The 288,358-nt window shown below is 37.8% G+C and overlaps 5 protein-coding genes, 1 long non-coding RNA gene and 1 pseudogene across 7 annotated transcripts in view; 5 read left to right on the top strand and 2 right to left on the bottom strand.

Moving 5' to 3' along the window:
• Window positions 1-2,720: 2,720 nt before the first annotated feature.
• LOC131688778 (transketolase-like protein 2) lies at window positions 2,721-30,251 on the top strand. The gene is made up of 5 exons (XM_058973294.1): window positions 2,721-2,829; window positions 3,239-3,445; window positions 28,071-29,442; window positions 29,506-29,732; window positions 29,792-30,251. Exons 2-5 carry the CDS (start codon window positions 3,339-3,341, stop codon window positions 29,967-29,969), a joined length of 1,884 nt encoding a protein of 627 aa, XP_058829277.1. The 5' UTR covers window positions 2,721-2,829; window positions 3,239-3,338; the 3' UTR covers window positions 29,970-30,251.
• A 6,672-nt stretch (window positions 30,252-36,923) lies between these two features.
• On the bottom strand, window positions 36,924-41,404 carry LOC131688777 (importin-9). Of its 2 annotated transcripts, XM_058973292.1 has the most exons (10): window positions 41,143-41,404; window positions 40,856-41,076; window positions 40,367-40,799; window positions 40,150-40,308; window positions 39,599-40,083; window positions 39,507-39,524; window positions 39,278-39,432; window positions 38,457-38,622; window positions 37,298-38,399; window positions 36,924-37,224 (listed from the first exon to the last, which is right to left on the bottom strand). In XM_058973292.1, exons 1-10 carry the CDS (start codon window positions 41,264-41,266, stop codon window positions 37,031-37,033), a joined length of 3,057 nt encoding a protein of 1,018 aa, XP_058829275.1. In that variant the 5' UTR covers window positions 41,267-41,404; the 3' UTR covers window positions 36,924-37,030. The 2 variants fall into 2 exon arrangements, with proteins under 2 accessions (XP_058829275.1, XP_058829276.1); XM_058973293.1 differs by lacking the exon at window positions 39,507-39,524 and having other exon boundaries at window positions 41,143-41,394.
• Window positions 41,405-43,454: 2,050 nt separating this feature from the next.
• On the bottom strand, window positions 43,455-50,352 carry LOC131688784 (uncharacterized). The gene is made up of 3 exons (XR_009305302.1): window positions 49,944-50,352; window positions 49,762-49,880; window positions 43,455-43,635 (listed from the first exon to the last, which is right to left on the bottom strand). It is a non-coding gene; the product is annotated as an uncharacterized LOC131688784 (long non-coding RNA).
• Window positions 50,353-54,503: 4,151 nt separating this feature from the next.
• Window positions 54,504-56,378, top strand: LOC131688779 (transcription termination factor 3, mitochondrial). The gene is made up of 2 exons (XM_058973295.1): window positions 54,504-55,434; window positions 55,497-56,378. The coding sequence occupies exons 1-2, from the start codon at window positions 54,654-54,656 to the stop codon at window positions 55,772-55,774; spliced, it is 1,059 nt and encodes a 352-aa protein (XP_058829278.1). The 5' UTR covers window positions 54,504-54,653; the 3' UTR covers window positions 55,775-56,378.
• Window positions 56,379-63,323: 6,945 nt separating this feature from the next.
• On the top strand, window positions 63,324-202,513 carry LOC131688783 (RNA/RNP complex-1-interacting phosphatase). Its single transcript, XM_058973301.1, has 7 exons — window positions 63,324-63,519; window positions 63,594-63,669; window positions 199,946-200,062; window positions 200,128-200,207; window positions 201,174-201,220; window positions 201,708-201,815; window positions 201,883-202,513. The coding sequence occupies exons 1-7, from the start codon at window positions 63,497-63,499 to the stop codon at window positions 202,353-202,355; spliced, it is 924 nt and encodes a 307-aa protein (XP_058829284.1). The 5' UTR covers window positions 63,324-63,496; the 3' UTR covers window positions 202,356-202,513.
• A 63,750-nt stretch (window positions 202,514-266,263) lies between these two features.
• LOC131687404 (DEAD-box helicase Dbp80-like) lies at window positions 266,264-267,844 on the top strand (annotated as a pseudogene).
• A 16,347-nt stretch (window positions 267,845-284,191) lies between these two features.
• LOC131687405 (uncharacterized) overlaps window positions 284,192-288,358 on the top strand; it is a 14,503-nt gene continuing 10,336 nt past the window's right edge. Inside the window, exons 1-2 of the mRNA XM_058971487.1 lie at window positions 284,192-284,540; window positions 284,592-285,012. Coding sequence (XP_058827470.1) covers window positions 284,425-284,540; window positions 284,592-285,012 — 537 coding nt within the window. The 5' untranslated portion in view covers window positions 284,192-284,424. The remainder of the gene's footprint in view (window positions 284,541-284,591; window positions 285,013-288,358) is intronic.

Raw genomic sequence — 288,358 nt, forward strand, 5'->3', positions numbered from 1 at the left:
TTTTTTGAGTGTAGAACGTTGCACTTGCGTTTTCCACCCTAGAACGTTGCACTGGGATATAAATGTACCCCACGCATTTGATCGCAATTTTCGCAGGTAAAAATTCAAACAATACAAATGTATAATACATCATTTTCTACGTTTTTCAATTGCGCAAACAGCTGTGTAAGTGAAAGTAAGTAATTTATTGAATCAATGATACATAAATTGGTTTGAACCAAAAAAGGAAAAAACTCGCGGTTTGGACTTTTATAACAAAAATTACTGTAACTTTGCGAATTTTCAACCGATTGGAAAAAAATTAAATGATTCTAAAAGTTGAAAGAAAGATCTTGAAACGGTATAAAATGGAACTTCGATATTTTTGAAAAAGTGCAATTATTTTGAGGAGTGAAAGTTTAAAAATCGTGTTTTGGAAAATACCACGAAATGGGGTGGAAATTGAAATGAAAAAATATTTCTGACCAATAATACATTGCTAACACGCAACGTTACTGTTACAGCAGTTATTGTGCGCAAATTATACTTGCGAGCCATTGCTTTGAAAAACTATAAAAAAATAAACAATAAAACAATAAAAATCAGCAAAAATGAGAACGATTATTTTGTTCCGCTTCAATATTAAATTAAATGATTAAAAACGATTATATAATACTAATTGCACCAGTATTTAAACTGGTATTGTCACGAATCACGTTTTTACTGACCTACGAAACACTAACGGCAACAGTACACTGGGGTACAAATGTACCCCACGCCAACTTGGACACCTGCTTCCACAAAGGCTATAAGCAAACTGGCTATACCACCTTTTCCTACTCTTACTAGGAACTCTAAATTGAATTATGGTTAGGGTGCCAGGTCGGTAAATGCCGAATTCTCGTTTTCACACGGCTCCAAAGAAGGCGTGGGGTACATTTTTACCCCAGTGCAACGTTCTAGGGTTAAATACTTTAGGCGAGTTTTATATATGACAGCTGAAGGAAAACAAACCGTCAATTAGTGTGTGTGAAATAATTTGCATAGAACTCTATTGAGTTCTTTGCGACCGGTCTCACGAACACTAATGAAGTTTCCTGGTTGAAAACAATCCCATTTACTTTTACCGTCTTTGTTTATTATCTTCCGCCAGCTTGTGATGTAGTATTTGTGTCATATCGCGTGTACGTACATGAGCCGTAGAAAAGTCTATTAAGATTTCTGACAGCTAATTTACTACCACAGATGCAAACTCAAGTCAAAGGAAGTTGATTTGTTTTCATCACGTAATACCTAACCTCAATCGATTTTTGCAGCGCAAAATATTTCAACGCTTTTTCTTGAAAAGGGCGATACTAGCAGTGACACCATTCAAAGAAAATCAACAGTGAATATTTCCAGACTTGGTTTTATTTCCTATTTAAGAACTTGTGTTTTTTACATCCTAGATTGAATGATTCAGTGATCGAAACCCAAAACTTCATAAAGTTTTTTGAAATTATTAAATTAAAATTTGTTTTTGCTATTGAAATTGACAAAATGATAGTATCGCCCCTTTGGCGATTGTTTACTTTTTCGGTCCCACCTATCAGCATTGGCGAGTCTACGTTGAAACCGCTCACAGATAGCGCAGGAAGCAAAGTGTTGCTGATTTCATTCTGTTCTGTCATAGTGCATATATTTTATGTAAACATTGGTAAAAAATAACTTTTAAACACCAAATCACCGAACAATTTGTTGATAATTGTTTATGAAAAAGAAGGAAAACCATCAGTTTATAAGATGAAGAGTAAACATCTTGCGAAAAGAGTGTAAAACGTGGTGATTTCTAATATTATTCACAAAGCTATATGTGTGCTGTTCAGAAATGTAATTTGTTGAGCACCGTAGCCGCCGCAACATCATTTCCCATTCCTCTTAAGTTAAGCTAAACCTTTATGAGATGGTGTAAAATATGAAGGAGTTTGGCATTGGAACTGATTGGGTCTCGGTTTCGAGTTGGAACTCTATTTACAGAACGATTTTTTATAACCACAATAATACCCCGATTACATTTCGAAGAGCCAAATAGTTGCAAATGGCTGTTATTTCAGAATAGTCGCAAATAAAACTAAATTTCTTACTCGTTTCATTCATATTTTGGCAGTGGTAAGCTTTTTCCGAAAAGAAAATGAAGTTTTAGTAGTAAGCTACGACTCACTTGCGGGTGAAAAAAAGCAAACTGTATCACTTTGCCAGTTCATGAGCTGAATTATAGGTGTCGCATGACTAATTTTGGTTTTGCCGCAAATCGCCAATTGAAGTATCGCCCTTACGTATTTTTACAATAACTACCGTTCTACACCACCGATTTCGTCCAGGTTTTTTCAGTAGCGATCATTGTTACTATTTACAGCAGGTATCAGCTTGATAATCCTAAAAAAATACGAAAATAACAGTTTCGCCTCTAAACTGCTAGCAAAAAAAGTATCGCCCTGTTTGTTTGCATGGAGCGTGGAGGGCGAAACTTTAAATAAACATACAAAAATACAGTTTCGCCCGTTGTATTTTTGCTGTAGTTTAAGAAATCAATATCGTAGAATCCAAATTTTTAGGTTAATTTGTTGCGTTTCAAAGCCCTCATTCGCATGTATGAAAAAAGCCTTATGTTTACATTTGTAAGTATCGCCCTTTTCACAAAATAGCGTTGATTTTGTTTTCATCACGAAATAATTCAGCGCCTTTTCTTTTTCAACGGGAATAGATAGGTCAATAGAAAAAATGTGCACACCTGTATCGTCTTGAATGGCAGCTCTTTTATGACAGGATTGTATTTATCTAGCCTCAGTCGCAAGCAAACCTTCTCTTAAGGCTAGTTTACAGTTCGGGAAATGGATCACGGGATTTCGCACGGGATTTGCGTCGGGATTTGATCAGGGAAAATTTCCCGCTGAGATCTCTCCAAACTGTCAAACCAAAAACTCTGCTGCTTCTTAAAAATACAAACAGTATCCAACTTGCAGCAAATTGCAAACCTTCTAAAAAATACTATTTTCCCCGTCGGAAACAATTTATGTTGAATTGTTCCCGGCCGGATTTCTGTGTGGAGAGTTTTAAAATCCCGTGATGTTTCCCGCGGTTGGGTTTACACTTCAGGAAAACTGTCATTTTTGTGTAGACTCAATTCCCGTCACGGGATTTGAAATCCCGAGCTCCATTTAAAATACACAAGGACCCAAATCCCGTGACACGTTTTCCGAACTGTAAACTAGCCTTTAAGTCGTTTGTGCGTGGTTTCTTTTGCGTTGGTTTCCGGTTGAAATAATCTTGTTTTTTCGGTTCAGTTTCATCGTGAAATAGAAAAGTTATTTCGCTCTAAGATGCCTATCTATCACAAGCCGGAGTCGAAAACCATTCAGGAATTGAAGGATATAGCCCACAAGTTACGCATTCACTCGATTTCCTCGACCCAAGCTTCGAAATCCGGGTAAGTTAAGATTCTCCATTGAAGGTTTTGCAAGGAAACCGCGTGGGCAAACTACTGGTCATGTCCGAGTATATTTTTTTTATCATCATTGGCTTCAACTTCAGTTACTGATAACCTTATTGAAAAATATTAGGTATCGTTTTACGTTCTTTCGTAGCGACTTAACAAAAACTTCTTGTCTCATGACTTGCTATGTACCGTACCCGTACGTATAATGCGACTTTGGAGGTCAAAGTGAGGGCAAATAGGAGCGATTGAAGTCGCGATCAATGTAGCACTGACATTATGCAATCGAAAGTCGTTCACTGTTACCGATGTACGTTGGCTCTAAAGGACGCTGCGGGTAAGATCACTGTGGTCGCCTTATGAAATTTATTTCTTATAGATTGCAATTATAGCATAGCAACCGCACTCGTCATCGGTGGCTTATACAGTAACTTTTTATACAGTAGTATAGCTCACTGCCCACCTGGCCATGTCCTTATGATCGCTAGAAGGAAGGAAATGTTAGTTGAATACATACTTAAGAAGATGCGGGGAATCCACGCAATATCCATAGGTATCACGGATGTTAGATTTTGTGAGAACTCTGGTGTGTTAATTTGGGATAATTGATGTGTGTATATGTTATATTTATTTGATTTTCATATACCTAGGTGTATGATGTTAGTTGAGTCTTACCAGATTGTTTATCATTTGTATTCCTTTTATCTTGTCTTCCTTTTTACGGGTGCTTTTTATCGTTATTGAATGATTATTTTCTCAATTTGATTTGGAGCCATAGCTATGCTTTTCTTATTGAAAAGAAAAATATTTTGCAATATACTACTATCTGAAATGACAATGATTTATATGATAATTCTTTTTAATAATCAATTCGACGTCAATATTTCATAAAGCATAAAATCAAGAGTACTTATTCAAAAGGTTCTAAGTGACATCGAGCTCGAACTGAGAAAAACGAGGCTGAAGTTTTATGGACCTAAAACAAATCCCTATAAGAGAACAAATATGTGTTTTGATGGAACAATAATGCCAATATAGTCTAAGGACTATGCTCTTTAGGTAAATAATACTAAAAACATGAAATGTTTAGAGCTATTGTAGTTTTTAAGCACTTCAGAATGATGCGTCCTTTTGAAAGTTATAGGACCTTTCACATAGGTCTTTTTTCGGGCCCAAGAATCATACGACGCTGTACATAAGGCTTTTTTTCAGCAAAGGTAGCTCTTACGACGAATATTGAATTTCTTCAAAGTTTTCGATAAAATGAGCCCGGAAATACGAATATTGTTCATTACTATGGTAAATAGTTGCATTGGATTTAAAAGAAGTCTTGCAGAAAAAATTGCGGGAAACTTTAGTTTATATTAACAAACCATTGGCTGGGAGTGGTTGAAACCGACGAATGGCATGTTACTTTAGAATAACTAAGCTTCCCAATTATCATTTAATTTATTATACTTTCTAATATCAACTTCGAAAATAAGTCGCATGAACAGAAGAAAATAATTTCTTTTATTTTGATGCTTAGGACGTTTTTACTAGGTACCTATGTGCAGTGGGAAAAACATAGAATGAAATGAATCTTGCGTCGTTTTTGCATGGCGCCTATGAATAGTTGCAGAGGTTTTGAAATGTTTCACGCATACGTCCTTTCAATTTAAAAGGTCTGAAGTGCAAAATTCCAAAATATCCTCATGAAAACTTTGCGACTTTTTATATAATGCTTGTTTTTTTGATAAATACTGGGTATATATTTTACATACATATTTAACGGTGAATACGACAAATGTGGTTGTACGTCATTTCGCGGAATACCATTTCCCGGTATACCATATTCCGGAAAACCATATCCCAGAATGTACCATTTCCCGGAAAAACCATTTCCCAGAATGTTCCATTTCCCGGAATACCATTTCCCGGAAAATAAATTAAACCACGTACCTTGCCACCACTCATTTTGATTACACTTGCTACGCAGCAAATGTCAAACAAACTACGAAATTCTCTCTACTTTAGAACATAAAAAGTAGTTTGGAAATATGTTTGGAATTTTATTGATTTTAAATGTAAGTTAGAATAACATATCCACAATGCTTCAGCTATATTTATTTTGGGATTTTTGTGGATTATGCATCTAAAAAATCTGCGGTTTTTCTTTCTTATACATGCATGCTTCCTTGTCGTTATTTTTGGCATGTTTTTGATTTATATGTACTTTCTATTTCTATGTAGTTTCACATTCTTTTAAGAACTCTCAAAATATTCTTGGTGTTTTATTGGATTTAAGTACTAGTGGTCCTAACATACCTTCCCCATAGAAAATTTGACAGTTTCTTCCGACAGATTAATTAAACGACCAAGATGGGTTTCGTCGGTAGACAATTTTCGTCACCATATTAATCGCCAGATTTAATCTGTGTGAATCTGGTTCCAGTTTTAAACTATCAACTAATCGATCGATTTAATTGGTTGAAATAGACCGATTTCAACAGATTTCGTCTGTCATATTTAATCGGTTGTCGCGTCGGCTGACGTCCATGTTAAACCCCCATAAGAGTCGGTGCAACAATCGACCAATTAATTGGTGGCATAGTCGGCCGATTGTGCCGACGCAAGCCGATTTAGCCGGTGGGAAAATAGGGAGGATTTTCTATGGGGTTATAACTTTTTGAATTATAATTGTTATTCTATGAGCTTATTCGACTTCTTTTGGAGATGAGCAAATCATGAAAAATATTTTTGAATGTCTTCTTTAAAATTTGAGTACTTTTTTGGAAATTAATAATTCATAACAATCTTCTTTGAGATTTTGACTTTTTTAAGCATAATCTGTTTTCTGGTACTTTATTGGTTTATGAGAGCTTGTTTTTTATTAATATGATTAGAGAGCAAAGATAAATTGTCAAGCGAACCAAACAAAAACTTGGAATGTAGAATAATGTCATCATGTTTTATTCCAGCACAGTCAATCAATATCTATAAAGCTTATCATATCTTGATTGTAAATTTTATTTGTCGCGGAATAATGTGAAATAAAGAATAGAGGAAAAACGGTATATCTCAGGATGCGCTCATATTATATTGGGATGATAAGTGTTTTTTATGTAAAAATGTCTGAGGAACGCGATGGCATTAAAATTTTCAAAATTAAAATATATGTATTGAGAGAAAAACTAACTTTTAATATTTAACTGAAAAAATCGCATAGTTGGCAGCACTGCCAACTATGCGATTTTTTCTAGACTCCTTGCACAATTTTCTTCAAAAGCCAACTTACGGTTTGATTCTAGAGTAAATAGAACCGGAGATATGATCAAAAGAAAATCAAGCGTTTTGGCAATTTGCCAAAACGAGGGGTGCTCCCATGACCCGAGGGGTGGTTCAATTGACACAAAAATTTGGGTTTTATATATATTGGCCCTAGATGAACAATTCCTTCAAATTTGGTTCAAATCCGTGAAGGTCGATTTCAAGTTTGCATCTTTTTTTGATCACTTCGCGTGGAATGACCCATATGTAAGTCAACATAGCTTTGAATTTGTTCTTAAAGTTCAAATTACATGTTTACTTTAGATTTCAATAGTATAAATAATTACCGAGAAAAAGTACATTCCGGGTAATGGTATTCCGGGAAATGGTACATTCCGGGAAATAATATTCCGGGAAATGGTACATTCCGGGAAATGATATTCTGGGAGATGGTACATTCCGGGAAATGGTTTTCCGGGAAATGGTACATTCCGGGAAATGGTTTTCTGGGAAATGACATTCCGGAAAATGGTTTTCTGGGAAATGGTAAACCGGGAATCGACGTACAATCGACAAATGTTACTTATGATTCCGAATAGATTCAAAGAAACAAATACCAAAGTTTTGAGAGATGCATTTTGAGATTTCAAGTAAAGTCGCTTTTGGGGTTTTGTTGTTGGCATTTTAAAAATAGGTAAGATTAAGCAAACCAGTACAATTATCTCACATCTAATAAATTCGCAGAAATACATTTTTTTACAATAGTTTATCAACTGCGAATATTATAACATATAATCATAAAATTCGAGAAATTGTTGAGGATTCTTCGGTGTGACGAATTTTAGAATATTTCATGTTTTATAAAATACATTTTCTTTTCTAAATTTTATTTAGTTTTAAGGAGGAAATTATTCAATATTTTTACATTAAAATTTTTTCAAGCACATATTTAAATTGTAACATCAAACAATAATGCCAGCTGGGATGTGTATTTATTCAGAGATTTCTAGGCCATTTTGAAATATTGATAGCTTTATGCAGCATACTCACAAATATTAATCTTTCAACAATTTGAACATGTCGCATTATTCCTTTTTTTAATTTCTACAAAATGAATCAAGTATCTTGATTATTACGAAAATTCGTTAGTTCGATTTTTTTTAAGACGAACGAAGCACCATCGAATACTACGGAAACATTAGTACATATGCGCATTCAAAGTAATTGTTAGTTCATTGTAAGTGTCAAACTGTCTTAGGTGGAATGAAAAGATACAACAATCTTAAACTCACACATTTTTATGCGGGGGTTGAAATAAAAAAAATACAATGCTTTGGTAATTCGGAGAATGCACAAAATCAGATACCCACAACCTGGACAAGTTTCGGTTGTTTATGAAAAACCCGCATAAATTGGAAAAATCGGACTGAAGATCCTCGAAGATCCTCAAAACTCATAACGGTATTGTGGAAATCAGTATATATCAAACAGTTTTTTTTAAGTTCAGAAAATTCGTTTTCGCAATATGCACAATTAATTAAAAGAAAATTATTTATAGAATCATTTGACTAAACCACAACAAATAGTTTAAAAATGCTTTTTTATTTGAATCCGTGTTTCTTTATTTCATCTGGAGTGCTTGATACTTCCTGCACCTTCTTTAAAATAAGTTTTATATGAAAATTATATTCTTTAGAATAGCTTGTTGATAACTTTGCGATTCCAAAACTTTTTGACGAGTGTCTCAGAAAATAGGTAATCTCTTAATCAAAATGCAACCAAGTAAGTTAAACACCTTATTTTCAAGTTTTCCGACCTCTTGCTTCTAAAACTTATCTATTCGCAAAATCGTGGAACTTTGAATGTCCATGTGGAAAACGCAAATATAAGTAAATCAATGAAAACTTCGAATATTTGCTTTAAAAAGTTGAATAAATACGCATAAAAAGAGGCTTCAGCGTATTAGCAAATAGACGATCATTTGTGTAATATAACAATCATTCACAGTTGATCGATTGATTTGTTTGTTGGGGCTTTAACCAACTGGTCATTTGCCCGCTTTACAGTTCACAGTTCAAAGATAATTGTGAAAGAATATGTAATATATTATAACATCACCGTTATATGCGTACATTAAAATCATATTAGCAGTTCAATGATATCACCAGAAGATATAATCTTGATATAAGTTTGCTTGCCTTGCTGATAGGGATATCACAAAAATAACACAGTGAGTAATAAATATCAACATGAGATAAATTTGATATCTTTCTGTTATGTCGTTCTGATCGGGATGAGTCCTGGTTTTCGGTATTCGTTAGCTATGTTGTAATCACATGATGTGTTGCAAAAGACTCAGTTTGTTTACATTTGTCACTAAGGTCCATTTGAATCAGCACTCTTGAAATACAATAAGCTGATGTTGACAAAATTACGTTGGATAAAATGACTTTTCGACAAACGTATGATTACGGCTTAGAAGCCAACTGTCAAAATTCTCTTTGAAAGGAAATTCCGGACAAACCGTTACTCGCCAATCACAGGTATTGGCAGTAAACAAAAGAGAAAAGTTTTCTCTTTCATTGACTGATATGAACTGTGTTTAACAAGTAACATTTTGTCCGGAATTTCCCTTCAAAGAGAATTTTGACAGTTGGCTTTTAAGCCGTAATCATATGTTTGTCGAGACTTGTATTTTGTATTCCCATTTATGAACAGTAGCTTGATATAAGGATCATGCTTTGCGAATAATATACCAGATATTTATAAAATTGTATTTTAAACAATTTTTGCTGATAAATGTTTTGGTCCCTTTTGAAACATTACACTGATTTTGTGCCTTCGCCTATAGAGTTCTATGCAAATCATTTCACACACACACACACACACACACACACTAATTTGGGGTTTGTTTCCTCCAGCTGTCATGTATAAAACTGTCAGGCAATTTAAACGTTAGAAATAGATCGTCTATAGTATTTATAATTGTGTTGAAATGCTCTATGTCGCTCTAAAATTTATTTCGGAGACGTACAATATCGGTTGGTCAGTTTGTCATCATGAAAATAATACGACAAAAAAACCTATTTTTGATTTGTTTTCCTCCACATGGTCCTATGACAGGTGGAGGAAAACAAATCGTTGAACACACTAATACAGTAAGTTATCAAGTCGATCGTGAACCGACAAATGGGCGAAACTAACAAATGTACACAAACAGAGATTTGATTAATATCTGAAAGAGGAGTAAAAATACTTTATAAAAAATATAAAAACTCATTTATAAATATTTCACACTTCATGAAAATCAATAAAAAACAAAACGGCGGATCCGACTTTCGACTGTAAACAAAAAGCCAGGCGGGTTACGCCTCTGCATTTCTAAGATAGTGTATACAGGCGAAATTGACAGCATCATTGTTTAGAAGGTCCGTAAACAGACTCGCCCTAAACAAAAACCAAGTGCTTGTTACGCCCAGGGGGAATAACAAATTTTCCCCTCCAGCGAGCACGGCGAAAGCCACATTTGATTTTTGTTTTTTGGCGACACTGCAGGGCGAAATTGAGAGTCGTCAAAACAAGAGGGCGACTCAAAAATGGCCTAATCAACATTTCATAACAACACTCGGCGAAATAATCTGTTTTCAATTTTATCAACGAAAACGTTATTATATAAAACATTTTAGTTATGCTTCCGAAAACTAGTATTGTTTCAAAGTGTTTCAATACATTTGAAGGCGCAGTATGCAAACACTGTTAAAATACGATTTAATTTTCTGAACCGAATTTTCAAAGCTATTTTTTCTCGATTCGATATCATTGCGACTACGGCCCTTTGGTCGATTCATGATCGAAGTACTCTATTGAGTTCTTTGCGACCGGTCTCACGAACACTAATGAAGTTTCCTGGTTGAAAACAATCCCATTTACTTTTGCCGTCTTTGTTTATTATTTTCCACCAGCTTATGATGTAGTATTTGTGTCATGTGGTGTGTACGTACAAGAGCCGTAGAAAAGTCTATAAACCCTTTTCGGCAAGACGTTAGCTTATACCCAGTCACCAAATTTTATGGCAGAGACTGCTCTGCTAGATTTCTGTAAAACTGTTCGCAACGCTGATGTATTCTATTTGGGCTGTTCTATTTGATTTAGCATCAAAAAGCTGAAAATCAAAAGGCTCAAAATTATAAGGCAGAATTCCAAAAGGCGAAAATTCAAAAGGCCTAATGCTAAAAAGGTCGAAAAACCAAATGGACGAAAACTCAAAAAGCTGAAAACCCAAGAAGCCGACACTCAAACTTTTTTATATATTCGATTATTGCACATCGTGCTCTTTTTGATTGATTAATTGTGGAAGAATTGTAATTGTTTATTGATGGCTTTAACGAAATGGTCATTCGCCCGTCTATTGGGGAAGTCTTAATGTCTAATTAATTTTCTAACTAATTTCAAAGAAAAAAGATGGGTGGGTAATGTCAGAGACATAACCGGAGTGAAGTAGAATACACTTTAGACCAGTAAATTCTGCTCTGGAATAAGCAATTTCTATGCGATTTTGTCGTCTTTTGCACATTCATAGTTTGGAGTATTTTTGGAATTATCAAATTGACAATTTGCAACATTCTTTGAAAATATTGTTAAACTTTTATGAATGAAGGCACGAAAACGAGCGTTTGACCGTCGTCCTACTACCAGCATCAGAGAAGTAGCAGATCAGCATTTTTCGCTACATGGCCTATACCAAACAAACCGCTCGTAAGTCCACCGGAGGAAAGGCTCACCGCAAGCAGTTGGCAACGAAGACCGTGTAAAAGTGCCCCAGTCACGGTTTGCGTTAAGAAGCCTCATCGCTACCGAACAGAAACTGTCGCCCTGCGAAAAATTCACAGCTATCAGAAATCGAGCGGGCCTAAATTGTGACCCAAAATAAATCACAAACCAACCAGTTCTTTTCAGGACCAGCCAATTATAAAGTAAGATATAAATGAAATTTTCCATTGCCTTACAACCTCCCTCCATCTTTCAAGGAAGTTGTAGTTAAATTCAAAATAAAATAGTTTATTTCTATTGTCAGAGATGGACCTTCCAACGAAAACTAGTCTGGCTCGCTTGGAATCGAATTGTACGGACCAACCACTGCTTTCACAAAATCTGTTATTTTCAGTAATTGTACATTCTGCACAACTATTTCCAATCAGCGCAAAAATCGAAGGTTTTCATTCAGTACAACAGCAGATTTTCACTTTTAGAAAAACAGGCAACATTCCGGCCGAAAATTTTGAAACGGAGCACCTATATCGAAACGTTAGAAAACGTTCGATTTTTGTAAATTGGATCATTACACTAACCTATCTACAATTCACACAAATAACTTTTTATTTTGTGCCATTCTACTTGAAAGCGACGATATTGTTCACAAGTGGCTCACTTACCATCCAACCAGGGATGCCAACCTTCCAGATTTATCTGGATTTATCCAGATTTTTAAACGTCGTCCCGATATACAGATCCATTTTTGTCTGATCCAGATTTCAGAAAATTTGTCCAGATTTATCCAGACATTTAAAAAAAATAGCAAAGTAGATTATTCGGCGTTGATTTTTAAACTACTTTTTGAGAAAATCTGGAAACAACATACCTAAGCTTCAAACGATGAAAATTAAACATTTGGTGTTGGTGGCGTTATTTTCGAATTTTCAGTTATCCGACATATATTTCATAAGTAAACTGCTACAAATTTAGCTCATAGATGAGCAATAAAGCTCTTTTCAAAAAAGATTTAAGCGATCCAGACAATTCCAGACTTTTCCAAAAAATATCACAGATTTTTTGAAAAAGCACTTGGAATCCCTGCATCCAACGCTCTTGGCAAGCCACTTTCTGATGCTTGTAATAACAAAACTTCAATTCGATTCTTTGTCGATAAATTGATGGCCCTGAAAAGGGCCTTTTGTTTGGGCAGTGTTCGGAATTTACTTGGAGCTGGTGTATATGGTAACAGTTTTGGTGCCATCTGAGATGGCGTGCTTGGCCAACTCTTCTGATAGCAGCAAACGGACGGCGGTTTGAATTTCGCGGGAGATGCTGCAAACAAACTGCTGCATGCTGATGCTGCAAACGAACTGAACGTGAACAACAGCATTCTGAGTTTTTATACCTGACTACAGCACAATGTAAGCTCGTCCTTTTTTGTGTTGTCCTCAATATGTGTTCTTCGTAGCTCCATCCCTTCGTTGGTCGACCACATATTTTTGATAAAGAACAAAATTGAAATTGTATTTCCAATATGGAGGTTATCGAACACTCAGGGTAAAAAGAGTAGTGTAATACGGCACCTTGGTAAAATGTTTGAGAATTGAAATCTTTTTTGAATGCGCCTAGTAAACACGAAACTGTAAACAAACACACAAATGATAACTTTTTATTTTGTGTCATTCTACGTGAAATCGACGATATTGTTCACAAGTAGCTCACTTGCCATCGAACGCTCTTGGCAAGCCACTTTCGGATGCTTGTAATAACAAAATTTCAATTCGATTCTTTGGTGATAAATTGATGGCCCTGAAAAGGGCCTTTTGTTTGAGCAGTGTTCGGAATTTACTCGGAGCTGGTGTATTTGATAACAGCTTTGGTGCCATCTGAGACGGCTTGGCCAACTCTTCTGACAACAGCAAACGGACGGCGGCTTGAATTTCGCGGGAGGTTATTGTCAAGCGCTTGTTGTAATGAGTCGGGCGGGAGACCTCGTTTACAATGCGTTCGAAAATGTCTAATAAATCTGTTTATGATGCTCGGCGAGACTCTGTTATCTGGATGGACCTCTTTCAGCACCTTGTAGATGTAGATATACAGTTTCAGTTACGATGCTGCAAACGAACTGAGCGTGAGCAACAGCATGCTGAGTTTTTATACCTGATTACAGCACAACGTAAGCTCGTCCTTTTTGTGTTGTCCTCAATATGTACACTCAGCCAAAAAGTACAGTGAACTATATAAGTATATCGTATATTTTTTAGCCAAAAGCAGGACGTATGTAAATCATAAGACTATCTTATGAAGTGGCATTTATTTCGTCAAACCAGTTTGCTATGATTTAATTTTCCATAATGTATCTTCGATTTTTCATGCGACAAAATTATATATTTCTCTTATGTTTATGTGAATCATAAGATGCTCGTATGAAACCCTAGCGAGTAACGTATAAAGTCGTATTTTTTCATAATCATCTTATGAAAACATAGTTTTGCTATTTTGCTATACATCAAAAGATAATGAATGAATTATGAATAACGCTGTATGATTTGGCTGGGTGTATTCTTCGCAGCTCCTATCCTTCGTTGGTCGATACACAACACAAATTGTGTTGAACGCGTCGGAGTGCCGTTTACTTAGTAGCTGACGGCGCCGATGGTTGGGTGGTAAGCGTGACGGCCGCCCACCCCAGTTGGTCTGGGTTCAATCCCAGTCGAGGTCGTTGAGATTTTTCAGAGGTGAGAAAAATCTGAGGTCACGTCTTCCTTCGGAAGGGAAGTAAAGCCGTTGGTCCCCGGTCCATGAGTTGATGGGTCGATATCCAGTCCAGATAGTGGGAGTGTCACCTCTCTGGCGTCGGTGTTTGGCCTCGTAGCGGAAATAGGCCGACGGAAAATAAAAAGAATTGGAAGAAGAAGGAAGAAGACTTAGTAGCTGTAATGGAATACCTTGCTGCTAAAGTGTTTAAATTGAAAGGAAATGCTGCCCGTCACAACAAAAAGACGAATTATCCCACGTCTTCAGCAGCTGGTGATTCGTAACAACGAAAAGTTGAACAAACTGCTCCTCCGGATTGACAATTGCTCAGGGCGGTGCACAGAGGAGTAACTAGAACAAATTCTTGGCCAAAAACCAAAATATTTTGTTTTCGATCTTTTTGTTTCGTTATATTTTTTTACATACCTAAGAACCTACTGTATAACGTGGAAAAATTAGGAGTATATCAAAGATTGTTAAAGAATTTTTGCATGTATGCCCAATGGTGATATTTTAAGTGATATTTTAATCGTTTTCGTTATATATTCAGCAAAATCGCTTTCTAGTGATGATGACTGTATTAAATAAGATAATATTATTACAAACGTAGTTCAACACAACCGTTTGTTTAACTTCAGCTTAAACCTAACTAAAAAAAGTAAACATGTTGTGTATTGCACCAACTTTAAAAAATACCTTGTTTTAACATTTTATTCCAAATTTGAATTATAAAAAAGTTACATTATACGGCTAGATCCGGCAAAGTTGCTGAAGCAGTATTACAAAACAAGATTTCAGATAAAAAAAAAATATTCGAACTCTTCCGATCTTGTCCGATCCACCAATCCCAAGCGATTTGAAAATATTGAAATTTTGACTAATTTGAGGTACACCGAAATGCTGTAGGGCCAAATATTATGTTTGCCAACATGTATCTCTATGAAAATATGCACAGGCGTCCCTTTTCTTCTCCCTTTCCCACTGATCAAATGTTTATGCAACTGGAAAAATAAATGTATTCAATGTAAAGATCACCTATAAATTACTAGTATTTGAAAGGATATAGAAAATTGGCCTCTGCACTGGTAAGTGGGTAGATGCCAAATTGTTCCAAAAACTAGTAATTGTCTATTTTTAGTTCATATTAAGGCATAATAACAACAATTGCAGCAGCAAATAATTTTGGCCAGGATTCGACCCCAATTACTCCTCTGTGCGGTGTGTTGCCAAATATCCAGGCCGTAATGCTTCCCAAGAACAAAATTGTGTTTCCACCCACATTCGGAAATGGCTGCCTCAACAAAACGCCTGCCTCACGGCTACCACGTCCGATTCAGTGACGTTTCCACTTGGATGTCCAATTCCAACATGACAAGTAAAATTCGTCCGCTCCAAATGTGCGCGCGGTTATTACTTTTCTCCGCCATTGTGTAGTTGCCGGTTAGAAGACTTGCATTGCATTTGAAAAGTATTTTTTCTACAAAGGTAGGCATTCAATTTGTATCTATAAGGACCGATTTCTTTACCGTCGCTTAACACTTAAGCCAGGTTTAAACGTACTGGTGAACCTGGTTTAAAGTTAAGCAAGGATGAAGAAATCGGCCTAAAGGTAATATTCCTAAAAACACCTGAACTGCGTTGGTTGTTTTTGAGAAAGCGTCTCTCCAATGACATTTCCTTGAATACGCCGATTCCAACGTCGAATTTTGGTTTTGCCAGAAATTTGTACAAACCTACATAATTTTCTTTTTTCTTGGTTAACATAAATTGACAAGCAATATACAATCAAAACAAAGAAGAAGAAGAACCGGTTCACTAGCGGTTGTGGGCACTCTGGCTGCCAGAAGTATAGCAGACGGCTGGCAACCATGGCTCCCTCAAATCGATGGGCGAAATTCTGGTAGAAACGGTTGTATCGATTGAGTTGTATTTCTGGCAGCCGCGAGGCAGCCATACACCAGAATGTCTGCCAGCCATTTTTCGCCCGCTGGCAGGCGTGAGGCAGTCGTCTGGCAGCCAGCCTTGAGTGGGCAATATGGAGATTATCGAACACTTAGGATAAAGAGAGTAATGTAATACGGCACCTTAGTAAAATGTTTGAGAATTGAAACCTTTTTTGTATGCGCCTAGCAAAAAAGTTTTCCACTTCACTCCGGTTTGTTTCTGACCATATTTGCAATTTGCGTACTGAAATAAATCATAATTTAGGGTTTATCCCAAATTGCTCTCCAGGGAGAAACAGAAAATGCAAACTTATTCTTTGAAATGATTTTGGTGGCCCTGAAAAGGGCCTTTTTTATAATGATACAAATGAGTTCTACCTTTTCAACTTCCAAATCCATACAAAGTGCGTCCCTGCCGCTTCAGAGTATAGACGACATTCATTGCGGTTTTGCGCTTGGCGTGTTCAGTGTAGGTCACGGCATCTCGGATGACATTTTCCTGCACACCATCAGCATTCGTAGATTAAATCGGAAATGCATTTTACACCACCACGACGAGCCAGACGCCTAATTTGGTGATTCCCTGGATTTTATCACGAAGAACCTTGCGATGACGCTTGGTACGGGAACGCAAACATGATACCGCTCATTGTACCGTCCGGACGAGCATGTTGCTCGTGTGGTAAGCGAGCACCCACTGATACAAAACAAGCTCGCGTGACCTGTATATATAACATTCCCGTATGTAATGAAACGCTTACATGCTCCTTTTTGACGGCTCTGCGTGAGATGTGCTTGCAAATTGCGCATTTTCATCGCTGTTTTCGAAGGATTTTCTAAAAATCCTTGTTTTGGTTTATTTATAGTAGTCGCACTAATTCCGAAATTTAATATGAAATGCGTGCATGAATTTGCGATCAGATAGTGCAATAATATTACGATTTCGATCAGTAGAACGGAAGATATTCGCATTTCAAACCTGGGAAAATTTCTCAACTGAAATTTTTGAAACGGGACCCCAGATTGAAACGTTAGAAGTATTCTACTTCAAAAAGACAAAATCATAAAAGGGGTGGTAGAATTTAAAAAAAAAAATCAAAGCTCCTTCGTACGTTCGTCGTTTGCTGTAGTTCTAAAGAAACGGAAAAACTTTGTGAAAAATTGCTACGCTGCCACCATATAGTGATAAAATTACTTGCACATGTTCTTGACAATTAGTATTATAAATCCAGTTTTACAAGATCTCGAATCATCTTAATATGGTGTCAAAAAACCTTGAACATAGGTACCTATTTTTTGTGTGATACAGCGATAATTCCAAATATACAAACATGGTCGGTGTTAAACTATAGAGGACCAATAACCATTTTGAGAAAAATTCCCAACAAACGCTATGACATTCAATATTTTAAAGAACGCAAAATATTTTAGATTCGTTTAAAATCCGAAAATAGTTACAATGAACTATTTTATTGTCATAGGAAGGTACATTTCATAAAAGATCTTAATTTTATTTGAAATTATTACGAATCCAAAACACTTCATGTGATAAGGAGGAAAAATCTGATTTATTTATAAATTAAATTTGAATTCATTAATCCTAAAAATATTTCCAATGAACTGTGTATTGTCAAAAGAAGGTGACAGATTTTGCTTTGGTTATGGCCAACCTTAAAGAATTTTCTTAATTTCATTTTACATTAGAGAGATTCAAAAAATATTCAAGGGAAGGACAGTCTCACATATAATCTCATTACAATTCAATGATATAACACAATTATTTCTATAGAACTATCATTGATAAAAGAAGCCAATATCCGATATATACCGTTATTATGATGTAGTTATTATATGGAATAGGAAAGATAAATATGAGATTTTCATTTTGCAGAACGATTATTTGACATAAAGATCATTTGAATTATTTTTATCTCCAGGGTAACAGTCATTTGGCATATTTCTAATGCGCGTCGTTTGGCATAACGGACACTCGGCAGAATTATTTTTATCTCCAGGACAACGTTCATTTAACATAATTTCTTATTTGCGTAAAGTGAGGGTCATTTGGCATTACGAACTTTTGGTTTAATTTTCAGAAGTTGTCACACTGAAGGTTATTTGATATATATTATCATCTTCAAGGAAAAATACAACTGTGCGAGAGGCAAGATCATTTGGCATAATTTTGAGCCGTGCTCATGCTGAGGGAAATTATTTTTTCATTCGTTTGACACAGTTTTCTATAATATTGCCCCAAAAACCATCCTCCAGAAAATGAAATGCCAACACTTTTTCCCCGGATATACATTTTACGGAATGTACCAGAAAACCAAAATCCAGAAATTTGCAATAATTTCGATTTTAATTATAAATTCAAAAACACTCGTATCAACCGCTATGGGGAGCTTGTGTTGCTTATCTATCCTTCCGGCCATCATATCGTATAGTAGATACACTTAATATGTGTATCTACAAATGCGATATGGGATCTGGTGCAGAAAGTGCACTAATTACCTGGCAATCTTTCATTTGATTGCCTGCTCAGAAAATCATTTTCCGAACCCAGATATCACATGTGACGCCAGTGATAAATGAAGTAAACCACGAGGATGGTGAAAGAGCAGTGGGTACAAGGCCAAGTGCTTCCCGGGTGGTACCAAAATGATAAGCAAAGGGGAAAGTAAGGGTTATGTTGGAGGTCTGGAAGAAGAGCATTTCGCATTTATTTTCATTTTTTGTCTTCATTTATTTCTCTTGCTACAATATATGCAACTCCAAACAGATCAGGAAATATATGCAACTCCAAACAGATCAGGAACCAGGAAGGAGAACTACGAACAAGGAAACAAACAACAGATGAGAAATCGTCTACTTATTTATTATAACTACGATACTAATCACAATTGTTTTTCTTTTCTTGTCTCGTTTCAGCAAACCAAAATCTTTCTATCTCTTCATTTTTTGTCTCCGACTATCCTCTATGTAATGTATCTTAAACTTGTAGGATTGGTTAACGGCCGGCGCCTACTTGTGGAAGAACCTGGTGTGCTATACGGACTAGCACATACAAACAGGCTTTGTAGGTCCTTATCTTGACAGGGTCTAGATGGGCGGATGAACGTCTGCCAGGGTGTGGGCTGAAATGGAAGAAATTTCGTATCGAAATGCGTTTTGAAATTTCGGCTTCTAAAAAGTTTGCCATTTGAAAAATTTGCCTTTTGAAATTTAGCTTTCCAGAAAGTTTGCCTTATGAAATTCGGCCTTGTGAAAAGTTTGCCTTTTGAAATTTCCCTTTTTGATTTTTCGGCCTTATGAAAATTGGGCCTTTTGATTTTCAGCCTTACGGTCTCGAACCGTCACCAAATTTTCTGGCAGAGACTGCTCTGCTAGATTTCTGTAAGGCTGTTCGCAACGCTGATGAATTCTATATGGGCTGTTCTATTTTACATCACCGGCTAAAACAGATCGATCGCAATGCTGAGATGCAGTTCTATTTTTTTGGATCAGATTTAAAATAGCTCGACCTATTCTGCTTTAAATTTTCCACACTGTTCTAATTTTTTTTTTCATTAGTATGTGTGACGACTGTCAGCAGAAATAACATTATGTGTCACATAAGTGACAAACAATAACAAAATCAAATAAACAACATATAGATCAGGTGGCTAAATCATCGCATTGGGTTCTACACGCAACCATAAAATTACCTATAGAATAAGTTCTTTTAACTTAAATTTAGGTACTTTTGAGCTGTGCGTCGCTTTCGCACTTATTAATGTTGTCAAAAACAAAACGAGAGATTCGACTCAGTCGAGGTCTTCCGTGCAGTAAGGTACTTTTGAGTTGTTTGGGGTATACTCAAAATTAGGTATATTCATCTTAAATTTAGGTAAATTAAACTCAAGGTTGAGTTATTATTTTTGCCGTAGTTAAATGGAAACTACATTCAACACGGTTTACCTAATTTTACCTTCCTGCACGATACCACGAGATTGAGTCAAAAGTCAATTTGTTGAACGTTATCAGCACCGCGTGTCTGACGTGCTCCAACTGGATGAAGCTGACGTCCGAAAACCGAAGCTGCATTTTCACCTTCAGAAAATGTTCCACATCACCAATACAGTGGGGACCCGTTTTTATCGGCTCTATAACATTCGCCCGAAAGTCATTTACCCGAATGACGTTCATCCGAAAACCATTTAGCAGAATTGACCATTTACCCGAATGCCATAAACCCGAATGGACCACTCGCCCGAATGTCATGAACCCGAGTACATATAAAATCGGTAATTGTCTAATTTAGCGTTGATCAACCCGCCGTCGGAGTTATAAGCAAACCTGTGATCCTCTCGTTTGCACGGTTTATTCAAACATAGGGGCTATAGCTATAGCCACATTAGTCAACCGAACGCTGACTAATTTGGCTACGCCGCATCGCTTTTAGGTGTACTGTCCGACGCCGCTGAGGTTCCGCTGCCAACGCCACAAATGCTCTTCAGGTGCAAAGTGATGCATATAGGGCGCAGTTGTCAGCTCAAGCGGTGGAATCTCGTTATAAACCGGACAAATTAATAAGAAATCTTTCGGAAACATAATCAATCGAGGTAAATATATATTCATATGTTCCGTTAACAAATTGAATCAATTAAATCAGTAATTATATCATGCATGGTGGAAGTGCATTTGGCATAACGTCGTTAGTAAATAGTAGCTCATAAAGGTTATGTGGCGAAGCTAGTGTGATGCGGTTTGGCACAGTTACCGAGATCGAGGAACCGAAGTGGAGGTCCTCAGCAAATCCATTGTGATCCATTGGTATGCTTGGTTTACTGAAACATGGGGGTTGATTCATTCTTTAAATATGAGCAGTTCTTTGAGTTTATATACCAAATAGCTCTCGCAATAAAACTGGTGATCCACTTGTTTGCCCGGTTTACTCACACTCCTTGATTCCTTCTTTCAAAAATTTCTTTGAATCTGTGGTGAAGTCGAAATGTGCATTTAACAAAACTTTTTTCGTGTTTCAATCCCATTGACCCTTATTCTAAACGACTGTTATGCTAAATGTCTTTCAAAGCATAGAATATATATTTATGGCAATGGTCTTATGCCAAATGGCCAACAACTATATAATTCCTTATACATCAGAGCAAGCCCAGATCACGTTCAGTAACGGTACCTTGTCCTGCCGTAAGATGTATTGCTTCTGCGTTTGAGGTTTCTCCAAGATGATCTAAAACTTCTTTGCTATTAGACGCCCAGTTCTGGATGTCGAAGCCACCTTTAGAATGGATCATCCGTACTTCGCTGGCAACGGATTTCGCTTCATCTACTGTTTCGAAACTGTCGAGATAATCGTCGACATAGTGACTTGAGGATTCCTTGTACCGCTCTGGGGTACAAGGGTCAATGAATTCCATCGCATTTTTATTTTTGACAAACTGTGCGGAAGTCAGTGAACTTGTAGCCCCAAAAGTTGCTACGTCCATCAGGTAGATTACTGGCTTTTTATTTGGATTTTCACTCCATAGAAATCGTTGAGAATGTTTATCGGGGTTGTTAATGCCCACCTGATGAAACATTTCTTTGATATCGCTAGATATAGCCACTGAATACTGGCGGAAGCGAAACAAAACTGCAGGCGCGGGCGTTAAGAGATCGGGTCCGGGCAGGAGGACTGAGTTCAGGGAAACACCATCTACTTTTGCTGCCGCGTCCCATACTAATCTTACCTTCCCTGGTTTGTTGGGGTTGGCAACTGCCCCTAACGGAAGATACCAAATACGTCGTGGATCAGCTGCAGCCAGCTCTGCATCGGTGGCACGATGTGCGTAACCTTTCTGTGTGTACTCAGTAATCTGTCGTATATTCTCCTGCAATATTGGATCTCGGAACATGCGACGTTCTAAGCACTCCAATCGCCGTCGAGCCATCAGATAACTATCTGGGAACTCAATGTTATTATGCTTCCATAGCAAGCCGGTCTTGAATTTGTCGCCTACCCGTGCGGTTGTTTCTTCGAGAAGGTTTCGAGCCCCTTTTTCACCATCTGATTCACGATTCACCTTCGATTTTACACCACAATCCTCAGCAGAAATGTAATCTTTCACCATCTCGTTCAGACTCACATTCACAATCGTGAAAGTTAAGCAATTCAGACGACTCGCGCACATTCCAGAGCTTCCCGTAAAGCGACCAACCAAGTCGGGATTTTGCAGCAATCGGACCTTTTTTCCCTCTTTAATTATTCTTGGAACGGCCAGTGATAAATCTCGGAGACCACAAGTACCCACAATTTTCAGCTGATAATATTATGATTTCGCTGCAACCACGTAAATAATCATTTCTACCATATTCACATATCTTTGGTTTCTGTAGGTTTCACTATGTTTGTAGTATATTCATCTCACCGTATGGTATTCGTTTTTACTATGAAAGTAGTCAAGTTCAGAACTAATATTCTCCCGTGATGATTTAAGTTCATAGTAAATTTTACCATGCACGATATACTTTTTACTGTAAGATTTTGCTATATAACTAATGTATAAGTGCGTCATTCTGCTAATGGTAATGAATACATTGGGGGGTCTAGTTTTTTAGAAAATATACCTTATTTACGAGTACTTACGGATGACTATGATGCAGCTTGAGCTCAAATTCCAGACAGCATTCAACTAGTCTAGTTTATGATCATCCTAAAAGAATCAATTACATCGGCAGTTTGTCATACCACTATTAAAATTTCATTTTAAACTTACCACTAGACTTTTCAGCAATGTTTTCCGGACATGTGATTGTGGATGTTAAATTATATTTATTTTGTAGAAAATTCGTTCTCACAATAAAATAAGCAATACAAATAAACTTGTTGCGACGAAAAACAAAAACAAGTTAATTGAATCGAAATGGCGCACGTCAACATTCCCTTGGCACTTAGAAATACTATGTTTCTAGTACATTTAAACGGAAATCATAGTCAGCTGAAATTTGTTGGTACATTACATTTAATTTTACTATATTCATGGTAAAATTTGACTTTATAACAATAAAGTGACGGGACGATAACAATACGCATAATAAATTTTACCGCAAATGAAGTGAATTTCAACACAAAAGTATAGTTGGTTTAAATAATTAATATAGTCAGCAACACCTTAGAATTTGAATTGATGCATAGTCCTTTTTCCTACTAAGTGGTTGTGTTGACTTAATTTTCCATTAGTTTTACCATTTTGATCCATAGTAAATTTGAACACAGATTTATTGTAATGTTTACAAGAATATTATTTTCTGTGTGTGTATTTGTAGACCTTTAAGATGCTCAAATCTTCGCTGTAGCTCCTTGAATCGCAGAGTTTGCGACGCAAGATTTAGGCAGCTTACCGTGCGGGCATTATTTATAAAGTAACGTTTCTGTCGACCGACCTCAGACACTTCTGGTATCACTAGCTGCGATTCCTCCTCGGAACGAGTCATGTTTCCCGTCCATTTTAAACATAAGGGAACTTTTGGACCTTCCACACCAAGTTGTTCAGTCAGACTCATCTCGACGAGCGTTGTGGATGACCCTTCATCAAGAAAGGCAAACGTGTTCACAGCTTTCAACCCCGCGTGAAGGGTTATTGGTATAATCCGGGACAATATTGACTGCCCACAATAGTGGTAGGCGTGATTTTCGCTAGATGGTTCGGTGGTAGATGTGTTCACCATGGGTGACTCAGAATGCAGAAGGGGATTGTGCCGAAACTAGCAACCGTTAATTTCGCATCGGTTTGTTATACGGCATGCTCGCCGGCCATGCGAATTTAAACAGCAGCGGCACAACTTCAATGAATGAACGGTTTTCCAGCGGTCACCGACACTACTCTCCTTGAACTTTTTACATTTATTGCAAACTATACAGTTTCTTATAGTATCAATCCTGTTCTTACCTACATTTGTCGGTACAATCTTTTCTTTGTATGTAGAAATCCTCTCTCTCTTGGCTTGACTTTTTCGGGCTTCCCGTGATTTCCAACGTAGAGCACCACCTTGCTTATAGACTCAACCACAGATGACATGAATTCGCTGAATATTTGTAGTGTGGGTGCAGGAAAATAAATCAAATGTGCCCACTGTAGCTTAGCATTTGCTGGTGGCTTTTCTACGAGTTCCTGCAGAAGTACTGGATTAGGGTGCTTACAGAGTGGCCGCGAGAAGCTGAGCAGGGGCTGGCATTAAAATGCGAGAAACCTGCTTGCAGCATATCAAATGGAACCTGTCAGAGTAAAAGCAGGCAGTCGGCGCCGATCCGCTCAGCTTTCACTCTGACATCATCCCTTTGGTTTGCAGCAAGCAGGTTTCTCGCATCTCGCATTCTAATGTCAGCATCAGCGCCAGCTCAGCTTCTCGCCGCCACTCTGTAAGCACCCTTAGGGTTGTTGTTAGGAAAACTTTTTTATTGAAAGCTTCTCCATGATCCAAATACACTGAAAAAGTTGCATTTACGTTTTTAAAACGATAAACATTAGATTTTTGAGATTTTATGATTGGGTAACGCGAATAACTTTTAAAAAGAGCATAATTACACGAATAAATTGTTTTTGATGGAGCAAAATTCCAAATATCTCGAAAACTATCACATGTTGGAAGATTTTTGTTAAATGGATTTTGATTTTAAAATATGCTTGTAATTATATTCTGTAATAAAATTACAGTTTTGTATGTCAAGTAGTAGGAAATGTAAAAACATGTTTCAAGTTGTTAGAAAAACTTTTTTACCGATTTTTTCTCCATCATGCAATCACCTTCAAAATGTTTCCTTTCTCTTTAGGTTTTTGTTGACAAAATATAAAAATTTAAAAAAAATGGGTTTTTTCGCAATTTAATTTTTTAACAGAAATTTTTATTTTGTTGAAAAATGACACAAAAATTTTTTCAGTATATATTTTTTTCGGACAGAAGTATTCATTCCCTGTAACTCGTTCTCAGATAGTTTTGCTGTATAAAATACGGTAATCGAACAAAAAAAAAATTGAAATTCATACACGTGGGAACGTTTACGCCCTTTTGAAAAGTTGTTCTTGAGTCAAAATAATCTTATTACCTGTGGAAAATGTTTAGTCTTCCATGCCGGTGAAATGTGTAAAGTTTCATCGGAATCTAAGATGGTCGGTCACGATTTTAAAGATTTTCGGACGGATCTTCGTGGAATTCCTCTAAAACGACCAACCCCGTACTTCAGTAGATCCTCGCACGTCAAACTCTCACCGGTTACGACGCCTTCGGATTGTACCTTTACAGCTGAAATATACACGTTATATCCCGTGTAAAGTGCCCACAGCAAGCAATATCGTTTGCCTGCATTGAGTTGGCTAGCAACACCCTTATATTTTCCGAGCGGACCTTTAAAATTTCGGTCACAGCCGAGAACCATTATGTCAGGTCTTTAGAAATCTGAAGAAGATTCAGTGATTTAGTCTTGGGCCGAAAGAAGACCACAAATGGACCAGTTGAGGGTTCTGGACAGCATTTGGGCCGGGGGGCGGGTAGCCTTAGAAGTTGAACCCGATTCAGCTTCCATTTGACCATCCGGAGAGGGAACCATAGAAAACGTCAACGCACGGGGTCAGCGCCCGCGTAGACGGAAGAAAACAATAAATGTGTTACAAAACACAAAAACCACTTAGCTTTAAACTGGTGTCCAACGACGAACCGATCCATATTATACAGCTGGCTATTGTTTAATCCTCACACGCGAAACAAAAGACTGAGGACCGAACCGAACTGGCAATATAACCTTGAATGCGGATTAGCACTATTCTTTATCGTTATACACCGCACGGACTAGAAAAAAATAACTTCTGTCTCGATCGAGAGCTCGATTGAAATTGACTACCTTGTACGCAGGTCATCTGGGTTCGAATCTCAACTTCGCACTTTGGGCTAGAGATTTTTCTAACCCGAAAAAAGAGGTTGACCCTAATATCAAAACTGCTATAATTCAAATAAAAATAATGATAATATGAATAACTCCAGAAATTTAAATCTCATACAGAAGATAACTTTATTGAACACGTTCATAACGTCAAAAATCTGGTACCTAGCATCAGTATTTCCCCTACAGAATAAATACGCCAGGGAAATATTTCGCGAATCGGCTTTCATTGTCATATTTCATTTCGCGAATCGGCTCCTTTTTGTTGTATAAGTAGAATTGGACCATAATTGCTTGCGATGTTTGGTTCTGCGGTTAACCGCTATTCCAATTCCTCCGACTAATCCAATAATTCGATCAAATCGATCAATAAAATTAGAGTCACTTTTCAATTTATTTTTTTACATTTTATCGACATTAAATTAGCTAGAGATTACTGGGTAGGGAAAGTTATGAAAATTTAGAGCCATAGTACTCAAATGAGAGCAAGTATGTGAAGTATACAGATCGGAAAACTAGAAGTGGTAGGGTCATTAGAACAGACTTAATACCTTACGGGCTTAACTTTTGTCTTCTGCTGATGGGGGTCGAGCTTAGGCAGCATAACTACGAATCACTCAAGTTCACCGGCATGTCTCTTGGCAAAGACAGACTTGTCCCTCTTTACCGTGAGAACCAGACAGAACAATCTAATATTCGGTTTTAAACAAGTTTCTGTCATAACGGCAATAGTCACATTATCTACTTTCGTCTTCGCACGTTTTAGTGAACGAGCAGTCCAATTTAATAAATTTCAATGACTATTCAAGATCATTATTATATTTCAAATTCATTGCAATTTTACTAGCAAACTCCCACCCATCTTGAAAAGCTTCAAACTGGTAGGATTTAGCATTGCAGGCATCAATTGAAACATTGATTGATGCAAAAAATTGCTGCATAATCATCATTAGCCTTGTGTGGAAATGACCAACTTCGTGGCGTGGTAGTCGTCGTTCTCTCTGCCGAGTTACTTGCCAATGAAGCATAAAATGAAGAGCCATTATACGATGGTGTGACTGAGGTAGAAGATCCGCTTGTTACTATGCTTTAATTGCCGCAAGGTTCTACTGTATCAATTTTGCTGTCCATTTTCGGCAAATTTATAAGTCTAAGAGAAACGAAAGAAATGAAATTGAAAGACGTATAGGTATTCTAGAACGAATCAGTTATAAACTTAGAATGGAAAAATAGGACTAGGCAGGCTCATATGGACATTAAGGAAATGTGGAGAATCTTTTGCCTTTTGCTAGTAGGCGTTCCACCCAAGTACCGCATGATCGTTAATAGAGCATAACTTATCATCATGTTTCAACGCCGACTCGACATTCTCCTCTTTGATCAATCTGAGCAAGGAACGTTGAAAGTCTGAAGTCGGAGATCTTTCTACTTATTGGCATTACGCACAATTCTAGGAAATTTACAAATTTCTTCAGCTTCACATTCGGATAAAACGTCAAATACATTGCTACGATCGATTAAATTTTTAGGTGAAGTTACCCGTTTTCGTTTCTAAATATTTGGCACACGACCGTTATGGGAGGACCCAGACATGCTGGAAGAATTAAATGTTTCTGTATGCTGAGCTATTGTTGAAAACGATTGAGACTTGAGAAAGGCTGATCGATGGTAAAATATAGGTAGCCTTAAGAAACACTGTTGCTGTTGAAAAACTCTAGGTAAACCAGGAGCTATCAAGTTTTGTGACTGGATCGAGGAAAGGTTCAAGCCGAACTAGGGATATTAAACTTTTGCTTCTTATGGAACCCAAGCAGAATGTTCAGTAATCAGTGTCAGACCCAACATGAAAAGTTTTAAGATTGTCGGGATAACATCGTTTCGCACGCGTTAGATAGATTTCTATCTCGGGCTTGTTATTTTTTCAAACATAAAAAATAAACGTAAATTTTGACTTATCCAATATTATTAAGTACATAATCACTTTTGTTACTTTGTTTTTCAGACACCCGACGTCATGTGCATCGATTGCGGAAATCGTATCGGTACTGTTTTTCAACACAATGCGCTACAAGATCTCGGCCCCGCGTGACCCTTCATCTGATCGTTTTATTCTGTCTAAGGGTCATGCTGCACCGATTCTTTATGCCGCTTGGGCAGAGGCTGGCCTTTTTCCGGCTAGTGAACTGCTGAATCTACGCAAGATTGATTCTGATCTGGAAGGTCATCCAACACCGAGACTGAGCTTCATTGACGTTGGAACCGGTTCACTCGGCCAGGGTGTGGCAGTTGGCTGCGGTATGGCATATGTCGGAAAGGTTATTGACAAGGCCGACTACAGAAACTACGTTCTAGTAGGAGATGGTGAGTCGGCTGAGGGGTCAATCTGGGAATCGTTGCACTTTGCTGGACATTACAAGCTGGACAACTTGTGTGTAATTTTCGACGTTAATCGGCTGGGACAATCTGAACCAACTTCATTACAGCATCGTATGGAGGTCTATCGCAAACGTTTGGATGCTTTCGGCTTCAACGCAATTGTTGTCGATGGCCATGATGTGGAGGAACTCTGCAAGGCTTTCTTCGAAGCATCGGTAACTAAGGATCGACCAACTGCTGTTATTGCAAAAACGTTCAAGGGCAAACATTTTCCAAACATCGAAGACTTGGAGAACTGGCATGGTAAGCCATTGGGAGAGAATGCAGCTGAAGTGATTCAGCATTTGCAGTCTTTGATTCGTAATCCCGGTCAAACATTACTCGCTCCTCCTTCACCACAGAAAGATAGTGCTAAGAAGGTGAGCATTAACAATATTCAGCTTGTAACTCCTCCAGCATATAAGCTTGGTGAATCCGTTGCTACACGATTGGCTTACGGAACAGCATTAGCCAAGATTGCAATGAACAATGATCGCGTTATCGCTTTAGATGGTGATACGAAAAATTCCACGTACTCTGATAAGTTACGTAAAGCTTTTCCTGAACGTTTTATTGAGTGTTTCATCGCCGAGCAAAATCTTGTGGGTGTAGCTATCGGAGCAGCTTGCCGGGATCGTACAGTTGCTTTTGTGTCTACTTTTGCAACATTCTTTACTCGAGCTTTCGATCAGATTCGTATGGGCGCTATCTCACAAACCAATGTGAACTTCGTTGGATCGCATTGTGGTGTTAGTATTGGAGAGGATGGCCCCAGTCAAATGGGTCTGGAGGATATTGCTTTGTTTAGAACCATTCCCGGAAGCACCGTGTTCTACCCATCAGATGCGGTCAGTACTGAACGAGCTGTTGAGCTGGCAGCCAATACTAAAGGTGTTTGTTTCATTCGCACATCACGACCAAACACCGCTGTAATCTATAACAACAACGAACCTTTCCAGGTACGAACATACGATATTCAATTATCAGATTAAGTAATAATTTTCTCCTGTCTGCTCAACTAGGTTGGCAAGGCCAAAATCGTCAAACAATCGGCCAATGATACTGTTTTACTGATTGGAGCAGGTGTTACGCTGTACGAAGCACTTAATGCGGCAACTGAATTAGAGAAGTCCGGCATTCACGCACGTATTTTGGACCCGTTCACTGTAAAACCTTTGGACAAAGAAGCAATAGTTCGAAATGCCGCTCAATGTGGCGGTCGCATTGTCGTAGTTGAGGATCATTATAAGTATGCCGAGCGCCAGTAGTTGTTTCCATATGCGTTAATATGATATTTTAATTTTTCAGGCAAGGCGGTTTAGGTGAAGCAGTTTTATCCGCTGTCGCTGAACAGCGCAACATGATTGTTAAACACTTGGGCGTTGAACAGATCCCACGTTCTGGACCTCCAACCGTTTTGATCGATATGTTTGGCATTTCGGCTCGCTGTATTGTGGCTGCAGTACATGAAATTATAAAGCTGTAAGCTTTTACACGAAATGTTTACATCGATGATTTGATTTTATAAGCTGAAAGCTTTTGTACTATTCCCATTTAAAACACCTATGCATTCCTTATTGAACATTTCTAGGCTTCCATTATATCTTGATATTGCGGTTGGTTTTAAAGCTGGTCTGAAACTATCTCATAAGTTTAAAAGTTTTTTCATTGTTGTATGCATCATTGGTACGTTTACTTATTAGGGTTTATTGTCATTATGCCATCAGAACATTCAATGCATTTTTGCAATAAAAATTGACTTTCGTAAGTTTCAGTGTAATTAATATTTGAACAACAAAAGGAAACCAAGTTCCATCATTACGGATTTTTTCGGTTACCTAGCTTTTTGGGTATTATTTGCAGCTTTATATTATCTTTGTTCGAAACGATTATTTGACACGACATAGGGGATTTTAATCGTCAATTGACCGTCAAAGGAAAACTGGTTAATCCTCACACGTACGAGAATCGCACTTCGTTTTACATTTGGGTAAACTAGTCTTGATGAGAAAGACTGCTTCGTACACGGAGAGCTGTTGTTGTGATTGTACGTCGATTCCCGGTTTACCATTTCCCGGAAAACCATTTTCCGGAATGTTATTTCCCAGAAAACCATTTCCCGGAATGTACCATTTCCCGGAAAACCATTTCCCGGAATGTACCATCTCCCAGAATATAATTTCCCGGAATGTTCCATTTCCCGGAATACTGTTTCCCGGAATGTACCATTTCCCGGCATGCCATTACCCGGAATGTACTTTTTCTCGGTAATTATTTATACTATTAAAATCTAAAGTAAACATGTAATTTGAACTTTAAGAACAAATCCAGAGCTACGTTGACTTACATATATGGTATTCTATAGCATTCAAATTCTTATCATTTTATAGAAGGCAATATCATGAACAATCCACTAGAGATTTTGAGCCGAGTTTATAGAAACAGCCCAACGAATCATGTGTTTTTTTACCTTCCAAGATGTTTGTGGACCTGCATACACGTGGCCTGGTTACATAGAGAGAATTCTGGTTTCTAAAAACTTTAATTATGACGAGCGTTTACAATTAACCACTTTTTTCGTGAATGGTTTTCGAGATCCAGAGGAATGGGTTAAATTTATCGTCGAAATCAAAGGATTTCATTTTCGCCGTTACAGAAGAGTAATCTTGGATTTGTTCAATTATTTTAACAAGGAATCCGTGAAAAAGAAATATTTTTCCTTTTGTATGAGTCATTCCATTTACGTATATTTAGATGGAACACCGAGAGAGCTACCAACTTTTAAACTAAATTAACCTATTCTCCTCTATTCTTTATTTCACATTATTCCGCGACAAATAAAATTTACAATCATGATATGATAAGCTTTATAGATATTGATTGACTGTGCTGGAATAAAACATGATGACATTCTTCTGCATTCCAAGTTTTTGCTTGGTTCGCTTGACACCTTATCTTTGCTCTCTGATCATATTAATAAAAAAACAAGCTCTCATAAACCAATAAAGTACCAGAAAACAGATTATGCTTAAAAAAGGCAAAGTCTCAAAGAAGATTGTTATGAATTATTAATTTCCAAAAAAAGTACTCAAATTTTAAAGAAGACAAATTCAAAAATATTTTTCATGATTTGCTCATCTTCAAAAGAAGGCGAATAAGCTCATAGAATAATAATTATAATTCAAAAAGTTATAACCCCACAGAAAATCCTCCCGATTTTCCCACCGACTAAATCGGCTTGCGTCGGCACAATCGGCCGACTATGCCACCAATTAATCGGTCGATTGTTGCACCGACTCTTATGGGGGTTTAACATGGACGTCAGCCGACGCGACAACCGATTAAATATGACAGACGAAATCTGTTGAAATCGGTATATTTCAACCAATTAAATCGATCGATTAGTTGATAGTTTAAAACTGGAACCAGATTCACACAGATTAAATCTGGCGATTAATATGGTGACGAAAATTGTCCACCGATGAAACCCAACTTGGTCGTTTAATTAATCTGTCGACCTCGAAGCACCCGCTTTCGTCGGTCGACTGTGAAATTTATGAGCTGTCAAATTTTCTATGGGGAAGGTATGTTAGGACCACTAGTACTTAAATCCAATAAAACACCAAGAATATTTTGAAAGAGTACTTAAAAAAATGTGAAACTGCATAGAAATAGAAAGTACATATAAATCAAAAACATGCCAAAAATAACGACAAGGAAGCATGCATGTATAAGAAAGAAAAACCGGATTTTTTAGATGCATAATCCATAAAAATCCCAAAATAAATATATCTGAAGCATTGTTGATATGTTATTCTAACTTACATTTAAAATCAATAAAATTCCAAACTACTTTTTATGTTCTAAAGTAGAGAGAATTTCGTAGTTTGTTTGACATTTGCTGCGTAGCAAGTGTAATCAAAATGAGTGGTGGCAAGGTACGTGGTTTAATTTATTTTCCGGGAAATGGTATTCCGGGAAATGGTTTTCCGGGAAATGGAACATTCTGGGAAATGGTTTTTCCGGGAAATGGTACATTCCGAGAAATGGTTTTCTGGGAAATGGTACATTCCGGGAAATGGTTTTCCGGGAAATAGTACATTCTGGGATATGGTTTTCCGGAATATGGTATACCGGGAAATGGTATTCCGCGAAATGACGTACAACCGTTGTTGTAGTGTTACCGTATACGCACTGTACTCTGTGCAGGTAAGAAATTTCTAATGCCGTTTTTGCTTGACTTCATACAATATGACAGCAGTTGGGGTTGACTCAGATTCACTTTTAGGCAGATGTGGGAAAATACTGGTTGAGTACCGGTGCGGTAAACCAAATCTCCACACGTGTTTGTGTTTCCTTTACATTGTGTGCGGTCTAACCAACGACACGACCTGAAACTTCATGAAATCTTCAGAAAGAAGTGTCCGGGTAAATTACCGCCAGTTACCAGTATATTGAGTAACCCCTCGATGCGGCCAAAATAATAATTTCTCCAGCAACACTTTTTTTGATTTTCGGTTGTTGTTGTTGTTGTATAGCAACCATTCGCCAGCAACGGAAAAATAGATGTTTGCATTGCACTGCTATGACATATCACAGAATATAAAAAAATTGGAATATAGGATTCCATTGGATTTGACAGACTCCTGTACAAGCCGGGTGGGTACAGAAAGCATGAACTGCTGAATGTGAACGGTCGTGTAAGTGACGGGCGAAAATCCACCCCGCTTCATTCGGCTGCCGGTTACAATCGTACGGGTATAGAACCGCCGCTGAGGTTTGCTTCGTCGTGTGTGAAGTGAAAATTCTCCCATAAATTGCTGCTTTTCGGGTCGTATAGTACGCGTTTATTCGCCGGAAAGTGTTCAAAAGGACCGTCGGTCATCATACACCGGAGGAAATGGATTCACGAAGCGTTTTCCGAAGGTTTTTGCATCCCCGCAGAAGCAGCTTCAGTTGAGCATACAAGTGGGACGAGAGAATATACCTCCGCATTCGTCACTCCACACTTTCATACAAATGCTGTTGCTGCGGCTGACAGAGTGAGAAGAGCTATTGCGAAATCGAGATGGACGAACCGACTGAAAAGTGCGTATGCATAGTAGATGCAGAGGACTGTATTGGGATTGTCGCGGTTTGTATAGTTTTCTCTGTCTTTTTCGCTCTTGGGCGTCCATGGACTTTCCAGCTTAACCAGCTGCGTTGGTATTGTGCCATTCTGACGTTAACTTGGAAGGCAAACAAACCGCTTCTGGGATTAAGAAGAGGGCGATAGTATTGAAATGCGAGATCTCAATAGGGCCCCCTACACGAGGCGCTAGTAGTGTCCTTACTGAGCAGTAATGTCACTTTTAATGATCGTGTAAGGTGAATAATGACGGGATTCCCATACAATTCTAGTAATGATACTACTTAGTAATGACACTTTTATTGCGCGTGTAAGGGCCCCTAATGTGCGTACTTTAAACGCCAGATATCTCAATTGGTTTGACCAGTTTGGAAAAACACTGTATATAGGTGCCAAACTGGTTAATGCTCTGCATAGTGGGGGACACGGACGGAGCGGTGCAGCTTGCGATAGTCCTGGACTAGTCTTCTGTATCGGCTGCATGCATACTGTTGTTGATAAATTGCGCTGTACTTGCAAACGTGAGAAAGAGAAAGGATTGCTCGGGCTGTTTGATGCGTAAGAAAGAAGCTGGAGATTTTGAGGATATCTGGAGAAGGTTTGGAATGGGACGAAAAATGGATAAGCAGGTATCAGTCACTCGCGTAAGTAGGAGATGAGGAAGGAAATAGAAAAACTGGTATATTTTTCTACAGACATATTCTAATTTATATATACAAAAATCAATTAAATACACTAAATACGCGTCGATTTCTTACCTCATGTAAGGAATCGAAAGTCTTATTGTAATGTTATAATCCATTTGATACAAACATTACAGTAAGGCGGGGCTGGTTGATGGAACGATGTTCCATCCGAGTTGGCAAATAGCCCCCCGCTAGCCAGCAACTTGCCCTTTTTGACTGGGAGTCATCCCACGTTAGTCCAATGCGTTGGATGTTTATTCAATTCACACCTGACATCCTCAACTGGGCGTTGCTGTCAAGCTGGCGTAAATTGTAGAAAAAAGGGCAATCAAACGTATTACGAACTAAACAATTCAGACCCCCATTACGGCACGCAAAAAGCTGGATACATTCCTAGATTGATCTGCCCCTAGATTGCATCCCAGTAAGGTTCAGCCGGAATTAAACTGGAATTCTGGCTAGTTCCAGTTCGTATACGGGCTCCAGTGACACAATCGATTCTAACTAGAAGATTTTTTTCTCATTGAATGACCCAATTGCTGATCGGACCTTCATTGCACAACGCAACGCAACGCACTGTACATTATAGTGAAATGAAATAAAGAACAGTTCTATTTTTGCCTCCGTCGGCGGCGGTCAATGGTATTTCGTCAGCATTCCTTTCTATCACAGTCCAGATTTACGTCTCCTTTTCGTTGGTTTGTTCGAGCGCCGTGCATATATGCTTCGCGTTCGACACACCAGACAAAGGGACCTACCGCTACGATCGATCAGAGCGTTTTGTAACGTTCCGTTTGCGAATTTATCAACCATACAAAAAAGGAAAATAAGCCTACACGCATAGTTCACAACCATTTGTGACATAGTCCGAACAATAAACCTATGTTATGGGATATAGTAACCATTAGAGGTGATGTTTTTGTATTGTTTCGAAAATATGAATTTAGCGTTTATTCAATGAGTTGAGATTTTGATAACCGTACCGGTGAATGTACGTGCCGGTTGGTTTTCTTACCCACCTCTGCTTTAAGGTTGAACAGAGAATGGCCAAAAAACGAAAAAAGCAGTTTTTTCCACAGCGTGTAATAGATCTTCATAAAAATCGATTAGCAGTACTGTAACAACTTTCTGTACTGTAACAACATTCAAGTTCCTATGCTAGTGCACAAACATTTTGTAGCAAACCATTGACCGATTTTTACAAACTTGTGTTCAAATGAAAGGTATAATACTCTCATTGACTGCTATTGAATTTTATTCAGTTCTGACTTTTGGTTCCGGAGTTACAGGTTGGTTATTGCGGTCACATAGGAATTTCTCATAAAAAACCGGTACAATCGTAATACTGTATAGGTTAAAAATCTATTGAAATGCGCATCAAATTACTTCGATTCGCAGGCCTAGATCACTGATGGCGAATCAAGGATTATTGGAATACATTGTCCACTACCTACAATTCAGGAAGTCTCGGGTTCTGCGCCTATTCCAGAACTAAAACCACTTCGATGATGACTGAACCAATTTTGACTAACCTAGTCTCAAATGGAAGGCATAATATGCAGTTGGGTGTTGGACCCCTATCTACCCCTCCCCCTCCTTCCTCTCGACCGAATGCCCCACTCTTACCCCTCCCCATCCTCTCAGGCCAACCTCACACCTGCATTCTTTTCACCCACCCCGTATACCAAAATAAGTTCCAGGGGTATCTTCCCTCTCCTACTCATTATACCGAGGGGCAAGCGCTAGCAGGTTTGAGTGCGTCGTATTGAAAATACCAAACATATTTTAAATATAATTAAAGTAACTAATGAAAATATTTAAAAATACTTCTGTTGTACTTAATAAGTGACTTAATGTAATTAACGTCGATGTGTGATTACTTGAAGTATTTAAAGTACATATTTACAATAATTAAATTTTTTTGCGTATTTAAAGTACGAAGTTGCTGTACTTAAAATCTTTTCTGTAATTAAAGTACAATGAATTTGATGCGTACTTTTCAAATATTTGCGGTATTTGATGTACTTAATGGTATTTAAAGTAACTAATTAAGTACTACTTTTGGCACTGCGTCGTATTGAAGATTTAGTGCTTGCCCCTCGTATTATACCCCTTCCCTTCCTCACCACCCCGCATTTCAAAATAGGTTAGCAAGAACACAACATTGAACACTGTTGATTAAGTTAATAAAATATTATATTTTTGTTCGATTCAAGTGTATCAGAGTCGACATGTAGCTTGTCGGGTTCGCGATAGTCGTGCAATTATATATGCTTATCAAGTTTAATGAGAATGTAATAGACATTTCCACAATATTAAATAGAGCGTAACCAGGTATTAAATCATAGTTTGAATAAATGAGAAAGGCACAATTGCACCACTAGGTGGATTAAAACAGGTTTTTCAGTTTGGGACCACTGTGTGGCGGCGTGAAAACTGCCGAATGGGAGTTGAGAACAGCTTGAAGCAACATCTGATGCTGCTCCAAATGGATTCCAAGACTGACTTGGTTAGTTCTATCGAGCCTAGTTTGCATACGTTACATAACTAGACTCACTGCTCTCCATTCACCTGCAAATCAAGTGGCTGAGCTGTTTTTACAATAAAATGTTGATAGATGAAAAGCTTTAATTCGGGTTTCAATTGTATCATTTACATGCAAATAAAACTAACAGCTATTTACATCACTGAACATAACGTAACAAATATACACAAATATCGACTGGTACTACTTTAAGCAACATTAATTCCAAATCCCTTAAGAATCAGCTTTTCGGCATCTTCGAGTTTTTCCAAAAACACAAGAAAATGTTCATCTCGGCTGAAGCTTTGTACAAATTTTACCAAATACTCTTGCATGTCGCATTGGAACATAGGATTCTGCATCAGCTCTTGCATCATTTGCTGATCATCTTCATCTTCCTCATCTTCAAATAAACAAAAAAAAAAAAAACATTACGTTACATACTTTTATTCCCTAACAGTTCACGTTACACGAACCTTCTTCACCTAACATCAAGGCCACAAGGTTGTTTCCTTTGACGTCGTCTGTTGCACTGCTAGATTCATCAGAATCGATTTCTTCTGCCAGCGCTTCCTTTGCCTCCTTTAAATTAGACAGCTCATTCACTAACAATTTAAAGATTTTTAGCAAAATTGGAACGTCGACCCATTCTTGATTCGTTTTCGAAGTAGCCGAGCGAGTTCGTCTCCCTTGTTGGATATTGACGACAGGTTCTTTAATCATAACCGAGTTCAACCTCTCGTCCTTGGTCGTGACACCGTATTCAAACAATTTACAGAGTGCCATTGTGCTAACCTTACGTTCATAGGATCCGTAGAACATGTGCTGTCGGCTTAGCCAATTGACAAATACAAATGTCATAGCTGGTTCACCTGTTGGACCAGGCACGGTGCTTAGGAAATTCAGTACGGCATCCATTTGTACAAGAATAAGATGGGCGAAAATCATAACTAAACTCATAATCACGTTAAGTGATACAACAAGCTGCATTTTACTAATGACTGCTTTCAGCAGCAGATCGACATTCTCCCCAAGAAGGTTTCCGACTTTTGTGATAATTGTTATGACCAATCGCCCAATGAAGGCAGCAGTTGATTCTGTGTTCATGGGATTTAACAGCATAGTTGTAACCTCCATTATGTAATTTAGTCCCTCACCATTCTTGTACCCGCAGATTTGCTCTGGATTGGCTGTTAAAAATGCTCGCAGACATTCACCCCCGGACTGCATTACTGCGTGGTCTTCAGTTCGCAGGATACAATGCACTGCAGCAGGAAACGCATTCTCAACCATATTTCCACTAAGTGGCCCACGGGAATATTTCACTACGGTTCCCAGGATATCCAGGGCAATATCCTGCATTGTGGATGTTTCTTCACCTTCCGAGTTAAGTATGCTGACGATGGTCGGTATAATTTTCTCTTGCAAGGGTACCAAACAAAACGGATTCTGCGAGAGAATTTTCAGAATATCTTGAACCAGCTCTAGTATAAAGCGATCATCGTGGTACTTGAGAAACATGGCAATCGTAAGAGATACCACCTTACCGGATATTGTTGCCGTTACTTCGGCGTCGTACTATGGTAAAAAACATATTGTTCAAGGTGAGAAAGGAAAACATATAGGTAGACTTACCGCAATTATTGCTGTTAATGTTTCCAACAGTAGGCCCTGAACCGTGTTTTGCGATTGACTGAACAAAGGCATCAAGCAATCAAAAAATTGTTCCAGTTTTGTGACAAGATAGGCCTTACGTTCATCATTGCATTCTCGAAGATTCGAGCAAAATCCGTAAATCGCTCTGAAAGAGATTATTAGAAATTTGATCAGAATACAGGTCATAACGTCCAAAAAATAGGTACGTGATCAAGTCATCAACATTACGACATTCCGATATCTTGGATTTTTCGACGGGAAATATAACGCATAAGAACTGCGACAAAATACCTCCCCAAAGCAAACTTGCGTTAAAACATATCTTTAAGGTTGAAGAGAGAATCGGCAAAAATCTAAAACGAAAAAAGCAGTTTTTTCCAAACCAAGTGTTAGATCTTCAAAAATAAAATCAATCAGCTTATGTAAAATGTTGTTACAGTACTGCTGATTGATTTTTATGAAGATCTAACACTCGGTGTGGAAAAAACTGCTTTTTTCGTTTTTGATTTTTGTCGATTCTCTCTCCAACCTTAAGGTACTGGTAGTGCGCAATAATTCATTACACCTAAAAAAAAGCAAGGGGTCTCAGAGGCCCGGCTAGTTACAGTTCTCTAGGTTCAATAAATTTGTGTTTTGAAATACAAATGATCGAGCGTTTTCGGGCTTTCGATTCTCTCACTGATAAAACGATAAAAAAGAGACTTTTGATTTCATTGGGTCTTAGGAGCGATGCTTCTTAAAGTCACAATATTAGCTTGCCTTTTGAGGGTTAAAAAATTTAATTGAGCATTGAAAATTACCTTGCAGCGGTAATTCGTAGAACAATCGGTTTTTCTGGTGACATACTACTGATAGTTATGTCTACCACTTGCTGTAGAATTTGCTGGTTATATATGTTACAGTCACAGTAACGGCTGATAATCCATAAGCAACGTCCCAGGAGGTAAGGTGATACCTGTTTGTGCAAATTAAAAATATTGTTTAAACATCTTGATGTTTGGTATTGCAGCACTCAATTTAGTCGCTTACTTTAGTGCCTTTAGCAAGCTAAATTATTGAATAATGTTTGTTTATAGCATTGGATACATAAACTCTAAAAATAATCTGCATGCTTTACTTACCTGATACTCCATAATGCTTTTGACGAGATTCAAGTACTGAGTCAGATCAAATTTTGTATCATTTTCAATAATCATTTCTTTGAAGGAACCTACTGCCAACATAGACGCTTCATACAACTTCCACCAGTTGGGATGTCCAGCATTCCGATCGGCGTCGGCCACAGTTATGTGTTTCCCAAGCGCCTCGGAGAAGCAAGGTAATAATTTTTGATCATACTCCTGACCAATCACTAACAGTACATCATGCGCAGTGGTTCGAATTGAAAAGTCAACCCCTTGTTCATCTTCATCCTCTACAAATTTTTCCGGATCGTCGTGCCAACTTTGCGCCTGCTCCTCTGTCATTTGCATGTATAGAATAATTATGTAGATCAAATCCGTCAGAACATTTGTAATGGCACCTTTGTATTTTTTCATTTCTATGATGGTATGCAAAAATTCGAATATTTGCAAAATCATGGAAATGAAGTCTTCATTTTCATCGCCTGGAACGAATAATCCTATATTTACAACCGATTTAGATGGTAACTGGTTTTTATCTCTTCAAATACCTTCCGCATTGCTAGTAAAAGGTGTTTCTTGCGTTTCGTTTACGATCACTTTGATGTAAATGTCGGCCATTTGAGTTAGAAGCTGCCAGATTGGTGGCAAAATTGCAGACAGATATTGACTAGCAAACTTAGACATGTCAGATGTCATGTATTTAAGAACTGAAATTTGATACAAGACTATTAATAATAAAAATCGAATGCCGAAAACGCAGTTCACCTTTTACAATCTCTGTTTTAAGTTCGAAACTGCTGTGCAAACCATTTGGTACGGTAAGCCCTTCAATCATTTTTTGCATAAATGTCGGAAGTGTTGGGTTCAAAATGTTTGCCTGATCCTGCTTAGACTCGACATGCGTGTTGATACTGCGCAACAAAGAATTAAGGATTCTGACGGCGTAACTTCGAGTTGAAACACTATACACAGTCTGAGCTGCGAAAATTCGGTACACTTCGGAAAGGATCATCGGACCAACTTCAACGATTTGCTTGTCCAAATCCAATGTGAATTCGACCAGAACCTTCATGGCTCCATGAACCGAGTTCTCGTTTCCACTTAGACATTGGACAATGATGTCAAAGAGTTCTTGCCAATCATTTGGCCAATCGTACGATGCAATGTTCGATATGGAGTAAGCCACGACGCTGCGGATCTGAATTATCACAATATTTCTAGTAAATTGTTCAGCTATTGTTGTTATAGACCTACCTTACTATTCGGGTCATACAGTCCCTGAGGAAGTATAGTTTTTATGGCAGTTTTTGCCTCGGAATTCACCAATAAAACACCATCAACGGAGCTTTCATCCCCACTTCCTCCCGCGGCCCAGCAGTCCTCGACATACTGTTTCAACATAACGGAAGCAAGTTGCCGGAAAGCTAGATCAAGGTTTTGGTTAATAGTTATTTCCGCTAGATAAATTCCGTAACCTGCAAACACAAGTATGTAACAACACTTAAGCAGATAGAGGTATAGGAATTGCTACCGACACCCACCTTCTGTAAATTTAAGCTGAGCCAACCTTTCTTCAGCTTGTCTCCGGATTTCACCGTCTGGATTAAGAATTTTTTGCAATTCCTCAAACATTGCTTGTTTAATTAGATCAGCATTCTGAGCCATATTTTGACGAATAGAATACGATAAAATGCAAGTTTGAATGATTTTAAACTTTATAGTTTTTCCTATACAACTCTTTGGCAAACTCAAGAATCACACTCTAGCGCGGGTTAATTCAACACATGACATTTCTAATAAGAACAAGGAAAAATTCAGCAGCTTCGCGCGATTGTCAAAGTTTGCAACTACACGGTTAAATAAAACAACCTGCAGAATAAGTTCTTTTAACTTACTTTTGAGTTGTGCGTCGCTTTCGCACTTACCCAGTTAAGGACGATTCAGACGATACATCAGCTTCCGTCAACGTCAACGGAACGTCACCGTTCCGTCAGGATAAGTTACATGCAGTTAAATGGAGGCATTTACACACAACATCAACGGCACGGAACGTTTTGACGTACGGCACGTGTGAACGGGCGCAAGAGAAAAGTATTTAACTTATCCTGACGGAACGGTGACGTTCCGTTGACGTTGACGGAAGCTGATGTATCGTCTGCGTCGCGCTTTAAACTAATTCCGGAACCGGTTCGGATTTCTGAATGGAGTCATTATGGATTCCAAATCAAATGCAACAACCGATTCCGACTCAGAATCGGTTGTTGCATTTGATTTGGAATCCATACTGACTCCATTCAGGACTCCGAATCAAATTTCGAATGGTTTGACCGGGTATTAGTGTTGTCAAAAACAAAACGAGAGATTCGACTCAGTCGAGGTCTTCCGTGGAGGAAGGTACTTTTGAGTTGTTTGGGGTATACTCAAAATTAGGTAAATACAACTTAAATTTGAGTATAAAAAACCTATCAATGAGTTGTAATTTTTGCCGTGGTTAAATGGAAACTACCTTTAACACGGTTTACCTAATTTTAACTTCCCCCACGATACCACGAGATTGAGTCAAAGGAACTCAATATTAGGTATGGATTCCAAATCAAATGCAACCCAGTTAAACTCATTCCGTAACCGGTTCGGATTTCTGAATGGAGTCATTATGGATTCCAAATGAAATGCAACAACCGATTCTGACTCAGAATCGGTTGTTGCATTTGATTTGGAATCCATAATGACTCCATTCAGGATTCCGAATCAAATTCCGAATGGTTTGACCGGGAACAAGCGATTCCGACTCAGAATCGGTTGTTGCATTTGATTTGGAATCCATGCTGACTCCATTCTGGATTCCGATTCAAATTCCGAATGGTTTGACCGGGCTTCTTTACTGAGTTGCCAAAATATATACAGAACACTAGATTAGGATTGTCGCTGGCATCAGTGGTAGGAACATCATTGTTTGGATTCAGGATATACCTGTCAAATGGGCCAAATAAAAAAAGGAAAAAAATAATCCTCTATCGTCGTTTCATAGCGACTAATCATTTTTGTTTCTTTTAGCCAGCAAAACAATGGCCATTCTTGGCTAATGTGTTTTCACTAATTAGAATGCACAAATTGTCTAAACTTGTACTGAATTTTGATAAATTTTCATTTCCTTGTGCGGTATATACAAACTCTTTCGTTTCATAACAATAACAGTCGAAAATTTACACCGAGAAAATTCGTTATATTGAATATATTGATTTCACATATATTTTTTTCAATTTGTAGTAGCAGTTAAAAATTGCCTGTCACGCATAGATATCATGTGAAAATTAGTGAAATTATAATAACATAGAAATTTGTTACATAGCAGATATCACATTATATTTTTCTGTTTGCCTCTCGTTTATTCTGTTGCAGATTTTATGCATTGGACGTTTTCGGTCTTGAATGCAATCACAGCAGAAAAAACGAGACTGAAATGAAATATAGGCAAACTCAATTTGAAGTTCAACTAAACGGTTTGTGGTTAAAAGCAGGCCATATTTTTCTGCGGGTACCAAAAGCGCGGACCAAAGACTTTTACTAGAGAATCGAAAGTCTCTCTAGTAAAAGTCTCTCTAGTAAAAGTCTTTGACAGATATATACCGGAAGCAAAACAAACATGTTCCGAGGTGAAAACAATGGGAACACCAGCGACAATCCTACCCACTGAGAAGTCCAAAAAATTGTTTCAAAATCGTTCAACACGGGTCCAACGATGGACGTTCGTTGAACGGTTATTTGGACGTTGTCCAAATTGGTCCAACGAACGTCCTTCATTGGACAATTTTGAAACCAACCGTTCTTAGAGGGTAATCTAATGTTCTGTATCTACACTCAAAAAATAAATCACTTTGATTTCATGTGAATATTCACGTGAATGAATAGTTACCATCTTTCAACATACATTACATGATTCCTGACATTTGACAATCTCGTAGAAGCTATTTGATTCACATATAACCTTTAAGTGATACGACATTGGCCGTTGAAACTCAGTTCACGTGAATTTCCTGTGTGAAAAAAGACGATGGCGGAAATTTCATTAAATAAAGTATCGCAAATCTGTTGAGTTTTTGTTATAAGTATTGCTTAAGCATTGTATGACTGGCGAAGTGCATGTTGATTTCTTTAATTTCGAAAAAATCCCTAGCCGAAATAAGCACGACGACATAAGGTAAACCAAACTCGTCATTTTTATCCGAGGAATACGTACCAAATACAATAAATTTCGCATAACAAATCGGACAAATGAGCAACTTATAAAATTCTTTGCTCTGTTATTTGTTCCCTCAGTGTCATTGTTTTTTAATCAATTTTAGTCCTTTTCAAAAATGAGCACTAGCTTTCGAACCGCTAATGTGATTGTCATTGCGAAGCAACGTTGGAGTTTAGGATCATCAGAGTGTAAAAAGGAAACCAAGACCACTGAGAACTGACATACAAGTAAAGTTTTCAACTTGTGTAAATTAAACTGACGCTTTGAAATGACAACAGCAAGTAGCAACTTGCCACTGGTCGACCAGTTACCTGGATCCTGGTCCGATACTTCCGAATCCCCGTCAATCCGGCCAGCTGAGGTGGTCGTACTTTCGACGAATTTTTCTGCTTCTATAAGGTGCTGAAAAAATACAAAATGTGTATAAAAAATCATAAAAATATATATTAATATTAAAAAACACCTGCTTTATTCAAAAGGACGCGGAGGCAAACGAAGCACAACACTTTTTGCGTTGCGAACAAAATGGCCGAAACAGAGCCCACACTGTACGAATACTACCACATACTTGGCGCAGGCGAAAATTAAACGTCATAAAGTCAATCGGGCCAATCGAGCACTGCTAAAATCGAGCATTCGAGTAAGATTTGATTCCGCATTCCGTTTAAAAGGTAATGTGGGTCGGCGCTTCGATCGGCCAGCAATCGCTATACGGGACTTGTATGCAAACTTGGATACAATGGTGACTTACGCATGCAAAGCTGTATGCGATGGTGATTTTCAACGTATTTTCATTTAAATGTTTACACAGGTTTTTTGGGAATGTATGTTCCAGCTTATATGTCTGTTCTCTGTGCCAAGACAGTGACCACTCTAATACAAGAATCGATGGATATTTATCTAAATCTCGGTCAACAGCTAGATTTGTATCATTGTATCCGGATTACACAGAACGAAGCAGGAATGATTCGGGCGATCGTCCAACTTTACGAAGGTCCATCATACAGGGTGAGATTTTTACTATCACTTATTGCTGCATTCTTTAAAACTACATACTTCTTTTCCACAATTTTATAAATAGGAAATTTCCCTGGTTCACCTTATTCCCCGGGGAAGAGGAATAGCTAAAGTATGATATGGTTCACACGTCATTTAAGTTTTTGTCCCTATTATCCTTTGCATGGAGAAGGTAGTGTGTGCCTATTCGATCTAGTACACGCCAGTGGATCTAACCTACTAAGGCTTCCTGGTAGGGTGCCGAAGTCGGTCCGGCGATTTCGGGTGGAGCGTTGCGTCCAGTTGTCTGGCACATCGACGACCCGCAACTGGCGATCACCATAATACAACGTCTTGATATTGAAGATCCATGATTCATTGCACAGAAAGGTAAAAAAGTAAGTGTATATATTTCTGTGAGTAATTAATTTAAATAAAATTACAGCTGGCTGGGAATGCATTGTATCCGCAACAATAATCTGTTTGACGGTGATGTTTGTGATGAGAACATTGTCATATTTCTACAGCGGCAAAAATCAGTCAATTTATTCGTAGATACTGTAGAGAATATTATTACACTCGGTAAGATTAATTGTCAAAAATGTATAATGAAAAATTAAAAGGAAATTATATACTTCATTTATAAGCATTAACATGGTTATAATTCCACAGTTTACTATCTATACATGATTCAAATCAAGAGTAAATTTAAAGATTTAAATAAATCGCAATATGTATTACGTATTTTGATTGTATGTTGCCAATAACTTTCATCGTTCGAGGGAAAGTTAGTTATGCAGTTGTAAGTAGCTGGCATGTAGCTCAAATGCATAACGGCAACTACCTAAATATTTAAATGACTGAATGAGTATGTTTATCAATAGTACTAAAATTTAACTTGATCCAAAATAATTAGATTATTCTTCTTTACCAATTAATAAAAAACATTTACGCCTAATGTGGCTACGCCACATCGCTTCAAGTCGCGTGCTGTCCGACATTGCTGTCACTCCGTTGGACTTAAACTAATTTATAGCCCCTATTTTCGAGTAATCCGTGCAAACAAGTATATCACAGGTTTGCTTGCGAGGGGCCGCCCTTGGCCTCGGTTATGCGGCAAAGCCGCATAGCACTGTCTTCGCCCCAAGTGCTAGAGCAGTGTAACAACCGCTTAAAAACTTGGCGAAATCCACAAATGAAAAAATACACAATTCGAAAGAACAGCTCATGATATAAAGAAAGATAATAAGGATAATTTTAATTATTGAAACGCTGTATGGAAAACGAAAACTCACTGGCGATCTTAGAAATAATGGCCAAAACAAAACATACGTCTGGTGGATCGCAGTTCTCACTATACTATACTAAAGCGTAAGTCATAGCAAAGAATCCATAATTGTAAAAATGAACATTTACAAAAATGAAACTCAAAAGAACTGCTCATGTTTAAAAGAAGGCAAAATCAATTATAAAATGTATTCACTCGATATATAATCAATATCAGGTAATGGATAACAATACATTATTATTATTCCTTAGTGCAGCTTTAACCTTATGGGTCTGTTATGCCAAATGACGTTCAGTGAGATCACTAGGCAAAATTATGCCAAACGTACGTTGTGCTAATTGTCCGTTATGCCAAATGACCCTCACTTTACGCAAAATTAGAAATTATTCCAAATGACCATTATCCTGGAGATAAAATAAATTATACCAAATGACCTTCAGAGTGATCAATTCTCAAAATTATGCCAAATGACCTTCAGTGTGATCAATTCTCAAAATTATGCCGTATGACCATTATGCCAAATGACCGTTATGCCAAATATCCGTTATGCCAAATATCCGTTATGCCAAATGACCTTCAGTATGATCATTTCTCAAAATTATGCCAAATGACCATTATGCCAAATAACCGTTATGCCAAATGGCCCGCTCCCGTTCGATGCATTAATTATCACATTTGATGTAGTTTGCAATCGGCCTTGCATATTCCACTCATTTGTTCAATCATCATTTTGCATAATTTAGAATTGAGAAAATCGATTGAAAAATGACAGCGTAGCTAATTTTTCAGCGCAAAAAATCTCAAAAATTGCTTGTGTTGCATTTAATGAGACCTACAACCTATACTAGGTCACTTAAAAAGTACAAATTTCTACAGTACAGTGTAATTTTTACTGTCCAACAAATAGGGGAGCTGACCCAATAGTGGATGAACTATGCCAACGCCTAAGCAATTTTAAGAGTAAACTAACCCAAACTTACTTATATATGCTCTGTAATTGTATTTATATGAAAGATTGTTCAATTCTACAACTAAAAAATTCGTACATGTGAGTTAAGCTTCTATTTTTCGCAAAATGATTAAAAAAAGGAAACGCTCCGTAGGACCCAATAGTTGTGATAGTGTTTCTATAGTTGTAAGGCTATGTTCTTATAGTTGTAAATCCATGTTCCTATAGTTGTACTATCTGTTTTCGTTCAACCACATGGGTTATTTCGATATTGGGATATTATGACGCAGAGGTATTGCATCATAAAATCCGGAATTAGATGACGCACTCACAGTTTCGGATATTATGACGCATGGGCACTGCGTCATACCGTCCCATGTCATAAGGTCCCAAAACAGGACGCGTCATAACGTCTGGGACATTGTGACGCACAAGTGGTGCGTTATAAAGTCCGGGAACTTATGACACACACGGGAACTTATGACGCAGCCTGGTGCGTCATATTGTCTCAGATATTATGACGCGTCCTTCTTTGGGACCTTATGACTTGGGACGCTATGACGCAGTACCTGTGCGTCAAAAATTCGAAACAATGAGTGGGTCATATTATCTCGGACTTTATGACGCAATTCGTCTGCGTCATAACATCCTAGTATTCGCGTGCGTCATAAGACCCCGGACATTATGACGCAAGACTACTTTCGGACGTTGTGGCACTAGAATGATTGCGGACTTTATGACGTATATTTATTTTCGGACCTTATCACGCACCATCGTGCGTCACCATGTTCCGGACGTTACGACGCACATTATTTTGGGGCGATATGACCTGGAACATTATTACGCAGTTCCTTTGATTCACAATATCCGAACCTATAAGGGCTGATTTCTTTATCCTCGCTTAACGTTTAAGCCAGGTTTAAACGTACTGGTGAACCTGGCTTAAAAGTTAAGCGAGGGTGAAGAAATCGGCCCTAAGTGCGTCACAGTGTCCAGGATATCGACTGCGACATAAAATGCGAAATCGAATGTGCCTTATAACGTCCGGGACATTATGACGCACATCCGTTTTCGGATGTTATGACGCAGCCTGATGCGTCATAATATCCCGGACTTTATGACGCACCATCCTTCGGATGTTATGACACGGTGCCCTGCAGCTTATAGCTTAGGGCAGCGGCTCTCAACTTTTGTCGTGCTACGGACCCTTTAGAAAACACCCTGGGTTGTTGTGGTCCCCCACAGTTAACCATCGATTTTGTATGCTATCAATATATTATTTTCAGTCTGTTAGAAAACAAGACTTGAAATTTCTACATCCACTCGGAAAAAAATTTCTTCGACGACCCTCAGCAACGACTTCATGGCCCCTAGGGATCCGTGGACCCCAGGTTGAGAATCACTGGTTTAGGGGATCTCGGTCCATCCGTTTGCAAAATCGGACGAAGTGGCAACTGTCTGCCAAGTAAACAGCGGTCCTCGGGAGGACTAAATTTTGCGCCTGTTTGTCTCGAAGTGTGTAACGTCAAGTCCTTTATTTTGTCTAGTCCAAAGTATCCTGCTCCTAACAATGTTTAACTGCATCTAATTTTGACGTTCAGTTGACGTGTTGTACCGGTGACGGAAGCCTGACGTACCGTGTAAATCTCACTTTAATCTTGTATCCTGCTACTAAAAATAGGCTTATGTCAAAAGAAATTGTACGTAAATTTTCACAATCGATTCTTAACGCACAGGGCAAATGCAAAACGTTTACATGGCCGTAATACGGTAATACTCATAACAGTTCTACCAGGGGGACTCGCCACTTTCAAGAACCAGAATGACAGTTCGAGTGAGTTAAGAGATAAACCCACCTAAAGTCTGACCATCTGTTATATGTGATAATCCATTGATCTCCTCCCCCCATGAACCAAACGCCGTGCCAAAGACCACACGAATATTCGACCAACTGAACCAACATGTCAACCTCCATCATATCCGAAGCCCAGGGTTCCTAAAGCTCTTCGGTAATGGATATTATAAGCGGCAGTGCTTTCATACAATGAATTTTCACCTGGTCTAACTTGGTCTGAATCACTCGGTCGGTACCAGGTAGATAGATGCAACGCGAGTTCTTTTGATATTTCAAATTTCTCTGATTTAGCCCATACACCACCGTCGTGACCGGTGATAGCGCTTTCGATACACACCATCAAGTGTCGACATAAACATGCCAGCTCGTTTTTTCTTCTAGGTGAAATTTAGAACGAAAATTTGAAACCCTAACGTCGCTAGGAATTTGTTTAAATTAATAGTTAAGAGAGGAAAGAACTGGAACTTTACCCAGTTAGTCCTGCCGGAATCCCGGCTACAGCGGGATCGAATCTAATTAGAACCGATTGTCACTAGAGCCGGATTCAGCCTGGTGCCATCATACATCCACTTTCAGCATGTACGGTCCCATTTCAATCGCATATGTTAATGCACCTTGTGTGTCATTGAAAAGGAACAGCGAAGCAGTCCCCAATAAATCCAGCCGAAATTCTGGCTGGCTCCAGCAACCCGCGAATGGTACGAATATCGATAGTCACTGGAACCGGAATTTTAGCTAGAGCCAGCCAGAATTCCGCCTGGCCTTACTGAGGAGTGCTTCGTTTTAGTTGTTAAATGGCACAATTACATGAAATAAATAGGTAAAATCGTACCTGTAAGTTGTTTTTGTGTCCCTTCGTCAATTAATTTGTATAGATCTTCCATATTCTATTTTGGTTTCTTCGATATTTGTTTAGGCGATATTTCCTCGTTTCCAGTCGAATCGCAGCAGCTGAAAATGATATAAAAAATCATCATTGATTATAAAAATTAGTCTATATAAATTTTTACTTACCATTTATTTTTAATGAAGCCAAATCGTAGATTTTCTCTGCAATGCCAACGATTTGGACTTTCGCTTGCCTTTTGCTTTTCTACAATGGCGTCCTTACAAGATAAAATTATATTACCTATTTTTGAGTTGAAATATAAAATACGGACAACTTATTATTTGGGTTACTGGTACCGATTTATTACTACCCACCAATAACACAAAAAAAGTAATGTGTAGGATACTCAAAATTTGGGTAGCCGCTCTTTTCGTTTTTCTACCTAATTTTGAGTAGTCGGAATACGAACTTTACAATAGGCATTTTGTACCCAAAAAATAGGTAACTTTGGTTTTCAGTGTAGTTTTTCGTTACGTTTTGTAGTATGAAAATGACAAATGAAAAGGTCTGGCCAGCCTCCTGTCAAGAATGGCATCTCTGTACAGCCAGCATTACTGCCATGAAAATCAAAACAATAATATTGGATCGAATCATTAAAAGCTGTATTTTGATTACTAAGTGCCGATTTTCTGAATGATATGGTATCTAATCATCCCGCAAGACGCAAAACGTCGTGTGGAATGCTTCAATATTGTGCATAGCGCCGAACAAAATTCTTTGTTTGGGGCTTTATAGTTATAACGCCCCATATATGTAGGTCACTGTCAACCTCCATCACGCAGCGAAATTTCACATGATTAAACCACAGATAACAGACGTTTAGGCTAGAACAAAATTTCTTCAAAAACCTGCGTAAACTTTCAAATTGATAAACGTTGTAAATCCGTGTTCCACTATTGCCATCTGCGCAACTGTTTGCTACACGTGTTTGACAGCTGCACTCTAACTACATTGCATCGATCACTTCGTCATCTTCAAACGTTTGCTAAACGTGTTTCAGACGTCTGATTTATTCGAAATTTCAGTAGCGGGTATTTACACACGATTCAAATCGAGCCTAAACGTCTGTTATCTGTGATTAAACCAACAAAATTCATTTTTGATTTTAATCGACGACCTATTTTCGATTCGAAACTCTTTGATTGTCAAACATACAATATTTTATTGTTGAACTAACAATATTATTTTTATTCCAACCAAATTTTATTTAATTTTGGTTTTGCATAGTAGTAAATCAGAGTGTATTGAAAATGTTTGTGCGTGTTTCCTGTGTACCGTATTTATTAATAAAAAATACCATTTATTAATAAAAAAAATCCGGTTTCGACAAATTTCGCTGTCCAGTCACAGCAAGCTGAACTCTGTGGTAAGTGTCAATGTTGAAATAATTATTAACATTGTAAGTAACATAACCTTTGAACGTTCAGAACAACCTCAAAATATTGGAAATAAATAGCTGGCAAACGATTCTGCTACATTTACAAATTTACAGCAAAGTTAAAAGTAAACCAATAAAAATATTTATTTATTATCGTACATCAAGAGTAAATATTTACTATATTCGTTGTTGTTTCAACAAAATTATATTGCTTAACTAATCGCATTCACAACATTAGATCAATAATTCTGGAATTTATTTCAACATTAATATTGTTGATTCAACCGACGATGTGATTGAAATCTTGAAACGTCAAAACCAGAATTTATTGTAGAAATAACAATATTACGGATTGAATCAAGTATTAAATATTATTAGCCCTGAGACAATAATAACTATTGTTAAGTTTAAACCAGAATATTGCTATATCTACAATACATTTTTCTACGTGATATGTTGGTATAGGCAAATACAAATTTATCGAATGGAATGGAAAACTACACTCAAAAAATAAATCATTACTTTTACGTGATAACATATGTGGTTCTCATCCACCGCACTTTTCACGTAAACTCTATCGGGTCGACCGATATAATAGTGTCTGTTTCAATATGTGATTCATCATGTGAATGTTAAGTGTTTTTTTATATAATTTGCAACAGAAATTCACGTAAGAGTAACACGAAACCAAACATAACAACTACATGACACCAAACGTATCAACTACATGAAAGAGAAACGTAACAATCACATGGAGTCGAACGTAACAGATATTTGGTGTTTTACGACTGTCTGTGTTCTAGGAAAATATTTACGGCTCTACAGTCAGAATAAAATTGAACATAACCTTTTTATAACGTGCAAACGTTTCGACCGTTGTTTTCGGTCTTCATCAGTGGAAATTATTTGTATTGTTCTTGTCCGTCGTCGCTTCAAACGTAACAATTACAGGAAACCGTATATATTTTCATGTGTATTATTTAAATTTAGGGATTTTCAATTATTTTTTGTTACAAACAAAGCAGCATCTAATAAACATGGAGAAATTGGCTTTATTGAAGTATTTTTTATTAAAATAACAATGAAGTGCTATGACTAAATACAAGAATCCATTATTTGTATGCGAATTTGTGAAGTTACTCGATTCTCAAACACACTAGTCATGAAGCAAATGTTAATTCTCTTCAGCGAATGACCATAAAGCCTAAAAGGGTAAATAAACAAATAAACAATAAATTGAATCCAAAATTGATTGAGATGGTTCCAGCTTATAGAAACATTGGGTTCCACCCTAGGGGTAGATCACTCTAAAAATGTATAACAAATTTTCATCAAATTAGTAAAAATGCATTTAAATTCCATTTTTGCACCAACTTTGCACTCCCTCGCAGAAAAGTTTGTTTAACAAACGTCCTACGCTGATTAACTATGTTCGACGTTTTGTTGAATGTAGAGCTAGTTTTTTGTAGGGTTTTGACGTCTTACACGCAATGCAAAATACATTGCACGCAACGCAAATTACATTATGAATTTCTATTTTGATGGAAAGAAATGCATTTAATGTAGCTGATTTTTAAAAATGCATCACAAATGATCAGCCCCTAGGTTGTATCTCAATTTGATGACGAAATGATACTATCTGGCTACTCCAATGCTCCATGATAATGGATGGGTCGACAGATATTTGAAACGAATTGATAAAAAGAGTTATATGCAAAATTATCGAAATTATGGAAAATTACTCTATGCTCTACTCATTCCAAGTAGAGATAACTAAAAAGAAACAGTAGTGTTAACGAGGACATAATCAGCCAGTACTGAATTACTGCTTAGTAACGTTGTGTGACGTTCCCAAATATCAATTCTCTAATCGTCCCATAGGTTTACTATGAAGTGTAAATTCTCAGTGGTGTAAACTAGGTAAACATCTCTGTAATAGCAAAAGGTGATGATGACCATCACCTCTATCATGCACAGGGTAACGGAAAAGGAGGCGGATTATTTGGCTAGAAGCATAACCAATGTTGTCAAATGCAGCAATTGAGGTAGAAAACAACATACCACGTAGGTAGGCGATCGTCAGTCGTCAGTATAACCTTCCTCCGCAGCAATCCAGAACATTCTGATACGACACGATGGTTTCGCCGATAAAATGCACTTTTTGTAATTTCTCTAGAATTTATATAAACAGTTTGATAACATTTCAAATGGAGTGCAATTATGTAGCAAGAATATTTACTTGCCATTGCAAACTTCCACCGGAGTATCTGCATGAGTGAATACATTCTCAGTCATCTCGTTTAATTTTTTCACATATGAAATTCATGTAAACGATAATCGTCATACCACTTAATGATTATGTGTCTAATACATAGCTTGCACAGGGCTATCATATGACATATATAGGAATCAGGTAATGTATGTTGAAATTTGAAAAGCGTTCATTTACGTGATTATTCCTGTGAATTTGAAGTGATTTATTTTTTGAGATGACCCAATTCATCTGCCAATGAAAGCTATAAGCAAAACAAAGTGATATTCACGTGTAATTCATTTGGAAAATTAGCTAATGGTATTTCTTATGTTTTTGATGTGCTTTTCACCCTATGTTCGCATGAATTTCATTTGAAAAGCAAATTTCCCACACTCGAATAGATATTCAAGTGGCGACCATGTGCATTTCATGTGTTTGTGGATTGAAATGATTCAATAGATTTCCACATGATGTTAACGTGTTAATTTTTTGCAGTGTGGCGATTGATATGATGACAAAAATCGTTCACCGACGAAACCCAACTTATGTGGTTTTCGTTTGAGGCGAAACTGAGTCAGTTCCTAACCCCAACTGCTGTCAAAATGTATGAACTGACAGCAGTTGGGGTTAGAACCTGACTCAGTTTCAGGTTCAAGCGAAATCGCCATTAGTCGGTTAATTAATCTGTCGACCTCGAACCCACATTATCAGGGTGGGTTGCTGGCGAGTTACGGCGGGTTGCCTAGAATAATGTTTCAATAGCCTACCGCTCGCCAGCATGTATTTTAACACGCCTAGCCGCCATTTCGTTTACTGGGAAGCACCCGATTTCGTCGGTCGACTGGGAAATTTATGAACTGTCAAATTTTCTATGGGGTACCTTTAAAAATTATTCACGGGGGTAAAAATTCCCATTTTTGAGAATCTTTATTGTTACCCTTGGGTAATATGCATTTTACCTAATTTTGATGGAATGAAGTTTAGTGGTTTACTCCGAGATGGGTATTTTTTCAACAAAAACAAGTTTCTAAACCTTAGCGTGTAGCTGGACTTGTTTATGTTTTTTTTTTGTTATTTGGGTTCACGTTTACAGTTTAATTCGCAAGTTTATCGAGTTTATTATAAATTCTAAACTAAAAGCTGCTCATTTATACTTAAAACAAATAAGAAGAAATTGTGATATCTACCGCGTTCCAATACAAAATGTTGTCAGTTACGCGATTGTTTCAGCGTGCAGTCAATCCAACTACTAATCACCTCACTCGAAGATTGGCATATGGTGCGGTTGAAAAAAGTGTAATTAACAGACCTGTTATTGACGGCCAGAATGATACCGAAACCCAATTTAAACAATCATTACTCGGTGAACTACGACAATCCGTGTTAGATCCTGCCACGGACAGCACTACGGAAATATACCCAAATGCTCGTCTAGCATTCAACTTAGCCGCTTATGTGAACAGATCGGAATCATTGCAGCAACTTTTGAATCTTGGTGTTGACCTTCATAAGCTTGAAAAACGCAAAGGGATACCCCAGTTTGTGCTGAAATTGGACTTCGAACGAGATATGAAACAACATCTCAGGTTTCTTACAGATATAGGAATCCCGGTGAAGGATCTTGGAGAATTTCTTACCAAAAATCCTATGATATTTAAAGAAAACTTGGAAAACATGGAAATTCGTATTAATTACTTACGGTCAAAAAGATTTCTTCCAGAGCAAATAATAAGAATCGTACATAAAAATCCGTTTTGGCTGATGATAAGTACTCGACGGATAGATAAACGGCTAGGTTTTTTTCAAAAGACTTTTCAGCTTGCTGGCGATGAAGTGCGGTTACTGACAACGAAACAACCAAGAATTATTACGTACAACTTGGAGCATATACGACTAAACAACTTCGCCATCAAAGAAGAAATGGGCTTTGGAAAGCACGAATTGAAACATTTGTTGTTGAGCAAACCTAAATTGTGGATGATAAGTAATTATATCTTGAGGATAAATTTAATATAAAAAGGAAACGACATTTTTTCATTGTTTCAGATCAGGATAAACTCATGCATCGGTTTGAGTATGTGCATCGAAAAATGCTTATATGTCACGCCGAAATTCTGAAAACTCCGGAGATTCTACAAGTTCGTGATCACAGATTAAAACAACGTCACGGTTTTCTGAAATTTCTAGGGAAAGCGCAATACGACCCTAAGAAAGAATTATACATTTCTCTGAAATTGCTGTTGGATGGAACGGACGAAAAATTCGTTGTTGATGTTGCAAAATCTAATATGAATTGTTACAATAATTTCTTGAAAACTCTGTAGCTTCGATAAGGCTTGGAAAAAAAAATAAATTAACATTTCGCAGGAGACGAAGTACCGTATCGACCTCTTGAATAGACAAAAAAACGCTGAAGAGGAATCGTAAAATCGAAAATATTTCCAATTTCAACATTTTTTTTTATCTGAGTTTTCCCAGTTCGATTTTACGTTTTAACGCTTGAAATGAAGTAAACAGCAAATAATCAATAATTCTAGACTGTAAATATTCCACCAATAATTACGAACAAGTTCGTAGCGATATAACTAAAGGAGCTGAAATAGAAAGGTCGTTACCACAGGACGATCGCTGAAAGTTTGATTGGCTTACCTTCTATGTTCTGTAAATTTCACCATAAGTGGTGAAAGTTCGTAATTAACAAAAATGCATACAATACAATAGAACTGCTAGAAATCTTGATCAAAACTGCTTCTTTACTCCAACACTTGATGAAAAACGGTTTTGGAACCCTATATGCGCTAGCAAAAAGTTGGGCGTGAAGGAGTTGATTTCATCCCTATTATTCATTTTGTTTGCTTTGTTGATTTTATTATTTTATTTTTTGTTTTCTTCCTATTATTCACTTGATTGATTTTATTCATTTAATTTCTTTTCGTGTTATTTTCTTATTTTTTCCAGTTCATATATTTTATTCAACTTCATTTTATTATTTATCTTCAGTCATTCTTTTTGTTCATTTCATTCAATTTGTTAGTTTGAAACAATTTAATTTCATAACTTTTTTTTTATATTAGATTTATATTAAATTTATGTTAATCATACTACCCATTTCATGAATTTGAGCATTTTTTCATTATTTTGCTCTTTTATTAATTTTATTTCTTTTATTGATTTTCTATAATTTATTTAGTTTGTTTGAGGTTTTATGCGCGCATTATTCAAAACTGTGCCTCATCTCATCTCTAATTGGGTGCCAACTTCACGTGAGTTCTGCAAACTAATTAAATGGACCTTCTCCTGGATTCGGCGGAAAATCAAGCAGCGTTTCTTCTATTCGCTCAAATATAACAACACGTCTCACAGCAAAGAGGGACAAGTCGACTTGGTTCTCATGGTAAAGAGGAACAAGTCTGTCTTTGCCGTGAGACATGTTGGTAGACTTGAGCGATTCGTAGTAGCTTTGCCACCAGAATACAAAATATTAATCCGTATAATTGTAAGCCTGTTTCTAATGACCTGATAAAGGATCCTCAATACTTCAGGTATCTAATATTGATGTAGTGATGACCGAAAAAATGAGGTGACATTTTTGGTAAATTTTAACCATTTCTGTGTTACTATGTTTTAATTGCCGCAAGGTTCTACTGTATCGATTTTGTTGGCTATTTTCGGCAAATTTGAGACTAAGAGAAACGAAAGCAATGAAATTGAAAGACGGATAGGTATTCTAGAGCGAATCAGTTATAAACTTAGAACGGAAAACTAGAACTAGGCAGGCTCATATGGGCATGATCGAAAGGAAATGTGAAGAATTCTTTGCCTTATGCAGAGTAGGAGTTGGGCGTTGCACCCAAGTCTACCGTCTTCAGATCAGGATAAACTCATGCATCGGTTTGAGTATGTGCATCGAAAAATGCTTATATGTCACGCCGAAATTCTGAAAACTCCGGAGATTCTACAAGTTCGTGATCACAGATTAAAACAACGTCACGGTTTTCTGAAATTTCTAGGGAAAGCGCAATACGACCCTAAGAAAGAATTATACATTTCTCTGAAATTGCTGTTGGATGGAACGGACGAAAAATTCGTTGTTGATGTTGCAAAATCTAATATGAATTGTTACAATAATTTCTTGAAAACTCTGTAGCTTCGATAAGGCTTGGAAAAAAAATAAATTAACATTTCGCAGGAGACGAAGTACCGTATCGACCTCTTGAATAGACAAAAAAACGCTGAAGAGGAATCGTAAAATCGAAAATATTTCCAATTTCAACATTTTTTTTTATCTGAGTTTTCCCAGTTCGATTTTACGTTTTAACGCTTGAAATGAAGTAAACAGCAAATAATCAATAATTCTAGACTGTAAATATTCCACCAATAATTACGAACAAGTTCGTAGCGATATAACTAAAGGAGCTGAAATAGAAAGGTCGTTACCACAGGACGATCGCTGAAAGTTTGATTGGCTTACCTTCTATGTTCTGTAAATTTCACCATAAGTGGTGAAAGTTCGTAATTAACAAAAATGCATACAATACAATAGAACTGCTAGAAATCTTGATCAAAACTGCTTCTTTACTCCAACACTTGATGAAAAACGGTTTTGGAACCCTATATGCGCTAGCAAAAAGTTGGGCGTGAAGGAGTTGATTTCATCCCTATTATTCATTTTGTTTGCTTTGTTGATTTTATTATTTTATTTTTTGTTTTCTTCCTATTATTCACTTGATTGATTTTATTCATTTAATTTCTTTTCGTGTTATTTTCTTATTTTTTCCAGTTCATATATTTTATTCAACTTCATTTTATTATTTATCTTCAGTCATTCTTTTTGTTCATTTCATTCAATTTGTTAGTTTGAAACAATTTAATTTCATAACTTTTTTTTATATTAGATTTATATTAAATTTATGTTAATCATACTACCCATTTCATGAATTTGAGCATTTTTTCATTATTTTGCTCTTTTATTAATTTTATTTCTTTTATTGATTTTCTATAATTTATTTAGTTTGTTTGAGGTTTTATGCGCGCATTATTCAAAACTGTGCCTCATCTCATCTCTAATTGGGTGCCAACTTCACGTGAGTTCTGCAAACTAATTAAATGGACCTTCTCCTGGATTCGGCGGAAAATCAAGCAATATTTGAGAACTTTTGTGGAAAAATGAAATGACAGATGAACTTATGCTTTTGATCTTCTATTCGTTATTTATCGATAATTAGAATGATTTTTTTCGAAAATTCGAAATGGCCGCTTAAAAAACATCGCCCTACTTCGCCAAGTGCAGAGCCCCTCATAGTTAACCGAAATAAAAATTGATATAATTTATTAAAACAAATAAAATTTTCTATGACTTATACCTAATTTTAATAAAGTCAGACGAAAAAAACAATTGTATAGACGTTAAAGGAAAATGGTCATTTTTATTGTAATCTCGTTTAAAAATTATAAATAAATTTTGAAGCCGCCATTTTGAATTTTCGAAGAAAAATATCATTTTCTAATTAGCGATAAATAACGATTAAAAGAACAAAAGCAGAAGTTCGTATGTCTTTTAATTTTTCCACCAAAAAATCCCAAACATTGCTTTGATTGTCCGCCGAATCCAGGAGAAGGTCCCCTTAATGATCCAATAGTGATATGTGTAAGAAATGTCTCATCACACTGTTAGGTGGATTAAAGTTTTTGCACTAAGGGCCGTTTTCTTCACCCTCGCTTAGCGCTTAAGCCAGGTTTAAACGTACTGGTGAACCTGGTTTAAAAGTTAAGCGAGGGTGAAGAAATCGGCCCTAAGGGTCGATTTCAGTATTTCTAAAATTTGTTTGTTACAACTTCTATAATTTAAAAATCTGATGTAATAAGAGATTTCACTGTTGGCTGGAAGCTTAAAAAAACTTTAGCTGTACCAAATAAATTTGGCATAATGGTAAAACCTCGCTGGGGTGTAACGTAAAATTCAGAATATCTGGAAAAATCTGGCAAAATTTAAAAAATCTGGCGAAATGTCTGGCTTGAACGAATATCTGTTCAGTTGGAAAAAATCCGAAAGATTCCAGATAAATCTGGAACATTGGCAACGCTGCCAAGAAACCAGTGGTCCTATCTGTTTGGTTATTTGTTTTAAAGACACCGCAACGAGTGACTCATGCCGACAGACATCCAATAGGGCCCCGTACACGAGGCGAGCAGTAATGTCACTTTTAATAAACGTGTAAGGCGAGTAATGATGGAATTCCCATACAATTCCAGTAATGACACTACTTAGTAATGACACTTTTATCGCGCGTGTAAGGGTCCCTAATGAGTTTTATGAAGAACGTGCCAAGATAGTTTCCCCTGCGCTAGCTGCTATCTTTTTCAGGAACAAGCAAAATATTTGACATTTCTGTTTATTAAAAATAACTTCCTTCACATCGGCTTTTTCCATCTTCTTTTCTAATCTAAATGTTAGAAATTGAAACAGCTTTAATTACTGCAACTGCGTTTGCTAGCCTCTTACCCCATCATATGTTAACCTGGAACGGGCTTGTCGATAGATGTTTTCTTTTTTTCTGTTCATTCTATCGTTCGTCTCACACATACAGCCTTATTCTATATTGCGACGGATCAGATTTTCGAACGAATGAGGTTTGATCGAAGTATTATTGATCGAAGTCGTTATTAAGAATACAAATAACATTCGTTTGAAAAAGCGATCCGTCGTTATGTAGAATAAGGCTGATAGCCTCTCTATTTGCCTTACATAGTTTAAGGTTCAACTGAGAACGCTTCAATAAGCGGCCATCTTGGAAAAAAATGTTTTTTCTCACACCGTTGGGGAAATCTTCATGAAAATGAATCAATGTATTCGGGGCATTGATAGAGTACTACTGATTCATTTTCATGAAGATTTTTCCAACGGTGTGAGAAAAAACCTGTTTTTTTGGTTTTCCAAGATGACCGCTTTTCCAAGTATTCTCAGTTGAACCTTAAATGGACTGACTGCATTTGACAGTGCTCCCTTTTTTGATTTGATATTCTATTTTTTGCTATTCGCATGTCTCATCCCAGTTGTTGACTACTGCCAAAGTCTGTCTCGGATGACGGTTAACACCCACCTGGTTCAATCCGCCTAGGCGCCTTTTCGTTTACTTGGAATGATGTGATATTCACGCAGAAGAATCAGGCCTTTTTGAATCAACAAAACGTTTTGTTGAATCTAAAGCGTGGTGAAGGAGTTTCAAACTGAAATGGGCGTTTTTCGAAAGCATGTATTTGGTTTAGTTTAACAAATACTTCTGTTAACATTTTAAATAAAAACATTTTTAAATCAAAATAAAATTTGTTAGATTTAACTGATCCCTTTGTTAAAAACCAACAGAATCTTTGTTTAGTTTCAACTAAATTTGAGTTGTTCTCTCCTTTGTTGATACAGAAGATTTGCTTTTGTTTCTTCAAACTTGTTTGTTCGGTTAAACTTATCATGATTTTGTTGTTTCAAACGAAACATTTGTTGAAATTACTGAAAAGCCAACAAATGAATTAGTTGGTAATTTCAACCAACAGTATTGATTGAATCAAACCTGAATCGTGTTTGTCACTATATTAAACGGGAAAAATTTAATGGTTATTTAAAACCAAAATTTGTCTATTTTTACTAATTTTTTTTCTGTGTGTTAAAGACAAATCTGGCAAAATGGCAACCTTACTGTCAGATTTTCTTTGAAAAACACTGGCAAATCTGCTGGGTATTGGCCAGAGCTGCCATTTATACAAATTTATCTGACTTTGAAGATTTTTGCGTTGCGTTGTGACGATGATTTTGGCGGATTGCACACTGACTTAATCACGTATGACTGCTGATTATCTAATAAGAGTTGCTTATGAAGTGTTTAGTTGGAATTCATACCAATCCGACCCATATTAAAACCTCAACACATGATAGCCATCATTGCCGGCCGTCCCCATCTCCATCGTTCACGGGGAAGGATAAGGTAGGCAGGAAGTGTTGATGCTCCACCTACTTAACGGAAGGACGACGATTCATCAGACTCTTCCATAGGTGTCCCGGAGTTGGTGTTTTGGAAGGGTAGTGTAGGGTAGGTCCAGGATTCGCTCCAAGCAAGCGATGCGACCTGTAAAGAATATTTTATTATGTAGTTGTTTAGTTAGTCTTCGAGTACACGATCACTCGAAAAAGAAAATATATTGTTTAGTTCTTGGTCTTTTTAAACTCTGGACAGCCGGCTACCGAGAGTATCCTATGTTTCCCAAACAAAAGCAATTTGAACACCACACAGCCGACCGTGAGAGTATTGCCTAGAAAAGTTAATCTTATCTGCGTAATGGGCCGGATCACTATCTATTGTAACAGTATTTAGACAGAATTTGCTACTTCTTCTCTACGGTATATTTATTTGGTTGAAAACTATCGAGTGATAACACGTTCTACAGACAAAGAGTTATGATAGCGCGAGATGTTATAAATCAAGGTATGTATTTCCTATTTTACGTATCGGATGATTTGTAAAATATACGTATACAAGCGATAATAACGACCATTGAAGAGAAATATAAAGAATTTTTAACCTGATACACGGGCTGGTTATCAATAACGGAACTTGAAACTAGATTCATAAAAACAGACGCGGCGAATTTGACTTTGAAGATATTTGAGCGCAGTTACAGATCTGGTAAAGAATACAAATTTCCAATACACAATAAAGATTTTATTGGAATGTCCATAGATAAGATTTTTGTCGAATTCTCCCTGCAGTCGTTTTTATTAACAGTTACAATTTCTTCAAAAAATTATTGTCAAACGAATACAATACAGCTCAAATTTATGTATATAAATGGATATAAAATCCATTTATATACATAAATTTGAGCTGTATTATGTACAGGTTATTTAGCTCTCGGTTTAAATTCCTCTTTAATGTCTTAATTTACAGTAGACAAGTAAACTCAAAACACTAAACTGTGTAGATCAATGGTTTTTGCTTGAGGCAGAAATTAACTCAGTTTCGGCCAAACTGCTGTCAAACCGTTTGTTTGAAACCAGTTTCCAACCTAGGTTATGAGCCATTGGAATTCACCCCTGGTTGAAAACCACTGGTCTAGATTGTCGCTATCATCGCTTTTCGGATTTCGGAACATTCGGTATAAAAGTGTCAACTGAATGGGCGCTCGAAAAGAGAGCCAAAGAGATGAGTAAACAGTACCACTAGCGACAATCCTATAGTCTTGTGTTCTGTATCTAGTTAGCCCAGTAAAGTTCAACCGGAAATGAACTGGAATTCTGGCTGGTTCCAGTTCGTCCACGGGCTCCAGTCACACAACCGATTCTAACTAGAATCGGTTGTGTCACTGGAGCCGGAATACGAACTGGAACCAGCCAGAATTCCGGTTCATTTCCGGCTGAGCTTAACTAAGAGGCAATGCTTGAAACTCTTAAGGCTAAGTTCGGGAAACGTGTCACGGGATTTGGGTCACTGTGTATTTTAAATGGAGTTCGGGATTTCAAATCCCGTGGTGGGAAATGAGTGACACAAAAATAACAGTTTTCATAAACCGAAAAGCGGGAAATGTCACGGGATTTTAAAACTCCACGAAAAATCCGGCCGGGAACAATTCAACATGAATTGTTTCCGACAGGAAAAAGGGAGTTTTTATTTGGTTTAAAATTCGATGATAGTTGGACTTTTTATTTGACAGTTATGTGAGATATCGGCGGAAAATTTTCGCCGATCAAATCCTAACAGAAATCCCGTAACCCATTTCCCGAACTGTAAACTAGCTTTTAAAGAGAGCACGAATCACAAAAAAAACTTCACTGATTTTTTTATTGCGAAAATACAAATTTACAACAAAATCATCTGGCAGCTCTGGCAGGAACAACCAAGCAATTTTATTATTTTTGGTCTGACCACGCTTTTTGTTTTGTTGAAGTTGTTGGATACTATTTATTTTAGTATTCACTATAAACTCTATAAAGTCTTGATATTTCGCCCGAGTAAAACTACAACTGAATTTACAGTGATAGTCTGTACCATTTTGGGAATATGTCGCGTAAATTTCCGGACAGGTAAATAATCAACTTTATAATGTTTTGAACGTTACTGGATAAATAGATTGTAAATAAAATGTGTTTGGTTTTAGATGGTTAGATTACACCAAATTCGGCAATAAAGTGGAGGGAACTCCGTTCATTGCACTCAAAGTGCCACTGAATAAGGTAAGTTCGAAAGCGTTAGTCATTTTGTGTTAAAAATAAATTGAAAACTTCGATGTGCCTATTTATTCAAAAGGCTGTTCTTCAAGACAATGGGACTTTTGTTTCCAAATTCCATGTTTTGTCAAATTTACTTATTTTGAGCTAAGCACATTAATTCGTGAGTGGAAATTGAGGTACCATAGGAAGTAAGCAAATCTTTGATTCACTTTTACATCTGGTTTACTTAAACCATAAAGGAATTATATACTAGGGACTTCATTGTTTTACTTTCCTAACAAAGTTTCAGTGACACCTAAACTGCAGCTAGAAGCATAACTGTCCCATGTGCTATGGGAATCCCTGTACACATGGGACAATTATGCTTCTAGCGGCAATAAAGCACTATCTGGCGACGAGTGGTGTGCAAATGCTCCTACAACAGTCCTTGCTCCTGGTCCATAGGTATTGATAATTGCTCACGGTATGTTGATTCTAGTACATCCAAACGCTGTATCTGAAGAATCGCCCTGATTCAGTATAACTGGTGATTCGTTGCAGTGGGGTCTCTAATTATTGTTTTCTTTATGCTTAAACATAGCATTTGTGGCTAGTTTCCGACAGAGCAGTAGTGAACCGTTCCCTCTCAGTGAGACAACTTATCCATAGCCTCCGAGTTTGAATAAACATGGCAATATAGTGGACTGCCACTTGCAAGGGACTGCCGCATCCGACGGGTTGAAAGTAACCACCTCCTGTGATGGTTCCTCCATGGCGCTAACCGCTTCTTTGGTTTTGGTTATGCGGTCAAGTCTTGTCACAATAGCTTCGTCAACTAATGTTACTTGCCTGAGCAAAATATCATTGTAAGTAGTATTCAATAGTGAGCCAAATATTTGAACTACTTCAGTGCAATATGATCAATTTCCGTTCAAGATTTTTTATTTATGGCGTTTTCGTTTTTTCTTGGTGCTACAAGTTAGAATAAGTGTAGCACCGACTACACCGGTATAGTACACTGTCAAAAACAAAAATGCCTTTAGATTAACAATGACATTTTGGTAAACAGAAAATTTTCAAGTGTCTTTTTGCTCAATGACTATATTAAATTTTTTTTAAGAATTTGCTGCTTTTATGTTCCGCAACATCGCAAGATTCCTGAGATATTTTGGAGTTCTTTTGAGACCGCAACATGAAAATGAAATAAACTTTGTTGTTCATTGAACATGACTCAGTGAGATCACTTAGCAAAACTATGCCAAATGTCCGTTATGCCAAATGTCTATTATGCCAAATGTCTGTTATACCAAATGACCTTCAGTGAGATAAATTCTCAAAATTATGCCAAATGGCCTTTATGCCAAATGACCGTTATGCCAAATGTCCGTTATGCCAAATGACCTTCAGTGTAATCAACTCTCAAAATTATGCCAAATGTCCATTATGCCAAATGACCTTCAGTGTGATCAATCCTCCAAATTATGCCAAATAACCGTTATACCAAATTTCCATTATGCCAAATGACCTTATGCCAAATGACTTTATGCCAAATGGCCCGCTCCCAAAAATTATAACGTGATTCGCATCGAGAACTACGTAACAAAATCTCACCATGGTAAGATACCGCAAGAAATCAGAATTACGATAACAAATTGTATTTCTGAATCAGCCCTTTGCTACTCATACAAAGCAGGAACCGCTTGGTGCTATGCCGTTATACTGTGGATAATAGATTTTTATTACCTAGTCACATTACTTAGATCTTTACAAAAAAAATATCTGGCTTGCACAGGCACCAAGCAAGCATAAGGAATTCTAAAAACGGAGAAAGGTTCAGGGGCAAAAAAAAATACTGAGCTTTGCTGTTCAAAAACACCAACTCGTTTTCGCCCCCCCCCCCGAACATTGATAATCTACGGTCGGCGGGGCACAGAGGATTATTCGTATCAAAAAGCTGCCCAAAAGCATTGATATAATTTATTCGATTTTGTACAGATATTCTCTGATAAAAAATCGCCTGCAGAATTTTTTTTTGATTAACTTTCTGATACACTGATTTATCAAATGATATTGAGGTGAGAAATGGTAAGAACATAAATAAATATCACTTTATGATACCAAAATATTTGTGAAATATTGTGCCTCGATTATAACTGTCATAATCATTTTAATATGCGGTTAAATTCGATTTTCGAATATGCTTCAATTTAGCTGATACTTCACGATTAGACGATTATATGATAATATTGGTTCTTAGATAGATAATATTGGTTTTTAGATAGATATATTGGTTCTTAGTAAATATACAAGTTTTAAAGAAGAAGAATTATTTGGGATTTTCGTCAAAATTTAGGATAAAATGCAAACTGACATGAAAGTACGTCTTATTTTGTACATACCCGCTTAAAGTTATATAACTGAAACAATTTGAAACTCAATACAAAGTATGTCGCAGCAGCATGTTTGATAGTCTATAGCTAACCTTCCTTGCGTCTATTTTTGTATCGTTGTTAGGATTCAAAAATAAAATAATCGATTTTAAAATTTGCACTGGAAGACCCCCTTAAGGGAAATCTATGCTAAATATTAGGAAATGGTTAGGGGCAGTCCATATACCACGTGGACAGTTTAGGTAGGGGTAGGGGGTACGAAAAAATCTACGCTTGTCCACGGAGAGGGTACAGGAATTGTCCACGTAAACTTTTGACAATTTTTGTCTTTTTTAGAATGTAGAACAAATTTGCATTTTCCCAATATGTAGTAAGAAACGCTTAAATCGTCTAAATTCTACAACTGACACCATACAATTTTGCTCTCAGAAAAATTTGATTTAATCTTATGCAAGTCAACTCCCATAATTTTTTGGATTTGATAGCTTGTTACACGCCACAACTCATGAATTTATGATACTTCCATTTTGCGTTGTTATGATTAATACAATATGTGTGACACAAAAATTTGAAGTATAATAATTTCCCTCCCCTAGGTTGAGGGGTTTGACGGTATTGCAAACATCATCAAGCATATTGCGTGCATCAGTGCTAAAGACTTCTGACAGACAATTGCTTTAAGATGGTAGTTGCATTACGTCTCGATAGTGGTGCATCGAGGATACCGAGAGGGCTAATGGTGCTTTTTAGGTTTTTTTCTTCATACTCTGCACCTTCCCATACTAACGGCTTAACCACTAGCCTGTGCGTGCTGGCGTGGTCGACTGGCGGGTCGACGAGGATTAACTTTTGCTGTAAGCTGTCTTTGGAAACATTGTTCCACAGCTTAATGGCGGTGTTGGTGGACGGGGCTCACAGTGGGGATCATTGTGTGTCCATTTATCGGTCGACATCGTCATCCTGCATAAGCTAATAAGTAAACGAAAAAACTTAAGCCTATTAGAGGTTGTTTTGTAATAATTGTAGTCTTTAGTACTAGTCACAAGCCACACTTGTAACATGTAATTGCCGCGATTTGTTGCATAACCTTGAACTTTGCTGGTGCCACTTTTGGTTGCTAAATCAGTTGAATAATGTTTGATGTACATTTCTTTTCAACGAATTATGTTGTAGAAATTGTTAGTCAACAAACGCCCTCTCGCAGGTTGATGGGATTGACGGTATTGTAAACGGAAGGTTCTTTTTAGTTTCTATTTGCACTAAGTTGTACTACTAGAGGTTAATTAGTTCTCGTGTTAATAATCCGCCAATCATTATGACTACTCAGAATTTGATTTATATAAGAAGCCCGCTTCAAGATGTTGATTGCAATACTCCTCGATAGTGGTGTATCAAGGAGGCCAGGAGGGCTGATGTTAGCCTTTTTCTGTTCTATACCTTTCCTCTATTTGCCAGTTCACAACCAACAATCAACCAATAACAAATAGATAATTGAGAAAGGATGTGCTATGTGTTGTGGTTGGCTATTCAAGTATTAGTAGTGCTTGAAGTACTAATGTATATTCTTCATGTGATGATAATAACTCCCACGAACTCGCAAACATGATAACACCCCGGTGATAAGGTAAACGTCTAAGAACTCATAAACTTACCAACATGATATCAAGCGTCAACCTACAAACTCCCGCGCTTGCGCTATCATGAATCGGGATCGTCTAGAAGTCTCTATCCTCGGTACCAACAGTCTAGGTCCATGTTAATTAATACAAAAAGAAACAAAAAATAAAATAAAATTGAAAAATTAAGAAAAATAACTCATATCCACTAGACAAAACGGTTCATGGCGACATGATCGGGAACTCTAGTGATATGGGGTAACTCACTCGCTGTCAGAATGTGATCCGTACACCGAAAACTAAATATCAGAATGACGGTCCGCGTGGCCATTCAAGAACACACGCGAATATGTGAATGGCCGCAGTGTTACAAAATCGAATTTATACACGGGAAGTCACATACACGCGAGCACACACGTCAACATACGAAGGCTTAAGCCCTTCTCGATCGTCTATGCACACCTACGCCCGCGATCGCGCAAACTTGATAACACTCCGGTAATAATGTGAATGTTTTAGTATTTACGAAATTACAAAGGCGGTCTCAAACGCGAACACGCAAACGCGCACTATCATGAATCGGTCGTGCCCGGAAATCTTTACTCTTCATTCTAGCAACTTCCAGTTGGACCAATCAAAAAAAGCTCATATCCACTAGACCACACGTTCTACGGCGACATGACTGGAAACTAGGTAATACCGACTAAACTCCATTGGGAACCGTCGTTGTTCCCCCCGGGTACTACCTCTCGGTATTACTTCCGGGGGATGGCTGTACTTGATGTACACACTCACTCTCGCTAACGCGTTCATACATCCTGTATGAGGCTTACTTGGGTGCTCTCTCTGTCACACCCTGATTCACTCTCTAACACTAGGCTTACTTTTGTGCTCATCTTTTTCATACCTTGCGAGGCTGACTTTTGTGCTCACCCTTAACATACCGTGTGAGGCTGACTTGGATGCTCACCCTTCACTCCTCTGCCACGCCACGAGGCATCGATAGCTAAGTCCCAACATACTACGCTACGATCCTCCCATCTTGGCATGACGCAGTCCATATACGCCTATACACTCGCTCTTCTGCCTTGCTTCGGGGTGGCTGGGTTTACCCCTTACGCGGTTGCCAGTCGCTGCGCCAAATCTGCCTTAGCATGAACAGACCATTCACTCACTCTTTCTGCGCTCGGCCTTTTTCGCTCCAACTAACCAATCACTAGTTAGTCATGCCCGTCGTCTGTTGCTCGGTGCGCCAAATTCCCTGTAGCCTGCAGGCAATCTGGGTGGTTGCAGTCGAGACTGCGTTCCATTTCTCCACCGCTTGACACATCCGCTGAATAAGGGTATCAGCATTGCTCTTCTTTCGACGTCGAACAGTATGTGTTCGGCAGTTTCGTCGACACTTGGGCAGTCAGGGCAGACGGAGACGTCCGTGTACCCGAACCTGTGGAGGTATTATCGGAAGTAGCCATGGCCTGACAGGAATTGTGTCAGATGGAAGTGAACTTCCCCATGGGGTCTGCCCGACCCGCTCGGTATGTTAGGTATCAGCCGGTGGGCTCACCTACCTTTAGAGGAGTTATCCCACTCACGTTGCCATCTGGCTACCGAAGCCACCATGGGGCGCTCGCGGGCTCCTCTATTTCCACGTAGCTCGAAGCACTCCTCATCTTCCCGGATGACCAGCCCGACTGGCATCATGCTCGCTATCACGCAGGATACATCGTGTGATACCGTGCGGCAAGCAGATATCACTGTGAGGCACATCAAGCGGTAGGTGCTCTCCAGTTTCTGTAGGTAACTGGTTACCCTCAGTGGTTACCGTTACCGTTACAGTGGTTACCCTCTTGACCATGACGGGCCGCCGTACCTGAGGATACATACGGCACACCTGCCAGTAGCCTACATCTACTGGCACCCCTTGGAACTGTTTGACATCATCCTCGATAATGCCGCAACAGCAGTCGACGCTCTCTTGCATGTATAGTCGACAGGTCAGCTTGTCGTCTATAATGACTCCGAGAGACTTCAGACTCCGCTGTGAGGTGATCACGACTTCTCCCACATGGATAACTGCATGTTGTGCCGACTTGCGGTTGTTGACGATAACTACCTCCGTCTTATGCTGAGCGAGCTCCAGGCCTCTCGCGCTCATCCATTCCTCCACCGTGTTGATCGCGTGTTCTGCGGTTAGTTCTACCTCATGGATTGACTTCCTATAGGCCTCCAAGGTTACGTCGTCGGCAAAGCCGACGATCTTGACCCCAGGAGGGAACTTCAGTCTCAGAACACCGTCATACATGAGGTTCCATAGCACCGGGCCTAGGATCGAGCCCTGTTGGGCTCCGGCGGTAATAGGAACCCTTTTCTGACCGGCATCGGTCTCGTATAGCAGTACGCGGTTCTGGAAGTCCAGGATTCGATACAGACCCACCGGTAGGCTACGCCGGTGTAACGAGAGCGCGATGGCATCCCAGTTTGCGCTGTTGAATGCGTTCTTTACGTCAAGTGTCACTAACGCACAGTATCGAAGGCCTCGCCTTTTTCGTTGGATCGCTATCTCGACAGTCTTAATGACCGAGTTGATAGCGTCCACCGTGGACTTACCCTTCCAAAAGCCAAACTGGTTGCTTGACAGGCCGTCCGTACCTTCTGAGTACGGGGTTAGCCTGTTGAGGATGATTCTCTCAAGCAATTTGCCAGTCGTGTCGATCAGACAGATTGGTCTGTACGCCGATGGGTCGCCTGGCGGCTTCCCGGGCTTCGGCAACAGCACCAATTTCCGCCTTTTCCATCTATCGGGGAAGCGGCACTCGTCAAGGGGTCTCTGCATAGCTAGCCTGAACATGTTCGGGTTCGTTATGATCGCTGCCTTGAGAGCGCTGTTTGGAACTCCATCCGGCCCTGGAGCTTTGTTCATTGCTAGGGAATTAGCCACTGTGAGGTGTTCTTCGTTCGTCACCGGAGCCATCATTTCGACCGCACCCACATTGTCTCGTGGTGCAGGTGGCCAGGGGCTTGTGAACGGGAAGAGTGCTTCGATAATAGTCGCCAATCGGTCCGGAGACCGCTCTGCGGGTCTTGGCCATCACGATTCTGTAGGCGTCACCCCACGGATTCGCGTTGGCACTCTCACACAGGTTGTCGAAACAAGCTCTCTTGCTGCTTTTAATGGCCTTGTTAAGGGCCAATTTCAGTATACCGGGCGTCTGCCGTTTCTTGGCAGTGTTTTCCTCTGCATAGTGACTTCGCACGCGCGTTATAAGACGGCTACCAGCGCATTCCCGCTTAGACTGTCGGTGTTGGCCTCCAGTCTCAGGGCATCGGTGAAAGCTTCGATGTCGAAGTGATTGGACTTCCACCCGCGTACCTGAAAGGGGTCTCCCGCCCTCGGATGCTGCACACCATAGTTGATTCTAAAGCGAATTGCTAAATGATCACACATACCTGAACCGTAAAATGAATATCACATTCAAAATCAAGGCCCGCTATGTGATAGAGGAGGCTCTCTTCTCGCCGTGGAACAATCCGTTAGTAGCCGTGAAAAAGAAGACTGGACAATAACGTGTCTGCCTAGATGCTCGCCACCTAAACTCAGTTATGGTAAATAAAATTGGCCTAAAGCAGTGTTTTATTGGGCGCCATTGCCTGTCTCCGGGGGAGTTAGCAACCTGGGAAGAGTTCAAGCGTCTGATCAGGCACGAATTTCTGCCATCTAGCTACGCCTACATCCTTAGAGCAGAGGCCTACCATCGCTTGCAGGGTGAAGAGGAACCCTTTAACAAATTTTACCAGGACTTCACCACACTTTTCCAATATGTAAGGCCTCCGATGAGCAACTTAGAGAAGCTGTTTATCATCAAAAAGAACATGAATTCGACATACGCACCATTAGCTGCATCACAACATTCCATCCGTTCACTGGTGCAGGCATGCAAGGAGTTGGACGAGCTCAGAAAACTTCAACAACAGCAACGCCGGTTTTCTCTCCCATATGGAGCCTTAATTGAACCTGCTTTAGCAACTCCAAATTCTGCGCAAGGGCCACCAAAACCGCAACAACAATTACTACCTCGATTTGGAAGGGTTCACGCCTTGGAAACGGAGAATGGGCATAGCCATGAAGGAAACGGTTCACCATCGTCGAAATTCTCGGAAGTGGAACGACATTCACAGGAAGAAGAGAGGATATTGTAGCAAGTGAACGCGTGGATATTGTAGCAAGTAAACGCACTCAGACTAAGATTTGACCGACGAGAAGCAGCGGGAGGAGTCATCCAATTCACAGTGTCAAAACACTTCATCTGCTAATTCCAACTATATACAACAACTGCAGAATCCAGATGCAACGATCGCTCGGGTGCAACCTGCGGTGATAACATGCTGGAATTGTGTTGAAGAAGGACACAGATCCATGGACTGTACCAAACCGCAGGCAGTGCTATTCTGCTACCGCTGCGGCCAAAAAGGGGTTCTCACTACGAAGCTGTCCGACCTGTCTTCAACAATCGGAAAACGCACTGGCGGGGAACCAGTAACCGAGGGGATGGAGTCCTCGCTACAGTTAGATAAGCCCTCCACAGTTCCCGACCTAATCCAGATCAATTTCTTGATCATAAATCCTGAAAATAACAATAGACCTCATGCAGTTGTTGAAGTACTGGGCAAAGAGATTACCGGATTGCTTGATAGTAGTGCAAACTGCTCAATTTTGGGTGGCGAGTACGTAGAAATGGTGCAGGAGCAAAAACTTGCAGAAGGAAGCACTAGTGGGAGGCATACGGACAGCAGACGGAACGGAGCACCGGATACAATCCTGTACCCGCCTTCCGATAGCCTACAACAACAAAAATGAGGTTATCTCGATGGTACTACTACCCACTCTACCAACATGCGTGATCTTTGGAATGAACTTCTGGAATGCATTCGGCATTAAGCCAATTTGCTGTTCGTTAAATCTAGAAGTTGTGACACAAGAACATCCACCAAAAGAAAAAAACCAAATCTGTCCGAGGAAGAACAGCATCGACTAGAAGAAGTCATAAGCCATTTCCGAAGCCTGGAAGACTTGGATTCAGAGGGAGCTTATTTCCAAAATCGGTGTAGAAGCAGTTGTATTAAGGACATGGGAGAGAAGGCGTAGATGATGACTGGGAGAGGAGAGCAAAACTTGCAACTTTCGGGCAAACGGGAGATCAGCGAAACAAATTAGCGCCTCAGTCTAGTAGGTCGGATTGGCGGATGGTATTCTTCGGACCCGCGGGGAATTCTTCAAAAGGACCTCGAGTCGCTCTCGCTTCAGTTTCCGTAGTGGTAAGGGCGACGGCGGTTACATAGTGGCACTCTGGAGCTGATTGGTTCCACAAGGCAGGAGGAAACTTCTAAAAACGAGAAATAAAAGAGAGGGGCTAAATTAGGATATTTATCGTTTTTTATGAAAGTATAAATAAGGGACATATAGGGGAAATCACGATTTGCCAGCATATCTCAGACTGGGACATTGGGTGGTCTACTTCGGGCCCGAAGGGAATCCTTTAACTGAGACCTGGCGTCGAAATACCCGGCGCAAACCCAGAAAACGTGCTCGATGTCGTGATAGCCCTCGTCACTAGCGCACAGACTACTTTCCGCAAGCCTAATACGCCGCAAATGCGCATCCAAGGTGTAGTGATTGGACATAAGTCGTGACATTACACGAATAAAATCCCGACCCACATCCATCCCCCTGAACCAAGACTTCGTTGATACCTTTTTTACAATGGAGAATACATTTACGTACTAACCCAGTATACGTGCTATTAGTAGATGCCAAGCTACCACTTAGAAGACTTGGAAGGACAGATCTCTACGTCCATCGAATTGACGTCGGTGACGCGAAACCACGGAAACAACGCTACTACCCCATGTACAAGTACATGCTCGATGAGGTAAACAAGGAGATAGACCGAATGCTGGAGCTGGACGTGATAGAGGAGGCACTCTTCTCGCCGTGGAACAATCCGTTAATAGCCGTGAAAAAGAAGACTGGACAATACCGTGTCTGCCTAGATGCTCGCCACCTAAACTCAGTTATGGTAAATAAGGGGTATACCATCCCGCAAATTTCGGCGATCATGAACAACCTCAGCGGATGCACCTACATCTCGGCAATCGACCTCAAGGATGCCTTCTGGCAATTGCCCTTAGAAGCTAATTTTCATCCATTTACAGCGTTCACAGTGCCACAAAGAGGCCATTTTCAGTTCAAAGTGGTTTCGTTTGGTCTGTGTACGGTGAGTCAGGCCTTGGCACGACTTATGACCTATCTGTTTGCGGACATGGAACCTCATGTCTTACACTATCTCGACGACATTATCATCTACTCACGTACGTTCGATGAGCACATCGAGATGCTGAAAAGAGTTGCGAAAAGACTGAGAGATGCTGGACTTACCATATCCTCTGAAAAATCAAAGTTCTACCTGGAGGAGATGAAGTACCTGGGTTGGTTCTGAATCAAAACGGATGGAACGTGGATCAGGAGAAAATTGAGAGCATAGTGCGCTTCCCAGTTCCACACTGCAGAAAGGAGGTACAACGTTGGCTAGGAATGTGCAACTGGTACCGGAGGTTCATAGCTAACTTTTCCGCAATCATCGCACCGCTGATAGAGCTTATGAAGACCAAAACTAAGTTTCGGTGGTCGAGGGAAGCTGAAGAAGTGTTCTTAAAACTAAAATCGGCCCTCGTGTCAGCTCCAGTTTAGCGATGCCAGACCATACAAAACCCTTCGCGATTGCGAGTGATGCAAGTGACGTAGCAATCGGCGCGGTGGTGACCCAGGAGACCGATGGAAACGAACACCCTATAGCCTACTTCTCACAAAAATTGTCTGCATCAGAGCGAAAATATTCCGTAACCGAACGTGAGCGTCTGGCCATCGTAAGAGCGATTGAGAAGTTTAGAGGCTATGTGGAAGACACGGAATTCACGGTTAACTGTGATCACTCGGCACTTAGCTACCTAAAGTCAATGAAGAACCCGACGGCGCTAATGAGTCGCTGGAATACGTTGGTATTTTCAGCAGATGCTTCCACCGATCATAGGTACCAGAAGTTAATGGAACGAGTACAGGAAGATAACGACAAGTTTCCAGACTTCCGTGTAGTGACCCAAGAGCTCTACAAGAATTGTAGCAGCAATAACGAAGAAGGCGCGCTCGTACACAAATGGAAGAAGGTAGTGCCGCTTAACCAACACGCAGAAGTGATTGGAAAATTTTACGACTCGACCTCGGGAGCGCCCCCAGGATTCCAGAAAACATGGCAGAAACTGCAAAACCAATTCTACTGGCCGAAAATGATGGGTGACGTTGCACGGTACGTTAGAGGATGTGAGACGTGTAAGGCGAGCAAAGCACTAAACAGGACGATGATGCCGAACATGGGATGCTTCAAGCCCGCTCGCATACCATGGGAGTTGGTGCCAGTTGATTTCGTAGGACCATTCACTCGTTCACGCTCGGGAAACAAGGTAATGCTAGTCGTGGTGGACTGGGTGACAAAATACGTCATCGTTTATCAGATGAAATCAGTTGATTCGGTAAAAATGGTGGAATTCCTGGAACAACACGTCTTCCTACGTTACTCTCGACCGCGCATTATTCTCTCAGATAATAGTAAGCAATATCTGTCGGCGACCTTCAAGGCATTGATCTCCAAGCATAATATCATCTACATGAAGACAGCATTCTACTGTCCGATGGTGAACAATGCCGAAAGAGTGAACAATGTGTTGATTACGCGCATTCGAGCTCTGTTGGACGAAGACCATCGCGGATGGGATGATAATCTGCAAGCAATCGTAGCAGTCATGAACAGTGCAAAGCATGAATCAACCGGAGTTAGCCCATACTTCGCAAACTTCGGAAGGCAGCTGATATTACATACCGACCTATACACACAGCAGGAGTTAAACACGCCCGATGATCCCAAGGTGGCGCCTAACGTACGACTTTCGGGAATTCACCGGATTCATGAATTCATTACTCGTCGTATAAAGAACCACTACTAGAAAACCAAACAGCGCTACAATCTGAGAACACAGGAAATCACATTTAAAGTAGGCGATCTCGTATGGCGAAGAACCTTCACACAGTCATCCAATGTGAATCATATCAACCGCAAGCTCGACGCCAAACTCGGGGAAAAAATTCAATAGAACCTTAGTAACATTGCGAGCCTCTTTCTTTTTCGATTATTACGACGTCACTACAAAACTAAATTTTCAGTACATATCGAAAGACCTATTTAGGAATACTATACTGATAGCTTCCAAATAGTTTGTTTTGGCTTTATGATGTCTTTAGCAAATTTGTTAGTTTTTTTTGCGATTTTTTCAAATGAATGGTGATCCTTGTGGTTAGGGTGTTCAAAGTATCGACTGTTTAGATGTGTGAAGTTTACCTGCGCAATGCCTTACAATATAATAACACAAATTGAAGCAAGTTTGCTGAATAAACAAGGCTATCTATAATGGATATTTTTCATGATTTTTGTAAGGATTTGGGGTAGGGTGGCTCTTTTTTATTCATTTCGTTTATTTGATAGGCACAAATGCGTTAGCTTGGCGGTGCCAAATTTCTTTGTTTTTACATTTTAGATATCTTAAAACTAGAAGGTTACAATACTGAAATATTTTTTTATGAAAGAGAAAAATTTTACGGCTATCTTAAGACTAGAAATAAGATTCTATATACAAGAGAGGGGGCCAGTGGCGTAGCCAGGGGGGGGGGGGTTTGGGGGTTAAAACCCCCCCCAAACCAAAATTAATTGGATTGAAAAAAAAATGATACTGACGAATTTAATTTAATATTCCACAAAATATTTTTGGAAAAATATTCTCTGATCACTACATTAAGAACTGTGTTTAAAGCGTCACTTTTAAACTTTTGGAAAATTGTGGGAAGGGGATCTTGTAACTTATTTCTTAGCCAAAATCCCATAGTTGTCAAATTACTTCAATGTAAAATAAAATAACTGTCTGAATTATTATGAGCTCATTTTTGGAGAGATGCTTCAAAATATAGATTAGAGACAATTTTTCGAATGGGAATCTAAATTTGAATAGGTTGATTGCATATAAAACATAAGCTTTTTTACCGAAAACTTGCATACATTTCAACATTTGCTGAAAATGTTTTTTTTTTAGATTGTGTAGAGTTTAGACAACAATTCAATATGGTTAACAACAAGAATAACATTTCAGAAACTAGTTGAAAGCTGATGTTATTTTGTCTCTAGCAGGTCAGGATCGGTTTTATGAGCATTGGATTTTTGTTGTATTATCAACTATATGAATAGCCTCTTAGCAGGATGCAATGAATGGCGTACTAAAATTTTGTGTGCTACGTACTGCAAGTTGTGAGGTTGACTAATGAAGAAAAGTAAAATTATTGCTCTATAAATTTTTAACGGTCACGATCACATTCATTCGAAACTGCCAAATTTCGATGTTAAGTAACATTGAAGAATTTCAAAACGTAAAACTGTTCATCTGCTTAAAGAATAATTTTGACGGTTAATCCTCCTAGAAGTAATTATAGAGAAGAATTACTCTTCAAGCAAATTTGGGTCTAGACTTAATGTCTCCAGCAAAGTTTTCGAAAGTGCTATTTCAAACAACTTTGTCAAAGACATTAATATCACACATATTCAGAGTATCGGATTATAGTAGTAGAAAACCTTTACAACAAGCTATTCTGAAATTACTGTATTTGATAAATCTCTTCTGCGGTAATTAAATAATAAATTCACATTGCGTTCAAGGTGCCTTTGAACTTACAAAAAAAAATAAGGGAACTGGATTTAAAACAAATAATTCTCAGATATTAAAAGGACTCAAAAGCACAAAGAGTGATTCCATTTTCAGGAGCTAGCATCAATTCGGCGCTAGCTTAGTCCGCCCACCAAGTTAGTGTCGGATTCTGATGAGATGAAGTCGAAACACAAGTTTCAGTTCCATCCATCCATAATTTAGTTATAGGTTTTGTGTTCTCAACTCGCAATGATTGTTTCAAACAATTTTATCCGTAGCGCAGAAAAAAATAGTTTTCACCTGAATTTTTTCACTAAGGAGAAATATAGCATGCACAGTCCATTTAAATCCCTATATGTTGAATTCATGTAGCCTTCATATTTTCAACAAAATTGTTTGAAATGACATTATCAAAAACATTGCTGAAGGAACCATCTCTCTTAATATTTTTGAAAAATTAATTCACCATAATTACCTCTATGAGAATTAATCACTAAAATTTCTATATCAAAGCAGGCGCTGTTTTATGTTGATAACTTCCCGATGTTGCCAAACCTTCAAAGTCTAGGATTATTATATTAGGTGATCTTGAACGTTGAAAATTTTTTAGATCATTGATTGACATATTATACAAGAAAAAATAATCTATAGAGGTTTGAAAACTGTTCCATGTTGATCCTTCTTGTTTGTAGACTGGAATGACGTCTGTTAGACTACTTATGTTTTTGAGTTTTCAATAATTTATCAAACTCATATTAAATTTTAAGATTTTTTCAAAAAATTTGCGATTTTCATCAAAACCCCCTCCAAACCAAATTTCTGGCTACGCCACTGGAGGGGGCAAAATATTTTTTAATGAAAAATTTTAAAACAAGTTATCTTAAAACTAACAATATAGTTTGGTACACAAAAGGGGGAACACATATTTATAAGAAACTAGATAATACCCATCGCGCGTTGCAGCGACTTTCTTCGAAATAGGAGGAAAACACAATTTGTTCCGAAGCGCCATCTAGTGGGCAGATAACCCCCAACCAATAGCACACAAACACGCTCCGTAACAAACGCCTTATATGTACAAATTTTTACAGCAATCGGTTAAGCCGTTTGGGAGTCTATAAATCATATACATACAAACATTGACTTTTACAGATGTTTTAACAGATTAACAAATTTAACAGATTCACCGATGTTTTAAAACTAGGGATACAATTCTATTTACAAGATGGGGACAATAGTTTGAACAAAGAGTAAAAATTTCAACTATCTTAAAACTAGGAATACGGAATACAAATTTGATTTTTTACCGGAGACTTATGCTTGGTCAAGATATTCAGAGGGGGGCTTATTTCCAAAATCGGCGTAGAAGCAGTTGTATCAAGGACAGGGGAGAGAAGGGGTAGATGGTGACCGGAAGAGAAGAGCAAAACTTGCAACTTTCGGGCAAACGGGAGATCAGCGAAACAAATTAGCGCCTCAGTCTAGTAGGTCGGATTGGCGGATGGTATTCTTCGGACCCGCGGGGAATCCTTCAAAAGGACCTCGAGTCGCTCTCGCTTCAGTTTCCGTAGTGGTAAGGGCGACGGCGGTTACATAGTGGCACTCTGGAGCTGATCGGTTCCACAAGGCAGGAGGAAACTTCTAAAAACGAGAAATAAAAGAGAGGGGCTAAATTGGGATATTTATCATTTTTATGAAAGTATAAATAAGGGACATGTAGGGGAAATTACGATTTGCCAGCATATCTCGGACTAGGACATTGGGTGGTCTACCTTGGGCCCTAAGGGAATCCTTTAACTGAGACCTGGCGTCCAAATACCCGGCGCATACCCAGACAATGTGCTCGATGTCGTGATAGCCCTCGTCACAAGCGCACAGACTACTTTCCGCAAGCCCAATATGCCGCGTGTCGGGCTCTAATAGTGACGCAGCCATTAATACCGACTAAACTCCATTGGGCTCTGCCATTGTTCCCCCCAGGGACTACCTCTCGGTATTACTTCTGGGGGATGGTTGTATTTGAAGTACTCATTCACTCTCGCTCACGCGTTCATATGTCCTGTATGAGGCTTACTTGGGTGCTGTTTCTGTCACACCTTGATTCACTCTCTAACACTCCACATGAGGCTTACTTTTGTGCTCACCTTTTTCGTTCCTTGCGAGGCTGACTTGTGTGCTCGCCTTTTTCATTCCTTGCTAGGCTTACTTTTGTGCTAGCCTCTAACATACCATGTGAGGCTGACTTGGATGCTCACCCTATCACCTGGTTCACTCTCAATCGTACTACTCAATTACACCCCTGTCGCTCCCCCTGGCATCCCATGTGGGACATTTTTCTTAGGCCCCACTTCGGGCATACCATGTGATGCTTACTTGGGTTCTCACCGTTTCCATACCTTGTGAGGCTGAATTTTGTGCTCACTTCTAACATACCATGTGAGGCTGACTTTTGTGCTCACCCTTAACATACCGTGTGAGACTGACTTGGATGCTCACCCTTTCGCTCCTCTGCCACGCCACGAGGCATCGATAGCTAAGTCCCAACATACTGTGCTACGACCTTCCCATCTTGGGATGCGGCAGTCCACATATACGCCTATACACTCGCTCTTCTGCCTTGCTTCGGGGTGGCTGGGTTTACACCTTACGCGGTTGCCAGTCGCTGCGCCAAACCTGCCTCAGCATGAACAGACCATTCACTCACTTTTTTGCGCTCGGCCTTTTTCGCTCCAACTAACTAATCACTAATTAGTCGTGCCCGTCGTCTGTTGCTCGGTGCGCCAAATTCCCTGTAGCCTACAGCCAATCTGGGTGGTTGCAGTCAAGACTGCGTTCCACTTCTCTACCGCTTGACACATCCGCTGAAGGGTATCAGGGGTTGTGTCCCAGGCGCAGAGGTCAAGCATTGCTCTTCTTTTGACGTCGAAACGAGGACATACGAACAGTATGTGTTCGGCAGTTTCGTCGACACCTGGGCAGTCAGAGCAGACGGGGACGTCCGTGTACCCGTACCTGTGGAGGTACTGTCGGAAGCAGCCATGGCCTGACAGGAATTGTGTCGGATGGAAGTGAACTTCCTCATGGGGTCTGCCCACCCAGTGCGATATGTTAGGTATCAGCCGGTGGGTCCACGTACCTTTCGAGGAGTTATCCCACTCACGCTGCCATCTGACGACCGAGGTCACAGAGGCCCGCTCAATTGTCACGTCGCATTGTTCCTTGACGGCTGCGACGACATCGTCTGCGGTTGTGAACTCGTCCAGTTGCTTACACTGGAGAGTCATTTCCGCCCCTAACGACCTCACTTGGGCGCCTGTACCCAGGACCTCTTGGGCCAAGGCCTTATAGACTGCACTAGTTGAAGCAGATTGGTCTTTCGTATATGTCACCATTTAATGCGGCCACCCTTGCTAATGAGTCGGCCTTTTCATTCCCCGGGATAGAGCAATGAGAGGGAACCCAAACAAAAGTAATCTGATAAGATTTTTCAGATAACGTACACAAGGACTCCCGTATCTTCCCCAGAAAATACGGGAATTGCTTTTTAGGCTTCACCGCACGAAGAGCCGCGATAGAGCTGAGGCTGTCCGAAATGATGAAGTAGTGATCTGTGGGCAGAGTGTCGATGATCCCAAGGGTGTACTGAATTGCAGCTAATTCTGCGACGTAAACTGAAGCGGGACCATTGAGCTTGAATGAAGCGGTGATAGTATTGTTGAAGATACCGAAGCCAGTGGACCCATCGAGATTTGATCCGTCAGTGTAAAACATTTTGTCACAGTCGACTTCTCGGAATTTATTATAAAATATATTGGGGATCACTTGCGGGCGCATATGGTCCGGGATTCCACGAATCTCTTCCTTAATGGATGTGTCGAAGAATACAGTAGAATCAGAAGTATCTAGGAAACAAACACGGTTGGGAATATACGAAGAAGGATTAATGCTCTGTGCTTGAGAGGTTTGAGAATTAAGCTCGACGAGCCTCTCGAAATTTTCAATCACCAACGGGTTCAGAATGTCGCATCGGATGAGCAATCGATATGAGAGTTCCCAAAATCGCTTTTTTAGCGGAAGAACGCCCGCCAGCAATTCGAGACTCATCGTATGGCTCGAGTGCATGCAACCCAAGGCAATGCGCAAGCAACGATACTGGATTATCTCCAGTTTGATGATGTGTATGTTCGCAGCGGAGCGGAAACAGAAACACTCGTACTCCATCACCGACAATATCGTTGTTTGGTATAACCTCAGGTCTCCTGGGTGGGCACCCCACCATGTTCCAGTTATTGTCCGGAGAAAATTGATCCTTTGGTGGCATTTCTGTTTTAGATACCTACCCTAGTAACAATTGAAGTTTTGTCGTAGTTTTATAGCCGCTGATAAAACTTAGATTGCACTTGTAGCGTGCTATAAAACTTCAATTGTTACTTGGGTAATGTGACATCCCCAGGTACCTTTAGAGTCGAACCAGACCCCGAGATATTTAAATGTGAAGACCTGATTGATCGTTACACCCATTAATAGAAGCTGAAGTTGCGCCGTTTTATGAGTAGAAAGCCCCCTTAATTGAAAAATTATCTCAAAAACTCAACGTAGGGGTTAGGTATTTTCAACATAGAATGTGTATGCAAAGTTTGAAATAAATCGGTCAAGTAGTTTTTGAATGACAGTGAACACCGCAAATCGTGTTTTCCAGAGATGTTCCAGAGTTTCGTCACCGAATCGCTTGTAGATATATTTGCATGAAAAAATTACAGGATGTTATTGAAATGATGTAGTTTAATATACAAAAGTTTCGATCAATTCGCTTCGCCCAACTTTCCCAAGGGTCAAAAACCAAGGTATTTCTGTCCACGTGGTATATGAACGGCCCTTGTGAGGCTATGTCTGAAGACTGAAGCAGAATATTTTAACCGATTCGGTTAATTAAAAATAATGGATAAAAATATGTTCCCGATTTTGCCTGTGTCCTCAGTTAGCCTAAAAACACCAAAGGAATGATAAACACGGGTCATCACTGTATGTGTGGGAATCCTAAAACATTTGTTTGTGATACAGTATTTCTTTGGCACGCGCGAACCTTGCTTAGTTGTGGAATGACCCCATCCAACCAGTCACAAGTCTAACAAAAAGAAATAAAAGCCTTTTCTCAGGAACCACGCTAAACCTGTCGACAGTCTACCGAAAAGACATAAAAGCCCTTTCTCAGATAGCAGCAATATTCTGTTTGATTACATAATTGAAAAGCATCACTCAAAGCAATTCACATTTTGTACCGTATGGCAGTAAATATGGGGATGCACCCAGGGGCTACTACCCGATCAGAAAGAAATAACAAAATTATTACATACTGAGTTACTTTGTTATGATAACAAGTTGTGTTACAACTTTGGTCTCGTTAGTTAGTAAAATAACAGAAAACATAACAGAAATTCTTCTAGTATATGTATCAAAAATATGACAACCTGTGATGTGGCTTCTATCAGAATTATAACAAAATTTGTTAGGTTCACCTACGGCCAATATAGCTTTTATTACCTATTGTATGGTATCAACGAATTTAGCGTGCAGGTCTAAAAATAGAATATAATAGAAAAACATAGCATACATTAAGGCGTTTTTCGTTTGGAAGCAAAAAGCTTTATGTAGCAAAAGCTTTCTATAGTTTTGTCAAATGATTGCATACATGCTGGCTGATTGTTATTATGAATATATGACACGCTGATTGTTATTTGTGGATATAGCGATTTGAACCTGGGTATTCTGAGTTTTATGGGGGTGTTTTCTGCATGAACCAACGACGTTGCTTTCGACCGATGTTTAATGTTCGCATAATATTCTACGCATTCGTCAAGGGCAAATCGATTATAGATGAGGAAGATGTTTCCAGAACGCACACATTGAACTTTGCCAAAGCCAAAGGACTGTTTGTTTTCCTTGTATACTACGCTTTGTTTTCATATTGTTTTGCTCACAACTACAGCTGCCTATATTACGATAGATAGCTTTATAATATCTTTTCAGATTAGGAAAGTGGGGCTATTTTTAGATTCTGAATAGTGCGCTTCGGTGCTTCTCTTGTACGTTAACATGATTTACACGATTTTTAGAAATAATGTCGATGTGATATGGTAACATTTAGCGGATAATTTACCTACATTATTTTACGGAGAATACGACAAATGTTACTTATGATTCCGAATAGATTCAAAGAAACAAATACCAAAGTTTTGAGGCTTGCATTTTGAGATTTCCAGTAAAGTCGCTTTCGGGGTTTTGTTATTGGTATTTTAAATATGGGGAAGATTAAGCAAACCAGTACAATCACATATAATAAATTCGCAGAAATACATTTTTTTACAATAGTTCAATCTATCAACTGCGAATATTATAACAGATAATTATAAAATTCGAGAAATTGTTGAGCATTTTTCGGTGTGACGAATTTTAGAATATTTCATGTTTTTTAAATAAATTTTCTTTTCTAAATTTTATTTAGTTTTAAGGAGGAAATTATTCTATATTTTTACATTAAAGTTTTTAGCTATTTCAAGCACCATCTAAAACACACATTTAAATTGTAACAGCAAACAATAATACCAGCTGGGATATGTATATGTTCAGAGATTTCTGGGCCATTTTGAAATGTTGATAGCTTTATGCAGCATACTCACAAATATTAATCTTTCAACAATTTGAACAGGTCGTATTATTCGTTTTTTTTACTTTCTACAAAATGAATCAAGTATCTTGATTATTACGAAAATTTGTTAGTTCGATTTTTTTTAAGCAAACGAAGCACCATCGAATACAACGGAAACATTAGTAGGGTAGACGAGCCCTTATTCATCTCATTAGTCAGGATGTCACACTGTTTCGTTGATAACTCGACTTAGAGTGACTGGAATGCGCTTAAATAGGTACATCATCTTTGCTTCGTTTCTAAGAAGCAGTACAGTTATTTTAGTTAAACCTGGAAAATGTAAAATGTTCGCGTTTGAGCGAAGTGAAAAGTCGAGTTCAACGTACCCTTATTCATCCTACCATTTAAGCTTATGCGTTGAATAGAGATAGCAGATAATGCTCTAACTAATGTGTTCAAAGGGTGAGATGAATAGAGGAGCTAAGATGAATTAGGGAACAGTAACCCTACATATGCGCATTCAAAGTAATTGTCAGTTCATTGTATATGTCAAACTGTCTTAGGTGGAATGGAAAGATACAACAATCTCAAACTCAAACATTTTTATGCGGGGGTTTAAAAAGGAAAAAAATATCACAATGCTTTGGTAATTCGGAGAACGCACAAAATCAGATACCCACAAACTGGACAAGTTTCGGTTGTTTATGAAAAACCCGCATAAATTGGAGAAATCGGACTGAAGATCCTCAAAATTCATAACGGTATTGCGGAAATCTATACATGTCAAATAGTTTTTTAAGTTCTGAAAATTCGTTTTCGCAATATGCACAATTAATTAAAAGAAAATTATTTATATAATCATTTGACTAAACCATAACAAATAGTTTAAAAATGCTTTTTTATTTGAATCCGCGTTTCTTTATTTCATCTGGAGTGCTTGATAGTTCCTGCATCTTCTTTAAAATAAGTTTTATATCAAAATTATATTCTTTAGAATAGCTTGTTGATAACTTTGGGATTCTAAACCTGTTTGAATAAAGGCATTAATATTGAAATCATAAGCCACATATTCGAAATAGCGTGTCAGACGAATGTCTCAGAAAATAGGTAATCTCTTAATCAAAGTGCAACCAAAAAAAGTTGAACACCTTATTTTGAAGTTTTCCGACTAATTGCATCTAAAACTTATCTATTCTCAAAATCGTGGAACTTTGAATATCCATGTGGAAAACGAAAATATAAGGAAATCAATAAAAAAGAAAATTTGCTTTAAAAGTGGAATAAATACGCACAAAAGAGGGTTCAGCGTATTAGCAAATAGACGGTCATTTGTGTAATATAACAAACATTCACAGTTGATTGATTGATTTGTTTATTAAGGCTTTAACCAACTGGTCATTTGCCCGCTTTACAGTTTACAGTTAGCGTTCAAAGGTAATTGTGAAAGAATATGTAATATATTATAACATTATCGTTATATGCGTACATTAAAATCATATTAGCAGTTCAATGATATCACCAGAAGATATAATCTTGATATAAGTTTGCTTGCCTTGCTGATTGGGATATCACAAAAATAACACAGTGAGTAATAAATATCAACACATTTGATAGCTTTCTATTATGTCGTTCTGATCGGGTAAATATAGTTGTCGCGAATACCGCTGTGAGTCGATCACTGCTCGGCACAAGTGCTGATTGACTAATATCTCACTAACTAACCTATCGAGCGCTATCAATATCCTACAAAGACAGAAGCAAAGGGGCAAACAGGCGTCCATACTGGTACCGACTTACACGCTGACGGGAGATAGTTTAACGAAAACGCATTGAAAAAAAAAAAGAATAAAAATGCACTCGCTCACTCAAAGATGATCAATAGCCTTGTGTGGGCATCGTTTGTAATTTCAAATGAAGTAAATAAATATTTGTTAAATATTTTCCGTTAATAGCTAGCATCTAACTGTATATCTCCTTCGCATAAAGTCTTTAAGTCAAAATCTTAGGGCAGACGTCTTCGACCCAAGAAGCGTGGTCGCGACTCCGTCATTCGATAATTATACTCTCGACAGAGCGGCGTGCACTCGGATTGCTTCTTGGCCTCCGCCGCCGAATAGCAAATGCAACAGATCCGTCGTAATGTGATTTTGTCACCTGTGTGTAGGAAAGCCGACGTTTTACTGAAAAGGGGTGCGCTTCGGGCATCGCAGGTATGGCCAGTGCAAATGTTTTCTTTTTCAGGCGTTTTCACTCTCACGCGGCTCACGAAATACAATGGAATGGATTTACTAGAAAAAACGCAAACGGAATGTCAACTAACGTGTTTATTTTACATGGCTTCGACCATTATTGACTAATTAGACAGAGGAGTTGAACAATCAATTTTGAGGTCACGAAGTTGGTGACGTATGGGGTTTTCCTGTCCTAGGTGAAGAACCAACTTTTTAACTAATTGTCATTTTAGGCGAAGAGATAGAGTGTGATGTTTATATTGCAAAACATTATTTATCAATATTCTTTTTACCTATAGTTGTTGCTCGATGAAAAATATATTTGATTTATTGTGATAGCTCAAAATGAAACGAAGAGATGGAAAACAAAAATATCACTACAACATTGATTAAATAAGCTTAGAAGCTGGAACTGGTTTATTGGATCCATAAGGTACACCAGAACGAGTTGAAGTTTTAACCTTCCTTATAATATCATAAAACCAGTAATTTCATATCTGCTAGCTTTGTATGATTAGAATCTATAAAAAATTCCTCATATCGCATAATGCAGAGTGTCGATGCCTGGAAAACAATCAATCCGGGAGTAATTGAAACCGTTAGTATTTTATTTTTACAATTTAATTGGACTATATACACAATATTTCTGGTATAAGCATACACTCTTCAATAATTTAAGGGGGTCCTCTACTCGCGAGGCCTAAAATTGAGCACTTTTTTGGGAATAAATTGCAAAGCATCTACTCAATGGATTTTGAAACCTTATTCATTATTTTGAAGATACATGTTTTGACTTTTCAATTTTACATTTGAAGACGAAAAGAATAATCTCTCGCGACCTTGAAAATTCATTGATGACATCGATGTTGAAACTGCATGAGTCCCGTGTAAGAAATGTTTTTGCAAATTGGGTAATCTGTAATCAGAAAACTCATATTTTTTATAGTCATAATCACGTTGTTTATGTTTAGACGAGAGGTATTTCTTTTATGTTATAATTTGTAAAAGTTATGTAACGATTTGTGAAAATTTCCAATATTTACGTTATTTTTTGGCCTATTAAAGGCCATAAAAATGGAATAAATTGAAATTTAGTAAATACCTCTCGACCAAACATAGCGGTATATTTTCTGAACAGTTGGAGAAAAAATTATTGAAATCGGACCGGTACTTATATGAAAAGTCTTACTTCACCGCTTAAAACACTACTTTCGGGAAAACGCGTTTAAAGATAAAGTACGGTGTATAACTCGATTGTAGTACCTTACTAGATAATCTATTATACCGGGTCCGCAGAGCTCACCTTCCTCATCATGAAAATGTTCTTGGCTTTGCACATTTTGCTCTCTCTGTGGAATTCGGGCCTGTTTTGCCGCGACACCTGCTTTGCGTTCAGAACGGGTTATACGTTCACTGTCGAGTCGAGTAGCATATCTTTCAGCTTCAATCCCCAATCTAATTCCCATCACTTCCATAGCTTATAAGATCTATGAAAATCCTTGGTTAAAGATGCTGACTGCCAAATAAGTCACAACATTGACCACCTGTCTGCCAAATATTTTGCATGTGTTTTGGCACTAAGGAACAGATTCCACTATTCAGAGACTCATTGATGTTTTGGGTGTGAGCTTCTAAGCATCTTTCGAATAAATCATTAGATGATAGACTTTCGTGGATCCTGACATGTTCGAAAGTTTGTAAAGTTCCTTTTACTTCAGCCTGATGCCACTTGCACCAACTGTCCTCGCCGGGTGAACACTTTGAGGGTTGGGCATTTTCGTTCGATGACGAGCAGTGTTCTAGGGAAGCCCAGGTTGCATTTCGTATATGTTCTAAAGAATTTGAGTTTCTCCGAATCGCCAGCCCATAAAATTTTGTTAGCTAGCCGATTGATTTGTCCCTCAACTTTCCCTTTCCTTTCCCACAAATACATTTGTTTTCTTTCTTCAGTTTTCGTAATATCGTTCCCATGCGCTCCTCCACATGTCCAACGCATTATTTCTTCCGTACGATAAAATCGTCCCAAAAAAGCAAGGAACCTCACATATACATAAACCGTAAAGAATGGACCGGTGAATTCTTTAAACAATGATTTTTCCATAGACAAGCGCCATCGTAGTGCCACCGCGCTTGGTATCTCAGAAACGGCCGGAGATGGGTACCTTTCGGTTCCCAGAAACATGCCAAGGAATATGATTTTCACCAAATCGTTACTGTGGCGTATTCTTAGATACATATAGATTGAAAATAAAAAAAAAACTTCGATTTTTTGAAACCGTCGCAGTAGACCGTGAGAGTAGAAGATCCCCTTAATCTCTAATATTTTGAATTTTTCACGATTATGTGGATGTGAACACCCAAGTAACAATTGAAGTTTTAAAGCACACTGCAAGTGTAATCTAGGTTTTAAGAAGCCTTGAAGAGTGTCATAAAACTACAATTGTTACTAGGGCATGTCACCAGTCTTTTTTTATTCATTTCGTTTATTTGATAGACTTGTGCCTATGTTGAAATATTTTTTTTATGAAAGAGAAAAATTTTACAGCTATTTTTAGACTAGAAATAAGATTCTATATACAAGAGAGGTGGCAAAACATTTTTTTATGAAAAATTTTAAAAGAAGGAATCCAATAGTAATATTTTTTTACGAAATATTTTACAGTTATCTTAAAACTAACAATATAGTTTGGTACACAAAAGGGGGAAAATATTTATGAGAAATTTCACAGATGTTTTAAAACTAGGGATACAATTCTATTTACAAGATGGGGGACAATAGTTTTAACAAAGAGTAAAAATTTCAACTATCTTAAAACTAGGAATACGGAATACAAATTTGATTTTTTATCGGAGACTTATGCTTGGTCAAGATATTCAGAGGGGGGCTTATTTCCAAAATGAGTGTAGAAGCAGTTGTAGCAAGGACAGGGGAGAGAAGGCATAGATGGTGACCGGGAGAGAACAGCAAAACTTGCAACTTTCGGGCAAACGGGAGATCAGCGAAGCAAATTAGCGCCTCAGTCTAGTAGGTCGGATTGGTGGATGGTATTCTTCGGACCCGCGGAGAATTCTTTAAAAGTCGGACCTCGAGTCGCTCTCGCTTCAGTTTCCGTAGTGGTAAAGGCGACGGCGGTTACATAGTGGCAGTCTGGAGCTGATCGGTTCCACAAGGCAGGAGGAAACTTCTAAAAACGAGAAATAAAAGAGAGGGGCTAAATTGGGATATTTATCGTTTTTATGAAAGTATAAATAAGGGACATATAGGGGAAATCACGATTTATTTATTTATTTATTTATTTATTTATTTATTTCGTCAATCGATGTAGACTACAGATTTCCTTAATTACTAATGTGTATATTTCGTGAATTTAGTATAAATGAAGCAATTTCGGCATTTACTGAATCATCTCTTACGCGTTAGAATTTCTTTTGTGTATAAAATATTGCTTTAGTTTCAGTTTAGACATTGTAAAATCAATTGAGTCGCAATAGTGATTATAAATAGACATCATTCGATTTATGGGGCTATATTTTGCATAGTTTGTGCGAAAAGGAGTTATTGAAAATATACTTCGATTTCGTAGCTGTCGTGAAGGTGCATAAAAGTTCAATTTGGATAAAATTTCAGCTGAATCGATACGATGCGAAACGATATTATTAATGAATGAGAGCATTGCAAATTCGCGACGCTCCTTTAATGTTTGAATATTGATAAGCAAGCAGCGTGCTTCATAAGATGGCAGAGGGAATGCTGTCCATCCTAATTTACGAAGGGCAAATAATAAAAACTGTTTTTGTACCGATTCTATTCGTTCTTCATGTCTGCTTGAAAAAGGGCACCAAATAATACTGCAATATTCCAATATCGACCTAACATATGCAATATATAATATTTTTATTGTATAAGGATCTTCAAAATGATAGCTAAAGCGTTTTATAAAACTGAGCATGTTGTTAGCTTTGTGTATAATTGTGTTATAATGATCAATAAAATTTAACTTTGAATCTAATATAACACCTAAATCCCTAATTCTTTCACATTTTACTACAGTCTGATTTCCTAAGGTAATCTCAACATTCGGTGTTTGTCGTTTTCTACTAAAGGTTATTGAATTACACTTTTTCACGTTTAGTTGTAAGAGGCTTTTTTGACACCACATGTGGAAAATTTGTATTTCGTTTTGAAATGTATTAATATCCTCGGCATTTCTTATCTCCAAATAAAGTTTCATATCGTCCGCATAAATTAGTATTTTCAGTTTTTTGAGAATGAAGGAGATATCGTTCACGTATAAAATAAACAATAGAGGGCCTAAATGAGAGCCTTGTGGAACTCCTGAGGTGACTTTAATTGGATTAGATTGCTTTCCATTAAATTTAATTATTTGCTGACGTTCGGAGAGATATGATTCTAACCATGTAAGTAGCCCAGGCTCAATGCCGATCTTTGTCAATTTATAAAGTAACATTGGGATGTCAATGCGATCAAATGCTTTACTAAAGTCTGTATAAAGTGCCTCCACGTAGTTTCCATTATCCATTGCAATCAGTGTATAATTAATAAATTCTAGTAAGTTTGTTGAGGTCGAACGACCTTTGAAGAAGCCATGCTGGAGGTTGGAAATTCTGTTTTTTATTTGAAGAAATATTTTTTCGTTAATGATTGATTCGAAAAGTTTCGGAATACAGGAGATTATGGCTATACCACGATAATTACGTACGTCAGATTTTTTGCCAGATTTATATATAGGCACTAAAAAAGATTTTTTCCATATTTTAGGGAACTGTCCAGATTGCAAAGACATATTAAACAGCCAGAACAATGGGGCAGTTAACTCGGTTGCTAGGTTTTTCATAAATAATGGTGGGATTCCATCAGGGCCAGAACCTTTTGATACATCTAAATGTTTTAGAGAATTGAAAATGTCTTCCACTATGACATGATTGACACTAATATCCAAAGGAAAATCGGGAAGAAATGCGAAGTAATCGCGATCACGGTCTTGTTCAGAAAAAGTCGTATATATTTCTTGAAAGAATGTTGCAAATAGGTTGCAGATTTCTTCCGAGTTATCACGTACGTTGTCATCCAAGTGCATTGTTGATGGGAAATTGTCTGATTTTAATTTAGTTTTGACGTAGTTGAAAAAATTCTTTGGACAAGATTTGATCTGCTGTTCCGTTTTTGAATTATAATCCGCAAGTGCAGAATCTATGGCCATATTTAGTTTATCGCAAATGTCGAAATATTTTTCCAAGTCCTCATTATTTTGGTTTTTCTTATATAGCTTATGGGCTTTTTGCTTCCTATTTTTCAAACTCTTAATTTGTCTATTATACCAAACGGGATGCTTCGAGTTGCCGTGTCGTCTTTTTTTCTTAATAGGCACCTCTTCATAAATTATTTTGAAAATAATTTTGTAAATTACGTCCACTGCGGTTACAATATTTTCTTCATTTCTAAGGCTATTTTGCCAGTCGACACTACTTAGCTTCCGCCTGATATTGTCATAATTGGCTTTATGGTATTCAAAGACTTCTTCAAAGTCACAATCGCTGGGTTTTTGAATTTCATGGATGAATAAGGAAAATTCAATAGCAGTATGAAATGCTTCATTTTTCCACAAAGGAGTTAGAGATTCAGATACACAGAAGTCTTCCTGAATGTTTGTAAATAAAAGATCGAGATAGCAATTCTGTCGATTTTTTACGTGATTTATTTGATTTAGTCCTATGCTAGCAGTTTTGTCGAAAAAAATGTTCGTTTTCAGAGTCCGGAATAAAATCTGCGTTGCGTTGGTTAAAGTCTCCGTAAATGTGAACTTTAACCTCGGCTGGGAGTTCAGATAAAATTTGTTCAGCAATTTGGAAAAAAGCTTCGTACGATGTTATATTAGCATGCTCTGGTGGGAAATATACAGAGGCAAAAACATGCATTTCGCCGGCAATGTTTGATTTAACCCACACATGTTCAAATTCCTTAAACTTCACTGTGACTAGAATTTCTGAATTAAATTGAGCCGAAATACCCACAAGGACTCCCCCGCCAGACTTCTTTTGAGATTCGTGAAGATTTCGATCGTCTCTGAATACGTTAAAACCACTGCCGAAAATTTCTTCACTTTTTACGCTATCGTCCCAGCTAGTTTCAGTTCCTAATATAACCAAAAATGACGAACCTAATATACGTTTATGAATTTCTGCCATTTTGGCTGGACTTTTCATCCTATTAAAATTTTGACAATACATTAATAATTCTGTCGCAGTCTTTTTTGTATTGGAAAGTCTACCATAATTATCTAATTCTTGGAAAACACTGTGCTCAACAGCAAACTCGTCTTTTTCTTCTTCTAAGGAAAGTGTCGAAACTACCGAAAACACGAATGTTGAAAGCGGCATGCCTCACACGGTGATGATGATGGCGAACATTCCGTATTTACTGCATTTAATTGTTGCGATGATCTTGATGTATCACGTGCTGGGTAGGGATTCAAAATCTCGCCTCGTGTAAATTGAATCGATGGAATATAATTTGTAGGTAGGCCGGAAAAACGATCCTTGGCTGCTGCAAGAAGCACTCTATCCGGTGGTAGAAAATTCGTGTTGCAGCTATGATTTGGATGACGGTTTTGGTTATGACTGGAGCTACTGGCACGATTAAAAAAGTTACGATTGGAAAAATTGGCCGGCGGGCCATAATAACGATCGTTTATTGTTGCAGGGGGTCTCCGATCAGGTGGAAAAATATTGTTGTTGTTGTTGTTTTTAATATTAGTATTCCGGTTTCTAAATATTTGTTTCTTTTTACGCCTTCTAGCCTTATCCGCCTGTTTTTGTTGATTCAATCGATTTATTTCTCGCGCATCGTACTCACTCCAGTCAGCTTTCCATACTTTTTTCGTGCCCAAGAAACGCCATCCTGAGTTAATAGCGTTATTTAATTCAATTTCCAAACTGGGGCGTGAGTCATTCGGCGATAGCAATTGCGCGGTCTTATTATTCGCATATACATATGCTGACATCGATTTAACCTCGTTGAGAATTTCTGGCAGCAACGTTGATTCATGTGACGACCGTAGTTGCCTGGTGCTTTTGTTTTCATTGAGGGCAACTGAGACCGACTTCAACTCGTCGAGAATCTCGTATCCTAGGGTGGAATTTGGAGGATTACTGTTGGCTGTGTCTAAAGACAGCTGACTAAGCTGACTTATTTCCGCGTTCATGTCACGCAAATCAGCGGATAATTCCGAAGTAACTGTTTTTAACGATTCGTATACACTATCTGATGTTGACTTAATTGCTGTGTCGAGCAGAGAGGTAACGTGGTTTTTTATTGCAATAACACTGCCGGCTAGAGTACTATTTTTGTTGATTGCAATCAATTCCTGTTTAACAGTAGTGAGAAGTATTTCTAGGCCTTCGAGTGCCTCATGTACTAGGTCCGGCTTGTTTTGCTGAAATGTTAGTTGATGAATCACTTCAGTATTCTCCCGTATTTGTTTTTCCAGAAGTTTTTGCTGCTCGGCGAGTCCGTTGAAAGCAATTTTCCCATGTAGTAGTTCCTGACACGAGTCGCAGCATGGCAGTATGTACGAGTTGACATCAACCAATCTCCTGTCCTTTCTCCTTAGTGATCCCCGCTGCACGGTCACGCCAATGCAAGCTGCATGATACTTCCTTGGGCATCCAACACACGTCCACAGAATCGAATCCGCAGGCACAAATTTCGCAGTTCATTTTATTATCGTTCGCACTTTTTTTAAAATCGGTCACTTAAAACAAAACAAACTTTAGCACGCGGCGCGCGGTCAAATTGAAACAAAACAAACTTTAGCACGAGGCGCTTGGTGAAATTAAAATTAAACAAACTTTAGCGCGCGATACCGGGAGCGAATGCAAAACACGTCCACACTTATTGACGACTAAATATCGAATGCCAGCATATCTCGGACTGTCACATTGGGTGGTCTACCTCGGGCCCGAAGGGAATCCTTTAACTGAGACCTGGCGTCCAAATACCCGGCGCATACCCAGACAACGTGCTCGATGTCGTGATAGCCCTCGTCGCTAGCGCACAGACTACTCTCTGCAAGCCCAATACGCCGCAAATACGCATCCAACGTATAGTGATTGGACATAAGTCGGGACATTACACGAATAAAATATCGACCCACATCCATCCCCCTGAACCAAGGCTTCGTTGATACCTTTAAGATAATGGAATGTAGCCATCGTCCAAGTTCACCATTGCTCCACGAGGTTTATCAACTGTTGAGTGTCCTCTGACGACAAATACTAAAAAATTCGTCGAAGCAGATTGGTCTTTCGTGTATGTCACCACCTATTGCGCCCACCTTTGCTAATGAGTCGGCCTTTTCATTGCCCGGGATAGAGCAATGAGAGGGGACCCAAACAAAGGTAATCTGATAAGATTGTTCAGATAACGTACACAAGGACTCCCGTATCTTCCCCAGGAAATATGGGAATTACTTTTTGGGCTTCATCGCACGAAGAGCCTCGATAGAGCTGAGGCTGTCCGAAATGATGAAGTAGTGATCTGTGGGCAGTGTCGATAATCCCAAGGGTGTACTGAATTGCAGCTAACTCTGCGACGTAAACTGAAGCGGGATCATTGAGCTTGAATGAAGTGGTGATAGTATTGTTGAAGATACCGAAGCCAGTGGATCCATCGAGATTTGATCCGTCAGTGTAAAACATTTTGACACAGTCGACTTCTCGGAATTTATTATAAAATATATTGGGGATCACTTGCGGTCGCGTATGGTCCGGGATTCCACGAATCTCTTCCTTCATGGATGTGTCGAAGAATACAGTAGAATCAGAAGCATCTAGGAAACGAACATGGTTGGGAGTATACGAAGAAGGATTAATGCTCTGTGGCATGTAGTCGAAGTACAAGGACATAAATCGGGTTTGAGAATTAAGCTCGAGCCTCTCGAAATTTTCACCAACGGGTTCAGAATGTCGCATCAGATGAGCAATCGATATGAGAGTTCCCAAATTTCGAGACTCATCGTGTGGGTCGAGTGCATAGAACCCAAGGCAATGCGCAAGCAACGATGCTGGATTCTCTCCAGTTTGATTAAGTGTATGTTCGCAGCGGAGCGGAAACAGAAACACCCGTACTCCATTACCGACAATATCGTTGTTTGGTATAACCTGATCAGGTCTCCTGGGTATACACCCCACCATGTTCCAGTTATTTTCCAGAGAAAATTGATCCTTTGTTGCCATTTCTGTTTCAGATACCTAATGTGACATCCCCAGGTACCTTTAGAGTCGAACCAGACCCCGAGATATTTAAATGGGAAGACCTGATTGATCGTTACACCCATTAATAGAAGCTGGAGTTGCGCCGGCTCACGCTTCCTAGAAAAAAAACAATCCACGGTGTCTCTGGTAGAACAATTGTTAGACAAAAAAATCAGTATCGCTGAAATATTCACTAATCGAATGCTTAGATACTCCTCTTTCATCTGAGACTAAATTTGAAATGTTCTATCGGGGGGTTTAGAACAATATTTTGGTGGGTGGCCTTAGCGTAGTTGGTAAATCGATTGCATTGTACGCAGCGCATCTGGGTTCGAGTCCCGACCCCGCACATAGGGTTAGAAATGTTTCATAAGAGATTTTTCTAACCCGAAGAGGAGAATGACCTTAAGGTTAAAACCTCTATAATCAAAATAAAAAAAAATAAAAAAAACTTTTTTTTTTTTAATATTTTGATGATTATTTTTGAAGATTGCGTTTCAATGAAAAGCTCTCAGAAGATATATCACTTTTAGGGGGATGGATCTTTGGACATACTTGTTACGTTACTGAATACCTCCGAAGACACCAATGTCCGATATTCAGCCAATTTCGGGCTGATTTAAATTTAAAATTTGAATGATATTTTTACTCTGGCAGTTTTTTGTCTCTGGCAGAACAATATTACCACAAACAAATTAATATCACTGATGTACTCTTTATCCGGAAACTTGCCTCTATTTTAAACGAGACAAATTTTGAATTGTTTTTCCTAAGGTTCTAGAACTTTTTTTTAACATGAAAAAATAAATATCTGTGTTTATATACATATGAACACTTCATTACTCGTTTATATGTCAATATATGAAACTAACTTTTTTATAGAAAATTGATGAATAATTAGTATCAGAAAATGATTTCTTAGTTAACGATTTATTTGCGTTCTTTGAATTCAATTAGTTATGTTTATGTATTGTTTAATACTTAAATTTAGAGCATTTTTCACAAACGTGCATCCCTTTGAGCGAAAAGTCATTTTGATGTGTACCAATTTCAATGATTACAGTGTTTGTTAGTACACTTACTATAAGTACGTTGGCCTAATATTTGCTTCCTATTTACTAATATCTGTTTCCTACTTCCATGGTAAATGAGATGAAACTATCGTTGTAGATTAATCTTCTGAAATTAACTGAAATTTTGAATACTTACTTGCGATCAACGCACTAAATATTACTTTATTTAGCCTTAAAAATGCTACAATATAGAAAACGTTACAATTTTTCGCATCTATCAAGTTGCGAAAATATTTAAATTAGTTCTGTTTTTTAAATTTATTTATTTTAAATAATTAAGATTTTGGGCCAAAATAGGGTTTAAACTAGTTAAAATAACTTTTTAGAATTTCTTCAAATCCGCAAATCAATACCCTTTTGTTTATATTTTATGATAATAGAATTTTTTGTTCGGGGTTCTTTTCTGACCCATTTCTTGCTCAAAATTATATCATTTTTGGATTCCTCAGAACATTTTACCTTTATTTTATGTATTTAGATCGTTTGTTTTGTTGACTACTCAAATCAAAATACTTGATAAAGTGTACTTTAAAATTTCAATTTTTGCATATTTGCTATAATATAATTGCTACTTTGAACCAATAAACAATCCCTAAAAACACCCTACTGTTTTCAAATATTTTCTCGCCCCCTCTAAATCAGATAGTATGAAATGATTGTCCGGAAAATAAAAGTTTCTGCTGAAATGTGAACCACTGCTGCTATGTGTTTTTGAAGGGAGTGTTTGTCGATCGAGTTTAAACTCGTAATTTTCAAAAGCAAGCTAAAAACTAAAACAAATCAAATTGAGCTAAAATTATTCGAAGAAACCATCGAACAATAATAGAATTTTGAATGTAACATTAGTTACAAAGAAACCCAGAGCAAAAATATATTCCGAAAAAAATTAATTGAAGGAAATGATTTGTATTGAAAATTTCAAGACCCCTTAATACCAATGCGAAGTTGGCTAAATGGTGTCTGCGAGGCATTTCATTAACGTTACGAGTCCGTTCTTCTGACAGTGTGTGCTCATTGATTTAACCTCCTATGTTTTTAGCTACACATTGAAAAATTACCTCAAAATTTCATCAAAATGTTGAAAAAAATAAATCTAGAGAAAATTTTCAATAGGACGTAAGTAACAATGAGAGATTCTCTTTGGGGTCTTTCTCTCCTGCTCATTACTCGGCCATTTCAACATTTACTACTCTACTCTTTGCATAATATTCTGTCGGCTTTCGATATGTACTGGAAAATTAGTGCAAAGTGTTGTAATGACGTCGTAATAAGCGAAAGAGAAAGTAAACAAAGAGAGGCTCTCAATGTTACTTACGTCCTATGGAAAATTTTCTCTAGAAATAGCCTAGACCCCCCGATAGAACATTTCAAAGTTATGCTCAGATGAAAGAGGAGCATCTAAGCTTTCGATTAGTGAGTATATTGGTGATACTGATTTTTTTTTTGTTTTAATATTTTCTACCAGAGACACCGTGAACCAACTCAGTTTTCTCCGCGGAGAACTCGATACCCAGCTGAATAGTCGAAGCAGACAAATTGTCCAAGGTATCTTGTAATGGTCGTCGCAAGTCGGCAGCTTTGGCCCTGTAACAGAGACCATCCCGTCGTCTGCAAGTTGCTTTAGCGTGCATGAATTGGCAAGACAATCGTCTATGTCATTCACGTAAAAATTGTAGAGCAGGGGGCTTAGACATGAGCCCTGGGGAAGACCCATGTAGCTAAATCGCGATGTTATTAAATCGCCATACGAAAAGTGCATGTGCTTTTCAGACAACAGGTTTAGCAAAAAGTTATTTAAAATTGGTGAAAGACCATGCTGGTGCAGTTTCTCTGACAGAATGTTAGCATAGGCCATTCGGATTTCTATAGAAAGCAACGCTAGGCAATCGTTCTTCCCTGTGCCTTTGCGGAAGCCATTTGTCGAGGCGAAACAAGATCATTTTCTCGAACAACTTCCGAATACAGGACAGCATTGCAATCGATCGATACGAGTTGTGGTCGGAGGCTGGTTTTCCTGGTTTTTGGATGGCGATGACCTTCAATTGCCTTCAGTCATGAGGGACAATGTTACCCTCGAAAAACTTGTTAAATAAATTCAACAAGCGCCTTTTTGCAGTGTTGGGCAAATTCTTCAACAAGTTGAATTTGATTCTGTCTTACTCTGGGGCGTTATTGTTGCATGACAAGAGAGCAAGTGAGAACTCCACCATCGAAAACGGTATTTCGTTCGCGGTATCGTGAGGAGACGCGGCGCGGTACGTTTTCTTTACCGGGTCAGAGTCCGGACAGATCTTCTTTGTGAAAGCGAATATCCAACGGTTTGAATATTCCACGTTCTCGTGGGTACTGTTTCGGTTACGCCTACGTCGAGCCGTACCCCAAAGAGTGCTCATCGCTGTTTCTCTCGTTAACCCGTCGACGAACCGCCACCAATAACTGCGTCTTTTGGCTTTCATTAGACTCTTCATTCGCCTTTCTAACGATGCGTACTTTTTTTTCAGTTTGTTTATTTGATAAGGCACGTATGCGTTAGCTTAAAGGTGCCATTTTTTCATTGTTTTACATTTTGAATTTCTTAAAACTAGGGGGTTACACATTTCAATATTATTTTGTTTTATATAATGAAACTTAAAAAAAAACTTTACAGCTAACTTATACATATAGAAGAGGGGATAATATAATATTCGTAAGATCAGGGGGACGGGTCATTTTGTGTGTTTTTTGTATAGCAATTCACTTTATGATTTTTAGAAGGGAGATTGTTGGAGAAATTAATTATTAACTAAGCGGAACATTTTACAAGCTTATTAACTAGAAATAACTAGAGAGAGTGGTTCAAGATTAGGGGGAATTAATTAGGGCTATTTTAAAGTGGCGGTACTGTTGGGCATTTCTTAACGAGATTAAGTATTGATCAACTAAAACTAAAAGATAGGGGGGCACAAGTTTTGGGAAGATATTCAAGGGGAGAAGGGGGTGAAGTCATACATCTGTGGATTAGAGACATGGGAGAGACGGTGGACAAGGCTGACAGGGGGAGGGGGGTACATATAAACTTTCAGTTTCCGGCATCAGGAATCAACGGCCAGGATTACAGATTCAAACGGATGCATCAAGTATTGGGACGCCGGGCGGTTTTCCTCGAGCCGGCAGGGGTTCCTCCAGACGATGCGTACTGTTGATAGCTAGCTGGTAACCCGTCTTCCTGGAAGGCCCTATATGCAGTGGACTTCTCCGCGTTCAGCTCTGAGCACTCTTTGTCCCACCACGGGGTGGGAGACCGTCCATGGGTATTCGCGCTGGGTACTGGTTTAGTCTGAGCTTGATTCGCGCTGTCGAGAATCAAGCCAGCCAAAAACCTGTACTCTTCTTCTGGAGGAAGCTCTTGAGTGGAATCGATTATCCCTTTGTCACCAGTCTTGTAGTAATTGGTGAAGTAATGATTATAGTCTTTTGCCTTCGTTTATTGGACAATGCGGAAATCATTAGTTGAGTGAGTGTGTCTTTACTTACAACGTGTAAACAAAATAAAGATCAGTATGCAAGGTTAGGGACAAACCGGAATAATGTAGAATACTGTTGTACTGATGTTATTTCCATTATATTGCTATTCCATCAGTAATACTAAAATATTGAAACTGACCCTTACATTGAAACGTAAAATGGAGGAGGGAAATGTAGGGAAATACACTATTACATTATTTGGTTGGTCATTTGAATTCTGAAAAGAACATCTATGTTGTGTAATACTGACCCAGAAGAAACACGACACGAAACCTATAACTAAATTAGTTATTGAAGGCGTTTCGAGCAAACCTCATAACATAATTTCTTTTCTTACGGGGCATCATGTAGGACTAGAGGTTTGCTAAGAAACACAAATCGTGTTTTCGTTTTTTGGAGCTAGCGTCAATCCGGCGCCGGCGCAAACTTAGTCTGTTAAATAAGTTAGTGTCGGATTCTGATGAGAGGAACTCAAAACGCCTCCAATAACTAATTTAGTTATAGGTTTCGTTTCCGTACGCGCAAAGTGGTTTAAAACAATTTTCTCCTGAGTGGAGAAAAAATACTTTTTTACCCAAAAATGTTTCTGTACCAAGGAGAAATATAGTATAGTGCATCTTGCTTTAGCCTGCTAAGCCAAACCAAGTTTCGGTTCATTAACCCTTAAATGCATGAAACTATTTTTTTTTATATTCATATTTCGATATGGATGCAATATTTACCTCTTCTTGAGGCTTTATATCGCAGAATTCGGTATGTTGCCAAATGGCAACAATATGCATTTAAGGGTTAATTCTCATTGGCTTAAACAAAATTTCTTTTCTTACGGGACATCACGTAAGACTAGAGGTTTGCTCAGAAACACAAATCGTGTTTTCGTTTTTTGGATCTAGCGTCAATCTGGCGCTAGCTTAGTCCGTTAACTAAGTTAGTATCAGATTCTGATGAGAGGAACTTGAAACGCCTCCAATAACTAATTTAGTTATAGGTTTCATTTCCTTTTTAAATTAGCGAACACGATAACTCAGCAACTAATCAACGAATTGATTTTTTTTATGATAATGCACAACATGTGTAGACTGCCGGTGAATTACAGAAAACTAAATATAAAAATTTATCCCTATTATTTTGAAGAAAAGTGAGCGAATTTTACAGTAGTTTATGAAATTTTACGGTGCGAACTCGAACTTCTTTTCTGTTTATTTTTGGTTCATCTAGTAACTATAAGTCTAAGTTTCACAAATCTTACTGAATTTCGTGTGTCAAACAATTTAATCAAGAGTTATTGTGTTCGCTACGGCGCTCCTCTTGGATGCAACATAAATACGTAGAAGTTCTGAAAATATCGTGTGGCTTGATGGATTGAAATTTTAGAAATTTTTCGGCGGACAACCTTCAGCATGTTCTTAGGTCGTCTTAAGTATGTAATTATTTGATGACATAAACGAAAAACAATTGTTATATTTATGAAGAAGTTTTACATACAAACACTTCGTATATTTTAACCAAGTTGATTGTACGAAACCTAATGGTGCAGATTCACGAATAAATTTGCTCAGTGATAAGCATTTTTTGTACATTTTACGGATTTTCTTGGAAAAATCGTTCATATCACGGAAGTTTTTCGTAAATATTAGAAAGATTTTCGTATGTTTCATCAAACCATTTTTTGACTAATGGAACCGATTAGTTACCGGAAATACCGGCAGTGATATATGGGTTCGATTCCCAACCCCTTGCTTTTGCTTCAAATCACTGTATCTTGGGATTCGCTCAAGTTATATAGAAGTTTTAGATGTTTTCATGTGTAAAAATTTCTGAGGAACACAATATCATTAAAATTTTCAAAAAAAGTATATGCATTGCGAGAAAAATGCAGTTTTAGTTTTAAATTGGAAATATTGCATATTTGGCAGCATTGTAACCAAAACTACAATTTTTTCCTAGATTCTTTGACCAATTTCCTTTAAAATGCAGCTTATTGATTGTTTCTAGAATAAGTTAAGCCGAAGATATTATTAAAAGTTAATAATAAATGCTTTATTTGCGTCGAAAATTTTCCATGCACAATTATGACACGTCATACAAATTTCGTCATCAATGCACACCTATGACACGCGTGAGAGCGACTTTGGTTTACATTTTTAGTAAACACTCTTAATATAATCAACCGATCTTTGCAATATTTGAGAAATTAATACAGAATAAATAGAAGCATCCTCTGAATTGTTGCAACCATTTATAAGTTTCAAAATATTTAATCTCAAACTTCAAAAATCACTTTTCTCGAAATGTGCAAAATGGCGTTTGTCGTAAGATAGCACAATACTGACGATATATTAAGAGCCACAATCCATTCGAAAACATCCGTTCGAAACAGTAAATTGTGATATGTTGTGTTCTGATCATCATATCTCTATCATGTCCGCCTTACCACCGGAATATGTCCGTTTCACCCGCAATCTGAAAAAGTGCAGATATTTATTGGTTTCCTATTTATTTAAAAAAGATTCTTATCGATGTATGTAACCTAGATACTCAAAAATCAATATATGGAACTATAGTATAGACATGCCTGTTGAAAAAATTATATTTTTCTATATCATATTTGAGTATGCCTTGAGGGGGTCTTCTGATTGTAAGCAAGCAATTTCGAGCGTTTTTTCCACGACGGTTTGGAAAGAAACTACTCAACGGTTTTTTTTTTATTTTGTAACTCAAGTCTTCTCACAATTTTGAAATATGTCGTGTTTATTTACATGCAATCCGCAAAAAAATTGCACCTTATTTTTCGGAAAACTTTCTTCGGTCCGAGTGGTAGAAACTGAAAAAAGCGATATTTTTGCCTTTCTTCTATATAAAGGTTATGCAATCACTCTGAACATCGTCAACTTAATCCCGGCCCGGAGGGCCATCTGTTGTATACCATTCGACTCAGTTCGTCGAATTCGGCAAATGTCTGTGTGTGTGTGCGTATGTATGTGTGTGTATGTATGTATGTATGTATGTATGTTTGTGACGAAAAATATGCACATCGGTTACTCGAAGATGGCTGAACCGATTTCATCAAACTTAGTCTCAAACGAAAGGTACAGCGTTCCTATAGGCTGCTATTGAATTTCATTAAATTCCGTGTTCCGGTTCCGGAGTTACGGGTTTAAGAGTGCGGACACACAGCAAATTCACATTTTTGCCTTTCTCCTCCTGTGGAAAGTTTATGCAATCACTCTGAACATCGTTAACTTAATCCAGGCATAGGTTTTCTGTATTTTAACAGGGTCGTAGTTAGGGGGATACGGCTAGGGGCACCCCCCACATCACTCACTATCCTTCCCTAAACCGCCCTTCCCTTATCAAGTACCCCTTTACGCGAATAAAATTTTCTAATTCCTCTAGGATAAATTTTCCTAGTGGATCTGACAAAACAAGGGAAAAATTTGGTTTGAAATGATTTTGAGTAGAGAAACTAATTTAAAATTTCTGAAGTTGAAATTTTTTTTGCGGGGTCCGAACCCCCGAACGCTCCTCCTGGTACCGCCGCTGGTTTCAAGTGTTTCAGCGTCGACACATAGCAACTCAAGTTCGTAGCTGTCAGATTCATTGTACGTATGTGTAAATCGCACTGAATATCTAATAAGACATTTCCAGCATTATATTAAACATAACCAGCCATGGAATCATAGTTTGGATAAATGAGAAAGGCACAATTGCACCACTAGGTGGATTAAAAACGGGTTTTTTAATTGTTATTCCATTGGCTATAGCCCTACACGAGCTTTTTGAAAAATAAATATTTTGCAAAATTATTGATGTTTAAACAAAACACATTTTTTCGCCTATTTTGTTCATCCAAAAAATGCTGTAAAAATGAAAAAAAAGCTGAGATGGAACATTTCTTACACATATCACTGTTGGATCATTAGTTTGCAGAACTCATGCGAAGTAGGCACCTAACTAGAGATGGGATGAAAACAGTTTCGAGTCCTGCACGAATAAAATCTCGAATAAACTATATAAATGATAGAAAATCATTAAAACGAACGAAATAAAAAAAAATAATTTTTATCATTTTCGGCACAGTTTACTGCCTCCCGGTTATCAAAAGTGTGAATAACAGTGCAATTCAATGATTATATAAAGTGAAGTGGCTTATAAAAGCATTTTCGGCATATTTTCGACAGACGCGAGTGGTGACAGTTTGTGAAAATCGAATTCCGGCAAATGAAAAAATATCTGTTCCTCGCATTACGGGCCGTCGATTCCCGATGCAAGGACAATAAAAGTGCACAGAAAACATCTAGAAACACAGTGTACGTTGTAAAAATAGTGTAAAATGATTTTTCAGAGAAAAAAATTCGATCCGAAAAGTGAAAAAATATGGCAATAAGAAGAAATGACATATTCAAACAATTGGCGTTTCACCCGCGACTAGCGACTACCAGGTGTCGCCCCAAAATTCTTCGTCCGAAAAATAGGTGGCAAACCAGCCGGTCGGTGCTCAGCTAATTTCGTCCGCGTCCCTTGTCACCTATTTTTTTTTTATTGGGTGTTTCATCGGCGGTGCTATCTTTGAAAATGAGCCGTCTTGGATATTCAACTGTTTTTTTTTTACTTTCTTATTTTATTGCAAATGAGTAGAGGTTTTGATTCTTTTATATTCAGGATTGCAGATATTTTGTCGCATGTAAATTTTGGGTGTTCGTTGATGTGATGGCTCTGTAAGGGAACACGTCTCTGCCGGTCGGCCAACTTTTCTTTGGACTGAGCAAACTAATTTCTATGTTTGTTTAGGCTTTGCTTTACCAACGGGGGAACTGATCCACATAGCATTCAATGTGCTTAGGGAAAACACATGGCCTTATTTGAGTGGAATGATGACTTCAATCATGTATAAGGTTTGAGAATTTACAATTCGCGAGAGGGATCGGGGACCGGTTGGCAATTACCTTCAGTTATGTCAGCACGAAGAATAAGCGTTTTGCTGTCATTTTCGTTGGTTAGCGTTCAATTCTATCTCATGCCTCCACGCGAGTCTGTCTATTGATGACATTTGGTCCTTAGACCGGTGACGACTGGGAGCTATCAGCCTTCTACCGATAGTAGCCGAATGAGAGTGTGCGAACAGATCTAGCCGAGAAAATGATACCGTAAAAGTTGTTCGGAAAGCAGCTCCAATAAGACTTTAATTTGACTAGTATCGATGATCGCGGGTCAATACGTACTGAAAATTCGCCGCGTCTGTTTTAATGAATCTAATTTCAAGTTCCGTTATTGGTAACAAGCCCGTGCATCAGGTTAACGATCCTCTGTATTTTTCATCAATGTTCGATATAATCGTACGTATACGTGTATTTCACAAACAATCCGATATTAGAAATAGGAAATACTTTCGTTGATTTATAACATCTAGAGCTATCATAACTCTTTGTATAACTTGTTATCACTCGGTAGTGTTCAACCCAATAAATATATCGTCGAGAAGGAATAGTGAAATTTGTCAGAATACTGTCGCAATAAATAGTGATCCGGCCCATTATGCAGATAAGATTGGCTTTTCTAGGCAATATTCCCACGATCGGCTGTGTGGATGTGAAATTGCTTTTGTTTAGAAAACATAGGATACTCTCGGTAGCCGGCTACCCAGATTTTAAAAGAACCAAAAACTAAACAAGATCTTATTTTTCGAGCGAACTTCTTGAAAACCAACTGAACTACTACCTAATAAACTATGCTTTACAGGTCGCATCGCTTGCTTGGAGCGAATCCTAGACCCTATTCCCTTCCAAACCACCAACTCCGCGATACCTATGGAAGAGTCTGATGAACATTCTGTATAAGATTCCTCATTTCATTCAAGCGATCGCGGGGTAAAATCAGCACTGACACGATAGAAACCACGAAAAATTCGTCGCGTGATTGAATATTATTAAAAAAATATAAGCAGTGCTCCTTATAGCCGCTATCCGGAGTTCAAGTTGCTTATTTTGCTAATCGTATTAATACAACAAATGATAAATTTCCCGAATTCTCGGCAGCCGGCTGCCCAGAGCAATTATTACATGATAATGCTATTGGCACATTTACTAACAACTCTCCCCTTCCCGTGATACATGTGGAGATGCAGAGGATTCCTCGGTCTCTAGTAGCAACATGTATCGGACTAACATTCCTTCCTTTCCCAGAAGATCTGCATTCGGACGTGGCCGGCGTCGGTATTGATCAGCATGCAGGGATCAGAATAGATTGTACAATGTGGCTCATCATGTTATTCCCAAGCATGTTGTTCCAATGAACATTTTGCAACCTAATTTGGTTCTGGTCAATAACGGAGTAGCAACTACGGGCGATCTCTTATGCTTATGCTTAAAACGAACGAAATAAAAAAATATAAATAAAAGGTGTTCAAATTCATAAAATGAGTAGAATGATTAATGTAAATCAAAATTATAATACACACGAATCAAATTATATTAAGTTAATTATTGAAAATTTAGACTATATTTAGAAATAGTTATAAGTTTAATAGAATAAATTGACTCGAACTAACAAATTGAATAAAATAAATAAAAGGAATTGCTGAACATGAAATGAATAAAATTAAAGATATGAACAAAACGAATCAAATGAATCAAATGAATCAAATAGATCAAATGAATCAAATGAATCAAATGAATCAAATGAATCAAATGAATCAAATGAATCAAATGAATCAAATGAATCAAATGAATCAAATGAATCAAATGAATCAAATGAATCAAATGAATCAAATGAATCGAATGAATCGAATGAATCGAATGAATCGAATGAATCGAATGAATCGAATGAATCGAATGAATCGAATGAATCGAATGAATCGAATGAATCGAATGAATCGAATGAAACGAATGAATCGAATGAATCGAATGAATCGAATGGATGAATGAATCGAATGAATCGAATGAATCGAATGAATCGAATGAATCGAATGAATCGAATGAATCGAATGAATCGAATGAATCGAATGAATCGAATGAATCGAATGAATCGAATGAATCGAATGAATCGAATGAATCGAATGATACGAATGAATCGAATGAATCGAATGAATCGAATGAATCGAATGAATCGGATGAATCGAATGAATCGAATGAATCGAATGAATCGAATGAATCGAATGAATCGAATGAATCGAATGAATCGAATGAATCGAATGAATCGAATGAATCGAATGAATCGAATGAATCGAATGAATCGAATGAATCGAATGAATCGAATGAATCGAATGAATCGAATGAATCGAATGAATCGAATGAATCGAATGAATCGAATGAATCGAATGAATCGAATGAATCGAATGAATCGAATGAATCAAATGAATCAAATGAATCAAATGAATCAAATGAATCAAATGAATCAAATGAATCAAATGAATCAAATGAATCAAATGAATCAAATCAATCAAATGAATCAAATGAATCAAATGAATCAAATGAATCAAATGAATCAAATGAATCAAATGAATCAAATGAATCAAATGAATCAAATGAATCAAATGAATCAAATGAATCAAATGAATCAAATGAATCAAATGAATCAAATGAATCAAATGAATCAAATGAATCAAATGAATCAAATGAATCAAATGAATCAAATGAATCAAATGAATCAAATGAATCAAATGAATCAAATGAATCAAATGAATCAAATGAATCAAATGAATCAAATGAATCAAATGAATCAAATGAATCAAATGAATCAAATGAATCAAATGAATCAAATGAATCAAATGAATCAAATGAATCAAATGAATCAAGTGAATCAAGTGAATCAAATGAATCAAATGAATCAAATGAATCAAATGAATCAAATGAATCAAATGAATCAAATGAATCAAATGAATCAAATGAATCAAATGAATCAAATGAATCAAATGAATCAAATGAATCAAATGAATCAAATGAATCAAATGAATCAAATGAATCAAATGAATCAAATGAATCAAATGAATCAAATGAATCAAATGAATCAAATGAATCAAATGAATCAAATGAATCAAATGAATCAAATGAATCAAATGAATCAAATGAATCAAATGAATCAAATGAATCAAGTGGATCAAGTGGATCAAGTGGATCAAGTGGATCAAGTGGATCAAGTGGATCAAGTGGATCAAGTGGATCAAGTGGATCAAGTGGATCAAGTGGATCAAGTGGATCAAGTGGATCAAGTGGATCAAGTGGATCAAGTGGATCAAGTGGATCAAGTGGATCAAGTGGATCAAGTGGATCAAGTGGATCAAGTGGATCAGGTGGATCAAGTGGATCAAGTGGATCAAGTGGATCAAGTGGATCAAGTGGATCAAGTGGATCAAGTGGATCAAGTGGATCAAGTGGATCAAGTGGATCAAGTGGATCAAGTGGATCAAGTGGATCAAGTGGATCAAGTGGATCAAGTGGATCAAGTGGATCAAGTGGATCAAGTGGATCAAGTGGATCAAGTGGATCAAGTGGATCAAGTGGATCAAGTGGATCAAGTGGATCAAGTGGATCAAGTGGATCAAGTGGATCAAGTGGATCAAGTGGATCAAGTGGATCAAGTGGATCAAGTGGATCAAGTGGATCAAGTGGATCAAGTGGATCAAGTGGATCAAGTGGATCAAGTGGATCAAGTGGATCAAGTGGATCAAGTGGATCAAGTGGATCAAGTGGATCAAGTGGATCAAGTGGATCAAGTGGATCAAGTGGATCAAGTGGATCAAGTGGATCAAGTGGATCAAGTGGATCAAGTGGATCAAGTGGATCAAGTGGATCAAGTGGATCAAGTGGATCAAGTGGATCAAGTGGATCAAGTGGATCAAGTGGATCAAGTGGATCAAGTGGATCAAGTGGATCAAGTGGATCAAGTGGATCAAGTGGATCAAATGAATCAAATGAATCAAATGAATCAAATGAATCAAATGAATCGAATGAATCGAATGAATCAAATGAATCAAATGAATCAAATGAATCAAATGAATCAAGTGGATCAAATGAATCAAATGAATCAGATGAATCAAATGAAGCAAATGAAGCAAGTGAAGCAAATGAAGCAAATGAATCGAATGAAGCAAATGAATCGAATGAATCAAATGAATCAAATGAATCAAATGAATCCATGAATCAAATTATTCAAATGAATCGTATTAATCAAATGAATCAAATGAATCAAATTAATCAAATTAACCAAATTAATCAAATCAAAATGAATTAAATGAATCAAATGAATCAAATGAATCAAATAAATCAAATGAATCAAAGGGATCAAATGAATTAAATGAATCAATTTAATTTAATGAATGCAGTGAATACAATGGAGATCAAATGAATGTAATGGATCAAGTGAATAAAAAGAATGGAATGAACAAAGAAAATAAAATGTATAGAAAAATAAATGAAATGAATAAATAAAACAAACGAATCAAATAAACAAAATGAGCTGAATTGATAAAATGAATAAAAAACAAGAAAATGAGCTGAATAAAATGCATTGATTGAAATGAAAAATTAAAAGCTGTTAAAAGGTGGTAAATTAATAGAAAAAATAAATTGTGTCAAATAAATTATTTGGATGAAATGAATAAAACTGAAAAAATTAACAAAATGAAGAAAAAATGTATGAACTGGAAAAAATGAATAGAATCCATTAAATGAAAACAGTTAATAAAATATGTTAAATAATTGATATGAGTAAAATGTACGAAAAGAATAAACTGGTCGAAGTTAATCCAAATGATTAAAAGAATAAAGTAGATAAAATGAACGCAGATGAACAAAATGAATGAAAAGATGCTGAAATAATTAATTAAAATGCAATGATCATTTAAAATTAAAGTTAAAAAACCTTTTTGAAAATAGATAACCCAATCTTGAATTTGAGAACCATTGCATCAGAAAGTTATGAAATGTTTTTGAAAATCTTATCTTCTGAGAAGAGGCTAATTAATATACATTGGGCTTTCTAGGGCTTCCATCTCCTTTTTGTTTTAGTCTTTTCGTTTTCACGCTTCTTTACTTGACAGCGTCGTTTTAAGATCATCTGGTGATTCTACATTATTGATGAACTTTAATTAGTTATCAGGAACCTGGAACGCTCAATTTGCTTTGGAATTCAAAATTTACTTTTTGATCACATATTCCCGAAATTTTTTTTGTGCTGAATAGAATTTGCTGGTCCAGTAATTTAACGAGCAATTGAATATAGTAAAGTGTGACAAGGTCACATGTGCTTGCAAGCCCCTTGAATAGAGAGCGAAAGAGGAAGAATGCGATTCGTGAAAGAGACAAGTATATATTTCAAAGCTTTTATTTGCATTAAAATAAATAGTGTGCACTGTCTAGGCTATGTCGATAGCATGAAAGGCGTGCATTCAATTGATTGCAATGCAGTCTCTTTCCAGCCATCCTTATAGAGCTCGTTATAACTATTAAACCTCATTTGTGATAAAAAATTTAATTAAAACATGTTAAACTAAATTTCGACAATAGAGCTGACGACGTTCTAAACAATAAAGTTACGATTTGCTATAAAACAGAATTTACTGCGTGCTAAATGATAGATACCGCATTGTACTGAATGCAAGTTTGAGCATGCCCGTTGATCGAGTTCGCGTGGCTGTAGCTAGTGCGTTATCGTGGGCATCATCGAAATTCGCCGCGTGTTTAAAGAGCGCGGCGGGTGGCAAAGAACTTCATACCTATGGACAGAAACAAAAGGACAAACATATCTACAGATTATTGAAGGTGAAAGTTTTCCGCATCATTCGACATATTTTTTGATTTTTTCTAGCTCCGAGATCAGAGAATTATCCAATGCCTCACTACTAATTGTGACTGCCAGTGAAACATGAAGTGTACTCAGTATAGAGCAGATATGGACGACGATAAGTTAGAAGACACAGTACTTGCATCCCCCATCGAGAGTGGGGACTTTGGTAGACTTCTTTTCCCGGATCTAATTCGTGGATATTTTTGGGCTTTGATCAGTTATTTTTCATGAAAATTCATACCAATACAACGTATGTGCATTTTCAATAATATCATCACGAAAAAGGTGTTCTTAGCTTTCACATGACACACTTGAGTATATGTTTCTTTCAAAATTCAATAGAGATACGAAGAGTTAAAATATTGCACGTGGAATGTCTCTTTTGCCAATTTTCATCGTCAAACGTCCATATTACCCAGTTAAGCCATATATTTTTCTGAGAAAGCCATGAGTTTCCTTAATTATAGTGTATATACAAGCTTTGAATAGAACGGAATTAAACTTGAGTAGATGTAGTTTTCGATGGTCACCTGTTTACCCATAGTGCAACGTTTCGAAGGGATACCTATTTCACCTTGAAAATAGTTATAGTTTTCCCATAATGCAAATATTTTGCAAATTTTCTCAGGACTACAAATATTTTATTTGCCATGTAGGATGTACCAAACCATCACAATTACATCGCTCACATGAAATTTGTAAGAAATGTAAAACCTTTTGTTCTCAATTCTGGAAATTCAAAGTCAGATACTTCGTGCCATCACACGGATTTACCATCGAAGCAGATTACTGGCAGCAAATTGTACCCACTATTCTAAATAATAACGGGAAAGCAGAGGACGGATTGTCGTTGATACCTTCAAGACATCGAGCAATCATCGCAAACCATGTGCACGATGTTCCCTAGCTGCTATCGACAGGCAACGATGATATCTTCAAATACTACTAGGATCTCCCACGTACTTAAAGCTGCGTGCGCTGAATTCGACACACAAATAGATTATTTTTTCTATATTTATTTATTGTAAATACTAAAGACTATCTGGCTCCTTTAAGCTAACGCATTGAGCCATTTCAAATAAACAAATAAAAAAAAGCTTCAAATATTTTAGACAGGATCTGGCCAATATTAACGAAAAACACGACGCGCAAAGGACCGAAAGTGGCTATGAACAGGCGTAGTTAATGCACAGGCACTCAATTTTCCATGATGATGTAAAAAATCAACAATCAAGTAGCCTGCTGAAATCGATGAACATTTGATAGACTCATTCCAAAATCATCACAATGCAGAGATGATACCTTCTATGGCTCCTCTCTATATTTTGAAGAAGCTCATGCGATGTGCCAGATATAAATTTAAAAAGTGATGAGCAGGCATTGTAATTCTCTCTCACTCACGCGAGAAGAGGCTTATCCGATGTCCAACTTTTCCGAGATAAGATGAATCGCGAAATTGTCCGTCTCCACAAATAGCGTGAGAATACAGTTTCCGGATAAAGTTTATTTGATTTTTTCCTTCTCACCGAAAAAGGTGATAATTTTTTAATCTCGTGGAAATCAATGAATGCGTCAAAATATACACTTAATTTCAAAGAAAAGTGGCAAAGAAGTACGACAGACTTGTTTTTTCGTGTTTTGGAATAGCGACAGCAAGGCAGCGACCGCAAAAAGGATACCATGATAAACTCATTCGCTCATTCTCCGGTGGTTTTATTTATCCGGAGAAATAACACGTTGTATTTATCCGGAGAAGTTGTGTGAGTACCAATAACTTTTCGTGTGAAAATGTGAGTTTTTATTGTCGCATCAGCAAATTATCCGGACTCATTTACTCAAATGCAATGCCTGGTGATGAGACTAGTAACCCTTGATAAGTTTTGTGTGCATGATAATTTCGTAAGCTCATATATTTTGCTTTGCATAGTCACTGTAGAGAACTTCACAATTTGGGTAAGGTGTCTATTTTCGCCATGTTTCTAATATCATCCTTCCCATTTGAAGTTTTTGAGTTTTCGTTGCGCTCAAACACGAGCATTTCATCGTTTTCAGGGAATTTGTGTTATTATCTTGGTTTTTAACAACGAAGCAAATCTGTTAATGCCAATGTGTACGCATTCCATCAATTGTACGTCAAGTAATGAAAGAATTTAATGAGGCACTTTCCCTAATAGATTAAACTGGATTTCGCTACACGCCACATACGTTCTAATGTTGGTGTATTTTTCTCTTCTTTATTTTTTTTCAATTTGTTTATTTGATAAGGCACGTATGCGTTAGCTTGAAGGTGCCATTTTTTCATTGTTTGACATTTTGAATTTCTTAAAACTAAAGGGTTACACATTTCAATATTATTTTGTTTTATAGAATGAAACTACAAAAAAAACTTTACAGCTAACTTAGAAATATACAAGAGGGGATAATATAATATTCGTAAGATTTGGAGACGGGTCATTTTGTGTGTTCTTTTTATAGTAATTCACTTTATGATTTTAGAAGGGAGATTGTAGGAGAAATTAATTATTAACTAAGCGGAACATTTCACAAGCTTATTAACTAGAAATAACTAGAGAGAGTGGTTCAAGATTAGGGGGAATTAATTAGGGTTATTTTAAAGTAGTGGTACTGTTGTGCATTTCTTAACGAGATTAAATATTGATCAACTAAAACTAGAAGATAGGGGGCACATAAGTTTTGGGAAGATATTCAAGGGGAGAAGGGGATGAAGTCATACATCTATGTATCAGAGACATGGGAGAGAGGGTGGACAAGGCTGAACGGGGGGGGGGGGGATATAAACTTTCAGTTTCCGGCATCCGGAATCAACGGCCAGGATTACAGATTCGAACGGATGCATCAAGTATTGGGACGCCGGGCGGTTTTCCTCGAGTCGGCAGGGGTTCCTCCAGACGATTTCGTAGTACGGCTCAGATGCGGATCGGAAACACACCGCGTTGCGCGTGTGATGTTGTACTGTAGATCTCGTGTTGTTGGTTCATTCGACAGATGTTTTGTCTCGTCTTGGAGTCGTATCAAACCATCGTTGGGGTACGGTAGGCGGAAGAGGGCACTTCTGGAAAAGATAGGGGCATTTAAATTTGGATATTGATGGTTTTGAGGAACGTGTATATAAGGGACATGTAGAGAATATCGCGGCTTGCTAGTACATCTCGCACCGGGACATTGGGTGATCTTCCTCGGGCCCGAAGGGAATCGAATAGTTGAGATCTGGCAGAACAGTACTCGGCGCATGCCCAGACAACATGTTCGATTTCGTGATAACCGTTGCCACAAGCGCAGATACCGCTATCCACGAGCCCAATACGCCGGAGATGTGCGTCCAGCGTGTAGTGATTGGACATGAGCCGAGACATCAAGCGAATGAAATCCCGACCCACATCCATCCCCCTGAACCAAGGTTTCGTCGATACCTTAGGGATTATCGAATGTAGTCACCTTCCTAGTTCACCATTGCTCCATGAAGTTTGCCAACTTTCGAGGGTTCTCTGATGAGTAATACTGAAAAATTCGCTGAAGCTAATTGGTCTTTCATATATGTCACCTTGTAAAGCGCCCGCCTTAGCTAAAGGGTCCGCTTCTTCATTACCTCGAATGGAGCAATGTGAGGGAACCCAAACTAAGGTAATCTTGTACGATCTTACAGACAAAGCACGCAGGCGCTCCCAGATTTTCCCCAGAAAATATGGAATGTGCTTTCTAGGTTTCATTGAACGGAGAGCCTCGATTGAGCTGAGGCTATCCGAGACAATAAAGTAATGATCGGTGGGTAAAGTATCAATGATCCCAAGGGTATACTGAATAGCAGCAAGTTCTGCGACGTAAACTGAAGCAGGATCATTGAGTTTGAATGAGGCGGTGAGGTTTTGATTGAATATACCGAAGCCAGTGGAGCCGTCGAGGCTTGACCCGTCGGTATAAAACATCTCTTTGCAGTCGACTTCTCGAAATTTACTATGAAAGATGCTTGGGATCACTTGCGGACGTATGTGATCCGGGATTCCACGAATCTCGTCTTTCATGGATGTGTCGAAGAATACAGTTGAATCAGAAGCATGAAAGAGATTGACACAGCTGGGATAGTATGAAGAAGGATTGATATTTTGTGCCATGTAATCTAAGTACAAGGACATAAATCGGGTTTGAGAATTGAGCTCGACAAGCCTTTCGAAATTTGCAATTACTAACGGGTTCAAGATATCGCATCGGATGAGCAATCGATATGAGAGGTCCCAAAATCGATTTTTCAGCGGAAGGACGCCCGCCAGCACTTCTAAACTCATCGCATGTGTCGAGTGCATGCAACCCAAAGCAATACGCAAACAACAATATTGGATTCGGTCTAGTTTGATGAAATGTATGTTCGCAGCGGAGCGGAAACAGAAACTCCCGTACTCCATCACCGACAATATTGTTGTTTGGTACAGCCTGATCAGGTCTCCTGGGTGGGCACCCCACCATGTTCCGGTTATTGTACGGAGAAAGTTAATCCTTTGCTGGCACTTCTGTTTCAGATACCTAATGTGACATCCCCAGGTTCCTTTAGAGTCGAACCAGACCCCGAGATATTTGAAAGTGGAAACCTGAGCAATAGTTTGACCCATTAATTGAAGCTGTAGTTGCGCTGGTTCACGCTTCCTTGAAAATACGACTAGCTCAGTTTTCTCCGTGGAGAACTCAATACCTAGCTGGAGGGCCCAAGCAGACAAATTGTCCAAGGTATCTTGCAATGGTCCTTGCAGATCGACGGCTTTGGGACCTGTAATAGAGACCACACCGTCATCTGCAAGCTGCCTTAGCGTGCAGGAATTGACAAGACATTCGTCAATGTCATTCACGTAAAAGTTATAGAGAACGGGGCTTAGACATGAGCCCTGGGGAAGACCCATGTAGCTAATTCGTGATGTCGATAAATCACCATGCGAAAAATGGATATGTTTTTCAGACAGCAAGTTTAGCAAAAAGTTGTTTAGAGTCGGTGAAAGACCATGCTGGTGCAGCTTCTCAGAAAGAATTTTGATAGAAACTGAATCAAAAGCTCCCTTTATATCTAGGAAAACTGATGCCATCTGCTCTTTGCTAGCATAAGTCATTTGAATTTCTTTTTGAGAGCAACGCAAGACAATCGTTCGTCCCTTTGCCTTTGCGGAAACCAAATTATGTATCTGACAGTAAGCCATTTGTTTCAACCCAATTATCGAGGCGAAACAAGATCATTTTCTCGAACAACTTTCGGATACAGGACAGCATCGCAATCGGTCGATACGAGTTGTGGTCGGAGGCTGGTTTTCCTGGTTTTTGAATGGCGATGACCTTCACTTGCCTCCAGTCATGAGGGACAATATTACCCTCAAGAAACTTATTAAATAAATTCAACAAGCGTCTCTTGGCAGAGTCTGGCAGATTCTTTAACAAGTTAAATTTGATTCTGTCTGGCCCTGGGGCTTTATTGTTACATGATAAGAGAGCAAGTGAGAACTCCACCATCGAAAACGGTGTTTCGTTCGCGTTATTGTGAGGGGACACGGCGCGGTAGATCTTCTGTGCCGGGGCGGAATCCGGACAAACCTTCTTGGCAAAATCGAATATCCAACGGTTTGAATATTCCACGCTCTCATTAGTACTGTTTCGGTTTCGTAAGCGCCGGGCCGTGCTCCAAAGAGTGCTCATCGATGTTTCTCTCGTTAGTCCGTCGACGAACCGGCGCCAGTAGCTACGTTTTTTGGCTTTTATCAAACTCTTCATGCGCGTTTCCGCCATCGCGTACTGTCGGTAGCTAGCTGGCAGCCCGTCGTCCCGGAAGGTCTTATACGCGGCGGCCTTCTCCGCGTACACGCCTAAGCACTCTTTGTCCCACCATGGATTGGGAGGACGCCCGCGTGAATTCGCGTCTGGTGCGCGTTTAGTCTGAGCTTGAATCGCGGTATCGAGAATCAAGCCAGTCAGGAACCCGTACTCTTCCTCCGGAGGAAGCTCTTGAGTGCACTCGATTTTGTCGGATATCGCGGACGCGTAGCTCTTCCAATCAATATTTCGTGTGAGGTCATACGAAACATTGATTGTATTCGGTGGCCCTGAACCGTTAGCAATATTAATTACGATTGGCAGATGGTCGCTGCCGTGGGGATCAGAGACTACCTTCCACATGCAATCTAACCGCAGCGATGTCGAGCAGAGGGACAGATCTAAGGCGCTCGGTCGCGCTGGAGGGGCAGGAATCCGTGTCATTTCACCCGTATTCAAAATAGTCATATTGAAGTTGTCGCAAAGCTCATGGAGTAGGGTAGATCGATTATCGTCATGAAGGCAACCCCATGCCGTGCCGTGGGAGTTGAAGTCACCTAAAACTAGCCTCGGTGCGGGGAGGAGTTCCGCAATATCGCAAAGCCGTCGGTGGCTAACTAAGGCTCTAAAGGGGATGTAGGTCTTTGCCTTTTATTCTGGTTTGGCAAGCGACAACTTCAATGCCTGGTGTCGAGGGGAGGTCGATCCGATTGAAAGAATAGCACTTTTTGATCCCCAAAAGTACTCCTCCGTAAGAGTCTTCTCGATCCAAGCGAATAATATTAAAATCGTGGAAGTGTAGGGTTATTTCTGAAGTGAGCCATGTCTCGCATATGGCAAATGCATCGCATTTCAAATTATTTAGTAAGATTTTAAACGAATCGATTTTCGGGATAATGCTTCTGCAATTCCACTGTAGAACAGTGATTAAATCCTTGACCTCGTTCGATGAATTAGCCATCGAAGGATGCAATCGCTGAAAGGAGGGGCCATTTCGCAGTGAACTGCATCAAAAATGTTTTTACTGCGGGGAGAAAGCTTATCAAGATACTTTTAAGGGGGTCAGAAATATTTAACGCTGTAAGAATACGGTCCACAATGTCAGAGAAATTTATTAAGCCAGCACTGTTTTCTTTCTCTGGCTGAGATATGGGAACACTTGGGGTTTTTGATGTTCCTGGAAGTGCTGGGAACTCCTTTTCTGAGCTCACGTTACTGAGACCGGGAGCGACTTGCTTCGGTTTTGCACCAGTACTTCCTTGAGTAGTTATTTTAGGGGGACCATGAAGAGACACCTTCTGGCCTTTACGACGAAGCTTGGAAGAGGAAATGTTCTTCCTTTTTCTACTACTTCTAGGCACAGCAGAAGATGTTCCCTCCTGGGGTTCATCACAGTCGCCTTCGTCAGTAGACAAGTTGGTAAAGATGTTCGTAGAGACAGGTGGCGTAGCTATCTTAAGCATTTCTGCAAAAGATCGCTTAGAGCGTCCCTGAAGGGAACGCTTAAGATTTTCCTCGCGCTGTTTGTACGCGGGACATGAAGGGAGATCATGTGGGTTTCCCCCACAGTAGAGACACTTTTCGACATCTCTACCACAGGAATCATCCGCATGATTCCCACCGCATTTCCCACAGCGGGCTCTATTGCTACAATGGGAGGCTGTGTGTCCCAATTGTTTGCAATTAGTACAGTTCATGACCCGCGGCACAAAGAGGCGAACAGGTAGACGAACCTTGTCAAAGAGGAGGTAATTGGGCAGGGCAGAGCCGGCGAAGGTCACCCGATAAGAGTCTGAGTTGACGTATATTTTCTTGCCGTCAGCTGCGACTGATGCTGAATGCAAACGTTTGCATTCCAGTATCTTCACTGGCTTAAGCATGGGGTCTTTGAAACAGCCAGTCCCATATTTTAGCAGGTCCTCGCAATTCAGACTCGAATCGGAAACGACCCCACTGACTTCAACCCTGCTAGCTGGAATATACACCTTGTACTCCTTCGTAAAGGGCTCGTAGCCAGCAATATCGTTTGCCTGAGTTGAACTGTTAACCACCACCCGAAGCTTATCAGGGCGAATTTTCGATATTTCTGTCACGGCCGAATACCGATCCGTCAGAACTCGAGAAATCTGCAACAGATTCAAACACTTTTTTTCTTTGGTCCGAAATCACAAATGGCCCGGTGGCCGAGCTCGGATATACCTTGAACCGGGGAGCCGATTTTATTTCGACGTCCATCTCACCTTGAGATGAACCGCCGTCAGGGGAAGTCATTTTTGCACGGGCCTATTGCCCAGTGCACGTTATTAAGACAACCAAGAAGGGGAAACGAAAACTAATACTTAGCTTGTGTAGGTAACGGTATCCAGACGGCTTATTAGAAGAACACTGCTTCACTTCACTGACCGGCTAACGGTACTCAGAAACAGAAACACAAAAGAAGGGAAAAAATACTGAAACCTCAACTAGGCGTAGAGTGTGCAAATAACCTTGAACGCGGATTAACACTATTTTGTCGCTGTTGTGCTATCTTATGACAAACGCCATTTTGGGGTAAACTGAGTTAGATATGCGACAATACTAATCTGAAAATTCCCTACAAAATGGCGTTTTCAGAATTTTGAAATTTTGCTTGGTTACTGAGTTATAGCGAAAAAAGTGAAGAGAAATTGTCAGTTTTTTGCTTTAAATCACTGTATCTTGGGATTCGCTTAAGTAATGTAGAAGTTTTAGATGTTTTTATATGTAAAAATGTCTGAGGAACACAATGGCATAATAATTTTTAAAATAAAAATACATGTATAGCGAGAAATATGCAGTTTTACTTTTAAATTGGCAATATTTCATGTTTGGCAACACTGTAATTAAAAATTACTATTTTTTCTAGATTGCTTGCTCAATATCCTTCAAAATGCATCTCATCGATTGTTTTTAGGCCGAATAAAGCCGAAGATATTAATAAAAGTTAATAATTGATGCTTTTTTTCTATGGAAAATTTTCCATGCACAATTATTACACGCCATACAAACCTACGACACGTGTGAGTGCGACTTTTGTTTACATTTATAGTGAAAACTCGCAACATAGTCAACCGAACTTCATGATGTTTGAGAGTTTAATACAGAATAGATTGAAGCATTAATTGTCTTCTTTGAATTGTTTTTACCATTTATAAGTTTCAAGATATTCAATCTCAAACTTTAAAAATCGTTTTTCTCGAAATGTGCTAAATGGCGCTTGTCATAAGATAGCACAACAGCGACGATTTGTCGCTATAGAGTGTACGGACCGATGACAAAAGACTTCTATCTCGACTGAGTGCTCGATAACGAATGATTCTCTTCTTTATATTCTCGACGACTTAACTTCTTTTACCGCTCAAGTCGAGATGTTTCGGTATTTTTATCAAAAGCAAATACCGTTAAGGCATATAATTCCGCGCAGTTCAAAATTCCACGCACTCTGAACTAATTGTCGAATTGCAGTAGCAGGCTTGTTAAAATAATTGAACATGTAATACAAATATGCTGCTTATCCATACCGACTGAGGAAAAAAATAATATTTTTCTGGCGCCATGTTTGCATATTTCCTTAGCGATTGCGTTAAGACCATAATGTGACAGTACAACTAATTTGAAGCGATACGGTTGATTTTCATTTTCAAACTAGTAAACAAGTAACCAAAATAAAAAGATAATTCATAAGAACAAAGTGGCCAGCGCACTTATAAATAGTAATATCGCTGAAATTACAATGCGCGGAAAAAGGTGCATTAAATTTAGGCGAACCTAATTCCGCTCATATATATTGTAGTCAAGCCAACAAGAAAAACCTATTTTAATCCACCTAGCGGTGCAATTGTGCCTTTCTCAATCATGAATCACGAGAATGTGTGCGTTGTTTATATTCATTAAAAGCTTTAATTGCATATATTACATTTTATTATTATACATCACATGACAACTATATACAGGAAAATAAATCATTATTCGAGTTCTAAAATTTTGAAAAAGAAAAAACAGCCACGGTAATATTGAACTGAAAAACCTATTTTAATCCACCTAGCGGTGCAATTGTGCCTTTCTCAATCATGAATCACGAGAATGTGTGCGTTGTTTATATTCATTAAAAGCTTTAATTGCATATATTACATTTTATTATTATACATCACATGACAACTATATACAGGAAAATAAATCATTATTCGAGTTCTAAAATTTTGAAAAAGAAAAAACAGCCACGGTAATATTGAACTGAAAAAAGGTGCAAAATCGGCAAAGTCCCAAAAAGTCGATTTTTATAAAAAAAATTTTTCGAGATAACATAAAATCTCGACGTTTCATGCATTTTAAAGATGTTTGGCATCAAAAATACGAATTCGATTTCTGAAATTTCATGGGGTCCCCCCTTTGAAAAAAAAATTTGAGTTCCGGCTTATATGGGAATTTCATATGTGACCGGACGGTTTAGTCTATATTTCCGGAACCATATAAGCGATCCGTACAAAATTTTATAGACATCTATGGGGATATTATAGCTATCATTTGGGACTAAGTTTGTGAAAATTGGCCCAACCATTTCCAGGAAACTGATGTGAGTTCGTAAATTTTGAAAGATGGCCGCTTTTCCCGGGCACTTCCGGAACCGTCTATGGTGGTTTATGTAGTCAACGAAAGTTTGGTTGGCCGTCGGTGACCTAGAACAGCAAATTTAAGTTGTTTGAGAGACATTTTAGCGAAATTTTTACCTTTTTTGCTTTCATCGGAGTATCGGTTTGAATCACAATTTGCTATGTGATCGCACGCCACAACCTGTAACTCCGGAACCGGAAGTCGGATCGGAATGAAATTAAATAGCCATTTACGGGGACGCAATACCTTTCATTTGAGGCCAAGTTTAGTCGAATCGGTCTAGCCATCTCCGAGAAACCGATGTGACTGTTATTCTGAATTTAGATACTTCCGCCGGGGCTTCCGGAACCGAGGATGGTGGCCAATGTGGCCAAATAGACTTTGAATGGATGTTAGTGACCTAATACTACAAATCGAAGCAGTTGTGGTCATATTTTGGAAAAATTTTCACCTTTATACATTCATTGCAGAATTTATTAAAATCGACATTTTCTGCGTGTTCGTACTTATCACCCTGTAATTCCGGAACCGGAGGTCGGATCCATTAGAAATTCAATAGCAGCCTATGGGAACGTTGCACCTTTCATTTGAGACTAAGTTTGTCAAAATCGGTTCAGCCATCTCTGAGAAAAATGAGTGACATTTTTGGTCACATACACACACACACATACACACACACATACATACATACACACATACATACACACACAGACATTTGCCGAACTCGATGAACTGAATCGAATGGTATATGTCACTCGGCCCTCCGGGCCTCCGTTAAAAAGTCGGTTTTCAAAGCAATTGCAATACCTTTCTATTGAGAAAGGCAAAAAGGTGCAAAATCGGCAGTCCCAAAAAGTCGATTTCTATAAATAAAAATTTTTCGAGATAACATAAAATCTCGACGTTTCATGCATTTTAAAGATGTTTGGCATCAAAAATACGAATTCGATTTCTGAAATTTCATGGGGTCCCCCCTTTGAAAAAAAAATTTGAGTTCCGGCTTATATGGGAATTTCATATGTGACCGGACGGTTTAGTCTATATTTCCGGAACCATATAAGCGATCCGTACAAAATTTTATAGACATCTATGGGGATATTATAGCTATCATTTGGGACTAAGTTTGTGAAAATTGGCCCAACCATTTCCGGGAAACTGATGTGAGTTCGTAAATTTTGAAAGATGGCCGCTTTTCCCGGGCACTTCCGGAACCGTCTATGGTGGTTAATGTAGTCAACGAAAGTTTGGTTGGCCGTCGGTGACCTAGAACAGCAAATTTAAGTTGTTTGAGAGACATTTTAGCGAAATTTTTACCTTTTTTGCTTTCATCGGAGTATCGGTTTGAATCACAATTTGCTATGTGATCGCACGCCACAACCTGTAACTCCGGAACCGGAAGTCGGATCGGGATGAAATTAAATAGCCATTTACGGGGACGCAATACCTTTCATTTGAGGCCAAGTTTAGTCGAATCGGTCTAGCCATCTCCGAGAAACCGATGTGACTGTTATTCTGAATTTAGATACTTCCGCCGGGGCTTCCGGAACCGAGGATGGTGGCCAATGTGGCCAAATAGACTTTGAATGGATGTTAGTGACCTAATACTACAAATCGAAGCAGTTGTGGTCATATTTTGGAAAATTTTTCACCTTTATACATTCATTGCAGAATTTATTAAAATCGACATTTTCTGCGTGTTCGTACTTATCACCCTGTAATTCCGGAACCGGAAGTCGGATCCATTAGAAATTCAATAGCAGCCTATGGGAACGTTGCACCTTTCATTTGAGACTAAGTTTGTCAAAATCGGTTCAGCCATCTCTGAGAAAAATGAGTGACATTTTTGGTCACATACACACACACATACACACACACACATACATACATACACACATACATACACACACACACAGACATTTGCCGAACTCGACGAACTGAATCGAATGGTATATGTCACTCGGCCCTCCGGGCCTCCGTTAAAAAGTCGGTTTTCAGAGCAATTGCAATACCTTTCTATTGAGAAAGGCAAAAAGGTGCAAAATCGGCAAAGTCCCAAAAAGTCGATTTTTATAAAAAAAAATATTTTCGAGATAACATAAAATCTCGACGTTTCATGCATTTTAAAGATGTATGGCATCAAAAATACGAATTCGATTTCTGAAATTTCATGTGGTCCCTCCTTTGAAAAAAAATTTGAGTTCCGGCTTATATGGGAATTTCATATGTGACCGGACGGTTTAGTCTATATTTCCGGAACCATATAAGCGATCCGTACGAAATTTTATAGACATCTATGGGGATATTATAGCTATCATTTGGGACTAAGTTTGTGAAAATTGGCCCAACCATTTCCGGGAAACTGATGTGAGTTCGTAAATTTTGAAAGATGGCCGCTTTTCCCGGGCACTTCCGGAACCGTCTATGGTGGTTAACGTAGTCAACGAAAGTTTGGTTGGCCGTCGGTGACCTAGAACAGCAAATTTAAGTTGTTTGAGAGACATTTTAGCGAAATTTTTACCTTTTTTGCTTTCATCGGAGTATCGGTTTGAATCACAATTTGCTATGTGATCGCACGCCACAACCTGTAACTCCGGAACCGGAAGTCGGATCGGGATGAAATTAAATAACCATTTACGGGGACGCAATACCTTTCATTTGAGGCCAAGTTTAGTCGAATCGGTCTAGCCATCTCCGAGAAACCGATGTGACTGTTATTCTGAATTTAGATACTTCCGCCGGGGCTTCCGGAACCGAGGATGGTGGCCAATGTGGCCAAATAGACTTTGAATGGATGTTAGTGACCTAATACTACAAATCGAAGCAGTTGTGGTCATATTTTGGAAAATTTTTCACCTTTATACATTCATTGCAGAATTTATTAAAATCGACATTTTCTGCGTGTTCGTACTTATCACCCTGTAATTCCGGAACCGGAAGTCGGATCCATTAGAAATTCAATAGCAGCCTATGGGAACGTTGCACCTTTCATTTGAGACTAAGTTTGTCAAAATCGGTTCAGCCATCTCTGAGAAAAATGAGTGACATTTTTGGTCACATACACACACACATACACACACACATACATACATACACACATACATACACACACACAGACATTTGCCGAACTCGACGAACTGAATCGAATGGTATATGTCACTCGGCCCTCCGAGCCTCCGTTAAAAAGTCGGTTTTCAGAGCAATTGCAATACCTTTCTATTAAGAAAGGCAAAAAGGTGCAAAATCGGCAGTCCCAAAAAGTCGATTTTTATAAAAAAAAATATTTTCGAGATAACATAAAATCTCGACGTTTCATGCATTTTAAAGATGTTTGGCATCAAAAATACGAATTCGATTTCTGAAATTTCATAAGGTCCCCCCTTTGAAAAAAAAAATTGAGTTCCGGCTTATATGGGAATTTCATATGTGACCGGACGGTTTAGTCTATATTTCCGGAACCATATAAGCGATCCGTACAAAATTTTATAGACATCTATGGGGATATTAAAGCTATCATTTGGGACTAAGTTTGTGAAAATTGGCCCAACCATTTCCGGGAAACTGATGTGAGTTCGTAAATTTTGAAAGATGGCCGCTTTTCCCGGGCACTTCCGGAACCGTCTATGGTGGTTAATGTAGTCAACGAAAGTTTGGTTGGCCGTCGGTGACCTAGAACAGCAAATTTAAGTTGTTTGATAGACATTTTAGCGAAATTTTCACCTTTTTTGCTTTCACCGGAGTATCGGTTTGAATCACAATTTGCTATGTGATCGCACGCCACAACCTGTAACTCCGGAACCGGAAGTCGGATCGGGATGAAATTAAATAGCCATTTACGGGGACGCAATACCTTTCATTTGAGGCCAAGTTTAGTCGAATCGGTCCAGCCATCTCCGAGAAACCGATGTGACTGTTATTCTGAATTTAGATACTTCCGCCGGGGCTTCCGGAACCGAGGATGGTGGCCAATGTGGCCAAATAGACTTTGAATGGATGTTAGTGACCTAATACTACAAATCGAAGCAGTTGTGGTCATATTTTGGAAAATTTTTCACCTTTATACATTCATTGCAGAATTTATTAAAATCGACATTTTCTGCGTGTTCGTACTTATCACCCTGTAATTCCGGAACCGGAAGTCGGATCCATTAGAAATTCAATAGCAGCCTATGGGAACGTTTCACCTTTCATTTGAGACTAAGTTTGTCAAAATCGGTTCAGCCATCTCTGAGAAAAATGAGTGACATTTTTGGTCACATACACACACACATACACACACACGTACATACACACACAGACATTTGCCGAACTCGACGAACTGAATCGAATGGTATATGTCACTCGGCCCTCCGGGCCTCCGTTAAAAGGTCGGTTTTCAAAGCAATTGCAATACCTTTCTATTGAGAAAGGCAAAACATATAATACACTTTAGAAAATGTCAAAAAGCATTGCTTACGGTCTGGCAAGAACATTTCATCTAAAGAGCTGCTAAAATTATGGGAAGGTAATGGAAAAAAGGTTTCTTTCAGTGACATCCAAATATATCTGGAAGAGTACCAATCCTGTCGAACTAAACCAAGGAGATAAAAGAGTACGTGTACCTGACTTATACTCTTTTATGTCCTTGGTTTAGTACGAATCTTCCAAAACTTCTGCTTCTCACGGTTACTGGAAGCAATTTCTGAGCCTTGTGGAATTAACAATATAGATGAGACAGTAATCCGCCCAGTATCCAAGGAAAGAGGTTTTTTCTCTCTCTCATTGTTAATCTGCGATTTAAAAGCTGCTTTTCAATACGTGGTCAGATAAACTCAAGGTTACAAATGGAACAAATTCTGGATGTTTCATTCTCAGTTAATATTAACTGAATATGATTTGATGTGACATCCCAAAATTCTTTTTGCATACTGCCAAGCGACCCCTGGTGGAATAGTTCTGCATTAGCTTATTCTTAATCGGAAAGCCCTTGACATTCTGATCCAGTTTTCCGAAGATACTATCCTTCCAAACATTCAGCATTTCGTGTTATTGAAAGTTGAAATTCATGTAGTTATATAACCTCATGAAAATCGTGCATTCATGATATGCGGCTTTTTTCACTTTCGACAGAGCCACCCCAACTACAACTAATGACACCTTTAACTTTGCGCGCTTATAACTATGTCAGTTTTCATGTGTTGGATTGACTTGCATTTTTGTTGGATTGACATTGACGAGTCGATTTGTTGTTACAAATCCTTCATTTTTCTCACAAAAACATTGATTAATTACAGCGCCACCTAGATCTGAAAATGTGAAACTGATGCGTTTCTCCATACATTTTGTCAATTTTTCCCATACAAAGTTTGAGCAATTTGCAGAACCACTTCCAGTGTACCAAATGAGCTGAAATTTTCAGAGAAGCTTGTTAGCCACCCAAACTATCATATTCAGGTGCAAGGTTCGAAATTCCGCACTTTGCATTTTTTTTCATACAACTTTGGGCCACTCTACTGGCCATGAATGGTGCCCCATATCTCGAAAACCAACAGGTTTTGATCAATTCTTTGGTAAAGCACATTTCGTACTAACGTAGGTATAGATTGCAAATATGTAAAAAGAAATAAAATCGATTTTTGCTACCGCACAACCAGAAGACCGCCTTAATATGCCCGTCTTATCCCCAGTTCCCTTAAAGCTTGTTATGCTTGCACATATAATCTTATTCTCTCACAGCAGAACAATTACGAGGAGTGTTGTTGAGTGAAAAGTATTGAAAACTACTGCTCTAAATCGTTACTGAGATTTACTTGTAGTATTATTTATAATATTCATATCAGCATCCAAATAATACACTTCAATTGAAACGCAGTGCACGAACGTAATTAAGATGATATAATTCTCATTCGTTAGTGAGCTCACCAGATAGGTGTTTTCTTGGGGTAGGTACGTGTGAGCAATTCTGCGCAGTCAAAAATATTCTATCTGTGTACATTGTTAATTTAAAGAGTAGCATTATATTATCGTTATAATAGATTCACCACAAAAATAGCATGGTGTCGCGAAAGCCAACCATATCACGCCAAATACGACAGGTTTATATTTAGCCTTATAGTTTTTTTTTCTTTTGGTCAAATAACTCAAGTTCTGGTATGCAGTCCAGCTATAATGACTTGTTTGGTTATGGTAGAAGCGTCGGTTCATTCACCATTACATATTTGCTATAATTCTTGATAAGTAATTCAGTTACATATTTGATTTCACCCTAAAATGCCGGATGTGTTGGGCAGCAGTTCAGTTTAATAGCTAACTTAAAGTTTCTACCGCAGAAATGACGATTTAGAAAATTCGGAGAATTCATCACGCTTCGACCACGGGATAGGTGAACATTGCGCAACGGCGTGCTATTCTCCACACATTGACCATACTAAGTAAAACAAAAACATACATCCCACTGAATTAATGAAGGCACGTTTTTTGTCAAGCAGCTCGGGCAAACTCTTGAGGACAAAACGCCCGTTCTCATTGGATTGTTTGTCCTACAGATGACGATAAATTGCGGAACTGAGATCTTCGTTGTATGTCAGACGCGCTTTGCATGCGGGTTACTAGCTAATGAAGGAAAAGAGAGTTGTTTGTCAACAAAAGTGAGCGTGTGAACGTGTGGTCCTTCGGAAGGTACACTTCGCTACATCCAATATGAGTGTGGGTGGTCTAAATTTAATGAATACTCTTTTAGGGTTAATCCACCAATCACTATCTGTTCTGATCTGGAAAGGGTGATTGAATATCCTTTACAACCGAACGTGATAATATGGAGGTTTTGTAACATGCCAATATGGTATAGGGAAGAATGGATGAAAATTTTTGTTTACGAAAGCATTTTCGGCTAGGCACAGAAGACAAACATTGTTGTCCTTTCTATTGAAAAGAAAGCGCTGTAGAATGCAAGTCATAACTTCGAAATATTTCAAAGGCAATCATAAATCATAACTTTGGACCCTACAGAGACACATTTATTTTCTCTTTCGCTTTCGAAAATTTCGTTTCTAGATCTTGTAGATTTAACCAAAAATAAATTTCGAGTATCTAACTCGCTATAATTTATTATGCTTAGATGTATTTGGTCATATGATGCTAACGCATTATATTCTCATATTTTGCGAAATTAGTTTTGTTTTGAATATATCGTCTCTATGGCTTAAGTTTTTTTTTCCAAAAAGAATTATTATTGCGGCTTTTTCTCACATTAAAACTGATTGAGAACATTTTTTTTCCGAATTTCCCCAAAGAGCGAAATTTACAGCGTTTCAAAGCACGCCTCGTTTACCAAGAGTAACTCGAAATTTCAAACTCGATTATGCCGAAAAGCTAATCAACCGATCTTCTAGATTTTTTTTCTTCAAATGTTCGTAATAAATATTGTCAGTATTTGAATGATTACTGTTTTCATGCACACATTTTCTTAATAAAATGCTTAGAGCTCATAACATTGTTTTTTGTGAAGAACGTTCCCTTATAAAGACTAAACATTTAAAAGCCTAAACATTTATACGTTTTAACGATATTCAATTAGCTAGAGATTACTGGGTAGGGAAAGTTATGAAACTTAGAGCCATAGTACTCAAGTGAGAGCAAGGATGTGAAGTAAACAGATCGGAAAACTAGAAGTGGCAGGGTCATTAGAACAGGCTTAATATCGTACGGGCTTAATCTTTGCCTTCTGTTAATGAGGGTCGAGCTTAGGCAGAATAACTACTAATCACCCGAGTTCACTAACATGTGTCCTGATAAAGGTAGACGTATCTATCTTTACCGTGACAACCGGCACATCCTTGCTCTCTTTTGAGTACTATGGCTCTAAGTTTCATAACTTTCCCTACCCAGTAATCTCTAGCTAATTGAATGTCGTTAAAACGTAAAAAAGAAAATATGACTAACATAGTCGAAATAAAAAAGGAAAAAAGAACTAAACATTTATTTACAACATTTTTCAAGCACTAGGAATACCTCTGCACCAAATAAATTTTTGGGGTTTTTGAGTTTCAGTTTACCTAGTAGACTTCCACAGAAGTCTTACCAAAAGGAGGGTTGCGGGGAAAGGGTTATTGTAACTCCGCCAATCGTTAATATTTTTTTAACGAAAGGGGATTATTATAGTCAATATTAGTCAACACGATACTGAATCTTTGTGCGTGGTTCAAAAAAGGTTCTATGTTAATGGCTAAAACTATTTTTTCATTAAATATATTCGTTCATGTGCGCGTTAATCGCAAAGTCGACATGTTTTTTTGAGTTGCGTTCCGGGTTGCAAGAGAACGTCTTGATCGATTTTCATGATGTCAATATCGAATTGAAGATAATGTTAAGCTCTTCAATGCGAACGTAAATTATTATGCAACTCAGGAAGCCAACTGAAAAGACATGTCGACTTTGCGCGTTCATATCTCCCAAAACAACGAATAGATTTTAATAAAAAGAAAATTTAACATAGGTGAACCCGGGGCTATTAAGATCGTGGGGGTAATCGTAAAACTTTCTCACTGTCGTACATATTCGTGGAAGTGTAGTTTTCAAATCAAAAATCATTATAATAGCAAAATCGTGATTAAAGCAACAAATAAAAGTAGAAAAATAATAATGAAGTGTTTTGGAAAGCTTGATGCTCCTATTTTATGGAATGATTTTTGTTTGGGTGAAAACACAAATATTTTCAAGACGCGGAATGAGCGTACTTTTGTGCGGAATGAGCGTACGGGGCTATTCGGATCCCCTATTTCATCAACCACCGTTCAGCGGCTTGCGGCTACGCACACGATTGCGCCACAGCAAAGGAAATACATAATGCGCCAATCGACAGCTGTGACTAAATAGATTAAGTTTTTGCAACGCAATCTAGTTTTTTTTCGATTTTTTAGGAGTTTCTCAACTAAATATTTCATAGGTAAACATTATTCCATTGTAAAAAAAATAAAAAAAGACGCTTTGAATTGCCCCGTCGGGAGGTCCGAATTACCCCTACATTGAAATGTAAGATTGCCATACGATTGGTACTTGTCGATCATTTTTTCACAAATTCTTACTGCCACATGAAAATTATATGATATACCTTCAGGAGCAGTAAATCGTGAACTAGGCTTTCAAAAACATTCAGTAAACAGCTCAAAATTGAAAGGGCCCGATAATTCTCAACTTCTTTGACGCTACCTGCCTTGCGGATCGGTGTAATAACAGCTGTTTACCAAACACGCGTAAAATTTCTTCGGGCAACGACCTGTTGAAAATTATACTCTCAGAAACTGCAAGCATTTCAGCACAGTTCTTGAAGGACAGTCAATCCGGACCAGCTCCTTTGGAACCATCTAGTGATTGCAACTTCAGCTCCTTATCACGTGACGAAAATTTGAAGAGCTACATGTTCAAATAGAACAACGGCAAACTATTCAAAGACGCTTAACACAGAGGCGGTTATTACTTTTTACACTTCGAAAAAAAAGAGAATAGAATTTTTCACAAGTGATAAGAACGAATTGGGCTCCTTCTTAAGGCTCTTCTCCGTGCGATGAATATAGCAACGAAAGCAATCCGCAAAGCATCGAGTTATATTCGCTTTCAACGGCATGCAACTCTGCTTTGTGTTTAACATCTCTCCGACGAAAACATTGTTTTTTAGTTTTTCGAAGACGGTTCCGCAGATGCTGTAACTCGTAATTCCGCCGAGGTTGTCTGCTACCGTGCGGACGACGACACATGACACAGCTTCATTGATACTGCAACCGAACAAAATTTCCTCCCAAAGAAACAATGGGTGAAATCGAAGCTTGACGTGTACCTTGAAAATTTTACCACGGTGGTTCATGTGGGATTACGTTGTCTTTACGTGAATTTGGGTTTAGTTGCGTTCTACGTGGTGTAGTGGGAAATGGCATTCGCTTAAGTATTGTGTTGATTTTCTATGTGTTGAATGCGATTTAATTCCTCAGCTCATCCAGTACCTTGTTTTGATCATAAACCATTGACTGCATTGGATTGTTCGTGGATGAAATAACTTGACAAAGACAAGCAATTGTTATCATTTACGTACAAGCTCTGCACATCTAAAACAATTGCGAACAACCAGATGACTGGTTGGTACATTTGAGGTCGAAAGATGATTTGCCAAATCAATTGCAAATTTTTTCACCTGCCTTGTCAAAACCGCGAGTACCAGCAGAGCCGTAGCCTAGTTCTCTACGCCCTTGGCGGAGTCTCAGTTTTGCGTCCCTTTGGTGCTTACTGTGGCTTTTGTTTTCAATTCAACTTTCGAACAATAATTTAGTGTTTACTTGGAAATGGCACACATATCCTGACTAATTTTGTGATTTATCTTCTCTTAGTTTGTTAAACAAATCAAGATTTCAGCGCTTTCCCAAGACTAGTGTATTTGGCTGGCGTTTTTTCAGGAGACTTCGTGAAATCAGTTGATGCTAGATGCTTAAAGGCGACTGACGGAGGATTTTTTCGGGAGACTTTACGTGCGGATCGGTCAACGGAGTCGACTATTTATTGGGGAATATAACCCGCTTCTATCATACAACAATCCGAAGAATGTATTGGAATAGTTGTTCCCTCACCAACCGTTTTATTTATTTCCGATGGTTGGAAACTTGTAACAATGCCGAAGAATCTCAATAGGGGCCATGCATAAATGACGTAGCATTTTGGGGGGTAGGGAGGGTATACCAAATTTGTGACGAAGTGTGACGAGGGGGAGGGTAGGGTCAGAAGTTGTGCGACGTAGCATTAAGTTTAAAACCCATTGTTTAGAGAAAACAACTTAATGATCCTCCATTCCCAAGAGAAATAAATTTAAATTTAAACAAGTTACTTTTCACGCGGTTTTTCATGCGGTAAATTTTACGTTTAGCGGAATTACAAGTTCGCAAAAATACGAAAAGATTTTGTATGCGGATTTAACTTGCTACATTGGTTAGCTAATGTTGCCAGCTAGCAGACTTAGTTTGGTAGCTGAATTAAATTTTCACTTCGGATTCAACCAAACAAAATTTAGTAATTTAATTTAGATGAACGTATGCTTCTTAGAATCATTGGCGGCTACAGGATTGTGAACTGAGAGAACTTCTCTTCATGCTCCCCTTGCCATATAAAAATTAAAAAAATTATTAACACTATATTTGTCATTGAATGGGCTTATTTTGAACGCAATTTGCCTTTTTAATGAAAATGTTGATAGTCAAACATGTATTTTAAATAATTGAAAAACATATGTAATTTTTTTTTCATCCCCCGGCCGCTTTGCACGGGACGAGGGGGAGGGCGTAGGTAAATGCTACGTTATTTACGAGGGGGAGGTTAGAATTTTGTGACCAAATGCTACGAGGGGGGAGGGAGGGGTTAAAAATCGCCGGAAAAAAGCTACGTCATTTGTGTATGGCCCCATATCCAAAAAAATCGGCCGGAAATCGATCGTGTTTGACTGTTGTTCATTTTATGTACATTCTAGCCGCAAATATTGAACAGTATACCTCGATGGATCGATGGCTTGTGGACGGGGCATCTATTTAGATGACTGTCAAGACCAGTATACTGAGGAGACTATTTTTAGGAGCGTGGAACTGGGTGGTGAATTCTTGAGTACGGTGTATATCATTAGATTGGAATTAACAGGAATTAGCAACCAGCCATACATCGAGTAAAGATGGGCGACCACCTTTTCGACCACACTTTTGCTTTATTATCTCCTGACTTAAAATTTCTTGTCCATCCAGTAATTTTTGACTCGCCATTCGTATTGTTCATGTTTCAATGCGCTGGCTCTAGCACCGAAAAAGATCCTGCGGTGGAAATGAACGTCGTACAAGATTCTTTATCGATGAGAGTCCGATTCTCGATCAAAAAATCATACACATTGAACTCGGTCGGACAATATCCGATCTTCTTTTGGATCAAAGTTACTTATCTCTAAAGCTTTCGAAAGAAATATTCAGTCATTACAGATTTCTCCAATGTTTGACCAGATAAACTTAAAATAGTGATTCTCTGTCTAAAGCAAGTAAATGACATTACTGACGACAAGTCTTCTATGAAGGACTACCATGTCCACATCTCCGTTCACAAAGTTAAGATCGACGGTGTGGTTACCGATTCGATCTCATCATGCGTGAGGTGGCTGCAGGACCCCTTACTCCAGTGAGTGAAGATTTTGAAAGGTCGCACAGGATGGGACAAAACCGTATGTCCTTTCAAACTCGTATCGGGAGACCTTTAGCGCGATTGTTTTGCTTAATTACATGTTCTTCAAAAAGGTTCGTCTGCGTGATCGTATCAAGAAAACGTTTCTCTTGTGGGGACAACTGTTATTGCTCCTAAAAACTAAAGGAAATGAGATTCCTGATTAAGGCTAAAAATTTTTTCTTAAGAGTCTACCGCATGTAACAGATCGAGGAAGCGCTGACATAAAGTTGAAGAAATCGGCTCCTGGTCTTGGAAATTTGAGATGAAACAAAGAGCTTACATCGTTTTCAAGAACAACAAAAATCCCAAGAGGATCAGCATTTCAATCAGAGATGCATCTTTGTGCAGGGTTGGGTCTAGGTTAGTTACCGAGAATTTTTTGATTTTGGGAGAATTCGCTTCGCATTGAGGGTACCTCAATTTTCACGGTACGGCATGGAGTTTTCTTCATGAAGATATGCTACAGCATTAAAGAGGTGGTCAGCTCGCAAGCTCATTTATGATTTGACCTGACTTATTTTATAAAGCAGGTCAAGATTTCAGCGCCCTTCTAAGGGGCCAAGCGCACGTTGCGGGCTTGAATATAAGCACATCAAACGGACTCTTTAAAACGATAAACATTAAATTTTTGACATTTTTTGATGGGGTAACGCGAATAATTTTTAAAAAGAGCATAATTCAACGAATTAATTGTTTTTGAAGTAGCAAAATTTCAAATATCTCGAAAACTATCGCATTTTGGAAGATTTTTGTTAAATGCATTTTGATTTTAAATGGTGCTTAGAATTATATTCTGTAATAGAATTACAATTTTGTATGTCTATTAGTATGAAATTTAAAAACATGTACGAAGTTATTGTTAGGAAAACTTTTTTACCGATTTTTTCTCCATCATGCAATCACATTCAAAATGTTTCTTTTCTCTTCAGGTTTTTGGTAACAAAATATAAAAAATTTAAAAAAATGGGTTTTTTCGCAATTTAAATTTTTATCATAAATTTTTGTTTTTTTGAAAAATGACACAACATTTTTTTCAGTGTATATTTTTTTCAGACAGAAGTATTCATTCCCTGTAACTCGTTCTCAGATAGTTTTGCTGTATAAAATACAGTAATCGAACAAAAAAAAATTGAAATTCATACACGTAGAAACGTTTACGCCCTTTTGAAAAGTTGCTCTTGAGTCAAAATAATCTTATTACCTGTGGAAAATATTTAGTCTTGCATGACGGTGAAACGTGTAAAGTTTCATTGGAATCTAAGATGGTCGGTCACGATTTTAAAGATTTTCGGACGGATCTTCGTGGAATTCCTCAATTCCAAACCAATAAATCCGAAAATACGAGAAATCCAATGTTAGCACAGAGAGATTAAAGTAACTAACCGAATTGTCTACATTGTTGCCAGTAGTTTTCGCGAATAAATGGTATAAAGGGATTATAAACTTCTAAATTCTTTATATTATAACGATTCCGTGAACGAAAGGTTTTGCGAAAAAAGACAAATTACGAAGATTGTGGTGATTTTTTCAGAACGAAACAGGTTTTTTGCATCGTAAATTGTGTTGTGGGCTTAGAAATATATTTTTTATTCTAATTGAAATCTTCCGTAGTAGGAAAGAAATCCGTCAGATCGGTCAAGTAATCAATTATGGAGATATCGTCCTCAACGCAAACACTATTCTACTACAATGCGAACATGTTCTATTCGATACTTCTTAGCTGCTTAGTATGACCTAACTGTACTTGAAAAAATCGCAAGAAGACCAGATTTTACCGAGCTCAAAAGTATATATGTATACCCTAACTTTCACATACGTCTCGTAACAATGCATTGTAAAGATGCTAGTTTAACTTTATGACTCAAAATAAGCATGTTTAGCTCTAATTTTGCAAGTCAGCAATTTCAGAATAATTGGGTTTTGACAAAACCAGCACTAGCTCTCAGCCCTCGACATAATACAAAAGTTAACCTTTGACATGTTCAGAATGTAAATGGAAAAATAAATGCTAATTTTACTCACCCCTGCAATTTGTTTGCAAACACGTCACGATCCGGATGCTTGCGAACTGGCGCTTCACTCCGCCTCTGCAATTAATCGGTTCCTATATATCACAACGTTGACGACACTGCAGGCACACGTGGCATTTACGTTTAATGGTGCTATTATCCAGCATCATCATTTTCCTGGCCACAGCTAGTAAAATACCAAATTAAGATCATAATTGAATGCGTACAAAAGCGAACAGGGACTGCATGGCTTAGCGACAATCGCACGATTTTTTCCATTGTTTACCCATTACCTAGAATTTTCCTCAAAGCAGCGCAATATTTTTTTCCTTCAATAGGGAAGGACTAGCCCGACTTTCTTGAACGTGAGTTTTCACCAACTTTTGCAGTGCAACGTCATTTGCAGGCATCAGACACATAAATAAACATCACGCAGATCCACTTGGTTGGTAATATCATGATATAGAACAAGCCGGTGTACCGTGCTTGGGAGTAGGTTGGTGTTACAATATGTTAGTCTTTATATTTTTTACTGCTAGTATGAATATGAGACTCTGAAGATCCGATTCGAACCTAGTAAAAGGTTTGTGAACCACAGATTTGAAATATATGAACCGATTTGCCAACGCTTGTATTTTCCTAAAAAATTAAGAGGTTTATAATCTATAACTCTATATAAAAAGATTTTTTTACAGAATGTCTGCAAAAAACTACCACAGCAGAAATATCAAATTTTCGTGTGAAACAAAATTTAGATAACCCAATTGTAGTCGCTTTGGCTACTTTGTGCTCCCTTTGAGAGTCTTTTTTAACGATTTTAACGGAAATTATATATGAAGACTTTTTTTCAATAGGTCCAATCTGCAAAAGAGAGCCTCTCTTTGTTTACTTTCTCGTCCGCGAATTACTCGGTTACCTTTCTGATTTCCCTTCAACTCTATGCATAATAAGCTAGTAAAAACCTTGGTCTTTCGAAACATACTGATAAATGTTTAAAAAGTTTTATGGTTTCGCAGTAATAAGCGAAAGAGAAAGCGAAAAAAGAGGGCTCTCATTTCCAGATTGGACCTAATGAAAAAAAGTCTTCATATACCTTGTATAACTTGAGAAATTTCAATATGAATCCAATCCTTTTTATCATTTTTTCATAAATTAACTAGCTGTTAGTCCCCTTTGTGATGTTTTTTCTTACAACTTAATTTATGATTTATGCTATAGCTCTGCCTTGAACACAGCGCTCCATTTCACGAACGACGTGCGCGCTTACATTAAGTCTGTCGGGTAATTTTGCACTCAGCATTTAGTTCTCGGAGATGGCATTTGCCCATCAAAATCAGTTCCTCCCTACTCCGGGAAGCGGAGTGGAAAACATTAAATCCACCACAGCTATTAGCAGCATTCCGATATTCGTTTTTCCAGATAATCAATTAGGTAGATACATACAACCAACGCGCACAAGAACATCAAGCAGCACCGGAATCGAAATTGCGTTCACGAACGGCTTTCACGAGAATGCGGTTTCTTATATTCTTGCGAATTTAATTCTCATGATTCTAGACTCGGATGATTCATGCGAGTGTGGACTCACAGCCTAAACGAAAATGTGTTGAGGAGAATGGTATATGAATGAACCTGTGCTGTGAGTTTGTTTATTCTCTCTCCCGACGCTCTTACTCTCTCGAGCTTGATTTTGGCTCTCGTTTTCAATCTGTGCGATGGTTCTTTGAAGTATTGCCTTCCGATAAATCTAGCACCGGAAGCCATTCGGCAGATGAGTTGAATTTGCATTCAGGCGAATAAAAATTATACAACCTTGGGTGAGTGTCATCATTACTTGGAAACGAATCATCTGAAAGCAAAAAGCAAAACAGTTTCATATTCACTATCGAATTGGCTATGGTCTGTACTACAATGAAACATTTCCACAGAGAAAAAACAAAATAACTAACTTTAAAAAAAATTTAAATTTTTTTTTAGACAAATTTTATGAAAATTTAATTTTTTATGCGGACAAATTTATTTTTTTTACAGACAAATTTATGAAAGCAAATTGATCTTCCGCAGATGGTTCATTTGAAACCGCCCACATTAGTTAAAGAGTTCGTTATCTCGTGCAAGTGCGGGTTGGAGTAATGCAAGAAGACCCGAACTAAGGTAATCTCTACTCTCGAAGTCCGAAATTGAGCTGTTTTTTGGAGATGAAATTGCAAAGTATGTACTGAATAGGTTTTGACCTTTAAATTTTAATTTTGCAGACCAGAGAAAAACATTGGCGACTTTAAAACGTCATTACATTACATTGGCGTTGAAACTGCAGCCGAGTAAGACCTTTCATAAAATTATTGGTCCGAATTCAATTTTTTTAAATTATTTTGCGAACACACCACTATGTTTTCCCGTGCACGATTTGCAAAATTTTATTATGTTCAATTATTATTGCCTCTAATATGTCAAAAAATGACGCGGAAAATGACAAATCATTGCATAAATTTTACAGTTTGGAAAATAAATAAATCAGTTACCGCAAAACATGCGGTATATTTACTGAATAATCAAACAAATATTGAAATCGAACCATTACTATAATGAAAAATCTTACATAAAATGTAATCAATGACGTTTCAAGGTCACCGATGTTTTTATTCTGGTCTTCAAAATAAAAAAAAAACAAAGTCAACATCTATTGTTATTGTTATTTACCAGAGTGCAACCGGGCTGTCTCAACAACCTATTTATGCAATCTGTGTATATCCCCTGCATACCTACCGTCTCATTGTTGCACTTGATAGTATGTGCAATGCAGTGTTTTATGGTCACATGTATAACCACACATCCGGCTTCCCATTAGCGTTATGGCGGCTCAAAGGCTGTCCTTCCATGTTGCTCAGGGATACATTGCTCCCATACACATACATACATACAGGCATTTATTCTTTCATACGATCTTACACTCCTACATACATACCTACTGTTTGGCACAAGTTTGTTGCAGAGAGCGTGTAACGTCGTGTTCTAGTCTGTCTGTTTGATCCATAGATTATGTAAAATGTACCATAAAATGGTCGCAAAAGAGCACTAAAATTGTATTAAAAGAGCAACTAAAATCAACCAATGCCCCATAAAAATATTGCAAATGTTCCATAAAATGATACATTTTGCGCCATAAATTAACTGACATTGATCCATAGAATATTAACAATGTACATTAAAACACGTCGATATGTTCCATAATATCAACAAAATTTTCCACGGTATTACAAAATGAAGCAATAAAATGTTAGAAAAAGTTCCATAAATTTGATGAAAATGTTTGCTAAATAATTTTTTTTGGTCCATAGAAGATGTAAAAATGAACATTAGAAATGATTCATATATCGAACGGTAAATTATGGTTCGTGGATATTAACAAAACGATCCATAAGAAAGGAAAATGTAAAAATCCATTAATATGTGCTTATGCACTAGAAAAATTAAATTTAATGAATTCATGCGAAATTTTTGCTATTCGAACTAATAATAAAGTTTATTACATTTGGTTGTAATGTCAAACTACAACAAACAATGCATACATTATAGTTAAACTTCAGCTTCTGTATCCCACTAGTCAGGTAACTGACCTTAGGTAACCTGAAATCATTATGGCAACTCTTTAAACGGCAGGGTATCTCTGATATTAGCGCGCTGAGAGTTATTAGACCACTGACACAGGCTGGCATGAGTCGCAAATACCAACTATCTGAAGCGAAAACGGACACTTTATACACGAACACGGACTAATGTGGCTACGCCACATCGCTTTCTAGTGCACTGTCCGACTTCGCTGCCGCTCAGTCGGCTTTTAACTAGCTATAGCCCCTATGTTTAAGTAAACCGGGCAAACGAAAGGACCACAGGTTCGCTTGCAATTCCAGGTACGGGTTAATGAATGCCTCGTCCAACGGATCCTCAGCGGCTTTGCGCCGCTTCGGATCCTTGGCCTCGGATATGCGGCCAGGCCGCATCACACTAGCTCCCAGTATAAGCTCACTTGTTAAAACACTGTCACTGTTATGAGTATTATTAAGCACAACTTATTTTTTCAGTTTGCCATAAAATTTCGCATGAATTCATTAAATTTAATTTTTCTAGTGCATAAGCACATATTAATGGATTTTTACATTTTCTTTTCTTATGGATCGTTTTGTTAATATCCACGAACCATAATTTACCGTTCGATATATGAATCATTTCTAATGTTCATTTATACATCTTCAATGGAGCAAAAAAAATTATTTTGCAAACATTTTCATCAAATTTATGGAACTTTTTCTAACATTTTATTGCTCCATTTTGTAATACCGTGGAACATTTTTGTCGATATTATGGAACATATCGACGTGTTTTAATGTACATTGTTAATATTCTATGGATCAATGTCAGTTAATTTATGGCGCAAAATGTATCATTTTATGGAACATTTGCAATATTTTTATGGGGCATTGGTTGATTTTAATTGCTCTTTTATTACTATTTTAGTGCTCCTTTGCGACCATTTTATGGTTCAATTTTACATAATCTATGGATCAAATCACCCTTTTTATGGATCATTCACACTGTTTTATGGATTTTCAGTTTTGTTTTATGGAACATGGACAACTTTTTTATGGATCGTTTTACAATTCTTAATGGATTATTTTAAATATTTTATATGCAAAAGTATATTTTCCCTCATAAAAATGTGTAAAATTTCGCATTGAATCCGTTCCTGTCTCTTCATAATCTCCTTTTTGTCTCTTACGTCCGAAGCGAATCAATCGACTATCAATGGATACGGTAAACATCCTAAAAGTATTAGTCCTTACTCGCGAATACTTTTTCCTACTACACACAAGTCGTGTGACTTTTGGATTTTAGTGTCTAACTAGCGCCAATTTAGTGCTGGTTTGGACTTATCTAACTAGCTCCAAGTTACTTAGTTACTCACGAGGAGAATCCAAAACACAAAGCCAAACTTTTAGCAGTAATATTATTTGGCATATTTTAACGAGAAAGATTATTGAAAAAAAGTTTTATTAAATTGTGGGGAACGATTTTACATTTTACTTGTTGCTAATCATCCACTTTTTGAAAATTTAAAGAAATCGTTTGTAATGTAATGTAATTTCTCAAATGTTAACGATCTGGACCTTGTCATGTATTACAATACCCTATTCATTTATTTATCTCGCACACCATTTAGAAGTGGAGCTTTTGACAAAACGTGTTCCATGTCCGTAACGTCGGCCTTCCTGATATAGAAGAAAATTAAGATGGCATTAGAAAAATGCTATTTCAAAGAATATGATTTTTTCAACTCATAAGGTTTGAATGAACTGGTGATATTTTCATTGATAATACCGAAGCCAATGGTCTCGTCGAGATTTGATCCATTACCCGATCAGAAACACATAACAAAAAGATTTTAAAACTATATCTCGCGTTGTTACTTGTTATAATTTTCTGTTATTTTAACTACTAACGAGACCAAATTTATAACACAATCTGTTACGAAAATTGTACTGTGTTATAATCTTGTTATTTCATTTTGATCGGGATAGGGTACCACATTTTGCTGCTGTCGACTTCTCTAAATTTATTATTACAAATACTAGGTATCACTTGCGGGCCCACATGATCCGGGATTATACGAATTTCTTCTTTCAAAGAGTACATTTGATCAAAGAGTACATTTGAGTCAGAGTTATTAAGGAAATGGGTACTGTTGGAACTTTACGAAGCAAAATGAATGTTCTGTGCCATGTAGTCGAAGTACAAGCATTTAAAATTATTCAATTACTAATGAGCTCAAGATATCACATCGGATGAGCTATCGATATGAGAGATCCTAAAATCGATTGTATAAACGGTCAAAATCATACTGATTTTTTGCACGTGGTTAAATAAAACGTTTCCGTGATCCAAGGGCTTGTTAGCAATAACGGAGCTTGAAATTAGATTTATGAATACTTACGAGGCGAATTTTCAGTATATATCGATCCGTGATCTTCGATACTACCTAGTCTGATTAAAGTTTTATTGGAGCTGATATCAGATCAACTGTCAATTTTTGCAGTAGTATTTTCACGCCTAGATCCGTTCACACCCTCTCATTCTGCTACTACCGGCAGAAGGCTGATAGCACCCAGTCGCCGTAGGTTCAAGTACCAAATTAACTAATCCATGTGCAGTTGTGTTACTGCGAGATTGAGGTTAAATCGGGTGCAATTTTTGCCAAATGAGGTTAAATCAGGTGGAGAATCGCTTTGTGCGTCTCCTATTTCGTATAATATATGTCTATACACATTGCAATTGTGTTAGGCCGATGACATGCTTGCGCGATTTGCGATGCGGTAGCGGTAAGCGAAGCGAATGCGTTTGACCTATCTCTTTGGCGTGTGCATGTAGAACGCGTAATACTGTCATAGTAAAAGCGGGGCGAACGCGGCAAAACACTATGGACGCGTCCGCAAACGCTTCGCTTTCCGCTTCAGCTTGTCATCGGCCTTAGTGTCCTAGACATCCTAGAACTGATGGAAAGGTCTCTTCCTTGTGATTCTACTTAACAGGCCACAGCAGTAATGTCTGTGAAAACAGGTAGATCGATTTTATAGAAGAATCTATTGAATTGTGTCAACAAGGTAATCAAGTTGGGTAAGTTTTAAAAGACGTGGTTTTAGGTGTGCGTGGGGGGGGGGGGGGGTGGGGGGGTTTAGTAAGGGTTTCAGCGTGAAAAAAAACACTTTCTTTGTGATTTTTTTTAAAACTTTGCGTGAAGCGAATTGATCAAAACTTGTACGTTATAGTGTATCATTTCAATAACATGCTGTAATTTTTCCATGTGAAAATATCGACAAACGACTCGGTGACGAAACTTTTTATGGAACGTCTCTGGAAAAACATGATTTGCGGTGTTGTTACCTGCCATTCAAAAACTACTTAAACTTTGCATACACATTCTATGTAAAAAACCCCTACGCAATCACTCTGAAAACCGGCTAATTAACCGAGGCCCGGAGGGCTGAGTCTCTTATATCATACGACTCAGTTCGTAGAGATCGGCAAATTTCTGTGTGTGTGCGTATGTATGTGTGTGTATGTGACTAAAAATATGCACACCGGTTACTCGGAGATGGCCGAACCGATTTTCTCAAACTTAGCCTCAAATGAAAGGTACAACGTTACCATTACTATTGAATTCCATTCAATTCCGACTTTCGGTTCCGGAGTTACGGGTTTAAGAGTGCGATCACGCATGAAATTCCCATATAAATTGGTATCAGCATGTTATCTAAAAGATGCAAAATCTAAATTCCTTGGATTTATGGTTTCAGCTCACTGATTCCCAATCAAACCCACATTGATCACTTTGGACGCCTTTGGCGAAACCGGACGCTTCGGGACAGCGGTTTAGTTCCTTAAGTGAATTCACATTTGTTTCTTAGAAATGTCTGACTCTATTTTCTAAATTTTAGTCTAAAATGAAAGCTACAGCATCCCTATTGACTGTTATTGAATTTCATTGGGATCGGAGTTCCGGTTCCCGTGTTACAGGTTGAAGTATGTGATAACATGCAAAATTCCCATATAAGCCGGTATAATCATTATATCTAAATGACGCAAAACTAATTGAAATGAGTTTTAAATTACTTTTAAATTGCTGGTCCAGATCACTAATTGTAAATCAAAGTCTCTTTGACCACATTGAGAACTGTTGAGGATCCCAGAAATTCCAGGAAATGGCCAAGTTCCGAAATTAGATTCACACCTGTTTCTCATATATTGCTAACTTGATTCTCACAATCTTAGTCTTAAATGAAGGGTATAGTATTCACATTGATTGCTACCGAATTTCATTTGAATGAAGCATTGGTTCCGGAGCTGAGTAAAAGAATCCGACCACACGTGCATTTCCCATATAAAATATTTCTCTTATAGAAAGGTTATGCAATCACACTGAAAAACGACCTCTTAACATAGGCCCGAAGGGCCGAAGCTCATACCGTTCTGTGAAATTTCATGAGTTCGGAAGAAATCACGACGGCTGCTGCATAACGAGGATTAAGATGGACTGTGTCAACCATATTTGACATCCACTGTGCAATGACAGTGCTGCCACCACAGCAAGTTTAAGCAGCATTAGGTGATTAAATCTTCACCTCACGTTCGACTCAATTCGTTGAGTTCGGCAAATGTGTGTGTGCTTATGAGTATGTATGTGTGTATGTATGTTACCAACAATTGCACATCGGTTACTACAAGATAACCGAACCGATTTTCTCAAACTTAGTGTCAAATAAAAGGCATAGGGTTCTATTGAATTTATTTCTGATACGACATCCAGTTCCGGAGTTAGTTGATGAGAAGCGCGGTAATACAGTAAATCCCCATATAAACTGGAACCACCATGATACTTAGATGATGCAAAACTTATTAAAACTGTTCAATTACATAAATTTGCCGCTTTGATCACATTGGCCACTACCTGTCGGCTCTTTAAAAATGTCAGATCGAAAATGATCTGATATTATCTTCAGATTCCGTAGTTTCTGTTCCAGCATATTTTTAACTTCTTCACCAGATCCAATGACCGACAAATTTGCACCTATTGAATACATCTGATCAGACTTGATATATCGTGACATTTAATTTAGTAACACCCAACCTGTAAGAAAATATGAAACAATTTTGAACAATTTCTGTCTTGAGAACATCGATAGAAATACATTTCGATTTTTGGCCTATTTTGTTTGTTTCTGTTTACGTACGATTTAAATGTGGTATCGTTTTAGGGTGCGTGTGGAAACCACGTGATGTATTTGGTTATGCATCAAAATCACTTTACTCGCTCCACTCTCGGTAACACGGGGCAATTTTTATGATTTCAAATTGATTAATTGGCCTTTCTCATATAGATGGGATATGCTATCGCTCCAAACATCCACTTATTAACCAAGGCCTGGAGAGTCGAAGTTTATATACCATTCGACTCAGTTCGACAAGATCAGAAACTGTTTTTGTGTGTATGTTTCTGAGAGACGGCTGGACCGATTTGCACAAACTTACTCTTGAATGAAAGGTACAACCTTCCCATCGGCTGCCATCAATTGCGGTTCGATCGGGATTCGGGCTCTGGAGTCACGGCTTAAAAAGTGCGGCAACACAGAAATTTTGCATTTAAACTGGTACCACTATCTTGCAACTATCACCATTATCAAAATGATGCAAAATGTATTAAAATGGGTTCAAATTAAAGATTACATATTTTTGTTTCAAGTGTTTCACTATCGACATGTACCTCATCAAGTTCGTGGTTGGCGAGCCATTGTGTATAAGTGCAAAGTGTACTAAGAATGTAATAGACATTTCCACAATTATATTGAACATTACCAGCCATGGAGTCGTAGTTTGGAGAAATGAGAAAGGCACAATTGCACAGCTAGGTGGATTAAAATAGGTTAACCCCTTAATCAAAAAATTATCTAAAAAACTCGACGTGGGGGTTAGATATTTTTTACATAGAATATGTATGCAAAGTTTAAAATTAAGTCGGCTAAGTAGTTTTTAAATGGCAGGTAGCACCGCAAATCATGTTTTTTCCAGACGTGTTCTACAAGATATTTTGTATGGAAAAATTACAGCATGTTATTGAAATGACATAGGGTGATGAGCCTATTTTGGCACCATTAGGGAGAGGGTCGCACTATTTTTTGAACAATTTTAAAAGAAGCCATATTATCTATAACCTTTCTCAGCATAAAGTATCAGTGTACTGTTTCTTAAACATCTATATAATGCTTATTTAGCAGAATTGCCTCAATTTTCAGCATAAATGAAAATAAATGTTCCATTCTGTGCATCTATTCCCACCTCAACGATCCAATTATCGCCTCATGGGTGTGCCAATTTCCACCTCATCGAAAAACAATCTAGTTGAAACGCAATGCCTCATATTCCATTTGCGTCGATTCTAACTAGGTATCCAGATCATGGACGCCAACGTGTGATTTGTAAAACGAATCATTCTGCTTTCTTCAGCCGATCAAAACAAACGTAAACATCACGCACATCAATGAAACTCATCAGCTGTTAGTAGAAGAGCGCCCAGAATTGCGCACGCAGAAAAAAACCATTCGAAGGTTAGCAACTGGAATGAAAAGTTTCACATCACATTGCTTTCTCCCGATCCGAATTGTATGTGCAGATGAAAATAAAATATCTGCAATCAACAATTAGTTGAATAACTTTAAGTAATTGATTACTTATACCTGAAATTGCATTACATTATATTTACAAGTTCATGTTTTGGTTTGGCCGCACTGATGATTCTTTTCTGTATGATGGATACAAAAAGTTGGTTTTGATTGTGGTAGTGTATCAGCAAAACATGCCAATAATAGGAAGCCCCGTATTTAGTTTTATCCTATTATAACACTAGGCCTATTCTAGTGTTTGACGAGTGATTTTAAAGTGAAATTATCGTAAAAAGCTTCTCCAGCTAAAATAAAGGTATGTATCAGTGCAATGTTTAGTATATTTGTGCTGGAATAACGAGATATGAGGCGGTAAATGCTGGCTCGTAAGTGTTTATTTTGCTGAGCGCCGTTGCATCCAGTTTCGGTTCACTACGTGAGTGAGGCGGAATAGTAGATATTTCAATAAGGTGATTTTGTTTTAATTAAAAGTTGGATTTAGAGGATAGTTCTAAATACATATGTGCACAACAAATAAAGAATATAACTTGAGCTTATTTTTTCTCGCCTGCTTTAGCCAAATCGATAGTGCATTATTTCATATGTTTGATTCGAAACCAAGGGGTACGAAATAGGGTCACAATAGGCTCTACTGCCAAAATAGGCTCATCACCCTACTATAATGTACAAAAGTTTTGATGAATTCGTTTCACGCAAAGTTCTAGCAAAAATTCGCAAAGAAAGTGTTTTTTTCACGCTGAACTCCTTACCCCCCCCCCCCCCCCCCAAACAAGATGCATTTGTTTCACTGCGTTTTTTACTTCACAATAGGTAAATTTAAAGGTTAAGGTTAAACCGCAGATTTTACTCGTCCATTATCGCATTGCTCCTTAATTTCGCACAAGCAGTATTTTGCGATTACATGGTATCAATACAGTAACTTATACTGAAAAAATTGAACCAAAAAGGGGTTTGTAATGATAGTGAATTAGAGGCATAAAATAGTCATTTCTAAATGGGAAAATGTACTTTTGCATATAAAATATTTAAAATAATCCATAAAGAATTGTAAAACGATCCATAAAAAAGTTGTCAATGTTCCATAAAACAAAACTGAAAATCCATAAAACTGTGTGAATGATCCATAAAAAAGGGTGATTTGATCCATAGATTATGTAAAATTGAACCATAAAATGGTCTCAAAAGAGCACTAAAATAGTAATAAAAGTGCAATTAAAATGAACCAATGCCCCATAAAAATATTGGAAATGTTCCATAAAATGATACATTTTGCGCCATAAATTAACTGACATTGATCCATAGAATATTAACAATGTACATTAAAACACGTCGATATGTTCCATAATATCGACAAAAATGTTCCACGGTATTACAAAATGGAGCAATAAAATGTCAGAAAAAGTTCCATAAATTTGATGAAAATGTTTGCTAAATAATTTTTCTTGGTCCATAGAAGATGTAAAAATGAACATTAGAAATGATTCATATATCGAACGAAATTATGGTTCATGGATATTTACAAAACGATCCATAAGAAAAGAAAATGTAAAACGACCCATTAATATGTGCTTATGCATTAGAAAAAATAAATTTAATGAATTCATGCGAAATTTTATGGTAAACTTAAAAAATAAGTTGTGCTTAATAATTCTCATAACAGTGACAGTGTTTTAACAAGTGAGCTTATACTGGGAGCTAGTGTGATGCGGCTTGGCCGCATATCCGAGGCCAAGGATCCGAAGCGGCGCAAAGCCGCTGAGGATCCGTTGGACGAGGCATTGATTAACCCGTAGCTGGAATTGCAGGCAAACCTGTGGTCCTCTCGCTTGCCCGGTTTACTTAAACATAGGGGCTATAGCTAGTTAAAAGCCGACTGAGCGGCAGCGAAGTCGGACAGTGCACAAGAAAGCGATGTGGCGTAGCCACATTAGTCAGTGTTCGTGTATAAAGTGTCCGTTTTCGCTTCAGATAGTTATTCAGATAGTATTTGCGACTCATGCCAGCCTGTATAGGTGGTCTAATATCACTCAGCGCTCTAATATCATAAATACCCTGACGTTTAAAGAGTTGTCATAATGATTTCAGGTTAGCTAAGGTCAGTTAGCTGACTAGTTGGGTACGGAAGCTGAAGTTTAACTATAATGTATGCATTGTTTGTTGTAGTTTGACATTACAACCAAATGTAATAAACTTTATTATTAGTTCGAATAGCAAAAATTTCGCATGAATTCATTAAATTTAATTTTTCTGGTGCATAAGCACATATTAATGGATCGTTTAACATTTTATTTTCTTATGGATCGTTTTGTAAATATCCATGAACCATAATTTAACGTTCGATATATGAATCATTTCTAATGTTCATTTTTACATCTTCTATGGACCAAGAATAATTATTTAGCAAACATTTTCATCAAATTTATGGAACTTTTTCTGACATTTTATTGCTCCATTTTGTAATACCGTGGAACACTTTTGTCAATATTATGGAACATATCGACGTGTTTTAATGTACATTGTTAATATTCTATGGATCAATGTCAGTTAATTTATGGCGCAAAATGTATCATTTTATGGAACATTTCCAATATTTTTATGGGGCATTGGTTCATTTTAATTGCTCTTTTATTACTATTTTAGTGTTCTTTTGCGATTATTTTATGGTTCAATTTTACATAATCTATGGATCAACTCACCCTTTTTTATGGATCATTCACACTTTTTTATGGATTTTCAATTTTGTTTTATGGAACATGGACAACTTTTTTATGGATCGTTTTTCAATTTTTTATGGATCATTTTTGTTGTTTTAGCGGTGCAAACTTAGGGCTGCCTTTCTAAATGCAGGAATGCTGTCAGAGGCTAAGAAGGTCGTAGGACAACATCGTTTTGTTTCGGTACATTATAATGTTGTGATAAGAAATAGAAATAATTCTGTTGACATTTTACTTTGTGTTCGTATAAAATGTTTCGTCCCGTGTGACCTTACTTCGTCGCTGTTGTGCTATCTTATGACAAGCGCCATTTTGCACATTTCGATTTTTAAAGTTTGAGATTTATTTATTTATTTATTTATTTATTTATTTATTTATTTCGTCAATCGATGTAGACTACAGATTTCCTTAATTACTAATGTGTATATTTCGTAAATTTAGTATAAATGAAGCAATTTCGGCTTTTACTGAATCATCCTCTTACGCGTTAGAATTTCTTTTGTGTATAAAATATTGCTTTAGTTTCAGTTTAGACATTGTAAAATCAATTGAGTCGCAATAGTGATTATAAATAGACATCATTCGATTTATGGGGCTATATTTTGCATAGTTTGTGCGAAAAGGAGTTATTGAAAATATACTTCGATTTCGTAGCTGTCGTGAAGGTGCATAAAAGTTCAATTTGGATAAAATTTCAGCTGAATCGATACGATGCGAAACGATATTATTAATGAATGAGAGCATTGCAAATTCGCGACGCTCCTTTAATGTTTGAATATTGATAAGCAAGCAGCGTGCTTCATAAGATGGCAGAGGGAATGCTGTCCATCCTAATTTACGAAGGGCAAATAATAAAAACTGTTTTTGTACCGATTCTATTCGTTCTTCATGTCTGCTTGAAAAAGGGCACCAAATAATACTGCAATATTCCAATATCGACCTAACATATGCAATATATAATATTTTTATTGTATAAGGATCTTCAAAATGATAGCTAAAGCGTTTTATAAAACTGAGCATGTTGTTAGCTTTGTGTATAATTGTGTTATAATGATCAATAAAATTTAACTTTGAATCTAATATAACACCTAAATCCCTAATTCTTTCACACTTTACTACAGTCTGATTTCCTAAGGTAATCTCAACATTCGGTGTTTGTCGTTTTCTACTAAAGGTTATTGAATTACACTTTTTCACGTTCAGTTGTAAGAGGCTTTTTTGACACCACATGTGGAAAATTTGTATTTCGTTTTGAAATGTATTAATATCCTCGGCATTTCTTATCTCCAAATAAAGTTTCATATCGTCCGCATAAATTAGTATTTTCAGTTTTTTGAGAATGAAGGAGATATCGTTCACGTATAAAATAAACAATAGAGGGCCTAAATGAGAGCCTTGTGGAACTCCTGAGGTGACTTTAATTGGATTAGATTGCTTTCCTTTAAATTTAATTATTTGCTGACGTTCGGAGAGATATGATTCTAACCATGTAAGTAGCCCAGGCTCAATGCCGATCTTTGTCAATTTATAAAGTAACATTGGGATGTCAATGCGATCAAATGCTTTACTAAAGTCTGTATAAAGTGCCTCCACGTAGTTTCCATTATCCATTGCAATCAGTGTATAATTAATAAATTCTAGTAAGTTTGTTGAGGTCGAACGACCTTTGAAGAAGCCATGCTGGAGGTTGGAAATTCTGTTTTTTATTTGAAGAAATATTTTTTCGTTAATGATTGATTCGAAAAGTTTCGGAATACAGGAGATTATGGCTATACCACGATAATTACGTACGTCAGATTTTTTGCCAGATTTATATATAGGCACTAAAAAAGATTTTTTCCATATTTTAGGGAACTGTCCAGATTGCAAAGACATATTAAACAGCCAGAACAATGGGGCAGTTAACTCGGTTGCTAGGTTTTTCATAAATAATGGTGGGATTCCATCAGGGCCAGAACCTTTTGATACATCTAAATGTTTTAGAGAATTGAAAATGTCTTCCACTATGACATGATTGACACTAATATCCAAAGGAAAATCGGGAAGAAAAGCGAAGTAATCGCGATCACGGTCTTGTTCAGAAAATGTCGTATATATTTCTTGGAAGAATGTTGCAAATAGGTTGCAGATTTCTTCCGAGTTATCACGTACGTTGTCATCCAAGTGCATTGTTGATGGGAAATTGTCTGATTTTAATTTAGTTTTGACGTAGTTGAAAAAATTCTTTGGACAAGATTTGATCTGCTGTTCCGTTTTTGAATTATAATCCGCAAGTGCAGAATCTATGGCCATATTTATTTGAATTTGAATATCTTGAAACTTACAAAATGGTATAAACAATTCAAAGAAGACGAAGATCAGTTGACTATGTTGCGAGTTTTTACTATAAATGTAAACAAAAGTCGCACTCACAAGTGCCATAGGTGTGTATTGATGACAAAATTTGTATGGCGTGTCATAATCGTACATTGAAAATTTTCCACAGAAAAAAAAATCATCAATTACGAACTTTTATTCATATCTTTGGCTTCATTTGGTCTATAAACAATCGGTGAGATGAATTTTGAAGGAAATGAGTCAGGGAATTTAAAAAAATAGTTATTTTTGGTTACAGTGTTGCCAAATATGCTATCTTTCCAGTTTAAAACTTAAATTGCATTCTCACAATTCGTGCATTTTTGTTTTGTAAATGATTATGCCATTGTGTTTCTTAGATAGTTTTACATATAAAAATATCTAATACATTAAGATAATTTTAGCCAATCCCCAGACACAGTCATTTGAAGCAAAAAATTAAAATTTTCTCAGCACGTTTCTCGCTATATCTCAGTAACCAAGTAGAATGTTAAAATTCTGTAAACGCCACTTTGTAAAGATTTTTAAGACTAGTAATGTTGCATATCTAACTCAGTTTACCCCAAAATGGCGTTTGTCATAAGATAGCACAACAGCGACGACTTGACATCATACTAAGGGAGGGTAAGGGTTCCACCGCAAAAAAAAATAAGTTTTTTATCAAACTTTTTCAGAAACATGGGTGAAGTGAATTGATCGAAACTTTTATACATTATACTACATCATTTCAATAACATTCTGTAATTTTTTCATGCAAAAAAGCGACTCGGTGACATAGCTTTTTGTGGAATATCTGTGGAAAAACACGATTTGCGGTGTTATCTGCCATTCAAAAATTACTTGACCGAACTTCAAACTTTGCATACACATTCTATGTAAAAAATGCCTAACCAAAAAAATGCCCTAACTAAAAAATGTTATTGTTGTACAAAAGTTTCGATCAATTCGCTTCACCCATCTTTCTAAAAAATTGACAAAAAGCTGATTTTTAACGGTGAAACCCTTACCCCCGCCCCTTAAGAATACTCTTAAATCTTGAGAGTTTGAAAGTTTGTTGTTTTCACCATTTATATTGGCAGCCTATGAAGATCTCCCAACGCTGCTTTTCGCGCATGCTTTGTTCTGTTCAAAATCCTATAATATATTGAAGTATTTGGAGGTCAGTGCAAGCGAATGAGATTTACAGAAAAGGCATACAATTCCATTCTCTCACTACATTACGGTGTCCGTTTTACAGGGTGCACAAGGAATGGAACAGGAATCGATCACAGTATGTGCAGTACCGCTTGAGTTTGGATTGCAGAAGTGTGCGGAAACAAATTATGAAAGAATAAAGAGCCGAAATATACTTCTCGCAAACGGCGGAGAAAAGCGAAAAATAAAAGTCATTATTTATTTATTTGTTTTCATACAAAATAGGGCGTTCCGATTGTATTTATTTTAGCGAGAACTTTTTCGAAATCCACATTTTGCACCACAGTTGCCCTTGGGAGGAAAGGGCAAGGCTCAAACCAAATAATTCTAGCGTTCGAACCGCGCCTGAGGAAGTGTGGATTTATCGAGTGTATAATTATTTGGAAGTGATGCTGAAGTGTGAGAAAATTTCAGCTTCCACTTAAATGCCTTGCCTTGGGGAGCATAAAATTGGGCAACTTGCTTCGAGACGAAAATGAGTATTTAGAAAACGTACCTGTATGTACTATGAATTGCTTTTTGTGCACCGTGAAGATGCATGCTCCATTGCCCATTTATGAATATTCAGGTCTGTGGATAACTATGGCCTTATTGTTGACTTTTTCTGCTTTGCTTCCAACAGTAATCGCGTAGGCAGAACAAAGAGTCGCGTAAAGTTGTCTTCATTAGAGAAAGCGAAGTACGTACGTGCAGCGATGTGATCTTATATAATTATTGTTCCTTCTGTGAAAATCTCACATAGCATAAATCCATAGACCACACACAGAAAGAAATCAAACTAGTTCAGCAACTTTGTGATGAGCTAGTTTTTACAATGCTCATTGTACCGTGCAGTTCCAAATAGAATAGCACAGAAACCCTTTTGTGCGCGGTTGTAATAGGTTGCCACAGAGCAACAAGATATGGACCAAAAATAACTCCGCTCGTCGAGCAGAACAGGCACGACTGCCTTTTTAGTTTTAAGATGTATATGGGATATAAAGGTCGACAATAATACTTAACAGTCACATCGGAAGATGCAACGCAAACACCAGCCAATATCAACGACCGCTCATTTTTGTACGAGACAATGCCAAAGCAAAATCTGAATTATTGAAGCAGTAACTGGTGGGTTGTCGAGCTCATTTTCACACCATTTCTTTCTCATCTCCCTATCTATTTGAAGCTGCTGCATTGGGTTCAAAGGCGATCAAAACCTAAACAATTGGGGTTTGTTCTTCAAGATAATTTTTATTTCGAGTCCTAGCCACTAGCACGGTAAATCAGAAGTTTGAAAGAGGTCCGTTGAAATTTGATTTTTCAACAACAACGTTTATGTTTAATGATTTTTCACGTGTTTAAAAAATAATTGATGTATACATTATCATTTGTCAGTGCTCTTCGGTTTTGATGAAAAATACTTATGGTATTTGTTTCAAATTATTAACTCCTTGTGGTCCTCGTTTTAGAAGTAAAGAGTTTTCGGCATTGTTGATGCTTGGTATCTAGGCCACGGAGTTCCTAAAACCGTTATTACCAAAAAATACCATAAATTTGGCATACGTCATTCGAAAGCTATAGTATCCAAGCATCTTCTCAGTGAATTTCAAAATGATCCATCGAGAGATTCGAGAGAAATTGCGATTTGAAGTTTTATGACACGTTTCATAAGGCTACCAGCAAACACCCACGGGTTTGGTCCTATCTCTATAAACAAAAAAATATTTGTCTACTTATTTGGTACTTGGCATTCGAAAGATATAGTAATCAAGTATATCCCCTGCAAGTTTGAAAATATTTCATTGACGGAATCGAAAGTAACAACGGTTTGGATGTGGTATGCGGTCATAGATGGGTTTTCTACCAGACTTAAAGCGTAAATCCATGTTTGTCCATTGACTATTTAGATCGTTTATACGTGTCGCGGTTTTTAACGTACCATTTATTTACATAAATATAATGTACAAAGAGGTTTTATTTATATTGTGCACCGACAAAATATGAAAATAGGGTTGTCTACCAAACGTTAAATATTATGCGTAGATTAAAAAAATGGATAAAAGTTGGAATGTTTACTTCAAAAGGCCATAGGTTTGTTGACCGATTCTAATTATTTTTAAGTAAGTTAAAAAAAGTTCTTTTTAAAAAAATTTCTAAACAAGAGGAAGAAAACCAGACATTTTTTACTCCAGCTCCTTCACGCTCAATTTTTCTTTGGAGTAGCATTTTTAGGTATTCTAGCAACTAACTAAGACATATTAGTTTGCGATATATCATGTACGACACTCAAAACGGAAAACATATTTAAAAATATATTTTATTTTTCCCTTCCATCCTTACGGGAAAGAAAAACTAAAGTGCAAATGAACATAAATTTAACATAACATAACCATACCTTTAGAACCACGCGTATTGTTTGACTTTCGTTTGTCCCTCTCAGTACACATTTACACGCTGTAAAGTTAAACCTTTCATGCCCAACTTTTTTCTAGTGCACGTAGAGTTTCAAAGCTATTTTTGCTTGAAAACGGTGAGGTCAAGAAGAACGAAAATCTATTTTTCAAAGATATGGGTGATTCCCCTGCAGTGCTACAAGCTGCTGATTTTTTTCCTTCCAATGCTCAATACAATTCTTCTAGAATATTTACAATAGTCCAATTGCGTGGAAAACGTAGTCAAAGACAGTCTGAATTGATAAGTTTTATCAATTTTGAATAATATTGCAACATAACGAAGATTTATGAAAAAATCATTTTCCGTCGTCAACGTAAACTGTCCCCGGCAGCACTGCTCCATCGGAATCCCATCAGAATAATTGCAATAACTTCAGTACTAGAGCTGATCTTTAAAACTGTTAGTACTCAAATGAAAGGCAATAGTCACATTTATTAGCCCTACTTGTTTTTGTGAGCAAATCTTGCCTCAATCAAAAGTTATAGCTGTTACTATGTTTTAAATGCCGCAAGGTTCTACTGTATCGATTTTGTTGGCTATTTTCGGCAAATTTGAGACTAAGAGAACTCAGTTATAAGCTTAGAACGGAAAACTAGAACTAGGCAGGCTCATATGGGCATGATCGAAAGGAAATGTGAAGAATTCTTTGCCTTCTGCAGAGTAGGAGTTGGGCGTTGCACCCAAGTCTACCGCATGGTCTATGGTAGAACATAACTCATCTTAATGTTTTACCGCGTCGCACAGTGGGACCAATATAAAAAAGGTGGGACAAAACCTATTTGAGGCCTTAGATGTCATTTTAGAACCAGCATTTCTTCGTATGATATGTTCACAATATTATTCTGCAACTTTTTAAATAGAATATTTTGTTGTGGGACTAAAGTAGAGTACCCGAGCAAAAAAAAAATTTCTTCAACAAAGTTGTAGAATATTATGTTTTGAATAACTTCTTCTAAGATACCACAGACATCAGACCTCAAATTTGAGGCAAAATTGTTGTTTTTGTAAATATGATAAAAAAATCAGATTTTCGATATTTCCATGCTAAAAACCTTAATTGATTAATTTAATATGTTCTACAAACTTGCAGGTAACACTAAAATACAACTTTTTGTTGAAGGAAATAATAACTTAAAATCAATATTTTGGCTTCTAAAGCTATTTTTAATAGAAATTTACTCTATTTTCATCAAAGATTTCTGTTTTTAGGTGCACTTTTGTGCAGCCAAACTTTGGCTATTCCGATACTCTATTATACGTAGAATAAAATTAATACTACATAGAAACAGGATATAGTTGGACGCGTTGTTTGAGTGACCATTCATGTACGACGGTTTATAACATAAAATGTGCTTATATTATTTTTAATTTATATACATTATTATCTATTAACAAAATCTTATATTTTGCATTCATATACATTATTATTAGCTATTAACAAAATCTTACACGCACTTACAAGCATGTAGAACATATTGAGTTGATCAATTAAGGTTACAATATGGAAAAGTGAAAAAATAATATAAATTTTGAATTTAAACTGCCAAAGAACAACGATTTCGGATTAAAAAATAAATCTACAGTATGTACAAGGTATTTTTAACAAAAATGTTCGAAAATGAAATTAATACAACTTTGCTGAAGTCCTCAACCATCTAAAAAAAAAGAAATGATTCAATTATATTGTGAATATTTTTCTACACACTTAGGTTCTGTCATATCTAAGGCTTCAAATAGATATTATTCTACTTTTATGAATTTGTAGAACTAATCTTATTGGTTAAACTAAAGTAGAAATCCCGAACTAAATAAATCAAATTTTGCTGAAATGGTTGAGGTCTTCAGCAAAGTTGTCAAATATTGTATTTGGAACAATTCTGTTGAAAATACCATTTATTTATTTTTTGAGCCGAAATCGTTGTTCTTTGGCAGCTTAAATTCAAAATTTATATTATTTTTTCACTTTTTCATATTGTAACCGTAATTGATCAACTAAATATGTGCTATATGCTTGTAAGTGCGTACAAAATGTAAGATTTTGTTAATAGCTAATAATGTATATAAATTAAAAATAATATAGACACATTTTATGTTATAAACCGTCGTACATGAATGGTCACCCAAACAATGCGTCCAACAATATCCTGTTTCTATGTAGTATTAGTTTCATTCTACGAATAATAGAGTATTGCAATAGCCAAAGTTTGGCTGCCCAAAAGTGCACCTAAAAACAGAAATCTTTGATGAAAATAGAGTAAATTTATATGAAAAATAGTTTTAGAAGCCAAAATATTGATTTTATGTTATTAGTTCCTCCAACAAAAAGCTGTATTTTAGTGTTACCTGCAAGTTTGTAGAACATATTAAATTAATCAATTAAGGTTTTTAGCATGGAAATATCGAAAATCTGATTTTTTATCATATTTACAAAAAACAACAATATTGCCTCAAATTTGAGGTCTGATGTCGGTGGTATCTTAGAAGAAGTTATTCAAAACATAATATTCTACAACTTTGTCGAAGACATCGACCCTCTAAAACAATTTTTTGAAAAAAAAATTTTTGCTCGGGTACTCTACTTTAGTCCAACAACAAAATGTTCTATTTAAAAAATTGCAGAATAATATTGTGAACATATCATACGAAGAAATGCTGGCTCTAAAATGACATCTAAGGCCTCAAATAGGTTTTGTCCCACCTTTTTGCCTTTCTCATATAAAGAAAGGCTATGCAATCACTGTAAAAATCGACTTTTCAACGGAGGCCCGGAGGGCCGAGTGTCGTACACCATTCGATTCAGTTCGTCGAGATCGGCAAATGTCTGTGTGTGTATGTATGTGTGTGTGTGTGCGTATGTGTGTGTATGTGTGTGTGTCATTTAAACTCACACAATTTTCTCAGAGATGGCTGAACCGATTTTCACAAACTTAGTTTTTAATCCGAAATCGTTGTTCTTTGGCAGTTTAAATTCAAAATTTATATTATTTTTTTCACTTTTCCATATTGTAACCTTAATTGATCAACTCAATATGTTCTACATGCTTGTAAGTGCGTGTAAGATTTTGTTAATAGCTAATAATAATGTATATGAATGCAAAATATAAGATTTTGTTAATAGATAATAATGTATATAAATTAAAAATAATATAAGCACATTTTATGTTATAAACCGTCGTACATGAATGGTCACTCAAACAACGCGTCCAACTATATCCTGTTTCTATGTAGTATTAATTTTATTCTACGTATAATAGAGTATCGGAATAGCCAAAGTTTGGCTGCACAAAAGTGCACCTAAAACAGAAATCTTTGATGAAAATAGAGTAAATTTCTATGAAAAATAGCTTTAGAAGCCAAAAGATTGATTTTAAGTTATTATTTCCTTCAACAAAAAGTTGTATTTTAGTGTTACCTGCAAGTTTGTAGAACATATTAAATTATTCAATTAAGGTTTTTAGCATGGAAATATCGAAAATCTGATTTTTTGATCATATTTACAAAAACAACAATTTTGCCGCAAATTTGAGGTCTGATGTCTGTGGTATCTTAGAAGAAGTTATTCAAAACATAATATTCTACAACTTTGTTGAAGAAAAATTTTTTTTGCTCGGGTACTCTACTTTAGTCCAACAACAAAATATTCTATTTAAAAAGTTGCAGAATAATATTGTGAACATATCATACGAAGAAATGCTGGCTCTAAAATGACATCTAAGGCCTCAAATAGGTTTTGTCCCACCTTTTTGCCTTTCTCATATAAAGAAAGGCTACGCAATCACTGTAAAAATCGACTTTTTAACGGAGGCCCGGAGGGCCGAGTGTCATACACCATTCGATTCAGTTCGTCGAGATCGGCAAATGTCTGTGTGTGTATGTATGTGTGTGTATGTGTGTGTGTGTCATTTAAACTCACACAATTTTCTCAGAGATGGCTGAACCGATTTTCACAAACTTAGTTTCATCTGAAAGGTATAACGCTCCCATAAGCTGCTATTGAATTTTTAGTTGATCCGACTTTCGGTTCCGGAGTTACGGGTTGAAGAGTGCGGTCACACAGCAAATTCCCATATAAACTGGTACCACCATGATGTTAAAATGATGTAAAACATATTAAAATTGATGTAACATTACTCTAGTTTGCGGGTCTAGATCACTAATGATCAATTAAAGCAGCTTTGACCACATTGGCCACCTATGACGGTTCATGACGCCCCCGGGGAACCCGCCAAGTTCCTAAGCTAGTATCACCCATTCCCCACCGAATTCTCTACCTAATTCAAATGAAAGATACAGTAATACCATTGACTACTGCTGAATTTCATTCGGTTCTGACTCTTGCTTCCGGAGTTACAGGGGTGTTAGTAAGGATACACTGGAATTTCCCATATAAATCGGTACAATCGTAATACCTCAGAGGCTAAAAACTATTGAAATGGTCACCAAATTACTTCTAATCGCAGACCTAGATCACTGATTGCCAATCAAACATTCTTTGAATATATTGTCCACTATCGACGATTCCGGAAGTCCGGAATTCCGGGCATATTCCACAATTAAAGTCACATCGGTTCTTCGGTGATGACTAAACCGATTTTCTCAAACAAAGTCTCAAATGGAAGGCAAAATATGCAGTTGAGTATTGCGTCGCCGCCCCTCCCCCCCGCCTTGCCCTTACACCTCCCTCTTCCATCACTCCGCTCCCCGTGAGGATGGTCCCCTCACGACCGCATTTCCTTCATCCACCCCGTATACCGAAATAAGATGAAGGATTTCTGACGCATCCTCCACTCCCACTCTACTAATCCCCCATTCCCTCCACTTTCAAACCCATTCCACCAACATTTCAAAATATAATCACATGAAGATAACATTGAACTCATGCTGATTAAGCTAATTAAATATTATTCTTTTGCCTTTCTCATATAGAAAGGTTATGTAATTACTCCAAAAACCGACTTTCTAACCGAGGCCCGGAGGGCCGAGTCTCATATAACATTCGACTCAGTTCGCCGAGATCGCTAAATATCTGTGTGTATGTATGTGTGTATGTATGTATGTATGTATGTGTGTGTATGTGCGGATTTGTTAACAAAATGTCCACATCGGTTTCTCGGAGATGGCTGAACCGATTTTTACAAACTAAGATTCAAATGAAAGGTATAATATTCCCATAAGCTGCTATTGAATTTCATTTTCAACCGACATCTTGTTCCGGATTACGAGTTGAAGAGTATGGTTACAAAACAAAATTTGTTGATTTGTTCACATCGGTTTCTCGGAATTTTCTGAACCGATTTTGACAAATTGTGACAAATTTTTGATTTTGACAAATTTTGACGATTTTTATTTTAAATGAAAGGTTCATCAGATGCTGTTGAATTTTGTGTGGATCCGAGTTCTGGTTCCTGAATTACAGGGTGATACGTACGATCACGCAGCAAATCCCGCTTCTAGCGAATTCTGCGATGAATGTAAAAAGGTGATTTTTTTTTCCAAAATGTCAACACAACTGTTGAATTTGTAGATCTAGGTCACCAATAATCATTCAAAGTCTCTTTGGTCACTATCGACGGATACGGAAGCATCCAAATTTAAAATAACGGTTATATTGGTTTCTCGAAAATGGCTAGACCGATTTGATCAACTTAGTCTCAAATGAAAGGTGTTGCGTCCCCGGAAACTGATATTAAATTCCATCTCCATCCGACTTCCAGCTCCGGAGTTACGGGTTGTGGAGTGCGATTACACAGAAAACTCCGATTGATACCGATACCGCGATGAATGCAAAAAGGTACTCTCATATATACTTACCAAGTGTAATAAGAATGAAAGACATTTCCATAATGTTATATTATACGAACCAGATATTAAATCATAGTTTGGAGAAATGAGAAAGGCACAATTGCACCTCTAGTTGGATTAAAACAGGTTTTTGGATTGGTCCCAACTCCTACTCTGCAACGCCCAACTCCTACTCTGCAGAAGGCAAAGAATTCTTCACATTTCCTTTCGATCATGCCCATATGAGCCTGCCTAGTTCTAGTTTTCCGTTCTAAGGTTATAACTGATTCGAACTGACTACCTATCCGTCTTCCAATTTCATTGCTTTCGTTTCTCTTAGTCTCAAATTTGCCGAAAATAGCCAACAAAATCGATACAGTAAAAGTTATAGCTGTTTAAATATGTTGTTGTCCACAAACAACATGGGAATGAATGGGTTAAACAATAAGCTTAGTGCACCACGAATTAACTGTATGTGGTATATAAAAGTAAAATCAAAATCAGAGCGAAATTTCAAAATCAGTTACTTATTTTTGTTGTATTAACCGAAACCAACGTTCAGATTCACCGCCACCCTCATTCGTTTACTTTCCAACTGACTGAAATTGCATGCAGAATCAAATGCTTTAGTGCAGAGGAAATATAAATTCCTTCACCAACCAAAGCATTCATTTGATTTTATGTGGACAGTTTGAAGGCAGAAGTTGGCATCTTCTACATTTTCGAGCATAAGTGAACTGCGTTATCTATATTTGGTGCACTTTTGCTTAATAATCCCTCTCATAGGTAGAATGGAATCAAAATTCAGTTTGCTTCTGGAACATGTTCGAACCTGAATGCGCTGTGTCGGGAGAACGAATGACGAAGGAAACGAACCAAATATTTCATTCATCGCACATCCCATTCGTTAGATTATAAAGCCTAACAAATTAGGAATATGTCAAAAATCGTTAAAGAATTTTTGCATGGATGCAAAATGGTGATATTTTAAGGGTTGTTCTTAATCATTTTCATTATATATCCAGCAATTTCGCTTTCTGGACATGATGACTGTATTAAATAAGATAATATTATTACAAACCTACACACATAGAAAAAGTGAAAATTACATTTGACGTAAACAACATTGTGACGTATTTTGCTGTCTATTAGTAGAATTTTGCACGTTTTGACATGGGAAATAAAATATTGAGCCTCTTTTGATGTATAACTCGGTTGAATAGAGATGGAGAATTGTGAACAAAGCGCGTTTTTACATGTTCTTAAATGTAAAGTCATGAGAATTGTGACGCTCCTTTTATGTGCATCTTGTGAGATGTAAATATTTTTATGTGTGTAGTTGAACACAACCATTTGTATAACTTTAACCTAAAATAACTGAAAATAGTAGTGTTGTTGTGCATTTCACCAACATCAAAAAATATGTTTTTAAACATTTTATTCCAAACTTGAACGGCGAGATCCGGCAAAGTTGCTGAAGCAGTATTACAAAACAAGATTCCAGCTATCCAAAAAACATTCGAACTCTTCCGGACTTGTCCGATCTATAAATTCCAAGCGATTTGAAAATATTTAAATTTTTACTAATTTGAGGTACACCGACATGCTGTAGGGCCAAATACCATGTTTGAAAAAATGTATCTTTATGAATACGTGCATAGGCGTCCCTTCCTCTCTCCCTTTTCCACTGAGCATCTGTTTATGCAACTAGAAAAACAAATGTATTCACAAAGATCTCCTCGAGATTACTAGTATTCGAAAGGATATGGAAAATTGACCTCTGCACTGGTAGGTGGATAGGTGCCAAATTGTTCTAAAAACTAGTTATTGTCTATTTTTAGTTCATATTAACAGCAGCAAATAATTTTGGCCAGGATTCGACCCCAGTTACTCCTCTGTGCATCGCAGCGGGCATGAACTGAATTTTGATTTCTTTCAAGTTCACGCAGGGATGTTAATTTTTTCAAGCCCTGAGTAATATATACCGAAAGAATAAAAAGCACGAACAGTTCAGCAAGATACTTGAATCAAAATCTATATTTTTCTGCTGATGCTGCAGAAATGGGGAATAAATTGCAAAGTATCTACTGAACAAATTTTGAATTCAAACTTTGATAACTTTTTTTTGAAAATGTGTGTGTGTGGGTATGTATGTGTGTGTACTAATGTCAAGTTATTATCTCAGCAATGGCTGAACCGATCTTAATGAAATCAGTTTCAAATACAGGGCCTAACGTTGCCATTTGACACTATTATTTTTGTTTTCTTGTTTACTTTCTGAGATATGGGTGAATTTGTCAAAACACAAAGGGTTTTAAGCAAATAACTTTCGAGCATAGTAATGTAGTCGTACTACGTGCATATAAGCTTGTAAAAATACCTATCGAACAAGCTATTGTTTGTCAAAATCCGTTCACGAGCGGCGGAGATATTAAACATTTTGTATTTTTATTCCTCGCTTACCAATTTTCACTAACGAAAAAATGAGACCGTTTTATACAGAGTATTGCTTTACTGGTGTTTTAGAGGCAAAACTAAACCTATTTTGAATATCCGGGTATGATACACATAACTGCGTGATTCAAGGAATTTCAACCTTCTATCAACCACCGTTTAGCGGCAACCTTCCATCAACCACCGTTTAGCGGCAACCTTCCATCAACCACCGTTTAGCGGCTTGCAGCAAAGAAAATACATGATTCTTTCGAAGTTTCTTAAATAAATATGTCATAGGTAAACATAATTCCATTTAAAAAAGAAATAAAAAATGACGTAGGGAGGACCGAATTACCCCTGCATTGTAAAAACATGAAAAAACGTCGTGTTTTGCAACTCACTTTTATCTGATAATTTCTTTCACACCTAAAAAGGCGATTTGCTTAGGTTACTCCGAATAGCCCCTGGTTCTGCTACTCTTTATTATCGGCTATTCATATGATTAACTGGGTGGATTGAAAACGAGTATGATTGTTTTGTTTGTTTAATGAATCGTTCAAGGACACCGTAAGTCTCTATACTAATGAAATTTATTTGGTTTTATGTTTTCAGTTGAGCTATTGGACTGAAATCATAGTCACGGCATGTCTCTTTGAAAAAGTAAAGCATTTTGATTGTTATAACGTTCATAATTATTAGTATTTTTTATGTTCTTAATCTGATTTTAAAAATTAGAGAATCATATATTCACAATTTGAGTTTTAATGTGGCATACGTACCGTATTCTTCTGTTTCTGATGATACGCGTAGTGACGCTGACGATGCCGACGGGCGAGATCCCCTCGCAGACGTCGGCGGAACGGGTCGGATGTGGGCCTCTTTGATGATACTGGTACGATGGTGATCTAAATGCAGGTGGACGGCCGGACCAGCGGGCGTTGCTGGCTTGTATGTAGGCAGGCGACTTCCCTCCTTGGGGAGCATTGGGGTGACCGCGGCTAACCGCAATGGCCATTACCGAGAGGGGTACGATTAGGGCCTTTGACCCGAGGGTGTGAAATATTGGCACGCAGCGCCAGATGCGGACGATGATGCTCTGCGTATTAGGCGCGGAATCTCCCTGGGTTCTCGACCCGAACCGTATGCTGAATGATTTGCTGTGGCGCTAAGAGACGCTAAGAGGTCCTGAACGATCGCAACACTTTTTAAAACTATCTTCCCGCCTCAAAGGGGGTGGGTTTTCTACACTTCCTTAGTTAATTTAAACTTCAGCACACAGGCGCCTGATATTGCAAGAAACCAGAGTTTGAAACTGCTGGCCCTTTAATAATAATTTTGAGAATCATTTTCCTCTAATTTTTAAACTTCAGTATCGCGAATACTGAGTGGTTAACCTACCCACCGAAATGAGCTGACAGTTTGCAGCGGCATGTACCCTTTCACTACCCTGCTTGCTGTTGTTCTACATATTAGTATGTACAGAAACGTGAACCAAAGGTTACAATATCCTTAGAGTAGAGAAGCATAATAATGGTGATATGTAGGGTGAATATATCAGGCGAGTAAAACCCCGTGACAGTCGACGCGGGCTCTCACTCTCCCCCGTAAATATTCGGACGAAGATGATGAAGTTCTCCCAGGTTTTCGGCAGTCATAAACCATTTCTCCACTCTTCCAAAATGTCTTTTGTGAGAATTCGATCACCAAGAGCTTCTTTAGATTTACACAAACGCTCTTCTCGTTACAGCACAGGTTTCAAGCTGCTGGAGAAATCTGGAATCATTAATTGAGCAGATGAGACGAAATATTTTGAGATCGTCTACGAAAAACTGGTGAGCACTAATTACTCATTGAAGTAAATCATAAACATCAACGGTTTCAAATAGCTTCTCTGGGCTATTCCTGATGTAGAAGTAAAGGTGGATGCCTGCAAATCTCCATTGATAACCATTACCTCTCGGTCTATAAGTAAAAATCGAAACTTTTTCGAAAAATACCGTTGATTACAAATTTCTCCGTATTAGCGATTGTTATATCGCAGTTCACTTTATCAAAAGCAGCAGATTGCTCGGGATAAATACAGGATGAACGATATGAAGGGTATGGTCACCTAGATATGGAATCTGTTTGTCACTTTACTCATGGGCCTAGTTCAGTGATTCCGATAGGAAGAAAAATGGAATACACTATTTGCTTATTAACAATTAGCTAATCCAAAAATGCAAGATCAAAAATAGCATGATTACAAGTGCCACAAATGTTCTTTATTCTATAGATTTTAGTTTCGTTACTTATCTAATGAGATAAGTTTATTCCCAGAATCTCAATTGTTAAAGGCTACAAGCATCTGCAAAGTCAAAAAACTAACACGCCGCCCGTATTTATTTAATTTCCAGAACTTGAAAAGTCCATAATTAACATCCAGGCGGTGAGTAAATAAATCATTCAACTGTCTTTTGTTTTGCTGTGATGCGTTGAAACAACAGAACCGAAACGTACATTCCATTCGTTCTTAGAACAACGCGCCAATGGCTGTTCTGCGTACCGTACCGGGTTAGGGGGCATCACCATCTAATAACCTCCTCTCGCGTAGAGAGTCTGCGTTTTATGAACTTTCCTTATAAGCACATCCCGCCGGGTATTGATTGTGCTGCATGATTGTGGTGGGTGCAGTACTGTAGCAAGGTTCCAAAAAATGTAGAAAAAAGCAAACAAAAAAGCCCAGACTATGGAATATCAAAGAAGCAGATCCAACAGACTGATGCAAACGGTCAAGGAGAAGCTCATAGTCAGTGGTACATATGAATATATGTTCACACTTGACTATGCAGAAAGACTGCCAAAATGCAAATGAGATGTAATTATAAAATGATGGACAGCAATGGGTATTAGATGAGCTTAAATGAATCATTTTTAATCACACTTCTGTTTAAAATTTGTCAATTTATTAATACCGACGAAAAGTGTGACATTACCGAATTGAATTAAAAATATGTATGGGTCCAGCAACATTATTTTAAACACAAAGTGTCTCAAACAATGATGTGGGCTCATGTTTTAAAAATTCTATCGCTTTCACTTTTTCTTTTATCCCAATATAGGACACTCAATAATAGACTTCCAGAACACATCATTTGCGGTTGATTTATGGCACACCCCCATTGTCGGGTCTCTAGCAGCCGTCTACAATTTCTTTCAACGGCTCATTCTCTTTTTCAATAGCAAATTACAGCCCCGGTTTAGGTGGATAGAATTGAAGAAGGATTCACGAAAAATAGGGGCTGAATAGCCGTAACATTTATTTGAGCCTCCGAACGCCGCTTTCGTAGACACAAACACGCGACAACTGTGGATGTGGTTGTTTTAGGGCAATATTTTTCGCAACTAAATTTGGGAGGGTCTGTCGGTTCATTTGCACCACCTGATAGGCAATAATGATTCTAAGATTCAAACGCGGGTTTGGTTTTGGATTTATAAATCATTCGCATCTAAGTGTTTGGTAGCAGATACATACAAAAAAGGGAACAGCAAAATATGTTTATGCCTTAAAATTTCACAGGTATTGAAAGATTCGGTAGAAGAAATGTCGATAAATTATTATCATGGCGCCAAAAGACAGCGATATAAACATTTTGGATGTTTATGTATAGCATAGCTTCTCTCGCCAGTTAAGGAAATAGTTGGTATTTGTTGGCATGCAGCCAATTTCCTGTGCGGGTTCTGGGTGTAGAAACCAAAAGGTACGAAACCAGGGGTGACATATGCAAAGTTTAACAGTCCTAGATCACAGAATACTATATTCGAATAAATAATAGGTGTTTTTTACCTGATGCGAAAGAATGTGGAAAGACACGGACAAAGGTGCTATTATGCAATTATATCTAGTTGTGTCTTGCCAGCGAAAACGTTTTCAAGTGCCAACATATACTGCTGGTTTCGGATGAGAGATGACAAAGCATAGGGCTTGGCCATTTGGAAATATGTAGAATTGAACAAGCTTTTATTATCAAAAGACTTCGGTTTAAGCGTGCTGGAAGACTAAAACTTTTCACCTTTCTACTTCTGTGATCTATTTTAACTCGTCACAATGGGGGCAGGTGAGAATATTCGGTATTTGGTTAACTTGAAATAAATCTCATTTGCTTTAATCGATTCTACCAACCGGAGAAATGCAGACAAAGAAAGGAAAGCAGTTGGTGATCAGGACACAAATAGGTTCAGCTTTTAATTGTTTCAAAGTTCAGAAAGTTTAAAATGAAAACATTTGCTGGCACACGTTGTGCAGCAAAATTTGCCCTAGACCATGTATTGTTAGACTTTGCAATAATTTTATCTTCTCTATGGAGTCCAGTCTTCTCTAAATGTATTGTTCGAAGAAAAGATTGGATTACGCTTCGCGGTAGGTTATTTCGCTCTTGGCACCTGAAATTATGACGGTTTGTTATCTATGCTTTTGCGTTGCATCTTTCTTATATAAATACATTAAACTACAACTTTACAAACTGTCACACCTGCAGTTGGAACCAAACGAAGCAGTTAACCACAAACTTCAATTATAAACTGAATTGATTCATGAATAGAATTTCATTTCATCACTTTGTCTAATATGTCGCGTTGATAATATTTTCGGACATAAGAATAAGAACGAGTAATATGTATATGGGACATCTCATACAAAATTTGCCACCAATTTTTTCCCAAATAATTTTTTTTTCAGTTTAGTAGCCAATAATGTTCGACAAGATTTTTTTTATTTAAATATAGTTGGCGGAACTTTCGAGAGTTTTTTTTGTTGAATTTCCACTTTATAAAAAGTACTTATTATGGTTTCAAAAAAATTTCTCGTTAGGGAGTAATATAGCATGGTGCATATGGCATTGGCTTGGTAAGCCAAACCAAATATTTCGACTTTACTAGTTCTTATAAACTTAAAATGAACTCCGTTTGTTGCGTGACATTACGTTTGACCAGAGATTTGCTCAGAAGCACAAGTTGTATCTCCATTTTTTGGAAGCAAGCGTCAATCCGGCGCTAGTTTAGTCCTAAGTGAGTGTCGGATTTTGATATTTCATGAAAAGTATTGAAGAGTTGAAAAATCGATTTTTTCAAACTTGGATTTGATTTTTTATTTAATAAAGTAGTATAATCATTTTGGAGTGGCCAATTTATTTGAAGAAAACAATTTTAATATTTGAATTGAAATCTGATTTGAAAGACACGGAAAGTTTATTTTTAATAACATTTCTGTTTCTATGCTGCAAAATTTTTACTAATGTTGAAAATATCTCAGGTATCAACCAATTTTTGACATTAGACAGAATATTAGAAGTTTCTAGAGTTCGAGAGCATTTTGTCATTCATATCAAATTTTATCATTTTCTTATGGACCTACAATGAAGACTCGATTTTATCAGCCCCCGATTTTGTCTGGCCCCGATTGTGTGTACCCCCGTTGTTGTCAGCTTTTTGACCCGAAAACTACAGAGGAAGACATACGAAATTTAGTGCAGCAAAACATCAACACCAGCGAGACTGTTGACGTCCGTAAGTTAGTTCCCAAGCGCAAAAATATTGAAGAACTTTCCTTCGTGTCGTCCAAAGACGCAGTTGGATTACAGCTGAAAACCGTCTTCCTGTTAAAATGCTCTTAATATTTGAAAAATGCTTCACCTTCCAGTCCCATGCTAATTATATGTCGTTACAATATAAAAAAGGAAAAAGATTGACTCACTATAAGTCGTTAATAAAAAAGGAAAAAATGTACCGCGATGGGGATCCATCCAGCAGCTTTGGGTGAAAGCTGCCGACGCCGTGTTCAATCAACACACAGTGACTATATGCACAACTTGTTGAGGCAGACACAAGAGTCGATGAAATAAAACACCCCGGCAGGCAATTAGTGAGGGCAAAAACTAACTCATTCAATGAGTTTCATCGTCGCACAATGCTTTTCCGTGACTTAAATTTTTGTCGGCTCCGACAGCATAAGTCATTAAATTGACTTTGCGCTTGTCCGGACATGCCGCAGACTCAGGTGATTCGCATTTAATGCCAAAAGATCCTCACTCCTGCGCTGCAGAAGACAAAAAGCTAAGTAACCGGGAAACTCTAAGCTTGTTCATTGACCCTACTCCACGCTTTTCTTAACTTTCTCACTTCAAATCCTTGCTCTCCCTTGAGTACTATGGCTCTTAATATTTGAAAAATACTCCACCTTCCAGTCCCTTGCTAATTATATGTCGTTACAATTTAAAAAAAATACTAATCAGACGGTACACTCCCATTTGAAATCACAGAGCTCCGAATCCGACCCGACTACCGATAACGTGATCAACCAAGCTAAATGTCTACTTACGATTTTCTATCAGAATGTCCGCGGATTACGGACTAAGAGACAAGAGAACTTTACAGCCTTATCTGTTTCTGACTATGACGTAGTAGTATTAACAGAAACATGGCTTAACGACGATATGTTCAATGCTGAGCTGACCGATGAGTATGTGATATATCAATGCGATCGAAATTGCTCTACCAGCCGTGCCCTTGGTGGTGATGGTGTTTGATAGGCATCGAAAAGGGAAATCGAAGCAATATTGTGACCGTTGATGAAGGCGCCCGTTTAGAACAGATAGCAGCTCGTTTCGTATATATTACGGGGAAGTGTTTCGTTATATGTGCGATTTACCTACCACCGAATTCTGATCTCGCTTCGTGCGAACAGAATGCTGCCTGTGTCAATCGACTGTGCGATCAAATTGGTACCAACTATAGAGTGGTGGTTTGAGGCGACTATAATTCATTTCTCATACGTTGGAGCTTCGATGACGAAGTTGGATGTTTCATTCCAATAAATGCCTCTTCAGAACACGAAATTTTGCTCGTCGAAACCATGGTTCGCTTCTGGCTTACAACAAGTGAACTATTTGACGAACGAGAATGGAAGATTGCTTGATTTAGCGTTTGTTATTAACACTGGCGGATGCGAAGTATTGGAACCACCCTTACCTTGAATGAAATTAGAAAGTCACCATAATCTGTTTTAGTTAAAAGTTGACGTTGTGTTTGCCATGCCTATGAATGTTGATTTATTCTACGATTTCAATCAATGCGACTATGATGAATTAAACACAGAAATTTCACGAATAAATTGGGTTGAGATATTAACGCTGGGTACTGGATGAATCTGTGAATAGATTCTATCACGAACTGGAATCAATATTTCATGAACTTGTGCCTAGGAGGAAACGCATGCGCCGCTCGGATGACAAACGACCGTGGTGGAATGCAGAATTACGAAATCTTCGAAATCGTATCAGGAAGGCTCGAATACGATATTTTAGAACAAGAGGCGAAACTTGCGGAACAAAACGTCCTCCGGTGGAATCCCGGAAAGCGTCAACTATCGAGACAGGACGTCAACGTCACCAGCAGAGTCAGCAAATCTATTCTCGTTATTCTTTCGAAATGTGCTAAGTAATAACTCACCACTTTGTCTGAATCGTACTTGAGTAGTTTGCCAATGTTCACTCTGAATTTGCCTGCAACATCATTCACCAAACATTAGGTACATATTAATCTTCTGGAGATTGACAGTTCCAAGGGACCGGGGTCGGACGGGCTCCAACCATCGTTCATCAAGAATAGCTCTTCATCTTTAGCGCTACCACCATCTCTATTATCAATCGCTCTCTTGCCGAGTTTTCCCCACGAAGTGGAAGGAAGTTTTGATAACTCTAATCCACAAAACCGACAACGTACATGATGTCACCAATTATAGAGGAATTTCAATCTTGAGCTGCCTCCCTAAAATCTTCGAGAGTATGTTGTTAGATGTTGTCTACCCCGCATTAAAACACATCATCACTGCGGACCATCATAACTTTGTAAGAAAGCGCTCGTCAACTACTAATCTGATGAGCTACATGTCGTCGCTTGTCATGTTTGCTAATGATCTGAAAATTTACCGTGTTATGGTAGACTTTTGTGCATTGCAAATGGACGTCGATAGGATCATTGACTGGAGTGACAGAAACGGAATAAGTGTGAATATTCAAAAATGCAGCACAATCACTTTTACACGAGTACATACTCCAATTAAGTTCGAATACTCAATGTGTTCTGCTCCCGTAGAACGAGTCGTATTCGTCAAGGACCTTGGTGTCATTCTCGACTGTAAGCTACGTTTTCTTCCATTCTCGTTCGTCAAGCCTACGCTATACGTGGACTCACAAAACGCATCACTCGTGATTTCAATGATGTGTATTATCTAAAAATACTATACATTACACTGGTACGCAGTATTCTAGAATATGGAGTTACTATTTTGGCTCCGTATAACACCATACACATTAATCGTATCGAACGGGTACACGTACAGAAATACTTTATCAGGTTTGCACTTTGTCGGATACTCTGGCAAAATCGTTTACAGTTTCTTCCATATGAAAGTCGCTGCACCTCATCAATCTCCCTACGTTGCGAAACAGACGAATCTTTCTGCAACGACTTTTCATTTCAACCTGCTGTGATTAGGTGTAGTCCGTCAAATCTACAGTTGATATTAATCGGCTGTTTTTCCGCAGGGACGAAGAGTGTGGCCACACAGAAAATTTCTATATAAACTGGTACCACCATGATATCAAAATAATATAAGACCTATGAAAATGGGTGCACATTACTTGGATTTGCAAATTTAAAAATCGTATTTGTATTTTCGATGCCAAATGTCTTTAAAATGCAAATCTCGAAAAAAAATGTCGACTAAAATCGACTTTTTAGGACTTAGTTGATTTGGCACGTTTCCGCTCTTCCCATATAGAGCTGCTATGCCATTACTCTGAAAATCGTCAACCTAGTCCTAATTTAATTTTTTGACTAAAATTTATTTTCAGAATTTTAACGGTTATGTAGCTGGGGGTGTGCGAACAGGAGTTTCCCCTACCACATATCACCTTTCAATTAAACCCCTCTCAGGTCCTCCACCCATTACATCTTCCTCAAACCATCATCCCCTCCCATCACCCTCAGGTATACCAAAATAATATTCACCCCCCTAACACACCCAGCACCTCATACCATAATAAGTTAGTAGGAAGATAACATTCATCTAATGCTGATGAGCCATTTGCGATCATCCACCCACATCTACGTCCGCGATCTTGCAAACATGAAAACACCTCGGTGATTAAGTGAACGGTTGCACTTATAAATTTACAAAAGCGGTCCCAAGAGTGAACCTACAAACGTGGTCCCAACAGTGAACCTACAAACCGTCCGAAAGTCCTCTCCTAGTAGAATAATTCCAATGCCTTCAGGTGGGCCAAACAAAAAATGCGCACATATTCACTGAAATTTATACAAGCGAAGTCATACACGTGACAAACACGTTAGCATATAAATGCTTGAGCCCTTCACGATCATCCACGGAACCTACACTCACGTTCTCGTAAACATGACAAGATCCCAGTGATAAGGTGAACGGCTCAGCATCTATAAATTTTCAAGCGCGGTCTCAAGCGTGAAACTACAAACTCCCGCGCTCGCGTGATCATGAGTCGGTCACTTACAGAAATCTCTATCTTCGGTACCAGAAGTATAGGTCCATGCCTTATATCCACTAGACATCACGTTTCATGGCGACATGACTCTAGTGATATGGGGTAACTCACTCCGTGTCAGAATCTGAACCGTACACCGAAAACTAAATATCAGAATGACGGCCCACGTGACCATCTAAGAACACACGCGAATATGGGAATGGTCACATTGTTACAAAATCGAATTTATACACCAGAAGACACATACACGTGAGCACACACGACAAACACGTCAACATTCGAATGCTTAAGCTCTTCGCGATCATACACGCACACCTACACCCGCGATCGCGCCAAGTTGATAACACCCCGGCAATAAGGTGAACGTTTTAGTACTTACGAAGTTACAAACGCGGTCTCAAACGCGAACCCACACACGTCCATGTTCGCGTGATCATGAATCGGTCACGCCCGGAAATCACAACCTTCCGTCCTAGCAACTTAGGTCCATACATTTAGTTGAACCAATCAGAAATAACACTCATATCCACTAGACAACACGTTGGTGACATGACTGGGAACCCTAGTCATATGGAAGAACTCACTTTCTTCTACAATCTGAACCGTACACCGAAAATTAAGTATCATATTCACGCTCCGCGTGCGATCATCTAAGAACACACTCGAATATGCGAAAGGCACACGGTTATAAAATAGAATGTATACACGCGAAGTTACATACACGTTAGCACATGTAACTTACAAACGCACACGCGATCGAACACGTTAACGTACAAACGCTCGAGCTCGTCGCGATGATACATGCGATCGCGAAGTCCCTACGCCCGCACATATCTTAACCGTACAATGAATATCACATTCAGAATAACCGTCCGCTGCAGTTGGCCTTAAGCAGTGTTTTAGTGGGTGACATATCTCGTCTCGTTCAGCATTCGTTATCGAGCACTCAGTCGAGATAGAAGTCTTTTGTTGTCGGTCCGTACACTCTATAGCGACAAATAGTGCTAATCCGCGTTCAAGGTTATTTCGCACACTCTACGCCTAGTCGAGGTTTCAGTATGTACCGTTAGCCGGTCAGTGACAAGTGAAGCAGTGTTCTAGTAAGCCGTCTGGATACCGTTACCTACACAAGCTAAGTATTAGTTTATGTTTCCCCTTCTTGGTTGTCTTAATAACGTGCACTAGGCAATAGGCCCGTGCAAAAATGACTTCCCCTGACGGCGGCTCATCTCAAGGTGAGATGGACGTCGAAACAAAATCGGCTCCCCGGCTCAAAGTATATCCGAGCTCGGCCACCGGGCCATTTGTGATCTTTTTTCGGACCAAAGAAAAAAAGTTTTTGAATCTGTTGCAGATTTCCCGGGTTCTGACGGATCGGTATTCGGCCGTGACAGAGATATCGAAAATTCGCCTTGATAAGTTTCGGGTGGTTGTTAACAGTTTGACTCAGGCAAATGATATTGCTGGCTACGGGCCCTTTACGAAGGAGTACAGGGTGTATATTCCAGCTAGCAGGGTTGAAGTCAGTGGGGTCGTTTCCGATTCGAGTCTGAATTGCGAGGACCTGCTAAAATATGGGACTGGCTGTTTCAAAGACCCCATACTAAAGCCAGTGAAGATACTGGAATGCAAACGTTTGCTTTCAGCATCAGTCGCAGCTGACGGCAAGAAAATATACGTCAATTCAGACTCGGGTGACCTTCGCCGGCTCTGCTCTGCCCAACTACATCTTCTTTGACAAGGTTCGCCTCTTTGTGCCGCGGGTCATGAACTGTACTAATTGCAAACAATTGGGACACACAGCCTCCCATTGTAGCAATAAAGCCCGTTGTGGGAAATGCGGTGGGAATCATGCGCATGATTCCTGTGGTAGAGATGTCGAAAAGTGTCTCTACTGTGGGGGAAACCCACATGATCTCCCTTCATGTCCCGCGTACAAACAACGCGACGAGAATCTTAAGCGTTCCCTTCAGGGACACTCTAAGCGATCTTTTGCAGAAATGCTTAAGATAGGTACGCCACCTGTCTCTACGAACATCTTTACCAACTTGTCTACTGACGAAGGCGACTGTGATGAACCCAAGGAGGGAACATCTTCTGCTGTGCCTAGAAGTAATAGAAAAAGGAGGAATATTTCCTCCCCCAAGCTTCGTCGTAAAGGCCAGAAGGTGTCTCTTCATGGTCCCCCTAAAATAACTACTCAAGGAAACACTGGTGCAAAACCGAAGCAAGTCGTTCCCGGTCTCAGTAACCTGAGTTCAGAAAAGGAGTTCCCAGCACTTCCAGGAACATCAAAAACCCTATGTGTTCCCATATCTCAGCCAGAGAAAGTAAACAGTGCTGGCTTAATAAATTTCTCGGACATTGTGGACCATATTCTTACAGCGTTAAATATTTCTGACCCCTTAAAAGCATCTTGATAAGCTTTCTCCCCGCAGTAAAAACATTCTTGATGCAGTTCACTGCAAAATGGCCCCTCCTTTCAGCGATTGTATTCTTCGATGGCTAATTCATCGAACGAGGTCAAGGATTTAATCACTGTTCTACAGTGGAATTGCAGAAGCATTATACCGAAAATCGATTCATTTAAAATTTTACTAAATAATTTGAAATGCGATGCATTTGCCCTATGCGAGACATGGCTCACTTCAGAAATAAACCTACACTTCCACGATTTTAATATTATTCGCTTGGATCGAGAAGACTCTTACGGAGGAGTACTTTTGGGGATTAAAAAGTGCTATTCTTTCAATCGAATCAACCTCCCCTCGACACCAGGCATTGAAGTTGTCGCTTGCCAAACCAGAATTAAAGGCAAAAACCTTTGCATTGCTTCCACCTACATCCTCCCTAGAGCCTCAGTTAGCCACCGACGGCTTTGCGATATTGCGGAACTCCTCTCCGCACCGAGGCTAGTTTTAGGTGACTTCAATTCCCACGGCACGGCATGGGGTTGCCTTCATGACGATAATCGATCTACCCTCTCCATCAGCTTTGCGACAACTTCAATATGACCATTTTGAATACGGGTGAAATGACACGGATTCCTGCCCCTACAGCGCGTCCAAGCGCCTTAGACCTGTCTCTCTGCTTGACATCGCTGCGGTTATATTGCATGTGGAAGGTAGTCTCTGATCCCCACGGCAGCGACCATCTTCCAATCGTAATTAATATTGCTAACGGTTCAGGGCCACCGAATACAATCAATGTTTCGTATGACGTCACACGAAATATTGATTGGAAGAGTTACGCGTCCGCGATATTCGACAAAAACGAGTGCACTCAAGAGCTTCCTCCGGAGGTAGAGTACGGGTTCCTGGCTGGCTTGATTCTCGATACCACGATTCAAGCTCAGACTAAACGCGTACCAGACGCGAACTCACGCGGGCGTCCTCCCAATCCATGGTGGGACAAAGAGTGCTCAGACGTGTACGGGGAGAAGGCCGCAGCGTATAAGACCTTCCGGGACGACGGGCTTCCAGCTAGCTACCGACAGTACGCGATGGCGGAAACGCGCATGAAGAGTTTGATGAAAGCCAAAAAACGTAGTTACTTGCGCCGGTTCGTCGACGGACTAACGAGAGAAACATCGATGAGCACTCTTTGGAGTACGGCCCGGCGCTTACGAAACCGAAACAGTACTAACAAGAGCGTGGAATATTCAAACCGTTGGATATTCGATTTTGCAAAGAAGGTTTGTCCGGATTCCGCCCCGGCACAGAAGATCTGCCGCGCCGCGTCCCCTCACGATAACGCGAACGAAACACCGTTTCTATGGTCGAATTCTCACTTGCTCTCTTGTCATGTAACAATAAAGCCCCAGGGCCAGACAGAATCAAATTTAACTTCTTAAAGAATATGCCCGACTCTGCCAAGAGACGCTTGTTGAATTTATTTAATAAGTTTCTTGAGGGTAATATTTTCCCTCATGACTGGAGGCAAGTGAAGGAAAACCAGCCTCCGACCACAACTCGTATCGATCGATTGCGATGCTGTCCTGTATCCGAAAGTTGTTCGAGAAAATGATCTTGTTTCGCCTCGATAATTGGGTCGAAGCAAATGGCTTACTGTCAGATACACAATTTGGTTTCCGCAAAGGCAAAGGGATGAACGATTGCCTTGCGTTGCTCTCAACAGAAATTCAAATGGCTTATGCTAGCAAAGAGCAGATGGCATCAGTTTTCCTAGATATAAAGGAGGCTTTTGATTCAGTCTTTATCAAAATTCTGTCTGAGAAGCTGCACCAGCATGGTCTTTCACCGACACTAAACAACTTTTTGCTAAACTTGCTGTCTGAAAAACATATATATTTTTCGCATGGTGATTTATCGACATCACGAATTAGCTACATGGGTCTTCCCCAGGGCTCATGTCTAAGCCCCCTTCTCTATAACTTTTACGTGAATGACATTGACGAATGTCTTGTCAATTCATGCACGCTAAGGCAGCTTGCAGATGACGGTGTAGTCTCTATTACAGGTCCCAAAGCCGTCGATCTGCAAGGACCATTGCAAGATACCTTGGACAATTTGGGCCTTCCAGCTAGGTATCGAGTTCTCCACGGAGAAAACTGAGCTAGTTGTATTTTCAAGGAAGCGTGAACCAGCGCAACTACAGCTTCAATTAATGGGTCAAACTATTGCTCAGGTTTCAACTTTCCAATATCTCGGAGTCTGGTTCGACTCTAAAGGCATCTGGGGATGTCACATTAGGTATCTGAAACAGAAGTGCCAACAATGGATCAACTTTCTCCGTACAATAACCGGAACATGGTGGGGTGCCCACCCAGGAGACCTGATCAGGATGTACCAAACAACGATATTGTCGGTTATGGAGTACGGGAGTTTCTGTTTCCGCTCCGCTGCAAACATACATTTCATCAAACTAGAGCGAATCCAATATTGTTGTTTGCGTATTGCTTTGGGTTGCATGCACTCGACACATACGATGAGTTTAGAAGTGCTGGCGGGCGTTCTTCCGCTGAAAAATCGATTTTGGGACCTCTTATATCGATTGCTCATCCGATGCGATATCTTAAACCCGTTAGTAATTGCAAATTTCGAAAGGCTTGTCGAGCTCAATTCTCAAACCCGATTTGTACTTCGATTACATGGCACAAAATATCAATCCTTCTTCATACTATCCCAACCGTGTCAATCTTATTCATGCTTCTGATTCAACTGTATTCTTCGACACATCCATGAAAGACGAGATTCGTGGAATCTTGGATCACATACGTCCGCAAGTGATCCCACGCATCTTTCATAGTAAATTTCGAGAAGTCGGCTGCAACAAGATGTTTTACACCGACGGGTCGAACCTCGACGGCTCCACTGGCTTTGGTATATTCAATCAAAACCTCACCGCCTCAATCAAACTCAATGATCCTGCTTCAGTTTACGTCGCTGAACTTGCTGCTATTCAGTATACCCTTGGGATCATTGATACTTTGCCCACTGATCATTACTTTATTGTCTCGGATAGCCTCAGCTCAATCGAGGCTCTCCGTTCAATGAAACCTAGAAAGCACACTCCATATTTTCTGGGGAAAATCTGGGAGCGCTTGCGTGCTTTGTTTGTAAGATCGTACAAGATTACCTAAGTTTGGGTTCCCTCGCATTGCTCCATGCCAGGTAATGAAGAAGCGGACTCTTTAGCTAAGGCGAGCGCTTTACAAGGTGACATATATGAAAAGCCATTTAGCTTCAGCGCATTTTTCATTATCACTCATCAGAGAACCCTCGAAAGTTGGCAAATTGCATGGAGCAATGGTGAACTAGGAAGGTGGCTACATTCGATAATCCCTAAGGTATCGACGAAACCTAGGTTCAGGGGATGGATGTGGGTCGGAATTTCATTCGCGTGATGTCTCGGCTCATGTCCAATCACTACACACTGGACGCTCATCTCCGACGTATTGGGCTCGCGGATAGCGGTATCTGCGCTTGTGGCAACGGTTATCACGAGATCGAACATGTTGTCTGGGCATGCGCCGAGTACTGTTCTGCCAGATCTCAACTATTCGTTTCCCTTCGGGCCCGAGGAAGATCACCCAATGTCCCGGTTCGAGATGTCCCAACAAGCCGCGATATTCTCTACATGTCCCTTATATACACGTACCTAAAAACCATCAATATCCAAATTTAAATGCCCCTATCTTTTCTCTTATCATTCCCAGAAGTGCCCTCTTCCGCCTACCATACCCCAACGATGGTCTGATACGACTCCAAGACGAGACAAAACATCTGTCGAATGAACCAACAACACGAGACCTACAGTACAACATCACACGCGCAACGCGGTGTGTTTACGATCCGTATCTGAGCCGTACTACGAAATCGTCTGGAGGAACCCCTGCCGGCTCGAGGAAAACCGCCCGGCGTCCCAATACTTGATACATCCGTTCGAATCTGTAATCCTGGCCGTTGATACCTTATGCCGGAAACCGAAAGTTTATACCCAACCACCCCCTTAAGTCTTGTCCACCCTCTCTCCCATGTCTCTGATACACAGATGTATGACTTCACCCCCTTCTTCCCCTTGAATATCTTCGGGGCCGTTCCTAAACCACGTAGACTCATAGGGGGGACGGGGGGGGGGTCTAGCAAAAGTCTACGTTTGTCTACGAGGGGGGAGGGGGGTACGTAGACTTTTATTTTTTGTTAGTCTCGTATCACTAATTATAAATGGGATTTAAAGAGTTGTATTCAAAATATCGGTCTATTCAGTATTTATGACACTTCAAAGCTAGTACACTATTCAGGTAACTACTCGTTAAGTGACCACTCAACCCAGAACCCACGATTTTTTTGGACAACCTCACACGTTATTGCTTCTTGCGTATATTTTGATATAGTTTTGATCTAGGAATAATACAAAATGACAGTTCCAAAGACGATCGCCCAAAATTCCTCACGACGGAAGATTTTGACTCTGAAATCATCTGAGACACCACTAGTTAGCAGACATGCATGGACCATTAAATGCATGAACCATAAAAGTTAAAAAATGGTCAAAGTTAAGCATTGTAACAACAAAACACCCGATTTTTAACAATAAGTGGATTATTTTTTTTAGTTTTTATTTATTGATTTCGTTCGTTAAAGCAGTAGTGTAGTTAAACTTCTACAACAAAGTGTTTACTCGAGTTAATCAGTTTCTCTTGCAATCATTTACACTGATTTCAAAATCTTTAAACACCCGTTAAATTTTACATCTTGACCCTACGCAACTCCGTGCAAACCGGTTCTACTCTATTTATCTTCGAAAATATTCGGAGTTAAACTGATACTTTTCGATAATACTCCTAGGTGATACGGCTATTAATTACATAAGAAAAATAAATATTTTTGGGAAGATTTAAATAGCTTCGTTCCCTTAATCAAATAAGCCAATTTAGATTATCTTATTATCTTAGAAATATTGAAATTTGTTCACGAAAAGTGAAATTTGTGTGCAGTTTAATATTTTAGTCTAGATGATAGTACACATCAACAGTATTATTTTGTAATTGTTTCTTATAATTTAACAATTTTGAATGCACCAGTAAGGCTCAAAAAGTGTTTAGCAATTCTGCATTGTTGGTGTAGGTCGCACTTCGGCCAAAATTTGAACTAGTTATAGCAATATATCTTTTTACATATACTTGATTGACTAACCTTACAAAGAAGTATTCCGCTATACAAACGTTGGAAAGCCCCTTGAATTGGTATTAATTGATTTGATCAGTCATAGACAAAAAACCATTCTTTAATATGTAAGTAGGGGTTTGCCCACTACTCGGGTTCTGGTTTGCCCGGCGAACCCTTCTTTTCAGGGCGGCCTAGGTGCCTCTACAGAATTTCGGATTTTCGTAACAACAAAAACAAAAGTAAACAAACAAGTAATTTACCGACTTTTATTTCTCCGCTTCTCTACTTCACTGCTGCTGCTGCTGCTTTTGATGACTGCGGAAGGCGGGGGTTTATCCGACCGGCCGGGACTCCGACGGCTGAGTTCTCCTGCTGGTATCGTTGGCTGCTATCGCAGCGGTCCTTTACAATTAGCTAGGGAGGTGAGCTGGCTCTTTTGTTGGAACCTCCCTAGCGACAGGGCGACTGATACCGCAGTAAACTACCTCAGGTGGATCCGTTGTCCTACCTGCTTCGCCCTCCTTTGCGATTAACTGTGGAGGAGAGCTATGCTCGTTCGGCTGATCCTCCACAGTGAGGGCGGCGTGGTGTTACTGGGTCCTTGGTAATTAGCCGGAGAAGCGAGTGGCTCCTTTGCGTTTAGCTTCTGATATCCGGCGACCCAACACCACAGAACACTATGGTAACCGAACCACGACCGACACTTTTCGACGGGATTACTTGCCGTCGCACGCGCGCACTTAACTCTCAGTCCAGTGGCGGGAAACTGTCCCGGAAAAACACTATTTACGGACGTCTGTTCTACGCCGTGGTTCGTCACTTTCTTCCTTATCTCGATGGCCGCCTTCCTCATTCGACCCAAAACAAACACCAAAACCAGCACCAAAAAAACGTACCGCCGCATAGCTGTCATCGCTATAGCACAGCATAGTCAGACCACTTTTGCAGCGAAAGGAGAGCGGTAACCTAACTAAACCCTATGCTATTTATTTACAAATACACAACAAAAATTACTACACCTATCTGGACTAATAACAACGTTCATGGACTATTATTTAAACGAAATTTACATCAAAAACATGAACGAGCATAATGACCAGCGGTGAGTTATGTTGAAATAACAATACACTCTACGGAGAGAGTACGCACAAATAGGTATATTTCCACCCAGTGCTAAATTGTTACCCTGACGGGTTACAATCTCGCCCACACCGGGTGGAAAAAAATTGGCAACAATTTTTTTTCTAACCTAACACCTAACACCGATACAATAATAATACGCAATGAATAAATAAATAAATAAACAAAGAAAAACTAACTACACCTAATTATTTCTTCCGCAATTTATCAATAATTCATGTCAAAAAAAACTAATCGACCGGCGGTCCTCATTGGTGAAAAGTTTGCCTGTGTTTGGTCTGATAATACTGACAGCATACGCGAAGCGAGAGGCTATCAGCCATCGTCATTACTCGGCTATGGGTTGAACCCTAAATCCAACCTGAAAACAAGATTGGTAACAACTCGAAATTCCCAAAATTCTGCAAGTGGCATTGACAATTTTCAATGTTCCAACTTGCAGGGGAACGGTTGTCGGCATTACATTGTTCGTTTTATCATCGACTGTCCAGAAATGCCTCGTGTTCTTACGGTACCACTACTACACGCTTGTGTTGGGGTTTCTATCCAAAAACATTCATACAATTATCCCATTCATTCATCCTCAATCACTGGCCTACTCGATCATTCACATTCCGATAAGCACTTCGAATTAACCCCAAAACAATTTTATCTTATCATTCACACATGCATTCATTCCTTCAATATGATTCTGCACTCAAACATTCACACATACCATACCGCTTAACACGTCATCGTTTCTCCCACTCACAGACATTCCGGACAAAAAGTTTGTATATTCGTCCCTTTTCGCCTCAAAACGCTTCCTACATGGCATAAGAAACGTTTGAGAGGGACCAAAGAATGTCTTTCGCATAATTTAAACAGATCAAAATGATTCCCACCGGAATCAAACGAACCATCCCAGGTTTAACCACAAACCCAAAATTATGCGAAATGAAATTTTATTATTCGATTCGAGATCAAAGATGCGTGGCGCTTTTTAACCCACATCTCCCTTTAACACGCACACTACCCTGATTCGAATCGGGCTACACCTGCATGATGCATAACCTTGGTGCGAACATCGGGGAATGTGTCAAAAATGATGATATCATCCATCTGAATGGATGAATGAATCATCATCAAAACAAAACAATACGGATCGCGGAATCGTCTCCCGCACCGTATTTCGCGATTTTTATCCGGTTTACGGTCGGTTCGCGCGTTTTCTCACGATAGTTTCGGTCGGGAATCAGCCGCGCTAGTGTTTGTTTGTGTCCCTATCGAAGTAGGGATAGGTGAATATGTTTTTTTTAAGTTCTGGTGCCCTAAACAAGGGGAAATTATATATAATTTTGTGCACCCGTAGGTGCGAGTGTTCCCCATGAAGAGGGGTTTTTAGAAAAAAGTGTATTTAGATGCGTCCGGTACCCGGGAGAATGGCACGGATAGTGGATTTGTGTTTCTTTAGTGGAGAATTACACCCTATCGTTATCGTCTCCGGTACCGGAGCATATATTACATGTAAATAGTTGGTTACCTCACTGCGCGAGTGGGGCGCAAAAGAATTTTGTTTTTGTTTGCCGAACACGGCAGAAAGTGCTATTGATGCGTTCGGGGACCACGGCGTAAGATTTGTGTGTTCATTTAAGTGGATAATTCTATCCCTCTGTGGCCAAGACGGGTCCCCGACCATACATTAAGTGCGATAATTTGATTACGCCGCTGCTCGAGCGGCGCGCCGAAAAAGGTATAGAAAGTGTGTTTTAAAAACCTTTCATGCGGCAGTTTCGGTCTTCTAGAATGAAGATAGAGAAGACGGAGAAACTTATTTTGGTGTTATTCGGACCAAAGTCCGTGGTGTTGCCGTCGGGAACTGACGGCAGCTTTTGAAAAACTCCCAAGTGAGTAATCCATATAAAAGCATATCGTCAATCCACAGACGGCACGGAAAAGATTGTTTTTATTCTGGTTTAAGGAGATTTGCTGGCCAAACTCCGAGATTTTTACCTGCTAAATCCTCCAGCTCGTAGGAGGATACACCCTTTTTTGAGACAATTTTTGCCGGTAAGTATTGTGGTCCAAGTTTAGCATTGTAAGACTCGAGTGCATTCGACAACTTCATGTTTCGACGGTACACCATTTGTCCCGTTTCAAAAGGTTTGGAGAACTTTCGATGACGCAAGTTGTACTGATGTCGAATGCCCTCGCTTGCCTTTGCCAAATTTTTGACCACAATCTCCCGGATTTTGTCTATCTGTTGGTGTCTTGTTTCTAGGTCACCCTCACCGGAAATCCTGCTGAAGTCATCGGCAGATGCCATTTCACACCCGTGTATAATGAAATGAGGACTAAACTCAGTGGAGGAATGAACGGTAGTATTTAGGATGCGCTCCACATCGGTGATATGGACATCCCAATTGCGCTGCTCGGTTCGAGCATATGCCCGGATTGCGGTGTTTATCGAGCGATTTGTTCGCTCCACTGGGTTAGCCTGCGAATGATAGCGGGAATTCAGCCAATGTTTGACGTTGGTTTCTTTTATGAATTGACTGAACTCCTTCGAGGTGAAAGTGGAGGCATTGTCGCTTAGCAGAATTTCCGGGCTACCATGGCGATTGAACCACTGTTCGCGTAGTATCGTACAGAGTGATGTACTAGCGATTTTGCGAACGGGGGTTAACATGACGTACTTGCTGAAGACGTCGAGGACGACAAGCAAGTGTTGATTGCCATGTTTGCTTTTTGGAAGAGGACCAATATAGTCCACAGAAACCATTCGCCATGGTGCATTAGTCGCACGTGACTGACCCATTTCGGGCTGGACTGGGACGAAAGGAGTTTTGATTTCCTTGCACGTCCCGCATTCTCGAATAAACTTTCGTACTTCAGATCCCATACGAGGCCAGTAATATCGTAACTGCACTTCATGGATCGTTTTATCGTATCCCACGTGAAGCAAATTTTCGTGGGTACGTTGAATCAAATCTTGACGGAACTCGGGTGCTGGGACGAGTTTCCAACTGAACCGCGAGTCGCACGGAACAACTTTCGAGTTGACATACTTAAAAAGTTGATCATTTTCTACTTTGAAGTCGGCATAGTCGTCAGGATTTTGGATAACTTTTGACTTCATGGAACAGTACCAGTCTGAGGTGGACAAAGCTGAAACGGCTGCTACGGCCCGGGATAACGCATCAGGAACGACATTGTCCTTGCCTTTCCGGTGCTCAATAGACATGTCGTAGAGTTGTAATTCTAAACTCCAACGACTCAAACGTGAACTGGTTTTCCATTTAGTCTTCAGTATCCATGTAATCGCTGACGAATCAGTGACCAGTCGAAAATGATAACCTTCCAAGTAACCTCGGAAGTGTTCAACCGCCATTATCACCGCCAGACCTTCCTTCTCAGTTGCATGATAGTTCCTTTGGGGAGTGGTCAGTTTGTGCGAAAAGTAAGCAACTACTTTCTCACCCTCGGGATACTCCTGCACCAGAACAGCAGCGACTGCTACGTCACTAGCGTCTGTCTGAAGGATAAACTCTTTGGAGAAGTCTGGTGGGACTAAAACTGGAGGAGTGACTAGAAGTTCCTTAATTTTAAGGAACGCGAGTTCTGCCTCGGAGTTCCAAACTAAGCTCTTGGTTTTCGTTTTGAGCAGATCGCTCAAGGGAGCAGTGACCTCACTGAACCGATCAATGAAGCGGCGGTAATAACCGCACATACCGAGGAAACGACGAAGTTTCGTCACGGTAACCGGTCTCTCGTAGTCGAGAATCGGCTGAATTTTGTCAGGATTGACCTTGAGTCCGTCCCGATTCAACAAATAACCAAGAAACTTTAGTTCGGGGACTCCAAAACGGGATTTTTCCAAATTGATGGTTAGGTTAGCTCTTGCTAGACAATCGGCCACTGCTTTGAGCAACTGTATGTGATGCTCGAACGTTTCGCTTACGACGATGATGTCATCTAGGTAGACGAAAACGTAAGGTTCCCATTTACCGCGTCCTAGAACCTGGTCCATCAGTCGCGCCAGAGTAGCGGGGCTGTTGACGAGACCAAATGGTAGACGAGTAAATTGGAACATACCCCTGCCGGGAACACTGAAAGCGGTATATTTGCGACTATCCTTAGCCAGGGGTACCTGGAGAAAGGCCTCCTTCAAGTCTATGGTAGACAGGTACTTCGCCTTGGGTAAGCCGCCCAATATTCGCCCAGGGTGGGGCAGAGGGTATGCATCTCGTACAGTACGCTCATTGAGAGGCCTAGCGTCTAGACAAAGGCGAATTGAGTCGTCTGGTTTCGTGACCGCCACAATATTAAGCGACCAATCCGAATCAGACTTCTCGATAATTCCCATAGACCGCCATCGGTCAACTTCTTCCCAGACCTTAGACAGTTTCTTTGGGCTCATGTGATAAGGATATCGGCAAACGGGTGCCGCACCTTGGAATTCATCTTTGATGACAATCCTGTGCTCTGTGAATGAGGTTGGGCTTAGCTTTCCGGGCTCTACTGCCTGGAAACACTTCTTTACTTCTTCTACGCGCGCTAACTGTTCCGAAGTGAGTATCGACTCACGCGGTACTTCATCTTCTTCATTGTCTTCTGATTCCTGACCTGAGTTCAACAGAGCACAGTTTTGTATCTCAGGAGAAATCCCAAAGGCGCGCCAAAAGTCCATACCTAGAATGGAGTTGACGGTCAGATGCTCTACTACAAGAGTGCATAGGACCTTTGTCAAATTTTGAAAAGTATACGGGAGATACGCTTGTCCAATGATTGGTAAGGATTGACCATTTGCAGAACGTAGTTCGAATGGTCGTTCCAACCTTTTCAAGGGACTTTTCGAAAACTTTCGGTATAGCTTTTTAGTTATAATTGTGGCGTTACTACCACTGTCGAGCAAGGCTTTGAAGGATTTGCCGTACACAGCGACAATTGCAAATGGACGGTTATCGAACGGGTCGTCAAGGACGATGGTTTCGACAGACAACGAATTATCATAGTCCTCATCACGAGCCGGTCGAAAACTGTCGTAAATCTGGGGATGGATTGTTAGTTGTTCTTTGGAGCGCTGCTTTACTGCCAACTGCGACTTCAGTTGGTTCTGATCCCGTTTTTTAGGCAGTAAGGGCAACGAGAAACATCAAAACCTTTAAACGCACACACGATGCAGAACACCCGCTTTGGTTTCCGACATCCCTCATGTTCGTGTCCTTTGTCTCCACAATTGTAGCAGACGCCGAGCACGGGAGGACGATGCTTTTCCACCAAATACTCCAGACACATTATAGGTTTCTGCGGTGGTTCTGTAGGTTTTTGATTGTTTCCCTCGAGATTCTTGCCATCCTGATTCCCTTGCTGTTTCTTTTTCTGGTTGTCAGGAGGCTTGTTTGAATCAAGACCTGCCGGTTTGGCATTCTTGCTCCAAAACGTTTTGGATTTTGCGTTGCCGTTATTCTGTCCACCTCCCTTTTGGTTTTGATTATTTTGTTTTTGTTTGTTTTGTGGTGGATTATCAGAATAAGCAGCAACTTCCCGAGAAGAACCGAAAACTTTCTGATAAATCGGCGTCTTGGAGGCGTCGATCGATTTACCAAGACTCATCAATTCTGAGAGCGTGTTCACTGGCCTGAGGATAAGCATTTGTTTATAGTCGGCTTTCAGGTTCCGCTTGAGCACGTCGAGTTTTTCGCTCGGTGCCATTGGAACCGTCATAGCACGAAATATTTTTTCCATTTCCAGGAAATATTCCTGGAAAGATTCGTTACGCATCTGCCGGCGCTGGAGAGCCTTCATCTTGAGCGTAGCATCAAGTTCAGGATGTACGAAATTTACCTTGAGCTCGCAAACAAGATGGTTCCAGTTAAACAACCGGTTTTGCGTACGCATAGCCTGATACCAGGTCAAAGCATTGCCAGTGAACAAATGCATCGCAGAATTGAAAAGTTCGTCTTCGCACATTTGCTCACACGCAGCGTAACTCGCTACGGTGTCTAAGAATTCATTTAGTCCCGTTCCTTCATCAGTTCCAGCATACTTCCGAATTTTCCAATCAGCGACGCGTTGCGGGTTACGCGAGTAATTCCTTGGGGCTCCCATCGATCCGTTTCCCGCGTTGGTAGATATTGAAAAGTTCGGATAGGATGGCCCCGTCCGCTGTTCGGTCCATTCAGGAACGTGAGGCTGGTTCTGAGTTTGGTACGGGGCTGTGAATCCGGTATTCTGTTTCGGTTTCTCGATTGGAAGTGATGGGCATATATTTTGTTGACCCGAGAATCCTCGCTTCAACACAAATTGATCGGGACTGGGCGCCAGTGTTGGGCGAGGAATCTCTGGTTCATCAAATGAATCGGGTACGTCCATCAAACGCAAATCTTCCAGATCGGTCTGCAGATCCATCTCGGGTGCACTTTCCTTCTTATGTACTAGTGCCCGAAGTTCACTGACGGATTCACGAAGTGAGACAACTTCTTGAACCGTCTTTCTTAAAACTGACGAAATGGTTGTCAGTGAAGCAATCCCACCCATTAGCGTTTCAGTAGCTTTTGAAAAAGCATCAGACCCCTGAGACGCTAGGGCTCTATTATCGTCGGATTGCTGTCGCAATTGTCGAATCTCGTCCCTCATCTCGCACAAGACACGCAACAGGCCGTCCCCTACGAGCTGTTTAGAAAGAGATCCTTGGTTATCGGAAGGATTGGATCCCTGTGGAATTGCAGGTACGTCTGTACTCAGCAAATCTCCCAAAATTTCTCCATCCTCCCCTTCTTGGTTGTCGGGAGGAAGTGCTGCCTGTTCGTCACTGAAATGACTGGCATAAACTGCTAGAACTTCCTCCAGCAACCCCGAAATTTCCTGGTTGACCTCCCCTGCCGCATAATTGCGGATAACCTGGAGCCTAGACCCCAAATGAAGCAACCGTGTTCGGTAAATCTCCTTGTTTGGGCACCGGTACTGGAGATCTTCCTTGATTGTTAGTAATTTACCAAGGCAGATCTCCTTTTCTTCACCCACGTCACCCCGGAAATTGCGAACTAATTCCCTCCGAGACGACCGCTCATGCGACAAAATTCCCCGAAGACGCCGCTGCCGCTGGACACCCGAAAGATCCGAATCAGGAGAGATAAAAATGCTTCGAGATAGCAACTCAAAATCCAGCTCATCGAAATGTAAATGATCGACGCGCATGAACACACACGCTTGGTTGAATTTCTCCAACGCCATCATAACTTGCGCTATATTGGAAGAAATCACCAAGACACAAAGCATGTAAGTACTGGTACGGTAAAATTTCTGATTTTTCGCCCACTAACGATTCCCTTAAAATTTCAGGAAATCAAGCTGCTCCAAAAATGTCTCAAACCGGATTGAGAATACAAGGCGATTGGCCACCGCAACCGAATAAATGACAACAACCTTCAAACTACTCGTCCGGCAGACCAAACACAAACAACGCAATCCACAAATTCGGACAAAAATAAAAAGGAAAAAACAAAAAATCGAAAAAATACGCCAACAAATGTAAATAAATAAATAATACGACCGCGGAACAATATTGCGGAAGAAACCTCACCACTGTTCTACGAAAATCCTCTATTTAGTAGAAGCACCCCACACTCCGGAAGAAAAAAATATTTTCCAAAATAGGAAAATATTTTTTTCAGTGTGTTTTGCGCTGTGCGCCAAATGTAAGTAGGGGTTTGCCCACTACTCGGGTTCTGGTTTGCCCGGCGAACCCTTCTTTTCAGGGCGGCCTAGGTGCCTCTACAGAATTTCGGATTTTCGTAACAACAAAAACAAAAGTAAACAAACAAGTAATTTACCGACTTTTATTTCTCCGCTTCTCTACTTCACTGCTGCTGCTGCTGCTTTTGATGACTGCGGAAGGCGGGGGTTTATCCGACCGGCCGGGACTCCGACGGCCGAGTTCTCCTGCTGGTATCGTTGGCTGCTATCGCAGCGGTCCTTTACAATTAGCTAGGGAGGTGAGCTGGCTCTTTTGTTGGAACCTCCCTAGCGACAGGGCGACTGATCGCCGGGCCCACTCACTCCCCGTGAATGGCCCAGGTAGATACCGCAGTAAACTACCTCAGGTGGATCCGTTGTCCTACCTGCTTCGCCCTCCTTTGCGATTAACTGTGGAGGAGAGCTATGCTCGTTCGGCTGATCCTCCACAGTGAGGGCGGCGTGGTGTTACTGGGTCCTTGGTAATTAGCCGGAGAAGCGAGTGGCTCCTTTGCGTTTAGCTTCTGATATCCGGCGACCCAACACCACAGAACACTATGGTAACCGAACCACGACCGACACTTTTCGACGGGATTACTTGCCGTCGCACGCGCGCACTTAACTCTCAGTCCAGTGCACAGTGGGGCGAAACTGAAAAAAGACGGTCAAAAGTCTTTCCTGAGTTTCACAGATGTTTTCATGATTTGATGTCTTCAGGAAAGTTTCCTAGGACTACATCCCACATCTTTTAGGATAAGCACCTTAATTTTTCTTAAGGTGCAAGTGTCACCTAAAAAAAATTTTTTTTAGCTCGGCAACCAAAAAAATTTTTTTGCGCGGAATCTTGTAGAGCAATTTATTTTGAACAACTTTGAAGAACATATCTGCCATCTATATATTTTTCCTTAAGTGATATGTACGTTGCACCTTAAAATCAATTTTTCAACTTTCTCTTCTACAACTTAATTTTTTCTACATTCATATATTCTAGAAAGTATTAGATACCGTCGAAACACACAACTTTTCTGAAGACTCCAATGATGTATGACATGTGTATCGGGATATAAATCGATTTTTTTTTTAAAAATACTCTTTTTCATTATAAAATTTCTCAAAATTGTGAAACTTTGTGAACCAAAACTCAGCATGATTAAATTCGCCATGTTATGTAGTAAATATAAGCGAAGTATAACAATCCGGACTTTTCGGGTTTTTTAGTTTTCCTACATTTTTATATTGTATAATGCAGGGATATTTCACAGTATCTATAGAGCGGGCGTTAGTAAATCAACACGTCATAATACAGAATACTAAATTCAATGCAAAATATTTCTTCTATTATCAACAATCAACATGTAAAAACAATGAAGTGTATGAAGCACTAATTATACATTAGAAGGACGCCTAAATTGCTTTTTACGCGGGTACATTACACGCTTAACAGTAATCCAATTATTTATAGCATTAGTAATATTTTATTGTGAATTATTGAAAATAAAAGAAAACACACATCAAAGCAAATATCATTCTGAATCACTCTCAGAGCTTGCGTTTTGTGGATTTTTGAGTAACTGGAACGAAGAATGAGAGGAATAATACCAAAATTATGTAATCTTTCCAAGATTAATCGTTTTAGTCATCTTCTTCTATATATATATAAAAGTCAATGTTTGTATGTATGTGATGTGTGGACTCCCAAAAGGCCGATTGCCCTAAAAATTTATACGTAGTAGACATTTGTCATGGAGCGTGTTTGTGTGCTATTGATTGGGGATTATCTGCCATGGCGCTTCGGAACAAATTGTGTTTAATCCTATTTCGTTGAAAGTCGCAGCAACACGCGGCGGGTATTGGCTAGTTCAATATAAAATACTTCTATTGTATAATAAATGCTTCATACACTTTCATTGTTTTTACATGTTGATTGTTGATAATAGAAGATATATTTTGCATTGAGTGTAGTATTCTGTATTATTACGTGTTGATTTACTAACGCCCGCTCTATAGATACTGTGAAATATCCATGTATTATACAGTATAAAAATGTAGGAAAACTAAAAAACCCGAAAAGTCCGGATTGTTATACTTCGCTTACAAATACTACATAACATGACGAATCTAATCATGCTGAGTTTTGGTTCACAAAGTTTCACAATTTTGAGAAATTTTGTAATGAAAAAGAGTATTTTTTTAAAGAAAAATCGATTTAAATCCCGATACACATGTTATACATCATTGGAGTCTTCAGAAAAGTTGTGTGTTTTGACGGTATCTAAAACTTTCTAGAATATACAAATGTAGAAAAAATTAAGTTGTAGAAGAGAAAGTTGAAAAATTGATTTTAAGGTGCAACGTACATATCACTTAAGGAAAAATATATAGATGACAGATATGTTCTTCAAAGTTGTTCAAAATAAATTGCTCTACAAGATTCCGCACAAAAAAAAATTTTTGGTTGTCGAGCTAAAAAAATTTTTTTTTAAGTGACACTTGCACCTTAAGAAAAATTAAGGTGCTTATCCTAAAAGATGTGGGATATAGTCCTAGGAAACTTTCCTGAAGACATAAAAGCATAAAAACATCTGCGAAACTCAGGAAAGACTTTTGACCGTCTTTTTTCAGTTTCGCCCCACTGTGCAGTGGCGGGAAACTGTCCCGGAAAAACACTATTTACGGACGTCTGTTCTACGCCGTGGTTCGTCACTTTCTTCCTTATCTCGATGGCCGCCTTCCTCATTCGACCCAAAACAAACACCAAAACCAGCACCAAAAAAACGTACCGCCGCATAGCTGTCATCGCTATAGCACAGCATAGTCAGACCACTTTTGCAGCGAAAGGAGAGCGGTAACCTAACTAAACCCTATGCTATTTATTTACAAATACACAACAAAAATTACTACACCTATCTGGACTAATAACAACGTTCATGGACTATTATTTAAACGAAATTTACATCAAAAACATGAACGAGCATAATGACCAGCGGTGAGTTATGTTGAAATAACAATACACTCTTCGGAGAGAGTACGCACAAATAGGTATATTTCCACCCAGTGCTAAATTGTTACCCTGACGGGTTACAAATATTTGAAAAGCTTGAAATAAATCTGAACGCTTATTTTTAATTGAACATTATAATGTGCTTCTTGCTAATTTCACATTTCCAGCGAATGAAAAAAAAAAAAAAATTAAAAGTCTACGTAGACTTTTGGCGAGGGGGTGGGGGTTTGGTAAAAGTCTACTAAGGTCTACTAGGGGGGAGGGGGGTTAAAAATTCCCAAATTTAGGTCTACGTGGTTTATGAACGGTCCCTTCCCAAAACTTTTGTGCCCCCGCTATCTTCTAGTTTTAGTTGATCAATATTTAATCTCGTTAAGAAATGCCCAACAGTACCACTACTTTAAAATAGCCTTAATTAATTCCCCCTAATCTTGAACCACTCTCTCTAGTTATTTCTAGTTAATAAGCTTGTAAAATGTTCCGCTTAGTTAATAATTAATTTCTCCAACAATCTCCCTTCTAAAAATCATAAAGTGAATTACTATACAAAGAACACGCAAAATGACCCGTCCCCCTAATCTTACAAATATTATATTATCCCCTCTTATATATGTATAAGTTAGCTGTACAGTTTTTTTAGTTTCATTATATAAAACAAAATAATATTGAAATGTGTAACCCCCTAGTTTTAAAAAATTCAAAATGTAAAACAATGAAAAATGGCACCTTTAAGCTAACGCTAGGGTTGCCACCCCTTCGGGTTTGACCCAAAGACTCCGGTTTTCGGGAGCGATCTCTGCGTCTCCGGGTTTTACATCAATTTCTCCGGGTTTGGTGGGAAGAAGCATAGGTTCAATTTTTTTGGAATTAATTGATTCTTTACAAAATATGTTTAAAAAGTTTAAATTAACTATTACTCTGGTTCAGATTTATTTTTCCCGACTAACCCTTCGTTTCAAGGTGGCGAAGATGAATATTGCTAATTTCTTTCACAAAGCAATGAAAATGAAAAATAAAATTTACTACAAATTAACCTTCCGGAAGTCGCGCTAGTGCACTGAGTGCACGCTGCTCTGAAAATCTAGCGAAATCGTCTTAGGGGACCAGCGGCTGCTTGTTCGGTAAGCCATATGCGCGACTTCCGGAGGGTTAAGGAAAGTAATATTTCGCTATGTGCTACAATTGAAATGTTGCATTCCACTAAGTCGCTCAAAATGGTGTAAAAAAGTTATTTTACTGCAATTTTACCAAATCATTTCACTCTTAGTGGTGCTTATCACCAGCTGCACTAAGGTTTGGCAGATTTTTTCTAATCCAACTGACTAGGTCAACATCAAACGAGTTCTTGCGGTGTTGTTGCTACTCCAGCAGCGATACTTAACTGGACTAGGGAGGTGAGTTTTGCCCCTTTGTTGCGAAATTAAAATTTGTTGGTGACGAATAACCGACACCACATAGTGTGATGTCGCAGCTCTGCCTCCTTTGCTTTCCTTCTCCTGTTAGTTGTGGAGGAGAGCAATGCTCGTTCGACCTCCACAGTGAGAGTAGCTGGTGCTTTTGTATTCTTGGCACTTAGTCGGGGAAGTGAAATACTACACCACATTAAACCGATAAAACCGTTCTCAAACGTCAAAAATTTACAGTTTTACTTTAACGTAGTAATAAAAAGCGATTAAAGTGCTCTAAAATGCCTAGCAATCGCTTTGATTCCAATTTCTGTCTCGTTCTACTCAAAATCCATCACCCCCCAGATCAGTGAAAATCTCCGGGTCAGAGCCTCTCCAGAGGTGGCAACCCTAGCTAACGCATTCGTGCCTTATTAAATAAACAAATTAAAAAAAATATCTCGTCTCGTTATTGCTTCGTTTCTAAGAAACAATAATGTACACCATTACCCTCCGTGGTGAATTAGCCGATTAGGCAAATATTAATATAACTTTAATTTAATAAATAAACATTCTGGAGGTGGAGACATACTTTTATTTTATCATTATTTATCTGTTAATTTTCCATTATTCTGTATTTTAGTTTTATGTTCCCTTATTTCTAATTTACTTGCGTAGAATCTTTCATAAGTTTGGTGCAATTTTTCGTATCGTCAAAGGAAAAGTATTTTAAGTGTATGCATCCGTTTGCTGGTTTGTCTTTCGTTTGTTTTAGCAAACATGTCGATTCACGTTATCGACAAAAACTATCTATCCGAAACGGCAAATATACGTGTGCTGGACTATATGGGTTGTGCGATTTATTATTATCGAAAAACTGCACTTTTCGTGTTTTTCTTGACGATTGGGCGAAGGCGAATGCAAAGACGTACATAAGAAAGAAAAACGTTTTGCTTCTATACTACATTTGGGGGTACACATATTGGAACGCATGTGATGTGAGCTTTGATTGTTTTTTGCTCTGACAAAATTAAATCCCAGCGTACATCCTTCGCGGCGAAAATCCAGCGAGAAGCACCAAAAAACAATTATGGTTTTACGGATTTGCCGCACTAGATGGTATAAATAACACACTATCATCAATCTGAAATCACATAAAAATAAAAATTGGACTCATGTTTTAAGCAGGACCAGAGCAAAAATCGATCGGTTTGTCCTCGTTTCTAGTTCCGCCAGTCACTGAGTTATGGCATCGAAATGTAATTTCGCAGTTGGCATTTGAAATTTGGGCTATCTATATAAGAACCCATCAGTGGGTACAGGTAAAGTTTGTTTTTCGCCATCGATATATGCGCTTGTTGGAAGAGGGTCAGTAAATGTGTACACTTTGACAACCTCGGTAGGGTTCCATGCTAAATATACTTTATTTCTTATAAAAAATCAATCTACGGGTAACGCTGCGTCCTATGTAATGCGTCGAAAACGAAGATCTGCAGCTACAGGTCTGTGTTAATGAGAAGCTAACTAGAAGATTGTCTCGATACTTTTCTGCATCATTGAATCGGTAGTGTTTGAAACGTGGCACATCGAAGACTGTAAGTAGCAGCAATTCTAGGTTCATTTTTTACCCCTGGTGACATAACTTTCTCTAGAGTACTAGAATTCTAGAGTTTTCATATTTCCCCTATTACACTGCCGTTATACGCATATTTGACCAATGGTCTATGGGATTACTATATACCCAGGATGATTACGCATATAACGGCCGTACAGATCCTGTTTCAATAACCCTTTGGCTCTAATGATTGGCAATATTGATCTGTATTGCAGTCAATTAATATGCACTAGCTGATCTAAAGGTTTTAAAATTCGAATTGCTTGTGCTCTTATCGTATAACATCATATGTAGTGTAAGAGCAATAACCATCAAACAACAAACTAAGATTACGCGTGGATGCGTTCCGCGATACAAAATTTTCATTTGATGGTAAGGCATTGGCGGTTCATGAAAAGCTTAATGCAATATAGCAATTAAAAATGATTAATAAATACAGACAGCTTTTTATAGAATTTATTATATATTATTATAAATAATTATTATCTTTGACCAAATAATTGAAAATAGACCACCAACGTTGATTGCTCGTGTCCAGACTGATGTTCCACTACCTACACCATGCCGCAAGTAAACAGCGCCCGAGACCGGGGTATATGCATATCATCTGGGTTGGGAGCCACACTGGCGCAGCGCCGAAAGAATAAATAAAAATTGATCCTCGGCGCGCATCATCGATCTCTTGCTGGTGTAAAATGTGCTCATCACAGAGACCCTGCCGACGGGTGTTTTGCTTGTACTTTTTTTTATTTTCCTTCGGATGGCACGATACCACACACACCTTACTAAAATAAAACTAAAAGAGGTAGCGGTTATCGAACCACCTTGAGAATATCGAAAGAAGTCGGGTAGCTATTTCGGCGCACGGAAGGAGCTAGGTATCTCAAACAGTTGCTTTAAGGCGATGAAGACATGACGATGTTATGTACTTGACTTTTGCTTTCTTTCAAATTGCATGACCTCTTGTATTTGCATTAAACCAACGTTTATGTATGTATTGGAAATACTTCCAAGTTTTAAGTGTAGGCAGAAATCATTCTAACAATGATGTAGCGTCCCGTTGCGTGTAGTCATTATGTTGTCGTTAATATGGTCGCTATGTTTTGTCGAAGGTACATTAATATACAACATATGGATCTGTGTTCTTGGGAAGCGGAACGGGTAAACGTGACGTGGTTATCGGTGTCAATTTTGTCTTATCATTATCTTCAACCATAAATGATAGATTACAGGATATACTTATGGCACATCCCTCGATTATATCATTGGTGACGTCATCAGGATTGTTTCATTATTTGTTTTTTATTCTCCCAAAGTTCCATTGAGTACCATTTTTAGACTTTGAGCAATCGAATTAGAGTACGTACGACTTGAAATGAAATGCCTGCACGTCGTCTTTCAGCACTATGCGTCTGTTTGTTTAGGTAGCCAACCATTGCATGGTGGGACCAGAACGAAAATTAGCAAGACGAAAACTCTAGCGCTTTGGATGTGCATTTTTTGTTGTTGTTGTGTTCAGCAAAGTGTCTTGGTTTTATCTGCGTCTTATTTTGATGATCTAAATTAGTTCGGATTTTCACTGCATGCTAACTTTTTTATTTCGGAACCTAGATGTTTAGTGTCCAAACATAATTCCACAAGTCTAGTCAGGGCTCTGACCAGGTATTATCACATGGCTACTATTCAGCGTGGTGGGTATCATTAGTGTGATCTTTGTGAATCCGATTACCGAACTAATGATAAAGAGTGTCCCACATCAAATTAAGCTTTTGGCATATTTATTTACTTCATGTCTTCCTCAGATTTAACCTCCTTGGGATGCTTCCGTAGTGCTTGCTTCATAATTGCCCAGTATTTTTCGATGGGCCTTAGTTCCGTTGCGTTGGGGGTTCATGTTCTTGGGTACAAAATTAACCCCGTTGGCTTCGTACCACTTCAGGACAACATTTGAATAGTGGCACGAGGTTAGATCCGGCCAGAAGATCGTAGGGCCCTCGTGTTGCTTCAACAGAGGAAGCAGACGCTTCTGTAGACACCCCTTGAGGTAGATCGTCCCGTTTACAGTCCCGATAGTCACGAACGGCACACTTCGTTTGCCACATGAGCAGATCGCTTGCCAAATCATGTATTTATTGGCAAACTGAAAGTTTCTGTTTCCTTACTTCCTCCGGAACATCAAACTTGTGCTGGGGGCCGTGAAGGACAGTAACCTCGGAAGCTGCCGGAATTCGCCTTGACGTAAGTTTCAGCATCCATGATGAGACAATGAGGCTTCAGTAGTATCTGGGTGTACAGTTTCCGATACCGTGACTTTCCCACCATATTTCACCGTTTATCACGATTTGGAGCCTTCTGCACTGTGTACGTATGTAGTCCTTCCTGGTTATTGGCTCTCTGAACGAAAGACTTGGACATATTCAACTTTTTGGCAACATCCCTGACCGAAGCATTGGTATTCCCCTTAAACGCTTTCACTACACGCTTGTAATCCTGGTCCCTGAAAGAAGATCCATTTTGACTGCATTTCAAAGTTTGATAGTAATGTTTAATCGCACGACTCACCGTTGGCTGCGCGAGTGTGAGTTGTTTTCCGATGTCCCGATGAGAGAGTTGAGGATTTTCGAGGTGCTTGAGCGAAATAAATTCGCGTCGTTGCTTTTCGGGTGACGCGATTTTTTTTTCCAATTTTCGAAAAGCTAACGGCGATAAAAATTCAACCCAATTTTTTTATAGTGTGTCAAATGTCATCCCGGAAAAAAATGCTGTAGAAAATAACCCATTGGATACATTTCCAATGGGTTATTTTCTACAGCGTTTTTTTTCCGGGATGACATTTGACACACTATATTCGCGCAGAGTTCGAGATGAGAGCAATACTCCTCCAAAAGAAATCGAAGACTAACAAAGAGACTTTGTTAGTATTTGGTTTTGTATCAATTTGTTACTTACGAAGCTATCAAAGATTCCCTTTCTTCTACACCTTACATTCCCTTCACTCTTCCCGATCAAAATATCTTATCAGAAAACTATCTAAACTATATAACTCCCGTTGATACTTGCCCTATTTTTTTTGTTATTTTTACTACTAACGAGACAAATTGCAAATTGCTTTCTGTTACGTTTGGCTATTTGATTCTAATTGAGTTACGACACAATTTGCTCATTGCTGCGCATCATTTTGTTTTGTCCTATTCTCTTCTCCGATGCTATAAATAGCTCATGTTCTGGAAAACGTTCCGACCATCAGATTTCTAGATTGAAACCGACAAACATATATTCGCTAAAACATCTCTTTACTATCCGTGCTACGACGCCACCACTTCTATTTAAAACAAGATGTGAGGGTAATGTCAGAGACATAACCGAAATGAAGTAGAATACACTTTATCCTGTTACTCGAATAGTAAATGTTACTATCTTCGGAAATGTTGTATTAATGTCTGGTAAATTGGATGTTGAAATGTTAGATGTTCAATTCCGAAAAGTAATGCTAGTAAAAAAAAGTTTAATTCGAATTATGATCCAGGTTTTCAAAATTTTGTCAATAGTCGTAAAGATGTTCTCTGATATTGATGAAAATTTCAGGGTTTGTTTATACATATGTGCGATGGACTTTGGTCAAATATTAGATTTTTCTTTGACAATAAGTGGGGTTAATTGGGCTTAGGAAATTAGTCCGAAGAAATAGATCGAAATGTTAAAATTTCTCTAGCTCTGGTTCAACTTAATGAAATTTAATTCTATTTAATTTTTTCTAAAAGGTCTTTGGAATGGGTTGAAAATAGGATATACCTTTTGAATGTGTAGTTAGTGTTGCCACAATTAAATCTGTTCCACATGTTGAAAAATCTTTCCTATCTGTACTCTTCTATAGAAAAAATCTGTTCCGGATTCTATACCCAAACAATAACAAAAGTGTTTTAAAAAAATATTTTTCTTATACATGTTTTTTCATTTGGGGAGATCAAGCCAGAAATTCTGACTACGTTCTTTTATTTGAGCTGGAATTCCGCATGAAACCATTCAGAGTTCCGGATGAGTTTGACTAGGTAACTAGCTCCAGCTCAATTTCTTGCCTCCATTTTCTTTGCAACCTAAGGGTTTACAGAGTGGCGGTGAGAAGCTAAGCAGGGGTTGGCACTGACAGTAGGATGCGAGATGTGAGAAACCTGCTTGCAGCTTATCAAATGGAACTTGGCAGAGTAAAAGCAGGCAGTCGGCGCAGATCCGCTCGGTTTTCACTCTGACATCATCCCTTTGGTTTGCAGCAAGCAGGTTTCTTACATCTCACATTTTAATAACCTGCTTGCAGCAAATCAAATGAAGCATGTCAGAGTAAATGTAGGCACTCCAAAAAGATTTGCACGGCTTTCACTCAGACATCATCCCTATGATTTGCTGGAAGCAGGTTTCTCACATATTACATTCTAATGTCAGATTCAGTTCAAGCTCAGTCAGTACCAGCTCCACTTCAGATTCTCGCCATCACTATGCCAGCGGCCTAACTCAACGTTTACTTGTTGTATATTGGGATGCATCGCGGGAGACCTGTGCTTTTTTACAAAAATCTGTAATCTGTACCGTACATAATCTGTACCAAAACACTTCAAACAGCTGTATCTTTCTAGATAAATCTGTACTTGTGGCATCGCAGAAGCATTGATATTTTATCTTCAAAAAATTACAATCGTACAAAAATAGTATCTATTTACACCAACCTAATTGAGGTTAGGGTTGTATGGATGGAGTATGGAGTCAACTTAAGCCTAAATCTATTACCATAGATTTTTGGTTGTCTTGAAATTAGCGAAACATACCGATTTGATTTTCATCGGAATATCATATCAGCATGCCCACAAAACGCAATGCAACAGCCAGTACAAAGCTGTCAAGAAGCGTAGAAACCAAAGTGCACCCACCTCTAACCTGTGTATACTGCAGTACACTCTGGGGATCGTACAGAACACGTTGTTGAATAATATCTAATAATTGAATCTGAACACGCGGTTCTCTTGCACCAAGTAACTCCATCACTAGCCACTTCTGTATGTGGACCACTCTGTCTACTGCACTCTAATAATTAAAATACAAATACAATCAAATATCCTACTGTTTAACTTATTTAATATTGGCAATATGGTTTTTCATTGCAGGACTTTTTCACCGATAAGAAAATAGAACGATTTACCCCCGAAGACGTCATTAAAGAAATACCTAATTTAGGTCTGATGATAGATTTAACTTTCACTGCCAGATACTACAATCCAGTGGTAATAAAGAAATGCGCTAGTTTAGCATGAAGCCGCTAATGATGATCCTGTAATTATTTTTGCAGGAGTTTGAGTGTGAAGATGTTCAGCACAAAAAAATATATACAAAAGGACACGAAGTACCTGCCCGTTCATTGGTTAACCAGTAAGTTTCATTAATCTCAATTTTTTTTAATATGTATGCTGTACATACGTGCTACAGTGTGCATTTCTCGGTAAGGCTGATAACATGGACAACTCGTTGTAAAAAGCGCTTTTCTTTCTGTTATAACTCGCTCATATGAAGAAACAAACGACTCAGAATGAGTAGGTTTTAGTTGAACAATATATTTACATGCTGTAAATGCCGTTTATTACTAATGCTATTGGATCGGTTTAGTTCAGACCAATTTGGGTTTGAGGGAACGAGTGAGAATCAGTAAAGATATATATATTATAGGCGGTGAGTGGTATTATTTTGCGCATACTGATGCAGTGATATATGCCTTGGCAGAAACTAATGGATATGCCCGTTTTGTTAGAGCTGAGCAAATAAATCATTTGCCAATAGTATATCAAAAACGGCAAGCTGTGCTCCAAATCCTAACGTTTCTCAGATAGCAATCTTGCCATCGTCGTCGTCGTCGTCTTCCTTTACACCAGTCACAGTTTTTTTCAACCGATCGGCATCGTTGTGCGTATGAAGAGATGATATGTTTTATTTTATTTAAATTTATTTATAATCGCAACGGTTTCGCCTTGCAGCGAGACGCTGTTAAAAAGTAAAAAAATATGTTCTTTACATATGTATGGGCAGCATCCACCGATGTAGCGTATGATGCGGACAAATCGATCGAGATTCATTGCCCATGCAAATCGATACTTATACGCGTTGACGCGTGGTAGATGAAAGGAAACATATTAGTGTATCTATCAGATGCAATATTTCACGCTGAATGACTTTATTGAACTGGCGGGTGAATAATTCATACACGTATGGACCGTTTTCAGATGTTAAGAAAGAATGATTTTTAATGTTACTGTTTTATTCAATTAATTTTTAATATCTACAATCATGATATTTCATGTTTTAAATTATACTTTCCATCGTTTTCTACTTTATATTTTGTAGATTCATACACATAGTTGATGATTTTCTGGCCAAAGATAAGAATAAAGGTGAGTTTCAATGAAAATTTAACAAATTACGCAAACTGTGCCACATTAAACGGATATACATATTGTTTCCACGCAAAAACCAGGCTCTTTACTTTAGCTTTAGTATGCTCAAGTAAACTAATTATGTAAAATACTTTGCCATGCTCTGTGGCTTTCTTATATATGGAAAAATTATGCGCATAACTGCCGTTTGGGAGATACCATTCACTATTTATCGGTAAATGAAAAAGAAGGAATAGAATTAAATTAATGATAAGCTGATTTTAAATTTGTAGTGTCCCAAGGCGTGTTACGAAACCTAGTATTTTTATAAACTGTGAGCGCAGCAATCTAATTTAAATGAACACATGTTTTAATAAAACTATTTTTATTGATTATAGGATCGAATAGCACAAAATCTTGCGTTGAAATTACCTTAATGTAGTGTTACACAGATACCAAATATTGCAGATCGCCCCAAAAGCAAATGTTTTACTTTCTTTTGCAGATAAACTCATAGGAGTTCACTGTACGCACGGTTTAAACCGGACTGGTTATTTCGTGTGTGCCTATATGATCTTAGCACAGGGTCAGTCGCCACGAGTCGCCATAAAATGTAAGTTAATGGTTCTTATAAATTCAACTTTCAATGCTTACTATGTGAGGGTTTCTTTTTTCGTTAGTGTTCAATAAAGCTCGTTCCCATGCAATGGAAAGGGCCAATTACTTGAACTCGCTGCTCAGATTCATACCATTGAGTTACAACGGTGGTCATAACAAACAAAGTGATTCTGACCGTCAGAACATTCACAGAGATAGACTCAACCGCGATAGACAAAATATAAGAATAGAGAAACATAGAAGTCGAAGCGACTATCGATCCAGAAGCCGTTCTCGTGACGATCGACAACAGTTCAATAATCGCTATAACTGCGACCGCTCAGATCGATCCGACAACTGGAGGAGATACGAGTATCGAAACTATGACCATAATAATAAGGATGATATACCGCGCAGAACAAATAGTATGCGTGTGAATTGCTTTGGTTACTCTGATTCTAAAAGTTGGGAAAACAATGATTGTCGTTATAGTAGATCGAGAAATCGTGAAGCAACATCATCTACATGGAGTGGAAACGGTAACAAAGATAATTAGTGTAGTAGAAGTAATGTTCAATATGGCAGTCATCTATGGTGCTAAACTCCAAACCAACCGGAATCTGTACCTATTTTTTCGTTCCAACTTGTGTTATTCAGTTTAGTTAACCTGCAACAATAAATTGAAAACAAACGGAATATGTTAGGTAAACTAAACTACTAATGGGATTTAGTCTATTAATTAGATTTCAAAAGAAATGTCCTTGCGTAAAATTCTTTGTCCATTTGTATGACTATTTTACTGTCACAGGGTAGCTGTTATTCATCTCATTAATGAGGATATTACACTATTTCGATTGCGAAAGCGAGAAGTAAAACACAAAACTGAAAAAAAGTGACAGCGCCCGGCTATGATTCATTCTCCATCGCATACGTAGTGTTTTGAATGAAAGCAGAAAGGATCGCGAATGAATGCTTTCTTTCATTCACAAAGATTCATTTCAAAACATTCACCGGATCGTTCTAATAAAAAAAAACTTGTCGTTCTTGTTTATAGACCTATGAAATTTTCACTTGGTGTTCTCTTATCGTTGAGTAAGTAGTGCAATGTGCTGGTGAAAAAAATAACTTCTTAAAACGATTCCGTGCATATCACAATATCAATTTCAAGTGGATTGTAGTGCAATCTACTTCTCAACATTGATTATAGTGTACATTTGCACTATAAAGTTGACCTAACCCAACCAGAGAATACAATGTCACATTCATTTGTGAACTAAAAGTTGATTCACTTGTGAATGTTTACAGTACAAGCTTCCGATTCAATCCGCGAATGAAGAACACGATCTTCTTCATTCAACATAGTACGTGTCATTCTTTTACCTGGTTCACATCTTCGGAAGTTCATCTCTACCTACGTTCAGTTGTGTTCTTTTGGAGAGTTTTAGTCGGATCGTGAATGAACGACTGGCTGCTGTCAAAGCAATGAACGGATTCGCCAAGAATCATGCGAATGAATGATAATTCCCTTTCCCAATATTTCCGTAATCTCTTACTTTCCCAATAGATTTTAACTTAGAAATCGTTAGCAGCCGGGCGTGGAAGGCCCCCGTGGAGGATTTCCATATTTCTGGGATTGTTTCATTTTTAGGGACATGTTGAGAAGAGAGTGTAATGGTAGGGTAAGTTTTTCTGTTAGCATTTTTGAAAATAAGGGCGGTATTCCAGCGGGGAGCTAAATGGCTCACGGAAACGAACATTGGTATTGGGAGAAATCTACCGCTGGGGAATCCACAGTGAACTATCTGACTATACCGTGACAAAATGGAAGCGAACTAAAGTGAAAATTTTGCCTTATGTGTTTCGCTTCGCCTGTGCCTCGCCCCGTTCTCAATATGCTAATTGTAACGGAACGAATCAAGCAGGATGGAGTTTTTCATATAATGAATCCGCTCGGCTGTGAGGAGTTTTTTCTTCGCAACATTTTGTTGCACTTTCCGAAGCTTTGGTCGGTGGACCATTTCCGACACATTCCCGGTAGTGAATTACTATTTTTTTTTATTTCGATTATAGAGGTTTTAATCTTAAGGTCATTCGCCTCATCCGGTTAGAAAAATCTCTTATGAAAAATTGGAACAATTTTAGCGTGCTGCTCGCTAAGAAAGATGGCTTCTACGTGCTGGTGGGAAAGGCAAATGGCATTTGGGAAGTGCACACCGAATTTCTCTGACGCCCCACAGATCGCTCGAGCCAGCAGTATTCGGGTTATGTGTGCTGCCTTCAGCAGATTCAAGATCGTATGCGGTGCCCATAGTTCACCGTATTATCCAACACCGGTTTCGATATCTGGTACGCCAGTGAGGCCACAGACTAAAGCGGTAAGTTTTATATGGGTCGCGGCGCTCACAGTTCACAGTAATATTCAACACTGGTTTCCGCAGCTCGTACACCGCTGCGGCCCACAATAGAGCGGTAAATTTTGTACATATGGTCAAGGCTCCGAAAATGGCAACCACAGGCGAAATTATTTTTTATCAAATTTTGCGTTAAACTGTTTGTTTTCCGTATGTATATAACCTCTAATATTAAAAAATATGAATGGTGATCCCAGAAAAAAAAAATTTCATGTGTGTCATTTATGTAAGTTTGTTGATGCTACTTGCATGACCTGAAAGTGACTAAAAGACCGCAAGGAGATAAAAAGGTAAACAAAATCCATATTTTCAACTTTTTGCTTGCAACCACATTTTTCTATCGTAGTCTAATTTAAATTTGATGATATTGCTTGAAAAATTTTGATGAATATGTACGATTGCTTATTTTCAGTTGTGAAGTAATGGAAACCAAGTAACTTGTAACGTGGCAGATCAAAAATTCAAAAAAGTTTTGTGGACCACACCAACAGCATGCATACAATGTCTAACATGCATTTTTTTTACTACTTTGAGTCTACTTTTTGAAACTGTATTGTGAAAACTTTGAAGTTTTATTAATTTTTAAGAAAACACAGTTTATCTTATGTAACATGACAGATTTTTTCTGCTGTAAATCAATTCTATCAAGTTTGATTCAATTGCGTCAATATTGGTGACCATCTTTGATTCTGATGAAACCTTTTACGTTTCATGTATATGGGAGACTAAGTATTTTTCAATATTAAACAAACAATTTTTATTCAAGAGTAATATTTAAAAAGGGCATATGAGATCTTGAATGCACTACGAAAATCGCCATTTGTGCAGCAAAACTATATGATAGCGAGTTCTAGGGAATTGATTGTTCTGTATAAATATTTTTGGTGAAATTTTTCAAAAAGAAAGCAAAAAAATGTTAAAAATACAAATAGGGTGCGCCATGTTTCTATTATCACCCTACCCATTTGAAGCCGTTGGTTAGAGCAGTGTTTGCCATCTTTGTTCAACGCATTGAGTCAAATGGTAGCGCAACAATAGGGGCACTCGATTCAAGTTTTCATTGTGCTCAAACACGAGAATTTTACTGTTTACAACGCATTTGTGTTATTATATTGGTTCTAAACAATGAAGCAAAGCGGTTGATGTCAATTTTTACGCATTCCATTGATTGTAAGGCAAGAAATTACCGAATTAGTGAGGCACCTTGCTTAGTATGGTGAAAATAGGCTCATCACCCTATATTGCTAAAAAACAAAAAAAAAATGAAAATACAATTACAGAAAACAGCTTTTGTTAACGAAAGCCTGTAAATTGATGAAACTATAATTGCACTATTAGGAAGTTATTAGTAAGAAAACATTTTTAACTTCAAGTATTCTTCTAAATTTCTCAGTATTTGCCAGTCATAAATATAATTTTCTTATACAATATTAATACTAAAAATAATTTCGAAGCGAAATGCTCTTAAAAATTTTTTTTCGAAATATTTTGATTAGTTTTTTCAACCAAAATATCTAGTAGTAGCCCTTTTAATTAATTACTCACAAATACCAAACGCAAAAAAAAAACATAACACGTTTAAAATTTAATTGCAAATAAAAAAACTTTAAAATATAATTGCATCGTAGAGAAAATAACAATAAAAAGTTTTAACATATTTCAATAATTCTTTTAATTTTGAATTTTGATTTAATTTTTTTTTCTTTAATAATTTAGTTATAGAATGTATTTCAAAATGAGTTTTCAATTCAAAATGCTCACGAAAAATTATCCTTTAAAATGCAGATGTTTTCAAGTTATTTTGGATTTTCTTTCGACATAATATGTTAATTCGTGAAATTACGACCGTTTCAAAAGTTTTTCACGTTTGTTCATCAAAACCAATATGTTTTTCAAAATAAACATGAAATTTCCCGTTATGCTGTCTGTTATCTGTTCCTAGATTAAGGATGATTTGTGTACGATTGTCTTGATATCCTTGCTTCAATGAAAATGCAGAACTGTAACGTGACAGATTCTGTTTGTAACGTGACATATCATTGAGAATACTCCATAAAATCGAAAACAAAGTTTTTCTTCAGGAAAACTATATTTCAAACTCTTCCTTGCTTTCTAAGCTTCAACTTAAAACTGTTTTCATGCAAATTTGGGGGCCAACGGAACAGACTTTTTCTATTTAGTCGGGCAACCTCCAAACTAACTGCGAAAATTGTTTAACGTGACAGACGTATCAAAATTACCATAAAGTGAAAACGGCTCATGATAGAAAAAACTTTCTGTAGAAAAAATGTGCGGTTTAGTGACCTTAATAATGTGCAGTTGTGATAGAATATGGTTTTATTGTTTTTGCTGACTTATCTTATGAAATATGCGTAAAAATGTAACGTGACAGACAGAAGCCTTGACCATATATTAAATATGGCCGGATTTTCAAATTTTCTACCCAAAAACCAAGACTCGTTCTCATTTTGATTTAAAAAAACTCAAATCCTCCGGTTTTGATTGTTTTAATTGTTGGCCTCGGCATTTATTCCAACCCGCAAAATTTTCTATCGTCGCATACTACGACCATTATGTTTACGAAAATTTTGTAAATAGGGTGATCAGCCCATTTTCGCCATGTTTCTATTATCACTCTATCCATTTGAAGCCGTTGGTTAGAGCAGTGTCTGCCATCTTTGTTCAACGCATTGAGTCAAATGGTAGCGCAACAATAGTGGCACACGATTCTAATTTTCGTTGCGCTCAAACACGAGAATTTCACTGTTTTCAGCGCATTTGTCTTATAATATTGGTTCTTACCAACGAAGCAAGCTATTGATGTCATTTTTTACCCATTACATTGATTGGAGGCCGAGAAATTAATGAATTAGTGAGGCACCTTGCTTAGTATAGTTAAAATAGGCACCTTACCTTACTTGCTAATTCAGACGAACAGGACTGACCGAGCTACAGTAGACTGTTCCAGCACGCCTCAACATTAACGAATACAAAGTGTATCTGAAAATTCATTTTAAAAAAAAATTGGTGTGGTCAATTTTTATCAGAATACCGTGAAGGCACATAATTCCGCGCAGTTTAGAATTCCGCGCACTCTGAGCTATTTGTCAAATTGCAGAAGCAGGCTTGTTAAAATAATTGAACATGGCATACACATATGCTGCCTATGTTTATCCATACCGACTGAGAAAATTTTTTTTTTCTGGTGGCTCATATACCTGCAAAATAATAAAATAGAACGCTCGTCCTTGTGACTGCCATGTTTGCATATTTCCTAAGCGATTGCGTTAAGACCATAATGTAGACACTATAACTAATTTGAAGCGAAACGGTTGATTTTCATTTTCAAACTTGTAAACACCAAAATAAAAAGAGTGTGTTGAATTACAATTCATAAGACCAAAATGGCCAGCACATTTATAAATAGGTATTATCGCTGAAATTACAGTGCGCGGAAAAAGGTGCACTAAATTTAGGCGAACGCAATTCCGCTCATAAAAATTGTAGTCTCAGCCAACAAGAAAAACATATAATACACTCTTGAAAACGTCAAAAACCATTACTTATGATCCGGCAAGGACATTTGGTCGGTGTTAAATCAGACCGGACTAGGTCGAAAAACTTCAATAAATGAGATAATGAAAATACTGGATAAAGAATTTCTTCGGCTACATTTAACTTTTGCCAGATTTGAAATATGTAACCATAAACAGGAATTATGGCAAAAAATAATTATAACGTATAGGATGCTGCAATTCAAAATTTAAACTCGTTTTTCTCGAAATCAATATTTTGTCACATAGTCCAGTCTGGCTTAACACCGACCATTTCATCTAAAGAGCTGCGAAAACTCCGGGAAGGTAATGGATAAAAGGTTTCTTTCAGCGACATTCAAACATATCTGGAAGAGTACCAAACCTGTCTTCAAACATTGAGCCGGAGTTATGAAAGATTCGAACTAAACCAGGAAGATAAAAGAGTAGATGTACCTGACCCATACTCTTTTATGGCTTTGGTTTAGTACGAATCTTCCAAAACTTCTGCTTCCAACGGTTGCTGGAAGAAATTTGATTGCAGAACCTGCTGAACCGGCAACATCGCAAAATCCTTTGATAAAACTTGTCACAAACTAGCAAACGTAAATTCCAATACAATATAAAAGGATAATTATCGTTTGTTGCGACTAGTCTATCAGCAATATTTCGATGAGGTTACAAGGAAGAAAAAATTGTTGAAATAAATTTACAAAGAAAAAAGAGAAGTGAGATTGAATAAAAAGCTACAGAACAGATAAAAACGAGCAAGTAAAAAAACTTTTGACGAAGAACAGAAAGAAAGGGAACTGTAGTGTGAAAACCAATGCAATCTAAAACTAATGATGTAAATGTAATGAATTAATCCGCAATTCGAACACATAGCAAAAAGAAACAATTCAAAGGATAGATTCTTTACCGTGGTTCAATGGAAATTATATTCACCGCAGTTACCTAAGAAAACCTTATTCAAACCTACCCTAAAATTGAGTAAAAATTCTATTCAGGTAGTTTTTCGTATTTTAGAACAATACGTTAATAAAAAATCCTGTAGATTGGGATGAGGTTCCACTTTTGTTGGAATCCTACTAAATAATGTTCTGCGCGGAATTTGAAGCACCTGTGCGCGGAATTTCAATCAGTGCAATATATGATGAGCGGAATTTGGTGCAACAACACATCTTTCATTTTTGTAATTTTGTGTAATTCTGTTTAAATTCTCCTGTTATTATAATTTTCCATAGAAACATAATAAAATTGCTAGCCAGTGGGACTTATTGCATAACTCTAACAGTTTGGATTGATTTTTCATAACGAATTTAGCTTTACTCATGCCTTAGGTGCGCGGAATTATGTGCCTTCACGGTACACCTTTATTCAGTTGTTGAAATTCCCTAAAGTTCGATTGAGTTATATTGAATTTTCTTCTACTAATAATACTATAGTCTGTATCTTCATTAGGATTGTGGTATAGAAGACTATAACTGTAATAAAACAGTAGTATTGTGCTCTTGCCTGTCTCTAGTACATGTCGTTACTCACCATAATCGGTGGTTGGCGTGCAAACTTCAAGAACGTGTACGCAAACGGTTGCTTGGAATTGGGACTCACACGTATATCTGGTATGAATATAAAAAAGTTTTTGATTCATTTTTATACTCTTGTGGTGGTCAGAATTGCCGATATTTTTAGGATTTCTAACTTAATAAAATACCTAGCTCGTTACAAAAGAGGTTTACACTCTTCAGGTAAGCTTTTGATTTAAATATAAAAATTTCATCTTCATATCACTAAATGCGTTAGATATTATGTTTTACGTTTCTATGCAGAGAGCGAGCCAGGACGAGAAGTACAGCGAGTAAAGGCGCTATAACCTAGGCTCATTAGCCAGGACAGGGCTAAATACCTCTGTCCTATCCCATCCTAGGAATCTAGGACCAAAGGAGTAACATAAACCCTCTTAGCTAAGTCACACTTCTTCCTTATTCAAGATTTGAAATAGTTCGTTGATTAAATTCTTCATTAAATGAATAATTTAATTGCCGTATAATTTTGAATCATCTTCACTTTGTACGCTGCACAGTTGGCTTTAATGATTGTGTCACATATTGACAAGAAAAATTGTAGGCAAACGTCTGAAATTTTCCAGGATCCCTACATGTATTGGCTGTGTATGTGTAGACTAGGCTAGACTAACATTTGTAAAAATTTTGACTATACATTAGGGTTGCTCAAAAATATTTATTTTGTTGTGAAGGTCCCAAAAATGTTTGAAGAAATTTTTGTGCGCTGAATTCCTATTTTGGTTATAAACTGTACTGTGCGCTGAATTCCTATTTTGGTTATAAACTGTAGCCACTCTAATGGCTCAAAAGTAATTATTTTGTCTTTTATAGTGAATTTTTCAATAGTAGTTTGGAAATTTATTTTTCAAACTGAAACGAATTGATTGACAGCTCATTATGGTGCTTCAGAAATGATTATCTAGTTTTTACGGTTCAAATAAGTTGTGTTCGACTAATTTTGGAACATTTAATTCGTTAGTGGGTTGCTTCATATGTAACCTACATTTTCTTTCATTTCCAAAACAAGCGTTTGCGCGTCGAGCGTTTTACTGGATTCAATTCATTAATCAACAAGATGGTTACCGCTTTTTTCGCAGGTGTGTTTTAAGTTACTTATTGCTTATTTCATATCTGACATAAATCCAAAACCCCTTTTTCGCGCATATGGTTCATTAAGATATATCAGTGCTATGCAAATTTGGACCAAAATAGTCTCACCAAATGACTTGAACTCAACTGTGTTCACTCAATTTGACAGTTTATGCGTAAGTTAGCAAGAAATAGTTCCAGAAACATTTTAAGACATATTTCAATTTATTCAAAATATTTACTGATTTTTAAACATTCTTAATATCTTTACTATCAAAAAAACCATACTTCACATACGGCTCCTTACTCTTGATCACTAGTAAAATCTTTGTAGATCATGCTCTAAATGCTCTTTGAAAGTTGTGCATGTATTTTTGTCATTTTTTTAGCTATAAAGTGATTATTCAAATTCAATATCAGTAATAATCATGCGTCTCCATTCACAGTTTTTTTTTAAATTTGGGCTGCCTATCGTAAGTTTTCGCAAAACTAGCATAGACTCATTTTAAAGAGAAAATTAAAAGCTTTCGAATGAGCATAGAGTGATCCTGGGCATTCACGGGCGTCGTTGTTATTATCGCATTAGAAGTTCGAATTCAATAAAATATCATGACAAACAGTTATCTAAACACTAAGTGACTTATTTTTGGTGATTTTACGATGTAGTTTTGTCACACGGATAATTTTGGTGAAGTAATACAATGCATAAAAGATGGGTAGGTGTCAGGGACATAACCGAAGTGAAGTAGAATACACTGTTAATTAGAATGCTACAATTTTTACTATTTTCTGCATAGTTGCATTGAAATCAGCTGTTTCGATAGTTGTTATGATGCATTATGCCCCGTTGTTGTGGTGCGTTTTACCCCCGCATAGGTGCGTTTTGCCTCGCCTATTTTTCCAAGAGAAATTTATAACGATTTCGAAAAATAGAATATTTCTTTCTGTTTCTGAATATTTTGCAAAGCGATTGTGATTTCAGAGTAAAATGTTGGTTAAATGATATAATTAATTAAATACTCCCAATTGACGATCTTTAGCTAAGCTATGATTATATTTTCTTAGAGGTGTATTTTACCCCATCTACTCCTACATATGCTTGCATTAAATTCACATAAATTACTTACGATGCGTTTGTGCAAATGGAATCTTGGTCAGACCTCGAAAATTTCAAACGTGCACCCGAGACACTTGCGTAACAAAATTCAAATGTTAGGTTTGTTCCAAAGTTTCAAGTGTGTAATTACCAATTCGGATATTTTCAAGTGGATAGTACTACCTTTACTACCCACATTACCCACCGGCCCTGATTATTAAATGTTTCATTACACATGTCTATAGTTGGATCAAAATGCATTCGTGTAGCTGAATATTTTTAGAAATATGCCGCTTTAAAGTATGGCATGTACAAATAAAGTAAATTATGCCCTATTAATAATATGTTCAAACCTTCTTCAAGCAGATTTCTTAGTGTGGAGTACTTGCAATAACCCTGCAATTGCCCCGTGTGATAATAACCGACAACGAATGGAATACCAGGACATTACTTTAAAGGAGAAATTCACTTGTAGAGCAGCGAAATTCGCATACAAAATAAGTAAAACAAATATTGAGTCATTTAAACTAACATAAAATAAACCGGTCTTAATGTAGATGTACAAATCCCGTCATACATGGAGCAGTTATACAATTAATCTGGTTCTACGGATCGTTATAAAGCTGTGTTTATAGAAGCATATACGATGATATGTAAAAAGTTTTCCCGGTTTTCTCCGCATATCAAATCATCAACAGAAACATATTATATCAGTATCCAACAAGCTAACATCATCTCATTCACACAACAATCAATGCTAATTAAATCGTCAATCGCACTACCACTTGCCAGAAGAAAATTCTGAAGAAAATTTAGAATAGGATGTAAGTAACATTGAGTCTCTCTTTGTTTACTTTCTCTTTCGATTATTACGACGTCACTATAACAGCTATTGAGCTTGAGCTTGTGCGACCACCCCTGGCTGCTACTCCGTTATCGATCTGGACTAGCTGAAGTTGCACAGGGAATCAGTAGATAATTATGCTTGGGAGTAGCGAAACATCTTTCAATATGCAACTCCTGGTAATCTTAAAGTGTTTATTGATCAATAACGGCGTCGGTCAGGCCCGAGCGTAGATCGCGGAAGGAAAGGGAAGGAATTGTTAGTCCGATACTTGCTTTTGCTAGAGGCCGTATATACTACTGCGCGCTCCACAAGTATCACGGGAGAAGGATATTTGTTAGTAAGTATAGAAGTTGGATTCTACTTCTTCTTTACCGACGCCAGAAAGGTGACTCCACTATCTGGACGAGATATCGATCCATCAACTCATGGACCGGGGACCAACGGCTTTACTTCCCTTCCGAAGGAAGACGTGACCACAGATTTTTTCACCTCAGAAAAATCTCAACGACCTCGGCTGGAATTGAACCCAGGCCAACCGGAATGAGTGGCGCTTACCACTCAACCACCGGGACCGTCAAAGTCAAAGTAGTTTTATGATCACATTTTAACATAACCTAAAAATATTTTATTTTGTAACAGTTATAGTTAGTAAGCTTACAAACGATGCATGCCGCGTCTGCGGATCTGAAAGTGAAACATCTGCTCTGCGAATGTAGTGCATCGAAGTCAATAAAAAACATCTATTTTTAATAGACTTTCTGAAGCCCCCGTCGTGTCTGTAGTAATACCAAAATACCGCTTATTTTGAAGACTTTCCCCATCTTGGTAAATTGATCAGAATTCTGACAACTTTCGTCTGTTTAGCCTGAACTTCCTTTGTCTGAAAGAAGACGCAGCCACGAACACAGCCATTGTTGATCGAAGTCCAATAAGAACCCTTGAAATGGCAGCACTTTGAATTCTGCAAAATGTCAAATTTCCGCTAAAAAGTGGCATTTTTTTGTTTACGCATGGTTCTCTCGAATTCGACAGTATTCAACATGCCCTTCCAGACCTCCAAACATTTGTCAGCCGTTTGTAGCACCCTTTAACAATAGATTTGATACAGTTTATAAACCCGAAAAATTTAGAAAAAAACCAACACTGCCTATTAAAAAGAACAAATTAGGCCATTACAAATCTTTTATAAAAATTATGTCCAAGTACAAATTTTTTTCTGAAGGGGGGGGCAAACAAAAAATAAATATTTATTTTAATAAACACAATTTTTTTTCTCTTCGCATTTTCTTTCGATTATTCTCGTGGGCGTTTCCGCAGGGTGATTTCGTATAGCGGGGTTGAGCTATTTGTTTTACTAGAAAAATTCAAGCAAACATTACTGAATCAATCAAAAGTTCACATAGGAAAGGGATGCTAAAGTTTTCGTTTTAAATAATTTTCCCAACAGTGCAATTTTTAAATTCCCAATAAAAGCTTGAAAGTTCTCTAAGAACTTAATGTAAACATTTAAGAGTACTTTAAGGTATTAACTTTTGGTTGCTTGAATAGTTTTCGTTCCGTTGTGGCGACACATGGACCGACTGTACACACAAGGCATGAAAATCGGTCAAAGGTGAACCTGCTTGATAACAATGTACAGAAACAGGATTGCAACATTTCACTTATGCACTTTTGGAAAACATTCTGGAATGAATCCAAAGGTAAAGTGTGCGTCAATGGAATTATTCATCTCAGATATGGTTTTCTCTGGTATTTTTTTTCTATTGCGTATTTCGTATACAGTAGAGTGGGGAACGTATGGACACCCTGTGCATACTATTCTTTTTCGAACTCTAGTGGAAACATCAGCTTTGGTTTATCGCTTGTGCTTGAAGACTTGTAGATTTGTTTGTTTGGTACATGATAGTAATTCGGCTCGGTTCCGTGTACATCTTCGAAATCTTTGCATTTTTCTCCATCTTGTTGCGCAGTGCTTGAAGACTTGTAGATTTGTTTGTTTGATACATGATAGTAATTCGGCTCGGTTCCGTGTACATCTTCGAAATCTTTGCATTTTGCTCCATCTTGTTGCGCAGTAGGTAGCCACATCAGATAAATTCATTTGATAGTCGTACGGATTTATTAAATGTTTATTTATTAACAGATTAAGGCCGAAGTGGCCTGTGCCGTATACAAAAGATTCCTCCATTCCACTCGGTCCATGGCCGCGCGTCGCCAGCCACGCAGTCTGCGAAGGGTCCGCAAATCGTCTTCCACCTGGTCGATCCATCGCGCTCGCTGCGCGCCACGTTTTCTTGTACCGGTCGGATTGCAATTGAGAACCGTTTTCACCGGGCTATTGTCCGACATTCTGGCTACGTGCCCGGCCCACCGTAGTCGTCCGATTTTCGCGGTATGACAGATGGGCGGCTCCCCCAACAGCTGATGCAACTCATGGTTCATTCGCCGTCTCCGTGTGCCGTCTTCCATCTGCACTGCACCGTAGATGGTACGCAGCACTTTCCGTTCGAAGACACCAAGTGCGCGTCCAGGTCTCGTGCCCGTAGAGAACTACCGGTCTAATCAGCGTCTTGTAGATGGTCAACTTCGTACGACGGCGAACTCTATTCGACCGAAGTGTCTTGCGGAGGCCAAAGTTAGCACGATTTCCTGCCACGATGCGTCTACGAATCTCTCTGCTGGTATCATTGTCGGCGGTCACCAGTGAGCCCAAGTACACGAACTCTTCAGCCACCTCGATTTCGTCGCCACCGATGCAAACTCGAAGCGGGCGGTTCTCATTCTCTTCTCGTGAACCTCTTCCTATCATGTACTTTGTCTTCGACGTGTTGATGACAAGTCCGACGCGCTTGGCTTCTCTTTTCAGTCTGATGTAGGCTTCCTCCATCTTCTCAAAGTTTCGTGCAATAATATCAACGTCATCGGCGAAGCCAAGTAGCTGAACGGACTTTGTGAAAATCGTACAACTCGTGTAGGTCCCTGCTCTTCTTATTACACCTTGCAACGCGATGTTGAATAACAGACACGAGAGACCATCACCTTGCCGTAACCCTCTGCGTGATTCGAAGGGACTCGAGAGCGTCCCTGAGACACGTACTACGCGTATCACCCGATCCATCGTCGCCTTCACTAATAGCGTCAGTTTGTCCGGGAATCCGTACCCGTGCATAATCTGCCATAGCTGATCTCGATCGATAGTGTCGTATGCGGCTTTGAAGTCGATGAACAAATGATATGTGGGCACATTGTACTCGCGGCATTTCTGCAGTACTTGACGAAGAGCGAACACCTGGTCCGTGGTAGATCGTTCGCTCATGAAACCCGCCTGGTACTGCCCCACGAACTCTCTTGCAATTGGTGATAGTCGACGGCATAGTATTTGGGAGAGTACCTTGTAGGCGGCGTTCAGCAGGGTGATTGCTCGGTAATTACAGCAATCCAGCTTGTCGCCCTTTTTGTAGATAGGACACACGACACCTTCCATCCACTCCTCCGGTAAAATCTCCTCCTCCCAAATCTTGGTAATCACCCAGTGCAGCGCTTTAGCCAGTGGTTCGCCACCGTGTTTTAGTAGCTCGCTTGGTATTTGGTCAACCCCAGCGGCTTTATTATTTTTGAGCCGGCTAATCTCCTCCTGGATTTCTTGGAGATCCGGAGCCGGTAGTGTAATGTCTTCCGCGCGTGCTCCCAGGTGCGTTACCGTGCCATCCTCGTCGTATGCTGCATCGCCGTTCAGGTGTTCTTCGTAGTGCTGCCGCCACCTCTGGATCACCTCACACTGGTCCGTGGGATGATTCCCGTTTGTATGTCTGCACATGTCGGCCTGTGGTACGTGGCCCCTGCGCGAGCGGTTCAACTTCTCGTAGAATTTCCGTGTGTCTTTAGCGTGGTACAGCTGCTCCATCGCTTCGCGATCTCGGTCTTCCTGCTGGCGCTTTTTGGTCCGGAAAACCGAGTTCTGCCTGTTCCGTGCCTGTTTATATCGCGCCTCGTTCGCCCTCGTGCGGTGTTGCAGCATTCTCGCCCATGCTGCATTCTTCTCTTCGACTAACTGCTCGCATTTGCCGTCGTACCAGTCGCTTCTTCGGTCCGGGCCCACCGTACCTAGTGCAGTGGCTGCGGTGCTACCTATGGCGGATCGGATATCTCTCCAGCCATCTTCAAGGGCAACTGCGCCTAGCTGCTCTTCCGTTGGTAGTGCTACTTCCAACTGCTGCGCGTATTCTTGAGCCACTCTGCCATCTTGTAGCCGCTCGATGTTTAGCCGCGGCGTTCGGCTTCGACGAGAGCTATGCACTGTAGAAAGTTTTGAGCGCAAGTATACTGCAACCAGGTGGTGGTCCGAATCTATATTCGCACTGCGATAAGTGCGGACGTTTGTGATGTCCGAGAAGAATCTACCGTCGATTAGAACGTGGTCGATTTGATTTTTTGATGCTTGGTCCGGTGATCTCCAGGTGACTTTGTGGATATCTTTGCGAGGGAAGAAGGTTTTATTTATGAAATGTATAGCAATCATCAGTTCAGTTTTTGTCTTTTTCATATAAGGAAGACTGTGCAATCACTCTGAAATTCGACTTTTTAAGCTACACCCGGAGTGTCGAGTGTCATATACCACTAGATTCAGTTCGTCGATATCTGAAAATGTCTGTATGTTTTATAGTATGGTTAAATAGCTTCAAAAGTGCATTGGCTCTAGGTGGGATTCACTTTTGTGCGTAACCGCTACTAATAGTCCTTACTTCTCTTCCTTCCTTTTGTTCCACGAGACTGCATCGAAGTGTTATATCGTGGGGAGGCTGATTCAGTCTTAAGACAAAATGATACATTAGAGCGGTTTAGCTCCGAACACATATCCGGCTAATCGCAGTGGTGAACTTCCGTTAGCCATTTGGCTCCCGTTTCTGTGAACCATTTAGTTCCTGTTTTCGCGAGCCATCTCAATTCCTCGTCGGAAGTTCTCCCGATACCGATGCCTGTTGCGTGAGTCATTTAGCTCCCAGTTTTGTCGCAATCTTCTCGCATATTCCATAAATCCTACTAAAAGGGCCAACCAATACTTGGCGAGGACGGTTCGGCGATACCGGATGGAGCGTAGCTTCTGGTTCGCTGCTTCCGGTTCGTTGAAAACTCGACGACCTACCGCTGGTGCTTCACTCGACCTACTCGATCTTGTCCCTGACGGTGAAACTAGTCTGCTCACATGCTTCGGTCCGGCGATTCCAGCTGGTTGGTGGTGCCCAGTACACTGGCGCCTCAAGCAAAGCTGTGGTTGCTCTCACAGCCTTCCCCTTAATACAATCATCGTAACTTTAAAAGTTCAAATCGATGATATATTTTCCGACCGCGCTGTCTTTCGGCTGCTAGTCATCACCAACTCTGTTTTATGATGGGCAATCGTCTCCGTGTCGAGTGTCTCCTCTTCTAGCGATTGTCCGATTACTTGGAACACCACATCATCCGTGAAGCCGAAAATCGTTATATCTCTGGGAAGGTTCAGCTTCAATACTCCATCGTACACTGCGTTCCACAGCGTCGAGTCGAGGAACGTCAGTTGTAGTTGTGATTTTCCCTTGTCTGTCTCGTAGATCAGTGTTCGGTACTGAAAGTAGCTCTATAATATCCTGCAGAGTTACTCATGCTGTACAGCGAATGGGCGATTGCTTCCCAGCTAGTACTATTGAAGCATTCTTCACGTCTAAGGGAACCACCAAACAAAAACGATATCCTTATCTCTGCTGTCTCCAAAGCTCCCACAACCGTTTGGATGGATTTCACTGTAGACCTGCCTATAAGGAAGCCGAATTACATGAGATGCCGTTCTCACGGTCCGCGTACTTCGTTAGCTTGTTCAGGATTACTCCTTCTCTCTAACATTACCAAGGGATATATTAACTACGCTGAAAGATCTCCATGTTGTCTCGGCATCGGAAGCAACATCAGCTTTTGTCGCTTCCAATTATCGGATCGTTTTGAACATATCCGGGCTCTCATGTATCACTTCACTTTTATGGCTTTCGCCATCTCGATAAGCTGTTTGTTGGTAAATCGATCTTCATCTTTGTGATCATCCTCCTCACTGTACGGCGAAAATAGATTCATGTTGTGGGGTAAACCTTTCGATGGTGACCTCCATCTTTTCCGGGCACCTTTCAGGTTGTGCAGCTGAGCCTTTTATCTTTGTTATGCCAACTTTGTAGATCTCTCCTAAGGAAATTCGCGTTGGCTTTGTGGCAAGGCTTTCTTGTACAGCTTGACTGCTTTGTTGAGAGCGGTTCTTGCAGTTCGCTTCCCTTGAGCTTTCTGACTTCTGTTTTAATTTTAAATATATTTGACACGGCTCAATGCGTTAGCACAACTGAGCCGTGGAGGGTCATTTGGTCCGTCTTCTCTCGCGTTTTCGTTTACGTCCATGTCATCATCGGTACTGCATTCATCTTGCTCATCGTCGGATGTTCTTATTTGTTGTTTGTGCTTACGGGTCGCCTTTGTAAATCCTTCTTCATCGGTATTAGATTCCTTATTGGTGGTGTTGGTTGTTGGTTTGGAAACATTTGCTGTAATCGTTGTGTCAGGTGGAATTTCTTTAGCATTCTCTGCGCAACGTTTTATCGACGCAAAAAAGGCATAGTACAAAACCTTCGGCGAGACTCACCGTGCCCGTACATTTTGCACACAGGCCACTCATTATAGGCAAAATAAACAACAGCTGGAGAAGCTCCCGTTTCTGTGAACCATTTAGTTCCTGTTTTCGCGAGCCATCTCAATTCCTCGTCGGAAGTTCTCCCGATACCGATGCCTGTTGCGTGAGTCATTTAGCTCCCAGTTTTGTCGCAATCTTCTCGCATATTCCATAAATCCTACTAAAAGGGCCAACCAATACTTGGCGAGGACGGTTCGGCGATACCGGATGGAGCGTAGCTTCTGGTTCGCTGCTTCCGGTTCGTTGAAAACTCGACGACCTACCGCTGGTGCTTCACTCGACCTACTCGATCTTGTCCCTGACGGTGAAACTAGTCTGCTCACATGCTTCGGTCCGGCGATTCCAGCTGGTTGGTGGTGCCCAGTACACTGGCGCCTCAAGCAAAGCTGTGGTTGCTCTCACAGCCTTCCCCTTAATACAATCATCGTAACTTTAAAAGTTCAAATCGATGATATATTTTCCGACCGCGCTGTCTTTCGGCTGCTAGTCATCACCAACTCTGTTTTATGATGGGCAATCGTCTCCGTGTCGAGTGTCTCCTCTTCTAGCGATTGTCCGATTACTTGGAACACCACATCATCCGTGAAGCCGAAAATCGTTATATCTCTGGGAAGGTTCAGCTTCAATACTCCATCGTACACTGCGTTCCACAGCGTCGAGTCGAGGAACGTCAGTTGTAGTTGTGATTTTCCCTTGTCTGTCTCGTAGATCAGTGTTCGGTACTGAAAGTAGCTCTATAATATCCTGCAGAGTTACTCATGCTGTACAGCGAATGGGCGATTGCTTCCCAGCTAGTACTATTGAAGCATTCTTCACGTCTAAGGGAACCACCAAACAAAAACGATATCCTTATCTCTGCTGTCTCCAAAGCTCCCACAACCGTTTGGATGGATTTCACTGTAGACCTGCCTATAAGGAAGCCGAATTACATGAGATGCCGTTCTCACGGTCCGCGTACTTCGTTAGCTTGTTCAGGATTACTCCTTCTCTCTAACATTACCAAGGGATATATTAACTACGCTGAAAGATCTCCATGTTGTCTCGGCATCGGAAGCAACATCAGCTTTTGTCGCTTCCAATTATCGGATCGTTTTGAACATATCCGGGCTCTCATGTATCACTTCACTTTTATGGCTTTCGCCATCTCGATAAGCTGTTTGTTGGTAAATCGATCTTCATCTTTGTGATCATCCTCCTCACTGTACGGCGAAAATAGATTCATGTTGTGGGGTAAACCTTTCGATGGTGACCTCCATCTTTTCCGGGCACCTTTCAGGTTGTGCAGCTGAGCCTTTTATCTTTGTTATGCCAACTTTGTAGATCTCTCCTAAGGAAATTCGCGTTGGCTTTGTGGCAAGGCTTTCTTGTACAGCTTGACTGCTTTGTTGAGAGCGGTTCTTGCAGTTCGCTTCCCTTGAGCTTTCTGACTTCTGTTTTAATTTTAAATATATTTGACACGGCTCAATGCGTTAGCACAACTGAGCCGTGGAGGGTCATTTGGTCCGTCTTCTCTCGCGTTTTCGTTTACGTCCATGTCATCATCGGTACTGCATTCATCTTGCTCATCGTCGGATGTTCTTATTTGTTGTTTGTGCTTACGGGTCGCCTTTGTAAATCCTTCTTCATCGGTATTAGATTCCTTATTGGTGGTGTTGGTTGTTGGTTTGGAAACATTTGCTGTAATCGTTGTGTCAGGTGGAATTTCTTTAGCATTCTCTGCGCAACGTTTTATCGACGCAAAAAAGGCATAGTACAAAACCTTCGGCGAGACTCACCGTGCCCGTACATTTTGCACACAGGCCACTCATTATAGGCAAAATAAACAACAGCTGGAGAAGCGGGAGAAAAACAAAAAAAATACAACACTGCGTCACCTCACTGCGGGCAAACTTACAAAGCCAGCCGATGCAGCGAAATGAAATCCGGAAATCACAGAACAATAATAGTCTGTATGACTACACACTATACTTATCTGAATGATATTCCGATTAGCGATTAGCGCCCACAAAATTTTCAACGGAAAGCAAAGTATTTCTCACAAATTTAAGCGATTGCTTCCTGCACTATGTACACACAAGTTACCATATTCACTTTCACAAAAGCAAAAGTTAATGAAAGGAACTTCCTAATTAAATTATTTTTTTCCATTCGTATTCGTCCTAATAAGGACGGTTTGCAGAGGACTATAGCACAAATCCATCAACAATTAACAGCGCTAACGGAAAATAAGCACCAATAGTTCTTTACAAGTATTTTGTTAGTCCTGAAAAGGACTGTTGGAAACATTGGAAACGCGTGAATTTACTTCTTGCCGGCGGTAATTTCCTTCGGGGCAGCTTTCTTGGCAGGCTTAGTTGCTTCTGCCTTTGCAGTTTAGTTGCTTCTGCCTTTGCAGGGACAGCGTTGATATTTTTCGCAACCAAGCTCTTAGTAGCAGCCTTTGGCTTTTTGGTCTTCTCAGCATAACCACCTCCACCAACGTTTTCTTCTTCTCTTCGGTGGTAGCCGATTTGATTAGTCGTACGATGCAGCTTCTCATGTAACTGGGCAGCTTAACGAGCTTCCGAGGAAAGTAAGTGTGTGGTTTATGCGCCACTCTTAGTTGAGAGACCACCCACCTGGTTTAGAGCTGCCCGGCCTTGTGAGACCCTTCAGGAGAAGGTTCTGGTTTTCCTCAATGTAGGAAGGAAGCAAGCTAGCTGATCACAATCGTCCGAGCCGCGCGTATAATAAATCCGAGAAATGTCCGAGATGATCAATACAAACTAGTTCCGAAGCAAAGATTCGCGGGGTTTTTTCATCACTGGCAACTACGCACTAATTTTCCGGTATATATCGAAAACTGATGGTTTTTACTACAATATTATGCAAAAAGTTGAGTGGTAAATGTCGAAACGAAATTTTCTCCAGAATTAACCAAACAGCTCACTCCAGTGTATACCCACCGCAGTGCACTCTAGAGCGCACCCTAATGTAAACGGGCGAGAGCAGAGCAAAAACGTTAGTCCTGCTGAGTGTGCCTGTTAAAATGTTCGTTAAAGTTCGTTTATTCGGCTTGCTGCCGTAGTTTGGTTTGGTTCGCTAACAGTTGCAAGTGTATGTGAATGGCCCGTATAACTTTCATCATTCGTTGTTGTTTAAAATAAATGTTCATAACAGCGGCTCATAACGAATGTAGTGTACGACATTCATGGCTTATATATGCAAGATTGGAACATTCAGCAGTTATTTTTTCGCTTGCTATATTTCCTGTAGCAAGCGAAAAAATAACTGCTGCATGGACTGCAACCAAAATATTAGCGTTTGAAGGGAAAGTTGTTGGCCGATGCAAATCACTAGTTTTGTACATTTACAATACGCAGGGGGGTCGGCGGATGCTTCAATATGGAAATATTTTCAACCTTTTTGTAGTTATATATTAAAAAGGAATTTGTTAGCCGTTGCAAATCAATAGTTTTGGACATTTATAATGAGCAGGGGAATCCGCCGATGCATTAAAATGGATTTTTATCAACTTTTTGGTAATGAGTTTTATATTGCAGGGGAAATTGTTTACCATTGAAAATTAATAGTTTTTGATATTTACAATGTGCAGCGGGGTCCGCCGATGCGTCAAAATGGAATTTTTTCAACTTTTTGGTAATGAGTTTAATATTGAAGGAGAACTTGTTGGCCATCGAAAATCAACAGTTTTGTACATTTACAATGCGTAGGTGGGTCTGCCGATGTGCCAAGAAAGTTTATTTTTCAACTTTTTGGTAATGAGCTTTATATTGAAGGAGAAGTTGGTGGCCATCGGTAATTTTCAGCATTATCACATAAATAGACTATTTCTTGTTTGATATTACCATACGAGATTGAACGATGAAAACGTGAATCTTAAAAATCACTATTATTCCTCTATCATTTTATACACTAATTTATCATAAATACTATGTTTGCAGTCCTTTTACTCTGTGTGGCGCATATTTTTGCTGAAGCACCAAAATTGTTATCCCTTCTATTTGAAAAGTTTTGAACTATTTTGTTTGAACGTACCTTAATGATGAACTATTTAACCCTCAAAAAGGCAATGGGTCTCAGAAGCCCGGCTACTTACAGTTCAATAGTTATAGTGAACTTAGAATTTAAAATACAAACGAGCGTTTTCGGGCTTTCGATTCTCTCACTGATAAATGTGATGTGATGTGATGTGATAAGAAGCCACCATCAGTTCAAGGTTTTTCCAGTGAATGCGGGTAGACTTACGGTAGATCCGAAATAGTTTATCGTGAGACTTTCACATTATCGCTGTTACTGAAGGGAGATCAAAAAGGGTTTGGGCGGATCCGTAAGCAGAGACACTTCCGCGTACCTCGCGGAGAAAAAGATCCCTTCCAACAATAATTTTCCAGTCAAAAGATGAAAAAAATTCGCTATACTTGCTTTACCCACCTGATGATTTGTTTTGAGAATGGTGCGTCAAACTCTTATCAGACCTTCTGACGAAAACAAGTTTTCTTCAAGTGACTTGGGCTGGCTATCCACGTTCCCTCGTCCAGTCCTCAATTCGTATGATACCCTGGTGCTCCCAACCCCTCCCAGTTGTCAAATATTTTATAGTGTAACGAAAATCGAATATAACATTTAATAAATACATCGAACAACATAACGCAAATAATAAATATAACAAATGTATAAACACAATGATTATAATAAAAACAAGGCATTTAGTGAAAATAATGAATGTAACGAAAACACATATATGTTTTAATTAGTTGATTGTGGTAAATGTAATATAATCAGCTGGAAATAAAAATATAATAAATGTAAATAATATCACAAAAGTAATTCATGAATAATAAATATTTTAAATATAATAAACATGGATAATTATATCACTAAAACAATAAAGTTGATTATAATAAATTTAATGTCTGAAACAAATAGTTTGAAAACTATAGATAAACGAATGTAGTAAATATAATTAAATGTAATGCAAGCGCGTATGTATGTAGGTAATCACCATCCTAGCTTGAGTCTTGCTATTCTGGCGGCTCCATTTAACAGTAAGCACAAATTTCTTTATACCTTTCCTCTTTGACTGCGATTGGCTTACCACTTCATTGTCCAGTTGTAACTTCCACGGTACCCTGATGAACCCTTCTCACCCGTACTTGATATATGATGTTATTTTACAAATTATATAAATAACAAATAAAAGGTGCCATTAATTATAATATGAAAGAATAATGCATGAATAATAATAAAATATGAATATGGCATGTAATTGTTGCATGTATTATGGGTCCAACTAGATTAAGCGCATTTCAACTTGGTCTTAGAATAACGTATTTTCTCTTTACATATTCAGAGTTGCATGTAATATTACTTCTTAGTGAATTGGGGAAAATATAGTGTATTAAAAATATGAGCGAAATGCATGCTACTCATACGATGAATTTAAGAATATATCAAAATTCAATATTATAATGATGAGCACTATGTACCAATCCATAAGGATGAAAACATAGGAAAGAACATAACGCCCAATATAAATAGTACATGTGATGAATATCATAATTGTAATGTATGCAGTTACAAAAATATTCCGAGAGCTATTATTAACTGCATAATTTCCTTTTACGCCTTCCATTGATAATCAGATACGCTATTTACTTAATAAATTAAAACGATTAATATATCTATGTAGTAGCTAAAGGTAAGAATTAATACAACAAGACCTTATATGCATTACCATACGACATGCCGTTTGATACATGCCTTTTTCTGTAATTAAAGTACCTTAAACGATGAAAACTCATCCCAATAGATAGAACCTGTATCATTTATGCTGTTATGCACTTTGGTGGATAAAAAAAAGGTATCATCTAAACACCTGACACGACCGACCGTTTTATCGGCCATACAAAACACTACACGCGTGCGACTCTTTTATGCCATTCTTCAGAAGCAAGTATGGTAGACAAGAAGAAAAAAAGAGAACAGTTTACTAATTCAAAACTCAAAAAACCCCTCCTGAGCGCCAGAATCGAACGCCCGGCAGTATGCGTAGGAAAAACTGTGAACAGCCCCGCCACCGGTACATCCATATAAAACCCCCTTAAAACTCCTAAAGAAAAACATCAGTCGATCTACCAGGCCATCACGACCCAAACCCTGCATAACAGTTGCTGGAAAAACGATCGAACTAGCTGAATGGTGTCCCTGAAAACTCCCACGCACGCCCAAAAAAGGTCTCTTGAACCCTTATAAAAAATGCGCCAAAGCCAGATAATACAAGACATGAAGAAGACTCCTGCCTGTGTCGCCTCATACGACAACAAACATTCTACAATACAACCATAGTGCATAATTCCAAAAAAAATCTTTCAAAAAACTCGCGACGCGGAACAATTACCACAAAACCTCATGTGGATCCAACCATACAACACTCCTTCTACCGACACAAGAAAAATAAATTAGCTAAACGCAGCTCAAAACAGCATGTCAAAATATGTCATTTTGAAAATATAGCAAAAAATAACAAAAACAAAGAATTTCCAACTAGTCTTCTAATAGCATTTTCGTTTTTCCTTGGTGCTAGACCGGTGTAGTGCAAAGAAAGAGATAGACTGATTACACCCAAGTGTGAATGAGTGTAGCACCAACTACACCGGTGTAGTGCACCGTCAAAAACGAAAATGTCATAAAAAATAATTGGAATTCTCTCACCCGATGAGTTCCGTGATGATCTCGACCGCTACTGTGCATGAAAGGCAACTTCCGGATCCTCGAAAACTCCGCTTCATACCACGTTCCATCTTTGCAATAGCACACTCGGGTCATCGAACGACGCAGACATCCAAACAAGGTAACAAGGTTCAACCGAGTCCACTGAACACAGTGCCTGGATCACTTCGAGGCCAACTGCACTCAAGTTGCTTATTACAATCTACATCACTATCGGCGTCCACCTTCCGGAGATCTACTCGTATTTTCCTGTATTTTCCAATTTCGTGAGTAGAGGTTTCTTTTGAATAAAAATTGACAGCAGCGAAAAAATGCACCTCCGTCTTCGATGGTTGCTATGATCCAATCCTGTCGATTCTCTCACTGATAAATCGACAAAAAATAGGTTTTTGATTTCATTGGGTCTTAGAAGCGATGCACAGCAGTCGGAAACGCCAAAAACGTGAAATTAATCACTAGAGGCCAAACCGACCACTGTGCGATGGTTCTTGAAGCCACCATGAGATCAGTTAAATTTTGTTTGTTTGAATTGTAGATGTGTTAACCATTCGCCTCTTTTTTCGAATTAGAAAAATTTCTAACCTTTGCACCCAGATTTGTGAAAATTATTTCTAGTCTCTATTTTGGTTTCATTTAGCGTGGGCTGTGTCTTAGTTATTTTGCTATCTTTTGGAATGATGGGTGCCTTGAACCAAAATCGAAAATGATTTTTAATAGTTAAGGTTTGAATATTTTGCAAAACTAAAAGAAAACTTGAGTGTATTTTTAGTTTACCAATTGATTGATAAAACAAAAATCATTTTGACAAATGGTTTTCAGTGTATACTGGAGCAGCTAAAGCATCCACTTCATCAAAGATTTGAGATATTCAAATAAGGTGCTTTGTAATCAAATCATCAAAACGCAACCATAAGTTCCAATTAATAGCAGCAGGACTGCCAGGCGGTTTTTCTTGTTCAAACCTAAACAAAAACGCTAAAATTAAAACCTTTATAATCGAACATCAACATTTAATAAATTTAATTTGCCCTAGATGGAAGATTAAAGTTAGATCTGAATCAAATACAAATTTGTATTTGATCTGAATGATTGTGGAAGAGATAAACTGATTAGGACATCAAAGTTTATTACCATTTAGAAACGTATTACAGTAGGTCTATTGTACAATTAAATTATTTTCCATAAAATAAACACAAATAACTCTGTTACACCCATTTATCGAAGTTCTGCATTTCTGAAAATATCCTCTTAAGCTCTAAAATTGATGTGGTATTTGTATGATATATTTGCAGTCTCGTTGTGCGAGCATTTTAATTTAAATTCACAATTGATGTAAGCATTAATATGAATTGAATATGCAAAAGCAAGTACCTAATACTATGTTTAGTATTATAAGAAACAGTGATTTGGTGATTCTGATATTTTAGTCCTAGATAAGAAGAATAGCTTCAAAATATCTTTAAAACTTCCGACATCCCTAGTGCTGTGCACTAAATAAATGGTGACATATATAGATCATTTTACTATAGTTGGCAGACTTATGATGCGGACAAAGTTTTGTCACCCCTTGAGATTTTAAAAGACTCGACAATTCTTAAAAGTTTAAAGAAAATCGAAAAAACTAAACTTCATCGTAGCAACGATCACTTGAAAGGTATTTTTACGAGCACACATTACATTGAAAAATTTATGACAAGATATAGGGTTTCCTTATATATTGAGCTTGGCGCAGCTTCCTTCAAACCAAACACACGCCGGCGATTTATGGGGCTGTGTGCAAGCACCAGCCAACCGGATACCGCTGTGAAGAGCTTTCTGCTTCCTACTCAGGTCAACCAAAACCGTCCTCTGATGGTAGGATATATTTTTAAGTGTTTTTACCGAGAACTCCGCCGAATCGATGATAAATCTGCGCGATGCCGCTCTATGTGGATTTGGGTAATAAAAATGTTTAATGTCTTCATTATGTTACGTACTTACCATTGATTCGAAGCGAGGGAGGCACCAACCACTGGCTTGGAGAGATCTACTGTTGATGAAGTCCGACTGAAATAAGTTTTAAACAATAAATACGGAAACATTCCTAAAAGTCTTCAAAGACTCGATCAAGAAAAATATGAAGAACTAGATGCTTGAATCAGTTAGCTTGTTGAAGAGATAAACATTTGCTCTAGTCTATATCAGGATCAGTTTGGTTCCGTCATAACACTTAATAGCTACAGAAATACGTAATGTTTTTCAACTATCTCAAGTCTATTTAATTTTATTCCTTACCTGTTTTTTTTTTCCAAAAGTGGCAGTGAAAATGTGTAAGTAGTCGAAATGGAAATGGAACTGTCTTTTTAATCCATTCATTTTGGACTTGGTAAATTGTTGAATTTTTTGAACATATGTGTGTTCTCCCAACAATACCACCAACCAATCATTAAAAATAAAATTAAAAACCTGTTTAAATCCAATTTAAATGGTGCGATAGTGCCTTTCTCATTTATCCCAACTATGATTAATTAGCTGGTTTTGTTTAATAAAATTGTGGAAATGTCTATTACATTCTTATTATGCTCAGCACTTATCCCATGACTACCACGAAAGTAGACGCTGAGTCACTTTAAACAAAAAAGTGTAATATTGAAGTATTATATTCTAAGTATAAGTACTGTTGTCATTTTTCGTCGATAAAACAAACGGATATGAAGAAGAAAAAGATAAACAAGTAATATAGTAAGCTTTTCTGTGGCCACAGGTTTTAATTCAATTCATTCATAATTATTTTTACTGGTAGTTTCGAGATAAAAAAGTGTCCCTAAGTGTTCGAATCGGAAGATCCGTCGTGAAGTTCGGCCTTTTCTCTCTTTTTATCTTGCGTCAAAGAATTAGGATACTTGTTCGGATCTTTATGTTTACTTATTTCATGGGTCGCGGACGCCATGTTCAAATTAACATGTAACTAATACACTCAAAAGTGACGAATGTTCCCACTTTTCTTTACCTTCATCTTGGTTTTCTAGTGCTTGCGGTAACGAAGTGACGCATTATGGCTATGTGTCAAAATCGTTTCACAAGCGCCACGCTCGGTGAGATGGCGCATTATTTTAAATTTAAATCGACCGTTTTTTCTGTGGACTATGAAAATTAATCTCGTGTTACGTCTGTTTGTCTGTGGCCTTTCTTTATAGGAGAAAGGCAAAAAGGCTACTGGCCTTTCTGGAATTCAATTGCTTGTAGCAACACATTTGATGGTTGATCCAAATGTAACGCAGAAGAGTTGTGTGAAATTCTATGCATTGTGCGTAGCCAAATATTAGCCCACTCCTGTAACAGTCATCCTGCGTTTAGCGTTAGCCGTAGCACAGAGAACAGACGTCCATCTTAAGCATTCAACTTGTGTAAAAATCCCTAACGTTTCCTTCGAAGGTAGTTGGGATATCTCCACCAGAAGCGCTACTGTCGTCATGGTTTTTAGTGGCTGAGTTCGACAGAATCGACAACGGTTATACCTATACCCAGTCAAACCATTCCGGAACCGGTTCGGACTTCTGAGTGGATTCCAGCTCAAATGCATCAACCGATTCAGTCAGAATCGGTTGTTTCATTTGAGCCAGATTCCATACTGAATCCATTCAGAATGTCGAACCGGTTCTGGAATGGATTTGATAGCTAGCTGGGATAAGCTGGTGTGGTGTATATTCACTCAAAAGTTTAAATTGGAGCTACTTTATACCAAGATTTACTCAAGTATACAATACGCAACCTGTATATTTTTTGTTAATATTTTCCTTAATTTTGAGGTCGATTCTAATTCAAACCAGATTTGCATTAGCGTACATGTTGTTTTTTGAATGGTTAGAAATTATAAAGAGCTATCGTTTCTAGAAGTCTCAAAACTAACCGCAGGATCCCTTGACAAGTTCATTTAAGCAATTCGTTGTAGAATGACAGAAAGTGCAGCGGAGAATATTTCTGGATCCCCCGGAAAATCATTTACAAATAAAATGATAATAAATCTAATGATAATCTAATGATAAATAAATCATTAGATGATAGACTGTCGTAGATCCTGACATGTTTGAAAGTTTCTAAAGTTCCTTTTACTTCAACCTGACGCCACTTGCACCAACTGTCCTTGCCGAGTGAACACTTTGAGAAACCATTGACAGACGCTCACATATACATAAACCGTCAAGTAAGGACCAATGAATTCTTCAAACAATGATTTTCCATAGGCAAGTGCCAGCGTGGTGCGCCGCGCTTGGTATCTCAGAATCGGCCGGAGATGGGTACTTTTCAGTTCCCAGAAACAATATGATTTTCACCAAATCCTTTCTGTGGCGTATTCACAGATATATATATATATATATATATATATATATATATATATATATATATATATATATATATATATATATATATATATATATATATATATATATATATATATATATATATATATATATATATATATATATATATATATATATATATATATATATATATATATATATATATATATATATATATATATATATATATATATATATATATATATATATATATATATATATATATATATATATATATATATATATATATATATATATATATATATATATATATATATATATATATATATATATATACAGGGTGTTTGGTTCATGGTTAAGAATCTCTCGAGTGGTGATAGACTGCCATATTTGGAGAAAAAAATTGTTCTACACATACCATCAAATCTCAACCGTTACAGAGTTATTGAACTTTCTGTGTAAAAAACTTATTTGTCTTAAAATACCTCTAATTTTAAAAGTATACTTTGTATTTTAAATATTTCAGTTCCATTCGAAAGGTGAGAAAATTTCCTATTGAATGGTGTTCTCATATCTTTTAAATAATTAGTTTTAATTACCTTTTAGCTGTAAAGTAGTTAAAAGTTAGTGTTTTTGAGGAGGTTCTTGCTAATTTTCTCGAAATAATGAATTATGATTATAGCAATATCCATTATCCAAAAGTTGGGTTTTAGGACGATTCATAATTTGTTCTTGGACGTCATATTTCTATCTCTTCTCATTTCTTTGTAATTTCATTACTATACTTTTCCTGTAACCGACTTGCAAGTACTTAAAAGACTCTAATCTAAAAAATATGATTTATGTCGTTATTTACAAGATTTCATTGGAAAGCTGAGAAAATGTCCTATCAGTGTATGTACAAATATCTTTTAGTTAAGTGTACTAAATGATTTTTTACTAACGAAATAACTCAAAATTTATGTTTTTTGGAGAGTTTTTTTAATTATTCTAATTATTAATCAACAAAATTTATCGTTACTATTGTTCATTTGATGCCCCTTAATGTTCTCTATAACTTTTTATTAGACACTTTGTCTATGTCTCTTTTCATTTTGCTGCTATTTAATAGTTAACACAGCATGAGCTCGCTACAAATGTAGTGGGTTCGAAATCATTATTTTTGCATATGAAACGATGTGATAAAAACGATTTTGCGTCGAAACCAAAAGAGATAATTGAATGGTGTCAAAGGAAGAACTGTAGAACTTGCTGAGATGCATTATTTCCATGATAATAATGGTGATGTTTATTATTTACTATTTTAAGAAAATTAACGAAAATGCTAATAATAGCACTAACTTTAAACTAATTTACTTTTAAAAGAATACTAAATTCACTTAACTGAAAGGTATTGATACATTTTTCACTGTAAAATTTTCCTGGCTTTCGAATAAAATGAAAAAAAGTACAATAAGTGCCTAATTTTTTCAATTAGAGCTGGTACTAGTGAAAATGAGATAAAAATATCCAAGTTGAATAACCCAAAATCATGGAAATAAGAAAAGGTAAGTGTATCATGTCAAAGAACGAATTAAGCAGCTCATCAAGACTAACAATCTTAATTATTAAAATGATGAGGTTAACTATTAAGATTTTCAAGAAATGAACGAAAAATCGTTTAAAATTGTTTAATTTTCAATAAATTACTTTGAAAAGGCTACTTAAACTCATTAGCTGAAACATGAAGGGGCATCACTCAATGCGAAATTTTCTTACCTTTCGAATGGAACTAAAACATTTAAAATACAAAGTATACTTTTAAAGTTAGAGGTATTTTAAGACAAATAAGTTTTTTACACAAAAGTTCAATAACTCTGTAACGGTTGAGATTTGATGGTATGTGTAGAACAATTTTTTTCTCCAAATATGGCAGTCTATCACCCCCCGAGAGATTCTTAACCATGAACCAAACACCCTGTATATATATATATATATATATATATATATATATATATATATATATATATATATATATATATATATATATATATATATATATATATATATATATATATATATATATATACAGGGTGTTTGGTTCATGGTTAAGAATCTCTCGGGGAGTGATAGACTGCCATATTTGGAGAAAAAAATTGTTCTACACATACCATCAAATCTCAACCGTTACAGAGTTATTGAACTTTTGTGTAAAAAACTTATTTGTCTTAAAATACCTCTAACTTTAAAAGTATACTTTGTATTTTAAATGTTTTAGTTCCATTCGAAAGGTGAGAAAATTTCGCATTGAGTGATGCCCCTTCATGTTTCAGCTAATGAGTTAAAGTAGCCTTTTCAAAGTAATTTATTGAAAATTAAACAATTTTAAACGATTTTTCGTTCATTTCTTGAAAATCTTAATAGTTAACCTCATCATTTTAATAATTAAGATTGTTAGTCTTGATGAGCTGCTTAATTCGTTCTTTGACATGATACACTTACCTTTTCTTATTTTCATGATTTTGGGTTATTCAACTTGGATATTTTTATCTCATTTTCACTAGTACCAGCTCTAATTGAAAAAATTAGGCACTTATTGTACTTTTTTTCATTTTATTCGAAAGCCAGGAAAATTTTACAGGGAAAAATGTATCAATACCATTCAGTTAAGTGAATTTAGTATTCTTTTAAAAGTAAATTAGTTTAAAGTTAGTGCTATTATTAGCATTTTCGTTAATTTTCTTAAAATAGTAAATAATAAACATCACCATTATTATCATGGAAATAATGCATCTCAGCAAGTTCTACAGTTCTTTCTTTGACTCCATTCAATTATCTCTTTTGGTTTCGACGCAAAATCGTTTTTATCACATGGTTTCATAAGCAAAAATAATGATTTCGAACCCACTACATTTGTAGCGAGCTCATGCTGTGTTAACTATTAAATAGCAGCAAAATGAAAAGAGACATAGACAAAGTGTCTAATAAAAAGTTATAGAGAACATTAAGGGGCATCAAATGAACAATAGTAACGATAAATTTTGTTGATTAATAATTAGAATAATAAAAAAAACTCCAAAAAACACAAATTTTGAGTTATTTCGTTAGTAAAAAATCATTTAGTACACTTAACTAAAAGATATTTGTACATACACTGATAGGACATTTTCTCAGCTTTCCAATGAAATCTTGTAAATAATGATATAAATCATATTTTTTAGATTAGAGTCTTTTAAGCACTTGCAAGTCGGTTACAGGAAAAGTATAGTAATGAAATTACAAAGAAATGAGAAGAGATAGAAATATGACGTCCAAGAACAAATTATGAATCGTCCTAAAACCCAACTTTTGGATAATGGATATTGCTATAATCATAATTCATTATTTCGAGAAAATTAGCAAAAACCTCCTCAAAAACACTAACTTTTAACTACTTTACAGCTAAAAGGTAATTAAAACTAATTATTTAAAAGATATGAGAACACCATTCAATAGGAAATTTTCTCACCTTTCGAATGGAACTGAAACATTTAAAATACAAAGTATACTTTTAAAGTTAGAGGTATTTTAAGACAAATAAGTTTTTTACACAAAAAGTTCAATAACTCTGTAACGGTTGAGATTTGATGGCATGTGTAGAACAATTTTTTTCTCCAAATATGGCAGTCTATCACCCCTCGAGAGATTCTTAACCATGAACCAAACACCCTGTATATATATATATATATATATATATATATATATATATATATATATATATATATATATATATATATATATATATATATATGTGTGAATTGAAATTAAACAAAAAAAATAGATTTTTTGAAACCATGGAACTATTTGAACTATTTCTCAAAAATCAATATATAAGGTCACTTCAAAGACAAAATAATGTGTTGATAATGAAACAGTGATTTTTAGTATTTATTCCTTGGATTAGGCATTGCGTTCAATCATGAGGTAAATGTTGGATGGTATATCAATACACAGATCAACAAGTAATTCACCTAGTAGTGAAATAAAAGATTTCTCATATAATTATACTTGTGGCGTCACCGAAAGCAACTGTATGTTTGAAGCCCAAAAATCTAGCGAAAATTTAGCTCTTTTGCAAGATTTAAGTTATACTGGTTGTGGCGCAAAAATTACTACTTACATTATTTATGACAAGAATGTAAGAAATCAATATATCATAATAATATACCTATAAAAGTAATGTCACTGCATTAACCATCATTTGCCATTCCTCACACGCCCCCCCCCCCATCTTTCTCTCTCTGTCTCTCTCTTCTATCGCATCTGTCTAGCTATTTCTGTATCCATTTCTAAGTTGTGTGATAAGATCTTCTGCCAATCTGAAATATTTATTAATTGTAATTGCGAAGGTTTGAGAAAAAAAACTATTTTTTGTCTGCTGCTACATCAACTCAACTTTAATTCAATTGTATTCAAAGCCTGTATCCACACTATAATTAAGGAAATTCATGGCTATATCAGAAAAATATTTGGCTTAACTGGGTAATATGAAAGTTTGACGATGGAAATTTTCAAAAGAGACATTCCACGTGCGATATTTAAACTATTCGTATCTCTATTGAATTTTGAATGAAATATATGCTCAAAGACTGAAAACTTAAGCCAGCAGGATTGGAATTGCCATCAACGCGTCGAAGACAAAATACATGAGAGGAAGAGGTTCTAGAGACGACAATGTGAACCTCCCACCCGGTGACGGTGACGGTGACGAAATCGAGATGGTCGACGAATTCATGTATTTGGGCTCACTGGTAACCGTCGACAATGATAACAGCAGAGAAATTCAGAGACGGATCTTAGCGGGAAATCTTGCCTACTTTGGACTCCAGAGGACGCTCCGGTCGAACGAAATTCGCCGCCGCACGAAATTGATTATCTTCAAGACGCTGATTAGATCGGTGGTCCTCTACGGCCACGAGACCTGGACTATGCTCGTGGAGGACCAACGCGCCCTTGGAATTTTCGAACGAAAGGTGTTGCGTACCATCTATGGTGGCGTGCAGATGGAAGACGGAACGTTGCGCAGGCGAATGAACCATGAGTTGTATCAGCTGCACATTCGTTGTATTGGTACGAACAATCACGAAAAATAACGGATCAAAGACCAAAAATATCCACAAATTAGATCCAGGAAAAGAAGTCTCCCAAAGTATCCACTCTCGATGGGGGGTGCAACTACAAGGTGTCTTCTAACTTATCGTCGTCCATATTTGGATATACTGAGTAGTTTGAACCATTTCTTTTTCGCAGTATTGGTCTGTGTAGGACTTATTTATCCATATTTCCTGCACGAGAATTCCGAACGAAACAATATGAAAGCTATAAGGATGAATGGAAAGAGACTGCATTACAATCAACTAAATGCACGGCTTTAATGCTATCGACATAGCCTAGAGATTTCACACTATTTACTTCAATGCAAATAAAAACTTTGAAATATCTACCTGTCTCATTCACGAATCGCATTCTCCCTGTCGTTCTCTGTTTAAGGGGCTGGAAGGCACATGTGACCTTGTCTCATTTTACTATATTCAATTGCGTGTTGAAATACTGGACCAGTAAATTCTATTCTGTACATAAATCTTTTTTTCGGGAATATGTGACAAAAAGTAAACTTCGAATTCGTCAAGTAAAGAAGCATGAAAACAAAAAGAATAAAACCAAAAAAAGAAAGTCCATTGCATATTTATTAGCCTTTTCTCAGAAGATGGGATTTTCAAAAACATTTCAAAACTTTCTGATGCAATGGTTCTCAAATTCGTACAATCCGGTTTATTCATATTCTTTATTCAAAAATGTTTTTGGCCATTTCATTTTAATTAATTATTTCATTCCGCATCTTTTTATTCGTTTTGTTCATCTGCGTTCATTTTACTTATTTTATTCGTTTCATTCTTTGGATTCACTCTGATCAGTTTATTCTTTTTGTGCATTTTACTCATATCATTCATTGTTTTCATTGTATGCATTTTATTCATTTTTTCCAGTTTATTCATTTTGTTCAGTTTCTTCATTTTAATAATGTGATTACTTTTCCAGTTTTAGTCATTTCATCCAAATAATTTATTTGGTCAATTTTTTTTCTTTATGTTAATTTATAACCTTTTACCATTGTTCAATTTTTCATTTTAATTAATGCATTTAATTCTGCTCATTTTCTTCTTTTTATTCATTTTATCACTTCAGCTCATTTTGTTTATTTGATTTGTTTGTTTTATTTATGCATTTCATTTATTTTTTACATTATTCATTTCCATTCTTTTTATTCATTTGATCCATTTCATTAATTTGATTCATTGTATTCACTGGATGAATTAAATCAATTTGATTCATTTAATTCATTTGATTCATTTGATTCATTTGATTCATTTGATTCATTTGATTCATTTGATTCATTTGATTCATTTGATTCATTTGATTCATTTGATTCATTTGATTCATTTGATTCATTTGATTCATTTGATTCATTTGATTCATTTGATTCATTTGATTCATTTGATTCATTTGATTCATTTGATTCATTTGATTAATTTGATTCGTTTGATTTATTTGATTCATTTGATTCGTGTGATGCATTTGATTAATTTTATTCATATCTTTAATTTTATGCATTTCATCTTCAGTCATTCGTTTTATTTCATTCAATTTGTTAGTATGAGTCAATTTATTCTATTAATCTTATAACTATTTCTAAATATAATCTTAATTTTTATGTACTAACCTAATCTAATTTGATGCGTGTATATTATAGTTTTGATTTCCATTAATTTTTCTACTCATTTTATGAATTTTAAAACCTATTGTTTCATTTTTTGCTTTACTTTTTGATTTCGGTCGTTTTGTTGATTTCGACAATTTATTCAGTTTATTCGAGATTTTATTCGTGCAAGACTAGAAACTGTTTTCATCCCACCTCTAGTTGGGTGTCTATTTCTCGTGAGTTCTGCAAAGTAATCCAATAGTGAAATGTGTAAGAAATGTCTCATCTCACTGCTAGGTGGATTAAATCGGTTTTTCATAACACAAACACTGCTGTAATTTTCTCACGAGCGCAAATATTTTCTTTTCCAAGTAGGTTGTAATATTAAATTTGATTCTACGAGTGGCTTTGCTCTATACTAAAAACAAAAACTATTTATAGAGGATTAGCAGACAAAAAACATTTTGCTTTGCTAAACCTACACAATTACGCCGTGCACTTTAAATCAGATTGACTATTAAAAAAATATTTCAGCTTAATAGACCATGTGACACAACATAGAAATGGATAGAGGAATAGATAAATGTGAGTCGTAACTGTTGCCACGAACCTAAAGAGGGAAGGGGGGGGGGGGGGGGACATGCAAGGACTGGTAACTGATGGTTAGTGCCATAATGTTGTATCCATATATGATGCAATTGGTAATTTTTGCACCAAGACCAGTATAACCTAAAAAAAAGCAAAAAAAGCTCCATTTTCACTAGAAGTTTTAGATTCACAAATACAGTTGTTCTCGATTATGCCACGAGTATAATATGAATCATATAAAAGACCCATTAACTCACTACTAGGTGGAATACTTAATCACCAACATCTACCTCACTTACACATTACTTTTTGAGAAATACCTCAATAATTATTAAACAAATTCTCAAAATGTTTATGCGATCGGATTCCATGAATTACGTAGATGTTTTTCTACCACGACACGATGTTAAAAATCGGTTTATCAGAGAAATGCTTGGAATTGAGTACTCGTTAGTTTCCATGACTCCAAAGAGGGCAAGATCTTCGCCCAGTCGGGAGGAGAAGGAAAGGAAACTGCAAAAGCGGAAGGAGGAGAGAAAAGTAAAGAGGAAAAAAATCTCTGGTTCGCCGGAGAGCACCAAAGGGAGAAGCCGTGCTAGTCAAAGCTAATGACACGACGACGTAGGCAGTGCTCCTCAAGATGATCAAAGAAAACCCAGAGCTGAGAGATTTTGTCGAAAAACGTGGTGAGAACCAGGCGCACCCAAAAAGGTGAATAACAGCTCAACTATGCAGGTGATCACTGGGCAAGAGGCAAGTTAAACTCTTCTACTCCCATGGTTTCAAAAAATCTATTTTTTTTGTTTAATTTCAATTCACATATATATATATATATATATATATATATATATATATATATATATATATATATATATATATATATATATATATATATATATATATATATATATATATATATATATATATATATATATATATATATATATATATATATATATATATATATATATATATATATATATATATATATATATATATATATATGTGAATTGAAATTAAACAAAAAAAATAGATTTTTTGAAACCATGGGAGTAGAAGAGTTTAACTTGCCTCTTGCCCAGTGATCACCTGCATAGTTGAGCTGTTATTCACCTTTTTGGGTGCGCCTGGTTCTCACCACGTTTTTCGACAAAATCTCTCAGCTCTGGGTTTTCTTTGATCATCTTGAGGAGCACTGCCTACGTCGTCGTGTCATTAGCTTTGACTAGCACGGCTTCTCCCTTTGGTGCTCTCCGGCGAACCAGAGATTTTTTTCCTCTTTACTTTTCTCTCCTCCTTCCGCTTTTGCAGTTTCCTTTCCTTCTCCTCCCGACTGGGCGAAGATCTTGCCCTCTTTGGAGTCATGGAAACTAACGAGTACTCAATTCCAAGCATTTCTCTGATAAACCGATTTTTAACATCGTGTCGTGGTAGAAAAACATCTACGTAATTCATGGAATCCGATCGCATAAACATTTTGAGAATTTGTTTAATAATTATTGAGGTATTTCTCAAAAAGTAATGTGTAAGTGAGGTAGATGTTGGTGATTAAGTATTCCACCTAGTAGTGAGTTAATGGGTCTTTTATATGATTCATATTATACTCGTGGCATAATCGAGAACAACTGTATTTGTGAATCTAAAACTTCTAGTGAAAATGGAGCTTTTTTTGCTTTTTTTTAGGTTATACTGGTCTTGGTGCAAAAATTACCAATTGCATCATATATGGATACAACATTATGGCACTAACCATCAGTTACCAGTCCTTGCATGTCCCCCCCCCCCCTTCCCTCTTTAGGTTCGTGGCAACAGTTACGACTCACATTTATCTATTCCTCTATCCATTTCTATGTTGTGTCACATGGTCTATTAAGCTGAAATATTTTTTTAATAGTCAATCTGATTTAAAGTGCACGGCGTAATTGTGTAGGTTTAGCAAAGCAAAATGTTTTTTGTCTGCTAATCCTCTATAAATAGTTTTTGTTTTTAGTATAGAGCAAAGCCACTCGTAGAATCAAATTTAATATTACAACCTACTTGGAAAAGAAAATATTTGCGCTCGTGAGAAAATTACAGCAGTGTTTGTGTTATGAAAAACCGATTTAATCCACCTAGCAGTGAGATGAGACATTTCTTACACATTTCACTATTGGATTACTTTGCAGAACTCACGAGAAATAGACACCCAACTAGAGGTGGGATGAAAACAGTTTCTAGTCTTGCACGAATAAAATCTCGAATAAACTGAATAAATTGTCGAAATCAACAAAACGACCGAAATCAAAAAGTAAAGCAAAAAATTAAACAATAGGTTTTAAAATTCATAAAATGAGTAGAAAAATTAATGGAAATCAAAACTATAATATACACGCATCAAATTAGATTAGGTTAGTACATAAAAATTAAGATTATATTTAGAAATAGTTATAAGAATAATAGAATAAATTGACTCATACTAACAAATTGAATGAAATAAAACGAATGACTGAAGATGAAATGCATAAAATTAAAGATATGAATAAAATTAATCAAATGCATCACACGAATCAAATGAATCAAATAAATCAAACGAATCAAATTAATCAAATGAATCAAATGAATCAAATGAATCAAATGAATCAAATGAATCAAATGAATCAAATGAATCAAATGAATCAAATGAATCAAATGAATCAAATGAATCAAATGAATCAAATGAATCAAATGAATCAAATGAATCAAATGAATCAAATGAATCAAATGAATCAAATGAATCAAATGAATCAAATGAATCAAATGAATCAAATGAATCAAATGAATCAAATGAATTAAATGAATCAAATTGATTTAATTCATCCAGTGAATACAATGAATCAAATTAATGAAATGGATCAAATGAATAAAAAGAATGGAAATGAATAATGTAAAAAATAAATGAAATGCATAAATAAAACAAACAAATCAAATAAACAAAATGAGCTGAAGTGATAAAATGAATAAAAAGAAGAAAATGAGCAGAATTAAATGCATTAATTAAAATGAAAAATTGAACAATGGTAAAAGGTTATAAATTAACATAAAGAAAAAAAATTGACCAAATAAATTATTTGGATGAAATGACTAAAACTGGAAAAGTAGTCAGATTATTAAAATGAAGAAACTGAACAAAATGAATAAACTGGAAAAAATGAATAAAATGCATACAATGAAAACAATGAATGATATGAGTAAAATGCACAAAAAGAATAAACTGATCAGAGTGAATCCAAAGAATGAAACGAATAAAATAAGTAAAATGAACGCAGATGAACAAAACGAATAAAAAGATGCGGAATGAAATAATTAATTAAAATGAAATGGCCAAAAACATTTTTGAATAAAGAATATGAATAAACCGGATTGTACGAATTTGAGAACCATTGCATTAGAAAGTTTTGAAATGTTTTTGAAAATCCCATCTTCTGAGAAAAGGCTAATAAATATGCAATGGACTTTCTTTTTTTGGTTTTATTCTTTTTGTTTTCATGCTTCTTTACTTGACGAATTCGAAGTTTACTTTTTGTCACATATTCCCGAAAAAAAGATTTATGTACAGAATAGAATTTACTGGTCCAGTATTTCAACACGCAATTGAATATAGTAAAATGAGACAAGGTCACATGTGCCTTCCAGCCCCTTAAACAGAGAACGACAGGGAGAATGCGATTCGTGAATGAGACAGGTAGATATTTCAAAGTTTTTATTTGCATTGAAGTAAATAGTGTGAAATCTCTAGGCTATGTCGATAGCATTAAAGCCGTGCATTTAGTTGATTGTAATGCAGTCTCTTTCCATTCATCCTTATAGCTTTCATATTGTTTCGTTCGGAATTCTCGTGCAGGAAATATGGATAAATAAGTCCTACACAGACCAATACTGCGAAAAAGAAATGGTTCAAACTACTCAGTATATCCAAATATGGACGACGATAAGTTAGAAGACACCTTGTAGTTGCACCCCCCATCGAGAGTGGATACTTTGGGAGACTTCTTTTCCTGGATCTAATTTGTGGATATTTTTGGTCTTTGATCCGTTATTTTTCGTGATTGTTCGTACCAATACAACGAATGTGCAGCTGATACAACTCATGGTTCATTCGCCTGCGCAACGTTCCGTCTTCCATCTGCACGCCACCATAGATGGTACGCAACACCTTTCGTTCGAAAATTCCAAGGGCGCGTTGGTCCTCCACGAGCATAGTCCAGGTCTCGTGGCCGTAGAGGACCACCGATCTAATCAGCGTCTTGAAGATAATCAATTTCGTGCGGCGGCGAATTTCGTTCGACCGGAGCGTCCTCTGGAGTCCAAAGTAGGCAAGATTTCCCGCTAAGATCCGTCTCTGAATTTCTCTGCTGTTATCATTGTCGACGGTTACCAGTGAGCCCAAATACATGAATTCGTCGACCATCTCGATTTCGTCACCGTCACCGTCACCGGGTGGGAGGTTCACATTGTCGTCTCTAGAACCTCTTCCTCTCATGTATTTTGTCTTCGACGCGTTGATGGCAATTCCAATCCTGCTGGCTTAAGTTTTCAGTCTTTGAGCATATATTTCATTCAAAATTCAATAGAGATACGAATAGTTTAAATATCGCACGTGGAATGTCTCTTTTGAAAATTTCCATCGTCAAACTTTCATATTACCCAGTTAAGCCAAATATTTTTCTGATATAGCCATGAATTTCCTTAATTATAGTGTGGATACAGGCTTTGAATACAATTGAATTAAAGTTGAGTTGATGTAGCAGCAGACAAAAAATAGTTTTTTTTCTCAAACCTTCGCAATTACAATTAATAAATATTTCAGATTGGCAGAAGATCTTATCACACAACTTAGAAATGGATACAGAAATAGCTAGACAGATGCGATAGAAGAGAGAGACAGAGAGAGAAAGATGGGGGGGGGGGGCGTGTGAGGAATGGCAAATGATGGTTAATGCAGTGACATTACTTTTATAGGTATATTATTATGATATATTGATTTCTTACATTCTTGTCATAAATAATGTAAGTAGTAATTTTTGCGCCACAACCAGTATAACTTAAATCTTGCAAAAGAGCTAAATTTTCGCTAGATTTTTGGGCTTCAAACATACAGTTGCTTTCGGTGACGCCACAAGTATAATTATATGAGAAATCTTTTATTTCACTACTAGGTGAATTACTTGTTGATCTGTGTATTGATATACCATCCAACATTTACCTCATGATTGAACGCAATGCCTAATCCAAGGAATAAATACTAAAAATCACTGTTTCATTATCAACACATTATTTTGTCTTTGAAGTGACCTTATATATTGATTTTTGAGAAATAGTTCATTTATTATAAAGGTAATTCACAAAATGTTCTCAAAATCGAATTCCTTGAATCACGTAGATGTGTTTTCATACCCCGATATTCAAAATCGGTTTAGTTTGCCCCTAAAACACCAATAAAGCAATACTATGTATGAAACAATCTCATTTTTAATTAGTGGAAATTGGTAAGCAAGGACTAAAAATACAAAATGTTTAATATCTCCGCCGCTCGTGCACGGATTTAGACAATCTATAGCTTGTTAGAAAGGTATTTTTACAAGCTTTCTATTTATGTTCAGTTTGTGGGACAATATTGTATTTTTTGAAACCTTCCGTGTTTTGACAAAATTGCCCATATCTCAAAAAGTAAACAACATATCGAAAATCAAAAATAATAGTGTCAAATGGCAACGTTAGGCCTTTCATTTGAAACTAGTTTCATTAAGATCGGTTCAGCCATTGCTGAGATAATTACATGACATTTTGTACATACATACATACACATACACACACACATACAGACATTGTCTCAATTCGTCGAGCTGAGTCGATTGGTATATGAAACTCGGCCCTCCGGGCCTCGGAAAAAGTTTTCAAAGTTTGAGCGAATCCTATACATTTCTTTTGTAAGAAATGTAAAAACTATAATTAATTTATGTTGAAATCTTGCTTTCTCCTGAAGATGAAGGGATTTCCCTTTGAAAAGTAGCACAATGCTTGAAAATTATATCAAAATCGTATGGGTATTAATCCGTTCAATATTAAGTTTGTAATGAAACATAATAGCAATTAGCTAAATGTGTATCATATATGATTGTAAAATTCATTCATAGGTTCCGTTCCACTGTGCATTTTTCTCCATTGATATATGTGTTCCAGGTCGAACGATTTTTTATCTGTGATGGTTAAAACAAACAAACACCTCTGTACAAATATTTCAGATAATCTGGAAACTATTGAAAATCTAAAGATTCACGCATGGTGTTCGCCAGACAGGCTGCATTTTTAAAGTAATCATGGTCGTATCTTGTACACAACCCTTTCTGTTGGGTAAAGTGTCATACTAGTCATATATGTCTGATAAGTGGTTATTGATTTTGGATCGGAATTGCAGAATTCAATATTTCGTCTCCGTTACTGCATTTTTTTTGTATATTGGTGTTTGTTGTCTGTTTCAGGTTCAATTGTGTTGATTCTTATATCCTTTAGCACGTAACCGCTTTGCGTATGTCTATCATTATCGTTATGGAGCGGGTTTATATAAACATGCAATGAAATTATACTTCTTTTCACGATGCATCGATTTAATAGTATATTAAACTCCATCAGACACTTTAACGCATCGGAATTATAGCTATTAACCTCTCCTCTTTCCTCACGCGTAAAATTGTTTTCATTATTTTTTGATTATGTTTCCACGCTACACCTCTGACCACACATAAAACCTTCAAATGTTATTAAATCAAACTTTATTTTCATATGTGAAGCTGTGTATTTTTTTTTTCGTTTCTTCTAGATGTGCTAGCAGAACACACTATAACTCGTCACGATACGTGAAATTTGCTGTTCCGTCGACAATGTTCCACATTAGCTCACTGTGCGCGTTAATGGCTTCATCGATACCGAGAAATTGAGTAACCAGCAAAGCAGGAACTGTAAAAGCGTTTTTTCTAAGCATGTTAAATACCTATACGTTTTTATTGCGCTCACTGAATTCTTGCGTTTCGTAATAAGCTGGAAGCCGATTACACATAATACCATAGTTGAGGTGGCTTCGCCATGCGTTACACTCCTCTCAGCATATGTATGTACAAACATTTACCACAAGCTTCAACTTACATGGTTATTTTTGAAAAAACGAATTAAAATTTTATAATAGATAAGAAGAGTCTTTGGGTGTTGGTGTCTTATTTGTTTCTGTTTCGGAGCCTAGGTTCTTTAAAGTTCTCTTTGTATACTACTTTTCACAACTCAACGGGTTAAGTAGTGATTTTGGATGTTGCTTATAACCTTCTGAATTTATAGTTACATTCATTTTCCATAGGCTGGAAATTTGTTGTTGCATTTCAATATGCTAGTTAGATTGATATTTAACTTTAACATAGTAAACAAATCGACCGGCAGGTAATTTTTCCCATTGCACAGTGGTCCAGAATGCAAATTTAGCAGGAATTTTAACTTTTTGCGAAAATTAAATGACTTGGCCTTACAACATGTTTGGCAAAGTTGTTGTACTTTGCAAGGTCCTTCTTTTTGTTTAAACCGATGCTAGGGTGGTTCTAAATTTAGCAATATTTACAATAGAACTTTTTAAAGGTTTGAGATAGAGCTTTACTGTCTTCGATGAAGTTGTAGAGCAACACATTTTAGACAAATTTACTGAAGACATGAAAGCTCTAGCCTTTATATTTTCCATTGCACGAGAAATTCAAATGTAAGCTTTGAGGTGTTCCTTAAAAAACGGTTTTATTTCTATAACTTTTGAAGTTTTTATTTTACGCTAAAGTACCCTTTGGACAACTTAAAGATCATTTTAGGGCGCATAATTTGCTTTGAAACACCAACTACTTAACTTTTTTTCGTTTTAAAGGTATAAGAACTTTTATATAAAAAATATAACTTTTTCAAATAGAATTATCTTCGATTCGGGCACTTAACATTGAATACTGTTGCTTTCATATGAAATAGCATGCTTTGTAGTATAGATTAGCAAAAAATGGCAAATACGATATTTTTTATATCTTGCAATATTTACTCAAAAAATTAATTATTTTTAGTAAAAAGTATATATAACTTTCTAGCGAGCGAAGCTAGTGGTTCAATATATTAAGACAAATTGTTCTCCTTCAAAATATCTGAAAGTATTTCTAAAGTGATATTAATGAAAAATCAAAACTGCAAAAGTTATACAAAGAAAACCATTTTTTAAGAAAAACCCTATTTTTTTGGTAATTTTTTTGTAAAATGAAAAGTATACGACATAGAGTTTCAGTGTCTTCGACAAAGTTTTTCAAAATTTCATTATCTTCAATTTTGTGGAAGACAGCGAAACTCTATCTCGAACCATTAAAATGTTATTTTTCTGATTTTAAAAAATTTAGAACCACCCTACCCATTATTTAAAATAATAGAAAAGTATTGTAAAGTATCAAATATTGCGATCATGAAAATGAAACTACATTTTTACATTGTTCACCGTGAAAGTAATTTAAACATATTACAAAGAGTCAATTCATGAAAAACCAAATTTTTAATATAACTTTTTTGGTCTGAGAGGGAAGGGGGGGGGGGTTAGTTGTGGAGAAGTGTGGGAGGAAGTATGAGGGGGTGGATCGGGGATGGGGTAGCTTCGGAACCAGAAGTTGGATTTACTAAAAATTCAATAGCTCTGAGAAAATTAGGTGACATTTTTTGACACACACATACACACATATATTCCCACAGAAATTTTGCGATCTCGACGAACTGAAACGAATGTTATAACAGACTCGGCAGTGGCGGCCTCGGTTAAAAAGTCGAAATTCCAACCGATTGCATTACCATTCTATATGAGAAAGGCCAAAAGGTGCAAAATCAGCAGTCCGAAATAAAATCTATTTTTCTATAAGCAAATTTTTCGGGATAATATAAAATCTCGATGTTTTATGCATTTTAGGCACATTTGGCTTCAAAAATACGAATTCGATTTCTGAAATTTCATGGGGTCCTCCCTTTGAAATGGGACCGTTCATGAATCATGTAGACTGAAATTTGAAATTTTTGGTCCCTTCTCCCCCCAAGTAGACTTAAGTAGACTTTTACCACTACCCCCCCCCCCCCCCCCCTCTCCAAAAGTCTGCGTAGACTTCGATTTTTTTATTTGTGGAAAATGTTAAATTAGCAAAAAGCACATCATAATGTACAAATAAAAATCAAATATGAGGCGTTCAGAATTATTTCAAGCTTTTTAAATATTAAGGACAAAAACAAACATCGATCAATTACATTGGTTATTTGTCTTTGACTACAAAAATTAATTAGTACCAATTCAAGATAATTTTAAATTAAAATATTTGTCTACCAAATGCAAAACTAATATTTCGAGTATTATAAATTACTTACGACTTTGTGAAAGGTATCCTTTTTAATTCTACTATACTATCAGTAGGAGTTATACAAACACCGTGTTATATGTAATATAATTCAAGGGGAAATTCAAAAGTGCTTTCAAATGTTTGTATAACGAAATACTTTTTTTCAAAGTTAGCCACTCGAGTATATTTAAAAAGATATAGTCGTGATTCGCTGGTCGGTCACTTTTCAACTGGACCGCTTTTTAGTTGGACCTCCGCTAGTTGGACCATTGTTCAACTAAAAAGTATCTGAATGTCAAAATATCGTGTCAAATTCTCTTTGACAATCAAAGTGACAATAATTAGAGATGTGAGCAGACACATTATCAAATTCATTAGTTAGACAGAGGGTGTGCCTAAGCGAATAATGACTGTTTTGCTATAACTAGCCCAAATTTGCCCGAACTGCGACCTACATTCAACAGTACTGAATTGCTAAACTAGGAAGCACTTTTTGAACCTCATTGGTGCATTCAAAATTGATAAATTATAGGAAACAATTTGAAATTATGGTGATCGACATTACTATTGTCTAGACTGAAATATTGAACCAAATATGAGCACAAATTTAATTTTTCGTGAACAATTTTTTGAATATTCCTAAGATAATTAGATAATCTAAATTTCCCTTATTCGATTAAGGGACGAAACTATCCAAATCTTTCTAAAAATATCTATTTGCTTTTGTAATTAATAGTAGGTATATATCTTCTTATGTAATTAATAGTCATATTACCTAGAGTATTATCGCAAAGCCTCAAAGTTGCGCCGGGTCAAAAAGTAAAATTTAATGGGTGTTTAAAGATTTTGAAAGAAGTGTAAATGATCGCAACTTGATTATTTTTGTTATAAAAGTTTGACTACACTACCGCTTGAACCACCGCAATTAATAAATAAAAAATAAAAACACTTATTCTTAAAGATCGCATTTTTTCTTGTTGACATGGTGGTTTAATGTTTAAATTTTTCTTTATTTCCGATGATTCAGACGGTGGTCAGTTATTTTCGTCTGCGTCCCTTATCACCTCTTTTATAAGGTGATGCATCAATAGTGCTATCTTTGAAAATGAACTATCTTAGTTATGCAACTAATTTCTCTGATCTTATTTTATTGCAAATAATTAAGTAGGTTTTATTTTATTATATTCAAAATTGCACATATTTTATCGCATGTAATTTTAAATGTTCTTTGATTTGATGGCATTGTAAGAGGGAACACGTATCCACCGGTTCATGCTAATCGAGCTGACATTTCGTTGGACTGATTAAACTAATTTCTTTTATTTGTTAAGTGTTTATTTGACCAACTAGGAAACTAATCCACGGGGTATTTATTGTGCGTGGGGAATACGCATGGTCTTGTCTGAGTGAAGTCATCGTTTCATGTTGTCATGTCATGTCATCATGTTGATTCATGTATTAGGGGCTGAGAATTGGCAGTTAGTGAGAAGAATCAGAAGCTATTTACCAAATTGCAGCAGTTAGATTAGCACGAAGACTATATGGTCGATGTTGAGTCAGACCAGACTAAGTCACAAATTCTTAAAAAATACGATAATCATACCACTGGATAAAGAATTTGTTCAGCTACATTCGACTTTTAGCAGATTTGAAATATGTTACAATAAGCAAGAATCATAGCAAAAATTAACTTCAAATTATAATGTAAAGGATGCTGCGATTCAAGCTTTAAGCTCGTTTTTCTCGAAATCAATACAATGTCACTTAGTCCGGTCTGACTTAGTACCGACTATATGTTTTATTGTCATATTCATTGACCTACTTTTAGTCTCATTAATTAATTTAATGAAATCAAATTAATTGATTGTTCTCATTGTATTGATTGATTTCAACTTGTCATGTTAACTACATTGCTTCATAGCTTTATTATTCACGTAAAAGGTGACAGGTTACTTTCTTTTCGTTCTTATTGTCTCCAATCTTGTTCTAGTAATTAGTATAAAAATTAGCGTCATCGGTTGTATATTCGATATACAGAGCAGGTATTTAGGTAGTGCTTATTTTATACCGTTTAAAGTGCGCTTCAGTTAGCTTAACAACGCGCGCGAATAATGATAACATAAAAATCGGCACCTTATTCAATTGTTCGCGGACAAAGAAACCAATATATAATTGTCATTTTATTTGCTATATAAATACCAAAGTTTATACACGATAAATAATACTTGTATTATGAAATCTTCAATTACATAGGTATTGCCATATCTATATCGACCAATGGCTCGAAACACTAAAGGTAATCGCTTTTCATGGTATTGTATTGTTTTTAGAATGTCGTGATTCGCCGAAACAAGGAATAATGAAATCGTGAACATACCGTTAGATTCTATTAAACATGAGCAACACTCCCGACAGTCCGGAGCTGAAGTTGCTTTTTTTACAAACCGATCATTTGTAAATTAATTCATCTAACGGTAAATCAATCATAAATTCTCGGCAGCCGGCTGCCCAGAGCAATGAACACATGATAACACTACTGAGAGTTGCATAGATTGTATCATTTATCAAGTTGAATCCAGATTCGTGTGACTCTTTACCCCACCCTACTAACAAAAAGTCCTTCCCGTGGCAAAAGTGGAGATGCAGAGGTATACACGGTCTCCATAACAACTTTTATTTTTATTTATTTCATCTTGGCGACAAGCGCCTTCAGACTAAAACTTAAGCTAGAATACTAATTTACATTGAAATTCATAGGTCTAAGAGCAACATAAAACAATTCATAACAATAACAATTTACTTCTTATAACAGATTACGGAAACAGTAACAAATTTACAGCAATATTATTGATTAACATTTGGCTCCCATACAGCAAATCGTTCATGAAATTCTCGAAAACAGATTCCTCGTGGCCATGTCGATGGACATAATGCAGCTCTTTTTAGTTTAGCGTCGATTCCCACTTTAAACGAAATAAAAGGGCATCATTGCCTCTTCCTTCCATTCGGGCACCAATTCAGCCATACCAGCTATATCTATTTCGCTCAGTGTTTTTACTCGTGTGAAAAACAACCAGCAAAGAGGTACTTCGGAAATATTGGGCAGTGTGTGATCGGCATGGTTAGATGCATTCCCGGCACCTTGCATCAATCTCGTCGAAGCTAAAGGAGTCAAACTCGATCCACAATCATCCGTTTGTGACTGTGTGTGGATAGCACGAAAACGGATAGGAATGACAGCAGCGACATCGGACAACAGTTCACGATTATCACTCGTATACGTCGAACATCGTGCAATATTTCCGTACATGGCGTACACATCCAGTGGATGTTTTGATGCTTATTACAGCTCAACGCTTCTGCAATTGTGAATGCAACACATTCTGGGTGATACTGTTCTGAGCAAAAACCACTACACGTAATGCTATTCTCGACAGGTGTAATGTATGAAGTATATTTATTACAGTTCATTTCGACGATTGCGGTTATTTCTTTAGCAATATTTTATATGTGTAGGTAGCAGTAACTATTCTGAATTCCAGATCTCTTTGTTACTGCGGCACGATTACGGTTTGATTTCACTTCAAACTCTGATTACAGCTAACAATCTAATTATATTTCGCGAAGAGCATATGAACAGGATCACTAACTAAGGGATGCTTTGATTCTAAGACTTTAAAAGGTCCGTAATACCGATAATTTCATGATTTCAGAGACACAACGGAGAAGCGCAATAACGTGCAAACACAAACAAGTTTAATGTTAATGTTTGCTATACTAACATTCCTTTCCTTCTCCGATGACTGTAAGGACGTGGCCGGCGCCATTATTGACATTGCAAAGTATAGAACTCTCGAAACGCACACCTTGAGAATGGATAGCTACTCCCAGGCCCCATTCGTAGGTTCTCTGTGCAATTTCGCTTGTTCTGGTCAATCACGGAGTAGCAACTACGAATTGTACGGTCATCATGCTCATGCTCATGCGCATGCATTTTTGATTTTTTTTGCGGAAATTAGCCAGATGACAGAAAACGCATAAACGAAATGAAGAGCTGTCAAAGTGACAGACCGCCCCATACGGAAATGTCACAAAACGTAAAAAAGATATTTTCCAGTGGCAGGAGTATTACGGCAGGGTTGTATCCAATGGATTGCTACATATCCAAATATACGCATGAAAAACAACGTGCTGGGTTGTTGTTTTGTCCAAAAAAGTACGTGGGTTTTGGGTTGAGTGGTCACCTAAATAGTAGTTAGAAACTAGTATGTTGAACAGAACTCCCTTTAAATCCCTTTTATAATTAGTAATACGAGAATAATAAAAACAGAGTCTACACTGAGAAACAAAAATATGCATAGTTAGCATACTTTCTATTCCCGTCTTTTTTCTTCTGCTGTGATTTTTATGCATTTTCATGCATATACTTCTAGTAAGCATTCAATGAGTGGATAGACCGAATATGTCCAATGCATAAAATTTACAGCAGAAGAAACGAGTGGCAAATAGAAAAGTATGCTATCGATGCATAAATAAAATTCTGCGTGTACCTAGACTTTCGCTAAAAAACACTCCCTCCTCGTAGACAAATGTAGACTTTTGCTAGACCCCCCCTATCGCCTACGTCCACCTCATGAGTCTACGTGCCCCAAAAAATGGGAATTTCTTATGTGACCGGATGATTCATTCCATATATCCGGGACCATATAACCGATCCGTACTAAATTTCACAGCAGTCTATCGGAATACTATACACCTTTTGTTTGAGACTCTGTGAAAATCAGCCCAACCATCTCTGAGAAACTGATGTGAGATTTTTTAATTTTGAAAGATGGTCATTTTTCTGAGCATTCGAGATTCGAGTTTTTAAAAATATTGTTTAACAAAAATGCTCAAGTTTCAGCGTTTTCCTTGAGAAAAACATAGTTTTTATTTTCTTTCTATCATACTTTTTACATTTTTTACAAAAGAAACTTTGTAAACTATATACTATATACCAATCGACTCAGCTCGACAAATTGTCTGTATGTGTGTGTGTGTGTGGGTATGTATGTATGTGCAGTAATGCCATGTAATTATATCAGCAATCGCTGAACCGATCTTAACGAAATTTGTTTCAAATGAAAGGCCTAACGTTGCCATTTGACACTATTATTTTTGTTTTTCGATGCGTTGTTTACTTTCTGAGATATGGATGATTTTGTCAAAACACAAAGGGTCTAAAGCAAATAACTTTCGAACGAAGCAATGCAGCCATATTATGTGCACATAATTAGAAAGCCTACCTTTCAAACAAGCTATAGATCGTCAAAATCCGTTTACGCACGGCGGACATATTAAACATTTCGTATTTTTATTCCTCGCTTACCAACTTTCACTAAGGGATGATCCATAAATGACGTAGCATTTTTTGAGTGATTTTTAACACCCCCTCCCCCATCGTAGCATTTCGTCACAAACCTCCAAATACCCCCTGGTAATTACGTTGCTTGACGGTAAATCTACCCCCCTCCCCCTTGTCCACATAATTTTTTTTTTAAAAGTGAAAAACGATGTTAGTTATTCCCCTTTAAAAAGCTACGTAGCATAACATGACCCCCTAACCCCCCCCCCCCCGTCATCACACATCATCACAAAGTACAAAACTCCCCCCTCCCCCATATAATGCTACGTCATTTATGGATGGTCCCTAACTAAAAATGAGATCGTTACATACAGAGTATTGCTTTATGGATGTTTTAGGGGCAAAATAAACCGATTTTGCATATCGGGGTATTAAAACACATCGGCTTGATTCAAGGAACTCGATTCCGAAAATATTTTGCGAATTTACTTAATAATTAATTAACTATTTCCCAAAAACTAATACACAAGTTCACTTCAAAGACAACACAATGTGTAAATTCACTTCAAAGTGGAAATTTATCCATCAGAGTTGATGTATTTATCCGTTGAATTAAGCATTGCGTTCAATCGTGAGACAGACGTTGGATACTATTTGAATGCACAGATCGCCAACTTATCCACCTAGCAGTGAGAAAATAAATTTCTAACATAATTCATATTCATATTATACTCGTCGCATCACCAATAGCAACTGTGTTTTTGATTAACAAAATTCTAGTGAAAGTTTGTCTTCTTTTGCAGGGCCGGCGAAACGCGTGGGTAGTATGGGTAGTACTACCCACTCTGAAATTCCCGATATACTACAATTTCATATTTTTATTCAGATACGAATTTCTTAGCTTTATAATTTAAATTTCTTGAACATATGGGAAAATAATCAGGATTTGCTTGAAATTTGAAATTATTTTTTATATTATTACTAAAGGAAATACATTTTGACACATCCACATCTTAAAACAAGGAATTCGGATCGATATACAGAAAATATAATTGCAGTTTTATTCGGATTAATGGATACAGTTAGAAATATTTTTAAAGACTAGATATACCAGGCCCGTGCGCAAGGGGGGGGGTGGTTTGGGGGTTCAACCCCCCCCCCCCCCTGAAGGTTTTGAATCACTTTTAAAAATTTTCCTGTTCAGGAAAAAATATACTGCAAACCGTTTTGACCAATAAAATGTCATGTTAGTTCGGTCACTCTAGAAACAAGTAAATGAAGAAACCAAGGACGAAACTTTACGAAGGTGGCTGGAAAGGGATGTATGCCAAGTTGGACGGCTTCTCTGAAGGATCGGTTCACGTTTCGTCAATCTTCGACATTAGCAACAGTAGTGAGTAGATAGCAGATATCGGTCAGCGGGATAGAAACGGGAGGAAAACAACGAAGTTGGAGAAAATCGGGATAAGGATAAGGATAAGAAGCCCTGCGAAGGTGGCTGTAAGCAGATGCAAATCCTTTTGGTCGACACCTCCGGATCGGTTCATGTCTCAACAGGTGACGATATTTGCAGCAGACCTGAGCAGGTCAGATGTATCGCGAAGGTTGGACAGCAAATAAGGAAAAGTAGCTATGGATAAAAACACTGTAACGTTCTCCCGGTGGAAACTCAACATTAAACAACAATTCTTCAGTGAACTCCGAAACCAAACACTCTTTGCTAAAATCTGGCTTAAGCGACAAATCCGGAAGGGATTTGCCAAATTTCCACCGTTAATTTTGCCCAGCTACTCGTTGGCCGTCGCAGGTTTGGCCCGATCAGTTAATCATGGTTCAGGTACACAAAGAAAAACAGCTTTTTAATTTCATTACACGTTTCTATTCACTGTCAAAATTTTCTCGCCCTCGCACTACATTCTTTTTCATTGGCCAATCATCTAATCATTTAACTTTAATTTACTATCAATTTCTTCTAATACCCTAACTGTCCATTCTGTGGTCTTTTCTTCACTCGCGAGTCTCGATTTTTCTAGCGTGCGCCCTCGGCTGGCATGCCGCCTACCTTCTCAGCCGCTGTCGCTCGTTGCTGCCGAAATTATCAGCCCGGAAAAACCGACCGTTGAAAACGCTGTGTTAAAATCACAAAATCACTGCTATGCACTAATTTGGCCATACAATTATTTCACTTACGTCGATTTGCTTGGTTGATCGTACGCCGTTGCGTCGATAGGAAAATATTCTAATTAATACTTTTTCTATTGATGCAATAAAAATTGCAAGATTTGGATGGTTGGTGTCCGTACCCTGGACCGATGATGCTGAGCGCGTCTGTTAAAGCTGGCTGGCTCTCGATAACAGCGGTATTGCTGCCTGTTTGCTCGTGCCTCGAACCAATGGTGCTGACACGAGATGCTGAGCGCGTCTGAAGCCGGTTGGCTCTCGATAGCAGCGGTGTAGCGTGCTGCTGGCTGACGACTGTGTTAGGGTAGCCGTCCACTACGTTACCCGACCGATGATCGTAGTCCTTTCTCAGCTCCCTTTAGCTGGCTACTTGGCTGACTGCTTACTGCTGATCGTCCGGTGGTGCGGGTAGAAATGACACCGATAATGCGCAGCTGGCCTCTTTTTATAGGTACCACAGTGACCACAAAATTTCTTTCTATTGTCTATCATGTGCTCGAGAATGTTTGACGGTGATGGATTTGCAAGATCGAGTAAGCAAAAAAATGTGACCTGAACAAACCATTACAACACGACGACACAAAACAAAATAAGTAAGAACACAAAGCAGTTTTCCCGGGTGCATGAGTTTTGCGAGATTCAAGAGATTTAGGTTTAGTCGGTAGGCTTAACAACTACTACAAACCAATCCAAATGCACCACGAGCCAGAAGGCAGCGCACGGTGGTCGGAAATACGAAAAACGTTCACTAGAGGCCAAACCATCGAATATATTCACAGGGTGTCTTTGGGGGAATTGTTTGTATGAATATTCCCCACAATTTGAGAAAAATTAAATTGAGGCATGGCTTACTATGGTTGAACTACAAAAATTTACTATTTTTACTAACGAGGTAGAAAGTTGGTGTCTTCGACAAAGTTTTAGAAATGCTCGTAATGAAGAATTTTATTGAACAACTTGAACTTGTAGGACTTAATGTTATCGATTTATAAAGCGTTTTCCAAGGCCCTCCACTTTTCTTTGGAACATGGTTTGCACGAAAAGTCAGTTATATTAAAAAAGTTATAATAAAAAAACTAAATTTAAGGGTGTTGCTTTAGAAAAAGCTTTATAAATCGATAACTTTAAGTGCTACAAGTTCAAGTTGTTCATCAAAATTCTTCATTACGAGCTTTTCTAAAACTTTGTCGAAGACACCAACTTTCTATTCCGTCAGCACAAAAATTATTTTTTTTAGTTTGATCGTAGTAAGCCATGCTTAATTTTAATTTTTATCAGGTTGTGGGCAATACCCTGTGAATATATTCGATGGTTTGACCTCTAGTGAATTAAGTTCACGTTTTTGGGGCTTCCGACCACTATGCAACGGTGTCTTTTGATGACTTCTTCTCGATAACAAACTTTTACCCAATTTGTTGAGCTGAGTCGTTTGGTTCACAAGACTTGGTCCAGGCTTCTGAGAAAATCTTCAAAATTTGAGTGTTTCTGTGCGTTTCTTTTAAAATAAACGTTAAAAAATCAAAACCATCGCCTTGAGAATTTTGAGATATACAATTTGTAATTTTTTGACAAGAACTAATATTTGATTAAAAATTGAAACAAGAAGAAACACTAGTAAGCTTTTTGTAAGGAAGGCAAAAGATATACACAAGAGGGATTGATTCGAACATCAGTAGCAGAGATCGTATCAGGTAAACTGAGAAGAGGGCGGACAATAATGACAGGGAAAAAAGAAATTAAACTTTTATCGATTTTGTTGGCTATTTTCGGCAAATTTGAGACTAAGAGAAACGAAAGCAATGAAATTGAAAGACGGATAGGTATTCTAGAGCGAATCAGTTATAAACTTAGAACGAAAAACTAGAACTAGGCAGGCAGGTATTTCAAATTGGGTAATATGGTTGTTTGAAGACAAAAATATTGAAAGAGACATACCACGTGCACTTGTCTATTTTAAACTTTTCGTATCTCTACTGAATTGTTTAATGAAACATATGCTCAAATGTGTCATCTGAAGATTGAGAACACCTGTTTTGGGTTGATGTTATTGAAATTGTGGATTTATTGTATTACAATTCATTGTATTGTATGAAAAATAACGAATCAAATTCCAAAAATATCCACGATTAAATCCGGGAAAATGGCGCCTAAAGGTCCCTGAACTATCGAACTATACTTGCATCCCAGTAAAAGGATGCTTTTAACTAATAGCGATGGTTTCAATTGCCCAAATTTTCGCTTCAATTGAAGCTTCAATGACAGAATTAGTACAGGCATTGCACAATTCAATAGACGTTTTGTTGGAGTGCTCCGTATTCTACATGTAAATTAGCGAGGATTACAATCACAGTTTGTGCATTGAACAGAGAGTTGATATCGCCGAATTTATGTCATACATATTACTGTGTAACTATAACTGATACTGAGTTGTACTGGAAACTCCAATATACATTTTTCATGATCAATGTGACTAAAAGCATATTTATTATATACTAGCTAATACCCATCGCGCGTTGCTGCGTCACTCTGCGAAATAGGAGGAAAACACAATTTGTTCCAAAGCGCCATCTGGCGGGCAGATAATCTCCAACTAATAGCACACAAACACGCCCCATACCAAATACCTACTGTGTGCAAATTTTTACGGAAATCGGTTAAGCCGTTTGGGAGTCTATAAATCATATACCTACAAACATTGACTTTTATATATATAGATTTTAATTCAAATACATATTCTGGTAGTTTAAACCATTCCTTTGTCATGGTATTGTTTTGTGTAGGACTCATAAACCCATATCTTCAGAACGAGAATTCCGAACGAAACAATTCTCAAGTGATAAGGATTGCTGGATCTGAAAATTCTATTCGGTACACAAATCATTTTTCAGATATCTGTGACCAAAAAACATCTTTTAATTCCAAGACAAATTCCTGATTTCTAGATTTCCTGATGACTAATTAAGGCCCATCAATAAACTAGAAACACCAGATAATCTTAAAACGCCGTCAAGAAAAGAACAAAAACGTGCTATTCGCAATGAGATGTTCACAAACACTTCAGAATACTAGGAAACAATAGTTTTTTAATTCGTGAAATTCGTTTTATTCATTTACTTTATTTAACTAACTTTTTTTAAATTTTATTCTATATACGCATTTTTTCCAGATCATTCATTTCATGGATTATAATTGTTATTTTTTGTTTAATTTTAAATATTTGACTTATTTTAAATATATAATCATTTCATTTTAATTTTTTTTCTTTTAGCATTTTGTTGATTCATTTTGTTCATTTGACCTCATTTTATCTCTTGTATTCATTTCATTCTTTGTATGCATTCCGATCAGTTTATTATCTCATGCATCTTATTCGTATCGTTTGTTTTATTCACTTTTTTCGTGTTATGCAATTCTATATTATTTTTCGGGTTCACACATTTTATTCATTTTAGTAATCTGACTAATTTTGTTCAGTAATTAATTTTATTAATTTAATCTAGAACATTAATTAAACACAATTTAATTTATTCTATTAATTCTCTTACTTTTTAATATAGCGGTTTTTTTTTAATTTCAGTCATATTATTGTTTAAAAGGAAACTAAATGAAAAAAATGATAAAATGTATTGAAAAAAGCACTTTTATTCATTTTATCACTTACTTCGTGTTGTTTATTTTATTCATTCTATTCATTTTATTGATTTTATTAACGCTCTGCATACCCTGTTATTTATGAACAACTACGTTTTCGAACATTTATAACGTTCGGGTTAGACAAGATTTCCTCACCAAAAAGTAAAACCAATAATTGTGATTATCACCGTTTATTTGAGCGCTAATAGTTACAAGAAATATTGGTAGAACTGAAGTTATTGCAATTGTTCTTATTGGATTTCACTAGAGCAGTGCTACCAGAGACATTTTCAGTTATCGGTGAAAAATTATTTTTGCCTTCAAATATTGTTGAAAACTGATAAATTTCATCAATGTAGACTGCTTTCGGCTATCTTTTCTGCCCAATCGAACTATTGAAAACTTTGCAGGAGATGTGTATTAAGGATCGGTATGTAAAAATTGAGCAGCTTCTTACACTGATAGACAAGCATCTATCTTGATCAAAACAGGTTTTGCGTGTTTCTTTACTCTAACACTTTAAAAAAGAACGTTTTTGGAACCATATATGATCTAGAAAAATAATAGGTATGAAATGGTTAATTTTATCCATATTATTCATCTTATTAATTCAATTTTTTATGGTTTTAAACATATTATTTACCATTTTATTAAATTGATAACATTACCCAGTTCATATATTTTATTCAGTTTGTCTTCACATCTCGCCCTGAGCAGAAGCTAAAAATCGTTCCGCACAAGAGAAACAGTCAATTCTACCTACAAGCCGATCGGTGCCCATCGCACAAGCAGTCCATATCATATCAGTGCACAAAAAATATTGTATTGTTTCTACCGGCTGCGGAGTGAAATGAGTTCTCCAAAAGAAACAAAAGTACCCGTGCTACGGGATAACACGATTTCGATCAACTTTAATAAAACTCGTGTTAGACCCACAGTTCAGGAAATGGAGCAATTAGTTAAAGTTAAAATGGAGCTTAATCTAGCTGAAGTTACGTACATTCAGCTACATCACGTTAAAACTGTGTTTTGATCACGTTTAGAAGTTTAGCACAGGCAGAAAACTTCATTGAAAAGACCAAATGCAACACGAGGTCGAGTTTAATAACACCAGAATCAAGATCCCGGTGTATATGGAAAACGACATGGTGGACGTGCGTATCCATGATTTGGCCCCGTGCACTAAGAAAGATTACATCAAACAAATCATGTCGTATGGAGAAGTAGAATCCATTACGAATGACACCTTGAGAAATTTTTTCACCGGCATTCCCAATGGCGTTCGTATTGTGAGGATGCGAGTGACTAAACCAATACCTTCTTACATGACTATCGAATGCAAATCACCGAAGGATGGCGTGACCTATAAGCAAACAACACTTATCACATATCCCGGGCAGACCCCAACATACCAATTCTGTAACCATACAGCCCACTACGGAAAAACATGCGCCGAAGCAACTAGTCAAAATTCATCTACTACAGCCAACTCCTAACAACCAGCCACCGACACCTTCAAATAAACCAAAAACAACGATTCAATTAATCAATAATGCAGGTTCAACGACCGCGACAACTGTTACGTATTGGTTTCGTAACGTTCTTATTGTGGTGGTGGGGTCACACTGTACTCACCAGCTATTAGGGTCGTTTCACGGCTGTCTCCTGGAGAAATTCACACTGGGCGGACTTTTCTTCCCACACTATGGTCACTGAGCGAATCGTAATATCAAGCGGAAACAAGTACCAAAAAGGACTACACTATAAACAAAATGGACGACACAGTTTGACTATTCAGACCATACACTTTTTATTAAATAAATAAATAAATAAATAAATAAATAAATAAATAAATAAATAAATAAGTAAATAAATAAATAAATAAATAAATAAATAAATAAATAAATAAATAAGCACATAAATATTAAAATAAATAAATAAGTAAATAAATCTCTGAACAAATAAATAACGAAACCTACATTTGACACCAACCTGGGCTATTAAGCAGAACTTAAACGCGACTCAAACATGCAAGCACGGAGTAGTAACGGTTTGACGTTTAAATTCTACTTAGACATTTACGAACAATAATTTCAAAGTATAAACAAAGAACAGGCGTCGTCAAATACACGAGATAGACCGTAAACTGTTATTTATTTATACGACAAAAAAATAACAATATTTACAAATATATACAAGCTGGGCTCAGTGACCAAAGCGACGATATTGTGACCTAAGAAATCACAGGTCACACAACCGCGCCCAAACCAACGACTAGCATCACCAATAAAGAAGAATATACCGATGAAGACGGATTTACAACAGCGACCCGTAAGAACAAGAAACAAATATGAACCTCTGATCGTGAACAGCAAGAAAGCAGTACCGATGATGACATGGACGGGAACGAGAACGCGAGTGAAGGCAGACTGAATGACCCCCAAGCGGCTTCACCGCCAAGGAAAAGGATCTCAATACGCAGCAGCAAGCTGCGTCTACAAGATCTGGAAGACCGACATTCTTAGCATTTTATTTTCTTATTTTTACTTATTGTAAAAAATTGAAAGACCCACGACTTATGCTAACGCATTGAGCCGTTTCAAATAAATCCTTAGATTAAAAAATATCTATTTTATTCAGTTTCTCCATTTTATTAATTCGGTTTAGTCAGTTCTTTTTATTAGTGGATGACAGTTTGTTAGCTTAAAACAATTTAATTTACTCTCTTAATTTCATAACTTTTTTAATATTGTCTAATTTTCATTTGAGCTAATTTGATTTATTTTATTACTTTGATTTATATTAATCATTCTATGCATTTTATGAATAACTTTTTTTTTATTGTTTTGCTTCATAATTATTTTAATGCTTCATTTTTTATTATTTTTCTTCAATTTATTTAGTTTATTCGAAGTGTTATTCGTGCTTATCTCACATCTAGTTGCTTGCCAACTATGCGTGTGTTCGTCAAACTAATGAATGATACAACAGTGATATGTGTAAGAAATGTCATCTCACTGATAGGTGGACTAAATCGTTTTTTTTTATTTTGAAACTTCATAGAGTGCTCGAGCCTAGGGGCAGATCACTTGCGATGCATTTTTAAAAATCAGCGAAATTAAATGCATTTCTTTCCATCAAAATAGAAATAACATAATGCATTTTGCGTTGCGTGCAATGTATTTTACGTTGCGTATGAGAACCCTACAAAAACCAGCCCTACATTCAACAAAAAATCAAACAAAGTGGTAGGACGATTGTTAAACAATGGAAATTAAATGTATTTTTTCTAACTTGAAGCAAATTTGTTTTACAGTCCCAAAGTGATCTGCAACATAGGCTCGAGCTTTAGCAAGTGTCGTAATTTTTGATCAATTTGAAAAAGTTTTGAATTTTCATAAGAGCGTATGAAAAAATACATGTTTTATATTTGATATCTTTATTTATTTTTTGACCGGCAATGGACAAAATTCCCACATCGCAAAAATAACTGCTACCTTAATATGCACACAAATTGGTATTAAATTCTATTATTGCACAATAGATTAAGCGCTTTTAAACATTCGACAAAGCAAACGAACAATGGATCTTTTACGAAATATTTTTTTCGTCTCATTTAAAATCGATTTCCTGTTCATACTGGTCGTTTAAATCTGTTTTATTTTTAGGGTTGCCACCTCTGGAGATACTTTTACCCGGAGATTTTCACTGACCTGGGGAGTGGTGGATTTTGAGTGGAACTAAGCAGAAATTGAAATCAAAGCGATTGCTCGATATTTTAGAGCACTTTAACCGCTTTTTATTACTACGTTAAAGTAAAGCTGTAAATGTTCACGTTTGAGAACGGTTTTGTCGGTTTAATCTGGTGTAGTAGTGCACTACCGCTATACGCATAACTGTCCCATGTGCTGTGGAATTTCCTGTGCACATGGGACAATTATGCGTAGAGCGGCAGTTCGCTTCCCCGACTAAGTGCCAAAAACACAAAAGAACCAGCTACTCTCGCTGTGGAGGATAAGTCGAACGAGCATTGCTCTCCTCCATAACTAACAGGAAAAGGAGAGCAAAGGAGGCAAGGGCTGCGTCATCACATGGGAAGCACTATGTGGTGTCGATAATTCATCACCAGAGGTCGCAACAAAGGGGCAAAACTCACCTCCCTAGCCAACAGTTAAAGGTCGCTGCAGGAGTAGCAACAACACCGGAAGAACTCGTTTGATGTTGATCTAGTCAGTTGGATTAGAACAAATCGGTCATAGTAATAGTTAGCGTAGACTTTTTAATTATTTTGTAAAGAATCAATTAATTAAAAAAAGAAATTATGCTTCTTTCCACCAAACCCGGAGAAATTGATGTAAAACCCGGAGGCCCGGAGATTGCCAAGTTGAAAATATGTATTATTTTCGATGATGAAAAAGGCATCAAACTAAGAAGAATGAACTGGCAGACTAATAACGCATGTAACATTCCGAAATTGTTGATAGGTTCCTTAGTAATAATTGTGGTTTTATGGTAGTTTTATAGCCACTGATAAAACTTAGATTGCACTTGTAGCGTGCTATAAAATTTCAATTGTTTCTTGGGTTTGATTACCAAAGCACTGCATTTCTTAATCCTTGTTTCTTTTATTAAGACTCCTTATCTCGACCCTCAAAATTAGTCGTAACGATGCTTTGTGTTACTATATTTCCACTGTTCTACAACATATCCGAACATTTTTGACACATATGGATAACCCCAAGTTTGTAGATGTGTTTAGATGCCAAGCGGTTAATATTACGACATGAAAATTAAATTTTCCTGTGACAAGTCTATATGAAATGCTCCTGTTTTGCTGGGACGTTAGGCAATGCTGGAAAATGCGTTGCGCTTTTCATACAGGTAGTACATTTAGAGGGTAAAAAGCTTGTTGCGGGAAAATTGATTTTCCATTCGTAATTTTAACCGATTTTCATTCTTGTGATATCTAAACACATCTGCAAACTTAGCATTACGACTAATTTTGAGGCTTGGTGCCCCGCGTAACTTTTTTAGTCTTGGCGTTAGGAGTTTTAATAGTGGCCCGGCAGGTAAGGATTCTGACCCTGCTAGGGAAAGCGCGACACTATTGTATGCGTATTAGACCGGCAACAATTTTGACTTTTTTCGGAACACTGCTAATTCAAATGGTAATTGGATTCACAAATCATATGCAAAATATGAGCTGTTTACGATAGCTCTAGTTCACCCACAAGAGGTTTCAAGTTTCTATAGTAATATATTTGGTAATTCGGAAATAGAAACTTAAAATCGAAAAAAAATTCCACAGTAACTCTGCATACCTCAAAACTTATGGTCACATAGCTTATTTTATAACGAACAGCCGATTTTTTTGAAATTTTCTATTCTAAGCATGTGCGAGAAAGAGAGGCAACACATAACTTTATAAGAGAATATCTTTTACTGCAATATCAGATCGATATGCAGTCTTCGGCAATGTTGATCTTTACACCTTAAGCTATATGTGTCTGCAGATTACGAGATGCACAAGATGATACTGGCATTTTTTACTGAATTTATTGTTTCTTTTGCATATTTTTCATATACAAACTTAAAAACTGTTGTGAGCGAACTAGACTCTCCAAAATCACTAATTCTTCTTTCGGATTGTAAACGAATGGCCTTGAGAGGTGTGAAAGATGTGGCTCAGTGCGAAAAAATAGAAGAAATTGGTGAAACAATTGCGAAAATTCTGCTGGTAGTTTAAGGTATAAAATTTCATACGCTAGGCTGATCCGATATCTATTTTCCAAAGGCAAAATTATTTCCTCTTTAGGGCCAGGAGGGGATTCACAACTTTCTCTCTGATTTTAACGTTGAATCAGTGCATTCAAGGCTAACAAATGCTTAATACGTAGCAAATCATACCTGGTTCCACCCAGAATATCTTTTATGTAAATTCTCGTAAGAAAATGTTCTTTTTCTTAAAATAATTACAAAGTTTAAGGGAAAGATGGTTTGATGCAGCGAACCAATCATGAGAAGAAACGGTACAAGAGAGGAGAGAAGTGTTAAAATCATTCAAAAAAGCTGCTAAATGAATGATCTCGAGGTTGAAGATATTATTCGATTTTATGCTGAATATAAAGATTTTAGCCGAATTTTCTATGTAATGATTTTTTGATACCATATCAGCCCATCGTATGAAATTTCATGCGTTAGTTTTTTTTCGCAACAAAACGTTCCAAAGTGGATATTTTATTTTTTCATACTTAATTCGGCATAATATGAGGGCTCACGAAGTATTTTATAAATTACCAAAAGTTTTAACATAGCTGGGTTATAATGGGTTAAACAGTGTTCCGAAAAAAGTCAAATTTTTTGCCGGTCTAATGCGTATAAATAGGCTTCAAACAAATAAACGGTTTGAACTTAAGGATTTATATACAGCTTTATTCTTGCTTATGGCGAATGCGGACATATTTTATGTAACAATATACGGCAAAACTTCCAAGGAAGCCTCAAATACAGTCCCATCTTGTTAATTACAAAGTACATGTTATGTATGTGCAAGGATCACCATTCTAGTCTATTTAATGAGATGTCTTTGTCTTTCTTTTGTCTTTCTCAAAATATTACCTTATCGAAAAAACTGTTGAGATTCAAATTTTAAAAACTTTGTCTAGGAACCTCGAATGTTCGTGAAAATGTAATTCTACACCGTCTGCAAATTGCATTTATATTTTTTTAAATATAAGCTTAACACAATCTTAGGAGTTAATGTACCAGAACTTATAAGTAACGAAATTGGTGCATATTTGGTATGAGGCTTGGGTGACCTATTACCTTTTGATTTAGCGCTATACACAGCAACGTTTTTACGTTGTACCGGTCTAATATTTATGCACTTATAATGCAGAGTATGATGTATAATAGACCAACGCGCCGCTTGACCACGCTTGACAACCATTTAGCGCCCGTGACAGTATATTTTATAGATATTCCTTGGCGTTGCTTGATGCCGAGCTACCGTATCAATTTATTGAATACTCAATCAATTAAATTAATTTATGTTGAACGCGCTTTCTCAAGAACGTGGAACTAAGGCGAGAGTATGACGTTGCGTGTGGTCATTTATGCTGATCGAAGAAGGTGTGTTATTTTTGCATATTGTTTTGCATATTGACCATTGACAAGGCAAATCTTAGAGGAATTTGGTTTTACATACATAAATAACACGTGTTCTTGTCTTTGGTTTTATGTTCTACAATAAATTCTGATTCTCTCTTTATTCTATGTGGAGCCTTGGTTGTTTGAAGCAGCCCAACGATAAGGGGGGCGTCTGTGTAGTGGCCTAGTGGGCAAAAAAATCGACTTCTTTTTTATCCGCTTAAGCTAAGTATGCACCTCTTGCGAAATGAAATTTCCTATACAAAACCTATGCATAAAAAACGTCGCGAAATGCTCGCGAAAAAAAATTTCGTTTCCATTTCGTAAGCGGTACGCACCTCTCGCGAAAACGATAACGAAAAATGCAGTTAGCCGAGACACGGTTTGACAAACGATAAGTTTCGTAATACTTCCGCGAGACAGCGCTGCTTTCTATGCGCTGTCACCAAGGCAAACTTTTTCCTTGCGAAATAATGGTCAGAGGTATTATTTCGCACGGAGGCTCGCGAAAATTTGACAGGTTGCAATCTGTCAAAATTTCGTAGTTTTAGAGATTCAATATTTTGAATTTTAATGGTAAGTTTAGAAATATTATTGGAAGTGTGATTGTATCTAGTTTTAAACAATTAAATTTAAATAATTAATATTATTTACAGCACACCCGAACAAGGCGGCCGCCGGAGCAGTATTTTTTTGTCAGCGGCAGAACCAGCAGCCATCGATCAACTTTGGAGGTTTCTCTCAACAACAACCAGATGCTACAAATCAGCTCCACAGTCTATAGAGAATATACTAGGGCCTTTAATCAGCTCAACTAATCTTGTCTCAACATCCTGGCCAACCAATATTAAATCGATACAACCGTAGCAGTACCGACAACTCCAAATCCAGCAGCAGCCAACAACCCCTCAAAAAAGAACCACATAGAAATTATAGTTCTAACAAACAACAGGAGTTTGCTAATGATCGACACATCGGAAAACATTTTATCGGCACATTCTGCCTTAAAACTTGTCTGCCACTATTTTTACCAGCGGTAGCCTTCATGATTTAGAGAAATCGGAGTCAAGCACAACCAAAGCTGGTTACTCCCGTAGAAACGACTGCACCTGCAGTTTTGAGTTCGGTAGCTACGGAAATTCTGACTAACAGCTCCTGAAGAAAAACAAGCTGCAAGAGAAAATGAAGAAACAGCTTCCTCCGCGGAAGACGCAGAGGTATTCAAGTAAGTCGAAATCTGGAGAAAATTTTGATTAGGACATAAGTAACATTGAGAGCTTCCCTTTGTGTACTTTCTCTTATTATGACATCACTATAACACCACTAATTTTCCAGTACATATCCGATGGTTTTTACTACAACAGTAGGCAAAGAGTTGAGTTCTAAATATTGAAACGACCGACTAATAAACAGAAGAGAAAGACCCCAAAGAGAACCTCATTGTTGCTTACGTCCTATTCAAAATTTTCTGCCGAAATATTTAGTATCAGCTTTAAAATTATCTATGACTAATCTTTTAGCCCGGCGGATGCAAGTTTGCTAATGAAAGATGTTCGCTAAGGTCTAGTAGTCAAAGCTGGATCTGGAGGTGCAGCGGAAGGATTCTTCTTCGCCGGTTGGTTGGTTAAAACTTTCGAAGCTTTGCACATGAAGCCGGAATTTCTTCAAGGAGTCTGCGATGGGTTTCAACGCCCCTTCCAAGATTCAGGAGACGGCTGTACCTACTCTGTTGGGCGGTCCGCCACAGAATATAATCGCCCAGAGTCAGTCGGAAACAGGAAAAACCGCTGCCTTCGTGCTGGCAATGCTCAGTTGAGTCCATCAGTTAAAAAACTATCTGCAGGTGATTTGTATTTCCCCCACGTATGAGCTGCCAATTCAAAAGGGGGAAGTAGCTGCCAAAATACCAAAGTTTTGTCCGGAAATCAAACTTGCTTACGCCGTTCGCGGTGAAGAGATCGTCAAAGGGGCGAAGCTGACTAATCATATCATCATCGGAACACCCGGCAAGCTAATCGACTGGGGTATAAAGTTCAGGACGTACGACCTAGAAGTTTTCCCTTTTTGTGCTGGACGAGGCGGGTGTTATGGTCGCTGTTCTTGGCCACGTACGAGCGTGAGGTGATGGAGTTCGCAGAGTACATCGTACCCAATCCGATCGTCATTCGGCTGGCGCGGGAGAAAGAATCACTCGATAACATCAAACAGTACTACGTCAAGTGCCGCAACCAGGACGAGAAATTGTGTGATTACCGTCGGACAAGCGATCATTTTCTGTCATATGATGTATAGGACAGTTGTAAACTCCAAGTAAACTTATTTTCGGATCGAAACAGGTACGTAAAACGGCCGGTTGGTTGACCGGCAGGATGTCCCAGGATGGTCACTCGGTAGCGGTACTGTCCGGTGATCTAACGGTGGAGCAACGGTTGGACGCTCTGGATCGATTCCGAACCGGACTAGAGAAGGTTCAGATTATAATGAACGTTTTGTCCAGGGGTAAGTTCCGCCACTTGATTCTGGCTACAGCACCAGGTTACAGAGAGATTCTTTCACCTTAGGTATCGACGTCGAACAGGTGACCATTGTCGTCAACTTCGACCTGCCGATGGATCAGCAGGGACGAGCCGATTGCGTAACGTATCTACATCGAATTAGACGCACCGGTAGATTTGGTAAGTGTGACTCATTCTTGTGATCCTCTAGATTGTATTTCTTTCCGCTTTAACAGAACGGAATCACCATCAACATAGTGGACAGTAATCCAAGCATGATGATTTGCAGATCATTCGAAAAACATTTTCGGAAAGATTCAGTTGCTAGTCGCGGAGATCTCGGACGAAAATGAAAAGATCGGATCGTAAAGTGTTTTCGACCAGCTACTGGTGAACGGCATTGGAGCTTTTTTGGGTCATACTTGTTTCGATTCTGAATTTATAATTTTATTTAGCTCTACCCAGTTCTATCCCAACATTTGAAAAGGGCCTTACTGCTAAATGTAACAAATTGAATTTTCATGTTTTCCATTAACAAATATCTACCCGAGCATGTACATAACGCATCAGTTGATTATGAAGAATTTTGATAGCGATTTTACTTATTGATTTTTATGACCAAACTGATTATGAAAGGACCTAACTGATTGGAAAGTGCCTAACTAGCAATAGAGTCGTATTAAATGGATTATAACGCATTATTGTATTATAACTGATTGTAAAAGACTTTTCCATAATTTACATACAGGGCCAATCTGATTTTATAATGTTCAGTGGGGTCAATCTGACCATCAAATTAGAATTCAGTTAATTCGTCTAACTTTCGGTGTAATATCAGACTTGAACAACATTTTTTGTGTGAGGTATACAAGTAGTAGCAATATGCGCAATCAAAAGATATAAAATAGTATCGATTTTCCAAATAGGATTATAATGAATCTGACCTTTGACAATTTTCTCAATGTTTACGTTTTGCAGATAAGCCCTTTTTAAATATTTGGTAGAGTTGGTTTCCTTATGTTGATGAGCAAAGTTTCTCTTTCGTGAAATGTGCATTTGTTAGAAATATAGGATTGTATAGCGCATGTTTAATGGTTATAATTTTCAATTAAATCGACTTTTAAGAACACGACTTTGTTTTTTTATTTTATTTTGTCGTTGAACGGCCAGTAGAGAAAGCGGTGGAAAAATTATCCGAAAGACTAACCTTGAAGCAGAAGATGAAAAATATTTTGTTCATTATGTGAATCAAAATTCCAAGAAGACAGAACACAGCTATAAAAACACAAAGAGATAACTGATATATGCTTTGAAGCGATTCAAGGCGACTGGGTTTGAATTTAGTATATTTTTACATTTATTTATTCCTTCATTATTGCCGAATTGCGAAAATTGTCCTGGTAGTTCGTGGTATGAAATTTCATACGCTAGGATGAGCCGATATCTTTTTTTCCTAAGGCAAAATTATTTCCTCTCTAGGACCCGGAGGGAACTCACAACTTTCTCGTTGATTTTAACGTTGAAGCAGTGCATTCAAGGTTAACAAATGCCTTATACGTTGCAAATCAGGCCTGGTTCTAACCAGAATAGTTTTTATGTAAATTCTCGTAAGAAAATGTTTTTCTTAAAATAATTACATAGTTTAAGGGAAAGATGGTTTGATGCAACGAACCAACAAAACGGCATGAGAGAGAAGTGTTAAAATCATTCAAAAAAGCTGCTAAATGAATTTTCTCGCAAGGTTGAAGATATTATTCGATTTTATGCTAAATATAAGGATATGAGCCGAATTTTCTCTGTAATAATTAGTTGATACCCTATCAGCGCAGCGTATGAAATTTCATGTGCTAGTTTTTTTTTCGCACCAAAGCGTTCCAAACGGGTTATTTTATTTTTCCCATACTTAATCCGGCATAATATGAGGGCTCACGAAGTATTTTATAAATTACCAAAAGTTTTAACATAGCTGGGTTATATTGGGTTAAGCGGGTCTGATAGTGCAAAATTTAAAAAATAAATCAGATTTTTATTTTTGCATATTTTTGATCCCTAAGATAAGAAAAATATGCCCAAGAAAGGATTTACTCGAATTGAACTTGGTTCGACTGCTAGAGCCCATCAAACTACCAACTATCAATTTTCATATGAGGGTGACAAAATCGGGGGCTGATAAAATCGGGTATTCAGTGTATTTAATATTTAACATTTAATATTTTTATTTTATATTAATTAATTATTATTGAATATTTAACGTTTGATATTTAATACATAAAATGTAATATTAAATGGTCGCAAACGGTATCATTCACGAATACCGGCATCCACCGTCTAGCATATAAATAGCAGCATGGTGATTAAGTAAACGTGCTATAGCACATACGGAATTCTTGAAGTACAGCAGTTGTTTATCCGATTGGTTGACGATTTGTTTGACCATCGGTTTCGTTAAGTGACCAATTTAGTTATATAATATAATCCAGTGATTTGGAATGACGATTCAGACCATGAAACACTTCCCCGGGATTCCTTTAATCTTTTCTCTAGCCTTTTCTAGTGTTTCATGTAATTAGAATTACCACGAATTACTTATGGCAATAAGATTGAATTGCGTTTCTCACAATTGTTATACCAAAAATAGGTTTGCATCTGTATTGATTATTGGTAGCATTCGCTGAGACTTCTAGAACCTTTAGTAGTAGCCATTGTTATCATAATCGATTTTCAACGTCACCCAAAGTTTGAAGCTTAGGGTTTAGTTCGACCTGAAACAGATCGAGTCGGACTTGGTTGTTATATTTGCGCTGGAATCCATTCCGGAATCCGAAACGTTTTTCGAAAAATAGTTTCCCCGAGACTTGTATGCTTCTTAATGGTCACACGCCAATTTAGACTTACGGTTCGGATAATCGCAATAAATTTGGTTTAGCGAATTTCGATCATTTCTCTGGGTCTTCTAGAACCAGTAGAAGCAGCCAATTTAGATAGAAAATGGCCAGGCAATGATTTAAATTTCCGATTCCAGGAATTGTGCTGTCTAAATTGGTCAGACTGAACTTCCCCGAGACATCCGGAACCGTCACAAATAAGCATTATGATTAATCATGCTCGAAACATGATTCACGCTGAGTACGTCACTTCCCTGATAGCTTCATGAATGGCAAATAGCTTTACAATTATCACCGATTACATACACATCAGTGATGAATTAATAAAATACACCAGTTAAAACATTCAAATCACAGCAGAAACATAAAAAAGAAATAAACAAACAACAGCTGATGTCGTTTTTCAGTTATCAAAAGCGACATCTAACAGTAAACACATAGACTAGTTTTCGCGAGCAAATGTCAAAATTCCGCACGGAAGAAGGAAAAATATTTCGCGACCTCATTTCGCAAGAGGTGCATACTAAGCTTTAATTGTTAGTATTGAACCTCTAGAATAGTCTCCCGCAATCTCGTTGGTCACATTGAACTTCTTTTTTTTAAACAGCCTTGCATTCCTCGCGCGTATTTGCTATAACACACGCAGATTTCAATCTATCGGCGACCATTTTCGAAAAACTGGCAGCGATAAAAATATAGTGTAAACAATATACTCTAAACTACTTATATCCAAATTTTCAAGAGAAAATATCAAATGGGTTATTTTCTACAGCGTTTTTTTCCGTGATGCAATTGGTGTGGGATACCCTTTAGTAGTGTTTTTATCGAATCCGCTTTCCGCTTTTTTCAAATTGACGAACACGATAACTTAAAAACTATTCTATAAATTGACTTGTTTTTTATGATAATGCACAATATGTGTAGCCTGTCTTACAACCACAGAAAACTGAATAAAAAATTCTCTCTATTATTTTGAGAAAAGTGAGCGAATTTACAGTAAAATATGAGATTTTTCGGTTTTCATGAAGTCGATATCTGAAATTCGAACTTTTTTCTTTTTTTTTTGTGGTTCATCGAGTAACTACAAGTCTAAGCTTTACAAATCTTGTTGAATCTCCTGTGTCAGACAATTGTATCAAGTGTTAATAGTTGAGATAGTGTTTATATAGTTGTAAGTTATGTTCCTATAGTTTTGCTCTCTTTTATTTCCTGTCCAGATGGGTTATTTTGTGCCATTTTAACGAAAATAATGATTTGAACATTAAACATACATATATTTATATTTATGTATTTAAACATAGATGTATATGTATACATTCATTAAGAACGCGAAAGTCACGCCGAGCCGTATAATATACGAGCGTCCAACCATTTCCATATCGAGGAACGCCACGGCGGACGTGATAACTCTTAAACTCAATAAGATTTTCAAACTTAGACCAGTAGTTACACAATAAACAAAAAAATAGAAAAAAGTTTGAATTTCGGAACATGGTATAATAAATACTGAAAAATCTCATATGTTTAATTAAAACTCACTTACTTTTCTTCCAAACAATGGGGAGAATTTTTTTATTCAGTTTTCCGTGCTTCATTGACTGACTACAAAGCAGATTTGAATTAGCGTACAAATTTGAACGAAACAGTAATCGATAATTTGCAAGTTGAGTAGATGTATGTTACTGTAGTAACAAGAATCTAAAAGCGGTATTTCCTAAATTGTAGTAGTCGGCCTTAGTCGTTCACTCGAAGAGGGTTTAATTTCCTGGTCTTCAAACGGTGAGATAACATAGTTCTCACTTGTCTCCTATCTCATGTCTCCACGCGAGTTTAAGTCTATTGATGACATTTGGTCCTTGGACCGGCGACGACTGGCTGCTATCAGCCTTTTGCCGATAGTAGTAGAATAAGAGGATGCGAACAGATCTAGTCGAGAAAACATTACCGTAAAAATGAACAGCTGATCGGAAATCAGCCCCAATAAGAATTCACCGCGTATGTTTTTATGAATCTAATTTCAAGCTCCGTTATTGCTAACAAGCCTGTGCATCAGGTTAACAATCCTTTGTATTTCCCTTCAATGGTCGTTATTATCACTCGTATACATGTATTATACGGAAGTAGGAAATACTTTCCTTGATTTATAACACCTCCTCTCATATTGTGACAATTACAATTCATATCTCTTTTTAACCTTCCGGCAGTCACTCTAAATTTTCTTAGGGCACCAGCGGGTGCTCGTTCGTCCGACTTCCGGAGGGTTAAAGGAAAAATCTTAGTATTTGAATAGAAATATTTCTGTTTCTCGAAAAATACAGGAAAGTGTGGTACTAGGTCATTTTGTTCCAGATAATCTCTCATTTTTTAATAACTTTTCTGCTCCGTGGTGCAAATCATGCATATTTTGCAGTTTTTCTAATGAGAAAAATCTCAGAAATCGAACAAAAGCTTTCTGATTTTTGTCCGAATACGAGAAGTTGGTGTTATACGGCCTATTAAATTTTATCATTTTCTTGTGCATATATCTCTATTATTGCTCAATTTTAATAAAATGTACCTTGTTGAACGTGGATAATTTTTAAGAATAAAGCAAAACCTTGAACATTGAGAAACATTAAACTTATTGACATTAACTCTACAAATCACATTTCTTTTTAATTAAATGTTCTAATACCTCAACTTTCCCTATTTTTCTAGGAATGAAACTTTTCTCATGTGATCCCTAAGCGTATTTTACATTAAAAGTAGTAAATTAAAAAAGAATTTATTGTTAAATGGAGCTATTATGTGCGATTTAATGATAAAAATGTAAAATCGAGACTAAGTGTCAGAAAATTTGATGTATCCGAATTTCACCGGCTACGAATCTATTTTTATTTTGTTCCTAAGGATTTTACACGTTCAACAAGGTACATTTCATTAAAATTGAGTGAATGATTTATTAGTTTATTGGAATAAAAGAGATATATGCACGAGAAAATAATAAATTTTAATATGACTGACAAAGGCCCTATAACCAAAACTTCTCGTATTCGGACAAAGGTCAAAAAGGTTTCGTTCGATTTATGAGCTTTTTCACATTAGAAAAACTGCAAAATATGTAAAATTTACATCATGGAGCAGAAAAATTATTAAAAATAATTCTTCGAGAAACGGAAATATCTCCATACAAATACTAAGGTTATTTCTTTTAAAAGAGGTTTGAATTGTGATTTTCTGAATGCCACTACAAAAGTTATAGCATTTAATATATTTTTCCTTCATATTTTCCCGTAGTTTAGAAATTAAGCATCTGAGCTTACTTTGACATTTGTCACAATATGAGAGAGGGGGGCTTTGAGAACTCAAAAAAAAATTTGCTGTTCCCTAGTCCGTATAACGTGTTATAGTTCTTTGTGTCTCACGCTCAACCTTGATTTTCCAACAGTCTTAGAAGGTAACTTTACTATATGTATTTTTTTTTTCATATTTAAAGTTGCCCGATCGTAGTTATTAGATGTAATGTAGAAAAATCATATTTTTGGAGTAAACCCTCATGGCAGTTTCACAAGTATATCTGCTATAACAACTATTGGGTCAGCTGCCCTATCTTATCGGGATATTAGTTTTGAGTCGCACACCTTATAGATTCCGTGGTAAACAGTTATTTAGACTGTTTCCACAGTACTATTTGAAACGTTTTTAAATCTCCATTTTATCGCTCAACAGGAAAGGGTTATAATTCGGGAATTTTAGTGAAATAGAAGTAAACGAGCGGGGTGGGTGAGCGGGGAACAGTGAGTCTACTTATGTAGGATATGCAAACTAGGCTCGATGGCAGATCCAAGACATAGTGTCTCGATCATATACATTTGGAACAACATCAGATGTTTTTTCAAACTGTTCCCGTATTCGACAGCTCTCACAACGCCACCCATGTTACGGCTAGGTATGGCCAAACTGGTGTCGAGGCGGGTCAATTAAGGTTGTCTACTACTACTAATGTCATACAATTCAGCGCATTCGCCGGAAGGTTAAGTATGGACGATCTTTTGAGTAAGTGAATTTTATCATTTTTGATCATTATATATATATATATATATATATATATATATATATATATATATATATATATATATATATATATATATATATATATATATATATATATATATATATATATATATATATATATATATATATATATATATATATATATATATATATATATATATATATATATATATATATATATATATATATATATATATATATATATATATATATATATATATATATATATATATATATATATATATATATATATATATATATATATATATATATATATATATATATATATATATATATATATATATATATATATATATATATATATATGTATATATATATTTAAATACCCTAAATATGCGTCGATTTCTTCCTTCCGGGAAGGAATCGAAAGTTCTACTGTAATGTTAAAATCCAATTGATATAAACATTACATTAAGGCGGGGCTGGTTGATGGAACGATGACCTTGGAACCTGTCTGGCGCTGTACACGAAATGGGTAATCGGAAAGTCAATTGAGCTAACACCTACCTAAATCCATGAATCAAGTTATTTGCATGAATATATTAAAATACATGCAAACATCTTTTTTCTGTAAATCACTACCAGCTGGTGGGAGATAGGATGGTTAAAACACACAATAGAAGTAAACGAGCGGGGTTTCATTTCTCTCACTGATAAACGACAGAAAGGAGACTTTCAATTTAAGTGGCTCTTAGGGGCGATGTTTCTTGAAGTTACGATTTTAGCTTTTCATTTTGAGGATTCATTGACCTTGTGAAAAAATGTTAGAGATCGTTTTTTTATACTTTTATAATACTTCAGAATAATTCAATTTATCTTTTATTGCATTCTTATTAAAAATAAATGTATGATGTCATAGAAATATAAAACTACAATAAAGAGAAATCACTGCTTAGACAATTTTTTTGAGATAAATGAGTTACCGTCGCAATCCAAATGACAAACCTTTGTGCTAGAACAAGTAGATCAAATAACCGGCAAATGGATGTAAAAACCAACCTATTCTAAAGATACCGAGCTCAACCAATAAATCATTCGTTCACCTGTTTTCTCGTTGAACAACTAAATGTGTCAAAACCCTATGAGTTGAATCCAATGTATGTAGAGAACCGGCGTTTAGTTTGTACGTATATTGCACCCTCAGCATAAGATGATTAATTGCTGTGTATTCTGTGTTCGGACATCACCGCCCTTTTGAGTACGAATTATGACCAACGTGCGATTGATCTACCTTCCGAATCTATTCCGAAGTTGATGATAAATTGTTTGTTTCCCTTTTCGATACTCTTTTATCGACTGGAATACCAATGCTTACCGCTATTATGAAACAGCAGGGCCTTTTCTTAGGACTTGTTCCAACGTATCTTCACATGCACATGTTTTATATTGCTGTTTCCGTTTATTGAATATTGGGCTTTCAAATATTTGATATTAATTATGATTGGGCTTTCAACTTGAATGTTGAAACAAAAGTTCTATAGATAAAGGAACTCGTTGAAAATAATCAATACCCTGAGCATTAGGAAAAGATTCGATCATCTGATTTCTAAACAGGAAGGGCCGGCGTCACACTTGTAACCCGATTGGGTAGAACGATAAGTATAGTTCGAGAGATTTGTGACAATAGGGAGAGGGTAGTTTTTGTTCCATTTTTACTTCAGAATCTTCCACCTCCAGACTTTGACCACTTGTTCCATAGGAAATGTTACTACAGAGATAGTGGTATTATGTTTGACAGTACACCAACATTTAGGAAAATATAGTCATTACTTTTGACAAATAAAATTATTTTCGTCAAATGAGTTAAAATGATCAAATTGAACAGAAAATGTGCTGCAAAGTCGAACAAGCATTTACCATGGATTTGCCGTGTATGTGGTTGATTGACTTTAACAATAATAAGAAAACAACCAATCCATAATCTAAAAATATTCAGAAATATTCCATAAATGACGTAGCAGTTTTTGAGTGATTATAAACACCCCCTTCCCTCATCGTAGCATTTCGTCATAAACCTCTAAATACGCCCTGGTAATTACGTAGCTTGGCGGTAATCCTCCCCCCCCCAATTGTACCCGTAAAAAATGGAAAAAAATAAAAAAAGATGCTAATTAGATGAAACGGTTAAGATTATCGTGACGTCCGGTCAACCACTATTCCCCTTTAAAAAGCTACGTAGCATACCGTCCTGTTGCCACACATCATCATAAATTACAAAACTCCCCCCTCTCCCATATAATGCTACGTCATTTATGGATGGTCCCAAAATGGCTTAATCAAACCATTATATACACCCATGACATGGAAAACAGTTGATTCAAAACACAGAATTTTGCAGACCTAAACTAAATCAACAAGAATCCAATAATAAATGTACCAAAATTGCATGGAATATTTCGGCAGGGGTAAAATGTGCGAAAGGAAGAACGGTTATCCCTTGGCCCACGTTATCCGCCGGCCCTACAAACATGTTTTACACTTCTTATAAAAGAAATGTATAGAATCCGCTCAATCTTTCAAGATTACTACCGAGGCCCGCAGGGCCGAGTCTATAATACCAATCGACCCAGCACGACGATTTGGGACAATGTCTGTATATGTGTGTGGCAAACTCTCATTCGTGTTTCTCAGAAATGGCTGAACCGATCTTATCCAAACCCATTTTAAATGAAATGTATAATACTCAGACGGAGCGCTATCATTTTTTTTAAATTATGATGTTTAGTTTTCAAGATATGGAAAATTGTTTACGTAAAGAAAGCACTTCTTGCAACAAAAACATGCAATCAACTATTTACGCCAAAACGGCAAATTTGAGGCCAATATCATCTTCAGAGAATTTAATGGATGTAATGTGATAATTTGATACTGTGTTTTCGCAGATTAATCTTCCTATATGTCAGATATTTTATTGAGCCTTCAGCAAATTTGTAGTTCTTCCTTTTGCGAACAACTTAACTGAAGAACCTAATATCTATCCTGATTACTTTAATTGTAATAGTTTGTGGATTACACTTTGCCGCCAATTTTTTGTTCCATATGGTAATGATTTTAAATAATTCGTATTTTATTTCGACAAAATGGAAAAGAATGAAATCAGAACATTTTTGTATTTCATTTTCTATCTATCACCGCGGTGCACCGCTAGAAATAACCATCGAAGAATTCTATGCCTTTGGTTTTCAACCGGCGGAGAATTCACCCCCAGGGGTTAATTAGACTATTGTAGGGGGTGAATTATTCGGGATAAATTTCAACGTGTTATCCTAACATTCCCGTTAGATATTTGTCTTCATATATTGTTTCAGTGTTTCAAGAATTGAGATAAATACTGAGAGTGCTCAGGTACAGGTTTCTAATCGGAAAATTATGGTTTTTATTCAATTGAAAAGCATTCCTTTCTGACAGGGTGAGTATGTCATGGGAATCAATATTCGAAAAGGGGTACATGAAACGAAAATGGTTGAAAACCACTGTTCTATGCTATATTTTTCCTTAGTGGAGAAAAGTTTCCACTAAGGGGAAAATTGTTTTAAACCACATTCGCACGTGAATGGCACAAAACCTATAACTGAATTAGTTGTGAAATTTGCGTTTCAACTGCGTCTCATTGGAATTCGACACAAGCTTAGTCCTGTCACAGGACTAAGCTTGTGGGAATGGAGATCCCATAGTTGTCAAATGACACCAATATCAAATACCTGCATGAAATCACCCCAATAGAAGCTCATTTCATAATCATAATCTTCAGGTCTCCAAAAATCTTGAGTTCACTTTTGAAGTGATGTATTGTCTACCTCGAGAAAATCTAGCATTTCGTTGAGTTGTTGCTATATGGGAAAGACTCGAGTGCGATCGAAACAAAAACAAACGTCAAAACGTTTTCTCACTCGCGCTGATTCAAATTAGATGAGCGCGTAATTTAACGCAAGGCCCGGTGGCGCATGGCTGAAAAGTCGCAATGTGGACTTATGAAAATATTCGCAATAACTAAGAGAAGAGACGACAACAGGCTTCTTGCTCTTCTTAATTTTTCCAACTAGGCCCTGTCGAAAATCTAAAGGCAACAAGAGACCATCCTTTCCAGATCTTTTTGTATATTGATGAAATTTGCCGAAAATAATTGTACCTCAAAAATCATAACTAAGCCAATAATACATAAAACTAACTGCATTCTAAAGTTCAATTTTATTTCCATTGATGTCTCCGTTAATAATATACATAGCTATATCGTCATTCGAAACTTTTATTTAATTTGCATGAAATGTTGATGTGCATAGAAATCATCCAGAATAAAGCAATGTTATTTAACCATATTGTAAATATTATCAACGCTCTTGATTGACAGTTACAGCTCAGTACAGTTGAAATATTAAAATAATGTTGCAATCCATTTTTAAGTGCGACTGTTTTGAATCGATTGGTGATTAAATGACGTAAATTAATTAACAATTAACAGTGCTACACTGCCCATGATCGCATAATTGTCCCATTTCCTGTGGTATTTCCTATCTTTATGGGACTGATTTGCGATCATAGGCAGTACAGTTGTTTAAAGTTATCTCAGCCAAAGGGGCAAGTTGTTGGCTAACGGGGGGCTATTTCCCAACTCGGTTGGGCTACTTGCCCTTCAATTTGCTGGTAAATGAAGAGCAAATAGGTGCTATTGCCCACGGAACGTGCCATTCAATCGCTCTTAATTGCCTCTACGAATATTATTAAATTATTGTAATTTCCTTTAAATCGCATTCGCAAATTGTATTCGTTCTTAGCACAGGCAAGTACAGTAAAACGTCAAAATATTCAATTCGCCTGACAAAATGCTCGTTCGTCTTTTTTTACTGTGCTTCCACATTTTTGCGACGCGAGTCAAATTTCAAATTTTAGTTTTACACCTAGCCCCAGCCCCATATAGTGGAGCAAAGCATTTTCAGTCGATTTTAGAACATTTCGTATACATTGTTTCATAGCTCGATATGCTCCCTACATGTGATATTCATATCTTCAACAAAGTTGTTTTAAATGACAGTTTCAGTAAACTTGCTAAAGACGCGAAGAATTAATTACTCAAATTAAATGCGCCGTTTTATTTTGGAAAACTTCTTCAAAATTTTTAAACTTTGAAGATGACGGATTCGGAATTAATATTATTTTGACAGTAAATTCGATTTTCACCAAACCGAATTTCTGACTGTGCCACTGTCTCCAAGTAAGTGGAACGAAAGTCGCTCTACTCTCGTCCATAAGAAACTAGGCACATACCATGTTTTCATGATGTTTTTCTATTGCATCGAATTACAATTTGACGTATCTACTCCTATTGGTTCGTTTGGTAGGATAGCTTATGTTGAAAGGATAACTTAAATTAATTCGTACACTTAAGGATTTATATATGTTGCGGATGCTATCCAATATTACAAATATTTATTAAACAAACTTTTCTCAATAACGTTGTGAATCTGAAATTTTGTAGTTGTTTTTTTCTTCTTCTAATAAATGGAGTAGTGACCTTCGTACCACAACGTAGTTGATTTTTCATTGTTTGCGGTGTCATGTTCACCTCGCGAATCGTCGAACTGAACGTTATATAATAGATTTTAGCTTGTAGCATTTTTCACTAATTTAACCCTCCGGTAATCACACAAACAGGGTTATCGAGGAGCTTCGCGAAAAACAATTATTCCATAAATGATGATGATTTTCCCTAATGGGTTTTGAGAGTTTTTAATTTGTTCTTTGGCATTAGGATTAGTAAATTACTATTAAATAAAATGTGTCTCATATAAAATTGCATCAAGGAAAAGACGTAGCCATAGAACATTACCTAGAGGACCGATCCTTTTCAAACTTTCAGACAATAAAACAAAACCCATTAGTAAGCTTTTAGCATATTTATTTAATTCATCTTCAACTCCATAACCGTACGCTCGCACAACATTTGGCTGCAGCTTCGCCTGCACCGAAACCCACTTTTACTTCATATCTTCCTCGGATTTGACCTCCTTGGGATGCTTCCGTAGTGCCTGCTTCACAATTGCCCAGTATATTTCGATGGGCCTTAGTCCCGGTGCGTTGGGGGGTTTATGTCCTTGGGTATTAAAGTGGCCCCGTTGGCTTCGTACCACTTCAGGACAACATATGAATAGTGGCACGAAGTTAGATGCGGTCAGAAGATCGTAGGGCCGTCGTGTTCCTTCAACAGAGGAAGCAAACGCTTCTGTAGACACTCCTTGAGGTAGATCTTTCTTTAGAATCCCTGCACTCACGAACGGCGCACTCCGTTTGTCAAATGAGCAGATCGCTCGCTAAATCATGGCAAACTTTGAATGTTTCTGCTTCCTTACTTCCTCCGGAACATCAAACTTGTGCTGGGCAATGAAGAACAGTAGCCCTCAAGCTGCCAAAAGTCCGCCTTGACGTAAGTCTCATCATCCATGATGAGACAATGAGGGTTCGTTAGCATCTGGGTGTATAATTTCCGGGCCCGTGACTTTTCCAGCGTTTTCCCCACGCCGATAATTGGCTCAAAGCTCAAAAATTGTTGACTCATAATTTTATCCACAAATCTAAGAAAATTGTCTATCACCCGTAGAAAAAACAGTTGATTTTAATTATAAAAAATGCGCCATGTCCCCGAGCGTGGCGCAAGTGATGAGATTTTGGCACAGAGCTAAATGCGTTACTTAGTTTCCGCACGCACCTAAAAACGTTACCGCCATTTTAATCTTATGCAAACCAAAACAAACAAACTGGGTCGGAAATATGAAATCCTTGTTGAAGTGCCCAAGGCAGGAGTTGTTCAAAATCATTTCATAGGTTACCACACAATGCCAATCGGTGAGTAGGCACATAATAGGATGTTACTAATTTAATTGATTCGAATCTTACCAGATGAATTCAATGGATTCGAATTTGTTGAGGAACTGTTTGAAAAATTTGTGGGATGCAGGAGCTATGAAAATTAAAGGTACGCTCAGATAATTTTCAATCAGACATGTTTAGTGATCTATTTCAACCCAACAGGAGGTAAAACATAAAGTCATGGAATTATTATAAATGATATTGACTGTATATTCAGGTTTCGTTAGGATACAGTTCTGTATGATACCAGCAAATCGAGCATAATTTGCACTAAGGATAAAAGCAAATCTTTTGTCGAAAGGAGAAGTAGTGCCACGGAATCGTATACTTTATTATCGTGGCGAACTTGTGAAATAATGTCTCTGCCTTAATAGAGGTACTTGTACGATCATTAAAAGAGACATTTCTGCGCAGTAATGTCATTAATAACGCCTCGTGTTAGGGTACCTGATGTCTGCGGAGTTCTAAAAGGGCGACGGTAAAGAAGACTAAATAGAAACAAAAAAACAATGAAGCGATCATAAGAATTGATTTCCTCAAACAAACAAAAACTATTTTACGCCAACGCTGCTGGCCAAAAACGTCGCTTACGGCGCCGCCGATCAAAAATACATCGGCGCACATATCTACTCCCGGTCTTGGCTCTCTTAAGGAAAGATTTGTACTGATTCAACTTTTTGGCCACATCCCTGGGATTCCGCTTAAACGCTTTCACTACACGCTTGTAATCCTGATCACTTAGAGAACATCCATTCTGACCGCATTTCTCCTTCCGTTCGATACTCAGAGTTTGGTAGTAACGTTTAATCACACAACTCACCGTTTACTGCACGATTCCGAATTGTTTCCCGATGTCCCGATGAGAGAGTTAAGGACTTTCCAGGTGCTTGCGCAAAATTAATTCGAGACATTGCTTTACGAGTGAGGCCATTTTTCCAATTTTCGAAAAACTGACGGCGATAAAAATAAAGTGTTAACAATACACTCTAAACTACTTTACCAAAATTTTCAAGAGAAAATGTGTTATTTTCTACAGCGTTTTTCCCGTGATGCAATTTGATGTGGGACACCCCTTAAAGGTTCAAATTAACAATAATACGGAGAAGTTTCATATCGTTTGGTTCAACGGTATTCGAAAGCGTGATATCAAGAGCTGCAATTTCAGTTCTTAGTTCAGTGGTGTTGAAAATTTGAGTAAACGCTATTGAGTACCTCAAATATATGCAATAACACTTCAATGTCGTCATAGACATATCGTCACTGTTGTACTCTCTTATGACAAGCGCCATTTTAAGGTAAACTGAGTTAAATATGCCATATTACTTGACTAAAAACTACAAGGGGCAGCCCTATGGGGTTGCACGAGCTGTAGACGTAGGACTATACTACTTAATGTAAAATATTTATTTTCTTAGTATATTTATAGTAATAATAAATAAAACATATTTCTTACGTATGGTTTAATCACAACCAATCAACATCGAATGTTACGTATTGAACCAAACCTTCTTGGTTATCAGGTCATTTCATTTGTAGAAGGTGATCGAATCCGATTAAACTTATTTAAGAAGATCTGAAGAAAGAAGACAGAAAACGGTGACCGAACTAATATCTGGAGCTAAATCTTTATAGCATAAAATTAGCTTGTGAAAACTTTTCGATTGTGTGTGGTAAAAAACCCGGACCAGTGAAAAAAAATCAAATTTTAGGCAATATAATCACATTTCATGTATAGACCAAGCTTTCTAGTTATATTTTGCCATTACCGTAACTTTCCTAAAGTATGCATACGAATGTAGCGAATGCAGTGGTCTTAATCATATATCGAAACAAGAATCTAAAACAATTTTATATATGGACTAAGATGCGTTTTTGCAACGGGTTTTCAAGTGGTAGTGTATTCATTCATAAATAGGCTTTGTAGTATGTACCTATTAGTAGGATCAAAATACCATAGGCTGAGTGGAAATGAATCACGTGATGGGAAAATGAATCAATGAATTGATCGATCGTAAATAATAAACTTTCGTTGTGCAATTTAGTAACAAATTAGATCTACCTACCTACACATTCGCCCCAAAAATTAAATCCAAGCGCACAAAGCAAAATAAATCAACGCTGATGATGATGGGTAGAGCGAAAGAGACAACTAATACAACGACACTATGTTAACCGTGTTTGCAAATGAAGCTCGCATGTACAAACGATTTTGTGTACGAATAATTATACATAAAAGTGTGCTGGATACGAGCACAACACAAATAAACCATAGTATTCGATTAGCTCAGTCGCGTGTTGGACAGCACTGGGTAGCATACCTCCACAGCCAGTGTAACGAACTTCTAACTCAGCTACACTGGCTGTGAAAACACACAGCACAGTGATCTGCTCCGCTTGCTGTTCAAGCGGCAACTGAGCGTGTGCGGCGAAATCCGTCCGTTTAAATAGTCGATGATGACGTCATTCATAGAAGCGTTGCGCGATAGGTACACAAATCTGTCGTGCTGGACTAGGGAAGCGCTATCTTCTGTGTTTAAATGCGCGATATTTTGACTAGGTTGTTCATTATTTAAATGTTTAATGCCATGATATCAAAAATATTTGAGTTTATCTATTGGAATCTATTCTTAGAAGTATTTCGGGGCGATATGCACAAAAAAATTGAAAATTTATCGTGAGATGGCTGAATTATATACGTTTAAAAGGCATAGACGTCAGTACTCTGAACTTCATATCTTTCAAAGTTGGAGTTCACCCAAAGTACCGTGAAGCAGCTCTTAACTCTGACACATGGCCGCAAGGCATATTGTTCAGGGAATTTGAGGATAGCCGTACCCAGAACATTTGGTGCCCACCGACTGATTTTCCTACGCCTTCGGAAGTCGCATGTATTCCGCTAAGTCAACCCGGCCCATCAACCCTACAGAGGACTCCGCAACGATTGGCAATGCCACTATACCAAGCTACACCGCCATTGTGAAGGAGTGTCGACGCTGATCGCATACTGGGACGCAATGCAGTTGGTACAATGGAAGCCCTCGATCCCCCCGCTACAGTCGAGCCCTTGCAGCCAGCGTTCAGCAGTCGTCCCGGTCCTGTATGTGTGGGTGGAGAAGGGGTCTTCCAAGCCGCCTTTCTCGGCAAGTATTATACAAATTGTAACGATACAACGGTTAAACCGATTCACGCTTCTAGTTCATCGTCCAACACTCGCCGTAAGCTACTACCGTCCCGTTCCTGCTCTCCGCATCGCTCCATCGGGGTTCAACGCATACTGGGACGCACCGCAGTTGGCACTATGGAAGCCCTCGAGCCCCCCGCCACAGTCGAGCAATTGCAGCCAGCGATCATCAGTCGTCCCGGTCCTGTGTGTGGGATGGGTGAAAGGGTCTTCCAACCCGCCACAAATGGCAAGTATACATCTGATCCGAACACTTCAAGCGCTGATGTATTCTTCGCTTCCAGTAATTTGCCTTTTGCTCTAACATCTTGTGACGAGATGTCAACTATTTCTGTCGCCGATGATGATCGCTGCATTCTGGAGCGCGATGCAGTTGATTCGCCCTCTGCAGAACCTGATCCGTCATCCAATAACATCGAGATTTACTACCAGAATGTTGGTGGCTTAAATTCATCAACGGACAGCTATTTGCTCGCGACCACGGGCTGCTGTTATGACGTCATCGCCTTAACCGAGACGTGGCTCAACAACCGTACTCTGTCTCCCAGGTGTTTGGTTCAACATTTGATGTCTTCCGCTGTGATCGCAATGCCCTCAACAGCCGCAAGACATCAGGTGGTGGTGTACTCATCGCCGTTCGCCATGGTATAAAAGCCCGAGTGATCAACGATGAGCGGTGGGAGAGCTCCGAGCAAGTGTGGATATCAGTGAAACTTGCCGATCGCAATCTCTTCCTGTGTGTCGTGTATTTTCCACCTGACCGAATTCGTGATTACAGCCTGATCGATGTACATCTTTCCTCCGTTTCTTTCATCACCTCGATCGCTGCCCCATCTGATGATATTGTTATACTGGGCGACTTTAACTTACCTGGCTTGACCTGGTGCCCAGCAAGTAACGGATTTCTACGATTGGATATCGAAAAATCTGTGCTTATCAACAATGCCAGTTGTATCTTGGACAACTACAGTAGCGCAACTCTTCGGCAAATTAATAATATCATCAACGAGAACGGACGTACATTGGACCTCTGCTTTGTAAGTGCCCGGGACTACGCTCCGTACTGCTGCGCCGCACCGACACCTTTAGTCCAGCATGTGCGCCATCATCCCCCACTACATCTTGTACTCGCTGGTAACCTAGGAGTGAGTTTTGAAGACGTCTCAAGCTCTATCGTCTACGATTTTAAAAACGCTGACTACGACAGCATCGTTAGCACGCTGTTGGATATAAATTGGGACGAAAATCTTAACAATGATGACGCGAACGAAGCAGCGATGACGTTTTCTAATATTCTTAACTACCTAATCGACCGTCATGTGCCAAAACGAACAGTCAGTACAAATCAACACCCTCCCTGGCAATCAACAGTGCTTAGACGATTAAAAACTGCCAAACGAGCCGCATTTAAAAAGTTCTCGAAGCATAAGACACTTGCATTACGAAACCACTACTTTCAACTCAACCACGAATACAAACAGCAAAGCAGACGTGCCTTTTTTAGATATCAGCGAAACGTCGAACGTCAACTGAAATCCAAGCCCAAGTCGTTTTGGAAATATGTGAACGAGCAGCGAAAAGAATCCGGGTTACCATCTTGTATGTCATTAAATGGAGTTTTAGGCACCGACACTAAGGAAATTTGCCAATTGTTTTCCGACAAATTTTCAAGCGTTTTTTCCGACGAGAACCTTTCCCCACAACAAGTCGCTGCCGCTTCAAATCTAACTCCTTCTCTAGGACGAACCATCAACCGAATTTGTGTCGATAATGCTGCCATTCTTGCAGCAAATTCCAAGCTGAAAGCATCTAGTTCCCCGGGTCCAGATGGCGTTCCTTCGATTTTTGTCAAAAAGTGCATCAGCGGGCTTCTTGAACCACTTCGGCGAGTCTTTGTGCTATCACTCAATACTGGAACATTCCCTTCCTGCTGGAAAGCAGCGCACATGTTTCCAGTTCACAAAAAAGGAAACAAATCGAACATTGACAATTATCGAGGAATCTCGTGTTTAAGTGCAGTATCAAAACTATTCGAGCTGGTTGTCTTAGACCCTCTTTTCTTTCACTGCAAACACTACATTGCAGACGATCAACACGGATTTATGCCTAAACGATCGACAACGACTAACCTGCTCTCGTTCACAACATATGCAATGGATGGATTCGCTGACGGATTGCAAACCGATGCTATTTACATGGATCTATCTGCGGCCTTCGACAAAATCAATCATGATATCGCAATAGCGAAGCTGGACAAACTCGGTATTCATGGACAACTTCTGCGCTGGTTTCGTTCCTACCTCGAAGGAAGGCAGCTCCAAATCAGCATTAAGGACTGTCTATCTACACCATTCTTCGCTACATCCGGTATCCCACAAGGAAGCCATCTCGGTCCAGTGATATTCCTCCTCTACTTTAATGACGTCAACATCAAATTACAAGGACCCCGCCTTTCTTTTGCCGACGACATGAAAATTTTTCAACAAATACGGGATAAAACCGATGTCGAGCTTCTTCAGAGGGAATTGGACAGCTTTAGTACGTGGTGTGATCTAAACAGAATGGTTTTAAACCCGAGCAAATGCTCAATCGATACGTTCACGCGGAAACGCCATTCGATTCAGTTTAACTACCATCTCTTCGACTCGAGTATTCCAAGACACTCTAACGTCAAGGATCTCGGAGTCATCATGGATTCGGCACTAACGTTCAAACCACATACATCATCCATTGTGGATAAGGCTTCAAGACAGCTTGGGTTCATCTTCCGAATAGCGAAAAACTTTAAGGACGTATACTGTTTAAAATCTCTCTATTGTGCGCTGGTTCGCTCAACACTGGAATATTGTTCAGCTGTTTGGAACCCTTACTACCAGAACGGTGTCGACAGAATCGAGGCCGTCCAACGCCGGTTCATACGCTTTGCACTCCGACATCTTCCTTGGCAAAACAGATTTCAGCTGCCGAGCTACGAAAACCGTTGTCAGTTAATACAGCTCGATACTCTAAGCATCCGGAGGGACTGCTCTCGAGCCCTGTTCGTCTCGGACTTACTGTCTGCCAGGGTGGATTGCCCTACAATCCTCGGACGCCTCGATCTTCAAGCTCGCGTTCGAGCTCTGCGCAATAACTCTCTTCTGCGAGTCCCATTCAGGAGAACTAACTATGGGCGCCAGGGCGCTGTTACCGGACTCCAGCGTGTGTTTAACAGTGTGGCGACGGCGTTCGACTTCAACCTGACAAGGAATTCGATAAAAACTAAAATTATTCGTATTCTGAAATGTAATTAGTTTAAGTAACCACCATTGGGGCCAAGGGGTCTGTTGGTGACGGTACAACAAATAAACAAATAAACAAATAAACAAATTGGACCACTTTTCGTTACATACCATTTTCGTAGAATTTGCAACGTGCACCCCTATATCGAAAACAAAGACGTAGTCCTACGTCAAAAAATCTCTACATAACGCGTTTTTAGAATTTTGACATTTTGCTTGGTTACTGAGATATAGCGAGAAACGTGCTGAATTTTTTTTAACTTTTTGCTTCAAATGACTGTATCTGGGGACTGGCTCAAGTTATCCTGATGTATAAGATGGTTTGATGTGTACAACTACCTTAGGAACACAATGGCATAATCATTTTCAATATAAAAATACATGAATTGTGAAAAATGCAGCTTAAGTTTTAAACTGGAAATATAGCATATTTGGCAACACTGCAACCAAACATAACTCTTTTTTCTAGATTCCCTGAAATATTTCCTTCAAAATGCATTTCA

Source organism: Topomyia yanbarensis, chromosome 3 (assembly GCF_030247195.1).
Source record: "Topomyia yanbarensis strain Yona2022 chromosome 3, ASM3024719v1, whole genome shotgun sequence".
Lineage (NCBI taxonomy): Eukaryota > Metazoa > Arthropoda > Insecta > Diptera > Culicidae > Topomyia > Topomyia yanbarensis.

Coding starts and splice junctions, on each gene's coding strand:
- LOC131688778 (XM_058973294.1), top strand. CDS start 3,339: ATGCCTATCTATCACAAGCCGGAGTCGAAAACCATTCAGGAATTGAAG. Junction 3,446..28,070: donor ACCCAAGCTTCGAAATCCGG/GTAAGTTAAGAT, acceptor TTTGTTTTTCAG/ACACCCGACGTCATGTGCAT. Junction 29,733..29,791: donor GTAGTTGAGGATCATTATAA/GTATGCCGAGCG, acceptor TTAATTTTTCAG/GCAAGGCGGTTTAGGTGAAG.
- LOC131688777 (XM_058973292.1), bottom strand. CDS start 41,266: ATGGCTCAGAATGCTGATCTAATTAAACAAGCAATGTTTGAGGAATTG. Junction 40,309..40,366: donor TAAAACAGAGATTGTAAAAG/GTGAACTGCGTT, acceptor ATCAAATTTCAG/TTCTTAAATACATGACATCT. Junction 38,623..39,277: donor CTACGAATTACCGCTGCAAG/GTAATTTTCAAT, acceptor AATCTCTTTCAG/AGCGATTTACGGATTTTGCT.
- LOC131688779 (XM_058973295.1), top strand. CDS start 54,654: ATGTTGTCAGTTACGCGATTGTTTCAGCGTGCAGTCAATCCAACTACT. Junction 55,435..55,496: donor ACCTAAATTGTGGATGATAA/GTAATTATATCT, acceptor TCATTGTTTCAG/ATCAGGATAAACTCATGCAT.
- LOC131688783 (XM_058973301.1), top strand. CDS start 63,497: ATGTCGCGTAAATTTCCGGACAG. Junction 63,520..63,593: donor TCGCGTAAATTTCCGGACAG/GTAAATAATCAA, acceptor GTTTGGTTTTAG/ATGGTTAGATTACACCAAAT. Junction 200,208..201,173: donor GCCCGTTCATTGGTTAACCA/GTAAGTTTCATT, acceptor TATATTTTGTAG/ATTCATACACATAGTTGATG.